Genomic DNA, 243793 nt, shown 5'->3' on the forward strand with positions numbered 1-243793 from the left:
CAAGGGACAATACAACAAAAAGACACAGCTAAACAAAGATTCTCAAGTAGTCCTCTATACCTGTCTGTTGCAGACTAAACTGTAGTAGCCCAAGAGTTGAAGAGAAGAGGCAAGACGCTGGAAATCTACTGAAGGAGATGTTATTTACCATCAGTACAGGACCCAGCACCCAGACACATGAACCCTCAAGGTATTATGATAGTGTTGTCTATTCCAGTCTAGTGCTCTGGCTATGCTTCCATTGTAGGGAGTATTATACCTCTGATGACATAGGCCAAGATAACAAGGACTGAACTGAGAGTGAGAGCCCTCAGTACAGCACAGAAATGGAATTTCTTCACAAAAAAAAACCAAAAAAAAAAAAACCAGGGCATATGCACTGGAGTTTTAAAATAAACATGGACCATCAGACTTTGTTTTAGGCAGATGGAGCTATTCATTGCAATAGCCCTATATTAATATGTGTGACCTAGCTTTTATACACACTGTTTTGTAACCTGTAAGATTGTTTTACCCATGCTGCTTTTTATATACCATCCAAGTTGTTTTTTTCCAAATTTCCACATAAAGTGCTGAATGTGTGGAAGCTGTGGAGCAGTTGCCAAGTCCATGATTAGACCCAGGCCGTGCTGGACCTGTGTCCTGGGGTCTCACATCATCAGAGAATGAAAGAGCCAGCTGTGAGGCCAGAGCAGCACGCCGGAGCTCCTCACTCCTGCTCCACTTTATTACACCTCTCACTGAAGTTGTTGTGCGGTCATTTGGCACACAATGTTGGTAATTTCTACAACCCCCCATGTCTCTCTACCTTTTTGTGAGGGCAGAGCAGGTGGGTGGAAAAATGTAAAGGCTTAATTAGTTTTTGCTGAATGAATTAAGGAGGAGGAGAGAAAGTTGTTCTTGGAGTGGGGGGCTGGAGAGGTGAGGAGCAGCGTCACGGAGGCTCGGAGGTTTCATTTAGAAGGCTTTCTGTGAAGGACTTATTGATAGAGTCATCCATCACTGTCTCTGCCTTCACAAACATGGAGGTATGTGTCAGCATGTCAAGAGCCCGCTGTCTGCAGACTGACAGCATACTCACAATGTCTAAAGAGCAACATGCCTAAGGAAGAGCAACTACTCACAATGTGTAAAGAGTCTATGAAACCATTTGAACCTTAAAACCAAAAATCATACTTTTATTTTAGTCTAGTTTTGTTACATACTTAAAAAGTGTACTCCATAGACAGGCTTTAGCCAAAACAATATAAAACAGAGCCTTTAACTCCTGGTAACACTGTAGTAAATACATTTGTTGCTTCTTTTGAATGGTCAAACGTTTGCAAGACGAAAGGCCTATGACACAATCCTGGGATCAATAAACTCTTGAGAAAGCTGTGATATCATGAAGACAGCGCATATGGTTAAAAAAATCAAAATATCTCCAGTTTCCATGACTGCAGCACCTGTGCTTTTCATCATGTTTTTAATTCTTTCTGTCCCTGCCAGGCCCCCTTACCCCTGTACTATCAGAGCCCTATCCCGCATCCTACCCACCCTTCACTTTCCCTCCGAGTGCAGATAATGTCTCTCCACACAGCTCCTCCGCTCTGATTGTTTTTCTGTTTTTGTGCTAGTGGTTAGGGGGAAGGGGAGATTGTTTGAACACTCCATCCAAAGTGCGCGAAAGAGAGAGAAATAACAAATACCAAATTAGACGCGTGTGTAATCCGTGGGGGAATGTGAATTAGCCCGCGATGAATCACAGCTCAAATGAGTAGGTGTTTTTGAGGAAAGAGAGGCACTGATACGAGCACATTCAAGCCGGTAAACAACAATAAAAATACAAAAAGGCGAAGGATGCCATAGGACGATGCCAGGGAGATGCGAAATTACATTCACTGCTGCTAACAATGCCGCATACTATTGTAACAGGGACTTTTGTACGCTCTACCTTTTGGCTGTGTGTGCGTAACAGATGACTCATGTTTGGGCTATACAGTTTTGATGTGGCTTTGTCCATAGATCTGATAGGGCGCCGACATAGTACTTCCATATGAACTAGATACCGGAAACAATGCCTCTATTTTAAAAACTCAATTGGCAGAGTGGTTAGCTTGTTTGCTTCACATCCAGAAGAATATTGGTCGAAGTCTATACTGGGCATATTTAGCCGTGGCGTTAAAGAGCTGTACCTGAGTTTTATTGTCTAAAAATTGTGAAAAAACGTAGTTCAATTGAAACTTTTGAAGTTTGCAGTGGCCCAAAGTTATTCCTCACTTATCTTATGCATTCAGACCATCCTAATTATTCACCGTGATGAGTTTATAAGCACTTCTCATAAGCAGTATCACGGTAAAGCTAAAACAATTAGCATGCTAACAACACACTTCCTGGTTCTCTGATGATAAAGCGTTTTATAATTAGATGCAGACAGCAAACAGTGGTCTCATTTGGACCCTGACAGCGACTCCTAAATATATATCTGTACTGAGATAAATCGCAACAACATGGAGACATCGGAATCACGTGTAGCAGACATGGTGGAAAACAGTAGTAATAGCAGTTATGAAGCATTAATTTAAAAGGCCTGCACTTTATTTTCATTTCTTCTGGTTCAGATAAATGCTCTTTATTGAGTGCTGGGGAAGTGGTGCTGAACTAATGCAGTGTTGCTCCTACAGGGTGGTCAGAGCCCGGGCCCACACACGCGAAGGACTGACCGGTGATCAGGTCTACAATCAGACCAATCTGCTTCTCTCTTCTACTCACTGTGTCCTGTGCCTTTCTGTCTCAAAAGGTCTTTGATGGCGGTCGGAGTGGTAATCTTTGAGGTGAATAAAAGCAGCACATAGGAAACAATGTACTGCTCCATATAGAAAGAATAGCTGTAATGGTCAAAAGCTGTAGGCAAAGCTGTAGGAGAGATGGATCAAAGACTACAACTATGTAGTACTTCATCAGTACTCAAGTGCTGAAATTAAGCATTCTATTTCAGTCCTATTACTACTGTACATCTAAAACCCCACCCACTATTGAGCTACACACTGCTAAAACAAACTGCAATTACAGTACTAAAATTCACTAATATCAGTACTGTGTCATATTGATCCAAAATCTCCCCAAAAATTCTCCTCAAGTAAGAGTATACCATTACTTCAAAAGAAATAATAATTAATTAGTTCCAGAAAAATAGAAACAGAAAATAGACAAATTAAACCATGTTTGAATTCAAGAGGTTTGCAAGAAACATACATGTTCAAATCATTTAATATGACAAGAACTTGTCACTTGTTTTGACTTACTCATAGTGGGAAGAGAAACTGATACTTTTACTCTACACTGCTACACCACTAAAGTCAAATAGGAGTAAAAGTAGAAAACTACTCAAAGCAGTTTTACAGATGCAAATGTAAATGTACCAGAGTACTACCCACTTATGGCACTTTGGTACATTTCTAAATCAAAGTCTTGAGCCATTTCGCTCTGTAAAAAGTGTGTGGTTTCACTAAGGCACCGTCTTTCTTCTAATCACACTATCAAGTTGTAAGATCAATAAAGCTTAGTGCTTAAGCTGTGTTGTATTTTAGGAGCAAAATGGAGCCAGTGTACTCTGTAAATGTTCTTAGCGGCACATGTGAATTTCTGAGCAGTCAAATTAAGCAGGATTAGAGAGAGAGGGAGGGGCGACAGCACACCTCATGTGACAACGCTCAGAGTGGTCAGAGGGGCAGCCTGACCCTTAACACAATCTAGAACAAAGACACATATACGGCTGAGAGAGTTCTGTCAAACCAGCATCAAACACTGGCCCACCGTGAGTTTTAGTCCAAACAGGTGGACTGGTCACAATCAGCAGAAGACATTTTTATGTAATTCACTCTGCAAAGAACAAAACATCCTGCCACTAAGAGGTCTTATTATCTATAAAACATGCAAACTCTGTAGTTTACACCTCAATAAAAATGTTCTGAAATGCATGGGATTTTTATATTAGCTCTTCATATATTAGTACTACCTCAAGAGTTACTGCTCAATGACAAAATGTGCATTTTTGTTTAAAAGTAATTGTAAATCCAAACCCAACACCGGCCAAGGAATGTGCCATTTGAAAAAACAAAACAAGATTATAAACTTATAATGAGCTTGTCTAGAAATAATTTATGAACACAAATCAAAGAATGAAAAGTCATTTGTTCTTGATTATTAATCATTGTTAATGATATATATGTTATGTTGTGTGCTCCTTATACGTTAAGTGTTAGTGTTGAAGATGAATGGAACTATATGCAAGTTTTTTTATTTTAAATGTTATAAACATGGCGTACTGTGAGGTAGACATATTCAAATCAAACAGAACTTGTACTGATAACAATTGCAATGTTGATTTATTGTTTTGGTTCATGACGATTATCCAATCAGAAAGCAGAGTGAGCCTCACATGAGTCTCTCATTTGTGTCGCCAGTTTCAGTCCTGAAACTTTGATCTGATCTGAATCCTCACTATCTAAACCCCAGCATCTGCAGACAATATTCATCAGTGCTATGCTGTAGGAGTGCTACGTCTGATTCCTTTGAGTAATATTTCATCTTTACCCTATGAACAGGGCATTCAAGAACTTACTTTGTAGATATGATGACTAACTTGTGTTTGTAAATACTTTATAGATATGTCTTGGTATAAAGTGTTTTCTTTGTCATTTACAATAATAAAAATACATTTTCATAAATTGCTAAAAGCTTACTAATATTTACAAGTGTATTTACAGATAATGTAATGTCATTATGACCACAGTGTTATTAATCATGTGTTCAGAAGTACTTCATGTTTTATTCATTATTAACTCATGTTCACAAATGCTTTATATAGGTGTGCCTTATTATAAAGTGTTACACATCGCTATCATCCATCTTGCTATTTTAGTATTTGGGATATAAATTTCCTTGTGGTCTATCATTTGATATCTTTTTTTTTTTTTTTTGTGTCTTATTTATTTATTTGTTTTTAATTGTCTGCATGGCCTGGCCCCACTGTATCTGTCTGAGCTGCTGGTGCCTTACACGCCCTCCCGCTCTCTCAGGTCTGCAGGTCAGGTTCTCCTTGTGGTCCCTAAGCCAAAAAGGAAACTTAGGGGTGATCGGGCTTTTTCGGTGGCTGCTCCAACACTCTGGAATGCACTTCCACTGAATGTTAGACTGGCCGACTCACTTCCTGTTTTTAAATCTCTTCTTAAAACTCATTTTTTTAGCTTGGCTTTTAACTCAGTGTAAAGAGTTGACATTTATCATGTTCTGTTTTTAATGTTATTGTGTCTCATGTGTTGTGTGTTTTAACCTGTGTACAGCACTTTGGTTGACTGTGTTGTTTTTAAAGTGCTTTATAAATAAAGCTGTATATTTAAATGTGATTTATGTGTATGTGATGTGTTTATATCACATATTCTGCATTTGTAAATCCATAAACCATGCACATAAAGTAGAAGCCATCAGACATTAAAGGTCCTATATTATGTAAAACTGACTCATGTTGAGCTTTTAGCCATGTAATAATGCAGTTACCTCTGTGACGCACTTTCATTGAGGCTAAAACTTCATAGTTGGGTAATTCCAAGGCTGAAATGATTAAAAAGTATTCTACTGAAGGTGTATGGAGTTTAAAAACACAGTGGAACATTTCCTGTATCACCACTGGATGGCATCACAAGAAAGAACAGAGTGGTTTGTGTTAAAAAAAACAAAAAACAAAAAAAACAGCAGAAATATACAGAGTTTGTGTGTTAAACATGTGTGAATGAAACAAAATGAGGAAACAACATTATAACATAGATCAAAAAACAGTAATATGGGCCCTTTAAGAACTTACCCTGTTCTCTTCCTGTTTGTGTTGTAGTTTGATAGACTTTCTGACCACAGACCCAAACCCATGCCATCCTCCAGTCGCGATTCATGGACTTTTTATCACCACTGGAACCATTCACCTGAAAAAGAAACATGAAAGTACCAAGTTAAGTTAATCGATTGAAAATTCTTACTTCTTTCATTCATGGTGACCAAACGTTTTTCAGGCTGGAGAATGCTTGGCCCTTCACTGAACAGGAGGAGGCCCCAGTCACTGAAATAGCTCCAGCGTCTCGAAAAGAAATGAATCGCACCATGTATTTGTCGGGGTGTCTGCTGCTCCCCTCTCCCGCCTGTGTGAATATGCATGAGGATTTGGGAGGTATAAATAGCGGAGGTGTCCATATTGCTAGTGCGTTTTTCCATCAGCACAGAGAAAGGCTTTAATGGGCTTATTATTGAAGCGCATTACATCACCAACGGCCAATTACAAGCGCCTTCGGGGAGCAGGAGGGGAGGAAGTTACTCAAGGCTAACTTAGTCAGACATATATGTTCTATAGGTTCTTAAGGGATCATTACTTTCATTAGTTTTAAATATTAGGTAAAAAATTAAATCCAATCTTTTCTTATTAATGGTCTTCCATATTCTGTACCCAAGCACAGTATACACTTATAATAATGCTGTATTTAGCCTTCATAACACCCTTTATTAATACCCTAACTCCTAACCTTGAGCCCTTAACTAAGTGGTTACTAAGACTCACTCACTCTTAATAAACTATTTGTTCATTATGAATCCAGATTTTGTTCATGTTTTCTGCTTTGCACTTAAAAGTGGGTATAGTAGTGACATTGTAGACTTGTCAGAGGTGTTTGACTGGTGGTTGATCAGATCTTCTAATGCAGATGTGCATGATAAACGTGAGCTGGGGGGGTTGGATTTGTTTAGCAGCGTGCTCCCTGGCCCACTGCCACCACAGTCTCTGTGGTAATCACTCCCTCAGACTCCTGCTCCACTTTGAGCTGGCACTTCTGTGTCTGACCCACTTTGATCTGCTCCGTTAGAATAAAGTGCCGCTGCAGCCCGGGTGGAGCGCACTAAAGTTGTGTGCTATTAAAAGTGTCCCTCATGTGGTGTCAGTACAGTGGGGTGAGGGAGGGGCTGTGAGGTCAGCACACGGCTCATATACGGCTGTATGGCTGTGTCAGATTAGAGCGGGTGATACCACAGAGTGTGTTGGAGAGAGAGAGATCCATAGAGGAGGGTGGGCTGTGATCTGATCAGAAGGCTGATAGGAGGAGGCTGAGCTCCGTCCCCAGGAGCAGCTCTGTGGATGTGCTGCCTTCAGGGACCTCCTCATGGTGACCCAGAGCGCGTGGTGCCACGGCAGGACACAGCGGGACCCAGCGACCCGGAGGCGTGTGGAGCCAGGCAGATGCAGATGAACCAGACCTGAGAAACAATTGGGCCGGTGTGAGGCAGGCCCAGGCAGGCAGAGGGAAGAGAGGCTCTTTATCAGAGCCATTGATCGTGGCGTGTGCGCATTGATCCAAGTCCACCATCTGCTGGAGTTAGATAAGCGTGCGAGGCCCGGGCATTGTGCTGTCACTCACTGAGAGTGCACTATGAGCAGCTCCAGCCGGAGCACGCACAAGAAGGGAGTGGTGCTGTGGAGCGGAGGAGCCAGAGGAGCGAGGGGGGCGCTCTGCAGCAGGGAATTATGGGGCAGGATTAGCCTCCTCACTTGCAGGAAACAGAATTTTAAACGGCTGTCTCCTGGCTCCCTCACACACACAAGCGCACCAACACACACGCACACACACAATACCCCCCGTGTCTTCACTGCCCCCAGCCTGACTCCTCACGCTCGTAAACTGAACTTCATCTGAGCTGCTGCAGTTAGAGACCCACAGCCACAGTCTCCTATCACATCCTCTGTTACATTTATCATGGCTGGTTCCCATTGAAACAGCAGGATCATGCAGTATGATGATGACGGATCTTATCACAAACACTGCTGTCACAGGCTCTTCTTGGACTCATTGTGATGAAATAGGCTCTCCACCACTCTGAGCCCGGTGCATGTGATCTACTACACTTGTGATCCACAGAGAGTCCTGCTACAATCCCACTTTTGTGTCTCACATGTGGAAGTCTTTTGTTTTACATTTAATCCGGAGGATTTGGAGAGACATATTATGGTGTATCACAGTTGGTATTTGTTTACAAAAGTACAAGTCCATGTGCATTTGGCTGGGTGGCACCTGTCTCCTTCCCCCATGTTGTGGTCCCAGAGAAGGACAGGGGACACACTGGGGTTGCCAGGGCGACCTGTAAAAGAGCAGCAGCAGCACCACCAGTGGGTGTGTGGGTGCCCCCACCCTCACCCGCAGCTCCTATCTCTGTGCAACTGTCTCTAAGTCCATTCTGCCCCGTTGTCGCTACTTTTTCTTTGCTCCATTTTGCTCTTTAGAATTTGCACATTGGGGTCCGACGCACAAGGCCGCTGCTTTGTGTGCGGGTGGGGGGTGTTTTTGATGTGGCGAAAGTGCTACGGAGGGATTAGTGTGGCCGGTTGGATCATCTTACAGCGCCGACCCCCCCAGACTCACGGACAATGGGGATTAAAACTTCTCTTATTCTTCGGCCCCAAACGGCAGGATGACAAAGACAGTATTCCTCTGGGTCTTTTAACGGAGCTGCAGCTCGAGTTGTGCACCGGGAGCGGGGGATGGGCCTGGGGGGCTAACACACAAAATTAATCCTATGGAATTTTCTCCTCATTGCAAATGGAGATTTGTAGCTTTGGCCTTGCTATCGCGGCTGGTCCCACATAACGCATCAGTGTCACTCAATAGAAGATCAGAGCCTCCGCTCAGAGCGCTGTCTGTGTGCAGACAGACACAGCTGATACACATCTACATCCAGCACTTCACAGGCAACGTGTCCATGGCTCATTGGGAAAGATTTGATAGATTCCTTATTATCACATAGTTAGCCCGCTCCAAAGGCCAGTGAGCAGTGTAACATGTCCATCCTCCATCAGCAGCACTGGGCAACATGAGGAATGATAATATTTAAATGTCAATTACCTACTAACACCTCACTTTGTGTTGGCTGAACAAGTCAACAATACATGACTAGCAGGTTCAATTATGTGGGCCACAGCCATTCTGCATCTACATTGTGTGGCCTGGCTCTCCTCACAATGTCACCCTGTTGATGAATCTCCAAATGCATTGTTGTCTTTGGGGGTGTTGACAGCGAGCAATTTTCCAAGTACAAAATGACAAACTAGCCCCTCCTCCACTCGGGTGTGTGGCAAAATTGTTTCTGTAATAAAAAAATGCATCTTTTGATTGCAAGGGCGGGATATTGTAAATATGTGCAGCCCCCCTCCACCACCTTCTCAGCCTCCTCCCTGTGCCTCCCTCCTCTGCCTCTGTGCAGTAAATAAAAGATTAAATGAGTGTTCTAAAAACAGGACTGGTCACCAGAAGATAATTGTTTCAGCTTTGTTTACTGTGCGTCAGTGTTTTCTCTTTTTAGTCTTTTTTCTTTTTCATTGTGTCCGTAATTAAAATTCCTTTATTTTCAAAGTAGTTCTGAAAGAGGACGCCAAATTGCCTTTTCTGTGTTTATGTTGTCATTGGGCCTCAGTGGGAAGGGGGAGGAGGAAGGAGAGCGGGGATGTCCTTGGGTAGGATGCAAGATCAACTTTTTACAAAGTGAAGCTTCTTTCTGGTCTCTGTCGCTGGCTCTGCTGAGGTAAGAATTTTTATGTCACAAAAGTCATTAAGAGATGAGAACTTATGTCATGTTTGAGTGAGGATATAAACAAGTCAAGTGTCTATTTCTGTATTCTGTTGTTCAATTTAAAATGGACCATGAGCCTGCAGTGAGTTTAAACAGAACTGAGTCGACATAAATGAGAGAGTCTACATCCATGAACTGTTGTAGCTAGTACATTACAGTTAAGATACAGTCTTATGTCAGATCTTCAAATTGATCATTAAACACAATTGAGGTGTAGCTGGATCCCTGATACAAGCTATGTAAATGTGCCTGAAATGCACAAGTCCCACACTAACACCTTATAATGAAGTATGGCTCTTCTCCACACTCTGAAACATGCTTATGTGGCACAGGAACACATTTCCGCAGAGCTGACTTCCATGCACACTGATGAAGCCCCAATGAGGCTCCCTCCTCTGAGAGCTCACTGTGTGTCTGTGTCGCACTCACAACACATGTGACAATCAGGGAATTCATTACAAATAGGTGACAATGAGGTTTCCAGCAGTCAATTTTCCACATGTCCCTGTGCAGCGTGGCACTGACGTGGGCTGGGTGTAAAGCCTGCCCCTCACATATGAGGAGCTGTTGGCCCTGAAGTGAACCAGAGCGGCCGGGCCAATAGCACATTATAGAGCTGAGATATGTGCTCACAGGTCTGCTTCACACATGCAACTCAAAGACTGCAGCACCGTGCCATCACAGCCATGCACTGTACTGCTATCCCTGTGCCCAGCCATGCGCCCATAATTGAATCTCAGGTTGGGATTCATTCTAGGATGTGCACTTGACTCGGTCAAAACAACTATTACAAGAGGCAATGTATTTTTTACACAGCACTTCACATTGATTAGGCAATGTGCAGCCACCAGAGACACTCTGGATTCTGCATGAGTGTCATTTGCATGAAATGAGGGCTTTGGGATGAGGCGCACACAGACCCATCACCGCTGTTCTAAGACTTACAGAGCAGATAGGACATAAACACATGTGACTGGGTTACACAGGTGATGCTCAGTGGGGCCTAAGCTGTGGTCAGCTGGGGCATAGAGATCAGAACAACACCGCTCCAGGATGTGATCTCAGGGGGCAGAGGCAGGGCCTGTTTTAGCCAGAAAGAGGGAGTCAGAGAGAGATGAGAGAGGCCTGCTTTTTCCAAAAAGAGAGTGAGAGAGAGTTACAGAGAGAAAGAGAGAGAGATAAAAGAGGGAGAGAAGGCCTGTGAAAGAGCGGCTGAAAAAGGCCCTCTGTCAGAGGCAGTGAGAGCCAGAGAACAGCCCTGCCTCCTCCCGCGCTGCTGTCAAACTGCATCAGCAGTGAGGAGCAGTGACGTTGCTCTCCTCCAGACCCCCCCTCTGACCCCCCTCTGCACAAAGGACTCTGTGAGGACCCACTATGCATTTCACATTCATTTATCCCTCGGCGGGACACGGCTGTCAGGGTCAGCTTGGTGCGATGAGACGGGTGGTGTGGAGGTCCAAGGGGGCTGGGGCTGGGCTCCAAAGGGAGTGCTGGTGTCACAGGTTGGAGGGGACAGGAGAAGAGAATAGACAGGAGATTTGGGGTGAGACGGGGGTGATGGAGGGTGGCCTCCCGCACTAATAAAAACTGAAAGAAAGCTCTCTCCATAGGCTTTATTAGATGGAGCTTATACTGCTTTCCATGGGGTCTTCAATGGGAGCTGGGAGAGCGTCCCTCTGCCCAAGCCCATTAGCCTGCATTAGCAGCTCCACACAGCCAAACCCTAAACAGGCCACAATAACCGCGAGGTACAAGCCTTGAGCCTTAAGACCCAAAAGGGCTTTGAATAGATGGTCCGCAAATCATGTTGTTGAACAAATCAGGTATTAAGGAGAGAAGAGTTGGTCCGAATTTACTTTCCCTAAAGACTTTAGTTAAGCTAGTTACTGCGGAGCTTTAGTTAGACATTGCTGGCTTGTGAGTGATTGTGCATGTGTGAGGGGCCATCATTCTTCAGAGATCTTAAACTATGACACCCAAACACCCCCCGCCACATAAACCCTTCCACTTCTACCCTCAGCTTGCCCTCACACACTAACTCTCCCAACAATGGGCTGCTATTGGCAATTAAATGCTATTTGGAGATCGCGGCTCTAAGCTAATAGCATTACTGTTGTGATTCTTTGGCTAAATGGCAGATAGGATTTTCCTCTTTACCAATAAAGCACGACTCACTGTCTTACCAGCTGCATTACAGAGCTTACCTTGGGCTAATGCTTCTGAGCCCTTCCGATTACCATTTGAATATTTCCTCTTCACCAGTGTCAGCAGCCATTGGAGGCCTGTCCATCACATGTGTGCTGTTCTGCCTTTGGCCCTGACAGAACCACCACCCAAGCAGGTCCGCAGCCCACATTTGTCACTTACATTCTATAGAGCAACTTAGACTGGATATTCTTCCCAATCTTTACACTTCCCCGTCATGCAGCACTATTATTATTTGCTTTTTATCTGTGCTGGAACCGTACTGGGAGAGCAGACAAAATCCACCTCCGTGTTAAATAATTTACCTCCAATAGAGCTCCATCTCGCTCCTGCCTCTGTTTGTCCAGAGATCCGCAGTGGCAGGCACCTATTCAGCGGACAGGACTCTTTGAGAAGAATATGAAAAGGCAGATTTAAAGGTGAAGCCTGGTCAGAGGGGAGAGGGAGAGCGGGCACATTTAGAGCACGCCCTCCCTCTGTAACCCCGGGCGACAGCTACCGAGGTCTTTTGCACCAAAGATGGATGAAATAGCCGATACAAAGCTACTATGAACCAAAGTGAGTTATACACAAGGCAAACAGCAGACCAAATGTTTTAATCTCTGCAAAGTCTAATTCCTTCCAACACTCCATTTCAAAACACATCATTAAAAAACACACATCATTATCACTATTTGATGTTTTATTTACAAGAACATTACAGACTGCAGGGAAATAGCATCCCAGAGACATTAGTTTAGCTCCTCTGAGATCCAGTGTTGTAGCAGACCAGTTTAAGCCATTTCAGCCACTGCTATGATCTTAATTAGCTGCACCTAAAGCCCATCTTCTCCCCACACAAGTCTAATTACTCCCAGCTTCTCAGCCACTGCCCCGCGCTGGTTGAAAGGACAGAACCATCTCCAGTGTGAGGATTACAACCTGGATATATCACAGTAATCATCGGGCACTCCTTGGCCCCTCCTCGGCTCCTCCTCGGCCCCTCCTCGGGCCCTCCTGCCCCGACCCCTCCTGCATGTTCTATGAGACGCACCACACTATTCCCTGCTAATTCACACATTGTATATTAAACAGGCTCTTCATTCCAGTCAAAGCATAAGTCCAGAGAGCAGAGGCTAAGTGTGCTAAAAGAGCAGTGCTTCCTTTGTACATAGCAGCAGTCAGTCAAGCTAAATGTCTCGTTATGAGTGGGTTTAGCCTAGGCAGTATCCCTTTAACTTGCCCGTGAGGATCAAACTTTGTGTTTAAAAGGCTCTCTTAATTGGATCTCTTCCTTAACCCGAGCAGATCTTTGATCCGTATTGTAAACTTTCATTGTTGTCCATCAGTATTAGGCGCGGGTGCGATTGCATGGTCTCCTCTTAGCATCCTAAACTCCTTAGTGTTGGTATCAGCTCAGGCTCTTAGCAGTGGATAAGCCGCGCTAATGTCATAATGGTGATGATTTGGCTCAGCCCTGCGCCGTTATGTCAATTCAGCCAAGAGCAGCCACAGCTACAATTAGCACCAAATTAGCTCAATGCTATTGAGTGTTTGTGTATGAGGCAGGCCCCTGACCCTCTCCACACACCAGTGCAATCAATTACACTCCACTGCTCCAAAGCAACGCAACGAGGCCTTTAGGTGCTCTCCAAGTGAATGAAGACCTTAGACCTGTGTTCTGTGTGTCTCGAAGAAATGGTCTGGAAACAAAGTAGAGCAAAGATGATCAGGCCAATATGTTATGCTGGGAATATTGACAGGGCATTTCAGGAGGACAGGTCCACATGAATGACACAGGAATGACATGGAGCATTTCATTCCAAACATTAAATCACACTGAGTAAATTTAGACCCAATGTATCTATGCAGGAGGGCCTTGGAAGTTTAAGTTTTTACTGAGTTCCATGTAATATGGAAAAACAAAAGATTGGACCATTTTCTGTCATCATTTTGTTGACAAGTTTGAGACTGTATATTCCATACAGTTAAGCTGCATAGCCTTTGTAACTTTTCGGCAGATCCCAAGAGTTGGCTTAATGAGCATTAGTTAAAGTACTTTGGAGTTTGAGGAGAGGAAAGTGGAAGCCCATTCTAAAGAACAGGAGGCAGCAGTCTGAAATGGGACGTCTGTGCAGTATAGGGGGGCACAGCAGCCGCGGGTGGGTCTCACTCAAAGCCTATTTGTGGATAAAAGTGATGCAGCCCTGGGGTCCACTCGCGCAGCCGGCCCGGCCCGCTGATTACAGGGGCACAGGGGCAGGACGGCCCTTTAATTTGGGTCTGCCACTGGTGTATCTGTAGCCAGACAATGGCGATTACCTTCCTCTTTATCTGGCAGAGAAGGGGCTTTGAGAGAGCAATCTGAGGAGCGCAGGAAATGGCACGACACAGGATTAGCCGCACAACAGGACGGTAAATTAAATGTTGGAGATGAAAGAATGAGCCTCTGACATGCATCAATAGAGAGCATTGGGTGCATTCTAATAACAAGAGCCAAGGAGAAATACCTGTAGAGATTAGGGAGAGAGAGAGGGACCATACACAATCATATCAATGACTCGAGGCCTCTTTTGTAGTGTGGCTCCCTCTAGATCCAGGCAAACAGGAAGTCGGCGTTATTGTAGCACCAGCACAATGACTTTGAGTGTCGCAGGTCACAACTGCACAGCATTGCTTAAACATGGCCTCATTCAAACACATTCACATTTTTCTGGGGCTCTATTCAATCTATGTATAACTCTATCCGCCATATAAATGCTAAACTAAACATGCATGATGCCGCAATTTTAGTCATTTAAAACCAGTTCTGTCCTACAACATATGGGACTTATCCTGCATTAAATAACCTCTCATGTTAGACTGTATATAAGATGATGGATTTGAGAGACAATAAAAGTTTACCATAGTTGGCTGAGCTTGGCATTAGCTGAGGTGAAAGTGGTTCAGCGGTTCAATCCCAGCTCATTGTGCCCTTAAGCAAGACACTTCACCAAATTGCCTATGATATGAATGCAGTGTGCACATATATGATGGAATAAGGGTTGTCAAAAGTATACTAATCGATAGTAAAACTAGCATCAAAATTACATACTCATTTAAGCAAGAATCAATATTTAAAAAGTCATATTCACAGGACAGAAATGAAGCTTTCCTGAACAGCTTTAGATTGATCTTTAGCTGTATCAGAACAACACTTCCGTCTACCCCAGGGCAGCTGTGGCTACATTTAAAAGATAATTCAGTATTTCTACACCCAGCATGAGCAAATCCTAGCTTTAAAATGGTATAAAGAACAGTCAAATTAGAATTTCTTACCACCAAATTTCAATATCAAAGTGCAGTAAATATATGCAACTGGCACCTGTGTATACCACACCACACACCCACAGAAAACACCAGTACACATTAACATAACATATATACACACGCACACACTCCTAGTACTCCTATTGAAATGCAGTTATATCTCCCTCACTGTACCTCTAGCCTGTCCCCATTAGAAAATCATAATCCGTTATTTACACTCTCTTCAGAACCAGAGTGCCACTATTTAAATAAGTTCTGTCACATTGTCAGCAGATCCACAGCCGCCCAAACAAACCTATCTACAATTTTCAAGCAATTATTCAAGTTCATTAAAAGTTTCGGCTCAAGTTGTTAAAAAAAAAAAAAACCCACAAAACTCGCGTCATCGTTTGTAGAAATTAAAAACAACACATGCTAATGATTTGACTGACAGGTATTAGACGCTAATGTTGTGATGGTAGGTGATGCTAAGGGAAGGCACAAACGATTCAATCAGCAAGTGGCTTTATCTGGGTTATTCTACACTAAAGCGAGGGATGATGAAGAGGAGGCTAGCCTTAATCTTGGTCACAATGGAGGGGAACAAAGGCGTTCTTACAAGCACTATCAGCCACAAATATCAAATCAGCTCTGGCAGCACCTAATCCCGGCAGACCGCATTGTTGACTCAGTGAACCTGCACCCGGGCCCTGCACACAGATACGGGAGGAGAGCAGGTATACGCCACGCTATGGACACAACAGCTCAGAGCATACGCCGCCTATGTAAATATGTCTATGAAATCAATATGTAGGCTGCTGTATTTACCATAGGGGTTGTTTTGGGAAATGACAGAAGTGGACAGCTATTGTCAAAGAAATCAACACCCAGATACAGATCAAACTAGTATGATAAATGAAAAATCCTACATGACAGTAATTTTGGAATGGTCTTGATCAGAACTAGTATTAGTCTACATAAAGTGTTCATATGTTTTGAAGAAAATGACATTCTGTCCTATGTCTGTGCTGTTGTTTGAGTCCCAATAGATGTGGGGTTGATATTGTATTCTCAAAGGTCAATAAGTAATGGAATATTTTTAAAAGCTGCAAAAGAAATAGTTGACTAAGACCAAGAATGTGTTTGTGTAGGCTGCAATAGAGAATGGTCTATGTAGTTCCTTCAATTCCGACAATTTAGCTGCCTCTAATACTGCAATGTGTCTATATGATGGATTTCAGATTGTAAAATGAAATCTTAAATAGTGCCTTTCCTGATTCCAAATTTGCCACAGCTGCACTGGGGTAAACTGACAGATGCGAGGCTCCTGATTTGAGCTAGGAGCCACCACCAACACTCGAACACCATATTTATACTAGTTGATGGATAAAGTGTCTTGCTTAGGACACAACAACAGTTTTTACTAGAGCCACTGCTGCCCCACTGTGCCAACTGGTAGTCCATGGTCTCCCATCCGAGTACTAACCAGGCCCAATCCTTCTTAGCGTCTGAAATCAGACAAAATCAAGCATTTACGAGGAGATATAGCTACACAAACGCTCCCTATACAAATAACAGTTCTTATCCGTCCCTATGCAAGTCCCTCTAGCATTCCCCAAAAAAGCTTTCTCTCCTATTCTCTCCTTTCCACCATGTTTAAACTTGTCTGTGAGTACTCTGAGCATGCATCCTGACTGGTCCCAATGCAGCTGGCTGGAAGTGGACGCCCTTGTACGGGACGGCTCTTGGCTGAAGGGAAAAGGACACTGGCAACTTCATTATCCCACAATAACAGGCTAATTATTGTGTTTGTTAGCTACAAATCAGAGCACAACAGCCTGCATGTCCCTGTCCTGTTTGAGCATCTTAATTACTTACCCCCCCACACACACCCACACCCCCTCCACGCTCTCTCTGTTGCCTCTGCTGGTGTTGTTATTTAGCATATAAAAGGCAACAGCTAATTGTCTGGACTATAAATATTCGCCATGCAATTAGCGTTCTGGCCGGCCTCAGCACTGTGTTATCACCTCACTGTAGGGTACAAGGAGGAGCTATCTGCGATTCTCTGCATCCAATAGCAGTTTGATAGTGACAACAAATAACAGAAATAATTTGTATGGTATCAGAGAAGGAGTGTATAAGTTAAATGAGGTAGAAGTCACAGCTGTTAAGTAGTGGGTGACTCGGGAGCAGGTGCCATGGAAACAGTTAAATGCCTGCATTTTATTGGAATGAGTAGTTTGGAATCCTGAATATGCCTATATTATTCCACAGATTGGGATTAAATTTATTTTTTTCCATGAAGACAAACAGGGGGTTAGATCTGTGGAGAGGCGAGGACACTCACTGTAAGAATACATGTTTTTCAAGGTATTTTTGAACAATGAAAAGCCGTGTGAAAAGCCGTTAGCATGATAGTTGTTGTTAGCTTTACTGTCATGGCAAAACTCAGAATGCATGAGGAATAACTTTGGATCACTGCAGACCAAATTAAGTAGTTACATTTACCTTTAGCACCTTTAATATAACAGGCATGAGAGTCAGACATAGACCTCTCTTATCTGCTCTTGGGGTCCACACAGAATATTTCAGGGACCCTCAATTCTGAAGGAATTTGAGAAATGCCAGAGGAGCCAAGTAAGCCACTCTCTCCCCCAAGTCTGCAGAGCAATTATAAGGGTATCTGGCAGAGAGCCCTTCAGACGCAAAAAGACCTCAGGTTTTAAAACAAATCAGAGAGTGGGCTCCAATGCTAAATGACTGGTCTGGGACTGTCTTTTTAAACGCCTCATTAAAACTAGAACCAAGTAGAAGACACAACATTGTCAAGGCATTAACACTCTTAGTTTCAATCATCTAGATGACCATATGGAACAAATGTATTTAGATTTGTTTGCAAGGTTAAATGAACAATATTTATACTAACATACAAACATATAATAGTTCTCATAGTTTATTCACCCTCTATAAACTTATCCATCTACTTTTGTTGTAATTTAACAACAAATGCACTCTTACTTGTGTGTATAGCCACTATGTTTGTCATTTCGGTAAAGTTTGATCGCAACTTCTTCAGATAAAAATTAATAAATAAGGAGTTAAGTAGAAGATGAGTTTATGTCTAGGGCATGTTACCTCAGACTCAGGCCTCTAAGTGCCAGAGGTAAGATGGTGAGCTTTCCAAACAGACCACAAAGGGAGCATAAAAGCCAAATGAGTGTTGAATTGGCAGAGAAAGAGAGGAGCAAACCAAGAGCCTGTGTGTCTGTGTGAGAGGGGCCAAGTGGAGCCGGGAGACTCGTTAGGCTGCTCCTGAGGGCCGCTAATTGGCCTGTCCAGAGAGAGTGTCTGCAGACAGGGACACAGCCTGTGGGACTCCGCGCTGAAGGGGGCTTTCCAAGTCACATGAAAGTTTGTGGGGATGAATGTCCCATAATTAGATTAATAAGTAGCTTAATTTATCGCAGCAGAGGATATCAGCAGCTCCACATTAGAGGCAGGCCAGCAGATTAGGCTCGATTGGCGTTTTGAAAACACGATTGGCCCCCCAGCACAAAGCGCAGGCTCTTTCACAGGTCCTACAACAAGGACTGGATTAGAGCGACGTGTTGAATAATCAGACTGGCCCTCATGCTGTTCTCAGGGCTCCAGCACTGTGAGCACCCACCTCCGAGCACCCACCTCCGAACACCCACCTCCGAGCACCCACCTCCGAGCACCCACCTCCGAGCACCCACCTCCGAGCACCCACCTCCGAGCACCCAACTCCGAGCACCCACCTCCGAGCACCCACCTCCGAGCACCCACCTCCGAGCACCCACCTCCGAGCACCCAACTCCGAGCACCCACCTCCGAGCACCCACCTCCGAGCACCCAACTCCGAGCACCCACCTCCGAGCACCCACCTCTGAGCACCCACCGCTGAGTACCCACCTCTGAGCACCCAACTCTGAGCACCCACCTCTGAGCACCCACCTCCAACCAATCAGGAATCTGACTACAGACTAGGCAAGTGTAAGTAGCCCCAATGGTAAAAATGGGAAATGGTCACATTTATATAGTGCTTTTCCACCTTCAAGACACTCAAAGCGCTTTTCACCAAGGAACCACTCACCCTCTCACACACACACATTCATACACCAGTGTAAGCAGACATAGTATTCCTCTGTGGGAGCTGAAACCGCACCACCAACCTGCAGGCCAGTGGATCTGACCACTCTACCACGATGTTTATGTTGAGAGCAGCATTCAAACTGTTAACCTTCGGATCAAAGGACGAGCTCTCTCCCAACTGAGCTGCTGCGGCACAAGAAGGTTAGTGTGTTGGTCAGCATCAAGGAGAAGTCCTGAAGTTCATCAGCCCAGCGACCTCTCCCTGTCCTAGTGCACTTTGATTACCTGAGGTGAGAGCAGAGCCGCTACAGCGTGTACATCCCCTGAGCGTTGGGAGCCCCAGTGTCATGGCTAATTGATTGTTCCTCCAGTGTGCTGCAGAGCTCCAATAAAGACCTGAGCATATGTCTCAGGTCTGTGGCGGCCACAGCCCTGTGCATCATGAATGCAGCTCGTACTAAGCTCTAGATCCCTTTATCCTCTACATCCTTCACATCCGGCCTCTTTAAAAAAGTGGATTAAAAACTGATGGGCCCTGAGCCAAGATTTTTGCAGAGTATCCCATCCATAATAGAGAGGTTACAGCTGTTTCTGTGGTGCTTGGTTCATCTAGTAGGTCCAATCATTAAAGGTGCACTATGTAACTTTTGTGGAGGAGGGTTAGCCAGCTTGTCTACATGCTTTGCTTAGAAGGTTCCACAGTATAACAATGAATCTTCAGTAAGATAAGCAGGGAATGCTATCAGGCTAAATTGCACATCAGATCTGCGGAGAGGCAATCCAACTCCCAGTAATAATGCATGTTTTTTCAAGGTATTTTCTTTAGTAGTAAAGCACTTGTAATTGAATACATATGAACTATGTTTAATGCCATACTGTGGAACATTCCACACAATGCAAAAACATCTCCATGAAGACAATCACACACCCCATTGTCTTGCCCAACAACACAACAACAGCATTCATCTGTGGGAGCTAGAATCGCACCACCAATCTTTGGGTCAATCGAGCTGGCCGCTCTTCTAATTATGTTTACTTTGAGAGCTGGATTCAGATTCAGATTAGTGGACCTGACTCAACTGAGCTAGCGTCATTGTATGTTTATGTTATCCATCTCTGATGACATATCCAACAATAGGATTCTATACTTGTTGGTGAGTTTACATGGAGGAGAGAGAACCATACAGTGTAATCTACAGCGTAATCAACACAGGCTTGTAATATTTTTCCTATAACTGATACTAACACTCAAATTCACTGCACATTTCCCCTGACTCCAGCAAAAGTTATATTTACCCTTGAAGCGTGGTAACTTTTACATTTGCCAGTGCTATTGTCACTGCAGAGGAATTATCCCCGCTGAATATGCAGGGCCATGCCTCAGTGACAGTGTGCCGTGTCAACATGTCCTCCAGCCCGCTCTGACGGGCCAGCCCGTCGCACTGCTGCTGGGACACTGGGCACGTCGGGGTGGGTCTGCAGCCTGGCCGCAGTCTGGAAGAAAAAGATGGAACAGAAGACAACAGCTAATATATACTTTTCATCTTTGGTCAAAATAACCACTTTTTAGGAAACTAAAAATCTGAAGAGAGTTCAGACCTCTACCAAGGCATTGTCATTGGTCAAAGGATTGCACCCAGACCTATGTATCTGTGCCAAAAGACCAAGTATATTTTAAAGTCTAATTTTGTTCCTTTAGTGACCTCTTGTGGTGGGACTGAATAAGTGTGGACTCAATCAAAAGTATAAATGACACAGGCCCATTTTTTAATTAATTGTCAGGCTTTGTCAGACTTTAAAATTGTACTTTTTGGGGTACAGTACTTTTACACTTACTTGCGTAATATATTATTTAAAGTGTAACAGATCTTTTAGCTTACTTGAGTAAAACTTTTGGTTACTTATCCCAGTTTTACTCATTTTCCACAGTAGTCTTTTCCAGATTCTGTGCATTATGGAATGTTCTGTCCTTCAAATTACATAAACTTCAAATGATAAATCAGAGTTTCCCCAAATACTTGTTTTTACTCTTGCGTGAGACTTGGACCACTACTTTTGCTTCTTCTAATGCTAATTTGAAGTAATGATACTTTTACTTGAGCACATTTTTGTCTACTCTAACCACCTCTGCTCAGATTAAACCCAACAGTTCTTTTAAGAGTTTGCGACAGACTAAGTACTTCTCCCTGATCGCTCCACTCCACAGTGCTTGAGTGTTTGGATTCACTCTTTTAGCACTTTGTCCAGTGGTCACTCAGCTCTGCCCTGTCCTCCCTAACAACATGCTCCCTCTGCTCTCAGCTTGTTATCTAACATCTGTCCCACTATATTCTATCTGTGTTATGGAACAAACAAGAGCAAAACAGCACAAACGTCAACCGTGCCTGCTCTGCTCTGCTAGCTAGCCTTCTCTGCGCACCAAATTACCAAGCCTCACCATCAGGCCGACAGCTGGCAGCTCCCCGAGGGAATGCCAATTAAGTTTGTAAAACATTTAGACAACAAAACTGTACAAGGGAAAACACATAGTCCCATAGAGGCGGCCATGTTCAGAGCTCCCCTGTACCCCCCCATCTGCACGGGGCCCAGGAGAGTGGCAAATATGCCCTGAGAAATACATGAATACTTAATCAAAGCCATTGATGGGCTCATGCTAATGTGTTGTTATAACAAATTAAGAGATTATGTATTATTAATAAGCTCCAGCCCACATCTGATAGAGATTGACAGCAGAGATTTTCAGGAAAACACTCTTAACTGACAGCTCTGTAATGATAGCTCTGAGCACTTATGTGACACGCTTTAGAGATTCTAAGTATGAAAGTACACAGAAACTAATTCAAGACTAGCCTTGGTTATTATGACTACAGATTTAATTCAATTGTTTATGTGTTTAAAGCTGCACTATGTAACTTTTCTGGCGTCACCACAGAGATATTATTGCTAGCAGGTCTTTTTTTGCAATAAAAACACTACCATTTCAGTCAAAGTAGTGAGATTTCCATGGAGACGGGCAGGTAACAGAGCCTCTTTTAGAACCAGGGCATTTCTAGGTAGTGGAATATGGAGAGGGAAGGCAAGAGGGGTAAATAATCACTTTTGTTTCGTTTTACCTTTATCCATATTTATCTTTAAATGTAAAAGTGCACAAGGTCTAGTTGACTCTATGGATATATTATAGTTTTGCCTGGAATTTTGCGCATTATAGCTTTAAACTGTCCATTTATGTATTCAATAACTGGTGTTTTTATGGCTTGAAATGCATAAAAAAACTAGTCTTGATGGAGATAGGTAATTACAGTGGAACATTCCAGACAAAGTAATGATTTGGTGACAGAAAAGTGCAGTTAGTTTCATTTGTGACAGGTTTCAAGATGATTGTAAACAAACAAGTCAAAGTTTTCTGCATTGGAGGAGAGTGGGGCTGATTAAACCAAAAGGAGCTTTGAGTGGAGAGAACTTGCGAGTGGGTGAATACACATATACCGTGTGTAGAGTCAGGACCCTCGCTCATTTCCTATCAGTGCTGCAACATGGGGGCAGCTCTCCGTCAGCTTCAGCCTGTGACAGAATGACAGCGTGAATAACTCTGACAGACAGGAGGGAAATGACATCACACATGCCGCCCTCAGTCGATCCCAGCCCAGGGCAAACACGCAATTAGCACCAGCGCTCTCTTTAACAAGTGTTCTTCTTGGATCATTTTAAAATCGTAAATAAGTAATATGAAGGTAGAACAGTTTACTAGAAGAATCTGAATTTCACAATATGTAATCCCGTCTAAGGCCCAAAGGATTTGCTCTAAACTCTAAGCAGCACGGTGTTAAATGAATGGCTCTAGGGAAATGGAGAGATTGTGTTTTAGATTCTCGTCATACTTTTACATTATGAACTAAATGAACCCTGACAGAGCACTCAGGCCTGGTGTGTCTGTACAGAATGTTTAAGGGAATCAGAGCTCACACTTCCTGTAATACAAACACAGATAATATATAGCAATGGTTCTAAGCTTGTCATGATAATTACTATATCGACTTAAATAAATGATAGATGGATCATTTTTGGAGGTAAATATTTCTCATGTATAATTTTTATTTGTACTCATGGGGAGTTTTCTGTTATTTTTCTGTTCTTTCATTAGATTGGAGCTGCGGAGGGTTGGATAAAAAACTTCTATGACTCATTATAGATACAAAATAACTACTTAAGTCAGGCGTGTCCAAACTTTTTTCACTGAGGACCGCAAACTGAAACATATTTGAGGCAGAGGGAGTCGAATGGTGTATTTAACACAGGTTTGACACATCTATTGTACCTTTAATAAGACTTGGAAGATTCTTTTTAGGTCTGCGTCACAATGCAATGTGATGTTATTCAGGTTATAGAGGTAGAATCTGTTCACTTTGGAGTAAAAAATACTTCCTGATCAAGAGGGCCAGTTTAGGAGGAGGCCTGAGGCCCAACAACAATTGGTCTGATTTGGCTCCTGGGCCATAGTTTGGACAGCCCTGACTTAAGTGTTTCATTCTGCTGTTTATTTACTGCAGTTTGTGTGTTTTAACCATATTATACATTTATGAGTTTTTTGAGTTTCTAGGGTTGCTGTGGCATAAATTTGTTTTAATAATATCGTTTATCGCCTATATTTTCTTCGACAATACTTATTTCATAGTCGAAAAATCGTTATCGTTTCAGGCCTAAGTGGTTCCCAATCTTTTTCTCCCAGTGACCCCTGCATTTTACCTGTGGACACATTGGTGATCCCAGCCTCGACCTGAGAAGCTTCTGTTTTATAGAGGAAAAACATAATAATTATCTGGTTAATATAGATCTAAAAGCAAATAACATGCCATTCCTTCACTAAACTTCAAATGATATAATTTGGACCTCTTTTCTAAAACCCTTGGGGATTCTCTGAGAATTTTTGGGGACACAAATTAGGGTCTTGACCCCCGGAGCACTCACCATTAAACTGAAACTCTAATGCACCTGTACCTTATGTGTGTTCTGTGTTCTAGTGAAGGAAAACAACACTAGTGATGTGATGTTCGTGGACAAGCTGGCTCACTTTTTAAAAGAGCCGAATCTTTTTGTTTCTTATTTATGTACATTTTTATACTGATTACTATATTGAATGCTGAACCAACACAAGAATCATCACAGAAGCAGAGCAGTCAACACGAGTGAGAGCTTTGTGCACAAAAAACATCTTTGGCATCATGATAATAACAGCTAGTTTTAGAATTATTATTAGTATTATTGTAGTGCAATGTTTAATTTAGTTATGCATACTGGTCATTTCAAACACTCGACACACTTTCACTCTCAGTTTCATCTATTTTAAACACATTTAAGCCTTGGTCACTCCAGTTTGTTGTTAAAACAAGTTCTCACATTTGCTTCTGTCATATGTATAAATAGTAAAAGAGCCAGTTTTTTTAACAGCTCTTTGAAATGAATAGATCCAAATGATTCATATCCCGTAAAAGAACCGTAAAAGTCCCATCAATTGGGAATTGTAAAGCAGCGATATGGACAAAATGAGTAAATGCAGTCTATTAGATGAGAACTATAAAGGAAGTAAATGCCAGAGAGAGAGAATTCTATCCAATCAGAACAAGGAAGGCGTGGACTATTGTTTGGTTCAACATTAGACTCATGGTTCAAAATTGGGTACAAGGCCTTTAAAATGGGTATCTTTTAGTACAAAGCTTACTTGTATAATAGTCTACCGTACCTCTCCTGCAGACTATTTTAACACCACGAAAGCAGCAACCAAAATCTACATGCACTAAAGAAAACCAAAGGAAGCTTTTACACACTTTTAAAATGTCCAGACCGATCCCTTCACACTAATCCAGTTCAATTACTATATGGAAAACTGCACTACCCCCTAATATATACGTCAACAGTAGTTATTTTTGTAGAACCAACCCATTCCATTGTGTACGACGTAATCAGCCTTAACCTTACACCGGGGCCATGGCTTTTTCCTCGACCTCCGACAATTTAAACACAATTTGACCATAATAACCCACTGTTAGCATCACAGAGACGCCACCTTCGAGCCGAATCACAACTAATGGGATCTAATCTATACAATAAGGGACATTAATATATATGCTAATCAGGACGGTCCCTATCTGGCAACGGAGACTTGGGGCGTACTTTGTATCATCTCTGTCACATATGTCTCATACTTGTTAATTACTGTTAACATTACCAAAATGCAAATATGCCGTAGTAGAAATAGTGTGTGTATGGTTAAGCAAGTAAGGGTAGTAGAGGGATTGCCCCCCCCCCCCCACATGCAGGCCAGTGTTGGGGTGAGGGTGGGGTGGATGGGGGTATGGGGGACAGGGGGTAGAGGGCCGCCTGTTCAAAGCCACTCTGTGCATTGTTGGCCCGGTAAGGGATTAGTTCTCTTCAGGCTCCAGAATTTGCTTTCTAATTAAAAGGGATAAGATGTAGAAAACTAGCGAGGGGCATTACGACTGTAGGAGCGTGGGGGTGGAGGAGAGGACCGCGCCGCTGTGTAGTGTCACTGCTGTTTGATCACAAGGCTCACAGTTACCAACAGTTACTTTGTTCCCCTGGGCTCCACAAAGGCCCTGTCAGCCTAAAAGACAGACAAAGTTAGGTTTTAAAATGTTTCACTTTTAACGAGAATATGTCTTGAGATTTAGGATTTACATGTTTTTAATCGTTATTATTTCAAGTGGAATTGTTTTCATCTAGTTTTTAACTTGGCAACTTTTTAAAAATACCACAATAATCAAAAAGCTATAGACATCAAAAATCAAATTGTAGTATGGTATGTTTCAATTTTATTAAATTTTTTATTTATAGCAAGAATAGCCCTATGTGATAATCCATTTTTTTTTTCTCCTGCTAATTCCAACTCCAGTTTTTTTTGTATTTCTGTAGTAATCAAGGTTTACATAAAAAGTGTCTATTGACAAAGTGCTGTACCTGATTTTCACTGTCTTAAAAACATGAAAAACAGTTAGCAGTGGTCCAAATGTATTCCTCACCTTCCTAAAGCAATTCTAGCATCCTAAATATTCACCATGATGAGTTTATAAGCTTTTTCCAGAACTTTCAGAGGCCAGTCATGGTAATACTAACAACAACTACCATCCTAACAGCACAACAGCACAAAAGCTTTACTTTCTGGTGCACAGACAATAAAAAGTCTTTATTATTAAATGCAGACGGCACATGACAGCTACATAAAAATTAGGTGCATCACTTTAAGGTCCATCATTGTCCAATTTTATAATGCAATCACTAGAAAGAGCTAAAAACATCTTATTTGACACAAAATAACACGCTACCTATTGCTGTTTTAGTCACTTTCAATCACATCCAAACCAATGCTCAGTGTTTTTACCACATAATTGTCCTTTACCTCCTACAGAGAGCAGACCAAGGAGACTCTCACAGACCCTCAGAGACCCTCAGAGACCAGCAGGAGTTTGACCATCCTTTTTTAAACCTTTCACCACTGCTCAACCTGCTGCTGTGTCTTTACCTTGTACCTTGCAGGGGTTCACCTCACAAACAAACCCAAGCATTATGCACACACGTTTGAGCCCCGAGAAGCTAACGACATACCAGGGACTCCCAATCAGCGCATTGCAAAGCCTAGTAGCATAGCAGTCGCATTGCTAGGTATCACCGGGTAGCAGAGGCCATATCTTTTACCATGAAGCTCTCACCGAATCCTCCCGGGCAATCCCATCTTATTTGTGGCGTGTGACGGGCACCATTCTGCATCAGCTCACTGGTCAGGAGCCCCCTGCAAGGCTGGCGGCCCTGGGATGAGCAGCACCAGATTTGGGGAAGAGGTGGGAGTGAAAGAATCCATGGGAGCAGATTAAACAGCAGTAGTGGACAGCCATAAAGCTCCCCCCAGCCCTCTGACTTGACTGGAGTCCGCAAGGGAGGGAGGGGGGCTCGGGGAGGCCGGTGGCACAGTGGTGGATGAGCCATCTTGTCATCATAGCGGGACAAGCACATTGAAGCGTGTCCTCGGTACCCTCCCAGTCCATTCCACAGACTGTGTTGCCCTCTGCTGAAAGCATCAAAGGCCTCTTGTCTCTCTACTGGGAGCCCTGATGAGTGGAGGCGCTGTGGGCTTCCAGGACTCCTAATTAATATGTCCCTTCATATCTACATACAAGAGTTCAGGGCTATTTATAGTGCACTCTGCCTTGGTTCACTGTCCCTGACCTTGGCCGTCCTCAAACGCACCATTGGAAGTCCCTATGAAGTCCAATAGTTACTAATCAATGAGCGGTTAGCAGTACGCCAAACATCATGACTGAATGAAATTGTAAGAATCAAACCATGAACTATGAGTAAGCAATATGATTTAGTTTGAATTGATAGCCCTGCCCACTGAGTCCTTTCTGAGCCGTAGGGATAGTATCATGCTTTTGTTTCCACGTGGTTGTCATGGTTGCCCACTGTGGTACATGCCCTTTAAAGCAGGTCTGAGAATCACAGGGTTTCTCACGATTCGATATGACACAATGCACAATACGATAATATCACAATTTTAATAACCAATAATAAATATATTGCAAATTAAATTCTGCAATATCACTATTTTTAAAGAACCAAATGTATTTTAACAACAGTATTTCTTTGTTAAAACACCTGCGCTGAAATACACCCATTTTATAAGTCAAAACAGTGAATATGTCAAATGTAATGCATAAACAAGTGTCCTTTCTCTAAGGGCACTGGCAACACTCTAAGCTGAGCCAGAGCTTCTTCTCTGATCAATACCTCAAGAACTGATCAGTTTCACAACATCACCATTCTAAGGACATCTACAAAAAAACGCATTTTAGTTTGATAAACAAATGTCAAAGAGATCCAAATGCAGTTTGACATGCAACTGAAGTTGAGATCCAAAAAGGGTGGTACAGTTAATGCCTAATTAGTGTTACTAAATAATAAAGCAACTTGCACTAATAATGACCACACAGCCATTCTACCAGCTCTGTCAATTAACCTTTATGAACTGGTGAGTCCAATTTGAGCAAATCCTGTTATCAGCAAATGTAGCACATGGCACACACACAAGGACTCAAGACACACTGCGGTGTTTACGGGCGGAAAGAACAACAACAAAACAAACAGTAGACAGACACTTCCAGTAAACAAGCCTCTTCGGGGCTTATGTGGGCTGGGATCAACTCAAGGTGCTCCTCATGCCACTGAACTACGGCTGTTTACCCAGGACTTATAATAGGCTACCACAACAAGGGTCTATACACATGGATCCTCTCAATGCACATGGTACAGCTACTTTAGAGGGGCTTTCTGTAGAAATGAAAATATATTTCAATATTATATATATATATATATATATATATATATATATATATATATATATATATATATATATATATATATATATATAAAATATATATATATAATATTATATATATATATATATATATATATATATATATATATATATAACATTTAAAAATATATGAACAAACTACTTTGATTGCATCGGATAAGACTGTCCTGAGCGACCATCTTCATAACTGCTCGAAAATCTGACCAGTGGAGCTTGAAACACGATTATAAAGATATAAAAGCAAGGTGAAAAGAGGAAGGGTTAAGTATTCTTCCCAAATGTCTCTTCTTCACTCTAATGCAGCTCCACTTGGCCCAGGGCCCACTCACATGGTGTTGACGGCCCTGCTGTTGCCATGGGGATGTGTGGAGCTGCACTGGGCCGTGAGCAGGATGGTGAGGGGCTCATGGTAAACATGAGAACACAGCACCCCTCACCTCTGCAGGACATGTCTCTGTGGTGGATGTGGCAGCACAGGGGAGGCTGTATGGTGGCGCGAGGGTCTTCCAGACGAGGAGCAGGGCAGGGGCTGGACAGTGGCCCAGCACGGTGACTGCCTGTCTGCCCACTGCTCACTGGGCTCGTGCCCCTGCACTTGGATATCAAAGGGATGTGACAGGGGACCCCCCCTCTCTGTCACAGCCCCAAATGCCCCTCACCAGCTTTTCTGTTCAGCCCTGAGCACAGAGGCTTTTCCCACCACTGCTGCCTCTCTTTGGGAGAAGGCGGAGGCTGCACTGCTACACTGCACCCATCTGCCCCATGTCTTCCCATGCTGTGGACCATGATGCTGCAGCATGGCTCTCTGGGTGCCATAAAGACTTTGGCAAGTGCCAAGAGCACCCATCATTTGTACCCCTGTCCACCAAACTCACACAGCGATGACACCCTCTGATTTTATATCACTTTTCTGGTTGAGGGTTTTCCACCTGTTTGTTTCTAATATTTTAGTGTTTTTCCTGGAATGCTTCTTATGCTTTTCTTTTTATGCTCAAGGATACCTGGAAAATGTACATTCTTAGGCCTGGCTTATCTGATAGATAGATAGATAGATAGTTCATTGTTATACTGTGTAACATTCCAGGCAAAGCATTTCCACAGAGACAAGCAGATGGTGGACTCTCCACCTGAAAGGTTACATGATGCACCTTTAAATTCACCCTGGCACAGAATTAAGATAATTCAACAAAGCAGAGAGAGGAAGCAGCGAGGGAGCAGAGAGAGGGTGCAGAGAGCAGAGACAGGGACAGGGAGCAGAGAGAGGGAGCAGAGAGCAGAGACAGGGAGAGGAAGCAGGTAGAGGGAGCAGGGAGAGGGAGCAGGGAGAGGGAGCAGAGAGAAGGAACAGGGAGAGGGAGCAGAGAGAGGGAGCAGTGAGAGGGAGCAGGGAGAGGGAGCAGGGAGAAGGAGCAGAGAGAAGGAACAGGGAGAGGGAGCAGAGAGAGGGAGCAGTGAGAGGGAGCAGGGAGAGGGAGCAGGGAGAGGGAGCAGGGAGAGGGAGCAGAGAGAGGGGCGGTGCCACACAGTCTGTGAAGACTGGCCCATCATTAGGAGCATTCTGACTCCTCTCCATCGAGGTCTCTCTTTGCCGCTCGCCGCATGGCATTTGTCTGGCAGATTCTCTGCTCACATTCCTCCCTTCAGGGTTGGTGCATTCCCAGAGCCTGCCTCCCTGCCTGGGCAGAGCCACTGGGGTAGTATGGTGCCCCCACTCAGGCTGATCCTAAGCTTTAAGGCTACATCTCCAACACACAACACATTCCTCCAACTACTGAGCTGTCGCTCAGGCAACCAGGAGAGAGGTAGAGAGAGGGAGTGTTATAGGGGAAAACTCTCTCTCTCTTTGATTCTATATAGAGCCATGAGAACAGTTGAATATCGGTAAACTACAGTTCCTTTAAATGTTAGCTCACTTGGTTTTTACAAGGACAAGAGGGTGCGTTTCACCTCTTTGGCCAGGGGAGAGCTGCTCAAGTAGCAGGCGCAGAGCGGGATGGTCCCCTCCTCTGCTCCCTCCCACACAGGCCCAGCCAAGCACTATGTTTACTCTCCTAATTACAGGGGAGGGGCCGGCTGACAGACGAGCCATCAGTGTCCCACAGGCCCGAGGCTGGGAACGCTACAAACACCCGCCGCTGTCTCCCAAATGTGGCCATCAAGTCCAACTGTCACTGGGGAGCCTTCAGAGCAAACCCACGGGCCAGAGAGAGATATTAAAGACATGAGAGGAACTGGCACTAACAGGGGCTGCTTGAGAAGTCCAAGTGGGGCTGGGGGCATCGCCAAAGTGTCATTCAAAGCAAAGTGGGCTTTTGGACAGGGAGCAGCCATCACACACACACTAGTGCTGTGTCTGTCACCCAGGCAGGAAATATTTATGACAGAGAAAATAGTGCAATAAACACACCATCATTCAAGATTAGAACAGTTCTAGTGATTTATACACTGCAACTTTGGATATGTTTGTCAGAGAGCACTGAACAACAAACAGCAAAAGTCTTGAAATGATGATAAATGGTTAGGCTGAGATCAGGAGAAGTCAGGTTTCGATGTACTTTTCAGTTAAGTTTGTCAATTGCAGAAAAATAAAAATGTCTCTTCTGATAACTTTATGGTCTTCAGTCTTGATTGAGTGGAGCATGAGCATGTTTTTCTGGGCTCATGATACAATAGGAATTTTCATAAAATTCACAACCTGATGTTATCCCTGGCTCAGAGTATTAGTCTGTACTTCTACTAGAAAATACTAGAATATATGTGCATTTAAAGGGGTGGAATATTTGTGGTGCACATATCGTATGTGTATTTATAAAATATATATATATATATATATATATATATATATATATATATATATATATATATATATATATATACGCGCGTGTGTGTGTGTGTGTATGTCACGAAACATGTTTTAATTTTTTTTTTTTTTTTTTTACACATTGTGTATAATGTGTGTGCAGATGTGAATGTGCAGTGGAGCCTGTGGGGCAGTGATGATGCTGATATTTGTTCTCAGACCTGCTTTTGTGCCTTTATTTATTTGGATCCCCATTAGCGACAGCAGATCTGTTCCTATTCTTCCTGGCCCTTCTGTAGTGTTGTTGAGGGGAGAGTCCTCTGATCGGGGCCTATGTCCTGTTCACCTCTGCCCTGAGAGGCCACACAACAACAGGATTTGATCAATCATGAATAGTCACAGTTGTGCAAATACTGTGACCATTCCAAACATTTATGATGGGGATTACACACAAAATCACACAATGTAACATTTTCAAATGTGTTATGAATGCCTCCCAGAATTCAATTCAAATCCTAGGTTACCAAATAAGGCTGAACAAATCCTCCACATTGAGTTCTTCCTCCTTTGAAGACTTGAGAGGTCTGGTCTGCAGGGCAGGTTTTACCACACCAGGCAGCACCTCAGCAGACAGGGGATCAGCACGGCAGGTGCACACAACCACTCCACACAGCACTGCTACTCACACTTTTATTACACAGTATTTCCATAACATACACATATTATCATCTCACAGTGGTGACTACATTACATTGGTTACATTATTGTTTCAGGAGAGCACTTTTTTCATCTCAGATTCACTTCTGTTTTCTTGTAGCCCTCACCACTTCACTTCGTGGATACGTTGGTCTTCTCCTGCACAAAGAGAAATAAGGGGTGTGAAAAATATTACCTTCAAATCGGACAGGACAGTGCACTGTATAATATGTAAACAAATAAAACAGAATAAATGGAGGTTAATCAGCCTGATGTATTTGCAAATAGAAATAATGCGATGAGTTTGGCCTGATTATCTAAACGTGTCTGCTCTCATCAGCCCGTCCCAGAGTGACTCTAAAAGACTATCCCCTTTAATCCTCACAGAAGATGTGAATGTGCGCCGACCTCCGGGTCACAAACGTGTTACTTTGCACAGAGCTGCAGCTCTTTCAGATGAGCCACGGGAGCAGCCTCTGTGCGGGCCTCAGTGCTGCACTTTATTCTTTGGATGTGTTGCAAAGCAGCGGTGGAAGCGTATCTATCAAACCTGTCTAATTAAAATACAGCCCGCGATTATCCTCCGCCTCCACCACCACCAAGCCTCATACACAAACATTTACTCCGTTGTCATGTGGAACTATGTTAAAAAATCTCTTTCCACACCGCACCAAAGAAAGTTACTTCTAATGGCACAAATGAATCAGTTTATTCATTATATTTAGACCTATAGGAATTATAAAAAATAAAATAAACACAAAATAAATATCCCTAAACACGTGGTCTTATAAACAGGATTAGATGTTTTTGTTGACAACAGCTCATATGTAAAGATATCAAAATTTAGAGTAGGCCTATTTTTATTTATTTTTTTAATTTTTAAATAAATTTAGAAAGAGATATTGTAAGCTAAAATAGATCTGCGAGCCTTGAACTTTTTCACATCACAATAAATTCGCATTTCCAAAATTAATCCAACAGAATAAACAATATTTTATCATTTAAAGAAGATGTAGGCCACGTTGTTCGAATAAAGCAATAGCACATTGATAAGGTGCAGTGCACGTGTGTCACTGGAGGTTGACACTGTAGCAAAGATAAAAGTGCCACGTCAATTAGCGCAGAGTCGCTGGGAACCGGCGCCAGAGGCGCTCTCTGCGCCGCCTCTAAATGGCCTTTTAGCCGACACGGTCCCCACGGAGGACGCCCTTTATATTTCATACATTATTTACCGCTTCTGCCGAGAACTGTTTGATATCTGCAGCTCATGTAGAGTAAGAACATGGTGACAGGGCTGGAAACATGAAAGTGGATGATAATGGTCACTCCACGGGCCACAGTAAATATAGGCCACTGTATTAGGAGATCGTTCTAATGAGTGCAGAAGTGTGCCAAACGTACACGGCACAGACACAAATAGGAAAATGATGGGCATACCTGAGTGTTGATCAGACCCAGTCTTCATTAAAATCACCATCCCCGGACCTGGTCTAAATCCAAACACTTCTATCATCCACGTCCTCATCTGTCACATAAACACACAGTGTAAGTGCGCGCGTCTTTACTCCGGCTTCTCAGTGGAGCCATGCAGAGCCAAATGACGGCGTAAAGCCCGCTCCTCCGTGTTTACAAATCTAAATCAATATTCAGATGTGGTTCAGGAGAGTGGCGTGTCCGCGCAGCGCACTGCGCGATAGTGCCTGTGACAGTGTGTAGGTGTTCACAAAGCCTCTTAAGATGAGACATTTAAGAAGCCATGGAAAACCCTCCCGTATTATTTTGAGTTGAGCACGAGGGTTCCTTCAGTGACGTATGACGCGTATTTGTCACATAAGCTGGCTACAGAGCAGTGAGATGCACAACTGTTCATACCATTATTATTATTATTATTATTATTATTATTATTATTATTATTATTATTATTATTATTATTGATTCTGTTATTAGACCTATAAGTAGGCTATTATTAAACCTGAGTACAGAGGCCTACCTTGAAAAATCCTCCGGTGAGTGCCGCGGGCCTGCGGGCTGGACTGAGTCTTGAAGCTGGGGGAGCTGGTGGCAGCGCACTGGCTCTCTACGGCTGAGAGAACACTTTTAAGGTAATAACTTACAAATCCCCTTGTGGACGCGCTGGAATGTGAAGGCGTACTGAGCCGTTTGAGTTTCTCTGACATAATGTGCACCTGGACTATGGGCCACTTTACAAGATCTTAGTATCTTAGATCCTGTATCATGGTCTAAAAATTGCTGCCTTTTACTGGGCCTACATGCCTCTCAGTTACCTAGACTCAAGTGTCAATTGTGTCACTTTGTGACATATAAATATTATGTTAACACGGTGCCAAACATACAGCATGTTTACTTCTCAAAGTAGTGCTGTGCAGTGGGATGGATGTTGTCAGTCGCTCTCTTGTTACTATTGGCTGAGGACTGCGCGTCAAAAAAGTAGCAGGAGACATTTGTTTTCCTAAAAAAAAAAAAAGAACAAGAAAAAAGAAAGAGCCCTCCCCATCAGTGTGAGACGGCGCAGAGACAGAGCTGAGTCCTGCGGCTCCTATTGGCTGGCCCTCTGTACAAAATCCAACTCCAACCACTCCAACTCACAACACCACACATCCTCAGGCGAAGCACCTCCTCCATCTCTGCGCTGCGCTCACGGTTCTGCCGCTGCCACACGCTCTCCGTCGCTTTCTCCAGGTTCTGCGCACGCTGTTTCGGTTCGACTCGGGTTTACACGATTTTTATTGAAACCAAATCTGTACAGGACGACGCTTTGTGTTACCAGTCTGCTTGGTCTGTTTGGAGGAAGCACTACCAAAAACTTTACCCTTCTCTCTCACACACACGTCAGGTAATTTCTTTTTTTTTTTTATTATTATTTTTTTAATGCAATTGTAGCTATTATTATTATTATTATTATTATTATTATTATTATTATTATTATTATTATTATTATTATTATTATTATTATTGTTGTTGTTGAGACTACTGTACTGTGCCAAAATGTTTTGGGAAAGATCATGCTGCGGTCTTAAAAAGTAGAAGCAGAAGCAGTTTTGGTGGAGTGGGCCTAACCCGATGAAAACCGTTAATTCCCTAAATTAACGGGGAAAGTGCAGTTTTGTTTTTACGCATTACAATTATTGTCTTAAAACACACAGAATGATTAGTGTGCTCTCGCTGTCTATTACCGAATTTCTTTTGGTTAAAGTAGATGGGGGCGTAAAAGTCCAGTTATCTGGAGAAAAGGGCGCGCAGGTGCGCTCAAAGGCAAAGCTCGCATTCACGTCACTCGGCTTATCCATTAAAACATTTAGCCCATCATAATTAATTCTTGTTCGGTCTAATTATTATTGAGCGGAAGAGCAACTAATAAACGGTTGTTTAAGCGCGACAGATTGGGACAAGGGGGTTAAAACCGTTGGATATGGGAGGAAAAAATGCAACTAATCAAGACGCACAGTGGGGAGAGCGGCTGAAGGTCAGTTAAGTTGACGTGACAGCAATCACGCATTGTGCGTATCGGTTTAAAGTAGGCCTACTGTTAACATGTTTGCAGAAAAATATCTGAACACATTTAAGCTTCATCGTACAGCCTCTCCTGCAACATTTGCTTGTTTAAACGTCTTGGGAAAATACGCATTATTCGGCCGTTCGTCGCTTCAGACAGACGTTTTTATCATTTGATTAAAATTATTTAGCCTAATAAACCGAGCTAAATAAATAAGACATTAATTAGGCCATTGCATTTATTTCAGTCCAATTATGTCCACCAATAATTTTATTCGAAAGCTTTAGGCCTACTCTTTTTTGTTTTATTTGGGAGTGTAAAGTTGTCTGTGCGCAGATGGTAACGCACGTCTCTTGTCTCAACAGAAGAGCGCTTAAACCAAGCGGGGGATTGTAGCCAGTCACATTTTGGGAGCTTCACCAATTTTCAAGATTTTCTCCAACTTCAGCCCTCAGACAAACATTAGCATGATGTCATATCTAAAGCAACCGCCTTACTCGGTCAATGGGCTCAGCTTAACCACTTCCGGGATGGACCTCCTGCATCCATCAGTGGGTTATCCAGGTGAGTGTAACAAACACATGGCAGGTGAAGGAACAACAATGATATTATCGATTAAAACTGGGGTTTAAATGCACAAAGTTATCAAAGGTCTATAAAAAATACCATTTTCATTTCACAACAAGACGTGCGCTTTTCGTGCGTAATTACGCATTGAACTAAAGGCTTCACTATAGACCTACTGAGCGAGTGGCTATTTAAGTTTTGCTTGATCTGGTTTGCCATCAAAGTAATTTAGAGTAGCATATTCACAATAGCTTGTGTTTGTTTTCACTGTTGCAGCAACGCCGCGGAAGCAAAGACGAGAAAGGACGACTTTCACGCGCGCACAGCTCGATGTTCTGGAGGCTCTGTTCGCCAAAACTCGATATCCGGACATATTTATGCGCGAAGAAGTGGCCCTGAAAATTAACCTTCCCGAGTCAAGAGTACAGGTGAGATTTTACCACATTAAAAATGTGTTCATAGCCTATTCTAATTACTAAATAACCCATTCAAATATTTCGATCAAATGAATGCTTTAAAACCCCGAAATAAAAATACAAACAAATTTGTATTTATGTGTGTTTATTCTATGGATATTTGACTCTATTTAATCATTTGGAATATTCTTCTTGGAATAATGCAATTGGTCTGTTCATCACACAAACTAAAGAGGATATCTTTTACCTTTTTATGTATTTTACATGATCTAAATTTGAATGCAATTATGTTTAAAAAATGAAATTAATAGGCTAGTAAACGGTTGATCTCACGCACCAAAAAACGTGAGAATCGTGGCGCTAATAAGACAGTTTAATATAGTCCGTAATAAAACCATAATAATGAGGCTAAAACACTAGTGATAGCACAGTGCTATAATATAATGATTTTTGTGTCTGATTTCTTTAGGTGTGGTTCAAAAACCGACGGGCCAAGTGTCGCCAGCAGCAACAGCAGCAGCAGAACGGGGGCCAGAACAAGGTGCGGCCGGCCAAGAAAAAAAGTTCCCCTGCCCGGGAAGTGAGCTCTGAGAGCGGAGCCAGCGGACAGTTCACACCCCCAACCAGCACCACCACAGTCCCGGCCATCTCCAGCAGCAGTGCGCCGGTGTCTATCTGGAGCCCAGCGTCCATCTCGCCCCTGTCAGACCCACTGTCTACCTCCTCCTCGTGCATGCAGAGGTCTTACCCCATGACGTACACACAAGCCTCCGGCTACAGTCAGGGCTACGCTGGCTCTACGTCTTACTTCGGCGGAATGGACTGCAGCTCCTACCTCACGCCCATGCACCACCAGCTGTCCGGGCCTGGCTCCACGCTTAGCCCCATGAGCACAAATGCCGTCACGAGCCATCTGAACCAGTCCCCTGCACCTCTGTCTACCCAAGGCTATGGGACGTCAGGTCTAGGCTTCAACTCGACTGCGGACTGCTTGGATTACAAGGACCAGGCGGCGTCCTGGAAGCTCAACTTCAACGCGGATTGCTTGGATTATAAAGACCAGTCTTCGTGGAAGTTCCAGGTCCTGTGAACAGTGTGGCTGCCAAAACACAAACTAACGACACGAGGCTCCCGGGGCGCAGCTCCAGTGGAGATTCTATAATTTATTCATGTGCATCGTGCACATCTCTGCAGGACACACCTGTTGAAGCGCACCTCCGCCACGGAATACGAGTATGTGAAAAAGAGAGGGGCCCCGAGGGGCCACTCAGCTCTGTACTCAGCAGACACGTGGGTCGCTGTGTGGACACGGATGCACTACTTTATTTAAGAAAAAAGTGTTTATAAGGAATCCATATGTAGTTTCTGAGAGACAATCAGTGTGTGTCTTATATAAATGGTATCAGTGTTTTTGTTTTTTATCTGTGATAGCCTTCAAACTGTGATCTGTTGTATTGTATGCAATTTGTGAGCCCCTGGCATCAGACTGCAGTGACTTTTGGACAGACTCGGTTCAGTGCTTGGGCTTTGTCCAGTGCAGAGGCGCGCGGGCCTGCTCCTTCACTCTTTGTGGATCTGCTCTGGCCCAAAGACGGTGTGACCTCACCGCTCCAACTCTCAATAAAGGTCCTGAGCTCACCCTTATTCAGAGGCAGTCTTTGTGTGCGTACTGCTGCTGTGTGGAAGAGAGCGCCACTATAGCTGCGGCTTTCCTTGGGCTATAATATATGAACACATTTAAACTTACAACCTATCGCCGTGGTTTAGACTGGGCTGGGGAGGTTGTGGTAAAATTACCTCTGCTTTTCGTCTAGTCTGGAGCTGGTGGTGCGGTTTCCGGCGAATCCTCTGAACAAAGAGAAAGGATTTAGTCCTGGCCTTCAAGAGATGTTAATCCCAATATTTTATCGGTGGGAGAGTGTGAGGCGAGGGGCAGCGGTGGTCCTACAGCAGGCCTGAGTGTCCTTCTCTATCAAAAGTGGCCCAATTATCATACTTTTAATGTGTGACCAGCCGCTTGTTTATCACTAATCCCACGTTTATATACTATAATAACACGTTTATATACTTTGATAACAAACAAAACAAAGTAAATACTGCGCACCTATCCTTATTCACCGAACGGATCAATTTTGACTTGTTAAACAGTTTAGTTATTTCGCTGAGCTGCACAAAGGCAAAAATCCATGCGAGCCAATGCTCTAATTGCTTTGAATGGAGGCTATACTTAACTTCGTGCGCGCGAACGGTCATGTAATGACTCTGCAATTGGCTAATTGTTAGAAGTCCAACATTCAATTAGCATCCTTGACATTAGCAATAATCTCTTTCATTGGAGTCTCGCTGAAGGAGCGCACTAATTAAATGCGTAGTTGGACTAATCAAAGCGTTCAAGAGAAGAGCCACTTTGATTGTGAGCAGCGGCAAAAAGGTGTGCGCCTGCACCGTGCAGAGTGATATGAGCTGTGCCTCTTTACATCACAACTATAGTAGGTCCTACAGAACCCTCAGCACAACACACACCTAAACAAGTCACAGGGGTTTGTAGGGACGTGACAAGAAGAAGTGACGTTGCCGTTTTGATGTTTTTGACGACTTGAACAAGACATAAGTTTAGGATTACCATATTTCTCAAGGTATCGGCGGCTCCAGATGGTTCATGAGAGGATTTAACGCGGTATCGATGTATCCGGCACGTGACCCATGTAACACAAGGCCTGTTATAGTCCCCTTAAAAAGCACAAGTCAGGCAAGGGTTTAAACGTCACTGGTTTGAATCTGAACAGAGCGCAGTGAGAGGCACACGGACCAGCAAAGTAACAGCCTGAGACTCTTCACAACAAGGTCTCCACGCTGCAATAAGGAGCTCTCAGAATGTGATACTTCATCCAGCGTAAAAATGAAGTAAGCAAAGTGATCAAACATTATATTTGAACAAATCATCTCTTCATCGTGATGGTAGAAATTCCGAGGCCGGGTCTCAGTTTGTTCATAGTTGTGGAGACAAGTGTTCAAACATGCTTGAAGTAAAATTTTAAAGCTTAAAACTACAACAATGACTGTGTGTTAACCAGTGAGTCAGCACCCACAAGTTGCAAATGAAGAAAAGGTAAGTGCTGAAACAATCAAAACCTCATAGGCCTATATAGGCTAATCCAGCAGTATTCTGTTCAAAGTGCTTATCCAGGCTTAGTCGATATTTTCTGAAATCATTTAAGTTTGTGACATCATCAATGAATTTGATAATCTTGTCAAGGATTACATTAAAAGGGTTTGTATAGTGTACATAATAGCAGATTTAGATGTTTTAAAAATCAACTCTAAAGAGATTTGAAGTAAGCGCAGTAAAAAGCATGTTATTTTAATTTCTCACACTGCTCACATAAATCCGTGGATTTACGCAGATCCACAACTGATAATGCTAAAAGTGGTTCCCTCGTGAAAAGGGCCACACAGGGTACCGACAACGCCACAAAACCTAAAAAATAAACGTGCAGTTTACCCTGTTGTATGGCCTTCTTAAATGTATGAATACACGGATCATCATGAGCACGGCCTTGATTCTTGAGAATTGTTAGTCGTTTATTTCAACTGCCCGGGAGGAGAGGGTCACGGACATTACGCACGGCACATACTTTCAGTACTTGGCCACTTGGACAAGGCAGGAAAGGTCCATAAAGACATAAGAAGCTTAGAAGATCTCAGCATATGTCAGAACAATGTTGCTTTAATACATAGTTAGTTAATGCTATAGTCATAGGCAGTACATTTTGTATTTTAGTGGCTTTGGCGTAAATCAGCTTGGAACAAAAAAAACTAAGTGCTCTTTAAGCTCTAGTTTTTAGTGATTCGCCACTAACAGCAATTTTCTCTGACCTGATCAAAATGCCCAGCATGATTGTTCTGGATTATTATGGCCCTAATGAGGTTGTTCCAGGGTGACTAATGCCCCATGTCTCAACTGAGAAAACTGTATTTTTTATATTAACTTCACATGCTCCATTACAGAAAAAATATTCAGAGCTTTGCACTAGACTGATGGGCCATATTATTATTTATTCATTATTTATGAAAATCTGTTTAATATATATATATATATTTTTAGTTGTCAATGAGAAGTTTCTGCTGCAGATGCGCACAGCTCAACTCAGAACTGACATAGTTTTCGTGGGCAGTGTTCCTTATCTGTTAGAACACAGTTTAAACATGACATGTGAAACTAGGACTAAACTCATTTCTTATTTTGCTCATTAAACATGATTAAAACCAAAGACATGCTATTTCGTTCACATTTACACAGAGCAGCTAATGTCTCTAACACTTTAGAGAGAACTCACAGGGAACAAGTGACATCAGACATAGCATGTAAGTCCTGATCAAACTCAATAGTTAAAGGCCTCAAACACACTTTTTGATCACAAATAGCTTACAAATGTAATGACTTCATGGTGACACGAGCCAATTTCTCTCCATTCTGCCCTGTATTCTCACCACCATGGGCTGCACGGCTTTATCAAAAACAAAAGACCCACTGGATCTGCAGAAGAAATTAGTGGAGGAACAACATCATTTATTGGTCTTATTAATCCCTGGACACACTACTCTGCTAAGGAGAGGGGGTTTTCCTGGAGCTAGAATTTAAAAAAGCATAATCATAAGTCAGTGTACGCTGAGATGTGCTGTGCTCGTGGTCAGGCCTCTGTGCGTGACAGTCAACTCAAGTATCCCACGGATCTGCACCTTTACATACACATAAAACCTAACAATATGCATTCAAAGCATCACATTCTAACAGAGGACGTATATTTGAATCAAGCTGAGAAGAGGCTTATTTCATTGAGCGTTCTACATCAATGAACTGTATTCTTATTTATTATTTGGGGACAGTGAGCATACATGATGAGGTCATTCACTCTCACACACTCACATTCATACAGCAGTGTACTTCAACACTGGAGGTAAATTGGATGAAATGTCTTGCCCAAGGACACAACAACAGTATGCACAACATTAGAAGCATTGCCGCTCTACTACAGCACTTTGTATTCACATCGGTCCCCCATCCAGAACACAAAGCTACAATCTTACCTAGTTTACACCAAACTGGCCATAAAAAGAACTAATAACAGTAGACAGTTCTATTAAGACCCCATATGCAGTTAAGTGTTTAGTTCCACTTAAATGTAGCATTTATTTTCTACCCTACAGGGTAAATATCATTTGTTACAACTTGTCGATGGTTTTACAATTATCAAAATATCTAGAATTTTTTTTTTTTTTGGAGGATCTTCAAAATAATATTCAGACAATATTCTGTCAAACACAAATGTGTCTTTAGTATTAGTATAGGATTTATAAAATAGTATCAGATAGGTATCAAACAAACATTAAATATCACATTTTATAGATTTTTGTTTCAAAACAACTTTCTCAGTACTGTCAATATTTAGATAATCTGTACCACAATCCACTGGTCACAGAGAGTGACCAGGCCGCTCCTCCTCCATAAAACACAAAAATAGCATGAAGAACATGGATACATGGATAGAAAAAAACATGGCACATTAAAGTATGCACAGGTTTTATCAGCACAAAATAACAACGTCCATACATAAATATGTAAAAATCATCAAGTAGAAATAAACAAATGCGTACCTGATCCTGGTGGTGGAGAGGAGATGAAGTAGACATACTGTGTTACAGCCTGTGGGGAAAACAGGTGTGATTACTACACATAAATACGTGTATCCACAGTAGATAAGTGAGCTGAAGCTGTACATGCCTCTGTGATTCACACACACTGTGTCCACAGTAAAAATGTGTTGTCAAAAATGGACTACTTGGAGAATCTTCAAAATCCACAAAAATGGGAGATTTCAATACTAGGAATAGACTGGATACTCAATACAAATTCCAATACCACAATGATAATTAAAAAACACTCTTTCTGGAGACAACAGAATATGATTTTCAGCATTAAATAATAGTATTTTAGATATAAAAACGTATATCTATATATAAAATATAAAAAAAACTTATATCTGTGTAATCCCTCAGTCGTCCAGGTAGGTTCATAGTGGTCCATGGGTGTATACTAGTCAGTCTTATACTTGTTCTGATACAGCTCAAGATTCTAAAGCTATTCAGGAAAGGTTCATTTCTGTCCTGTGAATGTAATTTTTGTAGCATAGATTCTTGCTTAAATGAGTAGTTTTGATACTAGTTTTAATAGTAATTTTAGTATCGATTAGTACCTCATTTTTGATATTTTTGACAACCGTAGCAGACCGAGACAAAAGTCACACACTTAAGCACTGGTTATAATACAAACATTTAATATGGCTTAAGGGGATAAGATGTCTGTTAAGTAAAACGTTCCAGGCACAGTCAGATCTTCCATTCTAAATATAAAGCTAATTTCACAGTTTCCAAATCCTTCTGATCAATTTTACCTCTTCTAATCTGCCCCTCTCCCGAGAGCATATGGGCCGGTGACTGACCCAGTATAGTCGTTGAGTGGGACAGATGCAACCTCTGCCCACCCCCTCTCCCACCACCAACCAAACACCCACCCACCCGCTCCCATCCACCTGTTTGGGTCGCGTGGCACACCAGCCGCTTGGCCGCTGCTTTGTTAGCCCGGCACTAGACAAAGGCCTATTTAGTGGCCTCACAATGCCCCGAGGCTGGCAGGACCCCATCACGTGCCCGCTTAAAGTGAGTGAGCATCATGGGGCATCTGCTGCGTGTCCAACCTGAGATCTACTGCCAAAGCAAGGGCCACAGACAAAGACAAGGATATATGTGTGTGTGTGTGTATGCATGTGTGTGAGGGAGGGCGAAGGGGTCTATTCTAGTCAAATCAAGACTACAATGGAATTCTTTGTGATGTACAAATGTTGAATGTTGAAATAAACATACAACTTAATTGTATTCAAATCTGTGCTTCACTCCAACTGTTTGAATATAAGTATATTTCTTAGTTACACCCTGGGGGTCTGATTCTAGCTGGAGGCACTGCTCCGTCTGAGATCACTGATATCAGGAGTACATCTCAAAAGCCTCTTGAGTGGACCCGGCCTTTAGAGATACTGCTGTGTGATTTATGAACTCTACACATGATTAATGCACTGACACAGCACAAACTCAGGGGTCAAGTCAAGGTCAGCAGGGTCAGGCCAAGTCTGTCCAGTCAGCTGAATCTTGACCTTTAGGACAGAGAGTCAATAATACAACATGGAATGATATTTTGACTGTAACAACACGAGGAAAAAGGCTCAACTTAATCATCGACATAATCAGGTACAGACTGTTTACTAGTTACTATTATTGAAGATCTAATTAATAAGGTATATTTCTAGAGTGTTTGGATCAGTTTGAAGAGTTAATTTTGTTTTTATGGAAAGCCATCTCACTAGTATCAGGTGTAGGCAGATAATTAAAAACCCAAGTAGGCTATTGTCAATATCAGCACTGGAAAAGCTGTATCAGTGAAAGTCTAGTTGCCTACAAAGATGAGGACTGGTTCTAGTTGGTTTGGAAATAATAACAGTAGAAGTGGTTTACCTAATGCATATAATACTTTCAAAAACTAGAACTACATTTATTTAAAGTATAGCATTGAGTGTTTTTGTGATGTCATTATACTGTATGTTTAAAACAGTTGAATATGTGCAAACATAATCTGTGTCATTGTGTCAGTGCCTATAATATTCATGTATTCATGCAGTGTGTTTTTGTTTGGTCTAGACACAGTGAGATGAGTGTGGCAGAGGCCTGCTGTGTCCTGGTGGCTCTATTGTGGCTTCTATGGCGTGTCATGCTTTGTGGACAGACACGGTTACACATGGCTTGTAGTGCCCTGACCTACAACTCCCCCTTTTGTTTGTCAGCGGTTGTTTGGCCTACTTTCACAAAGACAAACAGGCCTATTTGTTTGGTGATGCATTTCCATAATACAATGCAATAAACAATCAACAACATGGTGTGCAGTTGTAAGGATTAGCAAATGCTTAATTATTAAATATGGCTTCCATTGCATTGACACTCAGATAAAAATAATTACTTTTTGAGCACAAAATGCTTACTAGAATAAAATGAGTGCACACTTTGCAGTTGGTGGTTGTAGCCTAACAGCCTGTCCTCCCTCCTCCTGCCTGTAAACTGTGAGGATGCTACAGTTTGTTAATGAGTGTGCTCCATGGCTCTTAAAAACTCCTTAATTAGTGGCACACGGACACTGAGTAGGAGGGGCACACCACAAAGGGGGAAGAGGGGTCTAAGTCAATGGACCGGCCGGTGGTCTTCACAAAATCTGTCAATCAAATCAGCATCAGAGCTGTGCAGAATTTTCAGCACAAATGTTCAAAATCAATTGTTTTGACAATGGAAATTCGATCAAACAAAAGTGATTAGGTCTTTGAAAAGGCTGTGACACGGATAGCTCTGGGGCTGGGCGGCCGACTGTAGCAAACACGTGTGATTGAAAAGCTTTAAATGGGTGTCAAACAAGCAGCGACATCATGTTTGACTTAAATTATCAGCGGTCCCCCAGGAGGGCCTGCGAGCCGCTCCCCAGAGCCGAGCTGTGTGTGGAATACCAACAGCAGACTCACGGGTGACCAGGGTCAGAGCCAGAGGAGCGGCCAGAGGAGCAGCCAGGAACGCTTGGCCCTCTGGGACGTGCTCACATTCCTACAACTGTTTTTTAATTTACTGGACAAGAACCCCTCCCCCTCTCCAACGGGACAGTCAGACAACCGCCCATGTGCATGTTTGTGGGGCACGTGGGGGGGTGCTCTGGTCTGGTGGAGCTCCCAGATGGGTTAACAGGATGCTAAGTATCTCTGATTGACTAGTGATTGTCCATGTGAAAGCCATTTCATTTATTTATTTCATATATTGCATTTAGTTTTCCTAAACACACACACACACACCCCTATATACGTGTGTGTGTGTGTGTGTATATATATAGTGTATATATATATGTATATGTGTGTGTATATGTATATAATGCTCATAGAGCTGTATGTAATAAATAAATAATGTTTTATGTTTGTATGGACTTACACTATAACAGAATATTTCACTTCCTTAAAGATAATACTTAGAGAGTCCTCAACTTTAATTACTGCTCCACAGGGTTACCACTCTGAGACGTGTGCTCCCTCTGCCCCTTCCACTCCAGCTCCACCGGTTCAGAAGGAGATTGAAATGTTAAAGGCAGAGATGGCAGGCTCACAAATTAAATTCTCCAGGTTCATTAAGGCCTCACACCAGGAAGGAGACTGAAGGACAGGGCCTAACAACAGCAAGATTGTGTTCAGTGCTACTGACTGAACACAGTTCAGAGCCATGGGTGACAGATAGAAACTTATGTGACCTAGTTTTTTTTTATTTCCTTTTTATTATTGTTCATTGTTCAACAGTTTATAAGGAAATCATGTGACTGATTAGTTGCCAGACAGCATAAGTATTGAGCTGAGTCATCAATATTGTAGTAAAGTAACAATGGTCAGTGTTCCCAAACTTTGTACATCAAGTACAGTCTAAGAGAATATTTGGCTTTTTAAGTACCACCCAATTTCTAACCAGACCAGGGTTAAGAGAGATGTAAATAATGATCCAAAAGAGGACAAAAGCATGAATACTCAATCTGCAGAGGGTCCTGTGTACCAGCAGAGGCAGCCCATGGAAGTTAGACAAACACTGTGGGCTAACAATAAAGTCATCCCAGTATAAGGAATGGGATGCCTCACTATGTGTGTTGGGCCCATACGTTAAATGTCAGGATGGGTGGGCGAGTACAGGTAGTAGTTTCTCTGCTGTTAAACACTGATGCTGAAGACACAATGCATACTCACTGTGGGCCTGCTGTGTCACACACGCCATGCGCCTGCGCTGCTGCGTCGCTCAGAGGTGTAATGCCTGATTAGGGGATTACAGGAAAAGTGCTTCTTTGCAGTTCTGTGAGAAACAATTATTAACATGTTGGTGTCTTTAATCCTGGATAAACACAGCTTTTCAAGAACAACAGTGAGTCTCTTTCTCCCCCTTTAAAATATCCAGTGTTTAAAGCCCATAGTCACTTGAACTCTAAAGCCTAACTAATACCAGTGGAGGAGACAGGCCAGCCATGTGGAACACACTGTCATTACAGAGGTGGTGCTCCTGGAAGTCAGAGCTGGCCAGCAAGAGATCCAAATTGAGCGGAGGGAGAGAAAGGCATTGTACTGAGCAGTGCTTGTTGAAAGGGCATTAGACTGAAACATGTGCACACTCTGTAATCTTTCATTTGTTTGCACTCTTGTCTCATGTAATCTGCTTTCAAGTAATGCAGAGACAGTACAGAGACAAAGCAGATGGAGGATTTCATGACTGACACATTCAGGTGGACTTGAAGACAGATTTATGCATTTTGGCATCTTGTTTTCAGAAGAAATTAATTCAACAAATATATATATTTCCTATATTTGTTTTCAAACATGAAATTTAGAATAATGCCCATCTTTGTTGATAGTGAAAGAGTGACACTGCGATTTTAAGATACCCCAGATAATGAACATGTGAACACATTTGTGGTGCTGGGAGGTTACTGTAAAAAGGGCGTTTCATGTTAAACTAAGACTGTGTATTTATGGTAGTCCTGGCTTGGCCCTGTTTTGATCCTTGATTAGTCCTGAGGAAGATGTGGTTTGGTTCTGTTGGTTCCTGGTTAGTTTTGGTGACTAACATCAGTTTGGTCCCCTTTTCATTGGTCACTATAAAATAAAAGAACTTATGATGAAGCATAAGTTTGTTTGAATTTGCAGTAAAATGCATATAAATAGTGTCTGCCCTAACAAGTGGGTGATATTCTCTTATTGTAAAAATCAAAGGCTCAGATTTCTACAGTTAATTACTTTCTATTGGCAAATCATCGACTGAATTCAATCGAACATGTTCCATCCTTTTGCCATGAATTCTGAGCTACAAATCTAGAGCAGCAAGAGCCCAACAGTCAGCTCATGCCTGAAACCAATGGAGACTCACCTTACACTCCCAGTCTATCATTTCAGTGTTGCCCGTGGCTCTGAAATGGAGCACATCAAAACAACCTGGAAGTTCCATTTCTGATAGCCTTGAACGTGCTGACTGGCCAGAATGTCCACTAACAGGCACTTTGAAGAGTGCACCTCATCTAAGTCATCTGTCCAGCTGAATGCTTCCTCCTGAAAAGACACCATCCAGTTTCACCACAACATCTGCTCAACTTTATATTTTCATGAAAGCATCAAGATTATTATCATCATTTTGAAAGTGGTCATCTGGCTTTACAAACATGTTTCTTTCATGGTGGAAGAGAATGGATAGATTTATTTATGTAGCTCACAGTATCACGGTAATAAATATAAGAAGCGAGTGTATTGTGAGTACACTTTGATTGACCTCTAGAGCTGGTCTGCTGCACTGGAGATGGGTGGGCCTGATACTGAAGCTAGTGCTAGTGGATGATGTTAGGGATGTTTTGTGCCCATCTGGCGTGGCAGGGTTTAGCCCTAATCCTTGAGCCCCTCGGCAGGGGAGCCACAGACTGTTGATCACATCCCTCCTGGTGTTTCACAAAACTCCTCTGACCTCCTCAGTAAACAGTAACACCACCCTGTGTCAAGGAAACAAATAATGAACAACTGTAACACATTTGGTTTGTTCCAAAGGACTGCTATGAATACATTATTTACCATGCAAGCACAGTAAATTTCAACCCCATAGTCATGAGGGTTGTAAAAAGTATCGAAAATCAGATATTAAAACTAGTATCAAAACTAGATACTCATGAGCATCAATAGTAAAAAAAAAAAAGTCACATTCACAGGACAGAAATGAACCTTTCCTGAATATCTGTAGGACACATGTGTCAAACTCAAGGCCCGCGGGCCAAATGTGGACCTCCACATCATTTTATGTGGCTCTCGACAGGGTGAATTAAAAGGTATGATGGTCTTAAAATGTCATTTTATCAGGAGATACACAGTTACACACCCATATTTTTTACATCTAGGCAAATGCATATGCAATATTTGTAACTTGAATAAGTAATAAATACAGAAACAGTTAACTATCAAGTTAAAAAAGTAGTTAGACTTATTTTACATCTGGCCCTTTGAAGGCAGCCATTTTACTGATGTGGCCCTCGATAAAAATGTGTTTGACACCCCTGCTGTAGAATGATCTTATGCTCTATCAGAAAAACAGTAAGACCACATAGACTAGTATACGCCCATGGACCACTATGGAATATATCTGGATGATAAGAGATTACATAGATATAAGGCCACATGGTAATATAAAAGAAAGTTTCAAGACTTAATGTTGTCAAAAAAAGAGATTTTTTAAAATCATCATCATGGTATCAGAAACAGTATACAGTAGAGTCTATTCCTTCATATCAAAATGAGTTTGAATTTTAGAATCATGACACTAGCCGTCATACAATTTGGCCTGTCATGACAACACATTTAGATGTACAACATTACTTAAAACACAAACAATAAATTATAATATTGAAACTAATGCTTTTAGTCATAAAAGCTGGACATTAAAACCTTTTCTAAAATATACAGTATAGTTTAAAAATACACAAACTGCAATAAATAAGCAGAACTACAAAATAATCGCAAAATGGTCCCTGAAAATTCACAAAATAATTACTGAGCCTCAAAATGTATTGTTCCATATTTGAGTTGATGTTGTATTTATTGTGACAGGCCTATATATAATGTAGTAGGCAATAAACAAAAATATTAGAATCACATCATTTACTTTTATCAACAGTTCTCTTTTATTATACAGGACAATAGCACGTTGTTAATTTCAAACTTGTGCTGCTATCTTTTCTATGTCAATAATTGGCGGGTAGACGGGCCTAAGTGCACAAATATTAACATCCATTTGATTGGCAAGATGGTAATGGCCCTACCAACAGAAGCATGTCCGCGCACAAAAAGGGGGCACAAAGACTTGTTTTTGCAAAGCTATATGGAAAAACATATTTATCACACACACACAAGTAGAGCGCTGATTCAAGAGCAAATAAACATGTACATAATTACAAAACAGAGACAGATAGGCAAACACACAGACATCCAAAAGCAGTGAGCGCGCCGTACCCAGCACACACCTAACCACTGATAATCCTCTAGACAGGAGTGCACACACAGAGCATCATTATGTTTATCAGTGTGAACCAGCCCACCGACACCCATCACTCTAATTCCATTTGTCTGTTTAGATTCGTTTTGCTTTAATCCCCCCTTGTTTGTGCACATCTGCAAGCACTGCAATAGTACAGACAGGCCGAAGGCAGGCCAACAGACAGAGGAAGTGATGGAGGGACTGACGCAGAACAGACAGAGGAACAGACAGAAGAAGAGAAAGAGGAGGAGACAGAGGAATAGAAGAATGGATGCACAACAGAGAAAAGAGCAGACAGAATAGACAGAAAAATAGACAGAAGAGCAGACAGAATAAAAAACAGAAATAGATGGACGAACGGATGCACAACAAACAGAAGAGCAGAGAGAAAAGCAGTTGCAGAACAGACAGAAAAGCAGACAGAGTACCCAAACTCCTATGGTGCTGCAGCCTCCTCAGGTCCTTGTGCATGTCCTCGCCCCGAGACGAGCTCTCTGTCCCAGGCGTGGAGCTGCAGCCAGGCCCGCAGGCCCCTGTAATCACTGCAAACAGTCAAACATCCAGTCACAGAGCTTCTCACACCAACACAACATTACAGGCTTTTACACAGTATTACACCACATCTTATTATCCCATTCAAGTCCCTCTATTAGCTCAATTGGATGGTGGGATTTTCATTTGTAAATTGGAGGATTTTAGATTAGCTTGTCTGTCAGCAATGAAATGCCCCCTGAGACTGTGAATTATGTGACCAAACACATATGAATCAATGCTTACGCATGCCTTAGTGGATGAATGGGTGGTGTCAGCAAGAGGAAATGAACAACTTTAACCTGGATTATGCATTATACAGTGTGTACACGAGACTAAAGGTTTTATCTCAGCAGATATCATAGCTGTTTGGCCACAGATTAGGTACAGATCAGAGGCATTAACTCTTCTCAGGAAATAAGAGGGATAAATTAGGGCTAATGTCTCAACAATGAATGGATGACATGATTCCCTATAGCTGACAATGAGAAGTGTTGGCTTTTATAAAGCCAAATAATATGAGGGTCTAATAACGAATTATTAAAGAGATAAATATTAGCTGCTATGTATACCTAGCAGCAACATTATGCAGAACTGAAGCTGGTTGGATGAAAAGGAGGCAAGTGAATTAGCCGTCTCCCTCCTCAGGCCCTCCGTTCAGACACGGAGTAAGGAGGAAAGGCAGAGAAGGCACCCCGAGCTAGAGGAGACCCTGCAAATTATGAAAATGCCTCTCTGTGTCCTAAATGGAGGCCGAGCTCTTTAATGTGGCACAAAATTAGAACCTGGGGGAGCGAGTGTGGCCTGCTTGATTGGCGAAACCCCTCCTGGCCCACTAGCACCCCAACCCCCTCCTTCTCAAAGCACACACAAGATATTATCCAGTGCCTTGTGGCACTCTCTTGTACTGGTGAAACTGTAGCACCCCAGATATAGCCCCGGGGCGCCTATAAAGGTACCTAATTTGTCAGTTTACTCCTCAATTATTTAAATAGATCTAAGAAGAGAGTGGAGCACAGGGCTTTTTCTGCCTCTTCACAGTCAAAGCCGAGAGAGACCTTTCTCCACGCTAGACATTTTCAATTACGCGCCGCACTGCCGTCTTTGATATACACAAGTGCCGTGGTGGAAAGGGGCTGTATCAAATAAACAAATGTGTGTATATAAGATAACAACAGGAACTGTTTACACTCTGGAGAACTCAGTTATTTCATGTTTACCATAAAGACACACCAATATGTTCTACTACGCTGCTTCTGTGTATGGCTCTCTCAACATTAAACTCAGCCGTGATGTATGTATCCATATTTTGTGACCATCAAGTCTGTTTACGGGTATGGTGAAATTTCAGTCTGGATGTACAAAAGGTCGCAATAAACTTTACAAATGACTGTTTCTTAATGTGAATGCTTTTGGAGAAGCTCTGATCTCGCAAAACCTCTACATCAAGATGTGCCTACGCAAGAAATGAACGACAAGACAATAGTCTAACCCTTAGAAACACGGCAAGACAAAAACAGCACAATAACATTGTTCACTTTTAATCCTTTGTTAAAAAGTGGGACATACAATCTAAATGCAGTAGAAGGTGCCACAAACTACGGATGGGCAATAGGTAAAAACTTAATTCTTAGAGCCTGATCACAATTTGAACACATAGTATCTTATTTTACCTTTAAGGTCATTAAAGTCATCTACTTCTTCGGAAAGTTCACACTTGACACACAGATTGATTAAATCTGTCACTGACTCAGGGCATGAAAAAGGCTGAGGAAAAAGGGAAAGTGTTGTTTTTAGAGCATACAGTGTATTATACAAAGAAGCAGTCAATCACAATATAATGATTTCACCAAAATAGCATATTGTCACAGGAATTAGATCATGATTCAAGTTTAATCACCCATCTTATGACACACGTCCGTCCAAATGTACTTAGTAAACATATGCTACCTACACTATACTGACATAGCAAAACAGAGAGTAAACTTACCCCAGACAAGTCATTACATTCTGCCCACCATACACAGGGAACACTCTTCCACTAAACATGCTATAAGACTTTCTGTAGTCCATCAAAACCCTTGAAATAGGTGCATTGTGCTCTTATGAGACAAACTTTTACACAATATAAGGCTGTCGAAATTCTGTGGCTAGCTCAGAATAGTGTCTTTGACATTGTATTAAACAACACATTGCAGAGCTCCACCCTCTCTCCTCTCCAAGCCTCCATCCAGCAAGGGAGAGTGGAGAAGATAGGGCCAGCTCCTAAAGCTGTCTTTTCAGCCCCTGCTCCCACTTGGTCTATCGGAGATACACAGCAAGCGGAGGTGTCGTTTTGGGCTGGCATTTCGGACAGTATCTACTTATAGACGGGAGAGAAAAAGAAAAGAAAAACAGAAGGGGTATTATCAGGAAGGGATGAGAGCAGCAAAGGCATTTTGTCTTTTTATTCCCCTCCTAAGCCATGGGCTTTGCTCCCAATCCGATTGGTCGATACGGCCAGGGATGTAAATGAAATGCAAAGAAGAATAAGGCTGGCTTCCCATCTCCAGAGTGTGCCCCACTCTGTATCTCACTCTCTCTTGCACAGTGGCTGTTTATGGTGTTGTTTCTGATTCCCATTCATAGACTTGTGCTCTTCCTGTTCCCCCTACCCCACACCTCCAGCTCCTCTCCATCTCTTGCCTCTCTCTGGCTGGGCTCTCAGCTCTTATCTCCTCAGACGCCCCACATTCCAGCGTTGCCGTGGCTCCCTGCCTGCACCCATGGTCACGGCGATTCCATGGGTTCCCACAATCCTCGGCAGCTTGGTGATTTAGGGTGGGCAACTGACTCTCAGAGACAGCAAAGAGGAGAGGAACAGAGGGGTTAGGGAGAGGCAGGATGTGCAGCCACTGATACTGTGTGACAACAGAAAAATAGTCAAAATACTTTATAAAAGCAATAAGAGCTTTTATAAAGCTATAACTTAAAGAGGAAACCCACCAAACAACTCAAAGGTCGTCACCCAGCTAGTATTAATAATAATAATGCAGCATTTATAATAATTTGTCACTGCAGAAGTGGGTGATTAAATGACAGCATGGCTATACCATTCAGGTGACATGATTCAACCAATGTAGCATTTTGCTGTTAACATAGGGAGCAGGAAAATTATTTTATATCAAACTAATCAACACTACACATTTACAGACATTTTATTATACCACCCACATTAAATGCTATAACTCACCTCAAAAATAGTCCTTGGCATTGACACATTTAACAATTCATTCAAATCCACAGGGGATTACTGCTGCTCCAGTCGAAATGAATAGAAAAAAAATCAAATCCATCAGTTCAAAACATAGGAAGATAGATAGATAAATGAGTACTGATGACATGAGTCTGCTCCAGATTAAACCATTACTTTAATCCCTTGTTTCGCCTTCCAAATTGGGCTTTCCTCAGCATGGACATGAGGACAAATCAAAACATTCAGATGGGGGTCACATAGGACAACCTTCATATGAAAATGTATGTAGAAAACTGTAAACATTATTCTGATAGTAGTAGTGTAAACTGTGTAAAATTGAAAAGTATTTTTTCCTGAGAAAGGGTGTATATTCACAGAGTCCACACAGGTCTATAGATCCTGTCACGTGTTCCTTGGCCTCTGGTGAAGTCGGTCCTTTTCCTTGCTCAGGTGGGTGATGACAGAGCGTATGGCAGAAGCCTGTGGATCATTGGGCTCCTTCTGTAAGTAAAGGCGGAAGTGTCGCACACTGCAGGTCAACATGCTATCTGCACTGTAGCCCTGATGACCCAAGCGGAGCAGCCTCTCACAGGCCAGAGCCAAGTTTTTATCCCAGTTAGGAGGGTACTGTGAGTAAGTCTCTACTATGTCCTTATATAGCTGCAAACACACAACAGGCAGGGTCTGATCTCAGCATAAATGAATGGTACAACAAATGATACTTTTCTTGACATGACATTTTTCGCTGTGATATGAATGTGTGTTTGGTTACACTCACGGTGTAAGAGAGCTCAAAGAGGCGAGCTTTTGCCTCTCCCATCATCCTCTCTGCCAGGTCAAACAGAAAGAAAGCCGTCTTCATCCTAAACAAAGCACACAAGGGCTCAGGGCTAAGTGCTGGATGGATGAGCCATGCAGATCCACTGCTCACAGACGCACCACTCCAATGGAGTGATTTATGTAGATGCAGCAGCAAATGCAATGTACATGTAGATGCTGTAGCACACAAGACTGGTTTATGGAGATGTTCAGGCACACTGGTATGCATCGTGACTCAGCTTTCATGTGCTCCAACTACACCAAGTAAAAAGAGCTCACTGTACCTGGCCTGCCACATCTCCTCATTAGCAACACGCTCCCAAGATGAAGCACTGAAACTGTTGAGACACAACAAGTCAAATTAGCAGTGAGAGAATACTGAGGATACATACTACCATTGTTCTGTTAACAAGAGTGTTAGATTAGGAAACATTACAAATGGACTAGAATGTTTCACTTGTATACGCTGTTGACCGTGAACATGTGACCTCTTCTTCAAAAGAACACTTTAAAAGGTCTGTGGAGCTAATATTTGGCTTGTTGGTCTTGGTGGACATGGTTGTCATGAATGTGCGCAGAATAATGTCACAGTATTCAGCCGTGGATATCTAAGTGAATGAAGGGCTTCGGGCAACAGCCAGTGAATACAGAGCTTTGACTAATTCCACTTTTGACACAGCTATTGACAAAATGCAATATGAAAGTCATTATTCTCCATCTAAAGTCTCATTTCAAATGGCCAAAGGCTTAATGTTTTGCTGTGTCTGTCCACAGACAAAGACAAACTCACAAAGACAAACTGCACAAGGAGCACAGAGATTTGTGTGTTAAAAAACAAAAAATATTGTAGAATATTCCCTTTATAGTCGGGCTGCAAATAACGATCATTTTGGTGACTGATTTATCTAGTGATTGTTCTTTTGTTAATTAATAAGTTGTTCCAATTGAGAAAATATGAGATATTTATTACATTTGACCAAGATTTGATGACAGCTTCATTAAGTATATTTAAAACTATTTTTTAAATTATTATTATTATGAAAAAAAACATTCATTTTACACATTCTCTAAGCCCAGGGCTTGTTTTGGGGGTTGTGTAAAGTTTAGAAAATTATTATTCAATTAATAACCAAGTTGACGATAATTGTAATAATCCATTAGTTGCATTTAATCGATTACCTTGCTTCAGCCCTACTTCATAGTAATGCAGTCTAATACAAAGAAAACTGTGCTATGTCAGTATTTGTTATATTTAAAAAATCGAAAATATAGAATTTTCCTGGTGTTCTTTACTGTCACCTGAGCACTGTAAAACCTTTATGTAAAATTATTACTGTAGCATCAGTGTTCAGCGAAAATATTAATATATTATTATGATTAGAATATAATTGTGAGAGTCAAAATCATACAAATATGCTAAAAAGCTTCAGTGAAACCTTGGGACGTTGTAGTTTAAAATGTGTAAAATGTTGTGGCAGTGGGGCTTAGACTTAAATGCACCTGTTGTGTGGCTCACTCCAGTTGTAAATGTTGTGAGTCCGCTGAGCCCAATCTTCAGGATGAAATTTCTTGTGAACAGGCACTAAGTAGTCACATACACCAAAGGGCCATCGAGAAAAGCTTTGCACCCAGCTCTGGTCCTCATCAGGCAAGCCAATACAGGTAACCACATCTCTTCTGCAAAAAGGACATATTACTATTACTATTACTAACTATTTGTGTTTTTGAGTGATACTAACACCTTTTAGAAAACATGATGACCCGCATTGTTCAATTAGCCTCAGAGCCCCCAGGTCACTGTTGCCCCACACTACGCAAGGCATGTTGGCCTGGCAAACACTGCCCCCTGGTGGGCTTGGTATTTACAGTCCCTGTTCCTCCTCGGGGGTGATGGATAAGAGCAGAGAGCTGAAATGAGCCCATCAGAGGCTGTTTAACCAAATCAAGCAGATTAGTTGACCTCTTTGGTTCATCAAAGTGCTTTTATGGCTGTAACGGCCTTCTGAGCTTATCTTCTTCCTTCACTCACAGGTTCACAGAACTCAGCCTTATTAAATCACCTACTTGTTCAATGAGAACAATGTTACCCCCCATTATGCTACAATCTCTCATTTATAATATTTGCTTTCACATTTATACCGGGCCTTTGTGTTCTCTCAGTGTTGCAGAATAACTTACTGTGGATTATGTGACAGAAAGTTCTTTAAACTGAAAGTCTGTTTTGCTTCAGAGTCAACCGGGTCCCAGTAGTGGCCGGGAAAGTGCACTCCTTGAAGATGATGTCCCAGTTTGGCAATGTACCATTTGTATGTCATCATCTACAGACAAAAATAATATCACCATAAGCACATACTGTTTAACATATTAAACTAAATAATGAGTGTCAGCTATACTTTTCTATAAGAACTATTTGTATGTGTATGTGTATGTGATGTTTTTCTCCAATTAATTCAAAAATAAATGAATCCTCCTAGCAACTATGCAGTTGATGTGATGCAAACAGATGTAAAACGCACTTTACAGGTAGGTATTTTTTTTTAGAATGCAGATTGAATAAAAATGACTCGCATTTGCTCCTAAATTCCTCACAAATAGTTGGTTCTTACGATTACACTGTGAATTTGAAGAATATATGTAGAAATAAAAACAGTTGGTCTGGCTACATATTGGTACTTCATGTATCTACGTAATTACTATACAGTCAGCTCACCTCCTGATCCACGAGCCGCACGTCTGGCCGCACGTCTTGGCAGTAGTGCAGGTAGCGGAGAGAGTTTCCAGGGAGATCTCCTCTGGTCAAGATGATGGTGTTCTTGGGGACGGAGGCAAGTAACTCCCGGCCAAACCTTTCCACCACACTGTTTGTACTAAGATTGCATTCCCTACAATTGAAGCCATAACATTTGTTTCTAACATAAATATGTTTTTAGAAGGGCTGCAACAAGTTAATTGATTGATCATACCTAATCAATTCAAATAATTGTCAACTGTTTTAGTAAACGAGTAATCATTAATTGGTTAATACACAGGCTCCAAAACATGTCATGAGCTGAGAAAGGAGGTTTTATGACACATCAAGAATTACACCCAAATGACACAGGAAATGTGTATAGTTAGTGTTTTTGATGAAAACACTCTTATTCAGGTCCCACCAGGATGTCCTCAGGTGGCTTCACTTTAACTTCCTGGCCTTTTGCGATCTTAACAACTAATCGATTAACAGAAAACAATTGTTGCAAGATTAACCGATTAGAAAATAATCGTTAGTTGCAGCCCTAGTCTTTAGTTAAACTTTTAGCATAGTTGGAAGCCTCCTTACTGCTTAATAAAGTGTTATTGGTATAAAAGGGTTTGAGTTTTCAGGTATGCATCAAGGTGTTGGGAAGGTAAGTTGTCAGTATCTCCGCCCCTCCCGCTCTGCTACATCGCGCTAGCTGCCTATCTAATCACAGGCAGACAGGTGTGATGGGTGAGACAGCATAGGCCATGCACTCCCCTTGATCAAAGCTGCTCCATGATGGCTGTCTGGCACTTCCCGGCACTATGCTGGAGTAATCTGCCTTTTCGGACAGCCAACATCTGAGCCTGAGCTCTCACAGTGGAATCTATGTGCTAACCGTGCCTCTCCTTAGCCTCTACCATGGTGTGAGTGCAGAAAACCTGACATGCAGAGTTCAGACCTGCAGTATGAAGTTTTCTAGAAAAGCTAATCATGTTAACTCAGGAACTTGCAGCAGGGTTTAGTCTTTACACCAAGTTCTATCAAAATCTTTTACCTCACAAGATAAAAATTTGAAATGTGTGTAAGTAGGAAAGCAGTGCTATCCAAAGCTTACTTGTGATTGGTGTGTGCAATATGCCCCACAAGAGTGATAGTAAGGAGCCAGCCTGTGATCTTCCACAATGCCCCACAGTCCAGTTTCCTCTCCAAAATGCTGCAAGTCCGATTCAGGCCAAGGCCTGCCAGCACACACACTGCAGCGTCACTCTGTAGCCAAAAACGTTCAACCTGCAGGAGGGGAGGACACAGCAGAGAGCTGCTTTACCTTGTACAAAGAGTCAATGCATGTCCATCTCTAATATAATAAATGATAACATTGTCTCACCACTCCTAGCAGCAGAGGTCTACCTATATCCAAGTTGGCTCTCCATGCAAAAAACAATGAGTAAACCAGCAGCATGGAAATCACAAGCAAGGAAATGGTTCCACATTTTCTGAAATGCAAAAATGCACATTCTGTTACTAACACTCAAAATAATAATAATCTGATTAGAATTCTAATAGAATTAGAATTTATTTTGTCTAGACAGATATTACTATAACTGTAAAATGTTTTGTGTGTTGAACTACATACTAAAAACATTACCGAGGATAATTTGACACCACAAGTCAAGAGGAAAGTAAGTAAGTAAATCCAGTTAAGAAATGCATGATTGATATTCTGAGGCCGACTGAGTCATTGTAAGTTTAGCTAACCGTGATTCATATATTGTTACAACACAGCAGCTTGTAAAGTGAAAGGAACAATATTATATTTATTGTTTGATTTTGTATTTTCTTTCTTACTTGTCATTTATGGAGAGAAGCAGCCCATTTCCTGCCAGCACGAGCACAGGAAGTGAAAGGTCTGCCAGGCAATGCTCCAGCTGGGCTCTAGAACACAGACAAAAGATTCAAAATAATCAAGTGTTCACCAAAGTAAAAACTTCTGTCACTGCTGCAACACTCAAGGACACCAATTATGAACTGGCCTCTCCTCTATCAAAACAAACTGAGTGGACGTGCGTGTCTTCTTTCAATGGGATTGACAGATACAAATGACTGTGTCATCCACCACCCGCTGCCCCGTCCGCTCCTCACAGCTGCTGTCAGTCAGCGAGCGCTTGCTCAGAGCACACAGTTTCCTGCCTCTTCCTTAATACCCATCTCTATTTGACAGATTATTGAGACTCTATATCTCTGAATGTACACTATGTGAGAGTGCTCCACATGTGTGTCTGTGGGAGAGTGTCCCAGCTTCTGCAGAGGGTTTACGTCTTCACTCTGACATGCTTGTCATGTTCCCCTCTTTCCCCCATCTTGAAGGTGTGCTTGTCCATCAAGCAGCAGGGGTGATAGGGAAGGGTGGGTGCCTGACAGAGGGGGGGCCTTAAGACGTACATGCACCCCCATCCCATCAGTGGAAGGATGATACTGTGGTGGCAGCGCTGGTGGAAGAGAGCAGGGAGGGATTCGGGTGGAGGTGGGGGTGCTTGAGTGGAGGAAAAAATACAATTTCTCCAGCTCTATTGCAGTGTCTGTCATCACAGCTTGTCACGCTTAAACACCAGAGCTGAGTGATCATTTCAAACTGCTGGAGAAACAGAACACAGTGATTTGGCCTCTAAGCAGGTTCACTTCTGCTTTCAGGAGAGAGGGAGGAATGAGAAGAACAAAAGCTGTAGTGGAGAACAGAGGCACAGAGGGGATGGGTGCCACGAATGACTGTGGTCCAGCGTGGATCAGGCTAAACCTCTGCCAACACCTGTGACCCTGTATTTTCAAACCATATGGGCCTGACAGGGTATCACTATTATTCTTACTTCTGACCTACTGTCAAAGTACTACTACATTTTAGCTTTGTACATTACACAAAAGGCATTATATTTGTTCTAACCTGTATTTAAGATTTCTGGAAAAATTAATGAATTTATAGAACAATAGACCAGCAGCAGACCAGATGACTTTCGATGTTCCAAGGTCCCGGCTAAAAAGGTGGCCGAGCTTTTGCCGTAGCTGCTCTCAGACATTTGTTTTATAAGATTGCACTTTATATTGTCTTTCTAAATATAAATATGCTTTATAAATACAGTTAATTTGACTTGACTTGACTAGCAATAGAAAATAAAACTGAAACTGAATGGTAACAATGATTAGCGAAAATCCTGAAATACACTTACTGAAGCATCATGGTCATATTCACAGAGCCTGATGTCTTTGCCTAAAACCAAAACAGAACACATAAAACAATAAAAAGACAAATAGTGCCAATGCATGGTGCCTATATAAACCTAGTAGACCTACCAAACTGAAGGTGCCATACTCAGCCCTGAGCAGATGAGTCAGGAGGCCAGACAGAGAGGTCTGGTCTCCCCAACTCCAGCGAGCAGTGTTTAGGAAGGAGGACACAGGTATGTAGATATATGGCAGGAAACCAGCCCCAAAACAAACTGCCAGAGACACAAGCCTGCGCAGTGACAACTCCTAGAGACAAAGACAACTTTTTATAAAGCTCTGTAAAATAAGCATCACATCATCAGCAGCGGTGTGTAACTTTAACCTTAAAATTAACTGTTCTAATCGATATCTTAATAGTTTTGTCTATGATTGTCAATGATAGCCTATGATTATTCGGTAGTGGTTGCAATGAGTGTTTGAACTCTTTAAAAATGTTAGATTTTAATTTGCAGACATCAGGTAAATTGCAGGTAAAGTAAATTGCATTACCTTTTCAGAGTATAGACGGTGCATCACCCAAGGAATTATTATGACTATGTACAACACTAAGGTGTGCTGGTTACAGAGCCCAAATCCACACCAAAAAGCCCCCAAATGTGCAATCTAAAAGAGAGCATTAAGGCATTTTAAAAACATACTGAAATAACTATAGATGAGATGTTAACTTACTTTGATTTTTTGGGTGCCATTGTCAGCACAATGAAAGCTGGCAGACAAGAAGAAGAGCAAACCAACACAAAGGTTGTTGAGGGTGAAGACCTCAGCCACCATAGACCACTGCCAGGTCAGCCTGGACACAGCAAATATACCTCCAGCCATAGCAGCTCCAGGAACAGGGCCTTCTAACCTGTGCAAAAAGTTTGAGAAATTACTCTGAAAGTTTATTTCAATAACATGAGCCCAACTATATTCAACTTTTGGTAAACTGAAAAGCAATTATATTTTATTTGAACTATAACAAACCATTTTATCTTTTCTATTTGTCCCAACGTACACTGCAGCGACACAAAAAGCTTCGTAACAGTTTCACACATAATTTAAATTTTCCAGCCAGAAAAGCAGCCACTTCCCCAGACTAATTTGGAGGCCCATTCTAATCTTTCCTCGGCCCAAGTTTGCTTCTTGGACAAGACCTTGAAAAACACTGAGTTGAAATGTTCCAGTATCGCAGGAACTCTTTCCTGTGCAATTGGTTGATCTGGGGCAGGCTGGCAGAGAAACCGCCGTGTGGGAGATAGCACTTTATCCTCTACTTCTTAAATATACTGAGAGCACAAAAGTACGGTCTTCATCCTCTCCTGTTCTGTCTCCATCTCTTTTGCAGTAATTGAAGCAAACTTGGGATAATCTGTCATACGCTAAGACCCACCACTTACTCCAATGAGGGAGGGAGAGGGGAACAAATTATTGGGGGGACAAAAAGTGTGCGTTAAAGGGGTGTGCATTTGCAGGGTGTGAGACAAGTGTGCGGGACGAAGGATGAAATTCACAAAAAATGAAGAGAAAAGTTGAGGAAGCGCGAGAGGAAAAATAGAATAAAAAGCAGCCCCGTCCCCGGCATGCTGGCTCGGAAATATGAGCTGCAGCCTCGACAATTAGGGAAGTCAGGCAGTATGGCCCTTTCCGCCATTGTGTGGAGTGGCTTAGAGTCCTCATCAGCCTATCAGCTAACTGACAGGCAGAGAGCTGCTCTATTCAGCACCGCAGATACAAGCTGCAGGCCAAACGGCTGCCAGGTCCCTTATGACCCCACAATCCCTCGCCGGTGACAGCTTCAAGCTCCATAGCAAATTAGGCGCTCTCACATTACAATCGCACAAGACAGATTCCATTAACGGTATCTGAAATTGAGTAGAGAGCAGCCCGTTATCAGACCTGACTCATAAGCACCGCCATTAATCACAAGGCATGATACCATTTATACATTTCCAGCTCTCTGCCTGCCGCTGTGATAGTCAGCCACAAAAGGCCTGATGAGACTTAGGCGAGGGGAACAATGGAGCTTTCTGAGGAGAGCACAGGAAATCAGGAAAGAGGGAGAGCAAGAAAGGCAGAGAGAAAAGTCCTGTGCGCCGACTACTTCCCCTTTTTCTTGGCTCGTCTCTCTCTCTCTCTCTCTCTCTCCTCCTCCTCCCCATCGTTTCCCTCTGTTCACAGTGAGGGCTGGGGAGGGGGTTAGTCAGCTGTGTTGATGGGGCGTCTCGGAGTGGCTTTTAATAAGAGATAGCGACGTCTCTCTCACCACACCGCTTCAGGAATTAGTATTAAGTTGAGGGGAGGATGAAGAAAGGGAGTGTGGACTTTTGTTGAGGTGTACAGACCCCCGCACCCATCATTTTGCCTCACCGCATGACAATTAACCCGTAGCTTATAATTCCAGCAGGGGGGCAATTTGAGGTCACATTGGGTGCCGAGGAGTGATGGGGGTCCGGGGATGGGGTATTACCCTGTGTGTTCTGGCATCTGATCTTCAACACTCACACTTCCTCCCATACGTCTGCAGCACATATTCTTTCTCCTGCTCTGCTATATTCTCCCTGAGCGACTGACAAATCTCTCTTTTAGAGTGTGTCAGAGCGCCAGAGCTCAGTGATGTGTGTACAGTGCCTCTGTAAATGACCTGTCTGTCTGCCAGGGACCACCTGGGCCCCAGGCTGCCTCTCAGCCGCTGCACAGCTCATTCTCCAGGCCGCCTGCTCCCAGGGCACACAGATAAAGCACGGCATCGCCTCTCACCAATGTGGCCATGCTCCTTGTTATCACAACTCAATGCAGTGCTGGATGGGGCTGTGTTAAAATGTTGTGGCTCAGTGACAATGGCCTGAAGAGAATAACAACCCTGACAACTACAGTATTCAATCACGCTGCTTGTCACCACAGAAATGTGAAAAAAGTGGGAAATATTATACAATTTAGCTTTGAATACCAAATAAAGTCCATTTCCACTGAGTGTAAAGGGTCTTAAAACATGTACCACATTAACAAGAAAGACCATGTGCTTTTTGTATGAATACTAACAAGCTTCTACTACTACAAAGAACAATTTATTTTTGCCAGTCCAAATGGGTCTTGTCTCATTGACCCGCTGCAGAGCCGTGCCAGAAGCAGGCGCCTGTGCTAAATAACAGCACACAAAAAGCTTGGTTTTGAATGAGGCTTGACAATAGAGCACGCCAAAAGAGTGACTGTCCCACACCACCCCGGGGAGCAGACAATGGCAGAGCCGTGCCACTGCAGAGGAGCGCGCCTCTGTAGTGTAACCCAGCCGAGGTTTGGGGAGGCAGCGCTGGAAAGGAATCACACATTCCTTAAGAGGGTAGAGAGCCCGTGGAGGAGGTGGCCTGCTCGAAGGCGGAGGTTTCCAGCTGGCCCGTGATAACACCCCGCGGCTCTCCTCTGGCCAGGACAACAGCAGGGTACTTAGCAGCTATTATATGGAACTGCTAAGTGCATCATATGGTGTTTGGATTTGTGAAGCCAGGCATTTGATACAGAAATGAAAGCTTTGTATTGAGGCTTTGAGGCAGTCTAAGCAAGCATTGTTCTTTTTTTAAAACAGTAGGATTGATATAATTATTTTTGAATATTTCAGGCATGTATAATATAAAATATAGGCTAAAATAAATGACATAGTTATTAATAAAAAAAATTTCAATAATTAATAATAAAAAAAAAATGTAAAAAAAAAAATATTTGGAGGATTTTTTTTTGTAAGATTCAGACTTTAATTTTGATGCAATCTGCTAATTCCCCAAATGCAAACAAAAATAAAAATTAAAAATACAATTTAAATATGAGAAAATGATCTGGTATAGTGCAATTTTGTTTGGCTTATTTTTATATCAAAGGTCAGACTTGATTTCAACCTGGTTCCTCTGCCCTCCTCCTACAGTGAGCACTGGGTGAATGTGTGGCCCAGCTCTGCCTCTCAAACCCTCCTCCAGGAGAACGCTTCAGTGCCTGTAAAATTAATCACCGCAATTCGGCTCAAACAATGCAGCCACTGACATGACAATTTCTCCCAGAATGCCATCTTAATCTCCACCCGACACACAAAAATTATAGAAAGAGGGAGAGGAGAAAAACAATTTGCAAAAATGCTATGTTTATGCAATTCACTATATACCATTTGACTGCTGCCTTCTCCAACAAAGTCATTAGGCACACACCAGTGATACATAAATGTGGCTGTATAGATTCCATTAACTAATTCTGTGTGAATTGTAATTGCAGAGGCTGATCCGCCTTGGTGCCCGCTGCCTTATTAAGGCTGCCTGTGGTTGGGAGCGCTGGGATATTGACGTCCGAAGCAGACACAATCTCAGGCCCACGGGCGAACGGAATATTAAAGTGTGACTATATTCGGCTGCCTATCTAGCCCTCCTGCCTCCTCCTCTGCAGCTCTCGCCCCATCCCGTAGCCAGTAATGAGGAAATAACATCTTCATTAGACATCTGTTTAACTGTATTAGAGGATGAGTCCTGAGGGAACCATTGGTCATGCTGACGATGGGGGTCTGGTGGACTACAATATAACAAATGTGATACTGAAAGAATGGAACAAAAGGTCCACAGATTGGGCTCTATTTGAGCAGACAAACTCAAATTGACTTGTGCTTTTACACACACAATAAGTGCACTGTCCCTGCCACTTGGAATGATGATGCCATCTAAATACAGCAAATGTTAAAAAATAGTAAGGGTGCCGCATGACGGGAAAGACAGTTTCAGGCAACACATATTCCTCTGTCAACATTTTGAATGAAGCCAACATTTTGTTTGAGTCTAGATATACTCACAGCCAATGTGATGTAATATAAAGTAGTTCTGTATGCATTACATCCATTATAAGCATGTGGCCACTCAGCCCCTGGATGTGGCAAGAAACAATTTAGGATTATAGTGGACCAGAGAAAGTAAAAGCAGAACATGAAAAGAATTACTCTGATTTCTTAAAAAGACACCCCAGAACAGAGTGCAACCTGGGCTTCCTGGTGAAGGAAACATGGACAGTGACTTGGGAGCATATGGTGTACGACCATATAAGGAGCAGAGGGCTGGGATGGCACCATGCCCGCTCAGCTCCACTGTGAATCAGCTGTGCCACAGGGGCCATAGCTTGGCAGGGGGGCTTTTACAGGTAACATTGCAGTTATGTAATCATGTGATCAGACAGAGTGCTGATCATCAGCCTTTTGGATTGTTTTGCCGGAGCGGCTGTCACTATGCTAACGTGTGGGTTTCTGCTGTCTCAGGATAATCTGGAGAATGGAAAGAGATTCCTCACAGGTAGCAGAGATTGTGAGAAGCTTTAGCAGATAAACTGAGAAACGAGGGCCACAGAACGCCAAGCTGTCGGGATTATCCTGCCATAAAGACAGCATTCCTCTCAAGAGCTGTGGCAGAGGCCTTTAGCATTCCAAATGGCATATGTGTTTTTCTGGGAAACTCCAAGTGCAATCGATAGCAGTGCGTCCAGCATCCTCAAAGACTTGTCAGACCATGGTGTGAAAACAGAACAAGACATGCAATTTGGCCATCAAACCACATGATCAAGCCAAGAAACTGTAATTGACAAATCAAAGGGAAGCTAAGTGCTACATTTAAACTCATGAGGGAGAGAAGTGGCTTCCAAGCCTATCAACTTACATTCCCCCACATTAAACACAGCAATCTGGCTCACTCATTTAAATTGATACATCAAAGGCTTGTTGCCTTGTTGGGAGTATTCCAGATGAATTTCAAGGTTTTACAATTTACTCTGCCTTCAAGTACTTGTATTAAAAGCAATATATTCTTCCATCTGAAAATAAAATGACCAAAACTCATTTGTTTTGGTGTACAGTGTAATAAGTGAAAGTTGTCTTTCAAACAAACTTAAACATGCGTATGGTTTAATCTGAACCAAAAACACTCCTGTTACAAGGGTAAAAGACTGTAAAATATCACTAAACCAGTATTCTGTATTCACTATTTATCAATAGTGATAAACACACAATATCTGATACTCTACAAATATTCTTTTGTTCACCAAACAAAAAAAAAATCCAGTCGATTCCTGGTGCTTAGCATGAAATTACAATAAGATCATTAAACTTGGGCTTAAATGATACAATGTAATGAAATTACAAGTAAAAGATAATAAAACAGACATCCAGTGCACAACAATCAAAAGCATCTGAGAGACTATATAAGACACAAACTACTACTAGAGCACAGTTATGTAGAACTGAGGACAAATAAACATCCAATGTCATTTACCGGTGCAGCTCTTGGGTGAGCCTTGTAGACGTTTAAAAAGCAAGAGCATGCAAAAGCTACAAAAAGAGAAATGTTGACACAATATGTTTCCCTCAACAAAGCCCCAAATGACTAGCATCAGCATAAGGATGATGTATGGAGGGCTGAGCACACATACATACAACTGATGAAGATTGAACACAGTGGGGTCAGCAGTAGCAGGACAAATTGTAGGGTGGTTGACAACGTAGTTCTCACATGTTCTTATGGGGTGAAGGGGTGAGGGCTCAGCAGTGGAGAGAGAATGAGAAGTCGTGCCATGTCGGGCCTAAAAGCCTGCTGCGCTGCGGGGGTGACACCGGGAACCAGGAAGTAGGAAGTGGGGGTTGTGAGGCTGGATAAATGTGATATACAAAGAGGCATGCGCTCACTCCAGGTAGCTGATGGGTAAACAGACAGGGTAGGGTGCTGGGACAGAGAGGACGATGCCTGGCTCCTGGCTGAGAATACTAAACAGGGGATCAGCAACGTCACTGTCAAGCTGACCTGACCACCTGGAGTTTTTGGTATACTTCAAAGTACCCACAGTTGTGACAGCACTACACTTTTGTTGGTTGTGTATGGATTGATTGTATTAAAACAAAATAATAATAAAAACACTACCAGTGAAAAGCATGACCACATCTTCATGTATTTATCTGGGTTTTAGTCAGACTTGCACAGTCCTTACCTACAAACAGTGAGGCAGAGGGCACCACTGGCCAGCGCCCCCAGGAGGCTGCTCATCAGGTTGACACAGTGAGCAGGAGACAGCGAGGGCAGAAGACGCATAGACAGCCAGGCTAAGAGCGTAAAGACGGGGTATCCTGGAGGATGAGCAACCTAAACACACACACACAAAATTATAGAGAACAGTGCAAGCGTGTGAAAAAACATTAAAGATGACAGAAGTGCCTGTAGAACGTGTGCAGGAAATAATAAGATGAACCATTTGTCTAACATCAAAGTGTTCTGGTGCTGCTGCTGTGGCCTCTTCCCAAGGACAGTGTAGTTCCCCAGAGTCCACAGAGCAGAGCACGTGGTTTCACCAGCCCCAAACCACCTCGGAGCTCAGTGGCAGTCGCCTGGGGGAGCTCAGCAATCACAGCAATTAGCCGCTAAGTCTCCTTGTGCAGATAAGGCTCAGTCATTAAACACGGGCTCATTCTCTGCTCTGATAAGATGAACCAGAGGAAGAGGGCCGCTCTTCAAATAACACTGAGCACAAAGGTGAGAGTGGGACTGCACTGGTCACCTCCACACACTCACAAAGACCAGTGTCAGGGACATGGCTTCACACTAAACTACTTCACCACAAAAGAGCGACGCATCTAAATACTGCGACTAAATAAAGACAGGTGAGTATGAGTCTGCCCTGTGGTACTCTGTGGCAAACTGCAGCTGCAGCTGAGAGCTGAGAAGCAGAGGCACAGACAGTGCAGAGGAACAGAGCTTTGGAGGTCTGGGCCCAGAGAGGGCTCCAGGCTCTGGGGAGGCCTGAGAGGAGACAGACAGGCCACACGGACTGCAGTGCTAACCACAGGATTACTGGCATAGTGACACCGACACAGGCTCCCTAAAAGGATCACAGCGGCGTAATAAACTTTATTAAATAATAAAACTTATTAGAACTGGTAACCCGATTTACTTCATTCTTTGCGGCTTACACACACAAAAAGAGGGGTGGATATAATAAGCCTTATACCGTACATAAGGCAAAGCCTACAAAAGCCATCGCCTCACCATTGATTTTAATTGGATTTGAAAAACGGGTTGCAAATTATAGCATTCTCTACTTGCAACTTAGTAAAATAAGTGTATAGAAAAGAGGGGGAAACCTGTGGACTCAAAGTAAATTAATCTGCTTCTGCCCATGCTTAATTAAACTTCCTTAATGCTTATGAGAGTTAATGAGTGAATTGATTAAACAATACAGCTAATACTTACCCCCAGCTCACAAGCCGTGGTGATCAGCTCTCCTGTGGAACGGAATAGGGAGGAAATTAATGTAAACCCAATCATTATTATTAAGAGACAAGACTGCTCCCAAAGTTTTCCCAAATCAAATACTTGCACTGGGGTTTTGCATTAATTTGCCAGGATCAAAACCTGCAAATCTTCCCAGTGTGACATTTCCTAAGCGGCATGCTCATTCTCTTCATGTCTCCCCCTCCCCAGACGCCTCCCCCCTCTCTCTCCCTCTCTTCTCTGCACATACATACTAAACATGTGTGGTGCTCTGTCACACAAAGACACACATATGCTGATGTGAGAATAATGTGCAGTCCCATGCTCTGCTCCCACTCGCACTGTCTCCGTGTCTCCTCAGTCCATTGGGCCCAAACAGAAAGGAGGCTGCTGACACGCACAGAATGAGGTAAGCTCCTAAAATAAGAGCAGGCTGCACATTTGTGACAGGCTCAGTGTGAGGTGCAGCACAGACTCAAGAGGACAGCCCCAAAAGCTATTTGTGGAGCTGTATTTGGGCACAAACCCATTTGCGCCAGAATACATCCAGAGCGTTTCAAATTACACTGATTTCTCACCCAATGTTTGCCTCTCCCACTCAGCAAAATTGAAATTTTGTTCATATTAAATTACTTTGATAATGTTTGGATTCAACAGAGCTCCCTCTACAGGTTATTGAGCAGGGCATACCATTTCAGTCATATGGGGTCAGGTTTGGGTTCTCTAAGAATGGACAAGAGTTTATAGCTTATACAACACATATCCTTTCCCTTATTGAATCTGCAGTTTAGTAATGTATCTGTTTAAACCAGGACCGGTGGAGTCTTGTTGATGTTGCACTTGTGTGAGCAGTCTAATGGAGCATGAAGGCACCTGTGCGGCTTAAGCTCTGTCACACCTGCATGAGGCCACTGCCATCACTTTACATCACACTTTCTCATTTCCTCTCAGTAATGGCACACTTAGCACTAAGCACAGTAGCTCCAGCAAACAGCCAGCCAACAGTCAGCCAACAGCCATCTCAGTGCCACAAGAGGCATTTGTGCAGCCCTAATACCAAAAAGAGAAAATATGGAGTCGACGGGAAGCTGCATGGGTGCCAAGACTCTTTGTGATAGAGGAGCACGGGCACCCACACCAGTCTGCCATAATCCCCATCATTTCCACACTCACATTCCGAGACAACAGTGTCCCCGCAGGGCTACGCTCCAGCCCCTCCAGGGCACAGCACACCTAAAGAGATTAGGACACAGAGACGGAGACCTGGAGAATTCCAGGGGTGTTCAGCTGGCACTATCAGAGCGGGCATCCTGCACCATCCCTAAACGCTGTGGAGAAGAGGCTGGCCAGGCTTTCAAAGCGGCGTTCAGACGACAGCCGCAGCAGCAGGGCCACTGCTCCTCTTCACCGCTCCTCTATCTGTCCCAGCTTTCATGTGCTTTCACTGCCAGTGTGCATTCCCTTTTGTAGCACGACTGCCAGAGCAGCACAAACCTAACAAGCACAGCCTTCATGCCATCCAGTCCACTTTACAACTTTGTAACCGCGCTATCACTTCTAAACACTGTTTGTAATTGTGCAAGGCTTGAAATGAAACTACTGCATTACAAGAATGTTGGAAGGTACTGAGCAAATGACATTCCTCTGAACTTTCCAAAACATTAGTATCCTTCACAACTTGTTATGGAAATGGAAAAAGTAAAGTTAGGAGGCAAACATTATTGCACACAAGTATGTGTACCATATGACTGAAAATGTTTATTAAGAGTAGCAAATGACATTTCTATGAACTCTGTTCCAAAACATAAACTTTTGCTACAACACACTTGTTAAACAGAACCGTAATGGGACAAGTAGTTAGGTGTCTGAACAGTACTGCACAAAGACTTACAGCCTATTTAAAAGTGTATTAAGATGAGCAAAAAACAAATATAACTTACTGTTTCCTCTCTCCACAGTGGAGCAGGAAAATGTTGCCAGTGGTTTGAGATTGCATTTTGCTTGTCGAGTTAACTCTGTATACACAGAGATAAAAGGGAATTTTTACTGGGGAAAACTCTTCACGTGAATGTTGTAACTTCTAAGTATTTTTTTCTAATTTATATATTTGACTGTTAGCCTACACGACTACGTCTGTTAGAAATTGGCTTACGATTAGTTATGTATGTCATCCTCAAAAAGGCTTCGTTGGCTTGTGGTAATAAGGTCGGTGTTCATCAAAAGTGGGTGACAGTGGCCTGGGCTCAGGGAGGCTGCAGGACCACGGACAGCACCTGCTCTGACACGGAGCGGACTGCCTCTGGATTGGCTACTACAGACTACAACATGCACCACATGACCACAAAGAGCACACACACTCACACACAGGAGCAGCTAGCTCTGTGGCACAGACCTGAGTCTCCCCCGGGCACGCTCCTCTGCACACAGGGCACATACAGAGCCGCCACACAGGCCGCCGTGGCTCCACACAGTGTCCAGCTTTTCCTCGCCGCCCAAGACATTCCTAGACCGGAGAATTATTTTAGTGCAGCCTCGCGGATTTCAGTTAGCTAACTTACAAAAGGCTAATGCGCGACCTACCGTTTGCTTTCGATAACTTTTAGGACACAAGAAGGCTGTCACCTCGGGATTAGGCTCATAGGACGATTACGCAGAGGCTTCTTTTCGTACTTTAGTTCATGTTTTCCTAAAAGCGGAGAGACAGAAACGTTTTCACTCAAAACCGGGAAGTTTGAGCGGAAGCAGTCCGCCTAGCGGCTAGTAGCTTAGCGCAGCGCCTCTATTCACAGAGGACTTACGCTCGCGATACTACACGACCCCTGCATTTGGACCAAAAACTGCGGAAGAAGAGAGCAAGAGTTAAAAATAATTAGTTAACTGAAGTTTACAAAACAAGATTGCCATTAAAGAAGAACCGAAGGAACAGAGGAGGAGCTGTGTGAGTACTGTGCTGTGTGTGCAGACTGAAGAGCAGTCCTCCCTGCTTCAACAAACTGCAGGTGCACAGCCTCTTAGACCTACGTGCCCTTTTTCAGATAGTGAGGAAGAAATTGACGGAAATGATGAAGACTGGAAACCTCTAGCCAGCAGCCCATGTGCACAGAGGGAGAAGGAGGAGGCTACAGGGGAGTCTTCTCCAGAGACTAGTGACACTGACAGACATGTTGGAGGAGGTGGAAGAGACCTGAGTGCTCTGTTGGTAAAAAGACATCCATCGCCAAACACAGGTTGTACAATTGTAAACTGTATTTCTAGAGTTCACACTAGAAAGTGTTCAACCTGTAAGAAAGCATTTGCCCCCAAATTTTGTTTACAATGTCATGTAAAAACACACAGAAGAGCAGCACCCTCACTGCTGTTCAAGAAAACATTTGCCTATCACTTTAGTCTTGAAGGGCGTAATCGAGTTCATACAGGAGAACACCCCTACAACTGTTCAGTCTGCGAGAAAACATTCACTCAAAATGGTGATCTTAACAGGTATATGAGATCTCACACAGGAGACGAATGTTTCAGCTACTCGGTCTGTAAAAGGGTGCTTAGTATGAGCTCTCAATCTACAACTGAGAATACATATGCCTACTGGAGGAAGACCTTTCAGCTGATCTGTTCTGTAATAAAACTTTTGTCTATGGGTCAAGTCTTAGGGTACATTATCTACTTCAAACACGTCAGTGATCTTATAGCTGTTCAGTCTGTGCAAAAACATTTAACAAAAAGTCTAAATTGTCTGTACATATGAAGATTCATTATGAGAAGCACAAATAGTGTTACTGCTATCGTGTCTGATCCTGAATGATCGTGAATGAATGTACTGAACAGATTATTGGCTCAGAATATACATGAAAGCAATAAAAGACCACTGTGAATGCTAATCTATCATAACTTGTGCATTTAACTTCAATACAGTGTTGTTGCATGGTTCCTTTTACACCCAGGAAAGAAAAAAGGGATTGGCTTTAGTCTTTAGTTTTAATTCTAATTTCCAACTACTGAATTTCATCAGTTGATATACTGTAAAAATATATCAATAAAAAAGTAATACAAAAAAGCTGAGTCTTGATTTGTGCATTTGTCCATCCATCCATCCATCTTCTTCCGCTTTATCCGGGGCCGGGTCGCGGGGGCAGCAGTCTAAGCAGGGACTCCCAGACTTCCCTCACCCCGGACACGTCCTCCAGCTCCTCCGGTGGGACCCCAAGGCGTTCCCAGGCCAGCCGAGAGACATAGTCCCTCCAGCGTGTCCTGGGCCTCCTCCCGGTGGGACATGCCCAGAACACCTCCCTAGGGAGGCGTCCAGGAGGCATCCTGAGCAGATGCCCGAGCCACCTCAGCTGGTTCCTCTCAACGTGTAGGAGCAGCGGCTCTACTCCGAGCTCCTCCCGTGTGACCGAGCTCCTCACCCTATCCCTAAGGGTGCGCCCGGCCACTCTGCGGAGGAAGCCCATTTCAGCCGCTTGTATCCGCGATCTTGTCCTTTCGGTCATTACCCAGAGCTCATGACCATAGGTGAGGGTAGGAACGTAGATTGACCGGTAAATCGAGAGCTTCGCCTTTGGGCTCAGCTCCTTCTTTACCACAACGGACCGATACAGCGACCGCATCACTGCAGACGCTGCACCGATCCGCCTGTCAATCTCCCGCTCCATCCTTCCCTCACTCGTGAACAAGACCCCGAGATACTTGAACTCCTCCACTTGGGGCAGAGACTCACCACCCACCCGGAGAGAGCAAACCACCTTTTTCCGGTCGAGAACCATGGCCTCGGATTTGGAGGAGCTGATTCTCATCCCAGCCGCTTCACACTGGAACCCAACTTCTTGTGCATTTGTATACATACAAAAACAACTTGCCATTCAAGCCATTAAAACAATTCTGGAGTAGTAGAAAAGAGAGTACAGCTCTGCCTAAAGTTAAATTTACCACCATAAATACCAAGAATTTTACCAGCGACCCACCTAAATATATATAGCTTTTTAATCTATGACTTAAGTGCTCATTTAGCCTTTGGTCATGCTGTTATAACCGAACCTGGGCGCATATACTTCTAAACGTCTCACAAGTGGCTGAATTGCTTAGGTCAGAGGGTTACTGTAATACGGAAATTGCCCTATTGAACCGATAATAATCCCTGGCCATCCTAAATGAGTCTGATCCCTTGGTTAAATTGAGCACTTGGTAGGGTGGAGTGGTGTCAGCACCCAACCCACTCAGATGGCTATAGCTAATCCTCACTTTCATTCTCACACAGCTTTCCTGTCTAATCAGTCTGGAGCACACACGTTTTACTCTATACTCACACTCTATAACACACCCACTACCCATCATTCCTTACAAATGGACGCTGGTCACTGTACTAATCTTTGCTTGTTTTTTGCTGTAGGTTGCAACGCTGGCAACGAGGTGAAGAGTGAAAAAAGGACTAGAGTTTGAGAGGGAGGTGGACAAAAATGGTAATACAAAAAGCAATTGTTTACCAAAGTTTTCACACAAATTTTTGAAATGCATTCACAAGTCTGTATGGGGATCACTGGAGCGACTAGGATTAACCACCCCCAGGTCCACAAAATGCGTTTTATTGACAGCTTGTCCAAAGAGAGGAATTACCCACAAGTCCTAGCTCCATATGGCGTCTGCTTATTAACAAACATTAGTCCAGGGTAATAGCAGCACTGGTATTAAATTCATTATCGCTCCAGATTGCATATAAGTGCCATATTTTGTGCATGTGCCAAAGTGCGTGATTAGAGAGTTCTAATGTTACCGCTTGGGGGAATTAGAGCATAAGATAAAAGCATTAATAGGGAATAGCACGGTCCAGTAGACAGTGTTTGAAATATGAATTTTTATGTTACACAACAGTAGCAGGTCATTTATTAGGCAGAGGTTTGACAGTTGAATTCGAAACACAGCTGTTGAGATCCACTTTGTCAGCCAGTCCAGCATAGTGTTTGTTGTAGTACAAGAAAGAATTTGCACTGTGTAGCTTTTTTGGTAAGTACACACAAGTATCTGCTTGTCCCTGTGAATGCTGAGACATTTAGAGCGGGATTCAAACTGCCACCCTTCAGATCAGTGGACAAACACCAACTGTCGCCCTTAACCTCGTCAATCTATTTGTTCAGTTGCTAGAGAAATACCTTGAAAAACATACATTCTTACTGTGAGGTCACCTTGTCTCTATGAATATACAAATATGTTTAATGCCATACTATATATTTGTGTTACTACTATTTCAGGCAAACTAATAACATCTCCCTGAACACAAGCAGATGGCAGAACCAGAAAAGTTACATAGCTATAGTTATTGATTTTCTCAAGTTCTGTAATCTGTTTTTAGCAATGTTATATTGAAGAAACAATCCTCCATTTCACGTTTATAACACACTGGCAATACCTGACATTTTTGGGTTGGATTGCTATTAATAACAAATACTAAGTTACCACTATAGTTATGCAGTTTTGAGAAAGTTTGTTTGGCACCATCTTAATGAACCACTTATATGCATATGTGTCATTTCAGTGACAGATTCCCATTAAAACATTGGGTCGCATGTGATTGTGTAGTGTATGGGTTTAAAACAGGCCAGCCCACATATGGTCATGCTTGAAAGAGTGGCTTAAGAGACCAGAGAGTGAAATTGAGTCTATTTGAATTTGTATTTTGCTCACTTTAGCACGTATCTGTTTTAATCTTACCTTAAGCATCCTTGAAATGAGGTGTAATCCAGTTAAGCCCCTTTAGAATCAGCTTTGCAGCCACATTACACCCATTCATCTCATCTAGCAACCACACAGGACACAGCTCCTGTTCATGTTGTACAGATTTAACCGGGATAGTCCAGTGTTAGATTATTATGGATACATGCCAGCATATAGCCTGGAAGAGCAGACAGGAGCTGTGAGCTAGAGTGCAAAAGGCTGCCTGTTATACAGTTTGAGAGCGGTTTGAACCTAGTTTTGTTCTTTGTTTAGTCCCGGTCAGTAGTCCCATTTTAGTCCTGTTTTATGTAGTCTATGTGTGCACCCTGAATGACCTTTTCGGCGGATATATTTGAAATCTGCTTTGCCGTATCCCAACAATGCTTAGTTTAAATGATGATCTCACATTGCAGCCAGGAGGTTGCAAGTTTGATTCCCAGTCAGCTATAATATAACCAGCATCAACATACACTCTCTTTTAATGGACTCTAGTTGTTGTTTTTTTTTCATGATTATGCAAATTGACCGAAGAAAAATGAACTACCTAACCAGTCTACATATCCTCCCTCGTCCTTGGTTGCTCTGGCTTCTTACTATTTTCCAGAAGGATGCATTTGTGACTATATATCCTTCATTCATGCGGTCGGCACCTGCTGTAAATTGTTTTGCCTAGAATGTTTCACTGTATATCTCTCCACAGATCTGACCCATAACTTCATCTGGTATCATCATCTGCTTGTTTCCATCGAGATATAAATAAATGCCATATGAATTATTCTTGGCGAAGGAATAACATCTCATGGGAGCAGGTGAAGTATCCCTCAACCAGAAACGTTTCACAGTGTACCTTTAAGTATCCATTCTGAAATTAACTGATTAGTAACTGGATTTTAATTAGGCTTGCAACAAGTTCTAATGTCTGAAGACTAGGAAAAGACTTGAAACCGCAAACTAACCGTGAACTGCTATTTACCCCCTCTTATCATTATTATAGCTATTGTTATTTACAATGCATTTGAACCAATTTCCCCTTTCACTTCAAACTCTGCCAACATCTTTTATATTCTAATAGGAGGGTCACTCAGTCTCCGGATAGATTGGTTCTGCCTATGATCCCAGCGGCGCGTGTCTCAAATGCACATAATAACAGGGCCCACCGCTGTTCCTTTGTGGCATGCGGCTACCTAAATGATTCTAAATAAGATAGATGACAAGGATAAAGCCACTCGTAATCACCATTTTGCACAATGGAGCATAATGGTGCGGCCGGAGACTTGGACAGCACACGGAGCCGCTTTTTTGTGTTCCCCCGAGCGGCGTACCTCGTCGAGAGCAATTAAAATTAGAGGATTCAATTTTGACAAAACACCAGGAACCTGTGATAAATCTTGTATCTCATTTTCCAGCCAAGGACCCTCCCTTGCGTTTCAGGCCCTATCATATTTGTTATTTAAAAAAAACAGCTGGGGACAGGGCAGAGCCGGTGGAACAAGCTCTAATGATCTTAATCCAAGTTATTTCAGAGTGACAACCAGGAGCATAAAGTAGCAGTTTAAAAAAGATGGAGGTGTTGTGGGTGAATTGAGAGCAGACGGGAGGAGGGAGAGAAGGCACAGTGGGTTCCATGTGGGAGCAATCCACTTACTTGAACTGATAAAGATTTAATTAACACACCACTCCGCAATTACGCCTTAATTGAAGTAATTTGTCCCCTTGTTTGGGTGAGTAGGCATGACACTGCATGCCTCCCAAAGATGTCAGGGAAAGGGCAGGGATGTGGACTCAATTTAAAGGGGACATATTTCAGCTTGCTTAGACTACTTTTGAACACTTGTATAGACGTCCCATGTATTGTGCATGTTTGACAATGGCTTGGTTTAAAGATAAACTATTTCTAGTGGAGGGTCCTGCTTCTGTCCATGGAGATTTTATTGTTTTGCCTAGAATGTTTCACTTGCCTGGGATTCAGAAACACACACAGAAAAAAAAACAAATCTGTATGATCATGTTTGATCGGGCTTGTGATGTAACAGACAGTGCAGGGACCAGACTGATAGCAATTTGTATAAAAATATCATTATAGATATGCCAGGCAAATGTTTCACTGTTTGACATTAAACATATCTGTCTCAGTGGAAAGACTCAAGTGACACCTCCAGCCAAGTTACAGGTTAGAGCTGTGGAGAGGCGACCCTGCTCACAGAAACGATTCATGGTTTTCAATGCATTTTTAACAATATAAACACCTGTAATTGAATAAATATATCATTTATGTTCAATCCCTCTGTACATGGTGTCTGAGCAGCTAGAGCTCTCGCCTCACAGCAAAATCGTCCCAGGTTCAATTTCTTAGACTTCAAGCTTTTCTACTCCATCAACATACTTATGGCAAAGTATGGTATATTATTACTTTTTATAATAAATCTCTCGGGGAAAATAAAGTATACCTATACTCCAGCTCTACTTTGTGCTGTCTTCTTTTGTGAAGCATGCAAGTCAGGTAAATGAAACAAAAAACCCTTCTTGTATGTATTTGAATAGTAAATATTATATCGTGTGACGTTCCAGGCCCATTTCTGTCTAGTAAAATCAGTGTGCCTCTTGCCTGTGTTTATTTGCCTTTTATTTGACAGCTCATTTGTTATTCATAGAGAAAGTAATGAGCTGAGTGGGTTGAGTACAGAGTATCATAGAGCCACATGAAATAGTAAATAGGCCTGATATAATCGTAATCCTCTTCAAACTCTACTGCAGTACGAGTGGAGAGCAGTGGATGCATAGGGCCAGCTGAATGCACAGGAATGTCCTTACTACAAGTTAGACCATAGGGTAAAATAAAGGATGGAAGTTTATTCAAATTATATATATATTTTTTTTAATTATCTAATTGAGTTGTACAAAATGTTCAAAGGTGCACTATGTAAATTTTCTGTTTGGAGCTATATGCTTACTACTTTCCATGGAGATGTTATTGCTTTGGTATTGAACTTATCTAGCTTGCATTTATTTAATGACAGGTGTTATTATTGCTAAAAACATACTTTCTTACAGTGAGTGGGCTCACTTCTCGACAGATCTGACCTGTACCGGAGTTTTTGTTTGCTTAGCTGTTTTACATTTATTAATTTTAGTGGGTATAGCTTAGTTTAATACCATTTTGTGAAACATTCAATGCAAAGCAGTAACACCTCTATTACCAGCAGATGGCATAATAGAAAAATGTGCCACCTGAAGCAACTATCTGTATTTCTTTCACCCAAATATAGTAGGATTCTGTAATCTTTTTAGCTTTATTCACTTAGGATTGCCATGGTGATTTGACAGGTTTTAATGCTGGATGCCCTTCCTGTCACAAGTACATTGTGACTGCAGTGGACAATGTGAGGGATATAATGGTGAGAGTTTAACCAACGACCTTCTGGATACTGGGCGAAGACTCTACTCTCTGTGCCACTGCTGCTCAATCAGACATGTTTAAATTTGTCATCTCTTTCTGTATTTGATTTTTGAAGTAAACAGCCCTGTCTTATTTTCAGTGGTTGTCCAATTTGCCTAGAGATAAAACCCATTGCCAAGTTGACTGTTCCTAAGAGCCAGGGACAGAGGAGAGGTGCTGAGAGAGCGTGCTACTATCTCTTCTTTACACATGTCGATCTGCATATCATTGGCCTCAGATGCATGCTGGGTAATTGAGGTAAATATCACAGCCTCCAACTTAGCGCCAAAGGTGTCATGCTGATAGCCTGGCCCGGCGCCTGCAGACACCTGTGGCATTTCACATGGAGGTCTAAAAGAACACGGGACACAAAGGAAGAAAGGGAGTCCCGAGGCAAAATGGTGGAAGGTCAAACTGGTCTATGATCAGGACAAAACTGTTGTTGTTTTTAAGTTACAAAAGTGATTGCAACATTTCTAATGCATTACCCAGCATGCTGAAAAACCTTTGAGGAAAAATGTATCAAAGTTTATTTACGCCACAAACTTTTAATTACTAAGTGCCCCCAGGATGGCCAAAATAATATGGCCCAATTCCTTATTATTCAATAATTATTTAACTAAAAATGAATAGGCCCACTATTATTGATAACACAGACACACAGGAAAATTGTTAATTGGCCCTAAAGAAAAAAAGTTTGTTTTGCTATAGGACCACGGTACCCCAGACACTCATTGTGTCCCCTGGTGCTGGGGAAGATATTTCATCCACTTTTCCTGCATTAGGTCAGATCATAATTGATGGTGGTAGTAATGACTGTGCCTCCTAGGCAGCTATGGCTACAGAGGTTGTTCACCACTTGGACAAATGAATAGTGTAAAGTACAATATTCAGTTTTTGAGATAGTATTATGTCATATTTTAGCTACAAAATTTGTTCGCTGTTTTTTGTTTTTGTTTTTTGTTTTTTTGTTTTTGTTTTCAGGATGGAACAGCATCCAGCCAGTGGGCTCATTGCAGTTGAGGCCTGCCTGAGTGACACTTTAGCAGTGCAAGGAGTACCTATGTGATTATGGACCACTTATAATGAATTTCTTACACAATCGATTTTAACAATTAACACAGAATATATAACATGTACAATCTAACATAAAACTAGGCCTATACTTTCATTGAAGTGTAACAGGACTTCTATTTGAGGAGTGACTAGACTCTATAAACTTTTATTTTATTAACCTCAAAATGATGGTATGTTGAAGAATAAGTCATGCGAATAATATTTCCTGTTAAAGGTTAATTAGAATCATCCAGGTTACCAGCAGCGCGCACCATTACGCACGTGAACCTCGAGTCCTCATAATCGAGCAGAGTGGAAAAACATTGTATCATTTTAAGTTATTTGCATAACCTAGCCCCGCTTAAGGCAGGGGAGCCACCACAGACTGTATGAGTGATCTCACATTAGCATGCTGTCACCTTCAGTGTCTCTACTGTCATTCAGAAAAACAGGCGAATGCGCAGACGTATGAACCCAGCGCACATCCACCGCGGAAATGTTAATTAGGAAGCACGGCGTCCCACGGCTCCAGTCCTCTCCCAGTGCCCAACTGACATGTTCTGTATTTAAATCCCTCTCATGTGCCGGAATTATGGAAGAGATAAAGTCACGTGTGAAAGATTGAAAGCGCCACCATCACAATATTTTGCATCCAATAAAAGCTATTCTGATTTGTGCGTAATAATTCAACGATGTGTGGTAGAAGAACGTTGTTTAAAATATGTGTAACAGTTAGGAATAGCGCAACGAGGCCATATGGCTACGAGATAAATGACTTAAAATAAATTCCGCGTATATAAATAGACTGCATCCATGTTTGAGTCCAGTGGCACATTTAGGCTTGTACACTGTAAGCACAAGCCAATTTAATTAATTTGTTTTGCTTGATTTAGATGTATTTACAGTGTTTTTAATCAGACGTTTTTATAATTAACATCAAACCTGCCTTCCATCTCTGCACCGCCACAGGCTGGAGATGTGTGGGCTTCGTGCCAGCCGCTCTATTGTTGAGGAAGCAGTGCCCCCCTGTGGGTAGTAATGGAACAGCACAATAGAGAATGAGCTGATTTCAGTCCTGGGCCCTGCAGGTAGCTGAACTAGCAGATTGAATTTCATTTAAATCAGGCCCTGACGCTCTTTAAAAAGACCATCACATCTGACGTTTATTGAGAACTATAAAGCCTATGTAAAAATGAGTCTTACTTCAAATAACTGTCTACGTTTAGACTTGCTCTTCTCTTGATCCAAACAGTGGAGACGTCATATTATAATAAATCATTTTGTGGCATGTCTGATATTAGTTTGTAGGAGAAAGATATGTCAATTGTCATGTACAAACATAGCCTCTCCTCGCTGCTGCATGAGAACCACTGTGCTGAGGCCCTTTATGACGACGAGATAGAACTTCACAAGTCTTATCTCTATAATAGATGTATCAAATATTGAGTCTCATTTTCTTGTTAAAAAGATCCAAGGGAAGTGTTGGCACAAAGGAATGATGAAACTCATACGTAAGAGTGATTAAACATCCAGGCTACTACAATGTGCTCACAGCTGACAAGTCTGCACTTCAAAGGCTCTGCACACTACCGGACTAGACCACATCCCCAATTTACTTTAATGACTACAGCCTTTCGGAGCTGAACCTGCCCTCCAAATGTCTGAGCCAGATGTTGGGCAAAAACAACAACTCACAGTGTACTTTTAAAAATACTTTATTTCTTTGCAAAGGAGGCATCGGGAGCATCAGTGAGTTCTATGGCTTGAGTACAGAGTTCTTGAGGGAGACAGAATCACAGAACAAGGCCTTGTGTGAGCGGAGAGCCCCACCCATGTTTACCAAAGAGGAATGTTAGACAGGCAGCTCCTCCGGCAGCTGTTCTAGAGCTGTCTCAAGCAGCACAGTGTTCAAGAGGGAATGCTACAGGACAACGTGGCTGTGCACTTGACCTGCACGCCACTCACACTACATCAAAAAGCACTCCTAACTAAACTATACAATTTAGTTATAGTTAAGATCTTTCATGCTTCGTTACAGTCCTTTTGAAAGTGTAAGATTTTTACTTCATAACAAACGTATTAATGCATCAGAAACCATCAACACACAAAGAGGGCAGATTTGTAGCGACATGATCCATTATTGAGTCTTGGGATCATCATATATTATAAGGGCTCGAAGTACGTGTATCTTCAACATCTACTTGTTTGCTGTTTACTAGGCTTAAAGTGGAACTAAACACTAAATCAACTTTTGTCTACTTAACTCTGTGTATGGTATTTTAATCATACTGTGTACTGTTCCTGGTCCTTCTTTGCCATTTCAGTGCAAACAAGGTAAACCGGCTTTCTAGTCAAAAACTTTAAGTGTGCTCTAACTGTGCCTTCAATGGCCATTGCAATTTCAAGTACTATGTGACATCACACAGTACTGGCGTGATTAAAGTCAAGTGTTTCTGATTACACCCCTGGATTACATCTGGCTGCAGGGACCTGTTAGACCAATCACACTGTTCTGTTCTGTCCCATATTGGCAGCTCTATTTAAAATGTACTTGTGGGAGGAATTTAGGTGTTTAGTCCCACTTTAAGTAGCTTTTGGTATCTTTTAATATCTTTGGCCTTGTATCTGATGGTACAATGTTTTTTTTCACAAAGTCCTACATTCACATGGCTTCTAAACCACAAAGTAAACATTTCTATCTTTACCCATAGCTGACCTCTCCTGAAAATGTAATTCAATCAAACAGTACTTTTAGAGTTATGCTAATGCTAACCAGTGCCATCACAAACATATGTGGTGTGCTAGCCTGATAAGAATCCTATGATCAGTCCCAGATTCTTTGACACACTTTCTATTCAACTCTACATTTTTTGGACAACTCCACTCATTCTCACACAGTTGAATCAACCCATCTTGGCATTGCAAGTGATAATAATATTATTCCCATGGAGCTGGGTTGTGCATCCTCACAGCCTGGACGGTAATCCGGAGCTGTCACCGTTCCACTGTAGCAGCAGTTGGGTTCAAGATTGTTTACAGGAAGACACTTTGGATCGCAGAAAAAGGTGGTTGTTGCATGTTGAATGGGGAAGAAACAAGCCATTTTTATATTTGGTATAATCTCAGGAAGCTGGTGAGACAGAGCTCAGGTTTGCCATTGGATTAGCCTCACTATGTAATAAAGCTAACAACAGTGGAGATTGAATACAATACGTGGGAACGGGTGGGGGTTCTGATAGTTACATGTGCATAGAAAGGGTGTGAATGGCAACAGCGCCACCTGTAGGAAGATTTGTATTTCAGTATATCATCATCATCTAATCACAATAGAGTCCTGTTTAGTTTCTTTGTCAGTTGGGGGTTGGATGAGAGGGTATATTGTTGTGAAATGACGCTGGCTGCCCACTCAGTCAAACCCACACATTTAAACATTCACTCACATTATTTATGCAGAAAAATATATATTAACATTTGCATTACAAAACAGTACAAGGGGCTCCATTTAGTAATAGCTCCTCTGTCTGGTAAAAATGCAGAGAATCTCTGTGTTCCTTGTATCATCAGTATGAAAATCTATCTGCTTTGAACAAAATATCTCTGTAATATTAGAAAAGATTGAGGCACTGGTTAAATCTCTGTACATGAGTCCTCCTTGTTTTGTATTTTGGATCCATGGGTGAGTCTGAGTCTCGTCTCCTGGCTTTTGTCACAGCCAACAGTCCAGCTGTCAGGCTCTGTATAAACTTAACTAGTGTCACACTCACCGGGAACTCCACTATAAAGCCATGGCCATGTTTTCACCCTTACAAAGCAGAACTACACCTGCTCACTGCTCTCTCTGTACCACCACTGTAATCTGGCACTCCGTGATTGAAAACCAGCAGTAAATGTAGTTTAACTAGCACTGTTCCAAGTGATTGGTTTGCCAGAGCTGAAACAGTATTTCATTATAAATGAGCCAGGCATCGTGGTCCAGTGTACTCCACTTGTCTGGATCCCACAGCGGCCTTTCACCCAACCACAGTCTAATGGCTCTGTTGTGCATGATCCACAGTATATGACCCGAACTTGAGACAGTCTTTCCACTGCCCGGCTTACACAAACAATAGAAAGCACTAAATATTCTAAAGAGTTTCACAGCATGTTGGCACTTGTATTAAGTCCTTGAGCCAGAGCAGGCCTCAGTCCACAGGGCCCTGGAAGATTAGCTTGGAGCAGCCCTGAGGGAGGCTGAGCTGGGTGGCACAGAAGGGGCAGGCTGCGTGGAAGGCATGGGTTCCATGAGGCAGTGGGATTTCAGACCAGTACTTGACCGACTTCTCTGAACACACATGTCCACAGGGCACAAAAGCGTGTGTGGGGGCTCCCGTGTCCACGTAGAAGGCAGGCTCACAGCCCAACCACAACGGCACATAGGGCCCCACCATACGACACATGGGGCACTCCCGCTGGGTGTTGGGCTCCTGCTCTGAGCGGTGGCCCCAGTTGTGGTAGCCGTGAACGTGGCCACAGGCCAGGTAGACCCAGGGTTGCTTGTCCTCCAGACAGGAGAGTGCACGGCTGCGCTGCATGCTCGGGAAGGCCAAGGTGTTCAGCCCCACGGGGCACTGGGGACGCGCCGCATTGATCTCCTGTCTCAAAGCCTCCAAGTGTTTCTGTGTGGGAGTGTGGAAAAGGCCTTCTGCTGTACGCCAGAGGAGTGTAGCTCCACACAGATCCACGAGTGAGCCATCCTGAAGAATGTTACTCTCATGTTCAACCTGCACAAAAGGAGGGCAAGCAGACAGCTTCAGTTAGCTGTAAAGGCCTTATACCACAAAGACAGTAGACTACTGACCAGCTTCCCAGGGGTTTGTGCTGATCTGGTCTCTCTCAGAGTATACACATCTCCACACACTGAGATCTCTCTCCAGACGCCGGGCTTAGAGTCTTCTGTGAAACCCCCTTTTGGGTGCATAACAAGTACACCATTAGTTGTCAGGCCATCCATGTGACCATCAGGGTTCTTCCATTTTGCAGCTTTTTCCTTTAGAAGAAAAACAAATACATAAATCAACATGTCACACACATCCAAAGAAGTGCGAAGACAAGCTTAGAAATGTTGCTATATGACTGTACAGTAACTAGTAATTACCCCAAGGAAAATGTTTTTGGAGGAGTCAAAGCCGGCGGCATAGATGCGGGCGGTGTAGGGAGGGTTCCGCTCACAGACCACACGACAGGCAAAGCGCGAGATGGTGCTCTGAGTGATAGGGGTCTCTTCACCCTCCTGGCCTCCTGCTACAGTGTCTGTCACCACAAAGTCTATGGGGCTCTCTGTGGAACGCCCAATCTACAACAAAACACCTATAGTTTAATATTCAAACATATGTCTAAAATAAAAGTGAATGCTTATTTCTTTTCCTTTATATTTTACCTGAAACATGTCTGTGTCTTTGTCATGGCTGTACTCCACAACTACTGTCTGGTTCCTGGACAGTGTGTAGGAGATGCTGTGCTGGCCTTTACTGTTAACAGCCTGGAAAACAAACAAGTACACATCTTATAGCACCCACTGCATGTTGGGACAGAGGGAAGAGTGCAAGCAATTCATCCCAGGCAGATGGTAACACACTGTTGCCAAGTCTTTTCATGTTTGAGGCTTTGACACTGAAGCTGTGAACAATTGGCAAACAGGAAACAACTACCAAATGTCTTACACAAACATTGCATTGCAGCTGTGGTAATTGCAGGTCAGGGCTAACAGCACCCTGCAGTTACGGTGTCCCTCTTGGGTTGTTGATTGTAATTATATATGCAACAACATTATTTAAGAAAACATATGGCCAATCAGAATCATAGACTATATAAAGAAGTGGACTAAGGGAGTATGATGTCACCCATGGCATTCGGCTCCAGTCAAATGAAGCTCATCAAGGCTAGCAGTTACAGGGGTGAATTTGGAGCTAAGTTGCAGTATTGTAGCAAACAAAAAGCCAATCCGGAGCAAGGCTGTTTAAGGTAACGCCACTTCCTGCCTGTTGCTAATGCTAGTGGGAGTGACCTCGGGGAATGAAGGCACCTGATTTGTCTGGGTTACAGATACAATAGCAAAATAAAAATACCAGGACCATGTATAGCAGGTTAACATGAACATTTTAGGACTAAAATGACGTGCCTGACAGCAGCCGTTATGAAGAAAAGGGCGGCAGTTTTATGACCACTGCTTGAAACATACATATGGCCTGAATTAATTATGATTGAGAATGTTCTAAAAAACTGCAGGCATTACTTTGCACATGCCATTGCATTAACTTTCTATTTTGATCACCAAAATGTTTAAGTGTAACAGTCAGATAAGCAATAGAATAATTTATGCAAGATTAATCGCAATCGAAATTACAATTTGAAGGAACATGATTAGCAAATGGCAAAGGCTGCAATTTTTTAAGTGCCAAAAGTTCCTCCGCAAACCACAAACCACAAGTCTTATTCTGTGTTAAAACTGCTAACGCTGTAGTTTAGATCTGCACAAACATGTTCTGAAATGTCATTCTTGTATTACTTTGTCAATTCAAATTTCAGTCTTTTGTTTAAAATATAAACTCTTAGTAAAATATAAATGACAAATCCAGCTGCGATGTATGTCTGATAAATCTCAATTTGGTATTTTTCCCAAAATATATAGCAGGATCTAGTGACAACTTCTATTTCTACTCTGCTAAAAGGCCAACAACTGTTCTACCAAAATTGCAACATAATTTTGACCCCCATACATTTACAAGTGCATCTGCAACAAGTCTTGAGAATTTACGACATCGGAAAAGACAAGAAAGTCACCCTCCTTCTAACCACAGAGGCTGTAAAGTTCAGAAGGGCTGTCTCTAAGCTAAAGTTCCCCAATTTAGTCTGTCTGTGTGGGGTGGGCACACCAACACTTTACCACATGCTATTATCATCCCCGGCAAATCTGTGAATTCCATTACCCAAACAAGCCCAGCCGGTCCACGTGCAAGAGGGGGGACAGAAGTGGGTCAGTCTCTCTGCTGTAACCTCAAACAGACAGGGACAAATGCCACCAGTGCAGCACAAATGGCCCTCCACCTGTTCCTTCCTCCGCTGCAAATTTAAACCTATATTTTTACAGTGCTTGTACTGTAAAAATAACATACCCCCCTGGATTCTGGATGTCCTCTGCTTCTGTTAAAAATATAAACGTGGGAGAGCAGTGAAGGCTTCATTATCAGTGCTGTGTTAGTGTGCAGGGGCACGTGGGTATTTCCATAGAGCTGTGTGCAGAGTTGACAACACTGAGAAACAAAACAGTCAGAGCTAAAGGCCATTCTAATCTGTCCCGTGCTTACAACTTGCCTTTTGCGGGGTATTTTTGACCATCACAGCAGCTGGTATTCAGGGGTCAGACAACTGCAAGAACTTTATATTTGCCTTCTAAAAATGTCACCAGTTAGTAGCAGGTTGACAGAAGGGAATGAACATGCAATGGGGAAATGGTCCTTCACAACACTGAAACTGAAAAAAACATTGCATAATATTGTATGAGGGTTTGATAATCAGGCATCCGGGCAAGTATAACTGTACGCAAGAGGCATGTTTCTTCCTTTTTTGTTCAGGAGGTACTAAGACAACTTTAAAGGGGACATATTATTTTTTAAATTATAACAACACTACCTCTTCATTAGTTTACTCAGGTTGTATTTCGAGCAATTCGTGCATGTTTGAGTAATCCTGTATTGTCCAGATGTGATTTTTCAGAAAATTTCCCCTATCTCTGCCCACTTCTCTGTACCTACATGCAACTATTCAAAATTTAAGATTTTAAATCATACATATAGAGTTTAAAAATGTCACACAGCTTTTTTTTTTTTTTACAAACAAAACACATAAATTAATAGCCTCTTCTGCAGCTTTGAATAGGAAGTCAGTTTACAATGAACAGATCTATGTTTGCTATTGTTCAAAATCAGATGCTAGACACTCATTTGAGCAAGTATCAACACTAAAAAGTCACCTTCACAGGACAGAAATGAACCTTTCCTGAATAGCTTAAGAATGATCTTGGCTGTATCAGAACAAGTATAAGACACATAGACTAGTATACACCCTGGACCTCTATGAAACTAACCTGGACAACTGAGGGATTACACAGATATAAGGCTGCATGAGAATATAAAAGAAAGTACTATTCTTATTTGTTGTCTAATTAAAGAGTTTGAAATGTTTGTATCGTGACAACACTAAGGTTACGTTTAGCGACATTCGATTTACCGTGTGATATCTTGTTCATTCACACCATCACAACAGAAGCACAACAGCAAATTTGTCCAAATAGTACATCAGACTGCAACAAGTGCACAGATTGAGGGTAACGTGAACCAAAGGGCCCCTGGGTACTAAAGGGCCCCTGGGTAGACCTTACTCTTTAGAAATGTCTAAAGTGTGGGCCTCCCTGTTGCGCTGCAGAGGTAAGCAGCTCCTCTGGCTGCTCTGGCACTTTTGCTTGGGAACCAAAGGCTGGAATGCAGGAGGCCGACACGTTATACAGGCTGGTGCAGTTTTTGGCAGCCTCTGTGGGGCAGAAAAAAGCTCGGAGGCCTGACTGAGAATTGTAGCGATTGTACCGTAAATGTCAACATAACATAGGTCAAACATAATGTCAAAGCTTTACATTTCAACTGTTTTTCTCACAAAGCTTTCACTAGTTATTAAAGGTCCTATATTACACAAAATAAATTCTTGAAAGCTTTAAACCATGTTATGATTACCTCCTCAAAAACATACAGCATTATAACATAGATCAGAAAACAGTGTAATAAATGCCCTTTAAAGAGTGTAGTGCTTGTGAATGGGGTACGTGTTGTGTACCTTGGAGGCCTGGGGTGTGTTGAGGATGTGCACCGTGCTTGGCTTAACACCGTTGGCTTTGGTCCTCTTGTACAGTGCGAATCTGCTTTTCCGTCTCCCCCGGTCTCCATTGGGTAGTGAGCCATTGTACCTGGTACAAAAGGAAGATCTGTTAGTATTTTGAGCAAATATATTATTCATTTTGTAGTTACAGAGACAAATGAAAGTCCTGTCTTTACACTAGTGTTGTCACAATACCAACATTTTCTAACTTGATTCTGATACTAATAAATAGACTAATTAATCAGTTAACTTGGGATGACTGTATTTTTAGGTGAGCAAATATACTGCTATATGTGTATTCGTAGTATGTAGTAGGTTGGATTGGGTGAGTAAGAATTTCATTTGGGCAATTCCCACCCTTATCTATACCAATTCCAATACCACAATGAATAAAAAGAAGTCTCTATTTAGACAATAGGATGCGCTATTCAACATTAAACTGTAGTACTTAGTAGTACTTACTTTACCATCTGCACATACATGTAGGTTCCATAGTGGTCCATGGGCATATATTAGTGGTTAATTTCTGTCTTGTAAATTTGATTGTTTTAGTATCTGATCTTCTTTTGATTACACTATTTTACAACTTTAACCACGTAACTCTTGATGCTGAATCCACACATACTTCAGTTGATTTAATATTACAAACAGTTTTAAACCTTGTGATCACTTCGTAGGCCTGGATGTACAAAGTAGATGTGTTACTGTTCTTGGTTGATGGAAGTTGTTATAACCATGTATCTGTGACATATAACAGCCAAGCAGGTTAAAGTCAAATGGAATAATGTTGCTTTAATGGTGTACTTTGCCAAAGGGGACAATTATGAGCGGCGTAAAATAAGACAGCTTTATCTTCCAATTGAACTAGTTCAGCTGTTTTAGCAAGATGAATATTGTGTTTTTAATTAAAAAACATCTGACACATGAGACCATTCAGCTGTTTTTCATCCCTTTAATGGTAAATATTTAGCTACAATCTCAAAATTCCAAAGTATATGTCATGAGTTGCTTGTAAACACAGTCTAACACTATGCACATTTGCTGATGAGGGTTATCCTGCACTGTGCCTTCTGAATGGAGAATTCCCTTCCGGAAAGACTGGAGCTCCCTCCCTCCACCAGCTGGCTCCTTCAGCTGGGACACCCCATGCTCCACAGCCCTCCAACGCAGGCCTTCTGTCACTCTATCTCCAACATGTTTGGCGCCAAGCACATCAACACCATTGTTTTAAGTTTACTCAAAACAACAGAAGAAGAAGAGTTGCACATATTTTGAGTAATATTTAACTTTGATATTTTCACTGATATTAAAAGTAAAAAGGGCTACAATATTTTACTGCTGCTCCTGACTACATTCTCTACAACACAGATCCACCTGTCCCCTGTCTGCACACGGCTGAGCAGGCATGGAAACACATGGTCCCGGTCAGAGCGGACATGCCACCTATGGGGACTTAACCAGGCCATCCATGATGTCAAAGATATGATGGAACATATTCTCCAAACCAGATTTTTCAGTTCTGATATTGATATCTATACTTTGACTTATCTGCCAATACTCGGTATAAAACCAATTAAAATACAGAGACTGCAAATACAGTAATGGTGTAGGATGAAACTGTTCCAATTGCATTTTGTGTTTCTAATATGAGACTTTCTGAGTCAGCGATAGGCCCAATTGATAGGCCCAGCTATACTTGATACAGCTAATTTGACTGGATCAGAGCTCAAACACGAAAACAACATTGGTGCATCCCTAGATATGAGTTAGGTATTATATATTATATTTTTATACAAACCTGATTAAAAATAGCCTTATGCATCAACTGGAGTGGGTAGACATTTTCTCTTTACTGCCAGCAAGTGCTACCTCACTGCTGACAAGAGGTGAAGACTAACAGAATGGGCACTTCATTGTTCCAAACACTATTATGCAACATTTGGGAGACGAAGCATCATAATGTGTTAGTCAGAGAGGCTCTTGGATGTGTAATTAATTATGATGACTTGTCTTTTTGACCTGTGCCAGATATATACAGCGGATTTACATTGCAACACTAAGCACGGGATTAGACTGTGGCATATCATACGCTTGAGGGGAGCATAAGGAGCTAGCAGCACCTCCTACCTCTTCAGCTAGCAACTAGAACTGGAGTCTCCCCAGAATAAAGCAGATATGAAGAGTGTTGTTTATAACCCTCATTAACATTATGGCGGGGCCTCATGGGCTTGAGGGCAGAAGTGTCAAAACAGGTATGACTTTAGGCCTCAGTGTTTCCTATAGATTTCAGAATATGGTTGCACAAATACCTTCTATATTGATAATTTTCATACAATATGTAAAGTTTGAATGTCACTTATTGCCTGTATTTCATACTTAAGCAATCTTTTTGGACAGTGTAATTAGTTACTTTTTAAGTTGACAAGGAGCAACAAAGTGAGTTATGCCAATGTGTAGTCCATGTTCTTTTTAGAATGTGGGGGAGAATTTTAGACTGTGTTTGGCCATCACAGTCTATTCTATTAATGGGAAACTCTGGGCCTGATACACGTACTTCATATTGACACAAAAAGTTATCATAAATTGCACTCAATACATCCAGAATTGTTTATTTTAAAAGATATGAATAACTATAATCACAATTTAAGTTTAGTACATTTATTATATATTTATTATGTAGAGTATAGAATAGTACAAATGCTCTGCCATGACATACAGGTTACTGGGACCTTCTCACTAAAACTATGCAATGTTCAGTAGAAAATATAGTTATCTGATCATTAATAGGAAATACTGTGGTTGCCCTGAACTAAGCTATTTTCAACGTACTTCACTTCTGTGGTAACTTAAAAGAAGGTTACCAGTATATTCTTGGAATTTGGAAACTTCTTTCCCTGAAGTATTCAAGCAGGCATGGTTCAATAATCAACAAATACCACACCTTGTTCTTGTTAAACTAGATCAAAGTAAAGCTTGAAGACATTGTTGTTGTTTTTTTTTTTTCTTGTATTGTAGCTCAATTTTCTATTTTACACTTCTTAAAAACAAAACAAAAAAGCTGTGTTAATATTAAAATAAAAGTCTGCATTGTCAAAACAGACTTGAAATAAACAACATAAACTACAGACTGATAGTATTCAGTCCAGTGCCAAACAAAAAGGTATTCCTAGAAACTGAAATTGATATTGAATAATTTGTGATCAGCTTGGGTCTTTTTAAAGGAGAGGTCTACAGCCAATCCTCTGTCAGTAAAAGCATGTGGTTTGGAGCAGAGTTCAGAAGAATTTTTCCTTTTTATTGCATTAAATGGCACTGATTAGAAGTCTGTCTAGTTTATGCTCAGGAAGGATTTTTTTGGGGTTTCTTGAATAAGCCAAAATAAAATTGAAAATCAGTCAATATGATTTTTTCTTCTTTTTTTTGTCATATTGCCCAGCCAGGCATACCTGACACCTCAGACAAATGCAGATGCAGAGCAGACCCTATTCTGTTAAGTGCTATACAATATGAACCAGTCCAGGATGCACTGCTCTCACACATAACACACATAATGCATCTCTGCTGTGGAGAATGCAAAGGGATATCCGCTTTCCACCAAATGATCAATTATAGATGCACCACCAGAGCAGCAGCACCAATTTACACTGTGCAAGTCCTTCCCTTTCTATATTGTGTTCCTTGGAAAAAAATGTACAAAGCTTCATCAATAGGCCCAGTCTCCGGACCACAATGCACAGAGGAAGCAGAGGAGAGGGAAGAAGGGAGTCCGGATCAATCCACCCTTTCATTTCCAGGATCCCCACGCAGCCTGGCCAGCACCAAGCCAAGCCGGAGAGGCAAAGATGGGGAGCAGCCATGCACGTAATAAAAGCCACACTGACACTGAGAGACGAGGAGGGAAGTGCTGTTCAAACAAGCTTTGTTCCATACTGTCAGCTATCTGCCCATCCATGGCTTTTGTCACCGCGACATGATGTCACTGCTGCCATTATGCACTTGTCTCTACTAAAGTCAACAGTAGAGTTATGTCTGTGTCAGCTTGTTGATATTCTACTAAGTAAGGCCAACTAAGCATTTAATAGAAGTGTAATCTATATGCAACCGGAACAACATCCATATTCTAAACATATCACCTGATCATCTATGCGCCAGACATTTATTTATAGTTTGCATATTCAAATGCTTAAATCAGTTTCTTTAGCTGGACTCTAATACCAGGTGAAGAAAGAGAAGGGCTGACCTGTTGCTTTTCTTGTTAATTATTTTTTAAGTCAGAAGTGTATAAACTGATACTATTCCCATACCACCATGGTTACTACTGTTTACCCAGGAGTGGCAGTGGTTCAAAACGTGCTTAGAGTGCTTGTCCACCAACCCAAATATGTTCGGTTTTGAATCTTGCCCCAGGACTGGACCAGTACATATTGTTCTGTCCTTGAGCAAAACACTTCTCCAGACTTGCCTTTGTGGCAGCGATTGCACATGTTGACTTACATCAGGCTACCCCTGGGCAGTTGTGGCTATACCAAAGTAGCTTACCACCGCCAAGCTAGGAGAAAATAAATCAGTGTAGTCTTCTGAGAGTCTTTGACAAGCCTGTAAAGTACAATATTTACATTTGTACTTACTCAACACACAAATATTACTCTTTAACTATTCTATTTACTATTTGCTGATAAGAATTGTTTAACATTGTATATGGACCTGTGTTGAAGTAACTTACCTCCTGGATCAAAAAAGTCTAATTTAAGTTATTGTTATGATGCTGCCCCATTTTGTACCTCCATAAGTCATATATTTGTTTCCAAATAGTAGAGAAAAACACAGACCTATAATTCATGAAGGTGCGTGATGAGACATGCCAGGTATATAAATGTGTAAAGCGCAGGAAGGCTATACACTTGCAGTCTGAATTCACAGGGTCAAAAGTCAAAGTTGAATTCACTTTAACACATTTAACACCCTCTATTGTCTTCCCAATAGAACACAATAGCATTTAAACCATGATACATTACTGGTGACTTCTACAGACACTCCTAGGTGTTGTTATGTTAAACTGGGGCTGTACTCTCTTTTCAGCTCTCCTCCTCTGTGACCCATGCTACTCTTTCAAACAATGGACCCCTACCTGGCGACGTGAATACCAGATTGTTATTCATGCACCAAAGGTATTCAAAGAGCAGGGGGTTGATATCAGTATGGATGCTTGTGTATTGCATTTTAATGTGATTATAAGCGGTAAAGCTGTGTATAATATGTTTTTCTCGTTTGCTTAGAAGTCTTGCACGTGTAAAGTTGTGCAGAAAGCGTTGAAAAAAAGGAGAACTTTTAGTACTGGGGGGAGGGGACCATCGCCACTTCCGAATTCCTTGAACTCCACCAATCCTGCTATGAAAAGGGCGAAGAAGTGGCCAGGGATGTCGACAGCACGGGATCAATTTCGCTTCCTAAGTTGAAAATGTCCCATCTTACGTTGACTACTTCAAGTCTGACTACAATACATTGAGCAATACCGTGTTTTTTTCCCCCTGGCCCACCAAGAGAGCGTGAATTTTGGCGTCGTCATCAAAAGCGCAAATTTAAAAAAATGTACACAATTCTAATCGCGCACGTGTCTGAGTCCAAGAGTAACGTGAGAGCATCATATATCTATATTCACTTCTTTGGAGCTGTAATATAAGTAAGATTTGCCATAAAATACTAAACTAAGACGAAATTGAAGTTTAAAAGACTGGTTGGTTTGAAGTAAAACCAGACGTATTACGCACGCATTGACTCATGGTTAAAACTTCCTTAGGGGAACTCTAAGCGCACATTGAGTAACTTTACCTCAAAAACAATAATTACAGGTGTTAAAATTGTTATAAACTTACCCTAGTACCACAAGCTCCCCGTATTTGATTGGATCTTTGGACGGGGCGCAGTACTCCTCTTGGCTTGACGAAAACATGAGGCTTCACTGTTCAGCGTTAGCAATACAATAATAACATACACGCACAAATTACGCTACAGATTTCCCTCCAGAACACCGTACGCTGCCTTCTCATATCATATATCCGTTCACATGCGCTCCCGTGGACAAAAGAAACACACGATCATTAATTAAAGAGCTCTTAAACTTACTTAGCGTGACATAGCAATTCGTAAGTTAGTTGGCGGTTGAATCGGCTGTGAGAAGCAGATATGAAAACAGCGAGCAGAAGGGCCGGGATGTACCACTCTGTCCAAATGCATTTTCCGCGGGGGTGGCAGCTAATACATAACTTATTCAAACAGCTTTTTCTCAGGTTAATTGACCAACACATTAAATTATAAGTATTGTATAAGAAGTATTATTTAGAATTTACACCTTTTATAACTTTTATTGACACTATTTTGTTATTTGTAAGAAATTTAACGTCTGGTGATACCTGGCATAGTTCAAAGACCCTAGTTAGTGTTATGTAAACAAAGACTACGATCTGAAATTCTTAAAGGGATCTCACAGAGGTGCAACGCTTGCAAACTTTCCAGTTTCCATACGTAGGTGATTTTGAGTCAATGCTTTCCCTTCTGTTTCATATGCCTTACTCAGCTCACCATTTCAAATTATATAGGTTTCTATACATTACATACTTGGATTACATTGTAATTACTATATTACACAAGCTGAGGTGGGGCTGGGTAACCACATCCTTTCCCAACTCTTTGTGGCAGTGGGGGGATTCACAAATTTAATTTACAGCAGACCACCCCAGGCAACCTCAAAACTAATTTTAAATATTACATTAGCTGGCTCCTGCATGTTAAGGATTATGTGACTTAATAACATCTCTGTGCTCGCATTTCAGAACGATTAATAATCAACTTAATATAAACTACTGTATCTTGTTGTTATGACAGTTATATCCATTTAATCAACTTTGTGTATTTGCATTACTGCCTCGTTGCCAAATCAACTGTTGAACAGGACTTCTAATTACACGTTATTGTGAGAAGAGTCACTTTCTCTTGTCAAAGTTCACACCGTTTGTGAGAAAGATGATAAGAAGGTAAATCTCACTTGGTGAATCTCATCTCAAATGTCCCCCCTACATCTCTGAGACACCACACCTTTCCTTGTTTGTGATCTAATCAACCGTTACCCTGCCCCCAGTTTACTGCCCAGCCACTGTCTTGTTTTTACAAGACCCTGCCTGGCTGGAGGCTCTTTTTACAACCTGGCTCCTACTGTGGGACTATTGCATCTGCAATTATGGCCTCATGTTTGAACTAGTGAGCAATTTCAAAGTGCAATAACACTTGACACAAAAACAAAAGGTAGCAGGGGATCACTGAAGTTCTCAGCACTAACAAAATGAAAGAAACTCCTCCATACTGACTGGCTTGTGTGCATGTCTGTAATCTTTTTGAATGTTGTTACTCAAAAACATACCCGGAATTGTGTTGTATTTTATTCCAACATGTTTGAGTAATCCTTTATTATTTGTCTGTCTACATCCTCAAAGCACAAAATGCTCTGTTCCACCTTGTGATGTCATGTAGTGGTAGGTTTTAAGTTAACAGTTACTGTTTACATTTTGTTCATTAGAGACTGGCCATTCCAGGACTGAAATTATCCAGAGTGAAGGTGCATGGAGTTTAAAACACAGTGGAGCATGACTTGTATTACCACATGACATCACAGAGTGTGGAACAGAGTGTTTTCTGTTTGAAAGAAGAAATCTGTCTAAACATGCAGGGTTTGTGTGTTTAACATGTGTGAATGAAACACAGCTTTGGAGATGTTTGTGATGAGGAAACAACATTATAACATAGATCAGAAAATATGGTCCCCTGAAGCTGGGAAAGCTCCACTCCTATCTATGTGCTGAGCTGTATAATGAATGTTAAATGCTCTTTTGTGGCTCTGTTACTATCTCAATGCCTTTCTCTACAGGCCATTGTATTGGTAAAAGAGCTCTGTCTTTTCAGTCTGACTCACTCCTCTGACTGGGTCTGAGCAGTGGGATCAAAGCCTTTCTAACACATACCACTCTGATGGAGAGCAGATGCAGGGAGTGGGCCTGGGAGTGAGTGTCTACGTTCATGTTTAGGCTGGAGACTTGGGAGGGTGGTCAGATTTGTGGCCTACAGAAAAGCCAATGTTGTGTAATTGAGATTAGCAGCATCAGCAGTGATGACAGAGGCAGGACAATGCTGCTATTAACTTCTTCATTACACTTTAGCAGTTTTTAAATGTCAGCCTGTCTGAAGTCATAAGGCCAACACTGTAATTGAATCTCTGACTAATTCATTTCCATAACACTTTGTTCAGTTTAGTTGAAGGACCTAAGGAAAAGTTTTGGAGATTAAGGCCTACAGTTAAACAAGTTGCAGATGTTTAGACACATAATTCCATTCGCGTTGAGCAGAAATAGCTCGTTCACAAATAGGAGTACAGAGGAAACGCCAACCTCATGAATCTTGTGTATATGACTAAACACAGAGGAGCCAGTTGAGAGGTGAGAGCGGTGTGTGCTGTCTGGTTGTTTCCATGATGGTAAGAGCCAGATCTCCCATCAGCTGACTGCAGCATGACAGTGTGGGAGAATGTGAAGAATGTGCTGATCCCATGTGGCTCACGGCCTTGACCTGACCCCTCCCACCTCACAGTCTGCACAACAGGCCTGTTGTTGGGGTGCCATTTAACATGCAAGAGATGAAAGCAAGGCTGTCTATGCACACAGAGTGCTTGAACCAAGATCGTAAATTAAAGAACCTTAGATAATTACAATATGATGTGTAGATTTATTCGTAGGGCCAAATTTTCTGGATGTAGGCTTGTTTTGATAAGTACTGAATACCATTTGCAATTGACCCAGAAGTGGTTAGTGTTCAGTTACATTTACTAAGTTGCATTTAAAAGAACTCCAGAAAGTTACTTAAACTTTTCAAAGAAATTGTGCGTTTCATACTTTTATAGCAGCATATTTTTATGCTTATTTTTGTAATATTAGTATTGAAGTCACAGTACTCACTCCAGTAAAAGTCTGGCTTACTCTTCCCAATGTGAGCAAGTCTACAAGTGACTAAAGCTTTGTTGACAAAATGACAAACATTTGTGTTTCTTGCACTGCTCCTTCTGATGTGATTTAGTTTAAGTTTTGTGTCCTTTGAAAATACCATATTTGTGCATAATTTAATGTTTTGTCCTTCAAATTACATCAATTATAAATGAGACATTACGTGCCCATAGTTACTCTTTCACCCTTACTGGAGTAGTCCTTTTCCCCAAATACTTTACTCTTACTTGACAAATCTCTTGGACCACTACTTTGTACTTCAAGTAATATTATTTTAAAATGACATTACTCTATAACATTACAAGTACAACTATTGCTTCTCTACCCACCTCTGATCCACACTATTATAAATGTGCATAAATATTCAAGTTTTTTTTTTTTTTTTTACCCCATTCATTACACTTCAAAGTTGGAAGTCACTGTGTGCTAGAAAAACAAAAAAGGACCAATTGTATCACAACTTTTCAGCCTGAATAAAAATTCTTCAGACTGGTTTAAACTCATCCTAAAGTGCTTTGCTTGGAAAAGAATGAAAAGCAACATGAAGACTTATCAAGCATCCCTTTTTTATTAACATCGCCTGTTACAAAAGAACAAAACTTCAGTGTTAATGAACTTAATATATCGCAAGTGTTGATTACAGATGATATGGGACGCTAGACAAGTTGCAACACTCACCACTGTTGATCTCATCCTTTCTGTCTTATAGGTCACATAATCGTTTATAGCTGGAGATACAATATAGACTTGTGTGCAATATGACCCTGTATCCCCAAATAGTGACCTTCCGATATGCTCCAATGTCCCTGCTCTCCACCCAGTATTGATCCAAGGTGTGCATAATGCTCTCAGTTCATCAGAATACCAGGATGTAGTTGTATAGACTCAAAAACAATGCCATGCCTCTGCAGCTTCTAGTTCATGTGTTAAAACATATTTAAGTTAACACTCAAGTCATGAAAACCAGTTTATTTCATCAATAGTCAAATATATAATTGCCCTTTGAGACAAAATAAAAAAAACTACTTTGATATTTAGTTAATTTAAAACAATGTGTGATCTAAACAGAGGAATGGTTGCCACAAGAAGAGTTGAAAAGGTTCTAATAAAATGATCAGGCTGCTGGAGAAGAGGAATGTGAAAGGAGTGGTGTAGTGCGTGTGATTTGGTTCAGTGTCTGGAGCCCTGGAATACATGTCTGTTCCCTGTGACCATACAGGCGATCCAGCCCGCGACATACATGAGGCCGTTCCAGAACAGCTGAGGTGACCAGAGAGTGAAAAAGTGGCTGGGTGGGTAAGACAGTTTGAAGTGAAGGTAGTAGTGATGAGACCCAAGTTCAAAGTCGATCTTTGAGGATCCCACTATACCTTGGGCAAATCTTTGTCTGCCTCCTGAAATAAAATAATGATCATGATTAACTTATGAACTATACCAAGGCAATACTGTCCAATAGTGAAGAAAAACATACTCCCTCTGGGCCTTTTGTGAGCTGCTGGCTTACAGCTTGTAGCAGAAGTTGCAGTTCACTTACAGTTTGGTTTAGTCCTGCGGTCATTTTTTCCTTTCTTTCAGTTTCCTCCTACAAAGGTCAACATAGAAGAATAATGATTGGATAAAAGAAATGTGTCATAGTAATGGCCCCAAGAGTGTACGTACATTCTGTGAAGAAAGAGTGCTGTTCTCTATCAGCTCATCTGCATTCTCTGACACTTTAGACAGCTCCCCCTGGATCAGATCCACAGACTGTTGAGCCTGGGACAGGAGAGAAGACAACAGTCAAACAAAAATACAGGATACTCAGGCCCTCAATTCAGACAGGCTGATAGCCTTTTTAGGACAAGGCCTATGGATTATTGATTGGTTGTCTGCATCTCATTTCCATTGTATTCTAAATGAGGGAAGTTGCTTCAACTAATGATTCCTAACTGAAATATAAATAACTTAAATAATTCAATATATTCAGTATAACTTCATAGTTTTATGAAGCTAAGGAGTTAGCCTGTGTTGGATAGAGGACTAGCCAGAAAGCATTACCTTGTACAGGTTAGCTGCCACCCTCTGCCGTTCAGTCTCCTCCGTCTCCAGTTTGGACAGTGTCTCTGTGAGCTGTGTTTTCAGCTGGTACCAAACACAAAAACATAATTTAGAAGAGAGCATGCCCAGATTACAATGAAGAAGGTCTGAAGTGCACCATAATCCAGTCCACATGTCATTAGCACTGTTAGACAGCTGGCAAATAAAGCATTCAGTGTGTAAAATACATATTGTAAACAAGGGGTTAGTTCTATTACTTGAAGTCATCATTCACAATCTTTGGTTGTAATGCAAATGGCATGTACACATTGTGTGTTTGGATAGTTAAGATGTTGATCATGAATGATGAGAATAGTGTTAGGAAAGAAGCCTGAGACCCAAGTTCAATGGCAGAACAGACCACCAACAGCACTGGGAGCGACAGGTTACAAAGGAGCTCTAGCTACAAGATGTCCTGTGCTTACCAAATTCAGCTCCTCATTCTGCCTGATGGCCTCTGTATATGAGCCATCTAGTCTGGTCTGCAATTCAGTCAACAGATCTTTGAGCTGAAATAAGTTTAAAATGGTGGGTTTATTGGAACTGTGGGTGGAGCCAGCTTCAGAAGGTGCTATGAAGCCAGTGTGTGTCTGGATAAGAAGTTAAAAGACTGTTTTCATGAAGAGCCAGGGCCTAGTGATGCTAATATTATAAGGAGGCCTGACAGTTGTTACTAAAATCAATTATCAAGTGGGTCCAGAAACTAGTGAACATAGTCAATGCTGGAGCAAACTGTAGAGAATACTCTTATGTTATCTGGATGAATTAACTCATTACCTTTACAAATCAACATGCACAACTTAAAACATTATAGACAGAGACAGGGGTGTGCAAGCATAAATAAAGGAAATGTACTGACCTCTCTAACTTCTGTCACATAAGTGGCACTCTCACGCTCTGCTCGCTCCAACTCCGATTCCAAGTGTTGCTTCTCCCGTCTCAGCTGCATAACACAAGTGCCATACAGACAACGGGTTATTATCCAACATCATAGCCACACATGTATTGAAAATTAGCAAACACGAGGACTGACATTTTCAAGGTCCCCTCCATCAGTTAGTCTTTCAATCTCCTGTTCCAGCTCTGTGGCTTTCTGGGTCATCTAAAGAGAAAAATAGACATTTCATGACAGGATGTAATTTTGACTGTTGGTTTGACTTTCAGACTGTGCAGGTCGATTCTATACCTCTTTCAGCTCTCCCTGTGACACTTCCAGCTTCTGCTTCCAGCGAGATTCCTCCTGCTCAACACTGCTCTGGAGGCGCTGCAGGATACCCTCCTGTGGATAAAAAGGGCATTACACATTATAGTATTTATATCACAGGGACTTAAAAGAATTATAGACCGAGTACATTTGGCGTATAATTCTAGTTTACTGTGCTTCAGGCTTATACGATAAAGAAAAAAAACATGCTGTAGTCCTAAACTTACCGTCTCTGCTAAAACCTTCTTGTAGGTCTCACAGTCTTTCTGTAGAATCTTTTGGCTTTCTTCGGCTTCTTTCAGTTTATCAGTCAGTTCCTATGAATACAGTTTAGCATGAGCTCACCATCTTAATAGTTATAGCTCATTTGTAGTGTCCATGTACCTCATAGTCCCCTGATACAGGGGTAGGCTGTGCAGCTGGGACTTCTGATACTGCCTTCTCAAACTTGCAAAGCCATTCCTGATGATTCTATAGAGAAACACAAATAGTAAGCAAAGTTAAAGACTTAAATAAGTGCATGAAGATGCTCGCCCAAATCCTACCTTCTCAGAAGGCAGAGGCACGTGGGGCAGGAGTCTGTGCAGAACATCTCGACACTCAGCCTGGGACAGGGCCAGGGCTTCCTCCTTCTCCTGCAGGAAAGGACATTTCAAACACACATCTCAACATTTCATGACTATCTTGATTGCAATTGCCAAAGGAAAATGTCCCTAACTGACTGCCTAGCATCTATGCCAGGCATTGTCACCAGAGAGCAGTGAATACATGACAGTATTCAACAGCTGCCAAATAAGTCTGTAGATCTAGTGACTGAAGATATACTGTACTAAGACTGATAGCAGAGGCAGCTGCTGCGCTGATGGCTCAGCATGTTCTCTACTCTGACACAGACTAAAATACATACACTTCAACTGTTAATAGAGTGGCCAGTTAGCACTGCATGTCTGCATGAGGGGTCCTTCTGCTACTTAAAGATATCAGAAGTCATTAGGCGTGGGCACAGAGCATTAAGAAACATATGCATCACAAGGCTGACAGCACAATACATGGGTGATTCATGAGTGCATTAGGAGGAGGGACAAATCAGTGATGTGACAAGCACAATGGAGCAAACATGCTGAAACATGCTGAACAACACAACATAAGACGATGTGACATGATTACCATGAATCTCAAACTAATGACACCCAGTGAAATCATCGCCACTGCACACTCATTTATATTTGCATAAACCTGATCAGGAAAATAAACTATTCAGATTTGTGGAAGCAGCCTTTTTCAATAGCTCAGCTCAGCACAAAGTGAAACCCTGAGGCTGCACTGAGTACACTGTAGATGAGGGCAAATGAGTATGCAGCGCTGAAACGGGTGATGTGGGCCATTCATGGAAAGCGTCCGATTGGAACTAGAGTGAAGCAGACTGAGGGGGGGTGGCCGACCTTGACACTCTTGCTGAGTTTCCCGTGAAGCATGGACTCGGTGGCTGACAGAGCTTCCATAGCACTCCAGTTTTTCTCCCGGAGCTCCTGTTTTGGTCAGTTTCAGAGAAACACTTTCAGATGAGGCTCGCTCCCTGAGGCTCAAATACACACGGGGATCATATACTTTTTACTGCTTTTCACTCATGTTCCAACCAACATGGCTGTGCTGTACTTGACTGTCACAAGGGTAAAGCTACATGCACTGAAGAAATAGACAGGAATGTCATACGTTGTGGGCAAAATATTATTGAAAAAGCATTACAGCATGTGTTCAGAGAAAGAGTACATGTGACCATGCTCTGCAAGAACAAATACTTCCTAATGCTCTGAATAACCCACAAGATCAAACAGTCTAAATCTAGAGTCAAGACCCCACTCCGAACATAAAACGTTTCAATCTGTCATCAGCGACACAACTATAGACTCAAGTAAAACGATGCAACCTAATCGAGCAAACTGGCAGTAGCTACAGGGGTATGAACGTGTAAAGCTCCCGGACATTTTGTGAGGACAAACAGGGAGACATAAGAGGTACAGTACAATTTTTGTCAATTATTGAGGCAAAAAAAAGGTCGTACATTGTTCTTCCTTCTGTGAAGCTCCACCAAGTCCCTCAGCTCAACCAGCTGTCCCTGCAGATCTGATATCTGCTGTTCCTTTACAGACAACCTGAAACAGAAAGTTTGGTTTGTTTTTTTTTCTCAATTTGGCTTGGAGCAGGGATCAGCAGCATTTATTTATTATTTATTTGATGTTATGTTATTTTCTGTTTAAATGTAAACATAAAAAGAACAACATCCAAGTGACTGGACACACCTCGGGCCAAGTTATTAATTAGTTTCATAGATTACTAGGGTATGAACAAGTTTTACCTGTTGCTTTTACATAAAGGAATTATATCTCCTCCCAGAATGCATTAGCTCATGTGGGTTGAGCACATGAGAAGGATCTCCAGTGATCTTTAGAGCCTGTCCCACAACTCACTGTTCAAATATGGTCTGTGCGGCAGTTAGTGTGCACACCCATGAACTTACCAGAATGTTTTACCAGTCTAAGGATCTATATTTTAGAGGGAGCATAATACCTTGGTTGACTCCAAACATTCTTATCCTCTAAGAAAGTACAAACACTAATGTATCTTTGCACATACACACTTACATGCTCATACCAGCTCATTTGCCTGTCCATTTGAACTCCTAGATATTTATATGGTCAACTTTCGGTCTTTGTTTCATATAATGAATACATACTGACTGTGTGCCAAAATATGGTACAAAAATACTTACTCCCCAAGAAGCTCTGTGCTCGGCTCTGCTGTGGTTGACTGCAACAAAAGTGTAATAAATACATGTCATTATATTGCTTCAATATAACACGATTACAGTATTTAGTGTAAAAATTATTTTGATTATGAGAAATGTTATCACTATAGATCTTATTTTGCATGGGGCACTGGGACAGAAGTACAGAAGCAGTGTCTCACTTGTTGCTGCTGCTCCAGCGTCTCACTCAGCTCTTTTGTCCTGGCCTCTAGCTCTGCTCCAAGTCTGTGAATCTCTTGGTCCTTTGCCAGCAGTCTGTCAGGCAAGTGCATTTGTCATTAGTGGGGTCACATCAGCTGAGTTTTCCAGTGGTGTGGATGTGACTTACTGCTGCTGGAAGTCTTGGATCTGGGCACTAGAATCGGTGGACTCCTCTGGTGATGGTGTCTGTCTTAGCTGCTCTAGCTCTGCCTGCACAGCTGCCAGAGTCTGCTCCAGAGACTGTCAAATAATAGAAAAAGCTTCAGTGTAACTCTGCTAAAAGGCCTTGTATGTTTGACCTAATTTTTCTGTATTATTGCATACCTCAGCTCTCTTTTCCAGAACTGAACTGTTGTCCTGTGCTGTCTGGAGAGCCTCCTGTAACGATTCTACCTTCTGATCCCTTTCCTGAATCCTAAAATATGAGGGATCATTAGGTATGATGATCAAACCAAATGACATGCAACTGACCTGGAATTGAACAAAACTTACTGGCTTTGATAATCTTGTTCTATGGATTCCGAAGATGCCTAAAATTATGGTTAAAATGATCAGACTAAAACAACTGAACATAGGAAAGGGCAGCAACTAAAATCTTCTGAGAATCTGACCTGTTCCAACTGCTTCTTCAGAGCATCTATCTCCTGCTTTAGTGCCTCAGCCTCTTCTCTTGAAGCCTGCGCAAAGAACATTAGATTGTGGAAATTGGGTCAAATGGAAATTAATAGGAAGAATCACAAAAATGCCTTTTTTGCTACAACCAATAACACCTCTTTCACAGAAGTCAAGTGGATCTGTCCTAGAGGTGAGCAATATTTTACACATCTTGAAAGAAAAATTCTGATTTTGACTTTTAGACTATATCAAGTATATTGTCAGTCTATGAAAGAAAAAATGTCCTACAAAAACATTTGAATTGGTAAATTTTGAATTAACCAATTATTATTGGGAAATCTAAAAAATGAAAATGGAAAAATAATAAAAATAATATTTTTTGAATATTTCTCTCCCCTAATCACTGTACACTGTTGTTCCAGCCACGTTGTAGTCAAATTTAAATTCTCTTCTATACTTTATGATTTTTTTGATTGTTGGAAGGTTTCTGACTCCTCTTTCCCATTAGTGTTCATTCAAACCTATACTAAAGGGACAACAACACTGTTCCTAATGTAAAGCTGCCACACTCTGACTCTTTCTAGAACACGTGTGTCAAACTCAAGGCCCACGGGCCAAATGTATCCCTCCACATCATTTTATGCGGACCTTGACAGGGTAAATTAAAAGGTGTGATGGTCTTAAAATGACATTTTATCAGGAGATACGCAGTTACACAGCCATATTTTTACATCTAGGCAAATCCATATACAATATTTGTAACTTAAGTAATACATGCAGAAACAGTTAATTAACAAGTTAAAAAAGTAGTTTGATTTATTTTACATTTGGCCCTTTGAGGGCAGCCATTTTGCTGATGTGGCCCTCGGTGAAAATGTGTTTGACACCCCTGCTCTAGAACATCAATAATCAAAGACCTTCAGTTCTTCTTCCTTGTTTGCCACTTCAATCAGTCCCTTCTCCAGTAAGCCCTCAACAGTTTTCATGCTCTCCTCCTTTTCCTGGACACTGTAGAAAGTATGAGTAAGGGTTAAAACAATTATCCAAATATGCAGCAGAACCCGATGTCATACTACAACCAGTTCCACACACCTCTTTTGGATCTGGTCCAAAGTCATCTGAGAGGCAGTCTTTGGTTCAAAAAGAATAGGTGTGTCACAACAGCACAGCTAGATGTGGACATTACTGGAATGACAATAAAAGCTGTGCGCTTACCTGCTCAGAAATCTGTGCCTGCAGATTCTGTAGCTGAGCCTTCAGTGTCATGTTCTCATTGTGCAAGGCCTATACAGGGAAATGTATACTTTAACACAGGGATCACAGTGGGAAATGGCAGTCTTGTGCAACTAAGTTCCAGAACTGGTCTTCACAATGTATATTATACTGCTGACTTAACTGGAGGGGAATTTTGTGTAATCTTTCTATTGGGAAGGTTTTGGTGCAGGTGCAAATATTGTGCCATTTCTGAAATGCGACTTTATAATTTACACTCATCTGTTAATAATTGGTTATGTTTGAGAGAATGCAGTTGCAGTTATACATAACATAAGATATTTGTGTTTTTGTGCTATATAGTAATAATCTGCGACTCTTATGGATCATTTTACATTTTTGATGCAATATTTATCCAAAACTATTTAAAAAGGTTGAAATATGTGGCGGTCATTTCCCCGTGGCACCTACCCCTTTACAGAATGTCACCATAAACGCCATCACAACAAGGTGCCACTTTGCAATACCAAAACAATTTCTTTTTAATAGAAAAAAAGACAAAAAAGAGCAGAGGGGAAAAGGGGATTTTTTTTGAAGCAATAGTATTTTGAGAATTAAAACAAACAAAAAATCACTCTAAATACAATTACCGGTGAGTAAATGAGAAGGGAAAACTATTACAACGTGGATAAACGCTCTTAAAAGTCAATCTTACATAATAGGTCCCTTTTAAACAGATGGAACCATTTTAATAAGCCTAATTGTAGTTCATACATGGGATTATTCGATGAAATATTTCAATATTTTTAGAGCTGCAGGCTAAAAGTAGAGGAGATGCATATTTCAAATTCCTGAAATTCCTCCAGTATAATGAACCAGTGTATTGTTTGTGTAAGTACCTGCATGTCTGTTTCTCTGCTGGCTCCACTGCTCCTCTCTGCATTGAGATTATCTTCCAGGCTCTTTCTTTGTAATTCTTTATCAGCCAGACTGGACACAAGGGGGGAAAAAAGCACATGAAAAACAACTCAAAACACACATACTTTAAATAATGAGAAGTCTTACAGCTTCTGCAGCTCCTCGATGTGGGAGACATGGTTGGCCTAAATGTAAAACAAATCTCATTAGCCTACATAGAGTACATTGACTTTGAGTTTTCAGTGAGATAAGTGTGACCCACTTACCTGTGAGGAGATCTGGGCTTGTAACATCTCATTTTGGACTTGTAGATTTTTGTTTTCATTCACAAGGTCCTGACAAAAAAATGAACATCTTGATTAAAGAGGGACATTACACTTCTATAGGGTATTCACTTCTAAAACATAACATATTTAGATCACGATGATAACTGAAACTTATTATACTTATTGGGGAATACAGCATTTTCAAAACAAGAAAAGTTATGTTTGAGTCCCCGATCTTTGCTCACTCCCCCTTCAAAGCGCCACTGCATTACAATTGGCATGCAATCCGCTAATGAAAGTACTGCACATCGCATCAGGTTTGTGAAGTTTTAGTATACAGTTTTGTATCAGGCTTTTGTATATTTATGGAGAATTGGCGTGTGGGAGCATGGGTGATGTAGGCCTGTAGCCTGAGCTTTGGACAGGATCATAGAGTTAACAGTAAAGAGGGTTTGAATAGGGCCCAGGGGAGACTGCTAACATACTCAAACATGCCCGGATGACATCTAAAACCTCTTCGGGTATGCTTTTGATGAACAACATTACAACGTGGTAGAAAACTCCAAAAACTTGATTTTGCACCCCCCTTTAGGGTTTTAAAGAATAAGGGAAGTTGAATAACTTAAAGACTTGTGGACTCACCTGGATGCGTGCCTGCATGGAGTCGTCTGCTGTGCTGTGCTGAGAGGCCTCCAACAGTCCCATGACTTTTTGTTCCAGCCCCTCCTTGGACACCATGGCCTCAGTCAGACTGCTGTGTAAGGTCTGGATCTCCTTGTTCTTGTTGTTCATCTCAGTTTCCACCGCAAGCAGCTGAGTGTGGAGGTCTACAGACACACATGCGTTACCACCATAACCACAGCTCTTGACAGTTTAAAAAAATAAGCTAAATAGGTTTTACCTTGGTTAGAGGCCTGCAGTTTTTCTCTGTCTGAGCTGACGCTGTGAAGGAAATTCTGCAACTCTTCCCATCGCCGTTTTGCATCTTGAAGTTGGGCCTAAATGAGACAAGACTTGAAATGACTGACGCCAAGCCACTCAAGCTAAATTCTTTAGAGCGAACAACATTAAAGTCTGCTTTTGGGGTACTTAATTTTAAACTCTAACATGACATAGCTAGACATAATTTTGTTCATAGTAAATTGTAACATTGACCTAAAACAGGTCCTTTGGCCGTTATCAAGACTGCAGGACAAGAAAAGTAGTAGTAATAGTAGTAGTTGCATTTTATCATAGCAGGAAGCAAAGTTTCACTTGTGAGTCATTGTTGAAAAGAGGTTATGTGACATTTTTGTACAGAGCAGTGGGTGGAGATAGGGGGCAGGGGAAAACGAGACAACTTGCAGCTCAAATGCTGGATTACTCAAAACCAGAATGAATCAAAGTACAACTTTGAGTATGAAAATGATGAGGAAACATTCTCATAATATGTTTAAAGCAAATAAAAGTAAATTTTACATAATCAGTCCCCATTAAGTTAAATAAAAATACATAGGAGCAAGTGTGTGTGTCCAGCTAGAAGGAAAGTGCTGTTTGCAACCAATGAAGCTTCAAACAAGGCTGCTTCCACAGACAAATACCATCCTCCCCGTGTGGATTTGATTTCCCACACCCCTCCTCTGTACTCTCACTCCTCCCATTTCCCTGCTAATGCTAACAAACATGCACAACCGATCCGGAGCGGCCATGCATGACTGGCTTGTTCACTTTTCAGGCATCTGGGAGAAATAGAGTCGAGGCTAAAACAACAGCACGTGCATCTGGATGAATGTACCTCCAGCTGGGACACGTTCTGTTTGTAGCTGACCTCCAGTGACACCCTCTGGTGCTCCTCCTGCTGGAGCTTGCTCTTATTTTCTGCCAACTCATTCCTCATGCTAGCATATTCAGAGCGCAACTTGTTTAGCTCTGCAGAATTCCTGAAACCAAGACACATGAATGAGATGTCAATTTGGATGGAGATGCAGATACAAATTAAACTCTAAAAGTGTTGCATGCTATACTGACTTGCTTTCCATTTGATTGGTGGCAGAGCTGACAGCGTCTCTAAGGATACCATTCTCTTGTTGCAGTCTACTGATCTGGCTCTCCAGCTGCTCACGCACCTGTTGAAACTAAACATTTAAATGTATTATTCAAGCCCACAGAGAAAATCGAACATTTCCAAACCTCAGCAGGTCCTGAGGCATTACCTTTATCTGCATAGTCTGGAGCTCCTGGTAGCTGCCCTGCGCTTTGGCCTGCATACCCCCCAGCTCCTTCTCCATGGCTGCACGCTGTTCTCTCATCATCGCTTCCACACGGCCGGTTTTCTGCTTCTCTACCTGGAGCTCCTATGCCACAGAGGGACATGTGTGAGCACAGATTTATTCTGTGATAGAAGTGGAAATCTAATTAAAAAAAAACAACAACAAGACCTGGCTAAGCTGTTTGACTTTGTCCTTTGCAATAGATGCTTCTTCTTGGAGTGTGTTAAAAAGCCTTTCCCGCTCCTGTTCGGCCGGGTCGGGCCTGGCGGCAGTCTGTAAAATGAGAAAGCATTTATTTTACCTTACTTAGAATAAAAACAGTAACACATCTACTGAAGGTTAATTTCTTACCTTGTGCCAAGCATTCAAAGCATTAGGGCTCTTTTCTCCCAAAAGGGACAGCACACTGACAACCTCAGCATCAGATAGAGCCAGACCGGACAGGCCAGACAGCAGCTCCTTCAGCTTCACCCCCGTGTTCTCTATATAATTATACAATATAAATACTATGTGTACTTTTATATGAGACAAAGACACATTAGTATGAACTCCTCCACACCTTTGTCAGTCTCATTCTTTGGTTTCTTGCCACTGCTCTTGGGTGGTGGAACATTGTCATTATTGGTTGCCTGGTGGTTGGTAGGTACGGGTGAATCAGCAAGAGGTTCCTCCACTAGACAACAGAAATTAAATAGCTCTCACTCTATGATGTAATTATTAGAACATGTATTTTCTCATGTATCAATACCTGGCTCAGTCTTCTGCTTCTTTGCATTCTTTTTCTTTCCACCGGTGGAGGGTGGGGGAGCACCATCGACTGCTTTGGTTTCAGCCACAATGGGAGCTTCCTTTTTAGCTGAAACTGGGGCCTGCTCTGGTTTAGCTTCTTGCAGCTGGTCATCTACTGGCACTGGATAGAAGAAAATGTGTGCAGTGACTTGTAGATTTTTCCTCCTCTTGCTAATGTATTTACCAAAGCCACTTTGTTCTTCATTGATTGATATAATAGATTTTTGATAAGGTAGAAAATTCATTCAGACAGCTTGCCAATGAGGCCACATGAGGAAAACGTGTGCATTAACGGCCATTACCCACACATTGTGGTTGACAAAAGATGACTTGGGAGTAGGGCTGGGCAATCGAGTAATATTTTAATCCAGATTGAGATTAAGTCAAGTCTAATACTCAATGATCATTTTGGGTGTTTTTAAAGGAACCAATATTACACCATCTTCTGATCTATGTTATAAATGTTTCCTCATCAAAAATGTACCCAAAGTTATAGCAAAAGATTAAGTTTAAATCTGTCAACTGGACAAATCGTTGTAGGACTGAAGAAGCGAACCGTCTTCACTCCTACAATGATTTGTCCAGTTGACAGATTTAAACTTACTCTTTTGCTATGGATCAGACCTGGACGACTGAGGGATTACACAGATACTTGGAGTTATGTTGTTTAACACAGAAATCCTTCATATTTAGGGTGCGCTCTTCTCTCAAACAGAAAACCCTCTGTTCTACTTTGTGATGTCATGGGGTAAAACAAAACACAACTCCAGATAGAATGTTGTTACCTCCTCAAAAGCCTAACATGGCAAGAGTCAATTTTGTGTAATATAGGACCTTTAACCATGAGGTCCTCAGCCCATCGTCTACCAGCAAAATCATGTGGTTTGGATTTTGGAGAAATAAATTTGCCCATTTTTATTTTGTTTTTGAAAAGGAAAATCAATATCAAGATGAGGAAAAAAACAAACTTTTTTGTTGGCCAAATCGCCCAGCCCTACTTGCATCACAAAAAGTAGAATAGACAGGCACACTGTTTGTTTGTCACTCACCAGGTTCAGCTTTCTGTTTCTTCTTCTTCTTCCCAGAGCTCGGAGGAGGAGTTTGCTGAGCCTGGACTGGAGATGCGGACTGGACTAGCACCTGCACCTCAGCCTGGATGTGGGGAGAGGGCGGGGTGGGCTGCTTGCTCTCACTCACCGGTGCTTCGGCTTTGATGCTCACCTGTTTAGTACCATTCACCTCTGGCTCCTCTATGATGGCAGGAGTCATGGTGGTAGCAGCAGCGTTCTTGTTCTTCTTGTTCTTCTTCCTCTCCCTCAGACCGGCTGGAGGCTCAGCTGACACAGGGGGAGCATAGGCAGCAGGTACGGGTGATGGTGTGGGCTGAATTATTGGTTCTTCCTCCATTTCCAGAGGGGAGCTATTGGAGACATCCGCTACTTCGAAATCCCTCACGTCCTCCTCCGATTCGCCTCCTCCACCTCCTCCCCCTCCTCCCACGGTGGCGCTCTCCTTCTTCTTGCTCTTCTTCTTGTCGGTCTTCTTCCGAGTGTCTGGTTTGGCCGCTGGGAGTTTGAGGTCTCGTTTCTGCTTGGCCAGGACTTCATCATAGGAGGTCTCTTTCATGAAGAGCCAGAAGAAGAGGAACATGAGGGCGATGACCAAGGAAGGGGCCAGGATGAGCAGGTACTGGGAGTCATAGATATCCACCGCCATTCTGACAAGAGGAAATTGAGTTATTACAGTGGTTGCATTTGGGAGGAGCATTCTTTAAAGCAGCACTGTCACTTTTCTGGCTGCTTGTTTCGAGAAGATGTTATTGCTTTGCATGGAATGTACCCTAGCATTAAATTTGTCTGTCTCCATAGAGACAAGCATGCCGCCAGGCTAAGCATCAGGTCAGATCTGTGGAGAGGGGGCCCTGCTTAACGTAAGAATGAATGTTTATCAAAGAAATAAAAATATCTGTAATAAATGTAAGATATACAAGTTTTTATACAGGTTTTATGCCACATTGTGGAACATTCCCATGGACACAAATAAGTGGCAGACACACCACCTGAAAAGTTACATAGTGCACCTTTAAATGAAAGAAATACGAGATTGATGATACAGTAGTTTCAGCAACAAAGACTCACTTGTACACAGTGTACAATGCCAACAGCAGACCCGAGGAAGCCACATAATGAGGAGTCAGTGTTGCAGTCTGGGCCCTTTCAGTAATTTGGATTAAGAAGAAGATTACCCTTGATAATGCATTAACCTTCCCAGTGACACTTCCTGTGAACCACATGTGTGTAATGCCTTCAGTGGGTTACTGCTGCTGCTGCTGATACATTTCACTTTCTTCTAAAGTATCCAATTCACAACACAGACCAATATAAAAGGCTTATTGCATAACATTTCCAAACTCTGTTATTACATAACTCCCTCACACTCAAATAAAACTTATTATTGGGGCTCAGGGGGAAATACTAGTTTTCAATCCATACTTTTGGCTTTTTACCTTTTGGAAACAAAATTATTAAGTTATGCTAGTTTAAGCTTTTAAATAGCATGTTTAACCCCGGGTCACTGTTTTATGAAAAATGTTTTCAAAATGGATTTTAGGCACGCTTATAATAGACTAAAAACAATTGTTGGGTATACCTACACACTGACTACACAAACAAACCTGAAATGATGACGAAAAAAGTACTGACAAGTGTGCCACTACTCCACATTAGACATGGTTCATTTTTTTCTTTATTTTGGGGCAATAGTGGGATGGTAGTAGTAATAACAAATAGATAGCAGTTAGTCTTATGTGTATTTCTACTTTACCTTGAAACTTTAACACTGTGTTCTACTTGATCCTGAATACATTGAACTATGGAGTAGGATTGGAATACCTTTTTCACTGCTCTAAAGCCCATGTAAACCATGCAACAAGACTGCTAAAGCTATTTTCAGTTTTGTGTTATAGGAAACTGCGGGGCTGGACATTTAAAACTATGACATAACTCCAAAATGTAGACCTGCTTATTGGCTGATAGAGTATGGGTGGAACATGCACTCTGAAGACTTACTCCATTGTTATTTCCCTTCATTTTAGTAGGTGTGTGAATTTCCCTGTAGAAATAGTGAGCCCTGTCCTAGCATCAGAATGAGCCTGCAGAACAATGGCCTAGCACGCTGTTGGCTGCCCAGAATCCAACCTACTTGGCCCCAGCAGAGCCTGACTTCTTAAGCAAATTCTAACTATTGCGTCTTAAGCAGAAGAGTTTCAAACCAGTCCAGACAAATGTGCTATGCTGCTAAAGAATTCATGGATAATGATAACAGAGTGCAAAAGTCACAGATAGAACTTATTTCCTTTTACGCCCTCCAGGACTATATCTGATAACTATCAACTATCAGTATTCGGGCAGGTAAGGAAACAAAGTGCATAGTAAAGTGCCAGAACAGAGGAAACATTAACTACTTGATATGAGTCATTTACTTTCAAGATAGAACAATGCTAAACATAAAACACTAAGTTAATATAATTCAAAATAAAAGTTTCATAAAACTTACAGATTACCCAGAAAAACAATGAAGGAAAGACAATTTGACCTGGCACACAATAGAGAAAGGGTGATGTTCTCTACAAATATCTAACTAATAGAACAGTATTAAAACAATCCCAAACCGATATTCAAGCAAGACTGCACACAAACTTGATGGTCCATTTAAAGGGGCACCTCTCTGGGGTAGAGAGTACTGAATGTCCCAGCAGCACTACTTGGACACGTCAATTCAAATCACTGCCTGGTTCAGAGCGATACAATCACAAAAACAAAGTGAATATCCCATCTTGGTATAACCAACTAAGAGAATTGGAAGTCATTTTAGCTAGTTTAGCTAAATCACTACAAAGTCTCGCACTTAGACGTATTCAAGCAAAAAGCGAAAAAGAGGAACATATGACGACGGCGTGGGCTGGGTTAAGTGTTGAAATACATTTTATTTATGGACAATGAATCAATCTATAAAAGGAGAATACACGTTATTGCAGAACTGAATGAAACGTGTAATATGAATGAGCTAACTTAGCTAACAGCCAAAGCGTGAGGGCGACAGTAATGTTAGCCTGTGCGTGCATTAGTGCACAAGAGTACTTTGTGGAGAAATTAGCTCAAATATTGAAAGTCTGTTCCTCTGTAACATTGAGTCGTTGGATGTGGAGGCGTGGGTCGGGCCTTCCTACATGGTGACCCAGCCTCCCTGCCTCGTAAAGCCCTGAGCCGGCTGCTACCTCTCCTCTCGCGGTCAACTCTTATGGAAGGGCCGATCCCAGGCCCGTCAAAGGAGCTTAGCCGGTCTGGCGTAGAGCGGATGCTTATGTGGTAATAAACCAATAAATCTCGCTAAAAGGGCTAAAACTAGCGGCATACCTGTGGCTTGAGTTGGCTGGTCCCTATAGCGGGGAAATGGCGTTACTCCGCGTTGACTCTAGCACACTCCTGACTTCCCAGGGCAGCTCCAGCCTGGCTTTCTTCGGCACTATCCGTCACACTATCTGCTGCTGCTGGTTCGCGGGGGCGGGTCATAGGCTTGCTTCAGATGTGCGTTAGTTTTGTACCTCAGAGTATGCCGACTTTACCGACATACAGAGTTTGTTAGGGCTAAAGTGTAGACTCCACCCTTCTCAACCGAGGTATTCTTCTGATTCAACACACTTAAATGATGAGAACAGTGCTTACACTGAAACACTTCCAAAAGGGTATATATTAGTCATTTAATGAATATTTGGAATATATTAAGAACATACAAAATATGAAGAACGTTGTAAAAAGCTTTTGGTTTTGAAGTAAAGAAGTCCAGAACAACACAGCAGGCTAATAATTATTGAATTCCCAGCTCTCATTTCTACATACTTGAGGGCCCCTCCCAATACTAAGGCTGACTCAGTCATTCCTCTTCAGTCTCCACAGATGCAGCTAGCTGTTCTGCAGCCTGTAAGCCTGCTTCATACTGCTTCTTCAGGCCTTTCAGGTACATGCGCAGACTTTCAGAGTCCAGTCTGGAGTTCCTTGCAGTCTGTAGGAGGCGTGTGGCCAAGTGGTACACTGCCCTTTGGATCTGTGTCTCAGGATCACTTTGTTGCTTGGCCTGTACCAAATACACAACATACTTGACGTGACTTCTCATCTCACCACTTACATACTCTCTGGTGTGCATGAACTATACCATGAGCTGCTGACTGACATTAGAGGCAATTGTCTTGGCCTCATGGACAATAGCTGGAGGAAGTGCAGTCATTTCTGCTGCTTTGAGGCCTACAAAAGCCAAACAAACAGTTGTTTGAAGACAGAAAATGTGGTTTGAGGATGTTGAACAGTAGTGTACCATAATGCCTTTCTTCAGAACATCCTCTGTTAATCAAGTATGCATAGACCACATTCTCCACCCCAGTTTCAACATTGCGTGTGTGTTGGACTTCCATGTGTTGGTTCTCCACATTTGGATACAGGGACTCCAGCTGGCAAAGCTCCAGAAAATGGGTGGCAAACAGAGTGAAAGCCTAGGGAAATGTAGGTGTGTGTACTGTATATATATACATATAGATCAGGCATATACATTATGAACCGCAGACAAGTAACTTGTGTGGTTTTCATATGCTGTGTGAACACTCTACCTTCAGGCTAAGCAGGAACTCACAAACAGAGTGACAGATGCCAATACCTTCCTCTGCACTTGTACCTCGCCCCAATTCATCGATAATGATCAGTGACTTGTCGCTGGCGTTATGTATTATGTAGGAAACCTACAGGCATAACATTAAATGTTAGTACATTCTGTTTATTCGATATAAGAATCATCAGTTTAAATAAGCCATACCTCTTTCATTTCCAACATGAATGTGGAAGAACTAGTCTCGAAATCATCATCCACACCTATTCTAGTGAATATCTGATCAGCCACTCGAAACGATGCATAGTCAGCAGGCACAAAAGACCCTACAACATCATAAAGTATTCATATTCTCTTATTGAAACAATCACTTTACTATAAATTAGTTACCTATCTGTGCCATAATCTGACACAGAGCCACCTGCTTGAGATAAGTGGATTTGCCACTCATATTGGGTCCAGTTATAATGACAAAGTTGCTGCTCTCTGAGATATAGGTATTATTTGACACGGGCTGCTGTCCAGCAATCCACTTCAGAATAGGGTGACGGCCCTGTTTGATGGCCAGTGTGTCTGTGAACTCTGGACGCACTGTCAAATACATGAAAATATTCACTATGAATGTAATTTTATCAATAAGTATTTCCATAAAATATGTGTTATAGTTTGTTCTAGGCGTGACTAAGCACGTAGTTGTATCAAACACAGTAATGTTAATAAAGGTGTGCCATTTATAACACAGAGAGAGCAGTTGTTCTAGTCCGCACTCCTGATGGGGAAAGCCACACATTAAATACAGTGTGTGCCAGTGCACACTTATGTAACAGGGGTGAGTGAAAGCTGGTTGGGAAAGAGGGGGGCAGGCAGTCAGCACGTGTCTATGTACAGACACTTAGAGACAGCTGAGGGCCAGTGCCACTACCCACACGGCTGAATGACTTAGTGCTGCTCACAACCCACACAAAGAAGTAAGGCAAGTGGAGCTGCCAAGTCTGTGAAGTGGATTCTGCCTGTCAGGAGTGAATTTGTCTGCATCATGTGCTTACACAAATCCTTCCCAGAACAATTCACTTTTCCTTAAGGTCAATATACGACTGTGGAGAGTGGCTTAAGTAAAGAACACTCACCATAGTCAGAGATGGTGCATGCATTTGCCAGTGACAACAACATGTCAAGCATTGACACGGCATCAGATAACTTGTACAAGCAGTGGATGTGCTCATGGACAGTGCTCAGTAACTGGCATATCACTCTGTGAAGGGACAAGATAGAAGATGTAGAGGAGAAAAATAAATTTTAATGGCTATAGTCTACCCTCTTGTGGCCATAATGCAAACTGAAACATGCACAGTATGTACATATTTCACATACTGTACGTAGCTTTGAAATCGAGTCAGTCAATGACTTATGGTACTTTAACTGGTCATTTTGATAACATTTGAGAAGTAGTAATAGTATAGTAATCTTTGTGCTCACACATAAGACATATGAAAGATCTCCCTCAGGGCCTCGTCACAGCGGTCATTCATCTTCATCAGATCCACAGTGGTGAAGCTGTAGTTGTTCTTTTGCTTGGTTACCTGAGGGAGCAAACATGTAAAATAGCTTTAATATTTCAATATTTTTAGAGAAAAACCTGTACCTTTATGAACTCTGAAGGAAGTTTGCCATTTTGGAAGACCATTCCATCTAGCTTCATTTGGATAAAAAACCCACGGGCTGTGCTGAAACTTGTTCTCATCGGCAAGCCATATTTCTCTGCCATTTGGTTCACTAGTGCTACAAGGGGCAATCAACATCACAATCAACAATCAGACTGGATCAGTTTGAAAAGCAATGTTTAAAATTCTAACATATGCATACAATATATAAGATATAATGTGTACAAAAACACAGATAAACACCTGCAATGTCATCCACTATTTCAGTGTAGGCTCTGCGGGCAATGTCCAGGAACTCACTGATGTTTGGCCTCACTGCGTAGCATTTCTGGGTGCGCATGTTCAGACTCCCCTTCAGATACGTTGTATCATCATTGATCACAGTCTTGATCTGTTCTAGGATCATATCAAATCTACAGGAACAGTAAACGCTCATAAATGATGCTACAAACAATACATGCAAGTTAATTATTATAGTTATGATTTAATCTAAACCTGTTGTCTTCCAGGGAGGTGCTGTATGCCTTTAGCAGAGCAGTGTTGCACTCTTTCAGAACTGTCTAATTGTCAAACCAATATATCACCAGATACCAAATCTCTCTTAAATAATAATAATAAAATGCATGATGTCCTACTCGCAAACATGGCACCAGATCCAGTGTATGCTTAAGTTGAATAACATGTGTTATCTTTGCTTCAGCAACTTGAACCTAAACACATACATAACAATTCTGTTAAGAGAATTAAATGGCCAGTAAAATGTAATAGTAACAATATGTTGTTGTTTTTTTTAAGTACTGCACTTAAAAATAGTGTACTTACAGTTTCCTGTTTGGGGATTTGAACAAGAACAGAAAGCAACTGGTCAGTGTCAAGGAAATGACCTATTGCTGTGAGATGCATATGAGAACAATTCAGAACTGTGATCAGTACATCAAGTATTAATGTTATGCTTTTACTCAGACCATTCTTTAATCCAAAGAAGAGTTCTTCTTTTTGCAACATTTCTTGTATGCTGTCCAAGCGAATATTTATAGTGTCAACATCAACTAAAGGTTCCAGAATATTGGACCGTAGCCTTCTAGCTCCACCAGATGTTCGTGTGTGGTTAAGAACTCCAAATAAAGTATGTTCACTCCTATGGAAACATAAAGTATAAGATGTATGCATTTTATTTCTCAATACGATGTGTCCTGTTACCTATGGTCTCGGTTATTGACAACTAACTCTAAATTGGTGGCAGATGCTGAGTCGATCATTGCAGTCTGTTCACTCCCCTTAAAACTGACTTTGAGGGACTTTGGGGCGTACACAGAATTCTGAATGAACTCCAAGTACTTGAGCAGAGCAGCAGCTGCAGCCAGACAGTAGTACCTGACACACATCAAGGCAGAGGGACTAGCTAGTTTACTATTGTCAGATTGTGATAAATGGGCTTCATTTCTGTGTGGCGGCATACTTAGATTGTACTTCCATCAGGACAGTGCTGTATTCTGGAGCACACAGTTGTTGAATATACTCCAAACCTTTTCGCTCATTAAAATATTTCCTTTGAATAGCAGTAAAAGCCACTCCCTAACATGAGAACAAAGTGTTTAAAGGTGCACTTTATAAATTTATGTTGGAGAGTATACTACCAGCTTGTCCCCTTTAAAATGTTACTGGTAATGGGTCAAGCTGATAGTCTGATCTGTTGAGAGGCAGCCTAATAATAATAATAATAATAGTAATATTATTATAATAATAATAGTAATTTTCAGATTATTACCGAAAAATTCTCGGTAATCAGACTGAAAAGCTTTGTCCCTTTTCCCTTTTCACTGGCTGTGTCTGGCATCAGTATCTCAAGGGGCACAAGAATATGGATCTTGGTTATAACCTTTGAACAAAAAGTATACAACTTGTAAAGTTTCGGGTGACAGGTATGCAGACTATTCAAAATGGCTTACCTTGGAGTACGTACTCGTGTCTGCAAACTGAGATAAAATTAGCTCTGGACATTTTAGGTTGAGACTTGCCATGCCGATTTCCCCTCTAGCCAGCCCCCGCCCCTCAACCACAGACACAATTACAGATGCTCCAGTTGTTGATGTTGCAGAGGAACAACTTGTTGCTGCAAAAAATAGAAAAAAAGAGATCAGCTTAGGTCTTTTTAATTGAGAGGTCAACCACCAATTTTAGTTCAGACGTTTGAGAAAAAAATAACAATTTTTTGTGTAAAATTGTACTGATTAAAAGGAAATTATTATTGAAAGGTATTTAATTTGCAAAAAAAAAAACAAATATATATCTATAATCAAATAAAAATTGTGATAAAAATATGAAGATATGAAGAAGTTGTCATATTGCCTAGCCCTACTGGATTGACTACTAACAGTACCAGTATGGTCAGTCAGTGGTGTTCTGGCAGCATGCGCAAATCTGGGGGTCCTCAGTCTTGGAGTACTCCCACGACTATGAGTGGAGGTGCTGTCTGAGGTGAGTAGAGGTGGATTTGCAACACGTGACCTAAGGCTCTGGAGATGACCTGGGACAAGACAATAAGCACTATTAGATCATTAAAACAATAAAAATACATCAAATAAGATCATCTTTTCACCTGCTGTGGGCATTCTTGGACATGAAGAGCCATGACTGGAGCTGGTACTGGCATCATCTACACTCATGCGGGAGGAATTTGAAGAAACTGAAGGTGGACCATAAGATGTTGTAGTATCAGCAAAACTAGTCCCCACGCATTCTGGAGTATCACCACCAGGCGTCACCTCGTCTGTGCTGCTGTGAAACATCTTTACTAATGTGTTACTTGATTTACTTTACTTTACCCTATCTTACGTGTAAGGCATGGCATGTTAACAAATGACCCCCTTAGCTTTGTCCTGTTGCTAAAGAGGAGCGCGGGAGACAGTTTAGGGCGCGAATCTGACATATACCGGTAAGTTTATTATTATTTTAGTTTTTAGACGCCTGTTTTAAAAAAATAATTATTATAAAATAAAAAGGTATTTATAAAAAAGAAAACTATTTTACGTATTACATAAGTTATTAGTAAATAAATACATGTTTTGGAGCTTTATTTTTAGCCAACCGGAAATGGCTTTTTGTTTCCGGTTGTGATTATCATGGCGGAACATGAGAGTCAGAAGAATTATTTTATCAGAAAACTTGAAAAAAATGATGGTTCTTGTTTGAAACTCAATCAGTGCTATATGGGAGATGTCGGCTGTGTTGTTTGGGATGCAGCGATCGCGCTAGCAAAGTATTTAGAGACAAAGAAGTTTATTGATTCATCCAAAGAAATGAATGCATGGGCTGGAAAGAGGGTCGTTGAGTTAGGAGCTGGCACAGGAGCTGTTGGGCTGATGGCTGCTTCACTGGGGTAAGGTGGAAATATTTGACCCCTTTTATTTGTAAATGCCTTTACACTCCATGCTGTTCATGTTGTATAGATTGTATGATAAAAGTTTGGTGCTTTTGTCCAGGGCTCATGTTTTTGTGACAGATTTGGAAGACCTGGAGACCCTATTAAATTTAAACATTCAAGAAAATCTGGATCTGGTTAACAAGGGCTCCATAACTGCAAAGGTACTTAAATGGTCTGTGAACAATTACTTCTTTAGGCATTATTTTAGCAGATGGAAGATGATTTCACTTGAATGTTCATAATTGCATTTTTGTTACATCTAATTGCAGGGGTGAAGATGTATCTGATTTCTTGCCTCATCCACATTATATCCTTATGGCAGATTGTATCTATTATGAACAGGTAGTTTCTAAATAAATATACCTGGTTTGGCTTATACTTGTCAGTGCAGGGGCTTGTATGTATATCATGCTATGCACAAAATCACATCAACATATGATTTAATGCAATCTGCGTCCCTTGCAGTCTGTTGTTCCTTTGGTGGAGACACTGAAGCTGCTCGCTGGTCCAGAAACCTGCATTATTTGTTGTTATGAACAACGAACAGAAGGCATAAACCCCCAAATAGAGAAAAGATATTTTGAGGTAAGAGTGGCTGACATCTAAAAATGCTTTAGGTTGTTTTTGTGACCACAGTATTGTCAATATTTTTGTATTTCAGTTGCTGAAACAAAGCTTTTCCACTGAGGAAATACCTTTAGACCAACAAGACCCAGATTTTAGCTGTCCAGAAATCCACATATTACATGTCAGAAAAAAGCTTGAATGATTTTGTACTCTGTTTTTATTGTAGTTTATTATGTTTGTGTGACAAAGAAAATATAGTAAACCTTTTTGACAGTGATCTTTAATGTATTATTCATTTTCAATTAAAATTAGAATACAATTACATGTGGCCAAACAAAAAGAATTGTGAGACATAAATGTCATTATCATCGATCAATTAAAGACTAATTAGGTCAGGGGTGTCCAAACTTTGGCCCGGGGGCCAAATGCAGTCATCATACCAGTTTTTATCGGCCCTCAGTCCTCCTGCTGAACTGGCCCAGTTGATCATAAGCAGTACTTTTAACAGCAAATTAAACTATTTCTACAACTATATCCTCAAACATCACATTGCATTGTGATACAGACCTAAAATGAATGTGTTTCAAGCCTTATTAATATACAGCAGTACTGTCAAAGCTGTGTATAAAGCACCACACTGCATTGATCACCGGTCTGTGGCCCTCCGCTTCGAATATGATTTGAGATGTTGCCCTTGATTAAAAAAAAAAAAGTTTGGGCACCTCTGAATTAGGTATTATAAATATATTATATTTATAATAATTAATTTGTCTTATTTAGTATTTTTCCAGACTGAAAGTAGTTGTACATTTGTGTGCATTATTCATTTATTAATTTGCAGCCACGAGCCACAGCTGATCTGAGGTTGACTGACAGAAGCGAGGCCACCAATGCTATCGATCCTTTTTAGCACAATCAGTCACTCACACACTACATTCATCCTGGTCAAGGGGAATTAACTGTCTTGCCTAAGGACACAATGCCAGTTTGCACTAGAGCCTGTGCTGTACCACTCTGGCACTTTTTTCCCAACGATTTCCCCTCCGAGCACTAACCAGGTCCACCTGCTCAGTTTTTGAGATTAGACGTGAGGAGGCATTATGTATTGTTGTCCACCACAAGAGGTCACCAGATTCTACATTCTGGAAACCACCTGATTTTGATATAAACATGTTTTTTGGCCTTTAGAGTTGCCCTTTGGCTATAAACACAAGGTTGATCAGAGAGAGTGCCATTAGAGAGTGTTTTATGTGTTCTTGATTAATAAAACCGACCATTGTAAGGACCACCCACTGCGTATACTACCTTTGGAGAAGCACTTGCAAAACTCAGATAACTTTGGTTGCTATCTAAGGCACAAATGCACAAGAATAATCCTACATTATACAAAAGATACACCTGTGTTAATAGGATTTACTCTTTCATAGTTTACAGTTTCCTATGAATAAAATGATAAATGCACTAGCAGTCCATCTGGTGACATTTAACTAATTTAGATTATTTTCAAGAAGATATTGTATCAGAGCAGATAGATACACCTTCAGGACAGAGAAGGAACAACAATAGAACAGTATCTGAAAAAGAAAAGAAAAGCATTTGGCCTTTATTACCTGGATTTTGATTAAATAACCCCACTTACTTACATAAGACCAGTTTACATTCCTGTTTATGTACATGGTGTTCAATGGGAGATGGTGCACATAGAAAAAAAATGTATGGAGGCATTATTGTTAGTTTAAATAATTAATACAATAATACATATCATTATAATCCATTAATATCAAAGAACAATTTTGTCCATTCTCTCCTTTAAACACCAGATCCAACATGGTGTACTCTAAATTTAGGTTAATTCTACATGTGTGGGAGTTTCCACTGCAAACCCCAGATTAGCTCTAAGATTATGACTTGATTTCCAGCAAAAACCCAAGACGTCCCCACAGGCATGCAGGGGCCCCTCTGCCTTTCATGCTGCTCTATGTTTACACAGTGTAGCAGCACAAGTGAAACAGACAGGCCAAATACAAATGTACCAGTTGATTGGGTGGAGTTCAGTTCACATTCAAGGGCTCAGTAAATACTCAATTGAAGTTCACAAAAGCTGCCTATGTGAATCATCAATCCACAAAGCACTTTTTTTTTTGTCTCTTTTTTTTTTTTTTTTTTAACCTGCAGTGCGATAGTGATAAGTGTTACAGAATTCCTTGGGCCTTGGGGAAAGATTTATTCTATCAGAAGAGATAACAAAGATTAGCTATTCTTATAAAAACTGTAAATTATTGGAATGGATCAGGACATAGTAACCACTGGGAAATATCCACCTGCTCCACCTAAGACTGTAGTTCCAATAAACACTACAAAACCTCCCAAGTCGCCTCTTGACCAAGCTGTAAATAATTTGTGATATAAATTCTCTGGGTTGGATAGACAGCACCCTAAGGAGGTATTGTAAGATCAGGCGCACTTTTTCTGAATCAGTGTGGTAATAAATACATGTTGTATGTTGTCATTTTCACATAGTTTCTAGATCTGCACAACTAGAATTACTCAAACTATATTGGTCACTATAATACCACCGTTACCGTAACTACTAATCATGATACAATTTTTTTCTACATCAACCTCTATTATCAAAAAAAAAAAAAAAACCTCAAGTATCGCATGTAAAAATCTTTAATACTTTATTTTAAATCTACTTAAGTAAAAGTATTCAAGTACCTGTTTAAAAATGTACTTAAAGAGTAAAAAATAAAAGTATTTCATGCAGATTTTGAGGTCATATAAAGCTTCAAACATAGTGATTTTGATAAAGATTTGTGCTGAATTTTGTTGTACAAAAACTACAAAAACAATAGAATTGTTTTATTTCTAGCTGTTTTTGTATGTTTTTGTTTGCTCAAATTATGAAAGTGTTAAAAATAAGCCCTCAGCCTTTAATAAATAAAAAATACATGTAGTATGTAATGTAGTGGAGTAAAAAGTGCAGATAACTGCTCTCAAATGTAGTGAAGTAAAAGTAAAAAGTATCCATTTTAAAATGTACTTAAGTAAAGTGCAGATACCTAAAATGTATACTTAAGTACAGGACTTTACTTTTTTTTTACTTGGTTGCCACCACTGACTACTACTACTACTACTACTACTAGTAGTACTACTAGTACTAGTATTTATATATTGCTAATCTATCCAACGTCTACAGAAATGTCAAGTGCCATCAAAAATAATTGTTCTAAAACAGTGCAATAGGTCCTTTGTCACTGAATTTCAGATAATTAAATTGATATATGAAAAAGTCTGAGATTCTGTTGGGCAACAACACAGTGGCCAAAAATGAAATAGTCTCTTCTAATAATCTGTTAATTAGGTTAGCACTTTGGGGGACTGTGAGGAGGTGTGTGTTGAATGAGGACACTCAGCAGCAATAAAGAGTCATCTGGTTTCACATTAGAATTACATTTATCACATACGTGGCCTGATACATTCTTTACCCAGTATGGGGACGACATGCTCCAAGACAGAATGGGGCCAGTTTTAGCAGAGGTGGTAGCGCTGGAGTACCTGTGAAAAAAAAAATGGAAAAAGTCCAAGTCCTTCGAAACAGCTGAGTAAGACATTGTGGCTGGGTAATTATAGCATTAATTATGGGGGTGGCATTCTGCAAACTAAGAAGCCCTGTAACATTCAAAGAGTATTGTGCCATAGCAACAGTGGAAATCCTGGGCTGTAATTTACCCATATCCTCAGTTTTAAAAAAAAAAAAAAAAAAAAAAAAAAAGATTAGGTGAGGAAGAGGCATTGCTCTAGCCCTTCAAAGCAGATGGGTGAAACACAGCCAAAAGACATAGAGAAACCATTGTGTCACTGTAATCACGCTCCCCGGAGTCAACACACATGCTCCAGAAAGGGAGACTCATTTTCTCACTAACTATTAGGGAGTGGCTGGAGAATAGACATCCAAATGGGATGAGTAAAAATAGAAAGGCTGCAAAGATTCACAGACAGTATTGTATCATAAATGGAAACGTTTGGCTTGAATATATTAAGCTAACGACCCCAAATGTAGCACTAACATTTTTTCACAATGTTCTTTGTTTTGTTTTTTCATCACTGCAAGATAGAAGACTCAGGGTCAGTGAAGAGACAAGAGGATTCTTAAATGTTGTGATATGAAAAAGTGTTATGGCAGTCCCAATGATAGAAGCAAAGTATGAACCCCCACTCCACAAAAAAACTACAACTGTATTGCAGGTGCCTTTACCTGTATAATGAGATCAAATATACACGTTTTCTCACTCTCAGTATATGGACAGACAATTTCCCATTTCTCATGTAAAAGCTCAGAACACCCAGAATTCACTCACTGAGCTGAAAAGGCTGCACTAGCACTGATTCATGATTGGTTGCAGGTGCTGGGGTTTAGGTTTTCAGATTATAGTTTTAGTTGTATAAACTGGCAACCCAAATAAGAGACTCATGTGAGGCTCACCCTGCTTTCTGTACAATCGTCTTGAGATCCAAAACATCAAATTATAACAACAATTTGGTAAAATGGTAAACAGTCACATTTTTATATAGAGCTTTTCCACCTTCAACACACTCAAGGTGCTTTACATTAAGGAACCACTAACCCATTCACACACACATTGATACACTAGTGTACGCGGACACTTGGGGCAAGGTCGGTTAAGTGTCTTACCCAAGAAGACAACGACAGCATTCATCTGTGGGAGCTGAAATCGCACTGCCAACCTGTGGGTCAGTGAATCTGACTGCTCTACCAGTGAAGTTTATGCTGAGAGTGGGATTCGAATTCCAACCAGATCAGTGGACAAACGCTGTACCAAATGAGCCACGGTCACACCGTTGGTCCAGTGATTTCATAAAAAGGAATAAATCTGTTTTACTATTGTTTTCAGTAAAAGCTATAATTGATTTGAACCTCAAATCTCGGGACGCAGATAGGTCTTGCTTACGAAGTTTGAAAGAAAAATTCATGGCTCCTATTGCGAGATAGGGATGATAAATAATGTCCAAGTGCTGTATATTAAAATTATACTACTGGAAATGAAAGCCGTCTTGCTTCTCTAAATATAGATCATAATGCACAAGCTACAGTATTGATCTATTGTAATGCAACCACAGAGGTGGCAGTCGAACAGAGGTCCCACGGCACTCTCATACACTGAAGTATTTATCATCATTACGGCAAGTGGCAGTTCAACACCAGGGGGAGAAGTGGAGAGGGGATGGGCCAGGCAGGGCTGAAGTCGTGCATGTGTATCCCTGAGTCATTACCTAGACCTTGTGTGGACTTGTGCTCTGAAGCAGACCTGATACTGCTCTTATAGAAGAAACCGTTGTCTAATACAGATACATTGCCACTCCAAACATCAGCTCTTATGTAATTACAGCAATTGTGTCAGCTTTAGTCAGTTCTGGGGTGAGTCAGCGCAGTAGGAAGATGCTGAACCAGGTCTTTGAGGTTGCACAAAGGCTGCGTGAAAAGAGGCGCAGTTTAATAGGTTGGAATAGAATGCCCCGTATACATTTTAAATAGAAGTAATGTTCATTTGTGTTACGTCTACTTGAACTACGGTGTAAATTTTTCTGCTTACACTCTAGACCTGTATATTTTTAAGCTGCCTAATCTGTATGGTATTCTCTAAAATACCAATCACTACCAGTATAATTGAAGAGATAAAAATGTGCATGCCTGTTGCAAAGTGTAAGGGCATCAACTTGCCCAAGTGCTTAAAAGGCACACTATGTAACTTTTCTGGTTGAGAGTACGCCATTAACTTGTCTCCACAGAGATGTTATTGCTTTGCCTGGAATGTTCTACAGTACGGTATTAAACTTATCTATCAAGCATTCATGTTCTTACCTTGAAAAACATGCATTCTGAGATCAGGGTCGCCTCTTCAAGGATCTGACCTGTAACTTGAGCTGGTGGCGTCACTGGCTTGTCTACATTGAAACAGATAAGTTTATTGCCATGCTGTACAACATTCTAGTCATAGCAATAACATCTATTTGGTATACCCTTGACAAAAAAGTTATAAAATGCACCTTTAAACCAATAACAAAAAGCGTAAGTGAAGCCCATCCTGCGCAGTACACAGGCCTATTGGGACTTAACTGATAAAACATAAAAATTAATGTTGTGTTGTAGTATTGCTTACATTGGAGAGCATTTCTTCAAGTGACCCCCTGTCTGTTACAGCTGGAAAAACAGCACACACTCAGAGATGAACCCGCTCACTCCGTCTGCTCTTGGCATCCTGTAATTCTTCACAAAGACCCGGCTTCGGCCCTTCACAATGGACTATAAATAGAAGAATGTGCATCTCACAATAAACACAACAAAACGTCAGTAAATAAGCAAACTATGTATACAATTGCTCCACATTTCTATGGTTAACATGACACGCACATGAAACAGTGTAGTGTGAGAGAACACTGTGGTTCTAAATATGATAAACTACCAAAAAAGCCCCATATAAATCTGCAAACATCCACATCTGGTCACTATGGAAATGATCTAACTCATGGGTCTCGGCATCCTGTTATTGGTAACATTTTGACCTCTCACCAAAGATATAATATGTTACTGTTAATTTCTATGGCAATGGTCTTGACTTTTCATTGGTCTAATAAACATGAATATTTTGATTTACTGTCATGATAATTACTATATCAACTTCAATATATAGAAAGATGGAACAATATTTTTGGGGGTCAGTATTTATTGTGTGAACTGTTCTTTGCACTAGTAGGAAAATATTTAGTTGTTTTTTTAGCAAGACGATAAATTTGATAACTTTTTTTATTGCTATTTTACTGCCATTTTAACCATATTGTTTACCGTCTATATTTACTTGAGCAATATATCAAAATTTGGCCTAGCTGTACAATTCATAGTTGTTACTTGTAAAATGTCTCAAAGTAATGTTGTCTTACTATGGCAGCGGAAAAGCACATCCACTGTACGCATTCTACAAACTATGGGGACACGCATGGCATTTTAGCTTGGCATTCAAGAATGTGCACCTCAGCAGGAAACCTCAAACGACTTCAAGCCACTTCCGGACCTGTTTAACTCTCAGCTCTGTTTGACTTCATTATTAACAGCCTGCTTAAAGGGAGCCTGTGAAGTACACGGGGCATAACCAGGGGCACACAAAGTTACAATGTTTGGGTTGGAGCTATTGGGGAAAACTGGGCTGAAATTCTCCACACATGGGCCTCTTCACTGGCATTGAGTGTTTAAGGATATGAGGTGCTTAGCCCGCTGGGTGTGGCCTTGCAAACCTGGGATTGTCCAAACACACTCTTACAAGTTGGCATTATTATTACCTCCCTGTATGGGGCTTGAGGTAGAAAGGAAATGGATGGATTGGAAATGATGACAGATCACATCCCTGAAAAGTCCCAAACACATCAAATCAGTTACATACATGTGTCAAGCTGTCACGTATTTATTTGTGTGATGATCTCAGTAATATTTCAAATTTTGCAGAACTTTTCTAAAACAGAAACTGAACTTTTGTCCTATACTTCCCGTTTCTATGTTAAATAAGGAAGCCACCAACAGTTTGAAAATGGTAAAGATCCTATTAAACTGTTGTCATAGGAACAGTCACCACAAACATGTGCCATAAACATTCTTGAGTGGATTATTTCAGATGTTTGTCTAGTGGTCATGTCATTGGAAAACAAGGACTTTAGTGCTTACAGAGCTGTTGTAATAACCTGTGGCTATTGTTTCAAACTCAGTTGTTTTCAACATGCAACAATTATTACAAGTGTTTGATTGAGCCCTTTGAATACTTGTCTGAGGAAGTGTGTGGAATTTGAGTCCACACAGAGGCAGTGGTCTGCTGTGGCCAGAGGAGAGCACATAAAAGGTTGCTTACAGTGGTTGTCTGTCCTTTCCCCAGGGGCCAGAGTGGAGCTAATAAAGCACTGAACATCATATGGTTGTAATGAAGTGGTGGAAACCAAAGTGACCATTACAGCCCTATTAAACAGCCATCAGTGGCTAATAGAGCCCTGTGTTAGAGCTGTTCAAAAACACCATCACTGTGCTGTTGATGAGACCTCCTGTCAATATAAATGAAAGGTTCCATAACTGAAACAATAGGCTGTGGATAAGTTGTTGAATTTTCATGTCACCTGACCTGTTTGACAGAATCTCCTGTGCCTAGGGCTCTGCTGCAGCACACGCTCAAGTCTGAAAGACAAGCTGCTTGACAAGTTCACAATTGTCTACAAAATGTGCACGGTCCATGAATAAGTCATCTGTGACTTTAGAGAATTACAAAGGCAAACCTTTTTCACATCTACAGACAGAATATTTAGAATGTCATATTTAGGGGCTAATTGTAAGACCATTTAACCATCATTATGTCATGTTCTTAAAGAGACATCAAACCATTTGACACTAACCATTATGCACAATGTAACACTGACGCAAACGTTTTTGAATCACTTTTTTAATAAGACATTACAATGAAATGTTATGTACATGTTTTCCACAGTTCAATTAGAAATAAGAGCTGCACCACATGGCGTCTGCAACTTTTCACCAATCAGCAGCATCCCCTGACTGACCAGATGGTAACTGATGCAGGGCTACTGTACTTCTGTATACTCATGCTACAGATAGAGGCTATCATATACTGTCTCAATATTGAGACTAATCAACTGTGGTATTAGATTGAGAGCACTCAGAGCTGAATGACATTCCATTGGAAAAATTGAGTCAACTACATGTAACCCAAAATAAAAATAAAATGCATCCCGACAAGCATGAGTAAATTACTGCGGCCTATTTCAGCACAATTATATATCAAGACATGACACAGAAGGTCAATCATGTAACTATATAGCCCACATAAGGAGGGGGGAACAAAACAGGTCTGAAGTCACTTCTCTCATGTGAAGACTGATGACAAAAAGATGCAAGCAATAATCAATTTCATTTTCCCCTTGCAGCAGACAATCAAACCCCAGAAATACATGTTTGTTACAGTACTGTGTAGAGTCTTCAAAATAAGCTACTTGACATAAGCAATGTCATCTCTGAGGAAAATAACCAGAACCTATAAACCAATATTAGTCCAACAACAATAAAAGTAGATAGAAAATGATATAAAACAGGAGAAACCATAGGCAAAGGCGGTGATCTCAGTGGCTTCAATATTAGAATCCTATATTTCAATATTGACCCAACAAGCCTCCCAGTTAATACATGTGGCAGGCCTGCTATAGGATAAAAGCAAACTTCAAGCCAGCAAACCCAGTTAAATATAAATTAGTGGTAGGGTGAACTTAAAAAGGAAGATGATCAACGTTTTCTTAACCATATCATTGAGAGATTATTTGTTACTCACACTTTAACATTTGGGCCTAAAATCATCAGCTCTTTATCATTAAGACTTGTAGTTTGAGGTTAGCCATGTCAAGCCTTCATACAGTCCATCACCTGTGGTCGCACAGGACGGCTGCACATACCAATTCCTATCACGGATGCGGGTCAATCCAAGCTTCTCTTGGATTTCATGGGGCTTCATGGCATCAGGGAGATCTTGCTTGTTGGCGAATATCAGGATGATGGCATCCCTCATCTCCCGGTCATTGATAATGCGATGGAGCTCTTGTCGTGCCTCATCAATGCGATCCCTGTCTGCACAGTCCACCACAAAAATTAACCCTTGGGTGCCTGTATAGTAGTGTCGCCACAGAGGCCGGATCTTGTCCTGGCCCCCAACATCCCACACGTTGAACTTAACATTCTTGTAGGTGACAGTTTCCACATTGAATCCAACTGTGGGAATTGTAGTCACAGACTGTCCAAGCTTGAGTTTGTAAAGTATTGTGGTCTTGCCTGCAGCATCTAGTCCCAGCATTAATATTCTCATCTCTTTATTGCCAAATATTTTTGAGAGCACTTTACCCATTTTGAGCAACTGTGCATAAATACTTCAATCTGCCAAGAAGAAAGTCAATTGTTTTTGAGCAATATACGGTGGTGGTAGCTTCAATAGCCGATTATATACTTTTACCTTGAAATCATTCCTTAGATGTGGACATGCATAAGGGTAGTATCCAAGACCCAGTAGAACGGAGGGACATAAATGTTCCGACTATCACAGGGCTCACGGGCCTCTCTCACAACATGGTACAAAATTAAAAGCTTGTTGGCTTGCTTTGCAGTTCATTCATAATTGTCTTATAAACAAGCGGGTGAAAAAGCTCCAGAAGGCGATGCTTGTATGCCTTGCGTGTGTGGCGGTCCTCCTCACCGGGTGCGCCCTTGTACAGCCCCGTGTGCCGGAGAAAAGCGGTCCTCGGTGGTTATTCCGCGGTAGAAGCCCTCGATGCCTGCTGGGGAAATGCCCTTACAGTTTTAGCAGCACACCCGCTCCTGGGATCTTCTCTTGTATGCCTGAAATCAGATTTAGGAAGAGGGGCAGACGACCAAAATTAGCTAGTTATCTCATGTCTGCTAAATACCGCTCCTACGCGAACGTTAGCTTGTTGCTGAGTAGGCTAACGTTTAGCTAGAATGCTAACGTCGGCTAGCAGTTACAAACTAATCATGTGCTTTGTAATTTGTTGCGTATTTTGTGAACCTGTCGTAGTATCCAGTGTGTTCATCGCGGTGCAATCGCTGTAGCTATTCTATGTCTATTTACCGTCTACCGCCGTTTGTATCTGGTTTCATACACTCAGATTTCGCCGTTCTCCTCCAGTCGAGCTGGTTCACTACTCTACCGGAAAGGTGTGGAGCTGCATTTGGCCGCCACTTCCTCTCGTGGCTTCCATTCAGTTCATGTGCGCTGCGCCTGCACTGTGGAGCATAGGCCTACTGCTGTACTACTACTACTACTGCTCTAATGACTGCGCCCCTGTGCACACACCTGCCACCAAGTATCACCACATTTTCTACCCTAAACTTGGTCACAAAATCTTTAATGTCACTTACAATACAAGGTGATAGACTGCTGTTAAATTGTAGTGCATCGACAAAAGGATAGCTATTTGGTCACATTTTAACACCCTACATTCTTGTGACCGTGAATGTTATTACCATCACCTACATTTTCTTATTTTTCATTGTTGTCTTTCATGTTGTTGCAGACTTTGGTAGACACCTATGCTGTTTCTGAAAGCATAGCGCCATCTTCTGGCAGGAAGGCTGCAATAGAAGAGCAATTACTAGCCGTCCATATTTTTAGGGGTAAAAATAGTTCCGAACTAAATTTGGTATTATACATTTATTTATGCTTTTTTGCATGCTTCATAAAACCGCCCTGAGAGTCAAAGGCTTTAGTATTGACTAACACAAAGTTTGAATGCTTCTTTGCGAATCCCTGCGTTACTACACTCTTTACTGTTTTACTGTCTGGTACCACATATCACTGGGACACAGGATACATGCTACATACATACAGATATATGTTATTTTAATAAATACCATGGAAACATGAGGGTCACATAGAGCCACTGTCACACGTGACTCTGGTAAGATGAGCATGTGGGCGTGAGACCACGCCCACAGCCGCGTCGTGGAGCATCAGCAGCTACGTTTCATCAGTATCAGATAAAATACAGAGGACTCTGAAAATAAAGACCAGACAAACTACTCCCCGTTACACGTTAGCACATTTTAATGGAGTCGTGGTTCTTTTAAACATGCAGTTGTTGTCGTCACGGCTGTGTCCTTAAGGGTGGCCCGTGGATAGTGATAGTTTGGAGACAGGGTCCACAGGGTGCTCCAGGAGCCGCGTTCAGATCACCGGACCACCGGTGCGCGCGTAAATCATCATGGCGGACTCGGTCTTTAGCCTAAACAACCTGACATCCTTAGCCCGGGCACTTTCACAGCCGACTTTAGATCTCATAGACTCTAACGAGATCAGCCCGCCAAGAAATGCTCAGCTACATCCGACCCGGAGGAGAAAGTTGTCAAGTTGCAGCTCGTTTGACAACATTGAACCCGCCACTTCACCTGGAGCTGCCGAGGCGCGGGTCCTTGTCATCAACACCGGGGGAACGATAGGGATGACCCTCCATGACAATGGTATAGTATTTTAATGTGACAGCTGTCATATTGGTCCGTGTGTTTTTCTGTTCTGTCGTATCGTGAGAGTGATACACACATGCCCATGTTGTGACAACATGCATGCGTGCACGTGTATCTTGAAATAACCAGCTTAAAGCAGCTGAAGCCAGCGCCATCTGTTAGCAGCATACTACTTTGCTGTTTGTGTACTAATAGTGTGCTAATATCACACTTGCACGCAGAATACAGAAGACTCAGGGTTGGCCGTATGTTACCCGACAGGAGTAACTTCAGTTTTCTCTCAATGAGTAACTAGATGTTTACAAGGGAGGGAGGGTCTTATGCAACCAGAATTATTTGAACTTGGGCAAAATATTATGTATCCAAAGGTCCATCTCTAAAGTATATAATTAATCCTGATCAAACAAAATGTTAAGGCGTAGATAATACGTAATTAATTACTGGGCGTAATGTTTGTGAAAAGTAAGACTGTCAAAACTTTTATATAATCATATCACCCTACCAAGCAATTCAGATATGTCTTCTGTAGCATGTTTATCCCCTAACATTTCCTCAAGGAGTCTACTGCCACATGAAGTTTCTCATTTGCCCATCCATGCTTTATCTAACTGTGCTCTGTAGGTCAACTACCCAAATGTGTGATGCGATTACTTTCATTCTGTTGTAGGCCTATATGAAATTGTGTACTTAGCATAGCATTTTGATGGTCATTCATTAAACCTCTTTTTGAATGAGTTACTGTTCTACACGTTTTACATAATCTACCACTAGATGTCAGCACAATACCAGTATTTGTGAAATTCCAGATCACTCTCATCATGTAATACTCATACTTCTGTTGTCATTCCCAGTGCTTGCCCCCAAACCCAATGCATTTGTAAAGGGCCTACGAAAACTTCCCATTCTCCACGATGAGCTGTACGCCCAACAGACCTGCCTCTACCGCTACTATGGAGAAAACTCTCTGGTCCTACCGTAAGTTTGAAGTTCCCTTATTTTGTGTAGTAATATAATACTTAATTTCACTTACTGAGAGAATATTAATCCAAGACTCTCTATTATAATTGCAATATATGATAAAAATATTACATTGTCTTAATTTTAACAGGAAGCCAACTCGCAATCCTGACTATACTGGCCCTGTGTTAAGCGGGTACTATTGTTTGTGCCTGCTCTGTGCTTGGGAGTTTTTATAGAGGGTGTGCTGGCCTGACAGGAAATGCACGATTTCATAAGGAAGTGTAATGGATTGTGTATCTGTGAAAAACGTCTTGGATAATACAAATCCAGCTACAGTACAGTAGTGATACAGTACAGTATACAATCTGAATGCATGTTTGAATGCATAGCATGTACATGTATTGTGACTGTAATTAAAGAGAAATTTCAGCTAATGCATGAGGTTAGTGAGTGTTTTAGTCACATGTAAGTCACAATGAAAGCATTCCTTTCAAGCTTTTGACTACAAGATTACCAACACCATATGCTCTTAGTTAAATGTAGATTAAGCCTAATTAGAGTTTCGACAATTACTTCTAGTTGGTTTTTGCTGGGATTTGCTGACCTCCCCCTGCTGTGCCTTTCAGTTACTCCAAATTTTAGGCTGATCTATGATAATGTGAACGAGGGTTGTCACTCTCTTTAAGTATAAAGTTAAGTCAAAATCAGTAGCTTTTTCTTAATATTACTCTGCTTTGATGTTAACATTGTGTCTAAATAGCAGATATGACTTGCAACTTGATAATCAAAGCCATTGTGTTAGTTTTGATACAATTTATCCAACACCAAGCGACTTTTTTTTTTATCCTTCCCATGTGGTCTGCCAATAGGATCACTGTAATAGATTTTTCTTGCTTCATAAACTCACGGTGGGTTCTCTCGTTTCCAGAGCCCTCTTAAAACTCACACTTTAAATTAATCACTACTTTATCCAACTTTGTTAGATTGGTTCAATAAAGATAAATGACCCAATTTGCTATTTCTCTATAGGGACTAATTTTAGCATGTGACAGTGTGCTTCTGCTCTTTCATTTGCACCTAAACTAAATTAGAATGTTTCCGTGTACCGCCTGTTTTTGTAATGATGGAAATTGCTCTCATGTGTCTTTGCAGGGCGAGTAAAGACAGTAAAAGGATAGTCTACACAATAATGGAGTACAGCCCTTTGTTGGACTCTTCAAATATGACTACAGATGACTGGGGTAGAATTGGAAAGGACATTGAGGTACTTATTAGCATTAATAGAAATGAATGTGCACAATAGATTTTACATATCTCTGTTTGTGTTTTGTCTCAGAAAAATTATGAAAGCTATGATGGTTTTGTGATTCTCCATGGGACAGATACTATGGCTTACACAGCCTCAGCCCTGTCCTTCATGTGTGAGCATCTGGGCAAACCTATTATACTGACAGGTTCACAGGTAAATATGATTTCGTCTAGATTGTTTTATTTTTTGGTCTAAAAATCTCTCCAAAATAATAACTTTAAAATGGTCTAATTTCAGGTGCCCATCTATGAATTACGAAATGATGGCAGAGACAACCTCTTGGGGGCGCTGTTGATCGCAGGACAATTTGTTATCCCTGAAGTAAAAAAGTTATAAGGAATTTTTATGCATAAATCATAACATGTATTCAAATATATAGTTGAGATAACAAGTATAATACATTAATAGTTTGATAGCACACTCATACATACAATAGTTTACTTACAGAGTCTAGAGAGGTTTAAATGGCAACAAAAGCCCTAGTGTCTTGATAACAATAAGCCAGTGATTTGTGTTTCAAGACATTTGATGGCAATTACAAGAGCAGAGAAACTAGTTCAGTAAAACATAGGGCACATTACAAACTTCCCTGAATTGTTAATTATATGGTTCTGTGTTAATCTGTTCTTGTCATTAGGTGGGTTTATATTTCTATAACAAACTATACAGAGGCAATCGTGTAACCAAAGTGGACACTGGCAGCTTTAATGCATTCGCTTCCCCTAACCTGGCTCCTCTGGCCTCCGCTGAAGTGGACATTATAAGTAAGCCAGAGGGGCAGTCTGTCTCGACGCATTAGATTTTACATTTTTAATGAGTATGTCCTGATGTCTGGAGTAAAAGCCTCTGTCCTTCACTTGTAGTTAACTGGGACACCGTGTGGAGGGCCAATACAACGGCCAAGTTTCAAGTGAGCACAGAGCTAAACCGGAATGTGGGGTTGTTGCGGCTTTTTCCAGGGATCACTGCCGCCACTGTGAGTCCCCCCAAACAGGTTTTGCACTCAGTCAACCACACAACAGATCTGTATCTCCTGCACAAACATTAGATTGTGTTTTTTGTATTTGTGACGACAACTGAATAATTAATATGGTCCTTTAGGGAACTTTAAGGAGTATCAGCAGTATTGTAACTATGCTTGTCAGAGAGATTTGGCCACATCTGTTGTAGTATTGACAATACAGCTCTAATTTTTTTGTTTCCCTTCTGTAAAACCATGATATCAAGAATGGAATGCTAAAGTATAATCTTATACTTAGAATTACACAAATGTTGATCCACAAGGGAAATCTTACTTTTCCTCAACTTGAGTTACACCAGCATTATGGAGTGCTAATTATTAATTTTATCATCAAACTAAAAGTTGTTTAGCAGATACATTTTGCAAAGCTACAAACCTATTGTCAACTACATTTGCATATTGCCAGTCTTCTCGTCCTTTCGCTTTCATGTAAACTGCCACCACAGCTCATCCCAGAGAATGCTAAGGCGATATATGGGGCATGACCGATCACCCTGTAAAGAGGGAGGATTGGCATCGATACTGTAACGTTTAGTGGCACCTCCCCCTCTTGGGACATCTGCAAGAGTGACTTTACAGTCTCAATCTGCGGTGCTTGCCTATCAAGACTTCCTCATGGCCTCTAACTGGCTTTATGGGGCAAGTTTTGATTAGGCACCAGGCCCCTGTACCTCTTTCTTCATGAGTAATCTACCCCCGGCCTTTCTCGTTCAACTGCTTATGGCATCAGAAAATACTGACTGAAGCTGGCACTTTTAATGTCACCTTCTCCCAGTGTTTTACGGTAACTGCCGTCGTTGTGCCAAGCGACTTTATGCTTGCTAACACCTTCAGATTAATTACTCTCTTCCCTGCCATTTTAGTCATCTGCCTTTCGCATCGTCTGCCATTGCTAATGATGTGGTATAGGGCCTTCCAGTGCCAGCCAACCACAGAGAAAGAAACTGGGTGTGGAGGTGGTTCCAGATGGGCTTTTAGGGGGCTGGATGGTGTAAGAGGGCTTCAGGAAAGATAACATGGAAGAATAATTTCTGTTTTAATCCTTGAACAGTTGAACAGTCAGCACGCTCAGCAGTATATTTTGATTTTATAAGATGAACAGCTGCAAATTTATCATCAGAGCTCTATCAGCAATCTGAGTAATTTGTATCAAATCCTAGCTCTGACAAGAAGTTAGTTTAGAGCCCCAAATCATAAATTATGAAAAATATGTTGGGAGTGAACATATAATTATGCAGATGGCATGGTGCATTTTTCAGCATCCGTACGAAAATAACTGTTACCCAGAGATAACTAAAGGTACTAAAGCCTGTTTGTTGATTCATTGCAAGAACAGTTAAACTTCATATTTGTCTCACTCAGGTTAGGGCCTTCCTCCAGCCTCCGATGCAGGGAGTTGTCCTGGAGACATATGGCAGCGGAAATGCTCCCGACAACCGCAAGGATCTACTCGATGAACTGAGGAAAGCCACTGATTCTGGTGTTATTATAATCAACTGTACACAGTGTCTCAGGGGAACGGTGTCCACATCCTACGCAACAGGGAAGGTACAGACGCTTACAGAAATTAGGTTCATGCTTCTTCCCTTTATCCAACTGAGGAATGATGATTTAATTCTTTTTTGGTAGGTTTTGATTGACGCTGGACTGATAGCTGGGGGTGATATGACGCCTGAAGCGGCACTTTCAAAGCTTTCCTATGTGTTGGCAAAGAAAGACTTGGATCTAGAAGCAAAGAAAAAGGTATGCCCACCTGTCACTTAACATAACATGTGTATGCTATGTTGGCTTGTTCAACTTTTAGTCAAGTAAAGTATGAAACTGAAACCATAAGTGTTCCGGTGTTTACACTGCAAATGTGTTTTTAAAAGTAATTTAAAAGAGTCACAAAAAGCTGTAGTATCACAGCTATCCTCATGTCAGCTTTTTGCAGTGTTCAAAGTCCAGTTGTGTTTGTAGATGATGAGTCAGAACCTCCGAGGTGAGATGAGAGCTGATTTTGCTGGAGCCAAGTTGTGCCTGAGTGACAGCCGTTTCATCCAGGTCATTGCCAAATCTCTGAGCATCAGCTGCAAAGAGGTGAGCACAGGGACTGGAGCAGTAAAAGTTCTCAACAAGTTTGAATCCCTGCTATTTGTTTTGCAATGTCCTTTATTTATAATGTGTATAAATTGTTTTGTCTACAGGAGTTGGAAGCAATCCGTGATGCCCTGACTCCCCCACTAGCCTGTGCTGCTGCTAAGATTGGAGACATTGAGGCATTTGAGGCCTTAAAAGAAATGGTACTTCATTCAAATAATTCAATTATGTAATGCTAAATGAAGTGTTACTTTCCAAATGAGGTTATGCCTTAATCTTGGCTCTAAGATTTTTTCCCGATTTGAACATTTGCACATCCATTTTTGAATCAGAAGAAACAAAAACAGAAAACAAAATATGCAAAAGTCCATGGCACTACAAATACCCGATTGAGGAAAAAAAATAAAAAAAGAAGCATAGAAGAGCATGAAACTAAACATGAGGCTAGACTTGTTAGGCGAGCCAAGTTTGTTTCCAGTCATGTGTTTTGTTCTCTATACCAATGCATTTTTGAAATTTTTTTTTTCTTCTGAATACTGAATGAATATGGAAAACTTAATTTTTTTTCTGTGACAGGGCAGTAATTTGTCTTTAGGAGACTATGATGGACGGACACCTTTACACGTGGCGTGTTGTGAGGGCAACCTCAAAACAGTGCAGTACCTGCTGAGCCACGGCGCCACAGTGTATGCTAAAGATCGCTATGGGGCCACTCCCCTGTGCAATGCAGTACACTTTAGGTAAGACCTGATTGTAATGCACGCCATCATAAAGCTGTAACAGCTAAGCCTCCCTGTTGGCCACTAGCATCTGTAGCACTTACACTTTGGTTTCCTCGAGGGATCATGTTAATGACTCTTTAAGGTGCATCTTTCCTCAGAGGACTGCTGTCACTGTGCATGATGAAGGCAAATGGGAACAGTGAACCCCAAAGATCAAATTAGTTCTGATTTTAAGATGATGAACCTCAATGTTCACATGACCAAAAGCGTGCCCCTGGAATGCTGTTCTTTATGTGTAAGTGCGATGCTTACCCTCCGGGTGAAAACGTTGTGTTAAAGCTGTGCCAAATGTCTCTTGTCCCTTTTTTAACGGTTGATTCTGCAAGTGCTGACATGTTTGTCATGTGGTAGCAGATGGACGCTCTGAGTATGCATTAGAATACTGTACGAGACTATTGCCATATATATTCGCTGGTTAGCGCTTCAAAAACAATTAGCCATAGTCATACATCTTAGTATGTCAACAATTTTAATATTTGAATAGCATTGAGATTACACAGAGCAATCACAGTCTGATGGCCATATAAGGACTGGCAGAGTATAAGGTGAGGTGTAGGGTAGAACAACTATGGGGAGTGTCTTAAGAACCAGTCCTACCAGCCTGCTCCCAGTTTCGCGGAGATGCCGGCATTGTTGCGCACAAGAGGAAGTCATGTGTCTACTTGAAATAGTTGCTTTTCCTTCTAATTCACGATCCACAATAAACTGATAAAAATAAACTTACAGCTCTGTTATTCATCAGACACATATGGAGGCACTGGTATTTGTTTTTGAGTGAGGAACTATGATTTGTTTTGTTTTTTATTGCTAATGTCACTGTTGCGTGGGTGCTTTATTATGGGGGTTAGGGACTTGTCACAACATGCCAGCCAACGCTACACACCTTCATATTGTAGTAATTTTACATTATTTATAAATTTTTGTTGTTCTAGTCCAAGACTAAATCATGTTTCAAGTTTGAGAGTAAGCATAGATTTTATTTTATTTTACTGGAAGGCAACAACTAATGCTGATGTAAACTCTCTGGATTCTAGACACAAGGAAGTGGTGAGGCTGTTGAGGAAGACTGGAGCTCACTTCTCTCGTGACGAACTGGATGAAGCAGGTGTGGAGTTGTGCAGGTGAGACTCTTTAAAAAGATGACCACCAGTCATTCGAGTCACACTGTCTGTCCACAGTGACCTATCCTACATAGTTGATGCAGGCTTAACCTGTTGTCCCACTCTTACACAAAGTGTAGGAATGCTGCCTGGCAACATATCTCAGCATCTCATGCGCATCTCTGAAGTGAGGCAGATAATTTTATCTGCTCATGATATATCATCTAAAAGTGTTGCGTTGGACAAAACATATTGAACACAAAGCAGAAAATATTTAAATCCCAACTCTCTGTAGATGGAGCTAAAATATTGGCTTGGAGTTTGTCACTATATATTGTTAGTTTAACTATAATAGAAACAAAAAACATTCAACAGACATGAAATGGGATAAAACCATCAACATGACCACCTTAAAGCCACATTGCGATATAATGCAGCAAAAACTTTAATACTTTTTTTTTTCATCATTCAAAAACATGCTTCTTTTCTATGAGTATGCTTGCCTCTCCACAGACTTCATTTGGCCTGGTGGTATGTCACCTGCTTGTCTCCAGGGAAATTATTTTTTCTATGCTGCTCTGTTCTGCAGTACAGTAAAAAAAACTATTATGTCCATGGATTCCAGGTGGCATGCCTACCACCAGAAATGTTACACAGTGTGGCTTTAAGTATAGAAACTTTGTTAGGAAACTATGCTCCAATAACCTTTACCTTTTTGTCTTTGTCAGCTTGGCAGCCAGTGGTGACTTGGAGGGTCTAGAAATCTGGAGCATTGCTGGTGCAGACCTGACCAAACCAGGATATGATGGACAGAACGCCATTCAAGTGGTGTGTTCCACATTAACTTTAAAAGAGCAAAAGAAAATGTGTTTCAGTTTTTCTTGAGTGACAACTTTTCTCATTGTCACAGGCTCAGTCGGTTGGCAAAAAGGAAGTGGTAGCAATTTTAGTCCAGCTCATGAGCAATAGAACCAAGGTAAAACAAATAGTGGGAGTAATTCATGGATCCCTTCAGTACTGTAAAAGTCCTTCTAACATAATAGTAGCATGCGATCCCAATAATTTCTTATAATCTGTTCATAATTACAATTTTCTTTTGTTTAATTTCAGACAGTTTTTGGTGACTTTAGTGAATATGCTGAATTTGATAATGATGAGGAGGTAAATTACATGTGGTGATTTTTCCTTCTTGTGCATGAAATCCTCTTGATCCCTAGTGCCTTGATTTTGGAGTTTTGAATCAAGCACATAGTTGCAAAAATTCTCTTTACTTTCAAATGTTAAGTTTTGCTTTTACTCATTTATTTGCATGCATAATATGTGTGGACGTGTTTGTGTTGAACTGTAAAGCATTTAAACATATTGATTGGTTTAAAAATGCTTTGGAAACTTCAGAAACTCATTGTCCAAAATCATTACCATTCACTATTTTGAATGTCTTCAATGTTTGCATTTTTGAGCATTGGGGTTTTGTGAGTTTATACATATAAACATCATGTTGGCACTGAAAGTACAATATAATGATCTTTAATAACGTTAGAAAGAGGCAATCAGCTTGAGTTTAAAATTAGCTTACCTCACCCTTTGTTTTCCATCCAAGCCTCGTCAGATCTAGTCTAGTGGCATTGTGGCAGCCTGCTCACCTGGCCTCGCATTCCTCTGGGTGACTGTTGAGCACAGCAGCCTTCCTCTCATGGGCCAGAGTGTGTGTTTGTGTCTAGTCATGACAGCTTTAGCGCTCATGGACTAGTTTCTCATTGTGTTCTATTTAGTAACTTTTTATTTCTTTTTTTTTGTCTTAGAACGGGATCGAGTTCACTGCCCCCCCATCTGGACTGTGAAATCCCCGCAGGACCATGCCACCTTTCCATCCACTTTGTTGTCTTCCCACTTTAATATACCACTGAATCCTGAATATGTTAACTTGTCTGTCCCTGGGCTCTTAAATGGCCTTGAAATATTTCTAACCTATCCATGCCAGCGTTATCTTACTCTTCCCAGCTTTGAATGTGTCTAAAGCCATATAATGTTTCCATCCAAAGTAAAAGCACAGTACTAACTTGTATATATACTGTACAAGTGTAATGAACCGGCAATGCTATAAATGTATTTATATGTTTTGATTGTCTTACTTGCTTCCAGTGCTTTAAATGCTGCTTTTAATGTTGAAAGAATTGTTATTGTAATATGCTAGGAAATCAGGGTTTGGGTAAATCTGATGGGTTTTTTTTACGTGGAGTGCGCTACAACCTCCCATGCTCATTCATGAATTTAAATATGGTCTATAGAAATACATTTGTGGCATCTATAAATTTTAAGTTGGTTTAAGCATTTAAGGAGCAGACTTTACCCTGAGACAAAATTTGATTACTTACTGAAGCACAGGTAAAGCAAAAGTTACTCTTCAGCCCCAACCAGTTTCAGATACTAATAGTAAAGCTGGAAGAGTTGCATATCTCTGTATTTCAAACTGTGAACAACATTTACTAAGTTTGATGTTATTAAAGTCCATCCACTGTTTTTGTTGAATGATGTCTTTACACTGTTCATTTCACATAAATGTTACAGCTGTGTTTGAATGCAAGTTTAAAGAACATTTGCCGTTACTGTCTTGCTGCATACTACTGTAGTAGAAGGATGAGAGGTGCTGAGAGATGTTGAAATATATAGTGGTCTATTTTGCTGTGACAAAAGCAATAAAAAGTAAATCTCTTGTATCAAACCCTGGTCTCTCGTTGGTGGGCTCTATCACTCTCAGGCTAACACAGACAGCACATTATGTGCTGCGCAGACCCCAGTGCAATTTCCACTTTGACACAGTGTTCTGTATGAATTACTCTATCCAATTGTTATGGGTCATTTATATTAGCTTGAGCTGTTTCTTTGTGTTTAGTAAAGTTGTGCCTAGAATAATAATGAGACCATCAGCTTTCACATTATAAAATCAACCCTTGTCTGGTACTTTTGTGTTTAGGGAATACTCTGAAACAAATTTAAAGCATTTTATAATTGTGTTCAGTTCAAATGAAACCGTGTATGTGACTGATGGCCTTTTCTATGGCTGGTATCTGGTTGTGTGTGTGTGGGGTGTGTGCGTGTGTGCGTGCGTGCGTGTGTGTGTGAGTGCATGTTGAGGGCGGCTGCCCTGTCGTGCTCCTCACTAGGAACCCAGCTCATCCGGTTGGACCAGCATGGGCCTCATTCCTCTCTCAATAAGAGGCTTGTATCAACCAAGCCCCAAAACAGTATATAAGGAGCTCCCCATTCCACTGTCAGGCAGCCAGACTCTGGGTAACTTCAGGAGAGCAACGTCTCAGGAGAACAGCTCTACAGGTAAGCGCGCTCTGACGCACGGCGAGAAGGCGACAGTTCACTGGAGGAATGTGTTTTTCATGTACTTTTTTGTTTTTAAACTTATGAACTTACATGTTTTCTTTCTTCAGTTGATTCAGCGTGTAAATGAACTATGGAATGTACTTTTGGTCTCTCTGATTAAGTGGTTCTCAACAGTTCAACAGTTCTTTAACAAAATTGTGAAATGTTTAGGACCACTTGACCAGTCAGACAAATACTGCCAACTACAATACTGGAGGTACGACTGGGGTCACCACTTTGGACACGTTATTATCGCAGCTTATTTTGGTAGGTTTTGTCAAGTGTGAGATCGTCAGTTGCTTCTTATTAAGACTGAATGCTTAGTTTTTAGATGTCTGATTTATGTTTACTCACTTTTTGTATAGTAGCCTCTTTCTGCCATCAGGGAGCATCCAATTTCCCAACTGTATGTTCTGAGCAATGATTAAAATGTATCCATGACATCACTCGACTGTGTGCAGTGTGTGGGTCTGAGGGGAGGTCGCTGTCCAAAGTTCTGAAACTGGTCTGCTTTTGTTGACTTACGCTAATAATAAATGTGTTTACTTCTACAAAGGTTTTTTACGCACAGCTCAAGTTCCATTTTCACGCCTGACAAATCTAAATCCGATACAACGCTGGTAAGAATAGGAATTGGCTACCCTATATATTGCATGAATCATTCATGAAAACCCCGATTGCCCCCCCACACCCTCCCCTTTTTCAGACATCCCCTTTTCTCCTCCTTCTCCCTCTCTTTGATCTCCTCCATGCGCCAAGAACTATCAATATTTGCTAAACGTTTCTCACCATGCCTTGTCCTGCGCGGGGATAAGACGTGGAGGAGAGCGAGAGCAGCGGCATTAATGAGATGCCCTCAGCGGTGCGCCTGTACGTGCGCCTGTGCGTGCGCAAAGGGCAGCAGATGTAGCAGTCTGCTCCCAAGGGACCACGTCCACGGAATTTCATCAACGACTTGGGGGCAGACCAAAGCCAAATCTCCGCCACCAGGGAGAGCGCCTAAATGATCTTTTACTATACACTGTAATTATCCACACAAGCATCTTCACATTCACCCCATCAAAACGCTTATCCTTCATGGCAGCGCTTGAATATTTTCAGGCTATTGTTAACTCCACTTCTTTTAGTAATGATGCATTCTAAAGGTTGACCTTATATCGTACACGCGCTCAAAGTGATGCCTGGACCACGGGATGTAAGTTAAAATACACTTTATTAACTGGAGTTCATTTGTGCGCAAAATGTCATAAACTTATAATCTGGTGATAGTTCAGATCCTGGTCGCAAAAGTCATGAAACGGCACGTGTCAGTGACGTCAGCACGTGTTGAACCATCCAAAAAGCGTACTGGGTATGACTTGACTTTCAATTAATATTTTTTTTTTTTTTTTGTTTTTGTTTTTTTGTTTTCCTAAACACACTACACTTTTCGAGGTTGTGGCTATTGCTGCTACAGCAAGATATCACGTAATGCACTGAACAGAGGTGTAAAGGACAGTAGGTTTTACTGAAACTGTGCGCGTGCATTTGACTACGATTGCATCCATATGAAGCTGAGAAACACATGCGGATTTATTTTATACAGAACAATATTCTTGGAGAGCATCATAGTGTACAGCTCGTTGTATAAAATTCGTCTTCATAGTTTAAGTTTCGTATTTCTTCACTTCATTCTATTTCTTTTACAACATAATGTGACAGCCACACAGTGTGTTTGCAATGGTTCAGTCTCAAACTAGGCTCAGTCTGTTGGTGATGACGCCTATTCATTGCATATCGATTAGCAATCAGTAGATCTTTACTAGATTTCAGACAGAGTTGCACAATTTATCAACAGCTCCAGTGGCAACACCTTAGATTAAGATTTTAGCCCTTAGATGTCACAAAGGAGTCAGCTGCGCGAAATAAACTTATGAGCATAAAGTGTGGTTGTATATAACTAAAATAATAACATGTTATACATGTTTAGGGTAGGCGTTGTGTATATCAAAAGTAAAGTCTTCATCTGTCTACTTAGTGCATAGTGGATCCAGCACAGTAAGTGACATGAGGGTGGATAGTGCCATAATAAGGAAGGTAATATGAATATGATAGCTATATTAAGGGGCAATATAAGCTGACGACATTAGAAAACTATCCCATAATATGACACTAGAGGCTGACGTTAGGTGGCTGCAGGTTGTCACTGTGTTTTACATGAGCGCGTGGGGCGCTGACAAGTACAGCCACCAGCAAATGGGGTGGGCGCGCAGGTCATCAGTGTAAGAGAGGGAGTGATTGAGAAGAGCGACACAAGAGGAACGCCAGATGCGCAAGATGCTCTCTCAGAGACGCAGACCTGCATCTCAGCGCGGTAAGGCATGCTGTACAAGTGGATGTAAACTCGCCTGAATGGATTCTATCGTTTTATTGTGTTCTCACCGGAGGGTCTGTGTTTTACGCACACGTGCAAGCGCGCACCTCAAGTGACGACTGGATGTACGGCTTAAAGCCCGTGGATGTAGTTGCTGGAGGGAACGTGAGATGTAAAGTCCTGTTGCATGGATGTACGACTCAAGGTGTTTGTTTCCTAAAGAGTGGATTATTGTGTAAGGAACGCGCGCTGCCCACATGGCTTTACCAAACTCATCTGGGTCTGGAGGGGCTGGGAAACCCAACCCTGGTGTCATAGACCTGGGCACCATCATCGTGGACTCCGATATTATCTTTGGGTTCACAAGTCACCTGCTCAAGAGAAAGACAAAGGTAAGCACGAACAAAGTGGTCGCGGTGACGGAAAATGGTGATATCATGTTTGCGCGTTATCAGTGCGTCTTGAAGACTCCGACCTTCTAATCATCGCTCCTACCCGGTGTTCAGCACCTTGAACAGCACCCCACAACAAACAATCTACTCATTACATCGAAATGTTTATTTACACTTTCAATTATTAATGTAATATTTATGGAAATTGGCAGCTAAGAATATTTTGAAACTCTGCAACTGTTGCGCAAAAGAGAAATATTACCTATGTCTTTTTAATGGCAACTAAAAAAAATAAACAACAACAACATAGAGAAAATATAGATACATTATTTAATATCTTTGAAAAGTTTTTGAAATCTGTTCAATATTCCTGTAGCTATACATTTGCTATTGTGTCTTTCAGTAATTGCGTGTACATTTTTGATAGGTTAATATGTAAGCATTCTCTTTATTTAAAAAATTAAAAATAATAATAATAATAATAATAATAATAATAATAATAATAATAAAAACAACAACAACAACAACAATAATATATAATATATTTGTGCGTAGGAAACCACTGTTAGTGTAAGAGGCTTTGACTGAAATCACATAGGTCGTTTTAGGGCAACAAGAGAACCATTTTCAGAGCAAAGGCATCGTTGCATGTGGCCTTTGTGGCTTACATCATCCATATGAAATATTTAAAGTTTACCAAATTAATATTTAAGTGAAGAGAGCCCCACACCCCTCATCCTTTTACAACTGTTGCTGTTTGGTGTTTTGGTCAGGTGATGGCGCCAGAGTAGCGCCGACTACACCAACAACCTGGAAATGTAGCGCGCTCTTTAACAGTGTGCAGGAGCCCACTAGAGCTTAAACCAGGGCAGCCTTTTGTTACATTTCAATAATGCAAAATCAACACAATAAACGTATTGTTCCTATAATTGGAAATTAAATTTTAATTTAAAAAGCCAACTGTTGCAGCAAGAGAATTAGGCTAAGTGAACTTCTGTGTAACTTAATAGCCTCTCCCAATACAAGTGGTTACCTGAAAGAGGCTTCCTCTTGTACACAACACCCCCCACTCTTCACAATAATGACAGTATAGGCTCCTCTAGTAGCCTCTCCTCACTGTCCCCTGTGCGCTCATGGCTCCCTCCCACTCCAGCAGCAGACACCGCCTCCTGCTGTAGCCCTGGACCAAACTCCCGCTGCGGCTCGTAAACTTTAGGACTCTCCAGTCCCCGTCTCCCAGCCCGCAGCACTAGGCTCTGTACACACCGACAGATGACTTTTATCTCGCAGTCAGAGCCAAAGTCTCTCCTATGGCTGCCTGTCGCGGTTTTCTGCGCCTTTCCCGAACTTTCTAAGTTAGCACGAAGAAGAGCGTCTTCTCCGAGCTTCAGTTTGGGAGAATGAACTCAGCAGAGGGCTGTTCAGGTGCTGATGGACGGGAACAAGCTGATCGGGGCTTCACTGTAAGTTGTTCACTAAACCCTAGTCTTAAAATAATCCTATAATTATCAACTGTCATTTTCCCTCCTTTTTGCTCCACGAGTTTGATTCTTGTGTTTAAAGACACGACAGGTGCTTTGGAACTTAACAAAACTGAAGCAGCATTTTTCATTTCCCACGTGTCCACTGAAACATTTATCAACACATTTTTGTTATGTTTCAGGTGGAGGGATGTCCCAGTGGTATGTCCCCGGCGAGTGGAGAGGTAACCCCGAGGAAAAGGCTTCATTGTGCAGAGGACGCGCGATGCAGCAGCCGCCCCGCTCCTGAGGGCGCAGGCTCCGTCTCCATCTCAGAGGAGTCAGAGGACAAGACCGCGCTGTGTCAACAATGTCAGAGGAAGGTCTCCGAGCTCAAGGAGCAGGTGCTGGCCCTGGCAGACCAAAACTCACTCAAGGTTAGTCTCGGTTAGATGCATCCAACTCATGCTCTGAAGTTTATTAGAGTGCACTTGTATTAGAAAAAATGCATGATCTGCCAGTATCTATATTGTGATTATACAGTATTAATGTCACTGGACAAAGACCCATTGAAGCTTTCTTATTGTATCAATTGTAAAGTTGTTTATTGGCCCACTTCAAATGCTGGCCTTGGATGTGAAAATGGCAGCTTTTTGGAGACTTTGAAAGTGGCCCATTGTTTGTCCACACAATGCTTATCTCTTTATTTGGGTGGAGGGGGCCAATGGAGCTGCTGGGGCTGGGGGAATTTAAAAGTGAGCCTCCTGTTGGAGACTATGGAGGAAGTGTGTGCCGACCTTCACTGTGCATTGAAAGTGTTCCTGTATATCTGCTCCCATTATTCCCACCACAGTTAAATATAGGCCCTGGGAGCAGTGGTGTAGACTTGTGATGGTTTGCTTTTTTTCACTTTTGCATCACTTCTTTTTTGTAATTCCTTTTGAGACTCTTCTACATTACCCCTTACAATCCACAATAGCACTTGACCCGATGTAAAAACAGGTCTAGAGGGGGCACCTGATCTCCCTGCTTGTGTGGTCCCATCTTTTAGCCTGTATCAGATCTTAACTGGGGTATCAGGTAAGTCCTCCTGTATAACACATTACACCGCCATTATGTACCATGGGAACTGACCTCCCCTTTTTACTGTGGGACCCTGCAGCAGTGCTTTGTGGCCTTTCCCAGGTGCTCCGGTCCCTATATTCTCCTATTTTGCACTTGCTGATGGCTTAATTGGAGTGAAAGTCACATTGATGTTAGTGCGCTATGGTTAAGCTATAGAATAATACACCCATTGTCTCAAAACTACCCTTGGGCTTGCTCACCTGTTGCCCCATCCTCACGTTCCTCCATGGCTAATCACGTCGAAAGGTCAGTGGGGTAGCAGAGGAGACTGGGACTAGGTGTGGCTGTGTGTGATCCCTGTTGTGTCTGAGATCTCCATGGGAAAAAAAACACAAGCAGGGACTGTTTACTGAGGTCGCACTTCCCCTCCCTGCGCTGTGGCTTTTTTGTGAACAGGAAGTAAGCCCGGTCCCCAGACAGACGTCCCCCGGTCACCCCCCTTGTAAGAGCCGTAGACGTATTGTTTGAATACAGTAGTGGATTAAAATACAAGGAAAGCATGTATGGAGCTGTTTGTTTTCATGATTAGTAGAGGGAAAGTTCACGCTAGACTTGAGTTTTGGGTATTTCTGGGGAGTTGTTTACTACAGATTTGCTGCTATAGTAGGAAAATCCACTTTTTGTATGTAACCTTTGTATTCTGAGGTAACAAAAAATTTCAGTAGTTAAAGGTCCACTGTGCATCATTTCTAGTTAATGGTTTGCCACTTGATTGTCTCCATGGAGATGTTATGACAACGCTACATTTCCTGGAATTTTCCACAAAATGGCATTAAACATATCTATTTTGCATTTATTCCATTGAAGGTGTTCTTATTGCTAAAATAATTCCTTGAAAAACATGGATTGTTACCGTGAGCAGGGTCATCTCTCTATAGATCTGACTTATAACTTGTAGCGCCAATTGCTTGTCTCTATGGAGAGTGATAAGTTTAATGCCATACTGTGGAACATTGCAAGAAAAGTAAAAACATCCATGGGCACAAGCAGGTCAGCAGCAGAAAAGTTACATAGTGCAGTTTAACATTTTAGAATTTGCTGTATTTATTGATAAACCTACTCAAATCTAATCAAAATCTTGACTTCACATGAAATTAAGCAGGTTTTAAGATAACTTTTTTGCCAGTGCACCCTATATAATGTATAATTGGCATCATTGTTGATATGTTGCCACTTTTCCTAGTTTTTATAGTCTTGTTAGCTAACACTGTATACCCTGCCCAATTTTTTGTCAGTTAAAATTTCCTGTACGACTTCAATGCCCTTTGCCCTTACCATCCCAATCAAGATTCAGGACCTTCTTTTTCAGATTCCCGATACAGAGCCACAGCCTGAATGAACTTTCCTGAGATCTTGTCCTTGAGATGCCAACCCTCAACTTTGCTGCAATGGCACATCCTACATTCACCAGACAGCACATAATTAGAGTAACCCGGGGAATTAATGCCCTTAGCTGAGAGGACATGGGCAAAATAACAACAGTCATCTTACCAACTTGATAGCATTGAGCAAACCCATTTACATTACTGAAAGTCATAATACAGTAAACATCAAGATCGACTGGGCCAAGAAAGGCACTCACGCTGAAGGATGCAATTATGCTAAAGATATTTTCTATCTACTTTTCCCTAACTGAAAGCCATACTTAATATTTGCATTTGCTGATGAGATGAGATGAGAGGTAAGTTTCATATTTCAGGCACCATCATCTGTCTCATGAAAAAGCCCACAGAGTGAACGCAGATAATAGCCAATTTAGTTAGGTAGACTGCAAGGCCTGGGGTTATTGAGACCTCTAATTCCTCACCCCTAGGCCAGGCTTGAGTGGGTCCAACCTCACACTCACAGTTTAAACTAACATTGTCACAGGATAGCTATCTCCAAAGGCATATTTCAAAAAAGACAGTGGTAATGGAATACTCAGGTTGGTGGTATGGTTCAACTTCATTCCACTGTAGTCATTCATTTAACATGTGGCCTGTTACAGTTAGGGAATACTACTAGGCTTTACCAAGATACTTTAAGCACATGGCAGGGTATATTCTTTAAAATTGCACTTTGTATATAGCAGTAGTATATCATCAGCATCTAGAAAAGACAGAAGGAGCTTGTATATCACTAGTTTTATATGTACAACACTGGTATATACTAACTAATATACTACTATTTATGTCCGGAGCACTTTGCAATGCACAACTTGCATTACAGTGTTATGACATTCAGTCTAATGGAAACGTGAGAAGAGTACTGAAATCAGAGTCTGATCAAACCAAACTTTTACTACTGGCACATGAAATTAAGCCTTGCATTGTGAATCACCACTTTACTCATACTGCAATATTGTGGATTTCTCACTACCAGAAATATAAGCTTGTCACAGCTGTAACTGTTTCTAAATGTATGCAGTATTTGGTGAAAGAATTTGGTTAATGAGTGCACATAGTGTTGGCTGAATGAATACACCGGGGTCCAGAATGGTCAGTTCCAGAGTCAACAGTGCCAAACAGTCGCTCATAAATACTAAGCCTTATGAATATAAATGTACTGGTGTGCCTTTTAAACCAGGGGAATGCACTGACTGATTAACCCAGAATTTGCTACAAGGTTCTGAGCGCGAGCAAGATTTAGACCGCTGCCAGTTGAGGTCGCTTACACTTTCACCTTAGACCTTTGCGGATCCAGAAAGCACATTTTAGTAGCCACGAGGGTCTCTATAAAGATAAAAATTTAATGAATGAATTTGAATTGGAATCTGACCATGAGCGCCTCACCCTGCTCATGTATGCACAACACGTCCGAGACTATTATACCAACTGTGCGGCTGTGAACACATTTCCAGGAATTATTTTTGCACCACTAACGTCCATTCTTTTCGCTTTTTTCATTTTGAATTAATAAATGATGTAGAGCAGTAATTGCACTCATTTAGATTCACGTTTGATTGCTTTGTGCTTTGTACTCAGCTTGACCCCTGATCTGAGGAAAAATACGCAGTTGTTTCTGACTTCCAGCTAAGGGTTACAAATTAGGTTATGTTTCCCCAAAGCAAAGAAATTAATCACTTTTACATTACAATGCCTCCAAACCGTTTCTGGATTACAATTTCCCATAACTTGCACGCCTATAGAATAAACATTTACATCCAAGCATAGCAGCGTTAATTAATAGTCATTTTGAATCTGTAATGTTAACTCTATGGTGTTTCTATGCCCATATATGGACTGGCGGGACTAACACAGGAGAAGTTTGTTTGCGCTATAGCCCAGGGATCACCAGTATAGAAATGTTTACCGGAGTAGCTACTGTTTCCCATGCAGAGGGGCAGGGGTGTTACCTTTCCTTGTGGGATGACCTTTGACCTTTCTGTCAGCTTTTTATTGTTGGTTAGGGTTTCAGATGGCCAGCCTGGGCTCAAACAGGTGTACTCTCTAGGAAACTGTAGGACAGAGTTAGATTTCTGTGATGGTATATGCAGATAAAGAACCTGAGTTATTGTCCTATTTAAATGTCATATTGTCACGCACAATCATATTCAAACATCATACGTATTTCTTCCTATTTTTTGGCGATTGGTTATATATATATGTACTAGTGTATAGTTGAAATGGGATGCTCTCTCAAATCAACAAGTACTGATACTAAAAACATAAACAGGACAGAAATTAGTATAAGACCACACATACCTGGACTACTGAGGGATTACACAGATATAAGGCCACATGGTAATATAAAAGGAAGCGCTATGATTTAATGTCAACAATGACTTTCTACTATCTAAAGAAAGAGTGTTTTTATTATCATCGTGGTATCAAAATCGGTATTGAGTATCAAGTCTTAGTCTCCTTAATATTGAAATCGAGTTTAAAATATTAATGTCATGATAGCACTAGTTAATTTACCTAAGCATTAAGGAACGCAAAAGTCCAGCATGCCTTGGAGTAGCTATGGGATGAGCACAGTAGACATACAAGGCCATGCAGAGCAGCGGCAGGGCCCTGTCTCCCTGCATGCCCTGTGTGACTGCTGCTTTATGGTATGTGGCTGTATTAAAGCACAGAGCAATAATCTGGAGTCAAGTGGAGCAAGGAGCGCAGACATCAGTCATGGAGGTTTATACTGCTTCTGCTGTGGACTCTCCTCTACAGCAGTATCCATCTCTCTCAGCCTGTCACTACGTGTGTGATGAGGTGACAAGAGATGAACAGTTGTACTTTGTGTCAGTTCTTGACTTATAGTAGTGGATAGTACTTCAGTAGTTCTATGCATGAGTTATATTTGCTCTTTATTCACCTTTCTATACATTTTTCTATTTTAAAAAAAATGTATTTATTTAAAGTGAGGCAAAGATACAATTTAAGCATTTTGAAATACAAGACATATCAATAACAAGACATACTGATTCAAATAACAAGACAGAAGACCTAGCGGGACAGTTTGTAGAGAAGACAAAAAAGAAGTCAATAACAACAATTCTATACAAATTTCGAGTGTCATTTTGTCTGTTAGATACACTGAGTGACTTGACTAGGCCTGTATTGACCTATTTTCTGTTGATGGCAGTGTTTAGTTTATATATGTTATAACTGTTTGCCTTGGAGAATTTTGCACCGTTTTGCATTTTTGTTGCTCAGAAATGCAATTGTAAGCAGGCACTTTAAATGGCTATAAAAAGCGAGTAAAAGTTACTGAGGCATGTTGTGAATTGAAAGCAACAGGTAACATAAAAACAAGCTGATGGAAACACATAAAGACTTTATGGGGCTGATAAACATCTTTACCTTAGGCTCTTACTAAACATGGATAGAATGCTTGTCTCTATCTATACATTTCTGTTGATTTTGTTGCAGTAGGTAGATACTAGTGTCATCAAGATATTAAAATTAAAATGGTCAATACTAAGGAAAAAGCTCAATATTTAAACAGAAATTGTAATTATTTGGTAAAGGGTCATTCTGTCTTAAATTTTAAACTTTTTGTCAGACAGGAGAGTTTGTTTTCCTGTTTTACATTCTTCGGCTGCTTCCCGTAGCCTTCCTCGTCACATGATGGTGTAGTGATGTGTAGGCTGCTTTACTTCGTATTGCCAGACAGTAGGAGAAGTTTACGCCCCATACTTTTTACTTCCGCACTGACAGCAACAAATACTACAGCTGGATCAGAGAGGCCATTGAGATCCGCAAACAAGGTCCAAGGAGCATAAATCGTGACAAGGGAGAGTACACCTTATCACACACATGGGATGCAGTCCTGGAGAAGGCGTCAGACACAGTATGCCGCTTTCTAGCCAAAAGTACTAAAATAAAAGCATGTTTTTTCATTTGTTTAGTCGTTTACTACGCCGAAAAGTGTTCACATGCGTCTTTACTATGAGCGAGCTTGTGTCTCCACAAACCTGACTCTTACTTGGCCTCGAGGAAGGTCTTTACGCCCTTGTTTCCATGGAAATGTTCTTTCTTTGGCTATAATCGTCCACAGTATGGCATAAAACGTATTTCTCTATATGAAGAATGTTCTGAAGTATTATTTTAACTTTATGTTACCGTGGAATTATGCAGGTGACGTGCCAAAGTTACACACTGTACTTATAATGTTACCATCAAGAAAGGGTCTATATTTTGGTCATTTAGTATTGCTCAAATATTCATCTATTTACAATATTAGTTTAAGTATTTATTTGTAGCTGGGTATACTTTATTCTGTAGTATCAAAATATATAGTCATTTGGATCATGCTGTGAGGACAAAATACACACTGGTGCTATTCACAGTTGAAATGGTAACATTTAACTCACCTTTTCTTGAATTGAATTTCACAGAACAGTGCAGAGAACAAAGCACTCTACGGGAACCATTATATCTCCGGTCCGGGCACAGCGGTGGCTTAACATCCTTGAAAGAAACAAATTCATCTTCTGTTTGATTCATTCTGTCCCCTTTATCTCTACCTGGAGCCTGCACAATAGTCTCCAGCCATTCAGTCCTGTGGTCACTGGCACAACACACGCAGTAGTTAAGCTGTTACAAGCGTTTGTCAAATTGGCCCTAAACTTTTACACTGTTTATCTTTGAAACGTTGGCCCAAACTTCACTAGAGCAGTTTTCTTTTCAGCCCTTTAATTTTCGATGCGAGCTGCCTGCTATCCCGCTCCTATCCCTTACTTAACAGAATAGCTCGTGCAAATTGCTACATGCAGGAAATGGGTTATGTCTGGGCAGAGATGCAATGGCTGATGGGTCTGGATTGCGAGACTGATTATCATGATGGGCTTTCAACACTTGGCGAGTTGAAGAATGCATTGGTGAGTGTTAAGGAATTTCCCCATGTGAAATGATCCTAAGATGAAACAAAAAAGTTCACATGCCCAAACTCCCAGGCACAGGTTAAGTCGAGCGTTTCAGACGTATATGCACGGGCTATGCGTTCTCTTATGGCCATCTGGCTCCGCTCGGGTCTGCGGTGAATTGCTCGTATGAAGTCTACAGAGGGGCGGCCAGATGTTACTGTCAAGGTGAGGAGAGCTATTCGGAGGAAGTGTGGTCTTGAAATTTAAACTTTGCAGGTGTAAGAAATTGCTGAAGAGGTTGCAGAGTAGGTGGACATGCTGACAATATTATTAAGCACACCACATGCAGCTAAGAACAAAAAGATTCTTAAAGGCACTGTAACTTTTTCCCATATATTTGAGGTAATATTTGTCTTGCCCCTGTACAGATATATTTTATAAGCAGCTCTTAAGATTAAAACAAGTCCACTGTCTTGCTGTCTGCAGAGAGTTGTGAAAAGTGCTCATAAACTGATCACTGCGCATAGAAACTGAACTTAAGCTGATGGACTATTTGATACTGTCTTTATAAAACTTGAAAAGTATTAATGATTCAAAAAGGTATCTGGCTCCAACCATCCACGCTGCTTTGAAAATCACTTGACATACAAAATCATGACTAATTGCATTGTGTTCTATGTAATTAGTTCATTAACTGAAACAGGTGTGTTTATTATCGCATACCATTCTTACACAGTACATTACAAAATAGTGAGGAACCGACATGTAATATATGGGAACTGCTTTAAAGTTAATCATATCTTTTCACTGAAGACTGAATCAGTGTCTTGGAGGAGCACAGGCAGGTCTTTGTAAACCTTAGCCTAGGGTAGAACGCTGCTTACACAAGTGTCGCTATTAAAAACACCTTTCTCAAATTGCCATAGAGATTGTTTACAACCTGCCAGCTCCGGTTTCATAATTGAATGTTTGAACAGAAAGCTACCTCAGCCAAACAATCTCCCATGCACATATAGTTATTCAAACATGAGGCTTGTGCCAGTGTTCTAGTATTAATCACAATGGTTAAAGGCGCTGTACCTGATTTTTACTCTCTGAAACACATTCCTCACATCCAAGTCATTCACTGTGACGTGTTTATAATCAGTTTCCACAATGTTCAGAAGCCAGAGTTGAGGTTTGACGATATTATGATAATGCTAACAACAACTAGGGGTCCACCGATTTACCTGATATTAACTGATAAGTGCAGAGAATGGCCCTTTTCCCACCCAAAAAATGTAGTTAACTTATTATAAAACTGATCCATTTGTGGTATGTGATTGCTATTATCTTACAGGCAACTACAGAACCACTTTGTATGAATAAAAGTTTATCTGCCAGTAAATAATCTTATTACATCAAACGGGGATATCAACAGCACCGATACCATGGGACCAATACTCGACACGGCAAAATTACCAGTATCTGTATCAGTGCATCTCTCACAACAACTAGCATGCGAACAGCTCACCATTCTTACAGCACAAAGCAATTTTGACTTTAAGAGATACTTATACAAAATATCTGTGCTGGGGCGAGACAAATTTTACTTTTATTACATGAAAAAATGTGTACAGCCCCTTTAAGTTGAAATGAAGACTAGTTGTTATTGTCAGGAAAGACTGATAGCCGTACATTATACTACTTGTCTGAATGCTGTTGTTTGGCGAAGGATCACGCAGCTACGCTGAACCAGACTGGAGCACAAAAATGGATGTAAGCTGCCACCGCACTGTCACAAAGCCACAAATGTAAGTGCACAAAGTCAACATACACACAGCCAAGTGTAGCCAATGTGAATGAATCCATTTGACTAGTTAATTTCTGTGTATTCTGTTCTATATTTGCTTTAGGCCTTCTGCAGCTTGCCTCCATATGTCAGGGCTGAAGTGAGACGCACACAATCCGGGACAGGCTGTAGTCCATTATGGCAGCTGATTCAGAGTATTGGAAAAACATAGTCGGCTAGATAAATTTTCAGAGGAGCGGGTAGGTAATCTCCCCCCGGTTCCATAAAACGTAGCCAATTGACAGCGGGCCTTGTGGTAGCAGACAAATCGCCCGGGCTTATAGAAATGTGCTGAAAGGGAATGCCAGCGCTGTGTACCCTGGCCAAGATGGATATGCTCAGGGTAAACTGGAAGGCGTGGTTCTCAGAGTGGATGAGTGGAGGGGAGTTGTTGAGTATAGGAGTGAGTTGAGTTGTTTGCTTTTGTTGTTGGCAGATGTTAATGTGGCAGCTTGTTGAACCTTTTTTCACCTGTCAGATCAGTCCTTGCTTGGCCTCTTTGGATCAATTCATCTGAAAAAATGAATAACCCTAAAGACGTTTATGAATTTACTGCAGGTCTGTACTTGAAGCGAGCGATTCGAAAACTAGATTGGCGAATCGTAATAGGTAAATCAACTTGTGTAATTAGTGTACTCGTAAAGTTAAATGGGATCTAATAGTTGCCAGCGAGTTTCAAAACGTTTTCTATGTTTTCTTTACAATTTGTTTTAAAATACCAGCAATGGCTCAGTGGTTAGACCCGGGCAGGTTTGAACCTCATTTTGACTCGTGCATGCAGCCTATTTGTGTTATTTATCACATTGTGCGGATTAAAATGTATATACACACTCACCACAGAGGGACCTTCCTACTTTATGTGGACAAAAATCAGATCCCCATGACGTAAATCCTTTATTATTAGATCAACAACATGTTTAAAGCTAAAATCTGTGTTAAAAAGGTTATGGTTAGGGCTTAGATTAGGCAAGTTGTGAGCACTGTTCGCTCTAAACTGCGCGCGTGCGCAATTGCGCACTGCTGACACAGTCTCCGCGCACAGAAAATCTGTGCTGCGCACAAACAAATCGAACCGCTATTTTTCAATGTGAGTCAGTGAGTGTGACCAGTGACTAGCTGCTCCAGACAATTATGTGATTCACAGACGTATCTGCGCAGTTTATCAACGTCATTGACAGGCGTCCTCATGCGCCGCTACCAGAGTTTTAGCCGATGTGGTCGATGTGGAGTGAAAACTCGCTAATGATGCTAATGATGCTAATGATGCTAAGTGTTTAACCCCTTAACATTCCGACGGCCCGCCCTCGGGCGCACTGTTACGCACTGTTTTGCAGCAGTTTTGCGTTTTAAACATGACGAAACGGACGAAACAAAGGAAGTACGCGACCGAGGAGTTAAACTAGAGGCATCTCGGACCCGGAGCGGTTCGTGGAACCGAGTGAAGATCTCATGGTGGACTGAGGAGCAGAGGACCTTATGTTTTGATGGACTGGATGCTGTTCCTGATCGGTAAGCGTGGTTTATTCTGCTATTAACTTAATTGTGGGTCAAATGTGTATTATGTGTAATTATTAGCATTAGCTAATGCCAATCTGCGCCCCCCCGACCACCACCAATCATCACGCACACACCACTTGGGCGAAGTGTCTTGCCTAAGGACACAATGACAGAACTAAGGACACAATGAGAGAAGTTGGTCCGAGCGGGACTCGATCCTCCAACTTCTAAACACTGAGCCACTGTCACAGAATGACTGTCACACTGTCACATGTCCAGTGTGTTCTTAGTTTCCAGTGTGTGTTTGTTTACATTTTGAAGTGTGTGTTTGTTCACTGTTTGCAGTGTGTGGTTTGTAAATATATATTTATTTTGACCCATACCACTTGTTTTGAATATATTTTATATACAAATATACATTTTATATTGTGTTTTGATAAGATATGTAAATGTGCAGTAATAGAGCAGCTGGGTGTGCAGATACAGATTCCTCTCAGTGTGTTTTGGTCATTGACTGTCACTAGTTTATGAGTTGTAAAAATCAAATGATTGTGTCATATACTGAAAAAGAGTTAACGGACTGTCTCCCAGACACAGTAGGACAATCTCACTCAGCAAAAGCTTCACACAACGGCTTATACTCATAATACAAGTCAGAGCTTTATAATAAAAATGTTAAGTGCGTTTTCAACATTGGAGTTTACAGTTGGCTTGGTTTGGTTGGAAGCTCATGTTTTGCCATAGTTAAAATAAAATATTTATGCTTCCAATTGTATTAACATACTACACAGGTCATGAGCAAGATTTTTGTCATTTTCATTGTATAAGTGGACTAAAGCACTTAATTAAAAGTCTTATAACAGAAATGTAAATGTGGTAATTTGATTCTTTTAATAAACCATTTAACTTGGATGGATGCGATGCAGCATGACCACAGTGCGCACGTCTGATGTCGCTCACAGTGGTCCATGGGACCGCTCAAGGAGTTTGTGTGTTTGCTCAGACTTGTGAAAAATTAGAGGGAACATTGGTTGTGAGTAACTGTAGTGAAGTCTAGTATTAGTCTTGACGAAGTGAATGTCAGTGTAATGCCCCAAAGAAAGATGGAAACCCAGCATGTACATGTGAGTGCGTGATGGTAATTGGAAGTGCCAGCGGCCCAGATTGTCAGTCTCGCTTTTGTTAGTCTACCCCAGACGCCCTACTGCAGTAAATTACTAACTCAAAAATAATGCACAATTGTAAAGCATCTTGAAAATCGCTATATACAGGGTGACGGCACCACAGATGAATGCTGCTGTTGTGTCCTTGGGCAAGACCACCACTAAACAATAATGACCTATTCTTTTCAGTAGCTTATCGCACAATATGAACACTACATAACTTCAGTATCCTTGTTCCTCACTGCTACAAACAAACTATAATTAGCAAGAACAAGACACTCCCATCGACTTAAGCCTTACTTAAGAAGATATAACCTCTCATGTATTGTGATTGATCTTGTACAAACACAGGCTTTATAACCAAATCTAATTAGTGTACCAACAACCCTATTACTCCTAATGTACCTTCCGTGTTTGTAGTAGACCAGTTTTATCTATGCAGCTGCTGTGTATCTGATATCTCTTTATGACAGCGCGCATACTTCTGACAGTGCCCCATTGGTCTTTGTGTAATAGTAGACACATTGTGAGGGCTTTGTTGCCAGCTAGCTTTGGCCCTGCATTAGCTTCTGTTACCAGGCATCCCGGCTGTGTTCTTTATCGTATAGAGGGGGGTATATATTCCGGCACGTATATAGTTCTTCATAAATCCTAGGGGCGCGTGTGAAAATGCCAGTCAAAGTTCAGCCCGCTCATGTTCATTTCATGCTTGAGTTTGCAGTGAGTGAATGAATGAACGAGTGAGGGTGTGTATTGACGGCGTGCAGACGGGCGTGTAAGTATCACATGAGGATGAGGAAGAGCGATGAAGAGCGTTAAGAGACACTGCGCCCAATCTGATTTAGAACAGAAGTCGTTAATCTTTCGGAGCTGACAGTGAGTTTTGAGGGAGCATTATAATGAGAGGTGGTGTCCGAACTGAAGAACATAGGTTTGATTGGAAATATATTGGAAAAATGACTGATATTGAAATTGTTGTTCTGTAGATCTATAATATATTTTTTTAAAGGAGCACTATGTAACTTTTCTGGTTGAAGGTCTACCACCTGCTTGTCACGATGCAGATGTTACGGCTATGACTAGAAGGTTCCTTCCACTGTATGACATTTACGTTTATCTGTCATCTTGGAGACCATAAGGTGACTCCGCCAGACCAAGTTACAAGTCAGATCTGTGGAGGGACAACCCTGCTCACAAAGTCAAATCATTTTGAGCAATTAAAAAACATGTAAGTGATTATTTAAGAAGGTTATGCCATACTTTGGAAGGCAAAGCAATAGCAGCTCCATGGAGACAATCAGATGGCATACCCTCCAACAGAAAAGTTACATAGTGCACCTTTAAAAGTCTAGTTTCTCAGGGGTTACCGTGATACTGTCTGTATATCATCACTTTGTAAATATTCTTTTTTGTTTTAATCCCAACATACCATTACATCCTGTGATTCAACTCCGAACAGAATGATCTTCAGTTCAAGAGTATTCAAGACATTAATTTGAAAACATAGTTAGACAATTCATTTAAGTGGCATGATTCATTTTATTATTCTGAATTGCTTGGCTTTAATTAACGTAACGATTTATGTGCCTTGCGTGTCTTAATATAAATGCCGCAGCACTCCTATTGAGAAGAGACTTGCAACAGAAAGAGATGCAAAATAAATCTATTCACGAGTACGGTTTTGTTTTCTTCTTAAATGACTTGACTTGGCAATTTGCCTGCTGACATTTTAAAAGACGCCGCGCTGCAGTGTATTCGACAAACTGGAAGCCAAGTTGCTTTTGTTCCCTGTCACTGAATTTCTCAATTTGTGAATCGCAGAAAAGGTCAAGTTTGGGCCTTATGGATTTTCGTAATGGATTTTACGCCAGGAACGAGTCAATTCTGAAATGGTGGCCATATTGTATGTGTGCTGAGAGTGGCAGGTAGAGTGCTTTGGACAAAACTTAGCAATAGCATTTTTATTTATATATTTTTCTGAAGTCAATACCAGCCACAATATACTGTACTGCTTTCAATTTAAGAGAGGTTTCATAGTGGGTTTTGTAGTGTATCGAAAGAGCATTTACCCCTGAACTAATGTCACAATAAAAAAAAAAAAAACTAACTTGAGTTCTATATTATGGAAAAGGGCCAATACTTGATACTGATTCCTATGAACACAATGAAGCACCCTTTTTTTTTTTTTTTTTTTTAAATAAAATGTCATTTCAATAGTAATTGCTACCCAAACAAGGCATGTTTCTGCTATTGTAATTATCACAGTTTGTCACAATTTGATTTCCAGATGGCTATTACTGGGTTTCAAATGACATCACAACATTCTATAGGCCAATAATACGTAATACAAATGTGTGGCAGCTAAAATGAGTTTACATTTTAGATTTTTGTTAGAATATAGCAAGTTCTTGGGTGAATAACAGAAATGATCAAGTTCAACATTTGCACTTTTAATTTTTGGATATTTCACAGGAAAGAACAATGAAATCAGTGGGAAAAAACTGACTCTTGCCCCCAAGTATGACATCATCACATTTTTTAATCTGAAAACTTTCTTGTACATTGATACTCAGTTTATTCTTATAATATATCTACACTTTGGCACCATACTGTTTGAAATGTCAAAAATATTAATAGATAAACAATTCCACCTCCACTGACTGGTTCCACCACATTTTGCTCTTGAAGCTCATTAACTCGCATTGCCAACCTGAGGATAATTACACTGCATTACTTTTTTCTTTTCCACATTTCCTGTCATGAGAAATGGTGCCATCTTGAGCTTGTCATTATTCCCACTGGATACCTTTGTGTGGAGTAAACCCTTTCTGTCCCCTTATACAAGCTGCCATTAATAGAAGTCTTCTTTATGCTTCCCCTCTTGTTACCACTGCTCTAGTTTATGATGTTGCTCGCTGCTGAAGAGCCTGGGGCCTGTTTTATCTCCTCCTCAGTGTGTGTAGGGCACTTAAACTTAAACCTCGCTGTTTATGGCTCCCACTCTAACCCTCTGTCCTGGTCCGCGATTCACTGTAGCCTGTAAAAAGCCAAAGCGTCATGAGGTGTTGTGGGAAGGGGGGGAAACAAGACCCCCAGCGTTGTATCGGTACCTCATTGTCAGGCAGGTAACACTAATGTACATGTATGCAAGGATAGTTAAATGGTTAAAGATACTTGGGTGGCAGTAAGTTGAGCAGTTGGACCCCCTGATTCATAGGTTGGCGGTGCGACTCCAGCTCCTTCAGGTGAATACTGTTTTTGTGTCCTTCACTCTTAACCCTCTCTTGTCCAGTGCACTGTGTCTGTTAATGGATGAATAGTTCCTTGATCTCAAGTGCTGTGAGTGCCTTGAAGGTAGAAAATGTTACCATTATATTTTATTTAAAGACGCTGTACCTGATTTTTACTTGAAAATGTGAAAAACTGAACTAGTTTGCTTTAAACACTGCACAGTTGGCCTTATGCATTCCAAGCATCTTAATTATTCACCACAGCAAGTTTATAAGCACTTTCCACAGCTTTAAGAGTTTCGCAATCACAGTAATGCTAACAACAAATAGCATGCTAACTGTGCACTTCCTGATTCTTGTAAAACTCTACACAGCACACTTATTTTGACATCACACTGCTTATACAATATATATGTACTGCTCAAATGTATGGAAAGTAGGGAAAGGAAAAGTATTAAGTTATATTTTTTTTCCATTGTGCTTGATAACAGATTTATAAACGTGTGTTTCAATGGAAAAAACACTTAACCTTGAGTTATTTTGTGTGTGCAACCCCTTAAAAGGATTTTGCTCACATTACCTATATTTATATAAGTCTACATTTTCCTTTGGGCAAATTAACATGTTCAAATTGTGCTACCGTTTGGCTTTCACTTTGGTTTCCCTTTGATTTGGTGGTTTGATCTCGCCCTGTGTGGATGTCTGTGATATTGTCGTCATGTGTTGTAGGTTTGCGACGGCTGCTTCTTTGGCCACAGGCTGTTTGGCACCGCTGCACCTATGGTACCCAGCCACACAGCCGCACTTGTTTACTGCGGCTTAAATTTATGCATCAAACAAAAACATCGCTGGAATGCTTTTGAACGTGTCTGCACAACAAAGGAAAGGCGTCTCTTCCACACAAGGCCAACGGAGAGGGAGGGAAGCAGCCGGGGAGCACACCTGTGGATAGGGTCTTACTGTATGAACTTAAGTAGATCTACTATTGTCCAAACATTGGTTAGGTTGGTGACTTTTTATTAATTCTCCTAATAGCAATTATCAGATCATATATTTTTTACAATCTATCAGAAAAACATGCTTATGAATGTCATGTCAGAGGTTCAAGTTTTGTATTAATTAGGCCTATTAAAAGAATAAGATAGTGAATTAAATTAACCACAAAAGTGTTTAGAAGATCACACTGCCTGTTCCTCTTTATTTGATTAAAGACAATATACACATTTTGCATATTTTCCAAACTAAAACTTATTTTGCTAATGATATATTGCCCCTATTAGTCCAAATCACAACTGGCATAGGCAAAACCATATCAAATCATATGACTTTGTATTCCTAGAGATGCTAATAGCTTTTGTTTATGCAGTCAAACTACAGGGAAAATATGTAATACTTTTGAATGATGTGATGGCCATACAAATACCATACATGATTTCTTTTCAAATGTCTTTAATTCTTTTAAAGTTACATGCAATTTTCACCTTGATTTCAAAGATGTATTTTTGTAAGCCCCAGTCACTCACTGACCTTTGCCTCCTTGAACCTATGATCTCGTAATAAAAAATAAAAAAAACACACACACACATAGCCTTGAGTTCCCTTTATTTGTTGAATCAAATCAGCCAGACCAAAAAGCAAAGATTCCTCCCCATTATATTTAGCAGTTCCCCGATAGCATATGCTGCCACACTTCCATTATCACATCCACCGCTCCCTCCCCTGCAGTCTGTCCGCCCTTTGACCCAAGGCTCACCCCGACTCGGGCAGCAAGCCTTTATGTTTGCGTGTCTTTGTGGGTGGGGCCTGCCCTGGCGGCGGGCGTGGGCCCATGCAGGGGTGAAAGCTGGGCACCCTTGAACTCCCTGCTGAACGGTCACACTAGACAAATTTGACCCCAATTTGACCTGGCAGATGGAACCCTATCTTTGCATTCCTTCTCTTTCAATACTCACACACACAAGTCAGGCAGTTCAAAGCAGTGGTGGGAGATGAAAAGATTTTATTTTTGCTAAAGTACATTACACTAGCATGTTTTCAAAAAGTGAATAAAGTTTTACTGCTGTTTTATTTGTATACATATAGATAAGAAATTATTTTGGTCTTAATTTTTATGCAGGTAATTTAAAATAAGTTGTAGGTTTGTCAAAAGTATCGAAAATCTTATACCAATAGATATTATAACTATTATCAAAACTAGATACTCATTTGACAAAGTATCGATACAAAAAAAGTCACATTCACAGCATAGAAATGAACCCTCCCTGAATATCTTTAGTATAGTATGGACCACTATGGAAGACATGAGGACGACTGAGGGATTACACAGATATAAGGCCAGGTAGTAATATAAAATAAAGTACTACGATTTAATGTTGAAAATGACATTCTACTGCCTAAATAAAGAGTGATTTTTATTGTGGTATTGGAATCAGTATTGAGTATCATGTCTGTTCCTTATTGTCAAAAATTGAGTTTGAAGTTTTAGTATCGTGACAACAAGTAGTAATGGTAGTATTTGTTGTAGAATAAATTGAAGTAACCCAAGAACTGGAAGACGAGGCAAGCCATTGTGATTGCCCATTCCTCTCTAGGCTTTCTATATTTTAGGGAGTATTATACCTCTGATGACGTAGGACAAGATAACAAGCACTTGAATGCAGTTTCCCTATCAGTATAATCTTTTGCATTTGTAGGGATTCCAATAGTAGAATGGTATAGTAATGGTAATAGTAGTGGTTGCTGTGGCAGTAAGAGTAATAGTAGTAAGAAGTATTAACCGGCAAGAGCAATACTGGCGGTGGTAGTATTTCACATGGAAGTACAGCAGTATTAGAGTTTTTAGCAGTAGCCGTGTTTCAGTTGTACTTTGTCAATACTGTAGTGCTAGCTGCAGTCAGAATATCTGTAGTGTTACTAGTGGTAAAAGTAGTAGTAATATGCTAAAGCCCAAATTCACTTCAACTGGTAAAAAGTAGCTCCCAGACAAGGAAGTCACATTGAGTTGTTAAGATATAAAAAGTGCCATAAATCCCCTACTGTATCCATTCAAAACCGTGTTCACGCATTCGCGACCTGTAGGGTTAGTCTTTCGCAGTAGCTGGACAATGCTTAATTAGCTCCTAAAGAAAAACTAGCGGGAGATCAGAGGGGGCAATCACCGCGGCTTCTCCCTTTGAGCTGCTATCCCTAATGGGCCCGTCCCTACACTTGTTGTGTCTCCCGCGATGTGTTTCCTGGCTACATAAAAGACACTCATTCCAAAAAAAGCAGCCCAGGATTCAGCAGACAGTAGCAAACCTCCCTCTCTACCCCCGTCAGCTCCTTCCTCTCTGTTAGATATTGACTTTGCTCCCTCCAGAGTGCTCACCTCCACTGTGGATGTTTGGTTCCCCGTGGCGACCGATCGGGCTTTCATCTCTTCCTCACAAGCCCGTGCCCCTGACTTTGGTGGTCTGGTTTTATGACGTTTGTATGCAGGGCTGTGTTGGCCACTGCTGGAGGCCTGTAGGAAAGGGGTTCACTAGAGGAAGAGATTTTTCAAACCTGGCTAAAAAAACAGGTAGTACAGTCCATGAGGTGAGACTAAGAGTAAGGCTGGTATGAAAGTACTAACAATGAGTTTAAAGGTGCAACTGTACAACTATTCTGACAGAGGATCTGCTGCTAGCTTGTCTCCGTAGAGGTGCTATTACCTAAAATTGCCTAAAATATTAGAGTATGTCATTAAATCTATCCATGGAGACCTGCAGATGATGTTACCAGGCCAAGCTACAGGTCAGATCTATGGAGAGGTGACCCAGCTCTCAGTAATAATACATGGTTTTCAAAGTCTTTGTGAGCAATATAAAACACATAGTGAAATAAATGCTAGATAGATAAATTAAAGTGGCTGTAATCGGGGCAGTCTTTTGTGTTGCAAGCAGGTAAGAGACCCTCCACTAGAAAAGTTACAAAGTATACATTTAAACTTTATAGTTTTGGCAAAACAATACAAAGTTTCCAAGTGATTTCTCATTCCATCACACAGCAGGTAGAGTTTGACAGGCACTTTTATAGTTCTGAAGACGCAGATCGTTCAAAGAGGTGCCGACACCCCACGCTGCGTCTTTGTGCGTCGGGTTTACACACAGCCCCGTTCATTTATGTTTGGACATGAGGACCGCCAAAGAAAACAAATATGACGACAGCCCCGCAGCAGGTCAGCAGTCATCCCGGCTTGTTTGTGTGCCTGTGTTATCATCTCCGCTTTCCTGTCAAAACAGGAAGAGGCAGGGGTGAAAATGGAGGCTAGGAAAGTGCTCCGTGGATGTGTGTTGGCCCGGACCACGCTTAGTCTGACAGTAGTGACCCACAGAGCAGGAAAAACAGAGAGCTGAGGGCGCGGTGGCATACTTCTCTGTGTTATTTTTATCACTGCACAAAAGCACAGCTAGAGATGCTTTTTGCAGCTGTTGACTCAGGTTTAGGTCATGGTAGCCTTAAAAGCAGTCACTGCCAAAGGTGCGTGTCCCATCTGTCTGTGCGGTTCGGGCCGACAGCATCTAATGATCCTCCTGTCTGTTTAGGAAAGGAAATCCGTTTGGACTTTTGGTTACTCATGAAAGTGAGGCACTCCTCTTCTCTGGATGATCTCTGGACCTCCTCACAATACCTCTTCCTCCAGCTGCAGTTGTCCTGGGCCGCTCCATCCATCATGTGTATTTGTGTGCTCACTAACAGGATGGCACATCTATCAGATCGGACAACTGCTAAAATGCAGATTTCTGTTGTAATATAGTGATTTCTAGGCTCCAGAGAATGATCAGGTTCAACATTTGTGAATTCACATTTTGGATATTTCAAGGGAATCAATAGGGTTATCAATAGGAAAGATTTGTGGGGTACTTTTTCTTCATTTTTGTAAGATTTGCGTAGGAGAAGATAGAATAATGATATATATTTGGCTCTTCCATGATACTACTTACCTACTACTGCGTTTCATAATGCCATTTAATTATTGCAGGATTTTGGTGGTTTATTATCTTGCTAAAATGGTCATCAATATTATCGTTATGAATATCACTTTTTTTACACAGGCCTACTGGTGGTAGTTTTTATGAGCACATTCCTTTGGATGTGGTTCAGGGGTTATCACAGAGCAGGTAAAAGTCCCAGTGTCTGCTCTGATACAGCTAAATGAGAAGACACAGACAGGCCCGCCGCACAAACAGCTGATTAGCCACTCAGCTAATTATTGACTGGTGTCACAGGATAACCATCTCCACCTCTGCTCTGGTCAGACCACCGCTTTGTGAAACAGAGAGTTGCTTCCGAGGAATCTCAAGCTTTTCATGGCACAATCTAAAGGGGCTCTTTATTGGCTTTAAAAACAGCCACTTGTAGCTGAAGAATGCTGTTGTTGGATAACCTGACCGGCCAACCTAAACCACGATTTTAACTGTCAAAATACTAGAAGTTAAGTTTCAATATTAAGAGAAAGGGCTGATTCTTTGTACTGATTCCATTCCATGAAATGTATTTTTTTGTAATTTTTTAGCACAAAATGTGGGTAGTTTAAAGTGATGTGCATGATTCTGTGGAAATACAAAGTTAAAACCATATTTTAGAACATTGTTGGTAGAATTTTGTTGCCGTACTGTGGAAGATTCCAGTCAAAGGAACAACATTTCCATGGAAATCAGCAGGAGGAGGCCCTTTTCCAGGCCAAATAAGAGTCAGGTTTGTGGTGATGCAAGCCCACACACAGTAAGGATGCAGTTTTTTGTATGTTTTCTAGTGCATTAAACACACCCATTATGAAAAAAACATGCTTCTTTTTTAGTCTATATTTCGGAAAAAAGTTGCATACTATAACTTTAATGATACCATGGTATAGAGCTATTCAGGAAAGGTGCAAATGTGTTTCTTTCTTTGATATTTTTCAGTATCAATAGTTCAAATGAATGGATTTAAACAAGAAAGCTGAGTTGAGAAAGCTTTGTTCCATTGTATGTCCAGACTTCCTTTGTCTTGAAATGTGACACTAGCCAAGCTAATTCCTAAATAAAATGGATATCAGCAGAGCAGACGTTATCATTTGTGCATTGTGCTCTTTGACCCCGCCTACCATGCCCGATATGGGTTTTACCAGCATCCTAACAGTGATATCTGATGACTGAACATGAGCTATACCTTCTCCATTGGCCAGTTCTTGTGAGACCTGCTCTTTCTCGTATGCTTCAGATTAAGCCCTGGCGTGTGCTAGCTGACCGTCCTCTCCATGTCATCAGCGCGGGGTCAGAGTTCATTTGACTTTCTTTGCACAGACCTACGGGATGGTGTTTCCAGAGCACCAGGAGAGGGGGCCACACCAAGACTGACCCCTGCGAAATGCGCAATTAGTTACCCTTTGACCTCTCGGGCCTCCAATCAGACGCCAGGCATGGATCAGGCATGCTTCTGCATCTGCCCAACTACTTTACATACAAGTGTGTGGCTGCCAAAAGAACATGTGTAGTCCATCTTTGTCAGGAATGAACTGAACTGAGCACTGCATAAAACATACACCCCCGCATTTTAAGGAGACATATTAAACATATGTCAAATTTACTTTTATTAGCTTTTAACCATGTTATCTTAGACATAGTTGTTTTTTGATTCATGCATGTTTGAGTAATCTGGTCCTGCAGTCAAGGCTTGAGTGCTTGTTTCAGCTACATCTAGCTTCTCCCACTTCTCTGTCATGTAGCCACTTTTCATCAATAAAAACAACTAAAAATCTGCAACTTGGTATGGTGAAATGCCACTTTGAAGTATGCAGTTTTGAACAGGAAGTTGATGGACCTGTTTGTATTATTAAGGCGCTTAAGAGCAATATTAATGCATTTAAATTATACAATGTTTTTTTTGGACACTCAAACCACCACCAACACACACACCAAATTCATACTAGGCAATGTGGGTGAAGAGCCTTGCTTAAGGGCACAACAACAGTTTTTGCCCTTGATTTTCCCAGCGGTCTCCCATCCAATCCAAGTACTAAGCAGTCCCAGCCTTGCTTCGCTTCTGAGATTTGACGAGTTCAGGCTTTGAAAAGGAGGTCTCGCCACATTATCACACGTTACAATGAACAAAGTGTAAAATAATTATCTGCAAATGTTACAGTTCCAGACTTAATATCTGAAAACCCACAATATGTCCCCTTTAATGACAGATCTGGCAGCTATCCACTTTCTGTATCTCATAAATGTATAAAGCTCCATTTGGCCCGAGACACATTACCCGTGCACTAATGTAGTCTGCTGCCTTAAAGTGACTATTGTTATTTAACTGCTGCTAACTCTTGTTCCTTATGCTCCGAGTGCAGTACAGGCTCATCACTCACGGCTAATGCAGACAGACAGACTCAGATGAACGCAACGCTTCCCTTGAGCCAAAAGTATAAATCTCATTGCCAAGCGCCTGACACCTCGCAGCTCTCCTGTCTTCTCTTTCAAGCCGGATCCCTGGGCGAAAAGTGAGATCTTCTGTATTGTGACATTTTGCATGAGCAGTCACAAAATCCACAAAACACGAACCGCACAACTCAATATGCTGCCAGCTACTTCAAGGCTGGTGCCGGTTTGGGGCGGGAGACTGACAGAAGAGGCGTCCTTGTCTGCCCCGCCTGGCACAGATACTTTGTTTTAAAAGAGATGTCTGGTTATACCAATGAGCTCATCTTGGGTCTAGCTTGTTGCTGACTTTTGACATGCGAAGGTGAACTACTAGAACAAAACTCATCTGTGAATTGGTTTTCAGTCATTTTTCATCACTACAAACTGAACTAACTAACCTATAACTTCTGCCTCATGGCCAAAGCAGTGTAAATGCTATATTGTTCTATTACTTCTATTATTATTTCAGATCAATATTGTATTTAAAAATAATAATCTGAGTGGGTCATACTTCATAACTTCAAAGGTGCATCAAGTCCAGGCCAGGTTAACAGTTCAGATCTGTGGGAAGGCGACTCCGCTCAGAGTAAAAATAAATGTATGTCTTTGTATTTGAAACATGTGTAATGGAATGAATGCAAGATTTTAATGCCAAATAGAAGAACAATCCATGCAAAGCAGTTACATGTCACAAACATCTTTTTTCGCTCTTGTGCGTTCACTCAAATGAACACTAAATTATGTTTCCATATATAGCTATAGGATTTGCTAATTTAGCAAAGCGTTTAGCATGGGGGGGGGGGGGGGGTAAATCAATAATTGTCATTTTGTAGGTTACTAAAGCTACGCTCAGCTGTGCCAAAAAAGACAAAGTATAGCAAAATGTGAATTAACATTTTTTTGATAAGCCATGCATTTTTCTACACCATTCAATAGAAATCCAAACATAACCCATAAGTGGATTAGTCTGTGCCGTTTTCACCAGACACTGTTGTGCTTCTTGCTTATCTCTTGCCAGCAAATCAACCAAATGTGTCTAGACGTCTCAATTAGCAAGGACAAAACAAGACAAAAGACACTGGCTTGTGCTTATCTGAATGCGTTTCTGTTCATCATAAACAGTTTTCCGTTTAAGACCAGCAGTCCTGCAGTTGACGTTTGAACGACAATTATTACTGGTAATTGTATTCACTGAAAATCCATTGACATAGTAATAACATGTTCTGGCTTGATTTGAATTGTACCTACATTCAGTATGCCACTCTTTCCTCTGTCTTTCCCATTGTCCTCTTAGCATGTGTGTCAGTTGGTTGCACAATACTCCACATGGGATGGGGGCGATCACCTTGGCCTGGGACTATTGTAGAATTTTACAATGTAGCACAAATTGGAAAATAACCTTTAGCTTTTTCGTGCTACCTTTGTGATGCTAATCAGTCTGCCTGTTGCTCGCACCTATCTTCACCAGCACCCAGGTCGACAAATGAAAATTGAGATATCAGCCGAATAGAAAAAAAAAGTATAGCTTGACAATGAGCCCATTCTTACGGTTCATTATTTGGTGAAGCTAAACAGTCGGTGCCTGTGTGTGGGGGGACAGGAGACGAAATTCCTGAAAAAGCTGGAATAGTTATCCATATGGCAAACTTCCAGCGTAATTACTCTGCTGTCTATTCCCGGAGATAATCATTGTTGCGGGATACTCAACATTTCACCTCATCATCACTTCTAGACCACTTTATTTTCCCAGTTTATACAGGTACATTTTTTCCCCAAGGTGTCAGGAGATGATAAATTGCTATAAACATTTCGAGTGTAGTCATCCGTGTGCGTTCCAACGATTTAAATGTTGATGTAAAAATGATTCTTTCCCATCTCAAACTGTGATTTTTTTTTTCCCCCCCTTTAGAGAAATCTGGCGCATATTTATATAAAGAGCTTACAGGCCCACCCGATGTGCTGTTACTGTGTTTGAGCATTGGCTTTGATAATTATCCACTAACACATACTAGCACTTGCCCTGTCAATCCCCCTTTTCCTAGAGTCGTGTATTGTAAGATTTGTTGCTCCAAGCCTCAGCAGTAGGTTTAAAATCAACTATGGGAGACTGGGAGTTCTTTGTGTACCCAAGCCGTCAGGGAGAATGAAGAAGTCTTTCCTGGTTGTAAATGGTGTGACAGTCCAGACACAGCACAGGCAGGTGGCTGTCATCACTTAGTGCAGTCTGGCTGAATGGGGGGATATAATAGGGAAACAGAAGAAAGAAGCGGAGAGCTAGTTTGGTCTGTTTGCAGGAACTATTGTATAAGTCGGCCTGTTGGATATGAGTGTTTCTGAGTGGGCTCTCGGACTAAAATAGAGTGCTCTGCAACAAGCTCCAGTGGATGGAATGGAATACTTTGCAATGTCAATCGGAATCTAGTGCTGTTGAGTGTCATATCAGGGCAAAATGGATTTCAATAAAAAGTCAGATACTGTGAGAATATTTTTATTTGAAGAAGAAATCATAATAGTACATCATAATAGTCTTGGTTTTAAGAGGACTGTGCATATACCTGAAGGCACAGTCTGGTTCATTTGGTAGCGTTGACCCTGACCTGTGTTGGGACTAATGATCATATTAGGGGTGAACAGTTTTGGCGAAATATCTAATTGCGATTTTTTTGACAAACATTGCGATTACGATCTGTTCAAAGTGCACATTTTAAACATCTGATTTATTCCCATGTATTTCAAATGATGTACGTACAGGTCTAAACTACAGGGTTACCAGGTTACTTGGTAATTACACAGGATAAGTTGCTCATTGGATCCATTCAAAATGAGATTTCAGTTACATTTCATCTTGCAGTCTTAATCTGGATTGAAGCCAAAAAGGAATATTTTTTTCTTAAGCCATATGGAGAATGTGATAGAGAGTTATCAAGCTAAAACACTACACCAACTAAGGAAAAGAGCTGAACCTGTGGAGCAAAAGCAAAATTAAACCCAATTGGCTTTAATGTTAGGGACAATTTAAAGGAGAACCTGACACTCATGGATTGTTATGTTTAAAGTGTAATATTGATCTAAAATGACTTCATAAACAAACAAGTCAGTTGATTGCTTGAAAACGGTGGCACTGATTTTTGTCATCACAACAAAGTGCCACTCGGACCACACTAACAACCACGCCTATGGATATTTACATGTGAAACGCAAATAAATATTGCACCTGCAGAGATAGAAAACAACTGTATCCGTCTTAACCTAGATCTAGAAGTTTCCGCTAAGCTAGAGATGACAGATAGAAAAAAGTAGCATCACTGGCTGAAGTTCCCACAATCCGATGCTGCTTGTCCTACCGTTCACCTACGCATTTCACTAGCACCTGGCTTATACTTCCCCAGCCTGTTGCCTGTTCAATTTTTCATTTTTCTCATTTCACTTTCCCACCACAGCTGAGCCTGGCAACATCAGAGAAAGAAACAAAGGAAGCAAAACACCCCAAGAGCACTCCGAGACAAAAAAAATCAACTATTTTAATTACAATTGCACAGCAGTTGCAGCAACTTTACATAAATACAATCTGCAGTATCTCCGGTGAATACGGTCATGCAAGCTGCCGTTGTTGCTTCTGATTTGAGCAATGGCAGACTTAAACCGAGGAGAGAGGAATATTTAGAGGGAAAAATAGTTCCATTCCAGGCAACAGCTGAGCAGGAAATTTGTGCTAATGAGAAGACTTTGGTGTAAAAATGACAAATCTGAAGCTTGAGTTTGAGTTTTATTGGGTAGAAAAAAATAGTGTATCAAAGAGAAGGAGTTTTTTTTCCCAGCTCCCAAACCTGGCTTCATTATAGATCATAAAATACCACATGCACATACTATGCTTATTTTATTTATATATTTTTCATATCAATGGGCCTATATCACTCTACTATTTTCTGATCTATGTTATAATGTTGTTTCCTCATCAAAAATGCACCTTTTGTTTTGTTTCATTCATACATGTTTAACACACAAACCTTATTATATCATATTCAGGCTTTGTTCTTCTCTCAAACTCAATCATTGTTTAAAGCTCACAAGAATCAATTTTGTGTAATATAGGACCTTTAATAGTGAAATCAAATATCTGCAGCCATATTGAATTGCATTGTCTTTCATAAATTTTTCCGTGACATACTTTTGTAATTGGTAGCGTTCAGATTCTTGAAAGTAATAATGTCATACTTGGCCACATAAACCATTATTCTATATTAATTACATAGAATTTGTAATAAAAATGTCTAAAATTAAAATCCACATATGTTTAACCTGGTCATTTAACTGAACTGGTCCTTGAAATCCCTAACATCTATATACTGACCAGGGTTGACCCCTATCTCCATAAAATATTATGGATCTATTGAATGTCATGAATCCCATATAAGTTTGTCGCCCATAGTAGCAGTAACCATAGCAAAACATCACTATATATACAATTCTTGGAACAGATAACACCATTTACATTACATTGCTTGCATTACAATAACTGTGAGACTATAGCTGTCAAATGGACCTGCTTTTCCTGCAGTTGTCGAAGCTCTCCCTGTAGGTGAGCCAAGCAGCTGCCTGGACCCCCCTGCACTGCTAACTATGTATACACTGAAATCTTGATGGATCTGGGTCCTAAATCTTGCCTTGGGTCGGTATGGCGGCGCGATACGTTGAACAGGGGAGGACAGCGGGGATGAAGTCTGTCGAAACAGTCTAAAAACGGCACTTGTTTTTTCTATGCGCAAGCGAACAGGAAAAGGTAATTAACTAGGCAAGTGATGAAAGGCTGGAGTGATGGATTGGATGGAGTGGTGGATACACAAACACACAGCTCGCCCACCTCATGTACGGAGAGGCTGAGTGAAGCTTTCATGTCATTACGGCGCTGTATAAAAAGTCTAATTTTGCACCACTGCGAGCTGATAAATGGGCCAGGCATATGGAGAGGTGACATATCATTATGGGAGGTCACTGGTGGTCGTGGTGCCGGTAGGCAAAGTGATTATGCATGAGTCTATATATGTTTAACCTGGAGGGCAGCAGAATTGGTGTCATTTTTGGTTTTAATGGAGATGGATGTTTTATGTATGGTATGCTTTATCACTATATCAATAATTTCATAAATAGACGTAAGATATGTGCCTTGTCATAGTGTTTTAAAACTTCATTTGAATACATCACAAGGAGTAGGCACAATACTTAATACCGATTTTTTGATACCACAACGATCATTTTAAAAGTCGATTTTTCTGGACCTGGGGTCAGCAACATACGGCTCCGGAGCTGCATGCGGCTCTTTCCTCCTTATATATGTACCCGCTAAAACACCACCCAAAACGCATTTGCAGGTGTTAAGTCAACCTGATCTGGAGCTATAGCTGTCTGACATAGCTGACAAAAATATGTGGGTGTCCAAATTCAAACGCTTGACAGAGGATCTTGAAGATGTTGCCCGTCAGAAGGCCACTTTTGTTCAGAGTCAAAAATGGAGTGAGACTTACATAAATATGACGAAATATGCATTTGGAGTCCTGTTGATCTTCAAATCCACATATGTAAGTGAGTCGCTATTTTCCACCAAGAACTATGTTAAAAACAAACACCTCCTCACAGATGACAGCTTGCAGTCCTGTGTAAAGATGAAAGTGACTACAGCTCTGATTTGCAGACGCTGTGCGCAAAAGTTCTGGAGAAGAAGTCCCATTAACCAGATAAAATAAATATTTATGCAGATATTTTGCTTCATGGATTTCATAGGCAACACGCTATAGTTGTTTATACAAAGCATAAAGGTAAAAAAAACCAAACAATATATACAGTGTTGTCTTCATTTTGGTTGTCAAAAAGTAATAGCGGTTCCCAGTGTTTCCCTTTCTGTGGAAACCGGGTCACACTGTGTTCGCATTGCTGGCAGTAAGTCAGACATGCTCCCAGTGCATGTTGGACTCTGCCAGGCCTGCCCTCTGTCACTGGTTGTGTTCAGTATATTGGACAGATATATGGACAGAATTTCTAGGCGCAGCCAGAGGCCGGACAGGGTCCGGTTTGGGAACCACAGGATCTCATCTCTGCTGTTTGCAGATGATGTTGTCCTGATGACTTCATCAAGCCAGGACCTGCAGCAGGCACTGGGGCAGTTTGCAGAGGAGTGTGAAGCGGCTGGGATGAGAATCAGCTCCTCCAAATTCGAGGCCATGGTTTTCAACTGGAAAAAGGTGGCTTGCCCTCTCCGGGTGGGTGGTGAGTCCCTGCCTCAAGTGGAAGAGTTCAAGTATCTCGGGGTCTTGTTCACGAGTGAGGGACGGATGGAGCAAGAGATTGACAGGCGGATCGGTGCAGCGTCTGCAGTGATGCGGTCGCTGTATCGGTTTGTTGTGGTAAAGAAGGAGCTGAGAACACTTTGGGGTACCACTGGAGGAGCTGGAGAACGTGCAGAGAGGGAAGTCTGGGAGTCCCTGCTTAGACTGCTGCTTTTTAGTATCAACGCTTAATCAAATGAACTATATACTGAAACATCTAGTTTCAGTATAATTTTTGGTATGTTTGAAAACCCCACCTTGTCGCTAACAATATAACAATAAACATCCGTCCTGTAGCGCTTTTCCAGATGTTCAAATTCACTTCACAATTTATTGTTGCCACAGCTGCCCTAGGATAGACTGCCAGAAGAAAGGCTGCCAATCTGCGTCATCGGCCCCTCCAGTCACCACCAATCACTTACACACCACACTCATTCACCCGTAGGTTTGGTGGGTGACATGTCTTGCCCAAGGACATAACAAGAGCGTTCACATTTTATCTTGTATTATCAAGCACTGGCACTTTAAACCAAACTACTGCAAATATGAAGCATGAAAGCAATGCAGAAATATATTTGCATTGTTGATATTCACAACAAAAACAATGGTTACACTTCCTGTTAGCATTTAGCTCTATCAACATTCCCGTCTATTGGTCAATACCCACCACTTGAATGCACCATTAGCTCGAGCCGCTTTGCAATTCGGCTCTCACTCACGCATGTAAACAGAACAGATGAAATTTGCTCACAAATATTTACAGCTTCCATTCTTCTCATTGCGTGCCTCTTTGCATATTGTCAGTAATGCTTGGTCACCCTCAAAGTGATACCCCAGACAGGTGGCGCTATGAAGTGTGGAAAATGTCACAGAGGGGTAAAAGGCCTATTTGCATGTGCTGTGAGACAGTTTAGAGGGAGGTGAGGATCCATCATTTGAAGTATAGGCAGCCAGGCAGGAGGACACCTTACCTCTGCTCCCCTATTAATGGAATACTAATGAAAAAATCTCCAACGCGCTACTCGAAACAAGGTAATTGTGTGCTAATGTTGTTGACTTTCTTGAAAGGACCTGCGCTGCTAGACTATCTGATGCTGTTTTGCATGCAATTCTCTTATCACGGAAAAAAGTTTGTTGCTTAAAGTCAGTTGTTTTAATCATTGCATTGCCTCGCTTGCAGAATCCCAAACATAGCAACAACATAGCAACCTCAGATAATTTTAGCTAAATGAAAAACACAGAATTGGTCTAATCATCGCCTACCCTAACAAAAGGTTTAGCAATTCACTTCAAACTTGTATTCTATCTTGAAACAATCTCTGCCCCGTTAAACATAGCGTTAATGTCAATATTTATTTATGTTCCAATTAGTTTTGCTTTTCGCTGCATTTAATGTGTTTGTCTTTTTGGGGCTGTTTCACTGTGTAAATAAACAAAGCCTGTGCTAAAATAGCCACTTTCACTGTATTCCCAGAAGCAATGAGCTGTTAGCGTTGACAAGTATGCATAGTGAATCAATGGTAGCCAAGATAACGCATGTTTTTTATTTTATTCTCAACTCTTAGTCAAAAAAATGTACAAATGTGCTACTTTTTCAAATAAGTGGACCAAAATGAGCGCTTACAAAAGAAATATCTGGGGTAAGTTGGGTATTACTTCCATGTAAGAATACTTTGTTCCAGATAATGACAGTGCTTTGTGTGGAAATGGCCTTATAAAAACTCCATTTAATCGGGTAAAGTCAGCAGCACATAGCAGAAGACATCTGTTTGATCTGTGTTCTACCATAGGCGTTTCCCTTCACACTAACTAGCATGCTAGTGTCACATCCTGAGTCATTGTGCTCCCTGCCTCCAAGCTAGTAGTGCTTAAATTTAACGACCCGTGTCCCAGATCTGAGGCGCAAAGATGTCTTCAAGTTTTTCTAAGGTTGGGTTGAAAGGAGAACACAGGGTGAATTAGTTGTTAGGGGCCTATTGGTTGGTTTAAGACGGCATGACAAGATTTTTAATTAGGATGGGGGTAGGCAAAAATGACACTGGAATGTGCGAGTTTATGTAATAGTTATAATGTAGGGATAGTACATGTTGCTAATCTTGTGTTAACTGAGATTCAGTAATTTCCACTTGTCAATGATCAGGTTTGGTCATTTTAAGTGAAAGAGGTTTGGAGCAGAGTTCAGACTTTGGAGTGCGAAAAAATAAATGTTTTTTTCATTATGGATGTTTTTATTTCACTGAAAAGCATAGAAAAACATGTGTCCTTACTCTGAGTGAACTTGCATCTCCACAAACCTGACTCTTATTTGGCCCAGAGGAGGTTGTTTTCAGAATGTTGTTCCCTTAGCTATAATATTCCACAGTATGGCATAAAACTTACCCATCTCCATAGAGAATGTTTAGAAGTATGTTTTTTTCTCCAGGAAGTTGCATAATATCACTTTAAATAATCAAATAAAAAATTGGTATTAATACGAGAGAAACACTTTTTTTCTCATACCGACTTGTCCTATTTCCAATAATATGAATGAGCAGATTGCACATATGTAGTTTACTTTTTCATACGAGCACTATAGTACAGGAATACTGACTCCTTCTAGTCTCAGGTAGTATGTAATGACGTACAAAAAACACCAACAATCTGGCCCCATGCTGACCAGGAGCTAAGCTAACAGCTGCACTAGTTTTTCTATGGTCTCCTCTATCTGTGGGAATGCTAGCTTCTCCTATGTTGCGCCCAAGGATCAGGACCTCTAGACCGGGGGCCCCTGCGGTTTATGGAGGTCCAATTCTCCAGAGACCAGTGCAGACGCTGGGTGGCTGGGTCAACAGTTTGTCTAAGGGGGTAAACAGTAGCGTGCTTAGGTTAGGGTTAGCTGGGGAGAGCGAGAGCTATAGCTGCAGTGCGGTGGGCCAGACTTTTACAAGATATGCGCTCATAGGAAGTGCTTAAGTATTGTGATGTGTAAACAGGACTGCTGCTGGTGGGAACAGACACAGAGCAGTGACAGATTGGCTTAGTGGAGTAAAAGAGTAAAACGTGAGCGAAAGTGCAGGATGTGTAAGTAATAGGGGAATGAAACTAGGTTATTACTGTTAGGAAGAATTTTACTATAAAATGGATACGAGGAGCTAATCTGCTTTTTTCGTGTGTGTTCTTCTCACACCTGTAATGAATGTCATGATTTCAGATTTGGCAGTATAATTGTAGTAGCTGGGGCAATTCTAGGATTTTTGGAATAGAAGCAGCTATCGTACAATTTCCCCCCTTAGAATAATAAAAAAAAGAGATAGCTTTTGCTTTTGCTATCTTACAGCTACCATCCACAAGTTTATTTGATTTTTTTTTCACTAGTACATGGCACATGTGAAACCCCTGCTCTGTGGTGTTTTTCCATCAGGCCAAAACTGGCACACAATCACACAGAAGTAACATAGAAAGCATCTAGTGGTGACATGTGAGAATACAACAGAAGAGTGTCGGCCAGTCTAATTACACATGGTGACTTTAAATATTTTGCTGCTGGGAATTTTAACTTTAGGGAGAAACTTGTTGTTGGATATGGAAACAAATATTTACAGTAGAGTGGCTATTAGCATTGCAAAAATGTTTTCACCTGGATACTAATCAATACTAAAACTATATCAAAACTATAGGCAACATGGAACTACTCGAGAAACTACCATTATTTTGTGTGAAAACAACATATTTACTTTTTTTTACTTATGATTTTACTATAAAAATTGCATTGGGTACTGGGAAACTTACCCAATACCTAGTGATGTCTCTTATCAGACAGTTTTCTTATTTTATCTAGACACTTTTCTTGGAACCATAAAGTCTATCTGGAATTGAATCTCGACTCGATGTTTAAATGTGAACTACATCTGGGGCCATAAAACAATATTTACCCCAAATGTTCCAACGGCAGAACACTTGCCTTTATGTTTGGTCATGTTATAGTTGCACTGGCCGTTCCCTCTCTTCTCTGCTCACTGCTGCAGCTCTAATGCCTGGGAAATAGGTGTCGGCCTCAAAGCGGAAGAGAAAATATGCTTTCCCAGACTATTTTACTTTCAATGGAGCGTGCCTAAAAGTCTCTTGACTGGCGAGGGGCCTCATGCATTTCAAATTACTATGACCTTCCCTTGATTTAAGTCAGCCTGGGTTGCTCTACATCACAGAGGCCAACCATTGCAGAAATAGTCACTTTTGTTCGCTCAGAGGGAGAAAGAGGTGTACCGACAAGCCGCTGTAAATGGGGTGTGATTTAGGCCAAAAATCCCGGTGCGACTTTTGCTTCTTGTGTTACAGGAATTGGAGAGAAATCATGTTTTTTTTCCCCCGTCTCCACATCCGTAAGTGGTTTCAGGTTGTTCCCATCAGCCCCTGGGCAAAGATGACACTCCCCATCAAGGCGGAGGAGAGATGGTGCGGTCTAACTCCTGGAGCCACTGCAGTGCGTTTCATCATAGGAGCACAGGACTAGTTTCTGACAAGTATTGCACGAGCTGTCAGCCTGCTGTGACACTGTTGTTTGGGTTGTTATTGTCAAAACTCTGTTCTAGAAGTTTCAAAATGCACCGTTCAACTTTTGCTTCCAATGATGTAACAATGTCATGTTGAACTGTTGAACTTTGGAGTTAGCTTTGCATTTCTGAAGTGAAGGTTTGCATTTTTCTACCCATCTTCAAACGACACTAGAAAAAAAGCAGCATAACTTTTCATTCATTTCTCATTGCTTTTAGATTTTTAAATTGTACTTTTTTCACCAAGCCATTCTAAATTCTGAACTAGGCCTGGTATAGTGAGAAAGCAAGTGATTTAACCCATAAAAACAGGAGTGGGTACTTTTTTCATGTTGGTTTTTTATTGCACTGAAAAACTTTGAAAAGAATGTGTCTTTACTCTGAACAGACTTGCATTCCCACAAACCTGACTCTTTTTTTTTAGCTTGGAGGAGGGCTTCTAACAGATTTTTTCCATGGAAATGTTGTTTCTTTGACTATTATCTTCCACCGTATGGCATAAAACTTATCTATCGCCATGCAGAATGTTCCAGAGTATTATTTTAACTTTCTATTTCCATGGAAGGTGATATGTGATACCACCTGCCACCTCCAGAAAGTTACATGCTGTGCCTTTAAGGAGAAATCAGCATTAGAATTGTTATCATTAAGCGCTATACTTGATTTGAACATTTTTAGCTCATACCTTAGGACACAGATTAATCAAGTGTATGGAAACTGGAAGCTATCTCAGAAACAAAATTGTTCGACAGGTTAGTAGTGCGATTCCAGCTCCAACACATGAAAGCTGTGATTGTGCCCTTGGACACGACACTTAACCCACCTCACCCCCAGTGTCTGTGTATGTTGCTGTATGAATGTGTGTGTGAATGGGTGAGTCATTTCTTGATGTAAAGTGCTCTGAGTGCCTCGAAGCTGCAAAAACGCTATATAAAAATGCAACCATTCGAAAACCACTTCCAATCCTCTCTGACCATATCTTTTGACATGTTATAGCGTCTCCTCTCCTCCTCCTCCTCCTCCTCCTCTCCCTCTTTTTTGCCCTACTTTCCAAAATTACTCCATCTGATGTGACCATCCCCAGAGTTGAATAAAGATGTCCATGCGGTGACAGGCAGTAAACCCGCAGACAGACCCACCCTCCGGCCTCTCCGTCTGCCCGAGCACCCCTGCCCCTCTTCACAGCACTGAAAACTTACACCATCCCAACTCAACAATAGCTGGGCCCTGCAGTGACGGTGTACCTCTTAGAAAATGCTTTGAACTCGCAGAATGCATTGATGATCATGCTTTACATAGTTACCTGATGCACTGCTCCTCTTCACACCCACTTGCCCTTGTCAGTAATATATCATAGGTGTAATAAAAGAAACATTATGGCTTTGGTCTTGGGTGCAGTCCTGTTTTCTAGCTCCTTTGTGTTTTTCTCAGTAGCTCTCAAAGAAATTCATCTACTTTGAGTTGTAAGGCAGTGCCGCCTAAAAGTTGGGTTATATAATAAAGCTTTTTTCATGTCAAGAACTTTGTTGGTTTGTCTCTTAGCAAATAAAAAAAATATTGCTTGGTGTTGGTCTTTAATTCTAGGTTATCCCTGTTTTTGATATACTTCAGTTATTGATTAAAATAAGGGTATAAAAATGAATATAGATATTTTTCTGACAGATTGCAAAAAAGAAAAATCTGATTTTTGTTTGCAATCCATCAGAAATGTGCTTGAAAAAGTCTGGGCTCAAATATTGCACCAATTAACTGTAAACCACAAAAGTACATAATGATATACTAGTGTTACTAGACTACAATACTAAAATGTCAAACTCAATTTTGATTTTGATTAATATACTCGATACTCAATACCGATTCCGATACCACAATGATAATAAAACAACACTCTTTTTTAGACAATAGAATGTTATTTTCACATGAAATCATAGTACTTTCTTTTATATTACTATGTGGCCTTATATCTGTGTTATCCTTCAGTCGTCCAGGTACGCTCCATAGTGGTCCGTTGTCTATTGTCTATTTGGTCTTGTACTTGTCCTGACACAGCTCAAGATCATTCTAAAGCTATTCAGGAAAGGTTCATTTCTGTCTTGTGAATGTGACGTTTTTAGTATCGATACCTGCTCAAATTAGTATCTAGTTTCAGTAACGATTAGTATCTGATTTTTTATACTTTTGACAGCCCTACTTTATACCCTTTTTTGAAACATTACTCTGCAAGTTTCTTTTCTTTTCGCTGTACCTGATATAATCTTGTCAAGATAAATGCTCTTTATGTATTGTATGGTCAAAGCTGCTAAATAAGAACAAAACTGAGACTGTAACATATAATTATACTCATTTTAACTAATTAACTAATACAAAAGCTGCTGACAGTGTGCTATATAAATAAAAATGAATTGCTAGGGTTAGTGTTTTTCATCCAGTCAGATTCATTGTTGCAAAAAATCTTGGGAAACCATCTGCCTGACACCATCTTAGACACTTTATTCTCTGTTATGTTGCATTTTCAAGAGTGACAGAAATAGTAGGCAGAAATTTGGGAACCATAAGGAAATAACTGTATGTCACTATCCCAGACAGTTGTTTCTGTGTCATGGTGTAATATCACAGCGGTGGAAAGTGGGCAGGGCTAAAAAATCCAACAAAACATGTTCCTCACTCATGGTTAGAGGTCATGTACAGGCCCTTTAATAGAAGTTATTCCACCACGATTAATGTTTTTGCGGTTTTCTTTATATTTCTTCTCATCATCTGCTGCTTAGTCCTATAGCCTTGACCCCTGACTCAATCTGGCTCACTCTGTCCAGGCACATGGCTTTATAGACAGCAGTACAGAAGGTGGACCGCTCCCTAACCTCCACCACGAGGAGCAGATGGGATGTGGCTTTGTCCCTCTTTTTATTAGCTCCCTTAAATCAACACCTAACAATGCGCGGCCGCACGGAGGAAGAATTGATTTCTCACATCAGCCAGTGGCCCGAGGTGGGTAAAGGGCTGGACCAAGGGTAAAAGGGTGAACAGGCTGGTTAAGAGTGTCCATAGAGAATACATTGAGGTGACTACAGTATAGAATGAGGATATATGATCTTGTCACATGCAAAGATTGCGCCGGATCAAATGTTTTCGTTCTCAGATCATATTTCTGTCATAAGCTCCTTACAGTTAAATCCATGGTGTGGTTTAAAAGTACTCACTGCTGCATTTCTGTCATCATCCAGATATTCTGTCCAAAGCTGTGTTCATGAGACATCCTAAGCTGGCCATGTGTCAGTTAGTATCTCCAGTTTTTATTTTTGTTGACAGTTATGGAAAATAGACTCTTCTGAGCTTTAGGCCATGTTATAATGCTGTTACCTCATCAAAAACATACCCAGATTTGAGTAACCCTCTATTATTATTATATGTTTACTGTAAATTCTTATTATTACCTGACTTCTGGACTTCTTTTTATTTTATTTAGATCACACGCAAACCACAAAATCAGATGTGTGTTCTGACAGACCATGAGCAGACACAAACCAGACGATTTTGCTAATTACATGGCTTTTTAATACTTTTCAAACTCCAAAAATCTCAAATTCTGAGTGTGCACGTAACCACAGAGACTACTGCCAATACGAACTAAAACACATCTTATTATAATCAAAATGAATGGCTCTTTCACACCCCCATCATTGATAACTCTGTATTATTTGCCCCCTGGTGGTTCTGTTGAGTATTTGTACAAGCAGGTCATCCATAAGTCCTGGTATTGAGCTGCTCTCAGTGGAAGAGATTTAGAGCCCTCCAGCCCTGCCTGTATACTCTGCGGCTCTACCGGGGCACGGCGTATTAAGTGCCACTGCATTATCCCATTTTTTCTGCACTCCTCAGTCTTCATGATCACCTCCGAGCTTCGACGCAGCACAGCTCTCATAAACATTTACGCACAGGCTATCAGCTTCAGTCTCAAGCCAGGACTCCGCTGGGCTGGACCGCGTCGGGCCCTTAATGCCTCTTAGGAGACCCTCTTGTCTGCTTGTTTGTGTGCGGGTCTCAAAACAGACTTCGCTAACAGCCCTTTGTGCAGTGGTGGGTAGTTGTGTTTACTCAAGTACATTTACTCGAGTATTTTTTTAATTGTACATTCAGTGCAGTAGTTTTCAGGTATATTTTCAAGACTATTGAGTGTAATGGTACTCTTACTTGGGTAAACGTTTTGGTTACTCTTACCACTGCGAGTAAGTGTTCAAGTGACAAAAGTTTTACATTGACAATATGAAATGATTTGAACATATGTGTTTTCTTACACTGTTTGTTTCCTTTTTTGTGGTCTATTCTCTGGAAATAACTAACCTTCCAATTACATTAACTTCAAAATAAAAATCAGTTGCAGTTGTCCAGGCAGCTACTCTCACAACAACTCTTACTTGAGTACTAATACTTCTTGAAATACAGTTTTTTCTTGAACCATTACCTTTTACTTCAATACATATTCTGGCTATACTCACCCACCGTCCCGTCTCTCTGTCTCTTGTCTCCATATTTCCTCAAATAATAGTTTCTAATATAAGTAGCATGCTGGGTTTGTTATCATATGTAAATGTCATGGGAGTTGGAGGAACCTCAGCTGTTGTTTTGTTTTGTGATGACAACAAACACTGCGGGACAACCCAGGGAGTCTGCTTAAGGAGAGAGAAAGGACAAAACTCCACTGGACATCTTCTTTAAAGCAGATATAAGCCCGCCTTTCTCCTGCATACATTATTTTTGATGCCAACTTAATGAAAACATAAACAAAGATATGTTTTTGGAGCGCAGAGAATTCCTTTGTGGGTTTGCCTTTGAATGTCTGTCTTTGGTCTTGGCTGCAGCTTCTTGAACATGATCAGTGGTTTTACGTTGTGTGCACGAAACAAAACAAGATACAGGGAAACAAAATGGAAGCCGTAAAGGATGTGTTTTGGAGTAGACAAGGAACACACATATGAGCAATAAAAAATGCGTAGATCAAGGATGCTTCAAGTAGAGCCACAAATTGGTAGACAGTTGAGTTGAGGAAATGGGGAAGATAATCATACTCAATTTCCAGGTCTCTCGCTCACAATGACCTCAGTATTGAAAAACAGGGCCTCAAATTCAGTTGTATTGGAGCATCATGTGGGGTTTCAAATATTGCCTAAAAAGTATAATTTCTGAGGCACCTGTTTGTCTCAGTGGAGATGCTATTTCTTTACCTGGAATGTTCCACTGTATGGCATTAAACATATTTAACTATCTTGCATTTATTCAGTTACAGGAGTACAGGGGTATTTACTGCTCCAAAACTGATTGAAAACACTGTGTGCAGGGTCATAACTTGAAAATTGGCCCGGTGGCGTCAGCACGCATCTTCATGGAGATAGATATAAGTGTAATGTTTTACTGTGGTACACTCAAGGCCAAACAATAGCATCTCCATGGGGATGAAGAAAAGTTACATAGTGGGCCTTTAAGTTTCACTGCAGGGTATTTCAGGAGCTGTTAAAATAAAATCTGTAACCAATAACTTTTTCAAAATTCACTTTCACCACATTTAGTACATCCAGCGACTTCAAGAAGGCATGACAATAATTAACAACATATATGTTCTAGACCCGAGTTTATGTTTTAACTGATGCAAACCAAATATTATTTCTATTTCTCCCTTTAACCGCCTGTGTTGTGTTTACATTGCAGGACCCGGGCTACACATCATTCCTGTTCGATCAGCTCCAGACGTCAGGGAGCCATGAGGCGGGCAACTGTCAGGTGTGCTCCACTCCTCTGCAGCAGCTGAGGCAGGAGGCCCTCCACACACTCCACACTCCAGTCCTGACCCTCACCTCCGCACCGTCCTTCCTCCCGCAGCCAACCAGGTTCACCGTGTCAGCCTCCAAACAGATGTCCAGAAACCAGACGACCACCATCAGCAGCAGTGTCCCCTCACTGCTGCCCCTGGGGGAGAGGCACCGGGTCCAGGGGGCAGGGTCTAAGGCCAGTGTCCAGGTGACAGTGGCTGGGGCACAGCTCACTGGCTCCCTGGGCTCTGTGACCATCCAGGCACAGCAGTACCTCGAAGGCATGTGGAGCATTTCCAGGGTCAACAACTTCCTGCCTCAGCCCAAGCCGGTATGCAAATGTTCATTTTAAAGGCACTGGAACAAATGTGAAAAACAGAATTAGTTTAAATGCTTGAACTGCTCCAAACTACCAAATCACTGCTAACAACAAGTAGCTAACTAGCAGCGCACCAGCCTTACTTTGTAGTTTGCTGAAATAATTACATGCAGGCAGCACACAGCTGCCTCTTTTTGACCCTAACAGCGGTTTTTACAATATATCTGTACTGAGGCAAAACTACTTTTAATTTATTACATGAAAAAAATGGGTACAGCTCCTTTGAATTATGAAAAAAATGCAAATAAGAATGAATAGAGCTGACAAAACATTAGGCTCTAGCTGTTGAATTGACATGGGGGAAGGTAATGTACGTTTTCTATTGCTATTGTGCAGATTTTCTGGCCTGGTAGGTGTAATACAAGTGTAACAGACCTAGTCACACATATAAGAAATTAGGTTCAGCATTTGTATATTTCCTTTTGGATATTGCCTGTGCATACTATAGAGGTACTACCTCCTGCTCCATCTCAGAATAGATAATCTACTATCAGAAGACAGGAATTGTATTAAATGTGCAAATTACAGAATGAAATATATAGATAGAAATAGACATAGGAAATAAATAACAAGACTTAACTGGTTGTGAAACACATAAGGGGGTATTGTGTGTGTGTGTGAATTCCGACTGGTTATACTGTAAGTTTTAGTTGTATCGTCTGCGTTCTACTTGATCAAATTTACCAAGAAATAGGATGGCGTTACAGATTAAAGGACATATATTACTCTGTTTTCCTATGTATGTTAGAATGTTGTTTCCTCATTCCAAAAATATACCTAGAGCTGTGTTTTGAGTTCTTCTCTCAAATGGAAAACACTGTTCCACCTTGTGATGTCATGTGGTAATACAGGAAGTGCTCCACTTAGTTTTTAAATTCCATAAACCTTCACTAGAATCATTTTGGATCATTTCAAAATTAGATCCCAGAATTGCTCATCTCTACTGAACAAAAGATAAAAGGTGGATGTTAACTTGAAAATTACCTCTTCATGACATCATAAGGTGGAACAGAGCATTTTGAGCTTTGGAGATGTAGGCAGAATAATAATAAAGAGGTTATTCAAACATGTGAATGAAACTAAACACAGGTTCAAGTATGTTTTTGACGAGGTAACAACATTATAATTTGACTTAAAGCTCACAAGAGTCAGTTTTGCATAATATATAACACTAAAGCAAAAACATAAATAAAATATTAGAAAGGGATTATAATACAGGTTAGGACTGCTTCTTAGTCCACCTCAGACCTTGCCAGGTCTTGTCTCCAGCAGTTACCTCACATCTCCAGACGCTACCTAGCAGACAGTCAGTGTGTGTCAGAACAGACTGAACATCTGACCTTTCATTCCTCTGTAGTCAAGGAGCCTGAGTCATGTGGGGTCAAAGGTCACGGCAACACTAATCTGCTGACCTCCTCCCCAAGGCCAGGCCAAATGACCACCCGACAGAGCAGCCATAACTCTGCGCCATGTTGGATAAGCCTTCATGTTTGTGTTTGAAGTTTAAGAGAAGGACATAAGGGGTAATGATTAGAAGTGCTCTACCGCAATGAGAGCTGACACACTTAAGTTGAAGTAGCCATTTGAACTGTGTTTCAGGTTACTGATGTGTTCTTGTTGACAAGTAGAAGTAGTGTTGTGGTAAGAGAAACAGCTGGTAGAGTGTGGACTGGAGTTAAACAATACATGTAATTATTAACAATATTGTGAATGTTGTTTTCATGATATGCAAATTTGAATATTAGCAACTATCTTAAACTGCACAAAAAACAGCTGAAAAAATAAAATTATAGCAAACCTATTACCATCATCAGGTTACTAAAAATAGTGTTGTAGTGTTGTGTTTAGTGTTTCTAAAATGTCAAACTTGATTTTGATACTAATGAATAGACTCGATACTCAATACCAATTCCGATACCACGATGAGACTATTTCTTTGTCGCCCAGGTAGGTGCCATATTGGGCGTACACTATTCTATGTGATAAAGCTGTTCAGGAGTAAATTCAGAGGTAAGTACATTTTTATCCGGTGAACCTGATAAATATATATAGTGCTTTTCCACCATCAAGACACTGAAAGCACTTTACATCAAGGAACCATTCAACCATTCATACACTTGGTGGGTTAAGTGTCTTACCCAAGGACACAACGACATCATTCATCTGTGGGAGCTGGAATCGCACTAGCAACCTGAAGGGCAGTGGATCTGACTGCTCTACCAATGATTTTTATGTCGAGAGTGGAATTTGAACCACCAACCTTCGGATCAGTGGACAAACACTCTACCTACTACCTACCTACTGTTGCTACTGGGGTTTCTTTTTTACTTTCGATACCTCCTCAAATGAGTATCTAGTTTCAATACTGGTTTTAGTATCAATTAGATTGTCATTTTTGATGCTTTTTGACAACCCTAGCCATTATATTAATTTTTGTCAACATCAGCCACCCTAACTGAAATTAAAGTAAACATTATTAACTTGACTTTAAAGAAATGTGTAATAAAATATACATTGTCATATTATCTTAAGTAATGGAAGATGGGTGCCTCTGCCTCCAGTGCTGTAATATGTCAATGTCACGTATCCAAATAATACATTATTTGAGCTCTCTTGTTAACTACAACCACTTATAATTCTTGCTAGTGTTTTTCTTTTCCTTTTAGTGAAATGCCAAAGACAGATCCCTCATTCTCCTTTTAACGTCAACAAGTGCCAGTAGACATGCTTTATGGGCCCATCAAAAGCTTTCAACTGCGTATAGTATATGCAATCCCGGGCAAATCAAACAGGCTGGCACAGGAGGGAGGCGCTGGCTGGTGTCTAAAAGCAATTAGTGGCAGGAATGAGATGCCCGGTGCCACAAAGCTGAGAGCAGGGCCTCGGCACGCAGGCTGTAACGTCCCTTTAGGACATAGAGTTACTAACAGCACCAGTCTCTCAAGTCTACAACGTGTTTGGTTCATTAAAAGCAGGCCCAGAGAATGACTAAAACCACATCAGATCTGGAGAACTGGGAGTGAGGCCGCAGTGCCCAAAGCAAAAAGCTGTAATTCGTCACTTTGGGTTGAAAAGCATGCAGAGCTTTTCAGACAAAGAGGCAGAGATGAAGTGAGTGTAAAATGGTTCAGTGTGTGTCAGCGTGCTGGAGAGGGCCTCGGGCGCTCCCACACTCCAACCGGGATTGGACACCTTGATTTACTCTCTAGGGAAATACCTGGTTAACATAGAGTATGATGGTCGTGGTCACTGAAACGATGTGATCTACATTCCATCTATTCCCCCTTCTGCAAAGTGTGGATTTCTGTTTTTGTCTATACTATGCCAATTGAAAACCAGACAGCCCTCTTTCCAAGTTTTTACTCGTTTTAAAGATGCACTGTGTAACCTTTCCTCCACCTGCATCTCTCATTTTCTCATTTGAAGGTGTTTTTATTGCTCAGTACCTTGTATTCTTACTGTGAGCAGGGTTGTCTCTCCTTAGATATGACCTGTAACGCGGCCTGGTGTTGTCAACTGCTCTATAGAGTTGTTTAGTGATGATGCCACTTTGGGGTCCAAACCGAAACTTCACAGCTTTTTTCTACCTTTGTTTTTTTTCTTTATTCATCAGACAGTTACTTTTCAAAACTGCATATTTAACCACACATTGTATCAAATATGTAAATAATGTAGTAATATTCTAAGATAACATTTCGGTCACAGTTATAACCATAGATCCATGCTTATAATCTTGTTCGCTTTAAACGACTGCAATGTATTTTTTACGTGAGATGTATTGTCACTGAAAAAAGAAGAAATTAATAAACATGTTCATTGTTTTCATTCAGCTGATGGACCCGGAAGTGACATCACAGATAAGAAATGATTTTAAATGATTGTTGCCCTATAATATAAGTTTGGTTATATTCAAATTCAAATTCACTTTCAAGCTGCTAATTCTTCAATTCAGTTCACCTAAACATGCATGTTTTGTCCGGCACCCGACCAGCACATATGCCAATCTATAAAGCACAAGTGGTATTCTTGACCTATGCTTTCTTCCACTAGTTCCCCATTCTTCCATTACCGCCGGAGCCTGCTTTACTGCCACCAATTTGAAACCTGGCAGAAGATCTTGGCGCCTCTCCCTTTGGTGCAGCTGGTTTTGAATGGCATCTAACCAACTATCACCACGAAGAAAAGCGTTGGGCAAGCATCCATCCTCTTCCATCTCCCACTAATAATCGCCAATTCATTTCTTTTGTTAATTAAACACCATTGAGAAGAAGGAGCAGTGCATATGGCATCTCAGTGATTCCCTACTTCTGTTGGTAGCGCGATAGGCCAGATTAGCAGCATCTCCCCCTCTTCTACAGCAATTGTCTGTTTACCGCATGGCGCATAGGTCAGATAAAGTCTTGAAAAACCTGTGCACGACAAAGATGGCTGGGTTGATAGGACATCGACATTCGCTGCTCACTTTCAGACTTCATAACCGGCAAGCTACGGAACACTTTTATCTTTCCTCGCACACACTTTTTCATTTATCTTCTTGTCCATCCCTCACTTTCTCCAGTGGGGCAGAGACTGAGGGATCAGGGAGCGCTCGAGGGGTTAGGGGGTGTAAGGCTAGCTCGTTAGTGACTTTGAGCCCAAACAGACAGTTCTTCTAATTACCTGACCAGGGGATAGACCCAACCAACAGAGAGGCTTAGCAGACTTTAAAAAAATCCCTTGTTTTCAATTCGCAAGGGGACAGCACTTGATAGTTGGAGTTAGCGGTGGGCGATATGTTGTTAGAAAACGACTCATGATTCACAAGAAAAACATTTTTGTCCCACCCACTCCTCCTGCTTTAGCAATGCCCTGAGTGAGTAATATTTGAATTTAACCACTTGCAACTTTCAGAAGAAGCCTTTATCCATAGATTGTATATATAAGTGTACATAGCTATCCCACTAACCACCGTGTTCCATATAGGGAATGAGCATGGGCGCCAAGTGGTTTCTTCGAGGTCTGGTTCCAATTGACTTCTATTGAAAAATCTTTGACCCTCTCTCTGTAACTGCTGCTGTCAGACTCGTCATTCTGGTCTTTGAATGTTTGTATTAACTAGAGAGCGACCGATATGGGCTTATTCATGGCTGATACTGATACCGCCTGTTCCAGAGCAACCGCTGGCCAATATGTAGGGCTGATTTGGGTCCTTTTTCTGAAATTATTACCATTTATATTTACTACAAACTCTCCCAAACCTTTTTTTTTTTACCACAAACTTTTCAGAGTGTAGCACATTTAGCGCAGATATCTCTTTGTGTTAAAGTGTTGAAATAAAGCTTTGTCTATATGTCGCAACAAATCCACCAAAACAAAATATTGGCTTGTGCTGGAAAAGTTAAAATACTTGTCTGATATACTGGCCAACTGATATATTTTGGTCTATCTCTTATATTAACCCACTCTACATGATCCTAGTGTTTTTATTTCACTATTCTGTTCCTAAATCAAGATATGAAAATAAATAATGTACTAATCTGGTGCCTTCTTTCCCTGATTTTGCTGCGACTAGCGTTAGCAAGAGGTTCATTGACAGCCTCGTTGCTAGTAGCCCGCCCCCGCTAAACTAACGCTTATCCGCTATAACTGCTAGCATCGATAAGCTTTATTTGGTTGCAACTGAACGCTATGAGTGATGCCACACTAGTCTATGCAGTTACTGCAACAAGGCAATATAAAGATACTAACTTTGCATGAATGGTGATAAAATTGAAATCATAATCTGGCACTAAGAAAACTGTGATATGAATTTTTTGGCAGGTCGCCCGTAGTTGGAGTGTGTCTGTATTACTCGTGTTTAGGTTGAGTGTATGCATTCAGGCCAAACACTGAACTAAGGAGCAGCTGTGTGGTTTAAAACTGGCAGAGCGCTGGCATAGACTGGGCACCGTTGGAGGTTGGACGGCCGGGCTTCCTGTACGGGTGTCACTGAAGTGCTTTAGGATTTGGTGCCAGAATGTTATGAGTCCACTTCCCCCTGGTCTGAACCGGTCCCAGCACTAGAGACCAGCAGACAGGAAAGCTCATAACTAGAGTTTACAGTGTTAATCTTGGCAACTAATAGATTCCGCCATTCTGTCATAGCTTTCATTAGTACTCTACAATGTGATAATTTTGCCAATGAAACTATAAAAATACTATAAAAATGACTAAAGTATAAGCACAAGCGCAGACATTTTAGTTGACTTATCAAATCTAAACACGAATTGGAATGATTTGAAATATACTTTTTTGCTTCTTCTGCCAATACATTTAGTCAGCGAAGACATTTCATAGACGTGATAGTGAGTAAAGCAGGAAATATTTTTGTCAAACAGTTGAAATGAATTTAAAAGTGTTGTTTAAAATAACAGCAGAATATTTGACTGGGCTTCCATGATGACGTCCCGGGAGAGAGGAACTGGACCCAAGATTCTCAACTGTGATAACAAGCTGCAGGAGCACATCACGGGATTTAATGTGTAGTTTTTACTCTTAGGCATTCTGGGAAATATAGTTCAATGCTTTTCAGTTAAAATGCAGGGCTGTAGTTGACTAAAGAAATTTTTGGTCTACTAAAGACATTTCCTCCGATTGATTAGTTGACTAAAAAGGGGGAGTGGCAAAAGCTCTCAAAACTATAATGTATCTCTATAAATCTGTCCCAAAGTGCACTCACAAGACTACAACTGCACGGGAGGTTTAAAAAAGTTCTAGGAAACTTGTCAATCATGGGTTTAATTTGCCTTTTTACATAAATCTACAGCTAACTCACTCACTCCCTAACTAACTCCTCCTTTTTGCTGTTGCTCCATATAAATCCTTGTAATCTAAATGAAATAATTAGTCCACTTGTACAAATTTTGGTTGGCTAAGCCTCCATCAAACGCTTAATCAACTTAACGACTATAAGTGTACAGCTCTATTAAAATGAATGCGAAAGTCTGCAGTGCAAAAACCTGCTCCTGCTTCACTGTCAGAGTAATGTCACCATTTTATGATGTATAGTGTTCACATGTCAGGCTTATAAATAGTGTAGCTTACATCTGCGCGTGACAAATGGTGTATATACTGGAGTGGCTTTATAAAGAGAATGCTAAAGGATGTTATTTTAGTGAATATAGGCTAAACATAGGTGGTAAATATACAGACGGGTTTTACTCAAGGGTCTTATGGAACGCACTTTCTATCGTATTACATGTCAACTTTATTACACAACCGCATAGGTGTCAATGTTATTAATGATCCTGTCTGTATTTGCTCAATTTCTACCTCAAACCAGTTCTCATCAGCCCCTATTGATCACTGTCTTGCAGGATAACACCAGCTTCTTAGCATAGGATTAACCTTTTGTCCATTTGGAAAAGTGTAGACTACAGGCTGTATAATTAGGACTCGGGAGCTCTTGTGTTGCTCTATTAGCAGCCAGTGAAGCATATAGCGTCTAGCCAGCACAATCATTACTTCGTCTGTAAGAAAGTTGGGGCTATTGTGTTGGTTGCTAAACAGTTTGAGTAGTGACAGATAGGACTGCGTTCAGGTGGTGTTTGCAGTGCATCTTTTTGGCAGGAGTAGCAGTAGCCGTGGGGTGAGTTTGTGAATACGTTGCCTTCCAGAGCAGGGAGTGCCATCGGAGATACAGGGCTGACACCTCGTAAACATTTGAGCTATGGAACAAATCTCAGTGCTTGGACTGTTTACAAGGCCCGTGTCATAGTCAAAAGTGGCTCTTCTGGATGTGCAAAGTTGTGATGGGGTTATTCATAGGAGAGATTAAATATACATTATGCAACTTTTCTGGTGTGAGGTCTGTCATTTGCTGCTTTCTTAGCTATAGCCTCAAATGTATCTTGCGTTTATTTGAGTTCAGATGTTATTGCTAAAGAAACCACCTTGTAAAACATGTCTTCTTACTGATCTTGTCCCTGTGGCAGTAGCTAAGTTTAATACATACTGCGGAACTCTTCAGTCAAAACAAACACATCTCCATCTACCAGAAATATTACTTACTGTGCCTATAATTCGGCAAATTAGTTTGACAAACAAGAAAATAGGATGATATGCATATATTAAGTGATGTCTCTGCTATTCAACAAAAGTACAGTCCCTCTTCAGCAGTAATAGCTCCACTATCTGTCCAGTAACTATCATAAATAGTCTCTCTTCTTTTTTGTGGGTGCCCTGTCAAAATACAGAAAAATGAATTTAAAACATTAAAAACAGGTGCAGGTATAAGTGTAAAAGTTTGTAACCAGATTATTAAATTACGTTTTTTGCTTGTCCTTGAAATATATTCCATTTTTGTGAAGCAAAACAGCCAAAAGCCCTTTTTCAGATTTCAGTTCTGGCGCTTAGACTTATACGATCATGTGTTCTTGTTTTAAATGTTCCTGTATCAATGATTAACAAGCAAGTGAGATATTCTAGCGGTCTATGAAGTAGTCCAGGAGTACTTGAAGCAGGTCTAGAGCCCATTTTCAGTTAATCCCGCATCATGTTAATTCAATCCCACCATATATTTTCAGATTGTTGTACGCCTACCCAATCTCAATCATAATTAAATCTGCTCATTTGTAAAGTCTACAGACAAGGATCATAACAGTTACTTTCACTAAATAGATATATACATCTCTTTTGTTAAACCATAGGAGTGCAAATGTAATCAAGAACAGGGTGGGGTGGACGCTAGTGATTTCATTGCTAATTAAACATGGGTTATCGCTTAATTACAGTTAGCCCCAGCCAGCATAGCCCTGGTAAAGCCTTGCCTTTGTCGTTCCCAAGGGGAGCTCTCTGCTGTGGAACCTGCTGACTCCGTGCGCTGGTGACTGGACACAACATCTGCCTGTCCATCTGTAACCACGGAAACAAGAGTGAAGCTAAATGAACTGGAAGAAAGTAATTTAAAATGTGTGTGTTTTTTTTTATTTTTAGGTTGCTGGTTTGACATCTGGAGTGGATGTATTAGCCTCGCAGGGACACATGACCACCTTGACCACTGCCACGACCACTAGCACCGCCCTAACGCCCTGTAGACTGAGGAGCACAACCCACTCGGGGATCCCAGCACCCAGCGTCTCCGCCCACCCACCCGCCTCCTCTACGGCAACATCCTTCTTCATTAGGTAAGCCCCTCCCCCTATACATATTGCATACTTCTTGTCAGAATTACATTAAGACAACAGATTGCAGTCAGTATATTTACATGTACTGAATTGAAGCAGTACTGGCTTATTGTTTTGGTTGTAAAATGGTTGGTAACTATGTTATCATTTGCTTACTCATAGTTGTGCTTTGATTGATTCATGCATGTTAGAGTAATCCTGCGTTGTCCTGCATTTGAAGCATGGGAGCTCAGAAAGTTTCAGTTAAAATAATAATGAAAATGAAGTTTTACAATGAGAATCAGCGGAGAATCAGTTCTGCAGTTTTGAACAGGAATTGAATGGACATGTTTTAAAGTAATTTTAGATCAATATTTATATTTACTATCTACAAAATGTAAAAAATATATCGACATATGTGATCATTTGTCACATAAGAAAAAAGTAATATAGCCTTCATTAACTACCATGTTCAGGAGTGACAAAATTCTTTTATCACCTAAAGCTGCCATTTTTTCACTAATAGATGGCAAATGTTAAACCTATTCCCCGCTCACCTGGCCTTGCCCCCCTCACCTGGCCTTTGTTCATGTTCACCTGGTCTTCTGTCAGGCTAAAGCGGGCACACTATCAGACAGCAGTAACGTAGATAACATCTAGTGGTGAAATGCGAAAATACAACAGGGGCGCTTCGTTTACTCCTTATTTCAAAAGTAATGTTATGAAAAAATGTGATATTCAGTGTTATGATTGAGCAATAATTTAAGTGTGGAAGACTCAAAACTATTTTATATTGACATAATCATGACTAACATTAAACTTTATAATATTTCTATTTGCATTTTGATTTTACCAAACAGATTTTGCAGCCCTCATATAACCCTAACTGCGCTTGTCAAAACCAGATTAAAATGTTAGATCGCTATGTTTACTATTTAGGCCCAGTGCGCATTGAGCCATCACTTGTGTGTAGGTGTACATGAAGTAATCCTACAGGGAGATATGCAGGGACTCGCCTCAGTCTCCACCACAGGGTCATGGAGTTAACTGCTATGGGGGGGTACCAATTCCAAGGAGGTGTTGCTCTTGACGCGGATGAATTGCTGCACGCTCTGGGATATGGATCATCATCAGGCTAAATGAACCTCTAGTGCAGGCTCCAGTGCTCGTGAATGGATAATACTATTACATAATTTGATACCAAGTGGGCGCGTCTCACGAAAGGGGCTTAGGTTAAAGACACTTATTGTTCTGTGGAATTTCATGTTGAGTTACTTTTTGACGGCTGATTTCCGATTATGTGGTAATAAGGATTGTTGCAGTTGTTTTGACGATTTATTTTGGTAGTTGTGAAGTGGAGGGAAAAAAATGGTTAGTACTTATGCCTCATTACAAGATGGTCCCTGGTTTGATTCCCAGAACTATTGTCACCGACTGCTCCTGACAGGTTGCTACACTGGTGGTGTTGATGAATTGGGCAAATGCAAGATTCCCAAAATGGTCAATAATAAATGGTTTCGTCCTCCAGGGGGGTTTCTAGCATGAAGGGGCGTGGGTCTTTTTAATTGCCAGGTCCACAGCCAGTCCTCTGTCAGTAAGTGCAAGTGGTTTGGAGCAGGGTCCAGACCAATTCCATATTTATGTGGTTTAAACAATAAATAAGTAAAGCCAGTATCAAAATTGTGCTCAGTCTATACAAAGATTCATTTTCTTTGCCGCATCAACCAGCTTTAGTTGTAGATATGTGCAGACTCTATGCTAACCAACAACTTTTTGATCCCACCCATGGAAATTTCACTTCCATTGTCTTCAAATACTCAAACATTGGCTTAAATATTGCACTTGTTAGTTTGGGCTTCAGACAGACTACACCCTTGACCACCTCTGCAAATCACCATCCAAAGCTATTTTTTAATTTTTATTTTTGTTTAGTCTATCGCATTGTACTACTTGTTTTGTTTAGCATACTTCCACCTTCCCTCCTCTCCTTGGCTTCTAGCTCTGCTGCTGTGGTGGCTGAGGCTCCCCTGGGGACTCCATCAGGCTCCTCTGGCTGACCGGACGCTGCAGTGTGCCACATTGTCAGTGATAGATTTCTCTGGCAGTGGGTCAGTGCATACATTCCCCTGCCTCTTCTCTCTGAGGAGCGCTATGCCATAATGAATGCCGCCGAAAAGGAAACTGGCTGGAGTGACAGAGGAGAGTGATGCATTGGAGTATTGAAGTTGGGCATTGGAGGTGTGTGTGGGGGTGGGCAAGTGGGGGCAGATAGAGGCACCCGGGGACTGTGACAACTGAGCCATAGGGAATCAATATAGAGTTAGCATTTCCCAAAAAGAAAGATGGAGGTTTAGAGGTCAGCGCTTACAGTAGTTGACAAAATATATCTCAGCATGGCCATAATGCAAAACACTGTTGAAAAAAGTTTGTAAGATTTGTTTTAAGTCCAAGTGTACCACATAATGTGTCAAAACATTTCATATTATCCTTTCATGCCAATTCAACCTACTCATTTAGTTATTCAAACCACAGGAGATTCTTCCATGCTTGGATAAATTGTGTATGTCAGTGCTGTGCCAAGAATTGCCTCTAGCGTCAAACATATAAGAGGAAGGATTGTATTACCTTCTTTTCTTATTTTAAAGCCACAGTATATGACTTTTTTCTGCCAAAGAAAAAACTTTTTTTCACTGAAGTAAAAGCATGTTTTTTTTTTCATTATGAATGTTTTTGTTGCACTGAAAAATATGCATCCTTACCCTGAGCGGCCCGAGCTTGCACCTCCACAAACCTGACTTGGCTATAATCTTCCACAGTATGGCATTAAAAATGATCTATCTCTATGGAGAATGTTTTGAACTTTGTATTTCCATGGAATCACGCCAGTGCCTTTCCACCTTCAGAAAGTTACATCCTGTCACTTTAAGATGGAATGCATTGAATAATATGACATTCATTCAATGCATTTTCAATTTTTGCAGTTATTTTATTATTTTTTGTACAGTTTAACAGGTTTTTTTTTTGCTAAGAAGACATTCCAGATTTTCTTCTTGATCTTCTCCTTCCTGTGTCCTGCTCTCTGTCCCAAGAGCTTGTTCCTTATAGGCCGGGCTAACGATTGACACAGATTTATGAGATAGCATGTTTTCTTTGGATGAGCGCTCAAAAGAATTTCAGATAAAGAAGTCTAGAGGGAGGTGGTCCTGTTTTTTTCCCCTGAGCATGTCCAAGAGGGGCATCAGGGCTGGAGGTGAGAGCCACACCTCATGTTTCATCCCACAGATAAACCTGTGCCAAGAATGTGGTGTTTTACTTGGCTCCAACTAGCACGATGACAATGGGACGACTTGGCACAGTAGGTGAGGGTGATGCACTGGAAATGGAAGAATAGCTCAACCTGCTCAAATAAGAATTACTTAAAAAAAAAAAGAAAAAAAAGAAAAAAGTAAACTAGTATTGAACGTACTACAGATACTCATTTGAGCAAGTATCTATACTAAAAAAGTCACATTCACAGGACAGAAATGTACCTTTCCTGAATAGCTTTAGAATGATCTTGAGCTGTATCAGAACAAATACTACATGGGGAATATACGCCCATGGACCACTATAGAACCTACCGGGGTGACTGAGGGATTACACAGATATCATTGTGGTATCAGTATCGAGTCTATTCCTTGGTATCAAATGTTTGAAATATTAGTATCGTTGAACACTACCTTAAAATTATACTTTGGCAATACACATTTATGACTCTAGTCTTCTACAGTAAACACGATGTAAATGTACCAACACGTTATGTAGCCTTATCAAAGCATATGTTGTGGAAGCATCGCCTAGCAACTATAGCTAGAATGTTACACACACCAATGTACTTGCTTGCATGGTACATTTGGCTAATTTGAGGCAGAATATTTGCAGCTGTTGTCGACAATAGCATCACTATTCTCATGCGTGCTCACCCTTGTACCTCATCACTGCACAAATACTGTCAAAAACCTAAAACAACTCAATCAACCAATAGTTTTTCTCCCCTCAAAGTGCTTGAATTAGGAAAAGGAGAGCGAAATGAAATTAGCGTCCTTGCTCTGTTAGCCTTGATTGAAAACCCACATCTGATTAGTATTCCTTTTTGTTCTCGAAAGATACAATTAGCGAGAATGCACATTTGGATCCTGAGAGCCCACGACCAAAGAACAGAGTAGAATCACTAAACAGCCCCCTGTACCCCGGTGGAGTGAGGAGGCCTCCTTAGACACTTGTCTGACATTCACTAACACCGCTTCCACTCCCAGATGAAATTTTAATTAGAATGCAATTAGGAAAGACTCTAGCAGCTTTATCTAGCCACAGCGCTGAGAGAAAAAGAACCCATTCATTGTTTAATTTCACAAAATGGAGTACTCAAGCGTTCAGCTGTTTAAAAAAGCATTACGTTTGTTTCATTGGAGGTGTCCACTGAATTGAGAAAAAATCATTTCCGTGTAAATGGCAGTTTTTATGGAGGGTCAGAGGCATGATTTAACCTCTTCCTGTTATGAATGACTCCATTTCACAGGCGCTCTGCATATGCTGTCAGCTGACCTAATCGTGAGTGTTAAGCCAAAAGAAGTGATGGTTGTCGTGGTTACTGTTCGACCATAGCAACAAACGGTGAATGTTGAGGTAATGCGTGTAATTTTATGAAGTGCTGTCGCTGCCAACATATGCCTCACAGCACTTATAGGCGCCGATTATTGTTGGACTATGCTTTATGGGGAATAACATATTAGTGTCCTTAACATGCAATCAATGTAAGGCCTGGTGTAATTAAAGGCAAGGTCTTCTGGTAGTTTTAAAGGGTAAGGCTATGTTCACAGGAATATAAAGGTTGATCCCTGCAGACGCTCAGATCAAGGCTTTATCCACACTAATGCTTTCTGTGGTTTTAAGTGCTCTCAGGCTAAACTATGTCAGATGTCTTTCACATTTTTTTTTATTTACAAAAACACAAAACTATCGACTTGTCTCCTTTGGTGTTGCATTGATCAGTGTCATGAATGATCCTGATGACATATTGATTCATTTTGCCAGTTTTGTTTTAGTCTTGTATAAAATCTATTTGCATAGTGAATCACATACTGTATTTGTCTGGGCTTTGGGGTAATACAAAACAAATACTTTTCTGTCACATTTTTTTAAAACTATATCTAAAATGTAGATTTTCTGCAAGGCGACCCTCCTGTAAAATAATCTACATATTGATTCCCATTGATTGTTCACCGATGACCTATGATTCTGAAGATGAAAATGAACGTGCCCATAGTTCTCAGACCAGAGTTGCTTTGTTACAATGAGCACACAGTGCATTCATTAGTAGAAGTGAGCAGTCATCCGGCTTCCTGTTCTATATAATTGTGTAAAACAAGCAGAAGCAAAGATGACCTGGGGTCAGTGATGACCAATTGGTAATTAGACAGTGTATAGTGACAGAAAGACAGGGGGGGGTCAGGGGCTGAGCTGAGAGCGGACACAGCGTGGATGTGAATGCTTATCATTAGAGTATGACAGAGGGCGGCTGTTCGGCTGATGGTGCTAAGCACTGATTGTGACAGAGCATATGATTAGTGTATTGACACAGTGTGAGTAATGGAGGCAGGTGGGGCTCACAGCAGGCTCTAGCCTGGCCTCCTCACACATCACACCTCCAGCTCTGTTCCATTTACACCTGCTCTGAGGCTGGGGCTGGAGCTGAGGCTGGCTCTGCTCCAGGGGGACTGCCTGTGACCACTGTAGTCTGACACCAGGTTATTTCTACTTCGTCTATTGTTGCCTGTTGTTTATGTAGATCTAGAGACAGTCTCCTTTCATGGTCACTTTGCTCTTCCAAGTCATCACACACAGCGGAGGGCTCATTTGCACCCTCTAAATGAATGTAAAGACCTTGGAGACATAGCAGGAGTTTGAAGTCCTTGTGTACTGTGGCAGTGGCACACAGGCAGTATGGGGCAGAGCACACAGCTGTTTGGAGGAATGCTGCCTTGAGGGCTGTGAGGGGAAGTGCTTTTATGGGCATGTGTGTCCACCCTGCAGCTGCTGCCCAGGTGAATGTGTGCAGTAATGACTGTGATTGTGCGAGAGGTATCCTGCTGTAATTGTAACAGCCTCTCTGCTACTCAATACGCATGGCCCTGCCTTTGTGTCAACACTCACTCTGCCCTTCATCCCCAGGCTATTCGCAGTCACCATAGAAACAAGTCATTAGCTTGTGGAAGTAAAATGTCACTGATTTTTCTTTCAAAAGTGCGGATTGGAAATCAGGAAGTTGAAACGTGTCTCTCAGAAGCACTGGACTGTAATTTAGTCCAAGGGAGGGATGAGAGACTCTTCAGTCTGAGACCTGTGGAATGGAAGTGCAGACTTTTCTTTACACTCATCCACAACTGTTTGGGTTGGGCTTACATCATTGCAGTATTAGAGATAGACCAGCCCTACCATACAGCTGTGCTTGGAGAATGACTGATCTGTAATTAGTGTAATCTGCTGGTTTCGTTCTACTTTACAACCCATGATTTGTTTTCTGCACACTAGTGTTTTATAGTTTCTGTTTAGGATAGGGAACTAACAATTTCCAAATCTCATTTATTAACCTAAATGTACATATTAAAATATTTTTGGAAATGTGACATTAAAATTGAAGTGACTTTATTCATGTATACGGCTAAACTGGATCAGCACAAAGGACCTGAATGCAGTTCCTTGTATTGTTTTACCATAACACTATAAAAATCATCAAATTTAGAGCCAGATTTGCCATTGCTATCTTCTGTAATTATGACATTCCTTGCAGTGACACTTGTAACTTATAACAGCGGTGGTCAGCGGTGGTCACTCATGCAGTGCGCCTGTAGGCCTGTGCTCATGGAGATTGCCCTCTGACTGACAGCAGGGGTCTGAGTCACTGACAAATGAGCCGGGAGTATTAGGAGGAGGGTCTCTGCTCTCCGGGATACTGAGATAACCATCCAGAGAAGACTCAGGGCTCCAAAGACAAGGATGTTTTTGTGGAAGTTTTCAACATTTAACTTTGGAGGGAAATACTGACTTGTCATGGGAGTGAAGTAAGTGGCCAGATAGTTCAGCTGGATGCACGTCTTTTTTCAGATGTACTATCTCCTATTGCTCCTCACCTCTCCTTGTGTGTGTCGTATGCTATGTGCAGTTTTGTGAGGTGGTTGTGTCTGGACTGTCTGCTCCCTGGAGGTGGTGGGGTAATGGTCTTCCTGTCAGCCCATAGTGAGACAGATTCTAGTACGGAGTCGGAGTGTGAGCTGAATGTATAGCACAGCACACAGAAATCTCAGAGCCAATGTGAGGTTGTAACTGTTATTCTACTGCCACCTCAGCCTGACAACTGATGCATGTGTGTTGACTATAGGGATGCCACGGTGGAAATACTATAGACACTTGAAACCTGGTATTGTCAATATACTAATTTGTGGATACCTATGGGCAATTATAGTACCATTACAGCTATTTTATTTCATTTTGAACACTACCACTAAATATGCAAACATTTTGAGTTGCAAGCTCCTTCAGGTGCTCTCCAGTTTGTGAGTTTACCTATTTCAGAGTTCGTTTGATCCACTTTTTGTCCTCCTTTGGATAATTTCTTGTTTAGAACTAGTGGAAATGATGTAGTCCACTTTTAGTCCTAGATTAGATCTGGAATTGTCCTTTTAAATACTTGATTTGGATCTGGTGGTACTCAGAAAGCCAAATTTAGAGCCAATGTTTTAGATTTGTGAATATTTTAAAACAATTATGGCTATTTTATCCAGTTTTGTAGTTTAGATGCTTGTGTTTCTGATGCACATACAATTTTACTATCATTTTGTACAGCTATAAATAATCCTTTAACAGAGAATAGTTCGTCACTATGGCTGAGTGGGTAGATTCTGCAGTTGTGTGTTGAATGAAGCACCACCTGCTATAATGGGTCCAATGGGAATACTGGTACCCCAATGGGAGAAGGTTTTGTCTGCCATGGAGAGTGGCAGTACCATGTGAGGGGGTCAGCTGTGATGTGAGGTACAGAGGTGTAGATAGAGATCGGCCTGTTCTACAACCTCAGGGAGCTACAAGTAGATATATCTGACCAGCATCAGTCATCCACCCACACAAATGCTCAGACTGTCTGAGCCTCTGTCAGGGAAATACAGGGAATCTATTGTACATCTTTGTGAACTAAGTTAGTTCAATCAACACACCACTTTTGTTATATTAATATGAAAAGTGTTTGGTTTCTTAAAGGGCCCATGTTATGTAATTTTCTGATCTATGTTATAATGTTGTTTCCTCATCAAAAACATACCTGGATATATATTTTGCTTCATTCACACCATTCACACACGTTTAAGACACACACCCTGCATATTTAGTTTTTCTCTCAAACAGAAAACACTCCCATATTGAGATGTCATGTGGTGATACAGGAAGTACTCCACTGTGTTTTTTAAACTCCATAAACCGTCACCAGAATCATCTGTATAATTTCAGCCATGGAATTCCGTTCTCTACTAATCATAAGGTCAGAGCTGTTAATATGAAAACTACCACTTCATGACATCACAAGGTGAAACAGAGCATTTTGAGCTTTGAAATGGATAGACTAATATCAAAGGAAGGCTCAAACATGTGTGAATGAAACAAAACACAACTTCAGGTATGTTTATGATTTAGGTAACAACATTATAACATGGTTTAAAAGTAACAAGAGTCAGTTTTGTGTAATATGGGACCTTTAAAGTGCATAATACAGGTTTTTTGACATTGTTTGGTGGGATAATACCTGTGGTAAATATTTACCACAGTTTTACATCAGTCAAGTGGCAGTGGAAAAAAAGAAAAAAAGAAGAAAATTACATCCAAAATGCAGGGACAATTTACCAACAAGGAAGGCATTTTTCTAACAGATTAAACATTGATTTAACAAAATAAATGTGTTTTCATTTATTTTTTATTAGTCTAATCATAACTATTGTGTAATTTGACAGGTTTTGGCTCTTGTTAACATTACAGTTGCTAGTGAACTGTTTTGTCTACATATGTCATATCTGCTGCCCATGTACAACCAGGAAGTAAAATTATAAATAATTTTTTTTAGAATGTATTATGTCATGTTTTAGTGTAATGAGCACTTCAGCCTGTCATCCACTATACCCTGACTCCTACCCCGAGCCCTTCATTAAGTAGGTACAAAGCCTGACTCATTCTTGAAAAACTATTGATCTTTTTTCCTTACAAATCTACTCTGTCTTCGCAGCACCACTATTTGATGCTTGAAATTTTACCTTTTATAACTTTTGTAATTTTGAAGTTGTAAGAGTGTGGTCTTGACTAGTTTCTTTCGATACTTGTACAATCATTTCATACTTCATTGTCTTCAGGTGTTGCAATCTTGGTTTTCAAACATTAGGTTTTGAAGGGCATTTCTCATTCAACCAAAGATAGGTGTTTTTTTTTTTGCAATTTTCTGACAAAGTTACATTTTATTGATAGAAAAAACATAGAAATGATTGTATTATTATGTTTGTCCCTCCACTTTGAATTCTCGTCTCTATCCCTCCTATCCAGTTTGATCAAAGTGCGATACATTAACCCCACTACTCTCCCCATACCTCTAGAGACACTGCCTAATCACCTATTGTCATCATGTACCGCAAACAACCCGGTGATAAGGCCACAGACAGCCTAGTACTTGTGGATGGGATAACCCTGCAACCTTTTGCCAAAAAACTGAGTCAGGAAGTCTGGCTGCTCCACTCACATTGCCTGGGGCGCGTGGGGGACTCGGAGGGGGGCTCTAGAGGGGGCTCTGGAGGGGGGCTCGTTTGCCACTGCTCCAAAACAAAGGCCTAAAATGCTGACTCAAGCATGCACGCTAACCCGGTCCACCCCACCAGCTCTATGGGGAGAAAGGGTATGTTCTTTTCCATTGGAGTTGCGAGGTGTTCCGAACTGTATACAGAGAGGCTATTGTGTTTTAAATGTCCGCATCAAATGAACAGGTCCTGTGTAGGCAGCAGGCCATGCCCTACAATCCCACCTCCCATTTGTCATCCCACGTCTAGCATTCCTTTAGCATTCGCGGCTAACAGTTGCCCGCAGCCACTGTTCTGATCACTACCGCACTGTTAGCTTATCGTGCTTTGGTCGGGCATTTCTCTAAGTTCCTCCGATTTGAATAGATATGAAGACATTGGGGGCAGAGGCGTACCATCTAAACCTCATTCTGTCAAAGGTGTCATGCAAATCAAGTCTATTATAGCTCCGATTTGTATTCCGGAAGCATCGTGCGGGAATGTGGGAGAATAAGGAAAACTCAAATGCAGCGTGCTCGGAAATTGCACTGGAGAGTTTTATATGCTATTGTGTGAGGCGGCAAATGGACCCCCTCTGGCCCGAGCTCCCATGAGCCTTTGCGTCGCACCATCCGCACAAACAAAGATGGCTCCCGGTGAGTTTAACTGTGCTCTTCGGTTCCTCATAAATGACTAATAGATGCCCAATCAGCTATTTGCGGCTGATTTCCCTATACGCTGGGGCTTTGTTTTGACGGGTCCCCCCATCCTTCTGTTTGTGTGTTTTTACAAATGAAATGCAGATTACTTCAGGGGGTATGGCTATTGTCGGGGCTACTGCTTTTATCCAGTCAATATATTCTACTAGCATAGCATCTTAAAGCGTGTGTAGATGATGTTAGAATACGCTTAAAGGGCGTTTACCTGATTTTTTTCCCCATGTATATGAGCAAAATTTCTCTTAATTAGAAAATATGTGTTAGCACGCTAGTTATTGTTAGTTTTACTATGACGGTAAACTCAGATCTGGTGTCTGAAAGTTGTGAAAATTCGTTACAAACACATCGTGGTGAATAATTAGGACGCTCTGAATGCTTAAGGTAAGTGAGGAATAAATTTGGACCACTGCAAATTGTTTAAATTGAACTAGTTTTGTTTTTGACTTTTTAAGAGAGTAAAAATCAGGTACAGCGCCTTTAAACACTACTTAGATCAGGGGTGTCAAACTCATTTTCACTGAGGGCCACATCAACAAAATGGTTGCTCTCAAAGGGCCAGATGTAACTAAGATAAATGTCACTACGTTTTAATCTTGTTAATTAACCGTTTCTATGTTTATTACTTATTCAAGTTACAAATATTGCATATGGATTTGCGTAGATATGAAAAAATGGCTGTTTAACCTTGTATCTCCTAATAAACTGACAATTTAAGACATACCTTTTAATTTACTTTGCCGCGGGCCACATAAAATGACGTGGCGGGCCGAATTTGTCCCACGGGCCTTGAGTTTGACACATGTGACTTAGATGTTTTCCAAAAGTATTAATATATATTGCGAAAGGGTAGAGTAGAATGCTGTGTACTTTTTATCATCCAGTCCTCCAGTTGGTCATCCTCTGAATGAGTGACATCGGGATTTAACCAAGCACAATGAAGTGTGAGCTACTTTTTACGATGTAACTTTTCTTTATAAATGCACTCATTGAGTAACTTGTACATAATGGTAGCTATATAAATTTGATCTATACACATTGTATATTAGATCGGCCACGTACCAACTGGCAGGAATTAACTACGGTGATGTCCGCGATCCATACCTAATCAGCCTAATGGACCATACAAGAGGTCTCATAACTCCTTTATTTGTTTACATCAATGTCTCTTAGTGCGGCATTAGTAAAGATGAAAAGTTATTGTCCGGCCTCTAACCACCAAATAGTGTATCTAGCACTGAAAGCAGCGGCGTAGCTTTGTGCTCTGTGTTCCCTGTGTACATGCGAGTGAATGGGGAGGATTAGAGGCAGTAATCGTTCATGACCCAGCCTGTGAGAGCCAGATGCGGTGTACTAAAAATCCCATTATCCTGGAACGCACTATGTGGCCCTGTGCCGCGGTGTGCTTTCTGACTTTATGAGAGGGTGATGGGGATAAACTGCTTAAGTCTAATCATGTACCCGCGTCATGTCTATCTGCGCTTTTATTAAGGTTTGGATATTACTCATTGTGCTTCAAGTCTCTCATTCGGGAACAATGCGCTGTGTGGTCATTGTGTTTGGTGTCAGTAGGTGAGGTAAGAATCTGAAAAGCACTGAAGATAGGATAAAGAATACTTTTCAAATATGCATATCAGCACCTCAATTTTGTTAGGTCGGTGTTTTGGAAAAGGAAAGAACTTGAGTGATGGCAGAGTAGTTAGCGGCATTAAACTTATCTCCTTAGACGTAGCGGTCCAAGTTATAAGTTAGATATGCAGAGAACCCCCAGCAAAAAAAGTTTTACAGGATATTTTTAGCAACGCCGTACTATGGAACATTCCAGGAAAAGCAAAGCAACATCTCCATGGTGACGGAACCCCCACCAAAAAGTTACATAATGCACATTTAAAACTGAAATTATATATTTTATCAGGTAGGCAACCATTTTCTAGCCATCCTCTTCACCCATCAGATGTGCCCCCACAGGTTTACATGTCTTTCACATATGTAACACACCAGTTATCCCCCAATTTAACCTCCCTGTATCTCTCCGTACCTTTTGCCTTAAACGGTTATATTCAAAAACACGTGTCAGCAGCAGCCCCTCCCCCAGCGTCAGGTCCCTCCTCTGATTAATCACTCCCAAATGTTGAGCTCGCCTGCGGGCCTGTTTGTTGTGATAGCCTCAGCCTGGAGAAGTGCAAATAAATAATCGCGAGGTGTCTTAGCATTGGCACTAAGTGATTAATGAAGCATGCAAGTGGAGCAGAAGTAATGCCTGGCTTTTCTCACCTCCGCCCCACTCTCACACACCTATCGCCATCTGGACTTTGGGTTAGTATACACGGATGTTATGTTAGTTTAATGAAGCTCTCTGTCAACAATATAGTCTTCATTTTAGAGATGAAGGTTATACTACTGCAGGGTTACCACTGAACTTGTAAAGTATCTAATTTGGCATATTTTACTACTACTACCACTACTACTACTACTACTTCTACTGCTGCTGCTACTACTACTACCTAATACAACTAGTACAATTGCTCATTCAGGATTACTACTGAACCTGTATCGATATGATTTGGCATATTTTACCTTATGTCCCTAAACAATAACTACAAATACAACAGCAACAATAACTACAAATACAACAGCAACAACAACTTCTACTACTATTACTACTACGAATGACAATAAGCTACTACTACGACTAATACTACTACCTAATACAATTAGTACAGGTTTCATTTAGGATGAACCTGTATTTTTGTGATTTTAGATGCCTCTAATCTACTGCTACCTAGATGCCTTTTCTTTTGCAACCAGCCACATACTTTGGAACAGTACTAGGCCAAAAAACACTCTTTGGTTATTGGGTAAAAGCTTAACTGACTATGCCATTGTTGTGTATTTATTCTTCTGAATCATAAGAGTTTGCATTGCTTGTCTGAAGATTCAATTGTGCCGGGTGTTCTGAAGTGAAGCCGTGGGTAGGACAATGGGTGAAAGAGAGTTCAGGATGTGGAGTGGAGGAGCAGTGTTCCTCCTGGATCCACCCGCCAGCTGAATACCTGCAGCAGTGTCTGAGAGTGACAGGAGACAGAGAAGAAAGAGGCTGCTAATATGTGCAGCACACTGGAAGAATAAGTCTTCATCAGCAACCGTCACCAAACCTCTGCTCCTCCTGTAGGCACATGTGAATCTGCAGTCTGTAGATTTTGCAAACTGCAGGGTCAGAGCCTCTTTTCCACTCCAGAGGCCTCTTGCAGGCTCTTTATCTCTGTACCTGACAAATTGTTCCTGTGGTGCTAACACATTGTGCTTGGGCCTCCCCTACCCACACTAGTTAAGGTGCATTTAGAGGGAGAATGCCAGTGGTACAATCAACTAATCGCAGTGAAGAATTGCAGCAGCTGGACTCCTGCACTTTAATAAGCTTCCTATTCATATACAAAGACCTGCCTAGCAACACAGCTTAGCCTTTAGATACAACCATAGGGATATAGTTATGTTAAAATGAAGTACGCTGACTTTGGCTAAATGGCTCTGCTGCAGTCTTTGTATACTCTCTGTAATGACTGCTTTACAGAGTAGTGTGCAATTGACTTAGTTTTGTGAGAAAACACTAGATTCACTGCACTAAACAGTGCTTTGTGGCATATTCGTGTTTTTTTCTACTACTATTCCAACAGTTTCTTGGCTTATGTGGATTTCCATCTTTGGGAGTAGAGCCTTTCCCGGCTGGCTGTAGCAGAGTTGCACACACATTTCCTCTGTCTTTCAGAGGCAGGAATGATTTACCTGGTCAAACAGCATTTGTTGGCTCTTAGCCAGGCCCAGTGATGGAGAGACTACCTGCCCTGACTCTCTTCTGGCCTCTCCCCTCTCCTCTGTCTCTGCTTACAGACTCTTCCTGTTGAATATATTTCATTATGGCCATTTCCTCTTCTCTTCTTTCACGCTGCTGGACCTCTGTACCCCCCTGTTCCCCCTCCAGTGTTCCAAATGATCTCTGAGATTCTGGCTGCTCCCAGAGGACACCCTAATCCCTCGTTTTCCAGCCCAGTCCACAGAGCAGTGTGAATCCTGATCTAATGCAGGCTCCGTGTGTGAGGATGCATGTCTGTGTTAGAGCCTTCAAACTTGCTTCATGACATGCATGGACAACAAGTTTGTGGAATACTGTCCTGACGGCACATTGTGTTCGCAGATGTTACATGGACATGTTTAGCCTCACCTAATTGGCTGCGGCTCACAGCTGAAGATGTGTGTGCAGCCTTGGGCTGTCAGCAGTCAGCTCACAAATGATGCCCCATTTACTATTCTGTGTCCAAGGCCAGACAGTGCACGGGAACAAAGCCCTGCTCAACACCTTGTTGGAACAAAGAGGCTTTCTGCAGGCTGCGGTCCAGGGTGCCGGCCAGGATATTGCCTCTCTAACTGGACATCACATCCATCCCTGTCTGCTTCAGCTTGGATCCATTAATCTATTTGTGAGGATTTATAGAAAGTCTATAAAGTGTAGCCTGAGGTGTCTGGCCACTTCCTGCAGATTTGTGCTGTGTACACAGACACAGGAGAGCCGCTCCCTTTAAACTGGATTCAGAGCAGAGAGTGATAAGATGCAACAGGCATCTGGATAAGCCCGCTCCTTTTCTCCTACATTTTAATGCTTTTGGCAGCTGGAACAGCAGGGAGATGCATTTTTCAAAATATCTGGGTTTGTGTTGATGTTAATCTAAATCTGAATCAGATAAGATAAGCAGAGGCGAGTTCCTCCATTACTGTGTTTTTTCCACGTTTGGACTTCAGAGCCGCCGCCTCCAAAGAGCACAATTGTGTTTCCAAATTAATTGCAATCTTCAGTATGTGCCGTCCAGACACAAGTGTTTGGAACAGTTTAGGAGCAGGGGGAGAAGCCTAAATGAATGTTTATATCAGTGGCCCCTTGATTGCAGGGAGCATTTAAAGAGGCTCATTATCAGCCTACAGCGCAGTACCACACAGGAGGCATGATTCGCTTTGTCATGCTCCCCACTGCTGTATTCATCCAACATGGTCCTACACATTTAACCCCTTCAACTCTAATATAATGCATACATTCTGCCATACATCTCCACAAATAGTCTGCACTGACCTGGTAGGATTTACAGGGGGGAAAAAATCCCTTTTATGGTCCTATTCTTAATGATTAGCATCCCGACCTCGCCTGTAAATCTCCCCTGGGTGGGCCTTGTCCCTGCCAGGCCTGGTAGTATGACATCATTTCCTTCTGCCTGCCTGGGTGCCATATGAACGTGTGGGCTGATGTCATGGGTGTTTAATCACAGCAGGAGATTAGCTAGTCAGGATGCGTGCAGCTTGGGAGTGGAAGCATGGGGGCTGTACAGGACATTTAGATATGGTTCAATGACATGAGACAAACAGTAATGTCATTGGTTGTTTGTATCTAACTTAAACAGTAGTTATTATATTGTAAAGGCCACTCCCCTCTAGTCGAACAGTAACCTCATACAGTGCTACTTTATTAAAAGCTTGAAAAATGGTGTTATCATTTTGTTCTGAATTGTAACTTATTTTGCTCAATTACATAGAGACAATCCTAACATAGAAATTAACATGTTTTTCTCTGACTTTTTGCTGCTAGGCTAATACAGATCTTTTCACGTGAAGCCCCAGCTCCACCTTTGTGCAGGCTGATATTGTAGATTTATGTAGCAGTGCTGTACCTGTGGGGGCGTCGGGCCATTTGATCGTGTCAAGGGCAGCCTGTCAATAAGACACTGTGTACTGATTTTAGCTTGGGGGCATTTCCTATTGATTATGCCCGGGCTCCAAAACAGCGCACCTCACCTGATAGAGCCAACACACCATCCGCCTAATCAATCATCAACATCTGCTGATACGGCACCTCTGTCTGCACACTGCAACATATTAAAAAAAGTGTGCAAAAAAAAAAATCTTCCCCGGTGTTTCCTTTGAGCCCTTGTTAAATAGTGAATGTCTCCTACAGCGAGCGAGACTGTATTCATTACCAATGCGTGGCTAGAATCCAGTATTCCCATTCATGAAGAGGTAGTAGTGGTAGTAGTAGTAGTAGTAGGCTGGCACGCTAATCAGCAAGCTCACTGCAGGGGGTTTAAAGTGCAGTTTTATACCAGATAGGCAATCTCATACCATCACAGACATTTGAGCCATATCTTGTCTGCTGAAAGAAAAAAAATAAAATTGAAGGAATTAGATAGTTAATGTGTAAAGCATACTAATTAGCAACAATGGATGAAGATATCGCTTGGAATTCAGAGACGAATTTGCACAAACAGTCGAATGGGTGTGCCAGTTATAATGGCTATCCAGGAGGGAAAAATGCCCGTCTTACAAAAGAAAGCAATTATTGACAGTCTGCCAGAGTGGAGCCTCAAAAGGAGCATTGCGCAAGGAACTGACCGTCCTCTGTCACTGACCCCGTTTTGTAAGGAAAAAAGGGAAATCTCAATGTCCTTTCTGAGACAAAAGCCCCCACGGACTCACTTCCCATTTGAAAAGCAGCCTTGATTTTTACATCTATCTTTCTCCTATTCATATATATCACAATCTTTATCAGTCCCTTAGGTCTTTTCAAAAGGAGACAGTGATGGAGCTGCGGGACTATCTGGACACTCCAACCGAGCTATTATGGCACCCGCTGATGTATAACACTTAGCGGTAAGGTAGAGAACTGAAGGCGCAAGCATTGCAATGGGTCTAATGGCTGGTTGCACTGTCAAGGTGACCAATGTTCGCATTAGCATTGTCCCCTATTCATCAAGTCTTGCCAATCATGATTAGCCAAGTGGTAAAGCAGTTTCCAGGAGACTAGCGGTGCGCTCAAATCATTCCGAAGTGGACATCCCCGGCAAAGCGGAGGTAGGCTAGATTGAGATGCAAGGTAAAGGTTGTGCCAAATATCAAATAGAAGGCGGCGCGATGTTATTTTGTGCTTCTTTCTATTGCACTTTTAATCTGAGCGAGTTCATATAGGGGGCACTGTGTCAGATGCAGAAGCAGAGGAGGAGAGAGAGAGGGTTGACTGCTGTGCCTTTATGCCGAATGCACTTTCATCCAACGGAGTCTCACACCCACTCGCTTTCGGCCGCTGTGTTGTCGGAGCAGTAGGCACTCAAACAGCCAGTCTTTCAAACGCATACACAGAAAGAGAGAGAAGGCTTATACGGCTAAATTGGAAGCCAGGGGAATACGGGGCACTCTCGCCCCAACCATCGCCTACTCGCACGCTTCAGTTCCACCTTTTTCTACCCTTGACTGCCTTTTCCTTTTTTAAATCTGCTTTCTAACTCGTGTCCATTAGGACTGAACGATTTGGGAAAAGTTACGTTTTTTATGGACAACATTGCAAGTGAGATTAGATTTGGATTCTGTTCAAAGTTCACAATTTAAACGCATTCAGAAGGACTGACAAAAAAGAGTGAAATATTAATTGGTAAGAATCACATTTCAGAACATGTTTATACATATCCAAAGTGCAGGGTTAGCAGTTTTTATGCTAACTTAAAAATTGCTTCCTTTGCACTTTGTTAATTGTGTCCATTTAAATTGCAGTTTTGATTCAAGCTCTAGTTTCTATTGTCCAGTTGCTATCAAGTATGAAAAACTGTTTCTAGTAATACCCTCCCTATCTTGCATCATGATAAATAACTCATTCATCTTACTAATTACGCCATTCAACCAAAATGCAAAAGTGTACCCTGTTGCAAGAGCTTCTCTGTGGGGATATACTCACCAAATCTGTTTGAAGTCCAGGAGCCCTAAAAGGAGAGAGGGGCTCCTGTAAGGCATTAAGTATTCATGTGACGTGCTGGTGGGGTGTAGACAGTAGTAGGGAAAATTACGCCGCGAGCAGCCAGCAATCGAGAGCTGACACCTCGTCTGGCAGTCACGGAGAAAAGGGGCTGGGCTGAGGAAAGAAAAGCAGAGGGAGTGAGAGAGAGAGAGAGCGAGAAGAAGAGAGGGAGGGAGAGTGGAGGTAGGACAGCTGCCAGGATTTCTCTGATAGCGGCCGGGAGAAGGGACCGAAAGGGTGAACGAGCACCAAGAATTCTCCCCGTTCCCAGCCAGCCGTGGATATCCACGGAGCACTCAGGCGTGCCGCTCCTCTCCCCTCCCTGATCCTGCAGCAGAAAAGTCCGGACTACCAGACCTGCAGCCAGCAGTCTCTCTGAAGGATTAACCGCACGAGAGAGAGAGGGAAAATAAAGGGACGCAACCTGTGGGGAAAACTGGTTGGATGTAAAGTTATTGGAAAGCCAGCTGTTGCTATGCTGCTCTGAACTTTGGAATTGACATTTTTCCATGGACCATTCCTGACCTCCTTCTTGCTTCATATGGACCACATCATCCATATTACCTGTATACCTGAATGATTCCTATACAGTTACTATGGCAGCCACTTCTACACCTCCTCACCTACTCCTACTATCTAAACCTTCATCAACTTAATGCATCGCGTCTCAGCTTTTGCCAGAGAAGACCTGACTGTCCCTGACTTTTGGGTGCAGCCCCGCCTCGCCTCGCTGTGTACTACTTCTTCTCCTTCTTCTAACCCCTGCGGTGGATCAAATGTACGCGTAATGGAGAACTCTGGCAGTGCAGACCTGGACCACAAACTCGAACTGCCTGTTTTTTGACTATGAGCATAAACTAGAGGATGGATTGGAAAGAGCTGTAAGTAGAGCGCTAAAGGTGCATGCATAAATTGTATTTATTAAACCACCCATAGTAAGTAAAGTAGTTTGATCACATTGTATGGAAACAAATCAATTAGTAGCAGGAGGTTTTGGTTGAACAGGTGGGCAAGCTGTTGTTGGGGTACAAATCTAAGAGAATTCCCAACCCTAACTGATTATATATAGTTTTACATAGCAGCAGAGGTGGGTAGGGACCTTTGTAGAGTGAGCAGAACAGCCCTGCAATTAATTTCCCTCCTCTCCTCTCTACACGTGCTGTGCAAAACCACGACTGTCATCTATTTCACCTCTCCTTTCCTTTCACAAAGCACCATTGTCCGGCATGAATGAGATTCCAAGGTTGCCAGCTTGCAATTAGCACCACCTTTCCATGTATGTTTTGACTTTCCAATGCCCGATTTAGGTACGCAAGGAGACACCTACCTTCATCTGTCTTATTCATATCTCCTCCTACAGCTTGCATATCACAACCACGTGCGACCACTCTGCTATACTCTTCCTCTTGTCTGTCTATCTCTCCGCACTTCGTATTCATCGCTTCCATCTCATTTTTAGCCGGTCACACGATCCGTCTCGCATGCTCTCACACATAAGGCAGCTCCCAGGGGACTGGAGCCCTTCCTGGTTGCAATAATTATTCCATCAGCCGCTAGTGTGTTCGCTGATTGTGCTCTTGGGCTGTCGCTGCAGGGGAGAAGGAAAGGGGACGGGGGGGGGGGGGCTATGTATACTGTCACTCGAGTAAAGAAGTCTAGAGATGAGAATTTTTTTTTTTTTTGAATTTGGTATTTGGCAGCAACAGCGCAACCCCAGACTTGTCCAGCTCAAGAAAACAGCTAATGAGCACAAGCTGGTCTTTCAGGAGCTCTCCAAGACCCAGGCGAACTTACCTCATTCTGCATACTCCTCCTTCATCCCCCTCTCTCCTTCTCTTTCCCTTTCCCTCTCCTTACATGCTCTGTTTCTTCTACCCGCCCCTTATAAACCCTTGCTCTGCACAAATTTCTCATCTTTTAATCTCACTCCAGCTCTTTCATTCCGTAGTGCCACCACCACCCCTCTCCTACTTTCATGTTGACAAGCGCGCCTTTGTCTGCGCCGTGTTGCTTTTGAAATCAAACTGGACTGGAAAATGTTTTGTGAGGGATTACTTTGCTTTCTGACCTTGAGTTTTTCAGCCCAAGATGCAATGTTAGCTGATCCTACCTGGAACCACTATACAAGTCTGGCTAGCTTCCCTCCCTGCAGGCACCAGACTGAGATATTGCTGTGTTTGGGAGGTTGTGAGAGTTCAGGGTTGTGAATGGAGCGCATGAGGACAAGTACTCAGGCCGTGTGACCAATCAGTGTCTCCATAGAGCTGACTCCAGGAGACACAGGGGCCAACCGGACAGTGGATTTTAATTAGAGCGCTGTCAAAAAGCCAGCTAGTGTTACAGGAGGAGAGCTGCTAGGTGCCAGGGCAGAGGAAGTGTGCGCACAGCAATTTGTCTGGGTACATTTGATAAAAGTAGTAGTAAGGTATACCTGTCTCCTCCTACACAGGGCTGCCTGGAAGCTGACATGCAATTCATTGATTCATTCTTTACAGTGCATTTATATTTTGAGTTGTTGTAAGTGTGCCAAGATACTATTGGCTCCAGGCAACAACTCAAAATAGTAAGAGATAACATTGATAGCGTAGACATTGATTCTCAAACCCAGGCAAAGAGGATGATTTCTTTGGTTCTCAGCAGTTAGAAAGACAGTTCATCTTTAAAGCTGCACTATGCAACTTGGTGGAGAGTCTGCTTCTACTTGTCTGAGATGTTACTGGTTGGTCTGGAATGTTCCACACTATGGCATAAAACGTATCTATTGTCCATTTAATTCATATCTTTAACAGATGTTTGCTGCTAAGAATGCATTTCTGATCTGTGACTTGGCCTGGTGGTGTCCCCTGTTTTGCTCAAGGAGATAGATCTATTCTATACTAGACTGTGGAACATTCCAAGCCAACCAATTACATCGCCATGGAGACAAGTGAGTGGCAGATCCTCCACCAGAAAAAGTTTACTACGCTCAGCTCTCGATAAACAGTTCACACACCACATGCATATCCTTGGGAATTGGGTAAAAGCCACGAGTACCTGAAGTGAACCCATGGTAGCGCAAGACTTAGAGACCAACCCTCAACAGATGGCATGTGAGCTTTCTGGGAATCAAACCCGCAATCTCTGCCATCTTGAAACCCTTAAAGAGGGGGTATTATGCAAAATTGAGTTTTTGGAGCTTTCTATCATGTTATAACATTTCCTCATCAAAAATATGCCTGAAGAGAATTCATATGTCATTCATGCATGTTTGAGTAATCTAGCGATCTCTCCCTAGGCACTATTTGAACCCTCCTTAGGGTTAGCAGTACGATCCTATCCAAAGACCACAAGCCTACACCACCCATGCTCCCACAAGCCCATTTTTCATAAATATAGAAGGGCATGGTACAAAACAATACACTACAACTTCACAAACCTGACGCGACATGCAATAGTTTCATTAGCGCAATGCCTGCCAGTTGTACCAATGTGACAGTGCTCTTAAGGGGGGGAGAGACTTATCGCGGAGAGCAAAGGGAGGGGAGACTCAGGGTGTAAAAAGGAAACTCATTAAACATGTTAATAGGTTGTTTTCAGCTAATATAGCATTTTCAAAACAATAAAAGGTAAAATGCTGATATAAATATGTAACGTGTTTGCAGTTAGTACCCCATAGAAGTGTATTACCCCCTCTTTAAAATGCAACTCATCTTTTACAAATCTGAACTGAAGGATGGGAAGGAAATCATTTTTGTAGTGCAGCATTTTAGCCACCCACCCTGGCATGTATGTGACAGTTGTTTTGTGTTTGATCAAGACAAACGCATACTTTTAGTGTGCCTTCCTGTTATGACAGTCCATATTTAATCCCTGTCAGACGCCGTGTCCTGCTTGCTAATCATTTATGTGTTGGACTTGGAGCATCTGTCAGCAGAAATCTAATTATAAGACAGTTTGCCCTGCTCTGAGTAGAGTGGAGCCCAGATATTTATTGCCCGAGGTGTTGGGAGAAAAGTGGTTTTAAAGGGGTTGTCTGAGGCTGTGACATGTTTTTCTGGTTATTCTATCTAAGTCGGAAAACATATGTAGAAGATGGTCTGTTGACATATTTTTATTGGAATGCCACTGGTACGTCCAAAAGTAGGAAAAAGTTAAATCTACTATCAAACCCATCTGAGGCTTGAAGTGGAACTAAACGCTAAAGAAATAAATAACTTTTTTTCTCAACTAAACTGTTTACGTGGTGTTTTAATTGTGTGCCTAGTATTTTTTTAGCAATATTAGTGCAAACTAGGTAAATTGTGTGTGGCACATTTTAAGTAGTTGATGACATCACAAAAGACTGCCCTGATTTCAACCAGGTGTTTCTGATCTGCAGGGGCGGAGTTTGAACTGTGGATACCTGTTAAGCCAATCAGACTTTTCCTTATACCTCCAGACCCCGCCCCTCCCTCTCCTCTTTAGTCCTCCAGGCATTGCCCAAATAAGCAGCTTTATTTGAAATGTGGTTGTCGGCCGAGTTTACGTTTCACACTTTAAATACTGTTAGTATAAATTGTGGTGTAATGTATAATAATATGATTTGCTCCAGATGTCCTACCTTGTTACATTCATCTTGACAAGGAAAATGCTGGTTTTGACCGTATGTAGCATCTGAAATCCACTATTGTGCCAAGTCATTATGAAAAGAAAACACCATATTTTCAGGCAAAATGATTCCTTTTTGATTTGAAGATTTTTATGAGAGGCTTTTCTCATTCAAAATACTTTGATTTTGCCTTAGCTTGGAGTGTATAAATGAGTTTAATGTTTTGAGATATTTTTTTCAAATACCACAAATCATGTCTGCTCCATGTTTAAACTTATGGTCAAGCGGTATATAAAAAAATCCATACTCTATTAACTATTCACCCCCTGTCTGTTGTCTCTCACAGGGCAGCTCAGAAGCTGAATCTATCGTCCAAGCGCAAGAAGCACCAGCCCTCCCTGCTCCACCCCCAGGAACCCTCCATCTACCCCACCAACTTCAGTGGCATCCTCCAGGCTCTGCCCCCTCCCGCACCGCCATGCCTGCTCCGCGCCGTGTCCAAAGTGAAAGACAATCCAGGCATGGGAAAGGTAAAACAAATCGCTCTATGCCAGCCATACACAAACAGCAGAATACGCACAAACGCCTATTTAGAGAGAAGAATGCTGAGTGGAGACAGAGTGGTCTATAGGCTGTACTGTGGCGTCTGGTCCAGTCCATACAGATGCAGTTGGATAAGCCTGCTGGAATGCTATGAATTTGGTCTGTTCTGAGACTTGCATTTTTCACTTTGAACACTGGACTGCAGCAAAACTATAATTCACTAATCCTTGCTTATGTTTACACCAGGACGTCTGATTCTATCACGGGTAGGGTCCGCGATGATGAAAGCCAGACTGGCAGTTATGGACAGTCATTAAACAAAGCTGTTTAAACACGGGGCTCTTCCTTTGTGGTTTATTGGCCATTGTTTGTGTGAGCCCACGTCCTGTATTCAGAAAGCAGAAGTCCCCTAACCAGATTACACCCCACCTGGATAGGAAGAGCGTGCCTCCGCTGCCAGGTATACAGATATTTGGGCATTTTGACTCTCATTGTAAGTCTCGCATTGATTTGTGGACTACATACAAGTCATTAGCAAACCACACCTGAGGCTCACTGTTCTTGTGTTTGTGTATCTGAAAGACAGACAGGAATCCATTGTTAAAAGCTGAAGATGAGATCATTCGACCATTTTAGAAAGTTACATCAGAGGTCTTTCCTTGTAATTACTTTATGATTAAACCTAAACCCTAAACACCGACTTCACAATATGTCATGTGACTGGACTACACAAGAAGCTTTTACATTTTGGATTGATTTGAGACAGATTTTTAAGGTGCACTGTGTAACTTTTCTGATGGAAGAATGCGCCACCTGCTTGACTCCATGTAGAGGTAATTGCTTTGCCAAAAAAGTTTAGTTTACATCCGTCTCAAATCAATCCATAATGTCAAATGTGTAGACTAGTCAGTTATAGCCTTTAGCAGTTAGCGTTACATTACAGCTTATCTGAGTGATCCGATGTAGGTCACTGGCCACACATGTGCTCGTATGGGGAATGCCAGACCACACTAATGGATTTCTAGAGGATCATGGGACAGGGGAGTCATCCACCATTAGCACAAGAGTCCGAGGTGTGAAAAGACCGTGGCCAACCCTATGCGGACCGCGCTATCTGATCTCAGCCAACATAAATACAACAAGCTGGTCAGTTAGCCTTCTGTCTGCTAGGCCCACTCAGTGGTCATCTGCCTAAGCCCACTTTAGATGTCAGCAAATGCAATTCAGTTGACATATGCACACGTCAGTCACTATAACTGGCCTCCGCGGGGTCTTCTCTAGGCTTGCATATGGCCTGCGGAATCCACTTACTGAAAGAAAGGGATTTCCAGTGGCATTGTTTGGAAAGCGGAGGGATATATAGCAATATTTATACACAAGCTGTGGGAAGAATGGGGGCTTTGTTTATGGGGTAGGGAGAGGCCCAGGTTGTCAAAATGTGGAAGGGAGTTAACTGTATTTTAAGGTGTTGTTTCAGTGCCTGTGAAGCCTCAGAGCTAGTATGTTCAAAAATACAGTGACAGCATTTCAGCATTGGGTTTCCTATCACATATACAGGTGAGTATAGAATATGATATAGGTGTAGAAGTGTGTGCTACAGGGACTTGACAAGAACCAGCAAGACTTCTAAACTTATCATAAGAGCCGTTTAGGTTTGCTGTCAATCACGGCTTAGTTTTGGGAAAAATAGCATATCTCGTTGCAATAGATAGTTAACAGAAGTAGGCCTGGCACAATAGGCGATAGACCACACCTGTGCAACTGTAATGCATATGTGAAATCTGACAAGGCAGGATAATGGTGCAATTTCTCAGCTATTATTTGTAAGTGCCATCATTATTACTTCAACGTAGTAAGACTAGTCTGTTTTTCTCCAGAACAGGTTTGGGGTCCAATCCTAGCTCCAGCCATACTGATGTTGTGCCAATGAGCAAGACACATCAACAACATTGACTTTTATATGAATGTGATTTGTGAATGAGTAATTAGTTGGCAGTTAAAAAAGGGCAGTGACATATATTGGTAGCCATATGTTTGTCAGATAGCCCCATTGCAGCTGTGGCTACAGTAGTTTAAAGGTGCAATATGCAACTTTTCTGGTGGAGGGTCAGTCACCTGCTTGTTGTTAAGATATTGCTTTGTCTGGAGTGTTCCCCAGTATGGTATAAACTCACCTATCTTGCCTTTATTTAAATAGAGGTATTTTATAGCAGAAAAATACTTGGTTTAGTGGTGTCACTGGCTTGTCTCCATGATGATTACAAAGTTTTATGCCATTCTGTGGAACATTAAAGCCAGAAAAGGACATTTTGAACCTTTCCCCTAAAATCCTATATACTGGTTTATTATGTATTATTTGCATTTTTGTACTTCCAAAACATTCACAGAAATAAGGGCTTTAATGTCTTAATATAGTGTTGTTTTCCAAGATCAGTGGAAGAAGGCACAGCAAGTAGGTGGGATGGTAAGACCGGGCCCCATATGCTCCGCTGTGCTACTTATGGTCCAGAAAAACAACCCCGCTGCTAGTGTTGAGATAATCCCCCAGCATGGCGTTTCAGACACTTCTTTCATTTTTCCACCCATTCTCTTCTGTGACTTTCAACGCACACCTTAATGCCTCTCTCTGACACCATTAGGCGCCATGTTGACCCAATAGATTCACCAGTCAATGTTAAAAAGGGGGGTATCCATGGTAACCTTCAGTGTCCGTCAACTTTGACACGGTGGACGTGAGGGTAATGTTAATAGAGACTCATGCTTTTTGCTAGGAAATCAGGTGACATCAATATTTTTTTTCTTTTTAAAAAATTTGTTGTGCTAGAAGTATACAAGTAAAAAATGGATGTCTTTAAAAATGTGATGATGTCATATTTACTCTTACATACTTACAAGGGAAATCCACAATTGTTAAATCTGATTATTTCTGGAATTCATTAAAATTACAACACAAATCTGTATCTGAGGTGACAGTAGCTCAGTTGGTAGAGTGTTTGTCCACTGATCCGTAGGTTGGCGGTAAGAGCTTGGGCAACACACTTAACCCACCTCGCCCTCAGTGTCTACGTACACTGGTGTATGAATGTGTGTGTGAATAGGTGAGTGGTTCCTTGTTGTAAAGTGCTTTGAGTGCCTTGAAGGTGGAAAAGCGCTATAGAAAAATGTGACCATTTACCATCTGTATTAATTTTATCTGCTTCTTGGATATTATTGGTCCCTCAGATGACCAATTACTCACCCACACAGCACATTCATACTAGGCTATGTGGGTGAAATGTCTTGCCTAAAGACACAACGACAAAAACGGGAATCAATCCTTGGACCTTTGGGTTAATATGTTGATTATTTGAACCATGGTTGGACTTTGCCAAAAAACAACCCAAAACAAATATTTGTGAGATTTCTGATTCAAGAGACATTAGATAAAGAGATGGCATAATCACATTTTAACAACTTCCAACATCCTAATTGAATTTTTTGCTTCTAAATGCTTCTCCAAAAGTAGTGATTTTCCCTTCAAATGCATTGGCACATCTCTGCTGATTCTGCTCAGGTTTCACTGTCTCTCTCTCTCTCTAATCCCCCTCTTCTTTCTCCCGTGTGATTAGGTGAAAGTGATGATGCGTATCTGCCCGTCCCTGGAGGCCCCGGACTCCGGCTCAGAATCCCAGTCTTTTCTCAAAGTGGACAGCCGAAAGAAGCAGGTGACCCTCTACGACCCCGCGTCCAGCCCGCACTCCAGCTCCGCCCACAGGAGATCTGCCACTGTCGCCGTCCCAAAGATATTCGCTTTCGATGCAGTTTTCACCCAGGATGCCTCACAAGTAAGCACCAAGTCTCAGCGGTTTATAAGTGGGTGGGTGCTTTGTTGAAAAATATTAACTTAGAATTGAGTTAGCCAATAGGAAAAGTAGCAGTTTCTCAGATGAATAGAAGCTTCTTTTAGTTTATTTTCCCTTGTATTATTTTAACAGGTCAGTATTTTCTAAAACGCTGACGCTTGAATGTGCTTAAAATATGCACTGTGAATTAGACGTGGGCACTACTGACGAAAAATAAGATCTTGATATATTTTTGGAGTATCCAGCTGGAATATCGTGTTATATCCTTGTTTGAAAGATTACATTTTCAAGTAGTTGGTGACATCACGCCAACTGCCCTGATTACACCTGATTAACACCTGGCTGCAGGGGCGGAGTTTGAAGTGTGGATACCTGTTAGACCAATCACACTGTACCTCAGGTGTCCAGACCCTGCCCCTCCTCCTCTCTTGCTGTCTGTACACAGGCACTGCCCAGTTTAGCACCTCTATTCAAAATGTGGTTGTGGGAGGAGTTTAGGTGTTTAGTCTCACTTTAATCAACTCTTTTTTGATGTTTTTTATTAGAAACTCTAAGACAGGTATTCAAATGTTGCATGTCTTCAAAACAGCATTCACAGTATTATCAATAATTCAACATTGAAGTTAATCTTGATTGATATATGATTACCTATACCTTTAAGTTTTTCTTTCTTTCTTTTTTTTTTTAACACAATTGTTTAAAAAAAAATCCCCCCTACGTGGGGGGATTTGCTTCTCAAGGGTACAGGGATGTCTTCTTCATGCTGGCTGCAGGGTGTGGCTGAGAGGCTTAGTGGGAAAATGCCTGTCTTGGGTCAGGGGACACTCCTGCTTGTGTGCGTCCAACAGCTGGCCTCTTTTAAGCCCTGCGGGGGAATGATTTGAATCCTCTGGAGTTATATGTAACCTCTCCTTTCATAGAGGGGCTATATCTAACCTCAAGCACCCCCGCGAAGATCTGTCACAAGGGTCACACATGTTTACTATAGTGGAGACAAGTTTGCTCTTTGCACCGCTCCAAAAAAACAACAAGTATTTTAATGGAATGGTGGTGTCACTCAATGCATCCCTCATTCAAAAACTGCGTGTGAGTATTTGATGCCTCTCCCCCCGGTGCAGTAAACTCTAAATAGCAAGTGGAGCAGAGGAAGCTGTCATCGCTGGGCAAAAGCAGTGTTGCATAGGGCTGTAGTTCTTTAATCGTTTAGTCGACTAATTCAGTAGCTGATTAATCAACTTTTTTTTAAACTAATCATCATTGGGACAACAGGAGAAAACAAAAAGTTAGTGAGTGAGTTAGTTGAAGATTTCGTATACTGAGGAGACAGTAGCTTTTTGGGGTTGATTCATGAGTTGAATTTGTCCTTATAATCACCTTATTCCAGCCTTTTGCATGGGGCTGCCGATTTTGACACGAAATAAATTCTATACGGACTACCAAGCTGTTTTATAGTCTCCCAGAGAATTGGTGCCGTGTTGACTTGGTGCACATGAACATTGAACATTTTACACATTTTACAAGTCAACCTATTTTTTTTTCACATAGCGTTTCTCAAACTCTTCATTGTAATGAATGGGGTTCTCATTTAAACAGAGGTGCCACCACAACAAAAGTGCGGTTTAATAGCATTTAGAGGTAAAAGTGAGGTCATTGTTTCCTAGCACTGTCTTTCTGCATATAGTTGGTTTTGCATTAACTGTAGGTGTGGTCTTGTGAGTGCAGTTTGGACCAGATACACAGATACATAATAGTTTTGTGCTTTTTTGCCACACCCCATTTTTAGTCGACCAAGAATTTCTTTAGTCAACAACAATCCTGGTGTATGAGCGTGTCCCGTATACAGAGGTCTTTTATCATGCCACCGGTGAAGTTTGGTTGCTTGATAGGTCCGGCTTAAACGTTACCCGCTACAGAAGTGGGGCCAAGCTGCTAGATTGTGCCACTGGGACTGCACTGCTGGTGGCTAACTGTAGCAGCAGGCTGTTGTGCGACTCTGGCCTTGTTTGTGTGTGATGTATGGGGAAGGAGCCACTGCAGCACGAGCCCTGCCCCAGAGGACCTATGGGGGAACAGATTGCAAAAATGAACAGCGAATACACAGAAGCGCACACATTTACACACATGCTGGGTTTTGGTCCTTTTTGGGGACATTTTGACTGAGCTTAACCTTAACCATAGTCACTACTTGCTTAACCTTAACCTAAACCGTAAACCTAACTATTTTAACCCATATCTGAATTTTAATGATATATTGTTGTCTTCATAAAGGAGGGATGGCCACTTGATGTTAGTATGTGTACCGGTACACATTTTTGTCCCCACGATGCGATAAATACCTGCCCTCACATGCTAAGTAATGGAAAAGACGCATTCATTCATTTTCATTTCTCGAGCTTAATCTGTATTCATGAGAAGGGCACTAGCTTAGTAGAGACACCTGTCCACTTACGCCAGGTTGCCATTGTGTCCTTGGGCAAGATACTACACCCCTCAACTGCCTGTTATTTTAGTATAAGCTCATGTAAGAATTTGTGACTGGTGCTAACAACTATGGGCTTGCGGTGGGGTACATGGCCAGATATTCGCAGGGTCAATACTTAAAGACTAGGGCTGCATGATTTTGAGAAAATTCGTATTATTATTTAAAGTATTGAGATTGTAATTATGTAGATTTGCAATAATTGTTTGAAAGGCAGGATTTTGTTCAGAGAGCACAATGTAAATATTTCCAGGAGCATTAACATTTGAGAGAAGACTGAAATATGATCTATAAACTAACTAATACTTGAATCCCATGCATTTCAGATCATGTTTGCAGACTAAAAGATAGTAGCGACAGTAGCTCATTTGGTAGAATTCTTGTCTCCTGATCTGAAGGTTGGCAGTTTGAATTCCACTCTCAACATAAACATTATTGGTTGAGCGGTCAGATCCAGCTCCCACAGATTAATACTGCTGTTGTGTCCTTGGGCAAGACACTTAACCTCCCTTGCCTCCACTGTACTGTTACGCTTTGAGTGTCTTGAAGGTGGAAAAGCGATATGTAAATGTGACAACTGAGCATTGAAAAAAAAAATAAAAAAATAAGTGTATATATATATATATATATATATATATATATATATATATATATATATATATATATATATATATATATATATATATATATATATATATATATATATATATATATATATATATATATATATATATAAAATATTAGAGGTCCCAATAACCTATTTTAACATGTATAGGTCTCTGCTCCACCATTCCTATTTGCTTTTGAGTGATGGAACTCTTTGTCTGTCCCCCAGGCTGAGGTGTGCTCAGGGACAGTAGCTGAGGTCATCCAGTCGGTGGTGAATGGAGCAGACGGTTGCATCTTCTCCTTTGGCCAAGTCAAGCTCGGTAAGCCCCTCCACCGGCAACAGATTAAACCAGAGCCTTTGTTAGCTGAAGAAAACTCACGTTCACATTGTTAGCTGCACTTGATGTTCACAAATGGCTTAGCAGTGCATTGGTGTGAGAAGAGGGATGGGAGACAGGAGAGAAGGGAGGGGAGGGGAAGGAGGAGAAAAGTGCTGCATCAAGGCTTCAGGGTCCAGACTGTAATTAAAATCCTAGTAATTGGCCTGACTGGTGCGTTTTGGACTGAAGGGCTAGTTTAAGCTAATACTGCCTGGGATCCTCCATTGAAACATCGTAGTCTGGAATGACTCCTTGGTTTCAAGTTCATTTTTAATTTAGAAAGGATTCGATATAGCAGCAAACCCATAAGACCTCTTTTATCTTGTTCACTCGGGGCAGCTAATGTTTTTAAAAGCCAAGATAATTTTTTCTTTTCTACTGGGGTTGTCTTGGGACACAATGTTATTTTATAGTTTAGCAACATTTCCTTAAAACACCCATAATGGAATAAATGCAAGAAAAGTTTAATACCATACTGTAGAATATTCTAGGCAATTCCACTTTAAATTTAACTAATTTTCACATTAGTAGAAAGCAAAAAGTAAATTCTATGTGTTTCCCTCTGAAAGGCAAAACATACACCATGATTGGGAAGGACAGCTCCACCCAGAGCCTCGGCATTGTCCCCTGCGCCATCTCCTGGCTCTTCAAACTCATCAACGAACGCAAGGAGAAGACCGGCACGCGTTTCTCCATCAGGGTGTCAGCCGTGGAGATCTTTGGAAAAGACGAAGAACTGAAGGACCTGCTGTCTGAGGTGTCCACGGGCAGCCTCCAAGATGGACAGTCTCCTGGCATCCACCTGAAAGAAGATCCTCTCTGTGGCACCCAGGTATAACTACTATATTGATCCAACTTTGCCTTTGATCCTCCACACTTCCTTTGTTCAAATATCATGGGAGCCCTCCTCTTCTCCTACCTGTGAATCTAAATCCTAGCTGTAGCTGCTTGTGCTATCGACGGCTTTCTTCCTACCTGTGTATTGACTCCACTGTCAGCATCCTTCAGAATCTATTATCCCACTCCTCCACAATACAGGAATTATGGGGGGATGGTGGGAGAACTGTAGCTTGGAAGCCAGTCACAGGTGTTGCTGTCTTATGCAGTTTTTTGGGATCAACAATGTGGACAAAGTGGGGATGCACGGATCCAGTTTTTTCAGTTGCTATACTGATATCAGTACTTTGGCCATAAGTATCTGCTGATACCTGATATTATCTGATACCAGTGTAGGAACTGAAAATTGCATTTTTTTCTCTCAAAACACAGTTTATGACTGTCATAATGAATGGTGGATCAAAGATGCAGACACAGGATTCAAAAAGCTGCAATAGGCAGAGTGAGGAGCAGAGCAAGGAACAGGGCGAGGAACAGGGTGAGGAGCATGGTGAGGAGCATGGTGAGGAGCATGGTGAGGAGTATGGTGAGGAGTATGGTGAGGAGCAGGGTGAGGAGCAGGGTGAGGAGCAGGGTGAGGAGCAGGGTGAGGAGCAGGGTGAGGAGTATGGTGAGGAGTATGGTGAGGAGTATGGTGAGGAGTATGGTGAGGAGTATGGTGAGGAGTATGGTGAGGAGTATGGTGAGGAGTATGGTGAGGAGCAGGGTGAGGAGCAGGGTGAGGAGCAGGGTGAGGAGCAGGGTGAGGAGCAGGAGACATGAGGAGGTCCCTGGATGGAAAAATATCGGCTGAACATTTATCATGGAACCGATGATCCAACACATTTTCCCGGATGAGCGCTGATATTTGATATCAGTGTCAGTATCGGTGCATCCCTTCTTCAAAGAATTCTATGAAGCTTCCGAAACAATACATTTAGCAACAATGACTTGTGTTTCTTTAACCCTCTTGTCCATCACAGCTATTATGACTGACACACACAATGAGGGTAGTGGCCCGGTCGCATGCCCCCCCATTACCTCTCCTAATCCTCCTCCCTGTGTGTGCATATCTGCTGTCGTAATTGCCCCCGAGACCCAATCTAATGGCCGAGAAATGCGTGGTGCTGTCCAATTAACCGGCCAAACCTTACTCTACGCATGGCCCTCCATGGCCTATAGCCTCATATCACATTCTCAAAGGCCTGTGGATGTGCTGGGTTCTGCTAACCGTAATGGATAGGTATAGTAGCTGCAATTTTTACTCAAGTAAGAGGATTGTTACTGTAAATTCATAACTCATTAGATGTACAAAAACCGTGATCAAATAATTACTTACAATATAATTTAATTTAAAATTATTTGCATAAAGTACTTGGTAAAGATGCTGCTCAAGCACTGAGTCGCTGTTTGGACAGGTAATTTTGTTTTTGTATTGATTTAATATGATTATATGACTAGGCAAAGCAAGTTTATTTATAGAGAATGACTCCAAGTAATTCAAAATGCTTTTCAAAACAACAAAGATTAAACATTAAAATCATAGTACAAACAAATAAGTCTATAAAGACATCAACAATCATTATGAAATTATTTTAAAAGAAAGGATGCACAGCTAAACAGAACAGTTTGAGCCTAGATTTGAACTTCAGAGTCAGAGTTGGCTTGTCTCACATATTCACAGTTTTCTGCATTTTCTGCATTTTTGCAGTTTCACATCATAAAGCCACTTAATAATAACTACACACAAATTAGATGTAATATTACATGAACAAAAACTTCGTTCATAATTGTCAAATTGTTTATTAGGAATTATTTATGTATTTTTTATTACTATTTATCATTTATTTTTCATTAAGGTGTTAAGGGTTAGGGTAATTTTTATTATTAATTATAAGGTTACATTTTTATTATTAATAATAAGGTTTATTATTATACTGTGTACAAACTATCTCCAAAGCTCAAAATGTTCTGTTCCACCTTGTGATGTCATGAAGTGGTAGTTTTCAGTGGTCTGTTTTCTCAGCCTAAATATGCAGTGTTAGTGTGTTAAACATGTTTGAATGAAACAAAAGAAAATTAAATTTGAGGAAAGAACTTAGCACATAGCACGATATGGGCCCTTTAATGAGACATTCAAGTTGATCTGAAATCTGACCCTAACCCTGTCCCACATCTCCTCTGCACAGCTGCAAAACCAGAGCGAACTACGAGCCCCCACTGCCGAGAAAGCTGCTTTCTTTCTGGACGCCGCCATCTCCGCACGAAGCACAACCCGGCCCGATGCAGATGAGGACGACCGACGCAACTCGCATATGCTGTTCACACTACACGTTTACCAATATCGCATGGAGAAGAGTGGCAAAGGGGGAAGTAAGGGTCAATATTACATTTACTACTCTCTTTTTACGCCATGTAGATGATCAGATACACTGCACTTTTCATCACACAACACAAAAACAAAGTAGTTACTTTGTATGCTATTCATATTGGTGAATAAGATTATAAGTATATGATATGAGGGTAAAAATAAAAAATAATAAAATAAATCGATAACATTTCAAGAACATATTCAAAAGTAAAAAAAAATTCAAAATCAATTATTAAATTGTTCATCGCTACGGCAACAGATATGGATATATTTTGTTGTTTGCAGATGACATTCTATTACCTAAAATATCGCAGCTTTTTGGTGCTTTGGAGCATTTCAAAAGTTAAAATTATAATACCAATTTGATTACAATTAAATGTGCAGCCCTAATTTGAATTGTGAAAAGTGTAAGTGTAATAGGAGACCAAGGCTTTGTACATTTGTCAAACTAACTGGTATCTAGGTAGCTATCTGCACATTCTTCTCTACTGATGTCATCACTTATGAAACCTGGATGATGACAACAGATATACCATCCTTCCTGTTACAATATATCATTAGATGAATCAACAAATCCAAAAATAGATAAGCATTCTTTCCCATTCAACACACGAGCATCATCCTGTATGGACGGTCTTCTGTACCTCACGACTCAACTTTATGTCTAAGTTAGTCAGGTACAAATATGCAGCAGGTTAGGTGTGGTGTACCAAGCTATAAATCACTTACATACTTCTTTTTATGATACCAATCCAATAAAAACGTTTCTTGTAACTTATAATTACAACTTTAATGTAGCTGCCAGTCTATAGAGGTACATGCATTGATGAAGATTAAAAGTGACGTTATAATAAAACACTATTTAAAAAATCATTAAAAATATTAGAAGTAAATTATGCAAAATGTTTGTTCATCACAGTTAAATTAGCAACAATAAGCACATATACTTTTATATGAAGTGCCTTTGATATCTAGTATCAGGTGTGTTAGAATAGAACACTTTTGGGTAAATACATACTGGGGTTGTCATGATACAAACATTTTTATCCTGATTTTGATAGTAAAGAATATCCTCGATACTTAATACAGATTCCAATACCAGGATGATAATAAATTACACTCTTTCTTTAAACAATAGAAGGTCACTTTCTTTTATATTACCATGTGGCCTTATATCTGTGTAATCCCTCAGTCAACCAGGTAGGTCCCATCATGGTCCATGGGCGTATAAGTATATGTGGTCTTACACTTAACACTCAAGATAATTCTAAATCTATTCAGGAAAAGTTCATGTCTGTCCTGTGAATGTGACTTTTCTAGTATCGATGCTTGTTCAAGTGAGTATCTACTTTCAACAGTAGTATTAGAATCTGATTTTCAGTACTTTTGACAACTCTAACAAAAAGATACTACATACTTGACTATACTGTACAATTTGTTGCACTGTAAAGTCCCAAAGCCTTGTTTCAGTTTTGTCATATTGTGTAATCTTTCACCATAAAAAAAACAACAAAACATCCTTCTTGTTACCATGAGAGATAGTTTTTGAGTGTGGGAATTAGCTCGTAAAATTAAATTGGACAGCTCTCTGACAGTCACCCGCCTAGTTCAGAATGGTAGCGGTGCCACCCTCGTCATGAAGTGTGACAGGAGGAGTGCCAGTTACTTATATTTCTTCTTTCGTTTCTTTTGTTGGCACAGTGTCAGGGGGACGAAGCAGGCTGCACCTCATCGACCTGGGCAGCTGTGAGAAGGTGCTAAGCAAAAGCAGAGATGGAGGTGGCGGTCTCTGTCTCTCCCTCAACGCACTGGGCAATGTCATCATGGCCTTGGCGAACGGAGCAAAGCATATTCCGTATAGGTAAAAAATAAATCTAATTCTCTGGCATCCACACTTGTTTCGAACAAGCCGCCGCATGTGTCGTCACCCGACATGTTTACGCCGTGGCTAATTCGCTTGTTTGTTTTGTTGAGCTGATATGACTTTCACCGCAGTTGCATAAGATAATCCTGAAAGTCATTCAGGTATATAGGAAAGGTGGAAGAAGTAAATAAATCTGTATTGGAACTGGAGAACTGGAACTGGAAAAATATATTACTTAAGTGGATAGATGTACTCCTGTGTCTCATTATTCTACTAATGGAACCGCTGCTGTCACGAAAAATGCTTCTATGACTAAAACTACTATTTCTGTTTTACAAATAAATACAGCTATTACTAATTGGATACCTGGAAATTCAGCTCACCAAAGGGCCTAATTGTCATATTATTGTACTTTTAAGAGGATACCAACTACTGCTAAAACATATTGTGAATGTGGTGTTGAAGGTATGAATATATAATCCATAGCTTATAATAAAAAATGCAGCAAAAGATTTGATTAAGTGATTCTGTACTTTGGGTTTTGTACTGTGGGTATTTTATTCACATTTGTCTAATACTTCAACTCAACTAATACATTTTTAAAGACATAATATTCATGCACTTACATAAGACACATACTATTGTACACATACACATACTATTACTATTAATAGTATTACATACTATTAAATTAATAGGACACTTCCAAAAAATATTGATTTGTCATTTTTATCAATATTGCTCATCCCTTATTTTCCTATTTACACTGAGTATCTGCCTAAATATTCAAATCTATATTTAGGAACTGACAAATGCTTCCATTTTATTACTTTTAGGGACAGCAAACTCACCATGCTGCTGAGGGAGTCCCTAGGCAACATAAACTGTCGAACCACCATGATCGCCCACATCTCCGATTCACCCAACAACTACGCTGAATCCCTCAACACTATCCAGCTGGCATCTCGGATCCACCGCATGAGGAAGAAGAAGTCCAAGGTACACTGAGAAATGACTCAGCTAAAACATGCAAAGATATGCAAAGTTAGTTTGTCTTGATTAAACGACAAAATCATTCAGAGACTCCAGCTAAATGCTGTTGCAATAACTGTGCATCATGTTAATTGTTGTGACAAAATGTTAGCATCTATTTCTTTCATAATAAGCGTTACATGGCGTGCAGTTATAGGAGTAATCAACACTCCTCATTTGCATATACATAGTTGATAATATTAAACGTAAGCAATGTCTTCCCAGGATGTCTTGTAATTTTTTTCTCTTTGCTAAATTCATGCGGCTCCGAATTAAAGATTAGTGGTGCAGTAATTCAGGGTTTGTTTTTTCCAGCTCCTCGACACATCATCATGTAATCAATAACACAGCCTAAGGAGGTGTGTAATGCATTCACATGGATTAGGGAAATATATGCTGCAGTAATTAGAGGCAATGACAGCATGTATTTATTTGGTATTGGTCAAATATCCAGACATTTACATTACATTACATTACTTTAGATAAATATTGAATGGAAATTGAATGTGACTGAATATTTCCAGTGATTCATTTTATATGAGGTTGCAGTGTATTGATGCCATGCCTTAATGATGCTATTTTCAAAGTTCAGTTGATTGATGCAGTTTCTCTTTGCAGTATGCGTCAAGTTCATCTGGAGGAGAGAGCTCTTGTGAAGAGGGGAGAATTCGTAGACCACCACACCTCAGGCCCTTCCACCCTCGGACAGTGGCTTTGGATCCAGACCTGCCCTGTCTGCTCAGTGACCCTGAATACTCATCCAGCAGTGAGCAGTCTTGTGACACGGTCATCTATGTGGGCCCAGGGGGAGCAGCCATCTCTGACAGAGAGCTCAGTGATAACGAAGGCCCCCCAGCCTTTGTCCCAATCATTCCCTCCTTAAACAGAAAGAAGTCTGGGAAAGACAGCTCTTTGGACAAGGACCACTTCTTTAAATGCAACACATTTGCTGAGCTGCAGGAGAGACTGGACTGTATAGATGGCAGTGAGGAGCCTACTGCCTTTGTGGGGGAAGGCAAGAGGACACAGGCTAGCCCCAAAATGGACAAATCAAAAGAGAGCCAAGGCTCAGTTTCACCAAAGACTGTAATAAATATCTCTAATACCCAAGATGCTTCACCTAAACAATCTCCAAAATCTATTGCAACACCGTTATCCAGCAGCCCCAGTGTTAAATCTAAATTGGATATGAGCCAGAGACAAGAGAACATTCCCAGTGTAAACAGAACCAGTGCAGATGGTGAGAAGTGTTTGAGTACAGAGAGCAGAGTTAGCACAAACACTGTGGCAGCCCCTGTGGCTGCAGCAGTGCCTGTAGTGAGAGAGAAAGTCTTCTTTAACAAGAGAGCTTTGCCAAAGCCAGCTCCACCCCCTATAGAAAGCGAGGAACGCTCCGGCACTAGAATGCCTCCAGTGGGAATGAGCCATCAGGCCGTGAAGAGGCGGGACCTATGTGTTCCTTCACCCCTTGTCCGTGCTCCTGTCGAAGTCTGTCACGTGCGATCCACCCTGAGAGACAGGTGTTTGGATCGAGATATCCTCAGAGCGACTGTGACGCTGCAACAGCCCGTGGAGCTGAATGGGGAGGATGAGCTGGTCTTCACTGTGGTGGAGGAGCTGTCCATAGGCAGCATTGTAGAAAAAGGTCGTCCCTCCAGCATTATCAGTTTTAACAGTGACTGTTCCCTTCAAGCGCTGGCCTCTGGCTCCAGACCAGTGAGCATCATCAGCAGCATCAACGATGAGTTTGATGCTTACACTTCAGGAATGGGAGGCTCTGACGTGAACATAGCCGTGGTCCCGCCCCTCCAGGAGGGGGCAGTGGAGTGTGCAGAGAGCAGGGGTTCCTCTGTCAGCTCATGGCTGAGCGAGGTCAGCGTAAGCACAGAGGAAAGTGACGGAGTCCATTCTACTGATGTGTTTCTTCCACAGGCCAAACATGTGGGAGCAGAGGGGGCATTTTACTTTGACTCCCTGGATATCTGTCCTGGTATGAGCTCCTCTAGAGGCACTAACAACTCTTTAAATGACAGTGGCTTCAGTTTCTCTGAGCTGGACAGTGACAGTGGAGCTTCAAGCAAACTATCCTTAACAAAGTTTCCTTCATCCCCAGAATCAACAAAAGGCTCTCTCAGATACCCCTCAAAAATAACTAAAGCTCACTCCCTCAGCTCCTCTCAGCTTCCACAAGGCCCAGTCACTGTCCAGTCAAGTCTTCCTAGGAAGACCAAACCTACCTCATCTATCTCACATAGTAGCAGCATTAGTAAAGACACACTACGACAAGAAACTAAACAAGACAACCCCTGGCAACGCATTGAACCTACTGCCCCCAGCAACACGAGTAAGTTTGTCAGAAACCCACCCACTGGCATCCCCTGCAGCAGAGCATCCAACAATAGCAACAGTGTACCTCGGCCACCCAAGGTCCCTGGGTCTACCTCATCTCAGAGGGTGGTCGATGGTTGTGAGAAGTCCGCCGTTAAGAATCCCCCCAGCCGAATGCCTCAGCTGAGAAGAGGTGCTACCACTCTGGGTACGGTACCTGTAATCCACTCATCCACAGAACACAAAGCACCACAAGATATTATTACATCAACCACAAGCCTTAAATTCTCCTCTCTAGGCAAAAGCAGCAAGGGTAACTCTCAGAAAGCAAGCAACATCCCCAAACCTGGTTGTACGTCCCCTCCACCCCCTCCTGTCAGAAAGTCCAGTTTAGACCACAAGGCCAAGAGCCTGCTACCCCAAAGTGCCTTACGGTCAGCGTATGGAGAGACGGGGAGAGGCTCTGGACCCAGGACAGCAGTGTCTGTGGAGGAGCTCGACAAAGTGGACTCTGGCTTCAGAGGCTCTAAATCTGACCTTACTGCAACCAAAGTGAGCTCCAGCCTGAAAGGCCGAGGGCACAGAGGAGAGAGTGGGCAGCACTATGGCAGCCAGGCATCCCTGGAAAGATTTGAAGGTAGCTCTCTATCAGGGTCTAGAGCTGCCCTCAGCAGAGAGAACAGTGGGGCCAGTCTGACGGGTGGCAGCAGTAAGTCAAGTAAAAACTATCAAAGGCTTGGCATTCCAAATTCATCAAGTTCTCCCATTGCTACCTGTCCATCATCTCCCAGTGGAGGAAGTATCAACAAGAGTGGCTCGGTGAAGGCATCAGCAAACCCCAAAGCCTTGGGCCCTCTGAGTAGTAACAGCAAGGCACGCTCACTGTCTACCAACAACTCTAAAGGTCTGAGCTCATCCACCAAATCTTTAGCTGCCCCAGTGGTTAAGAATACCAATGCCAATCTGCCTCCAACAGGAAGACCTGCAGCTCCTCGTGCCTCTGCTGCAGTGAGCAGTAAGCCAGGCAGAGGAACCATCATGGGCACTAAGCAGGCCATGAGAGCCGCCAACAGCCGAGTGAGTGAACTGTCAGCAGGCAACGTGTCAGGAAAGCACACGAGAGGTTCAGGAGACTCGGACAGTGGGAATGACAGTGGAGTGAATGTGAATGAAGACAGAGCGCCCCTGCCGATGCTTCCATCACCATACAGTAAAATCACTGCTCCGAGGAGGCCACAGCGCTACAGCAGCGGTCATGGTAGTGACAACAGCAGCGTGCTGAGCGGGGAGCTTCCTCCTGCTATGGGCAGGACCGCTCTCTTCTACCACAGTGGAGGAAGCAGTGGCTACGAAAGCATGATTCGAGACAGTGAGGCTACAGGCAGTGCCTCCTCTGCACACGACTCCATGAGTGAGAGCGGCATGTCATCTTCAGGCCGCACAAAAAGTTCCAAGTATCCAAAGAAGAGAACAAATGGTGAGCATATGTGATGATCCACTGTTTAAGCACTGAGTTATGTTTCCTGTATGCATTGATGTTCTTTTGCAAGGACTAAGAAGTAAAGTAGAAAGAAGTACTTGGAGGTATAAATGTCTTTCCGCCTTGCCACTCTTCATGGATCCAAAGATTATGGATCCATTCTTATTACATTCACAAATTGCTATTCCAATAGATTTCCTCTTCCTGAATCAGCAGTATACATTATTCATGTATATTGTACAGTATATAGGAAAAAGATAATGAATCATTCAAAGAATATAACCTGAAATCGTATGATGATCAAACAAGATGAATTGAACATGAGCTGTACTGACCTGCTTTGCGTTTCGTGGCCTTGTGTATGTAGCATTAAAGTCCCTTTTGAATACATTCAGGCTCTATATGGAGAATTGTATTCTCATAAATATGCAATCAGCACACCTCAACAGCCCATGTAAAGCCTTGCATCACTTTACAACTCTAGAGTCTGACTCGTAAGAGATAACAGCAAATACGGCTATTGTATGTCACCATAATAACAAGTGTCTGCATTTTTATAGGATTTCAAAGGAGGCGGCTTATCCCAGCTCCCCTGCCCGACACCACATCCCTGGGGAAGAAGGTGGGCACTGCGGGACAGTGGGTGGACTTGCCCCCCATGTCTGGAGCTCTGAAGGAACCTTTCGAGATTAAAGTGTATGAGATAGATGACGTGGAGCGGCTTCAGAGGTGGCGGCAGGAGGAGCCAGTGGAGGTGAGCCCCAGGTCACAGGGAACTTGTTTAGCACAGCACTTCTTTCTGCTACACTTGTTACAGACAGTGTCAAGTCTTAATTTTACTCTCGTAAATCCCCCTCGCTAAGTCACAGCCATATTTACCATGTATGACATTGATCTCATACGTGCTCGAGAAGTGCCACATTGGTCAACGTGGTGGGAATGTCTCCACTTGTGTCTTCCCAGTTACTTTTTAAAGAACATGACAGGATAAATGTGTCTCGGCTGTGTGACCTTCAGTTAGCTTAGTGGCAAATCCCAGCGTTAGCAATGTCTGGGACCAAATTCCCACAGCTTGGAATTTTCACAGGACTCTTCAGGAATGTCAAGAGTTCATGAGGCAATTACTGTCCAGGGCTAATTGGTTTGGATATGATCAATGCTTTTGCCTACTGCTGACTAGTGTACTAATGTTATAAAAAGAGCTATAGCCTGGGAAGATAGGTCATGAAAACACACTCATCACTCAGCTTACTTTCCTAGCCTTTTTATAATTGACCCATCTTGTGTGGGTCATTTACATCTACCTCTTATTAACATTAAATAATCTAAATGGAAGTTTCATTTACTATCATTTCTTTTTTTTTTTTTTAAGAAATCCGTGTGCCTTGCTTTAGTGTGATTTTACTGCTCTATCAATGTTTAAATGACTGTTCATCAAGCTGACTTTTATTTTTCTTCTTTTTCAATTAATTCTACAAATAGCAGCCATTCCAAGATGTTGACAAGGTAAGCTAAAGGAAACATGTATTTAAAATTCAAGTTTGCGTGCCAAGCAATATTAATGACAGTTGTTTGTGTTTTGCCAGGGTCTCATGTATTTTAACAGCAAACTGAAACTATTGGAAAGAAGACAACAGCAAGTGAGAGAACTGAGAGTAAAGCATGAAACATTACTGGAGGAGCTTGAGGACACCAAGGCCAGACTGATGATGGATCCCAGCAAGTGGAAGGGGGAGTGTAAGTAAACTTCAAGCATTTTTTAGATTAGTTTTATTTTTGAATTGTATTTTGAGTTTGAGTTTGTGTGCTGTGTTTTGAGTTTGTGAGCTGACATGGATTTGTATTTTTATCTACAGTTGATGTGGACCAAAGTTTGGACAAAGACTCTCCTGAGTACTTGGAGGCCTTGGTACAAGCCACAGAAGAGCTAGAGTTCTGCGTCAACTTATGCAAGTCCCATGTTATGATGGTGACCTGCTTTGACATCAGCACGTCTCCTCCACCTGTCACTCAGGAGGGACTGCGCGAGATTCAAGTGTGAAGACAAAAGCAAGTCGAAATTGGGGATGTGGAAGTGAAGAGACAGAAGGATGATATTATGTAGCAGCAGTTTGGAAAAACAATGGAGTAAAGAGATGGAGATGTGGAGAGAAAATCTCAGCCACCTGAAGCTACAGTGCCTCATTGTCTGTGACATGTTTTAAGGCAGAGAAATGAAACGCGAGCACAATTGCTGTGGCCTGTTGGGCAAAGCAATGGCCATCCCATACTTAAGAGTCAATGAACAACACCTGGAGTGCCTTTTCATTGTTTTGTTGTGAGTCATTATTTTATAAATGGCACAGGTATCTTAGGCATACCTAAACAAGCCCTGAACATATTGCTTTTAAAATAAGATATTTTATATTGCATTGTATAGTGTATTTATATGATTATGTGGTGTGTACAAATATCCTTTAAGGGAAAAAAATAAAAAGGAAAAATAGAAAAGCAATAAGCTAATGTTATTGCGCTCCCAGATCTTGCCTTTTTTCAAACCTCAGCATTTGACTCATATTCATTCAGCCTTATGCGCCTTATGTTAGCTCTGGTTCTGCACTCAGACTGGACTATGTTACCCCATCAAGGACTGCATTTGCTGTTGTCACTCATGCCATGCCAGCTGGCTCCTGAACACTCGCTGGCTTGAGTGAATGTTTTTCTTTTTCCTTCCAGTTGCCTTTATCCAAGCGCGTCTCGGTGGATGCACCAAGGCAGAGCCGCAGTTCTGTTGGAGGATGGAGAGCATAGGCTGTGTTTGCCCATGTTATCTTTACTAAGAACGACATTAAGCCAAAACATATCAGAGGGCCACTGTGATGGATTATGATTGAGTATTGTTGATTCAGCCATTGTATCATGGTGCCTCAGTATGCGCTAATGCGACCAACAAACCTTCCTACATGATGAATGGGTTATGGCGGGCCTCATCAGAGAGCCATGTTGCCACTTAATAGGCTTGGACTGGTGGCTGTCTCTACACTGTAAAACCCAGAGGCACACATGAGTAAGCAGCAGTCTGTTTGCCTTTTATACAGGATCAAGCACTACCAAGCCTCAGCTCTATGCATTCCAATACATGTACTGCAACTCCTACACAAACCTCAGTATTCACGTAAGGGCATCAGCAGGGCTTGTTTTGTCCCAACTTAATTTTTAAAAAGGCAAGATTGATTGTGACTTTCCCCATGAGAAAACAAGTGTGGCATTTTTTTAATCCAAGTCAATCATGTATCAGCTCTTTGTAGCTGCCAGAATGTGTAATGAATCAAATGCCTGGCATAGGTGATCTAATGATTGTTTGCAGTGAAAACAAACTGGCTTTGTTCAATATTGACGCGTTTGATTTATGTGTTTATGACAACTTTGTATTTCTTTTTATACTTTTTTCTTTTTTACAATGGTGTACTTTCTCAGGCCCTCTGACAATGCTGCATGAAATTTTTAAATCATTTTTACAATGATTTTTTACATTTTTACCATTCTGATCTGTAAGGATAGATTCAGTTTTCAGAGGGTGGGGTTAGGCTCATAAAGAAACTGTTACCAAACCAAGACCCTTTTCCAGGAAATACTTAATCTATATGTAAAGTCATTTTCATATCAAAACTCATATTTTCTAATACCTTTGTTAAAAAAAAGGATTTTCAAATCCGCTGTATAAATGTATGATAAGGCAGCTTGTGTTTTTCTGTTACTGTACCTGTGAATAAAAATGTTTCTTCTTATTAATATAAATAGTTGTGTTTAAATTTCAGTGATTTTCCTATTACTGTTCAACTTGTTATTTCGGCTATTAGATCCATGGTGTCAATGGGTCACGTGCCCTAGATGCTGTCAGGTGTTTTTAATGGTCGCTCTGATTGGACGTTCACGGCGCGAGATTATTAACAGCAGTGTACAGTATCACGCACTGTCGGCCTATATATATATTTGCCTATTCTTTGCTTTACGGTTTAGTTGTCAAATTTCGTCTCTGCTACTCTGAAGGACTTAAACAACAAAATGTTGATATTGAGCATCAATGGACTTCAGAAATAGCAGGTAAATACGAAAGTTAGCATAGCCACATTAGCATTGCCCACTGTTGACCACAGGCACTGACCAAAATATGCTAGTAACTTGTAATAGCAACGTAATTTCTACCCATCTGAGAGCGTAAGCTCGGTATGTTGTTAAATGTCTGTTGCCTAAATTGGAAGTTGATCCAGATTGGTGGATTTCAGATTGTAGAATGTGATCAAGTCATAGCCTACTCCCAGCAAGAGCCAGTTTTCCCTATTTTGGCATGAAATACCCAACAAGTTAGTAAATTCACATATGTTGAACCTGATCATTTTTATTGGACCCAAGAACTGTTTTACAACAAAAATAGGCATTTTAACAGTTTGAATTTTAACTGCCCTTCTCCCACATCTGTATTATCTTAGCCTAGTGAATGTTGTGAGGTCATCTGAAACCCTGCAGTCAATGTGGCTTTGAAGTCTACCAGTTTATTTTACATAGGCCTAATTGTTAAACTTTCTAGGCACATAACTATTTTTACATTAGCAGCTCAATGTGTTTTGCCTGTCAGCTTGATTTATGAGGGGGTGTGCGTACTAATGTCATCAATAAAAATGAAAAGCCAAAAATAATATATTGCTCACAGTTATTTTACACTTAATCAACACTTCCTCCAAATGTCCATCACTATCTCATCAGAGGAACCAGTTGAGGTGGCTCGGGCATCTGCTTAGGATGCCTCCTGGACGCCTCCCTAGGGAGGTGTTCTGGGCATGTCCCACCGGGAGGAGGCCCCGGGGAAGATCCAGGACACGCTGGAGGGACCATGTCTCTCGGCTGGCCTGGGAACGCCTTGGGGTTCCACCGGAGGAGCTGGAGGACGTGTCTGGGGTGAGGGAAGTCTGGGAGTCCCTGCTTTAGACTGCTGCCCCCGCGACCCGGCCCCGGATAAGCTGAAGAAAATGGATGGATGGATGGATATCTCATCAACTCTCTAAGTAAGGTCACATGAAATGTATGCACATATTAATACTTGAAAATACAGTCATCTTTAATTATTTCAATAGATACGGCCTTACTGTGAGGTAGTTATAAAGGTGGTGTAGTGGATTTTTTTGTTTGGAGAAGGTGTGACTGAGGAGTGATTCATTAGAGCAAGTATCAAGAGAAGAGTGAGCTCAGCGTGGTGCAGGGGGTCCTGTAGAGAGAACATATCCTCTGCACTGTGAATGTGTGCAAACTCAAACTATAGCCTGCTGGGCAATATTATCTCCTTTGCTCCGGATAATTCTGTTTTAATCAAATGTGGAACAGGGCGAGCTGGCTGAGTATTAGACCAGCTGGACTGTTGGACTCCAAAGTCATCCCTTAAATATAACGGAGAAATAACAGTATTTCTGGATGGTTGTATAGGAGAAGAGGACACATCCTTTTCTTCTATCCTTCTTTAACCTGTGGTTTGTTTAGCTGTAGCTCTGCTTCAGTTGCTTCTCAGTGACCAGTGGTGCAGCATGAAGGCTGTGTGCTGATATGGGCTGTTGTATGGATCTCAGCTTTTTGCCTGGGGCTGCCATCACCAGGAAGGTCAGTATTGTATGAGGATTGAAATGAGTTCAGTGAGGAGTCAGTATTTCTCTTCAGCCCAGAGCTGACCCCGAGTGGAGTCCACAGCCTCTATAACACTGACACTTTGTTTTCCATAAGACATGACAGTCGCCCGTGGCCCTCATTGGTAATGATAGAAGTTCAGTGGCTCTGAATGACTCTGTGCTTTGTCATTTAGTGTGCGTTCTATAGTTTGTGGGTGACCACATGATTGCAGACAGGCTGAATGATGATGAAAGGTTTTCTAATGCTGTAAGAAATAGCTCGTTCTTCTTTTAAATCCTGTTGGCTGCCTGACTGTGTGAGCCTGGGGCATTGTTAGTGGAGGTAGTTGCTCACTTTTTGGATTTACTGCTCTGCAGTGCCACAGATTGGTCTGTCTAAAGC

At 41.4% G+C, this 243793-nt stretch overlaps 9 protein-coding genes across 22 annotated transcripts; 4 read left to right on the plus strand and 5 right to left on the minus strand.

Moving 5' to 3' along the window:
- Positions 1 to 34727: 34727 nt before the first annotated feature.
- Positions 34728 to 38230, plus strand: otx2b (orthodenticle homeobox 2b). The gene is made up of 4 exons (XM_033988907.2): positions 34728 to 34956; positions 35982 to 36180; positions 36460 to 36611; positions 37069 to 38230. Exons 2-4 carry the CDS (start codon positions 36084 to 36086, stop codon positions 37687 to 37689), a joined length of 870 nt encoding a protein of 289 aa, XP_033844798.1. The 5' UTR covers positions 34728 to 34956; positions 35982 to 36083; the 3' UTR covers positions 37690 to 38230.
- Positions 38231 to 53684: 15454 nt separating this feature from the next.
- On the minus strand, positions 53685 to 71403 carry tmem260 (transmembrane protein 260). Of its 2 annotated transcripts, XM_055231138.1 has the most exons (17): positions 71182 to 71403; positions 70994 to 71104; positions 68581 to 68612; positions 67325 to 67476; positions 61025 to 61202; positions 60845 to 60958; positions 60422 to 60601; positions 60298 to 60338; positions 58925 to 59011; positions 58464 to 58572; positions 58194 to 58366; positions 57068 to 57239; positions 56536 to 56675; positions 55858 to 56034; positions 54642 to 54695; positions 54317 to 54401; positions 53685 to 54198 (listed from the first exon to the last, which is right to left on the minus strand). In XM_055231138.1, the coding sequence occupies exons 2-17, from the start codon at positions 71100 to 71102 to the stop codon at positions 53941 to 53943; spliced, it is 2061 nt and encodes a 686-aa protein (XP_055087113.1). In that variant the 5' UTR covers positions 71103 to 71104; positions 71182 to 71403; the 3' UTR covers positions 53685 to 53940. The 2 variants fall into 2 exon arrangements, with proteins under 2 accessions (XP_055087113.1, XP_055087114.1); XM_055231139.1 differs by lacking the exons at positions 68581 to 68612; positions 71182 to 71403 and having other exon boundaries at positions 53796 to 54198; positions 70994 to 71099.
- Positions 71404 to 81494: 10091 nt separating this feature from the next.
- On the minus strand, positions 81495 to 94866 carry peli2 (pellino E3 ubiquitin protein ligase family member 2). The gene is made up of 6 exons (XM_033987984.2): positions 94573 to 94866; positions 88658 to 88787; positions 85212 to 85313; positions 84930 to 85127; positions 84633 to 84821; positions 81495 to 84555 (listed from the first exon to the last, which is right to left on the minus strand). Exons 1-6 carry the CDS (start codon positions 94647 to 94649, stop codon positions 83977 to 83979), a joined length of 1275 nt encoding a protein of 424 aa, XP_033843875.1. The 5' UTR covers positions 94650 to 94866; the 3' UTR covers positions 81495 to 83976.
- A 3426-nt stretch (positions 94867 to 98292) lies between these two features.
- On the minus strand, positions 98293 to 114678 carry ktn1 (kinectin 1). Of its 4 annotated transcripts, XM_033987696.2 has the most exons (36): positions 114495 to 114650; positions 111129 to 111796; positions 110039 to 110200; positions 109850 to 109963; positions 109642 to 109772; positions 109459 to 109563; positions 109234 to 109374; positions 109049 to 109155; positions 108816 to 108960; positions 107943 to 108039; positions 107684 to 107868; positions 107042 to 107110; positions 106923 to 106960; positions 106757 to 106847; positions 105861 to 105929; positions 105738 to 105775; positions 105563 to 105653; positions 104642 to 104707; positions 104523 to 104560; positions 104355 to 104445; positions 104158 to 104270; positions 103991 to 104084; positions 103794 to 103831; positions 103086 to 103176; positions 102466 to 102552; positions 101569 to 101658; positions 101408 to 101494; positions 101251 to 101340; positions 101006 to 101098; positions 100853 to 100921; positions 100679 to 100762; positions 100245 to 100328; positions 99781 to 99864; positions 99403 to 99498; positions 99215 to 99325; positions 98293 to 99137 (listed from the first exon to the last, which is right to left on the minus strand). In XM_033987696.2, the coding sequence occupies exons 2-36, from the start codon at positions 111793 to 111795 to the stop codon at positions 99108 to 99110; spliced, it is 3786 nt and encodes a 1261-aa protein (XP_033843587.1). In that variant the 5' UTR covers position 111796; positions 114495 to 114650; the 3' UTR covers positions 98293 to 99107. The 4 variants fall into 4 exon arrangements, with proteins under 4 accessions (XP_033843587.1, XP_055087111.1, XP_055087110.1 ...); XM_055231136.1 differs by lacking the exon at positions 102466 to 102552; XM_055231135.1 differs by lacking the exon at positions 100245 to 100328.
- Positions 114679 to 114944: 266 nt separating this feature from the next.
- Positions 114945 to 120184, minus strand: msh4 (mutS homolog 4). Its single transcript, XM_055231296.1, has 19 exons — positions 119995 to 120184; positions 119776 to 119922; positions 119345 to 119508; positions 119164 to 119274; positions 118855 to 118970; positions 118596 to 118769; positions 118361 to 118533; positions 118218 to 118285; positions 118031 to 118105; positions 117891 to 117955; positions 117639 to 117808; positions 117377 to 117513; positions 117211 to 117314; positions 116862 to 116986; positions 116125 to 116325; positions 115942 to 116060; positions 115450 to 115624; positions 115291 to 115379; positions 114945 to 115212 (listed from the first exon to the last, which is right to left on the minus strand). Exons 1-19 carry the CDS (start codon positions 120182 to 120184, stop codon positions 115012 to 115014), a joined length of 2604 nt encoding a protein of 867 aa, XP_055087271.1. The 3' UTR covers positions 114945 to 115011.
- A 315-nt stretch (positions 120185 to 120499) lies between these two features.
- Positions 120500 to 121630, plus strand: vcpkmt (valosin containing protein lysine (K) methyltransferase). The gene is made up of 5 exons (XM_033988412.2): positions 120500 to 120774; positions 120878 to 120991; positions 121089 to 121161; positions 121285 to 121404; positions 121481 to 121630. Exons 1-5 carry the CDS (start codon positions 120518 to 120520, stop codon positions 121586 to 121588), a joined length of 672 nt encoding a protein of 223 aa, XP_033844303.1. The 5' UTR covers positions 120500 to 120517; the 3' UTR covers positions 121589 to 121630.
- Positions 121631 to 129864: 8234 nt separating this feature from the next.
- arf6b (ADP-ribosylation factor 6b) lies at positions 129865 to 132307 on the minus strand. Its single transcript, XM_033988382.2, has 2 exons — positions 132087 to 132307; positions 129865 to 131836 (listed from the first exon to the last, which is right to left on the minus strand). Exon 2 carries the CDS (start codon positions 131346 to 131348, stop codon positions 130821 to 130823), a length of 528 nt encoding a protein of 175 aa, XP_033844273.1. The 5' UTR covers positions 131349 to 131836; positions 132087 to 132307; the 3' UTR covers positions 129865 to 130820.
- A 641-nt stretch (positions 132308 to 132948) lies between these two features.
- On the plus strand, positions 132949 to 143447 carry aspg (asparaginase homolog (S. cerevisiae)). Of its 6 annotated transcripts, XM_055231140.1 has the most exons (18): positions 133142 to 133474; positions 134329 to 134452; positions 134586 to 134630; positions 135590 to 135701; positions 135774 to 135899; positions 135984 to 136067; positions 136384 to 136510; positions 136610 to 136722; positions 138130 to 138315; positions 138397 to 138510; positions 138727 to 138846; positions 138954 to 139049; positions 139423 to 139586; positions 140663 to 140749; positions 141457 to 141556; positions 141639 to 141704; positions 141839 to 141889; positions 142531 to 143145. In XM_055231140.1, the coding sequence occupies exons 1-18, from the start codon at positions 133219 to 133221 to the stop codon at positions 142567 to 142569; spliced, it is 2010 nt and encodes a 669-aa protein (XP_055087115.1). In that variant the 5' UTR covers positions 133142 to 133218; the 3' UTR covers positions 142570 to 143145. The 6 variants fall into 6 exon arrangements, with proteins under 6 accessions (XP_033844271.1, XP_033844272.1, XP_033844270.1 ...); XM_033988379.2 differs by lacking the exon at positions 134586 to 134630 and having other exon boundaries at positions 132951 to 133474; positions 142531 to 143447; XM_055231141.1 differs by lacking the exon at positions 141839 to 141889 and having other exon boundaries at positions 133143 to 133474; positions 142531 to 143447.
- A 4669-nt stretch (positions 143448 to 148116) lies between these two features.
- On the plus strand, positions 148117 to 241528 carry kif26ab (kinesin family member 26Ab). 5 transcript variants are annotated; one of them, XM_033988376.2, is made up of 16 exons: positions 148117 to 148311; positions 148512 to 148745; positions 187405 to 187836; positions 196837 to 197027; positions 220300 to 220483; positions 224105 to 224320; positions 227653 to 227746; positions 228376 to 228638; positions 230872 to 231061; positions 232755 to 232914; positions 233754 to 233916; positions 234568 to 237754; positions 238318 to 238511; positions 239240 to 239263; positions 239344 to 239494; positions 239614 to 241528. In XM_033988376.2, the coding sequence occupies exons 1-16, from the start codon at positions 148249 to 148251 to the stop codon at positions 239796 to 239798; spliced, it is 5931 nt and encodes a 1976-aa protein (XP_033844267.2). In that variant the 5' UTR covers positions 148117 to 148248; the 3' UTR covers positions 239799 to 241528. The 5 variants fall into 5 exon arrangements, with proteins under 5 accessions (XP_033844267.2, XP_033844268.2, XP_055087070.1 ...); XM_033988377.2 differs by having other exon boundaries at positions 239243 to 239263; XM_055231095.1 differs by having other exon boundaries at positions 230872 to 231055.
- The last annotated feature ends 2265 nt before the right edge of the window (positions 241529 to 243793 follow it).

Source organism: Periophthalmus magnuspinnatus, chromosome 22 (assembly GCF_009829125.3).
Source record: "Periophthalmus magnuspinnatus isolate fPerMag1 chromosome 22, fPerMag1.2.pri, whole genome shotgun sequence".
NCBI lineage: Eukaryota > Metazoa > Chordata > Actinopteri > Gobiiformes > Gobiidae > Periophthalmus > Periophthalmus magnuspinnatus.

Excerpts from the sequence above, each read along its gene's own strand:
- otx2b (XM_033988907.2), top strand. The coding sequence starts at position 36,084 with ATGATGTCATATCTAAAGCAACCGCCTTACTCGGTCAATGGGCTCAGC. Across the intron at positions 36,181-36,459 it reads TCCATCAGTGGGTTATCCAG|CAACGCCGCGGAAGCAAAGA; the intron begins GTGAGTGTAACA and ends TCACTGTTGCAG. Across the intron at positions 36,612-37,068 it reads TTCCCGAGTCAAGAGTACAG|GTGTGGTTCAAAAACCGACG; the intron begins GTGAGATTTTAC and ends TGATTTCTTTAG.
- tmem260 (XM_055231138.1), bottom strand. The coding sequence starts at position 71,102 with ATGTCTTGGGCGGCGAGGAAAAGCTGGACACTGTGTGGAGCCACGGCG. Across the intron at positions 56,676-57,067 it reads TGCGGCTCGTGGATCAGGAG|ATGATGACATACAAATGGTA; the intron begins GTGAGCTGACTG and ends TTTTGTCTGTAG. Across the intron at positions 54,199-54,316 it reads TCTTTGAGCTCTCTTACACC|CTATATAAGGACATAGTAGA; the intron begins GTGAGTGTAACC and ends GTGTGTTTGCAG.
- peli2 (XM_033987984.2), bottom strand. The coding sequence starts at position 94,649 with ATGTTTTCGTCAAGCCAAGAGGAGTACTGCGCCCCGTCCAAAGATCCA. Across the intron at positions 85,128-85,211 it reads AAGACACAGACATGTTTCAG|ATTGGGCGTTCCACAGAGAG; the intron begins GTAAAATATAAA and ends GTTTTGTTGTAG. Across the intron at positions 84,822-84,929 it reads CCAAAAACATTTTCCTTGGG|GAAAAAGCTGCAAAATGGAA; the intron begins GTAATTACTAGT and ends TTTCTTCTAAAG.
- ktn1 (XM_033987696.2), bottom strand. The coding sequence starts at position 111,795 with ATGGCGGTGGATATCTATGACTCCCAGTACCTGCTCATCCTGGCCCCT. Across the intron at positions 104,085-104,157 it reads ATCCAAGACTTCCAGCAGCA|ACTGCTGGCAAAGGACCAAG; the intron begins GTAAGTCACATC and ends CTTGCCTGACAG. Across the intron at positions 99,138-99,214 it reads TCACAAAAGGCCCAGAGGGA|GAGGCAGACAAAGATTTGCC; the intron begins GTATGTTTTTCT and ends ATTTTATTTCAG.
- msh4 (XM_055231296.1), bottom strand. The coding sequence starts at position 120,184 with ATGTTTCACAGCAGCACAGACGAGGTGACGCCTGGTGGTGATACTCCA. Across the intron at positions 117,809-117,890 it reads ACCTCCCTGGAAGACAACAG|ATTTGATATGATCCTAGAAC; the intron begins GTTTAGATTAAA and ends CTGTTCCTGTAG. Across the intron at positions 115,625-115,941 it reads TCATGTTGGAAATGAAAGAG|GCTTTCACTCTGTTTGCCAC; the intron begins GTATGGCTTATT and ends ACATTTCCCTAG.
- vcpkmt (XM_033988412.2), top strand. The coding sequence starts at position 120,518 with ATGGCGGAACATGAGAGTCAGAAGAATTATTTTATCAGAAAACTTGAA. Across the intron at positions 120,775-120,877 it reads CTGATGGCTGCTTCACTGGG|GGCTCATGTTTTTGTGACAG; the intron begins GTAAGGTGGAAA and ends GCTTTTGTCCAG. Across the intron at positions 120,992-121,088 it reads ACTGCAAAGGTACTTAAATG|GGGTGAAGATGTATCTGATT; the intron begins GTCTGTGAACAA and ends ATCTAATTGCAG.
- arf6b (XM_033988382.2), bottom strand. The coding sequence starts at position 131,348 with ATGGGTAAAGTGCTCTCAAAAATATTTGGCAATAAAGAGATGAGAATA.
- aspg (XM_055231140.1), top strand. The coding sequence starts at position 133,219 with ATGGCGGACTCGGTCTTTAGCCTAAACAACCTGACATCCTTAGCCCGG. Across the intron at positions 139,050-139,422 it reads TTGAGGCCTTAAAAGAAATG|GGCAGTAATTTGTCTTTAGG; the intron begins GTACTTCATTCA and ends TTTCTGTGACAG. Across the intron at positions 141,705-141,838 it reads TCATGAGCAATAGAACCAAG|ACAGTTTTTGGTGACTTTAG; the intron begins GTAAAACAAATA and ends GTTTAATTTCAG.
- kif26ab (XM_033988376.2), top strand. The coding sequence starts at position 148,249 with ATGAACTCAGCAGAGGGCTGTTCAGGTGCTGATGGACGGGAACAAGCT. Across the intron at positions 220,484-224,104 it reads ACAATCCAGGCATGGGAAAG|GTGAAAGTGATGATGCGTAT; the intron begins GTAAAACAAATC and ends CCGTGTGATTAG. Across the intron at positions 239,264-239,343 it reads CATTCCAAGATGTTGACAAG|GGTCTCATGTATTTTAACAG; the intron begins GTAAGCTAAAGG and ends GTGTTTTGCCAG.